This window comes from Canis lupus, chromosome 1 (genome assembly GCF_011100685.1).
Source record: "Canis lupus familiaris isolate Mischka breed German Shepherd chromosome 1, alternate assembly UU_Cfam_GSD_1.0, whole genome shotgun sequence".
In the NCBI taxonomy this organism is placed as follows: Eukaryota; Metazoa; Chordata; class Mammalia; order Carnivora; family Canidae; genus Canis; species Canis lupus.
The window spans coordinates 41,059,685-41,348,042 of NC_049222.1; the positions used below are offsets into that span (position 1 = coordinate 41,059,685).

General features: G+C 42.5%; 2 protein-coding genes, 2 long non-coding RNA genes and 2 pseudogenes across 7 annotated transcripts; 4 read left to right on the top strand and 2 right to left on the bottom strand.

The window, feature by feature from the left end:
* Nucleotides 1–328, bottom strand: part of LOC100682576 — a 1,634-nt pseudogene extending 1,306 nt beyond the window's left edge.
* A 56,034-nt stretch (nt 329–56,362) lies between these two features.
* PPP1R14C (protein phosphatase 1 regulatory inhibitor subunit 14C) lies at nt 56,363–142,390 on the top strand. Of its 4 annotated transcripts, XR_005353678.1 has the most exons (7): nt 77,627–77,652; nt 88,659–88,761; nt 107,132–107,214; nt 112,282–112,365; nt 113,727–113,759; nt 118,687–118,715; nt 140,796–140,959. XR_005353678.1 is itself a non-coding variant. In XM_038526316.1 (4 exons), exons 1-4 carry the CDS (start codon nt 56,363–56,365, stop codon nt 140,868–140,870), a joined length of 528 nt encoding a protein of 175 aa, XP_038382244.1. In that variant the 3' UTR covers nt 140,871–142,390. The 4 variants fall into 4 exon arrangements, 1 of the variants encoding a protein (XP_038382244.1); XR_005353677.1 differs by lacking the exons at nt 88,659–88,761; nt 107,132–107,214 and having other exon boundaries at nt 77,576–77,652; nt 140,796–140,960; XR_005353679.1 differs by lacking the exons at nt 77,627–77,652; nt 88,659–88,761; nt 107,132–107,214 and adding an exon at nt 98,695–98,968 and having other exon boundaries at nt 140,796–140,961.
* Nucleotides 98,109–98,315, bottom strand: LOC119869949 (annotated as a pseudogene).
* A 13,204-nt stretch (nt 142,391–155,594) lies between the features above and the next one.
* LOC119870659 lies at nt 155,595–163,651 on the top strand. The gene is made up of 2 exons (XR_005353077.1): nt 155,595–155,728; nt 162,230–163,651. It is a non-coding gene; the product is annotated as an uncharacterized LOC119870659 (long non-coding RNA).
* An 11,980-nt stretch (nt 163,652–175,631) lies between these two features.
* Nucleotides 175,632–185,080, top strand: LOC111095759. The gene is made up of 3 exons (XR_005353078.1): nt 175,632–177,372; nt 181,591–181,629; nt 183,251–185,080. It is a non-coding gene; the product is annotated as an uncharacterized LOC111095759 (long non-coding RNA).
* Nucleotides 185,081–235,774: 50,694 nt separating this feature from the next.
* On the top strand, nt 235,775–254,296 carry IYD (iodotyrosine deiodinase). The gene is made up of 5 exons (XM_038526318.1): nt 235,775–236,077; nt 244,917–245,108; nt 247,235–247,394; nt 251,448–251,604; nt 253,361–254,296. Exons 1-5 carry the CDS (start codon nt 235,897–235,899, stop codon nt 253,541–253,543), a joined length of 873 nt encoding a protein of 290 aa, XP_038382246.1. The 5' UTR covers nt 235,775–235,896; the 3' UTR covers nt 253,544–254,296.
* Nucleotides 254,297–288,358: the final 34,062 nt, after the last annotated feature.

Below are 288,358 nucleotides of genomic sequence, written 5' to 3' on the forward strand. Positions count from 1 at the left end.
TAAAATAACTGCTACTCTTTAACTGTGTTCATCTGTCAAAATATAGTTCAGAAGTGTTGTCTTCCTAGTACCTCAGAGATATTTGCTGTCTGCCAGAAGACCCCGGTGCCTAAGGTGAAGAGGCACCGGCAGCTCCCAAATTCGCAGGATGCCAGCATTTATGGCATTTTCTGATCAGGTTAGTTACCTAAATAGCCGGTGATAAGTGTGACGGGATCATAGTGCCGGGACCAGACTTTTCCTCCTCCTCTCTTAGCTTCGTCTCAATAGGAACCAATTCAGGACAGTCCTCCTCCCTCTGTTCCTCTTCCTCATCTGCAGCACCCATACTTTCCTTCTTAATTTCACAAGAAATTAAGGTTTTTAAGAATGAGAAAGTCTAATATAGAAATGTAACAAATATTTTTTAAATAGTTTAAAATACATTTAAAAATATACATAACTGTGTAAATTGTAGTAAAACTTTGCCTTTGAGGAGAAATCATTAATTTTGGCTTTACCATGCAGGGTGGCGCTATAGGAAAACATGTAAGAGCAGGAGAATTGTACCTTTACGAGTTCAAATGAACAATGAAAATACATATTACCAGAGTTACCATGGGATGCTTAGACACTTCCGTGCAATGTGAGCATTTTTCTGCCTAGAAACTGCATAATTGACTGTTCAGCTACAGTGGGCAGACACCATGTGGCATAGCAACAATGGAGCAAGAAAACTAGGAAAATTTTCTGTTAGAAATCAAATGATTTCAAATTTTTTTTTGCAAAGCATTCTTGGTAAGGTTCCTGCTCCTCCTAACAAACTAACAAGCAAAGAATAGCAGCAACAATGACAACAGTTAAGTCTCTGATTTCTGCAGTAATGGATGAAAATTATTAATTAAGGGAATTAATATTTATCTGTAAAGAAAGATGTATGGGCATAATATTAATAGCTAGTAATATACATTTTCATGAAAATGTTTTGCTTTAGTAGCAGAAATGTGCTAAACATTTAATTACATCTGTATTTACTAATCCGATAATTTTATTTTCCAGTTTTTCTGATTTTTTGTGTATATTACATTTTCCCCACAATATTGAATACTTAAAAAAATTGCTTTTGTCAGAGAATGTCATCCGTTTTAACTATTGTCAAAATATTTCTTAACTAAAAAAAATATTTCTTAACTCTTTGTAACAGTAAACCTTATTTCAAAGCAGTGTGCTTGCTTTCTGTTCGGTTTCTGCTTAAAGAATATTCTTACCCGATGTTATTTGAATTCTCTCTTACTTTTCTTTTTTTTTTGGTAAGGACCCTTCTTGGTCTCCATTTTGAGCCAAAAAAAGATTAATCTCTGCTATCTATCTATCTATCTATCTATTATCTATCTATCTATCTATCTATCTATCTATCTATCTATCTATCTATCTATCTATTTATTTTACAGGGAAATCATGTGAATGGGATGGGGGCGGGAGAGACAGAAAGAGAATCTTAAGCAGGCTCCATGCTCAGTGTGGAGGCCAACATGAGGCTTGATCTCATGACCTTGAGATCATGACCCCACTCAAGATCAAGAGTCAGATGCCCAGCCAACTGAGCAACCCAGGACCCCGCATCTTCACCATCTTAATAGCCTCTCTGCTTCCCTCCTAGAAAACATTTAACCAGTCACCGGTACTCCACGAGTGAGTCAAAGTTACTGAAGGTGATGCTCATTTTCTCTCAAAGGCAGGGCTAATCACTTGTTTGGTAGCCATTGGCAGAAGAGAGAATTGATTGGGCCATAGCATGAGTAGTCAGGGACATGCCCTGGAGAAGAAGGAGGAGGTGGAGGAGGGGAGGAAAAAGAGAAGAAACCTGTGGGAGAAATACATGAATTGTAAACAGGGGTGTCAGATGGTGGTGCACTGCTGCTCTTCATATAATGAACATTTGTCTAAGAGTTCTTTGACTCATTTGTCACCATCCCCTTGGGTTCCCTCTAGTATGGGGGAAATCTCCTCTTGATGTTTCTTGAAGACACTGTCTAGGCCTTTCTCTCAGAGCTTAGGATTTTAGAAAAAAGAAAGGAGTCTTTTCTATTTTTCTACTCTGCTGTGAATCTCTCCTGAAGAAAGGAGCCCCAAAACCTACTTGCTTATATGGGGAGAAGGGAAGGGGGAAATATTGAGAAAAATGTAATGTTTATCTTTATGTTGCTATAAATAAATTCCACTCAGCTGACATAGGTCAGGTTAGATTTTATTCCCTTCAAGTTTAACCTGGATAAGACCACATGAGAATCATTCATTGATGCTATTCCTATGTGTTTTAACTGGTTAAGATTCAGGATAAATTTATCCGTCTTTAACTGAGAGGTATGGCATTTTAGGTTTAGAGTTTTGGCTCCCCATCTCCAAGGTGGGAGGAATATATAAATCCTTTTTAAAAAGTACAACTAACTGGGGATCCTTGGGTGGCTCAGCAGTTAAGTGCCTGCCTTCCGCCCAGGGTGTGATTCTGGAGTCCCGGGATCAAGTCCCACGTCAGGCTCTCTGCATGGAGCCTGCTTCTCCCTCTGCCTGTGTCTCTGCCTCTCCCTCTCCCTCTCTCTGTCTCTCATGAATAAATAAATAAAGTCTTAAAAAAAAAAGTACAACTAACTGAGTTTGCATGAGAGGGAAATTTATAGGGGCCAAACATGAAAAAAAATGCTAAAAAGCAGAATGGTAAGCTAAGGGTGGACACTGAGTTTTCCAAAGGTTGGTGGGAAGGTAGGGAAGGTGGAGGTTGTTGGCCTCGGTATGCCAGGGTTTTAGATTTTATTCCTAGTTAGGGACAGGGATTAGGCTATGGGCTTTATCAAGGTGAGGAGTTGGAACTGAGACCACATATAAAGCTGAGGTATAGTAAAAAGGTGGGTTAGGAAAAAAAATCTGCTCAGGTGCACAAGGAGATACTACAAAAGAACACAGCAGGCACATTTCTCTGTCTTGGCCTGGGTTCTGTGTGTAAAAAGAAAATAAACAAAAGACTATCCTAAGAATGAATAACTATAAGCTGTCCTTATTTGGCTTTCAGTTTAGAATTTACTCTGCCTGACTGACCGATCCAGGTATCTCAAGCCACAAAATAACCTAAAAAAATTTCTGGCTGGTAGAGATCCAGCGCATCTAGCAGAATCAAACATAATATCCCTCTAGAGCACAACCTCAAATAGGCTGCAGAGATACCCTATAGATGATGCTCTGCCAAAGGAAACTCCTGACTTAATTGACATTAATCCTCAATTTCTGGAAACACAAGAAATACCAAGTAGGATATAGAAAAATAAATTCACTTGAAGGTACAATATGGTGAAATTGCAGAAAATCTTTGAGATCCTCAAAGAGAGAAAGGGGAAAAAATCTAAAAGCAACGATTAATACAGTTACCTTTAGTGGGAAGACAATCAAATTGACAATAGACTTGTAAACAGTTTTGAAAAATTCTCAGCTATTATCTTTCCAAATATGACCTTGTCCCTCTTTTCTTTTACCTCTCCCTTTAGGATGACAGTTAAATGTGGGGTGAACCATTTCATGGTGTTTGCTCTGTCTCTCACTCTTCTATATTTTTCTACTCTTTGGTCTTTCTGTGCCTTATTCTGGATAATTTCTTCTGATTCACCTTCCAGTTGACAATTCTCTCTTGAGCCATGTATAATCTGCTATTAAAGGCATTTGCCGAGTTCTTAATTTCAGCTATTCAATTTTAAAATGATAGATTATTCCATATTTCAAATATCTTATTTTACTTTTATATAATTTCCAGATCTATATTGAAGTTTTTCAACCTCACTTTTTTAAAAGATTTTATTTATTTATTCATGAGAGAGAGAGGCAGAGACACAGACAGAGGGAGAAGCAGACTCCATGCAGGGAACCCAATGTGGGACTCGATCTGGGGACTCCAGGATCATGCCCTGAGCCAAAGGCAGAGGCTTAACCGCTGAGCCATCCAGGTATCCCTCAGCCTCACTTTTTAAAAGTTCATTAAGCATAGGTATTTCAACACTCCTGCCTGATATTCTAAAACCTAAAGCTACAAGATCCAATATACAAGTTACTAGCCACATTCAGCTAATGAACACTTGAAACATGGCTAGTCTGAATTGGGATGTACTACAAGTGTAACATGCACACTAGATTTTTGAATAGTATAAAAATGTCAACTATCTCATTATTAATTTTTATGTTGATTACATGTTGAAATAAAAGTTCAGGTTAAATAAAAATTTGAGTTAAACTGATTTAAATAAAACAGTTTTAAGAACTGATTTCATTTGTTTCTTTTTACTCTTTATATGTGGTTACTAGAAAATTTAAAGTTGCATATGTGACCCACATTTGTGGCTTGCATTATACTTCCATTTAAGCACTGATCTAGATCTTTGGTGTGTTTTCTGTTTCTGTTGTATGTTTCTGCTGGTTCTCATTCTTGTTATTTTATTTCCCCCTGTGCTTGGCTATCTTTGTCAGTGTGCTGGGCATTATATTTTGAAAACTATTGCTGAAAGAATTAGAAGTCTAGGATGATTATTTACTTCCTCCATAAATGACTTCTTTCAGGTACTTGGTAGCTCTGAATCCAGAATTGCTTTCATTACATTTTAGGAATTAAGATATTTTTGGCTATATAGACTCTTTGAAGCTGGACTGTAGTCTGTTGGAGGACAGGTTTACTGTAGTTCATCTTAACCTAGGGTTTAGTCTCTCAGGACTCCCACCCAAAGAAGAGGGGGTTTATCAGTGTCCCTGCCTTTGGCAAGTTCTGGATTTCAATGTTTGTTTGCTTTGCCCCATGAGTCTGTCCAGAGCCTGCATAAACCACAAAGAAGGCTACTCCTTCTATGATGAAAAAGCTGCTGGTTCCATTACCATCCTGCTACTGCTACAATTAGGAAGCCACCAAGACAAGGATAAGAAACTACTGTAAGCAGGAGGTCACCACAATCAGAAGCCATAGCTGCTGGTGCTGTCTCCAGAGCCACACCATGCCTGCGATGATCTGCACAAATGGATGCCATGTGCCACGTGCCCTGCTCTCAACACGTCAAAGCCAGTGATCAGAGCCCAGGACCTCTGCTAATGCTCCTACAGAAATACCACATGTCTCCACAACCAGGCTTGCCAGAAGGAACAACAGAAGCCTGGCCTCTGCTCCAACTTTGCCACATTTGATTGACAGAATCAAAATCACATCCAGGACTCTGGTTATGAAGGAGTCTGGGAAATACAGTTTTTGGTTTTTATGTCTCTATAGTATAGAAAGGCACACTGGAAAGAAGATGGGATGGTTGTTAGGAACTGCTTCCTCCCATCGGCCCCAGGTACATGCCATTATGATGTTATTTATTTTCTGGTATGGCTTAGTGAGTTAAATGACATGTTGTAAGGCAAACACCCATGTATCCACCATCCAGGTTAAGAAGCAGAATTTTGCGAGCCACCTCAGCAGCTCTCCATCACCCCATCCCAACCTAACCTTACCTAAGTAACCACTTCCTTATGTTTGTGCGTGAGTGCAAAACATCCTCAGGCAGTATAGTGTAGAGTTGCCTACTCAAAAAAACTGTGTCCACTAAATCCATCTCAATCCATGAATTTCTTCCTTTATCTGTTTCTCTGTATCTTGCCCTTCGGTATATCATACATACATAAGTACGTGCAGATCCATTATTTGTGTCTATATAGCTACATACCTCCAACTATGCATACATTTCTATGAAGGCTTCAAGCATAGTAGTGGTTTCAAGCATAGGTTCTGGAATCATGCTACCTAATTCAAAACCTATATTTGTGTGACCCTGAGCATATAAGTTTCCTCAACCCCTCTTCCATAGCTTATTTTTCTCTTTCTGTAAAATATGTATAATGATAGTACCTACTTCAGAACATTTGCTGTGAGGTTCAGATAAGAGAATGTATATAAAAGACTTAGCATAGTATCTGGCTCGTGAAAAGTAGTTCAGAAATTTTAGCACTTTTTATTATATGGTAGCAGAGGATCTGCATGATAAACCTACTCATTATATTACCTTGGCAAGTCATTTGATTTCTCTGGGTCCTGATTTTTTTTTTTTTTTTTTTTTTTTTGAGGGAGTTGTCCTACCTCCAAGTCCACTACTGGAGAGTGTGAGGCACTGGAAGAAGATATTTATCAGCATTTTATTAAGTAAGTGGGTTAGAGAGTCTGGCTTCTAGGCATCTTTCTTTCTTTCTTTCTTTCTTTCTTTCTTTCTTTCTTTCTTTCTTTCTTTCTTTCTTTCTTTCTTTCTTTTCTTTCTTTCTTTCTTTCTTTCTTTCTTTCTTTCTTTCTTCTTTCTTTCTTTCTTTCTTCTTCATTTTCTTTCTTCTCTCTTTTCAAGTCATACTTTTAATGTATCTCTGGATGCTACTTAAGTATAAAACTCCTGCTATTAAGCACTTTGGATCAGGACACAGAAACCAATGATTTTGGTTGCTAAAATCAAGAGTAACACCAGAGGGCACTTCCATTAAATGGTGAAGTGGAAGACAGTAAGGTTGAATGTAGCCAGTCTTTTTAGAGGGTGAGAAAAAAGTGTGAGCAGAGGCCTGCAGGTGAAAGTAGTTAGTCTTTCATGGCAACCAAGTGAAAAAATGTTCTTTAGTCTTCAGCTAGGTGAATGGGCATGGTTTGGGAAAGTGGTTGTAGATGGTTTTGTTACCCTCATCTGGATTGTTCTTATAAAGCTTAATGAGTCACATTAATAAAACAAAACAAACAAAAACAGAGACAAAAAACTTTATTTTTTTGCTGTGGATTCTCAAACAATAAGAAGTGCTTCCAGGATTTTCGTATTTGGTGAATGAAAAAATGTTCTTATTTACAGTGTCTGTCAACACTACAGTCTTTCACAATACTTAGGGGAAATGACCCCTGGAAATGAATTAACCTTGGGGCACGATACACACAGTGACTTCAGTGCCCAAGGAAAATTTAGTTTCAGAGAAATGTACATTTGACTATAATAAATATTGGAGATGGGTAAAGATGAATGAGTAATAATTGAAATATAATTAATTAAAATTATATGATTTAATTAAACCATTTTTAACTCTCACAGAGATGATACTTTTTAAAAACTGTGGTTGAGCGTCTGCCTTTGGCTCAGGGCATGATCCTGGGGTCTTGAGATTAAGTCCCACATCGGCCTCCCTGCATGGAGCCTGCTTCTCCCTCTGCCTGTGTCTCTGCCTCTCTCTCTTTGTGTCTCTCATGAATAAATAAATACAATCTTTAAAAAAAAACCAAAACCCTGGAAATATAAGCAACTTCATAGATGCCAGGATCTCATGAATGTTCAATGCTACACAGGGCCCATAGATTACCTTTCAGTATCTGTTTCTGTGATAAGGGTTTATATACTGTCCTATACTCTTTTTTCTTAGTTAACGTAATTTCAAGGGAACAAATAAATGTCTTTATGACCTTTTGTAATACACTAAACTACCCTACAGTTCAGAAATAATGAAAATCTAGGCAAATGAAACATCTCTTAGGTTAAAAAAAGATTTCATTAACTATCACCCTCCATCTTAATCTAAGTGCTGCCCGTCTAGAAAATTGAAAAACTGGAAAGTCTCAGCAGCTATAACTGTAGCTTTGACATATGAAAATTGACCAAACTGAGCAGATGCCTATCCATGCACGAGGGACTTCCATGAAAGGAAGAGCTTAAAGACAGTTTTAGGATTCCTTTCGGTTACTCAGAGCTATCAAAAGAAGCCTAGATGTTTTTCATAAGAAGTTCACAATAGACTAGTTTAGTGCTTAGTGAGTGATAGAGTAGTGATTCACATCTAATCTGAAGTCCTAGTTGTTGCACTCTACACTGAAAATCAATAGGATAGTCGTTCATTCGGCATGCAGCAAGTATGACTTTCAGGTAGACAACTCTTTACCTGGTATCTGACTGATCCTTTCTCAGGAGATACTTGGGTCCTGGGCCAGGCTGGTGTGGGTAGGGGGGGTGGGGCAGGTTCTGCTCATTGTGGAGCTTATGTAAATGTAAGAATCATTACTTTAATTGTTCACTCCTCAATACTCATTATCAAATGTGAGTATGATTTCATACCTTTTTTTTTTTGAAGCCCAAGTACGGGATGATAAGATGTGGGGATGGAGATTTAAGAGATTTATAATTGTCTGCATCTCACACTGAGGTGTGTGCAGCTGCTGAGTGACAGGGAGTACAAAAAAAAAAAAAAAAGCCACAGGAAAAGGCCACATATTGCCCTGGAGAATCTATTTTAGCCAGAAATTTGTATGGGATAAGCTTACTAATATTAAAAACAAATCCAAGTATATTATGGAGCAAAATGCAGACCTGCACATGATTTTTTTTTTTTTTTTCAGTGAAAACAAGGGATTTTAAAGAAGCTTCTGTCTTGCAGAGCCGTGCCTGGGTTGGATGTCTTGGCCTTTAGATGTAAAGCAAATGCTTGTTCACATTTTTCTGCCATTAGTGATACTTTAGGGGAAACATTTGGAATTCTTGCTAACAATCTCATTTGACATCCAAGGAAACTGAAGCACAAAGAGAAAACTTCTAATTAAAGAATGTGGTTTGGGCTTTATATACTTTCCTTCTTGATTTAACCTTGGCTATTCCTTCCTACTCCCCATCCTAGCAATAGCCAATTAAAAAGTTCAGAAAAACATGATCTAATGGGAATGAAGAAGATTGTGCTGTCCATAATATTAGTTCCTGTTCTCCCGCTAATGAACTGTATGATTTAGACAAGGGATTTAATTTCTCAGTCCCTCAGCAATAAAGATATGCACTTAAAAGTAAAGAAATAAAAATACTCATTGTATTTGCCTGGCATGATTGTTAGATCAAACCAGGTAACATGTGAAGTTCAAAGTGGTAATAAAAAGAGACACCTGCTTTTCAACAAATGGTACCAAGAAAACTGGGTATCCATATGCAAAAGAATGAAGCTGGATCCTTACCTCACACCATGCACAAAAATTAACTCAATATAAGACCTAAAACAACAGAACCCTGGGAAAAAAATAGGACAAATACTTCTTGACATTGGATTTGCAATGATTTTTTGGATATGACACCAAAGGCATAGGTAATGAAAGAAAAAATAGACAAATTTGACTTCATAAAAATTTTAAAAATTGTGCATCAAAAGAGGAAAAAGGCAACCCCCAAAATGGGAGAACATATTTGCAAATCTATAAATGATAATTAAAATCTAGAATATATAGGAAACTCCTAAAACTCAACAACAAAAAGACAAACAACCCAATTTAAAAATGGGCAAAGGACTTGGACATACATTTCTCCAAAGAAGATACAGAAATGGCCAGTAAACATTAAAAGATGTTCAACGTCACAAATCAAAATTATGATGAGATACCACATCACACCCATTAGAATGTCTACTATCAAAAGAACAAAAAAAGGGGCACCTGGCTGGCTCAACTGGAAGAGCATGAGACTCTTGATCTCAGGGTTGAGAATTCGAGCCTCTGGGTGTAGAGATTACTTAAAAATAAAATATTAGAAAAGGAAAGCAGGGGTGCCCCGGTGGCTCAGAGGTTCAGCATCTGCCTTCGGCTCAGATCATGATTCCAGAGTCCCAGGATCGAACCCTGCATTAGTCTCCCTGCTCAGTGAGGAATCTGATTCTCCATCTCCACCTGCCCCTCAGCTCATTTCTGCTCTCTCTCTCTCAAGTAAATAAATAAAAAATCTTTAAAAAAAAGAAAAAAGAAAGCAAAAGAACCAAAATCAAGTGTTGGCGAGAACGTGGAGAAATTGGAACCCTTGTGCACTGTTGGTTGGAATGTAAAAATGGTATATCTGCTGTGGAAACCAGTATGGCATTTTCTCAAAAAATTAAAAATTAGAGTTATTATATGATCTGGCAACTCCACTTCTGAATATATACACACAAGAACTGAAAGCAGGGTCTCAAAGAAGTATTTGTATACCACGTTCATTGCACCATTACTCACAATAACTAAAACATGGAAGCAACTTATGTCCATTGGTGGATGAAAGGATAAGCAAAATGTGGTATACATACACACCCTGGAATATTATTCAGCCTTAAAAAAGAAGGAAACCCATGAATCTTGAGGACATTATGCTAAGTAAAATAAACCAGTCACATACACAAACATGCACACAGAATATTGTGTAATTCCACCTATATGAGGAAGTTTAGAGTAGTCAAAATCATAAAGACAGGAAGTGTAATGGCAGTTGCCAGGAGCTGGAGGTAGGAGAGAATGGAGAGCTGTTATTCAATAGGTGTAGAATTTCAGTTTTAGAAGACAAAGAATTATGAGGATGGATGGTGGTAATGACTGCACAGTAAGTGAAGATACTTAATACCACTGAACTGTATACTTAAAAATTAAGATGGCAAATTTTATGTGTATTTTACCACACTTAAACCAAAAGAGAGAAGTGGAGTCCAGTGCTTAAAGGCACTTTGTTAAGGGGTGGATGTGGGCTTACAACAAACAATTCTAGTTTCAAGACTGCTGCTTTGTGGGGCACCTGGGTGGCTCAGTGGGTGAAGGGTGTGCCTTTGGTTCAGGTCATGATCTTGGAGTCTTGGGATGGAGCCTTACATCAGTCTCCCTGCTCAGTGGGGAGTCCGCTTCTCCCTCTGCTCCCCCCCTCCTGACTCATGTTCTTTCTCTCTCTGTCTCTCTCAAATAAATAAATAAAATCTTTAAAAAACAACAGACAGGGATCCCTGGGTGGCGCAGCGGTTTGGCGCCTGCCTTTGGCCCAGGGCGCGATCCTGGAGACCCGGGATCGAATCCCACATCGGGCTCCTGGTGCATGGAGCCTGCTTCTCTCTCTGCCTGTGTCTCTGCCTCTCTCTCTCTCTCTGTCTGTGACTTAAATAAATAAATAATAAATAAAATATTTAAAAAAAAAAAAAAAAAAAAAAAAAAACAACAGACAAAGCCTGCTGCTTTGTCTGCATGGTCTATGACTTAATGATTCATCAGTTTGCTTCCACTGCTAAGCTTTGTTCTATTCCTTGGCTACCGGCTAATTCTGAGCCATGCATGCTAGAAACACACACTCAGACCACCAACAGCAATGGGTAAGAATAAGAAAGAACCTCCATCAATCCACCCCCCACTGTTGGGAACCAGGATCCTCTGAAGCCTGAGCCCTGGGAGTGCTGTATGATTGTCAGGCGTTGTGCTCACTATAGCTCTCTAATTCCCTCAGGAATGTCATTAGGTTGGGGGTATGTCTTCTCTCACTTTATACCTAAAGAAATTGAAGATTACACAAGGTAAGTGTTTTACTCGTGTGTCCTTCTATCTGCAATGCCTCTCCTTATTTTGGCGGGTGAATTTCTGTCCTCCATTTACTATCCAGCTCCTTGTCACCTCTCTGAGGAACCTCTCCTAGGTGCTTCTGTGAGGTGGCACACATGGATTCCTCATTTTTCTCCCAAGTGTTTGAATCTCTTTCTCCTGAGATGCATTGAGAGCTGTGCATATAGGACTCTGTGTCCCTGTCACCTAGCAGTGTCTGGCATGGGGAATGTTGTAAAATCCATGAATAAGTGAGTAAAGGGATGCATGAACAAATAAATAAGTATTTTAAAATAGTAGGTCCTCAAACGAGAAATTTATTCTGGTCTTGATTTTCTAGAACTTCTTATCAAGTCATCCTCTTTTTGGCTATTAATAGTTTGGCCCCATCCCAGCTGGTAGGAGTTCAAATGTCACTGAGACTATATTTAGAAAGGGGAATTTGTTCAGATCCTGCTGGCTCCGGCCCCATCAACACTTTCGAAGTCATTGTTAAGCCTGATGCTGGAGAGAGTTCCTTGATGGAGCAGTGTCTCATGAAGAACACACAATTTGAGTATGAACAAGCCAGTTTAAAGCAGCTTATCTGTTGGCAATTGTTTTCAGCTCTCCATAATTAATTTCATCTAATTAATTCTGTGTGCTCTTTAGAAAGACAGCAAATTCTCTGGAGATTGTGCTGGTCTCAGAGAAGATTCGATGGCCCCCAGGAGTTCTCTCCTTGTGTGGGATAAAATAACTGAGATAAGAAGGCGACTGCTCTAGAAAGGCCAAGAAACACTCTTGCACACGGGACTTAGTTTACAAGGCTGATAAGGGTACTGACTTGACTTCTCACCCCCTGCAGTCACACCAGGGAGAGAACAACACAGCTCTGCATCTGGGACCTTAGCTGCTGGCAATGAGTGGGAGAGGGACATGCTAGGGGCAGGGAGGCTCTTTAGTATTTTTTAAGTGTGGGTTCCTTCTAATCTCAAAGTTGGACCACTCAAATGAAGGCATTGTTTTATGGCTGTTCCTCTGTCAGGACCAGAGGCTGATGACCCAAGAGCTAAGTAACACCCCTGGCCTGCTGGTGGGTTGCACAGAGCCATTTCTAAGTATCCCCGCCAAAACTCACCTCACCCATGACATGTATTTGATATCAGTTGGGATATCACAGATGTTTGTCTTTCCCAGGTGACTGTGGTCTACTTGTGATGCAGGGCAGGGGCCAGGGCTGGGTCATACATCTCTTAATGGAGACTGCCATGCACCAGGCTTTGTGGTTAGTATGTTATTGACATGTGTCCCTATCTTTGATGCACAGTTAGATTGGGTCCCTAGTCTCCAAACTCTGTGATGACTGCTATGGCAGGCAAGGACAATACAGAAAACGTGGAAAACACTGCTTCCTCAAAGAAGCCCTCTCCGATTTCCCATAAGGTTGAATCTCACTGTCATAAGCCTCTATGTCACCTTGTACTAGACGTGAAATTCACAGAGGAGGAGCCATTTCCATCCTGCTCAGCGCTGTACTTCCAACACAAAGCACGGCGATTAGCATATCACAGGTGCTTAATGAATGTCTGTTGAATGAATGAGAAGTCCTGAAAAGCCTCGCAGAGGTGGTGGTATCTGAGGTAGGTTTTGACAAATCAGAAGAGTTTACCAAGAGAAGAGAATGAATAATTTTGTAAAATAATTGCACATGATTCAGTGAATGGCCCTCCTAGTTAGCATAGGGAAAATCCCTATGCCCCTTACAAGTACTCTTGATGACAGGATGAAGAATAGGCAGATGAAGTGTTTTCAAGGTACTCCTAGGAGCAAAAAGTATTTGTGATTGTTCCTCTCGATGTACTTGGGAAACTGATCTGTGATGCGAATAGGGCTTGGTGAGCTGGAGGGTCCCAATCAGGTTGGGAAAGCAGAGCTTGCCATTCCTTCATTCTTGCTCTCTCCTCCTAGGAAAGAGAGCTGACACCCCTTCTCTTCACCCCGTGAGACCATGAAGAATTAAACTTGAAAGAAATCTTTGAAAGACTGCTGTTCTTTGGTGAGTACTATTTATTTATTTATTAAGGATTTTATTTATTTTTTTTGAGAGAGAGATAATGAGAGAGAGCACAAGTAGAGGGGAGGGGCAGAGGGAAAGGGAGAAGCAGGCTCCCCTGCTGAGCAGGGAGTCTGATGCAGGGCTCAATCCCAGGACCCTGAGCTCATGACTTGAGTGGAAGACAGATGCTTAACTGACTGAGCCACCCAGGTGCCCCTGGTGAGTACTTTTAAAAAAGTCTTCCTCTACCTTCTAATTGGGATGAACATATTGGTGACAGGGCATTTACCAGTTGCAATGTAAATTAGGAGTTTTGTTCCTTAAATTCCACATACGAATGAGATCATAACTGTGTTTCTCTGATTGACTTATTTTTGCTTAGCGTAATATCCTCTAGTTTCATCCATGTCATTGCAAATGGCAAGATTTCATTTTTTTGAGAATTAAGTAGTATTCTATTATATATAGAATGTGGTATATATATTACATATATACATTATATATAATATATATTATCTTAGTATAATTATAATAATTCTATATTAATATTATTATATATTAATATTATATATATGTATATACCACATCTTCTTTATCCATTTATTTAACTTTATTATTAATTGGTTTATATAATTGGCTGCTCCCATGTTAGGGGCATCAATATTTACAATTGTTAGACCTTCTTATTGGATAGACCCTTTAATTATGATATAGTGTCCTTCCTTATCTCTTATTACTGTCTTTGGTTTAAAATCTAATTTGTCTGATATAAAGATTGCCACCCTAGCTTTCGTTTGATGTCCATTAGCATGATAAGTGGTTTTTTACTCTCTTACTTTCAATCTGGAGGTGTCTTTGGGTCTAAGTGAGTCTCTTGCAGACAGCATATCGTTGGGTCTTGCTTTTTTATCCAATCTGATATAGGGCAGGGATTTAAACTCATGTTTGGTCTGACTCTGAAGCCGCTATATGCCTGTATATACCTGTATACACTGTGGCATAAATAAGCTATTTAACTAAATATCTTGGAGTGAGGAGAAAAGTGGTGGAATTTTCAGGAAACTTCTTTGTCTACCAGATTTGTAATACAAAATTTTCCTCAATTTCTAAAGCACAAGGTCCACTGCCCATTGATCTGAGGAGAATGAGAGTTTGGGAGAGGTTCTTCTCACTTAGCAGTAGGAGGAATCCGAATGAAAAAAAAATTGGTTCATGAACACTATAGAATTGGTTCTTGTTTTGATCAGACAGTTGGAATTTCATATCTGGTTTCCATTTTTTAATTAAAAAACTTTTTTTTAAAGTGAGGGCTGGAAGAAGGAAAGGAAGAGAATAGTGTTGTCCTCCATAGGAAAGAGGGTGCAGGAAGGAGAGGACCTCTTAATCATAAGCACAGTGGGCTCAGTGAGCTTGTGGAGCTGCTGTAGTGCAATATGGATCGAGAGCCCTGGGAAGAATGAGCTGGGAATCCAGTTCCCACGTGTAGGATGGTTTCTGATAGAGGGCAAGTTCCCAGTTCTAAAACTGGCAGTCAGGGGCTCCTGCCTGGCTCAGTGGATAGGCCATGTGATTCTTGGTCTTGGGCTTGTGAATTCAAGCCCCAGGTTTGGTGTAGAGATGACTTAAAAATAAAAATCCTTAAAAAATAAAAATAGTGGGCAAATGAAAGTTTGACTGCAACCTGGTTATAAGTTGAGGTCATAATAATATTAATGATTTTAGATTCAAAACAAATTTTAAAAACTTGATGAAATATTTATAAACACAAATTAGGGTTGACCAGAACACTAAACAAATGGGTATGTCTGACAATGAAAAGCTAATGGTCTTACAGAGTGGAGATTAAAGATAAATCCATGTATCTTTGTCACTCTAATACAAATTAAACTAAAATCTATCACTGCCAGAAATAGCTGTCTCCCAGCCAAACAATTTCTGACCTGTCTCTATTAGGTAACCTTTGTTTGTCCTGGCTTGGTGCCTTTGATGGATCTCCCCTACCATGTAGCAAGTTGAGTGGTAATATATTAATTCTTGCTGTACACAGCTGGTGCAGTGGAAGGACACCAGTGTCAGAGGTGGATGGGTCCCTTTTCTTCCTTGGTCACTATTGCTAAGGGACCTGTTTTAACAGCAATCTGTCTGGTCGTAAGGGTTGACTTGCTTCAAGGTAACACACTCCTTGCTTGCTGACTTATGGTTCCTGATGTGGAAAAGAACTAATTTACTTTCTTTGAGATTTGCAGACCACTGGCCTCAGGGAATAAAGGACCAGAATGTACCTAGGCCACAGAAGCCAGCAAGTCTGTTTGAGGCCCCCTTACTTTTCTGATTAGCCCAGCAGTCTGTTCACAAAATGTTTTTCTTTTTTATGGTCACAGAAATGACTTTATTGACCTCCCTCTGTGCATCTGTAGACTGCGCTGTCCTTTGCAGAAAGGACAGAGGACTCTTGCACAACCCCTGGGTATCAAGGAACCAATCCTTCTTGCATAATGTCCCCCTATCCCTTTCCCGGAGCCACGAAACCAGCACTTCTCATACAACCTCCAAGCACCCAGATAACTCATCAGTCTGCCCATAATGGGGGAATGTCACAGACCACTGCACTCCCTTAACTGATTAAACCCCTTTAAAAATCCCTGGGTTAGGCAGAAAGCACAGAGTAAGGTGGTCTTTGGATAAGAGTTTGCTTTCTCCCCAGGTGGCTGGCCTCCTGTATAAACCGCACATTCCTTCAGAGTCAAAACTCCTCTCTTGAGTGTTGGCCTCTTGAGCCCGGGCAGCTGAACATGGGTTTTGATAAGCGCTGGGACAGACCATTTGACTGGCACAGATCAATTTGCTCATCCAGGTATGAGATGAGGCTTCATTCGGCTCTGAAAGTCTCTGATCCTATGTATAGAGCAAAGTTCTATAGTACAGCTTCTCTGAAGATGATTTATAAAATTATTGCTCAATGAATGATTTTTTCCACAACTCTCTACATACTGTCTTGCCAGAAACAGGTCATTGTTTATTCTTAAAGTCTGGGTTTTGAAAAGATCCATAGTTTGTGTTTTTAAAAACCTACCTGAGTGGCAATGGATATCCAGTAATAACTGTGGATCTTTTGTTTTTTTCTCTCTTTCCTTTCTGACATTGCAGCTGGCAAGTTATCTGATTCCAGTAGACAATATGGGAGTAAATGCAACTAGGAAACTTGCATCTTGGAATTAAGAATGTTGCTGGCTATACAAATTATAACTATTTTTTTTTAAATTTTATTTATTTATGATAGTCACATAGAGAGAGAGAGAGAGAGAGAGAGGCAGAGACATAGGCAGAGGGAGAAGCAGGCTCCATGCACCGGGAGCCTGACGTGGGATTCGATCCGGGGTCTCCAGGATCGCGCCCTGGGCCAAATGCAGGCGCCAAACCGCTGCGCCACCCAGGGATCCCAAATTATAACTATTTTTTAATTCAAGAATTGGACTTCTGAGAAAAGAGGTGGCCTGAAGTATCTTAAAAGGGGAAGAAGTATCATTTCATTCCACTGTGGTGCATACTTAGGAACAACTAAGCTATTTCTCCATTGCAAATTCGAGCTGTCATTCATTCATTTTTTTTTTTTTGTCATTCATTTTGATCAAGCTACTTTCAGCTTCAGAAAGAAGCAGAACCTTGTGCTGTGAGTTTTCTTCTGTAAACACGATTGCTTCATTCCAGGATGGGGTGGGCAAAGCAGAAGTTCATTCTTGCAAGACGATCCCTCTATTTATGTGCTAACGGATGAGAATATTTGTGGTCATCTGGGATGAAGTGTGATTTCTCTTATAGTGTGTCCACCACATTAGCTATCCCACAGTGAGACCCAGGATGATATATATCCGGAGTGAAAGGAAAAGAAATAGCAAGAGGAAACATTTTTTTTTGTTTAAGCTTATGAATCAGGACCAGCTCTGCAGGAAAGCTCTGCAGAGAGAGGGAACCTAGCTTTAAGAAGGCAGAATTCTGCACAGCACTCCGTTTATAGGGAGAAAGAAGCCTGTACACGCAGGCATGCTGGGGGCACAGGGCCGGGGAGACCAATATCAGATCTGCCTTTGGCCAGAGCAGAGAAAGGTGGGGTGGAAGCTTCGGTGCCTTCCACCTCTCTGCCCTTCCCTTATGCAACCATATTTCTACCCTTGCCACGCCAGACTCCTGTTTGGGCAGCATTATCCATGGCAACCACTTGGCTCCTGAGTCTTGCAGGTTGGTCAGGAAAATTACTTCCTCCTTTTCTCCGTTTTCTCCATAGAAAGGTGAATTGAAAAGTAGATACCTGCGTTAGAGACCTTGGGTTTGAACTCGCTTGACTTGAAACCAAATGCAATGCTCTCTTTGCATTCCTTGTTACTTCTGAAAGAAATTCTCAGAATACTTCCTGCACTGATTTGCTGCCTTTCTGTTATTAAACTTCTAGCAGAGTGCTAATAACATCCTTTGTGATGGGTGGTTTAACACTGTTCAGAGGCTGTACAAATCTTACATCCTGCCACCCCGGGAAAGCAACCCCCCCCCCCCCCCCCCCCCCCCCCCCCCCCCCCCCCGCCCCATCCAGCAAAGAGAGGGCAAGGGTCAAGAGGGGATGGCTCTCTGTCAACCAGCTTGTTCTTTGCAGAGGCTGGCTGGTGGCTGGGCTCTTTGCCAGTCTGGTAGACTCAGTGAGCTTCATTAATCCTCAGGGATGGGGCTGGGAGGAGAAAGGTGGGAAGGGAGCTAATGTTTATGGGACACCGGCGACCTATCTAGCTCCATAGTGGGAAGTGTGAGGGCAGTATTTTGTCTTTCAGTTCCCTGGCAGCGAGGTGGCAGGCTTCAGACCTGAGCCAGGTGACTAATGCTTCGGTCTTAGAAATAGAGGCCCCACGTGCATTATTCACAGCAGCAGCGTTGGAGCGAGTCCCCAGTGGGGCGAGTGTGGTTTTCCAAGCAGAATGTTCTATGGGGGATCCCGGCTGGGACTTGCTCGCTCTGGTCTCTGCGGTGGCAAGCCTGGATCTCCAGTTCTCCCATCCGTCCTGAGGGACCCCCTTTCAACAGGCTTTTCCTGCTAGAGATAGTTTCTATTATGTGCAGCTGGAAAACCCACTGATGTGGCCAGGAGGTGGAATCAGAATTCAAACAAGTCTTCCAGATACTGTAAACCATTGTTTATTCTTCTATGCCCAAAAAAGTGATTGGAATCTGAGTGACTCAGATTGTCTAGTTTGTGCCTTTGTGAGAAAAAGGATTTCCAAGTACATCAGTGGTCTGAGAGATCAGTAGTGATCACACACACGTATATATTTGTACACACACATATTCATACACACACACTCAAATTGACTGGCAAGTTTTCATGAAAGAAGGTGATTAAGCTTTCCCTTGCTGGCAGTTCTGTGGGGAGAGAGCAGGCATGACATGTACTGAGTGGTTGTAAGTGTAAGAAGCTATGGGTGGGCCACAGAGTCGGGGTATTGGTTAAGAACAGATTTGAGAGTCAGATTTGATTTCATTCCTAGGTCTGTTATTTAATACACCTTTCTTACCTTGGACAAATTATTTATCTTTGAATCTCTGTTTCCTTATTTGTAGAATGGGGATAATAATATCTATTTCACAGAAATTGCATCAGCACACATAAAGCACCTCACACGGCGCTTGGCACATGGCAAGTGCTTAATAAATGAGAGTTATTATTATTATTATTATTTTTAAAGATTTTATTTATTTGTTCATGAGAGACACAGGCAGAGGGAGAGCAGGCTCCCCATGGGGAGCCTGATGTGGGACTTGATCCCGGGACCCAGGGATCAGGACCTGAGCCAAAGGTAGATGCTCAACCACTGCACCAACCAGGCACTCCGAAAGTTATTGTTTTTATCTAAATATATTGTCTAGTTTAGTTCCTACAGCATTTCTGGGAGGTGGATGGTTGTCCTTTCTTGAATAAATCTAGGTATCTTACTTGCTAGCACATACTTTTGCCATCTTCTAGAAGGGGAATGCGGGAGTGGTTGAAAAACAGGTAAGATGAGGAGGAAGACTAACAGATTTTTATAGAAGTTCTGTTTGAGCCTTAAAGGTAAATTGGCTTATCTTTTTTCAGGTTCATTATCGAACTATTTGTTCACAGCTCGTTCGACTTGTTCATTTTACCTGCCAAGGCAAACTTAGATTTAAAAGAGGCTGTCAGAAACCAAAAGCCCTCCGAATTTTATGAGAGACCATGATATAATTCCCCTGAATTGAGTTACCCACGTTTCCCCTGGCTTCCCAGCATTTCGGGTGCTTGTTGCACCCCGAGGTGCACCCCGAGCTCCTAGCATCCCCATCGTAGGATGTGGCTTATCCCATGAAGTGGGAGCCACAGGCAGGATTTGAGCAGTTCTAGTCTAGGAGCAGGCCACTTCACCAGCAAAGGGATGATGGATTCAGGGAAAAGAACTGAATCCACTTAGAAAATAAGTCTATCTGGCAAATTGAACACCAATAAAAAATAAATTTACAAAAATATAAAAAATAAAGAACAACTTAAATCTAGTACTTCTCAGAGGAAAAAAAAAGAAAATAAGTCAATCAACACATATTCACTAATAAATACTTAGTAGTAATTCACATTGTTATTCTATTACACAAGGTAACCTATAGGAAAAGTCTTTGTTAGTATGCTTGCAAGTAACAGGCATTAAGAGAATGTTAATTTCCCTTCTTTCTTCTCCTTTCTTCTCCTTCTTCAAACTATTTGTAGCTTGTAAAAATTTTTTTATCTGAATTAGCTTATTATAATTCTTATAATGATTTTAAGAGATGTGTGTTGTTTTTAGTTCCTATTTGATAGAGGTGGATATTTGGAATTTGGGAGGGTTTTTCTAGGATTGTGCTGTCTGGCAGAGGTAGAGGAGGGACTCAAACCCTAATCTTTTACTCCAATCTTGTTTTCATTCACTCCTCATTTGTGGATCATCTTCCATGTGCCTGGAGCTGGGTTGGGCACCAGCCATAGCCCCTGCCGCCAAGGACCTCCTGCTTGTTAGGAAAAGTCTTTGCTTTTTGCCATAGTGTCTGAGACAGCACCATTTTGTTTCTGGCCCTAATTAATGATCTATTCATATCCCAAGGCCCACAGATGAATAGCTATATTCAGATTTCCAATTTATGGTAATTTTCTTTGGAACCCAACCAGTTTTGAGTCTCCATTTCAATCTGCCCACACATTTCATAGTTAAACTGTCAAAAATGACATGGAACATGGAAATATTTTTTATAAGACCTCAAAGAGGGGCATTTTAGGAGTCTGACACCCTGACTCTCTTCAGTAGGGGAAACAGGGATGCCTTAGAGTTAATGCACACCCAACTGTTGTGCTTTCTGTTTTGTGTTAAGTCTGTTTTATTTTTCTTATAAGATAAAACTGGGTTTATTGCTTACCCTGGAAGGGAGATAGCTACTCCAACCAAGGCTTGTTAGCATCTCAGATGGGTAGATGTAAAGTTAAGTTATTTATTGAGACTCTGAGGTCTAGTTTAATGCAAGGCTTTTAATGTGGTGCTCGAATAAAATTGTGTTATTTTAAAACTTGAGAGTTAGCACCTTGAGAAGAAAAGGCTCAGAGAATTCTTTAAAGGTTTGGGGCTATTGTCCAAGTCAGTCTTCCTCTTGTCATACTGTAAGATAATTAGTCCTGAGAAGTCCAGCTGTGGAATGTAGGGACTGTGATACCAGTGGCTGGTATATGTGCATGTGTGGCCACTTTGATTTAAAAAAAAATATTTATTTATTGAGGTGCCTGGGTGGCTCAGTCAGTTAAGCATCTGCCTTTGGCTCAGGTCATGATCCTAGGGTCCTGGGATCAAGTCTACCTGGAGCCCTGCCGGGAGCCATTCCTCCAAGGACTTAAGCTTGCCTTCCCCTGCCTCTGGGCAGCCTTAGCCTCTCACCTGGCCTTGGCCCTGCCTTGGGCTCTGTGCTCAGGGAAGAGCCTGCCCTCCTTCTTCCTCCCCACCCCCACTCTTACTCTCTCTCTCAAATAAGATCTTAAAAAAATATATCTATTCTGGAGAGAGAAAGTAAGCACACATGCATGTGCATGCAAGCTCAGGGAAAGAGGCAGAAGGGAAGGGAGAAAGAGTCTTAAGCAGACTCCATGATGAGTGCAGAGCCCCACAAGGGGCTGAATCCCAGAATCCTAAGATCCTAAGATCAGACCTGAGCTGAAACCAAGAGTCAGACGCTTAATCAACAGTGCCACCCAGGTGCCCCTGATTTTTCTTAATTCACTGCTACTTCCCAGTTTAGTCCAAAGACAAATCCTCCCTCTTTTATTTTTTTTTAAAGATTTTATTTGTATTTATTTATGAGAGAGAGAGAGAGAGAGAGAGAGGCAGAGACACAGGCAGAGGGAGAAGCAGGCTCCATGCTGGGAGCCCGATGCGGAACTCGATCCCGGGACTCCAGTATTGGGCCCTGGGCCGAAGGCGGGTGCCAAACCGCTGAGCCACCCAGGGATCCCCTCCTCCCTCTTTTCAACCTGCCACCCTCCCCCTCCAAGGCTGGAACTTCCAGGGAACATCATATTCAGGACAAAATAATAACCATAGCAAACATGACAATACTAACAGCCAACATTTGTTTACCTTGGACTTTGTGCAGGCAACTCTGGGCTAAGTACTTCGCATGGATTCCTTGCCTTAAAACCTCATGACAATGCTGTCAGGTGGGTACTATTTTATTCTTATTTATAAACTGGGATAATGAAGCTTCCTGAGGTTTTATAACTGGGACGAGTTGTAAAGTAGTGCTGGAGCCGGATTCAAGCCACGGCTGTATGAGCTCTTGTGCTACAGAAGCTCTCTTCCCTTTTAAAATTTATTGTTCCTATAACGGATTTCTCTAGAACAATGCCAAAATGTTTGCTCACCAGGAAGAAGACTGATTCTCTGGGTACAGAACTCCTCCGTTCTTTCAGCCTGGTGGGGAGTTGAACATTTCGTCCATGTTTGAGTGATTGAATGATCCTCCCCTTCTTGGGGGCAGAGTCTCCCCCCTTTTGAGCCATTCTGCCCAATTCCCTGGGAACCCATCCAGGTAAAAACAGCTTCCTTAGTAACTGCCAGCCCACCCACTGGCCTCTCTGACAGAGTGAATCCGTTGCTTTGTGACTCTTGGTTTCCTAAAGGTGTTTCTGTTGGGATATTCCCAACTGCTTTGACGTGTGTTATGACAAATCAGTGATGGAGGAGACACTTTGTTGGGCTGGATGGAATGGTTATTCAAATAAATAAGAGAAAACTGTCAAAATAAAAGGTGGCTGCTAAGAAGTAGGAGGACTCTGCACAACTGGTTCCTTTATTTCCCTGGCTTTGGGCAGACATAGCTAATTGTTCCAGAGACATGAAATTCTCCCCATTTAAAAAGCTTCCAGGTGGGGTGCCAGGGTGGCTCAGTTAAGCATCCAACTCTTGACTTCCACTTAGGATCTCAGGGTTGTGAGATTGAGCCCCACATTGAGCTCTGCACTGAGTGTGGAACCTGCTTAAAATTCTCTCTCCTTCTGCCCCTGCCCCTCCTTAAGAAAAAAAAAAAAAAAAGCTTCCTAGGGAAGGAGATTCTACTCTTCCCTGTAACCAGCGTGTAGCAGTTGAGTGATTATTTCTAATAAGAAATCGAATTCTCCCACCTGGCAACTGTGACGTCATTTCTAATTATTTTTTCTTAAGTAGAAATGGACAAAGGATTGTCCACTTGATAGAAGGGGTCATGGCTGTTCCACTTTACTGTCTTAGAAACAGGGGCAGTGGTGAAGGCAAGGGCTTGTGGGCCTTCATGGAAGAGAGGAGGATGAGGGGAGAGGTGAGCCCCAAGCTCAAGCTCAGAAGTGGAGGGCTATGTCCCAGAGATCAGGAACCATGGCCATAAGAACTTCTGGAATCTTTGTGGTTGTTCTGTGTTTGCTTAGCTAGCACCTGTTTTCTCACTGAGAAAACACTTTGTAAAGAAAGGCTGTCTATCTATGCTTGCTTCCTGGGCAGCAAAAAAGGTGATGATGAGGAGGTGGCAGGGTGATGCTTGACTCTTAGGCACCTGGGGGAGAACAGCCCTAATGACAGGTGAGAAGGGTCACTCTGCCAGGGGAGGAGGCAGCTTGAGTCTCAGCCACCTGAACTAATAAAGAGATAGCAGCATGCTGACTGAGTTAGGGTCTCAAGAAGGACCCTGATAGTCAGCAGTGGGAAGACCAGATTAGAGGTGACATGAATCCCACCATGGTCTTCAACACACTTGTCAATTCTTAGTAAAGTTCACAGCATCTTGACATGATGTAAAATCCCACCTCCTCCTGAACTGTGGCTTTTAAATTTCTTGTATTTTCATCTGTTCTTGTCCAAGATTGTTATTTTATAGGAACTAAGATGGAGAGAAGAATGAGACAGATTTCTTGGAAAAGGTGGACTTTAAAGATGGAGCTTTGGGAATGGAGGCTATTTTAGTTTAGAAGGACGACACCACAAGTAAATAAGCAGAACAAAGGAAGAAACAGTAAAGAGAGAACACAGATATGTTATTCCAGTGCTATGTGTCTTTTCATATGCAATGACTTCACAGTCTTCCACTTGTTCAATAAGTATTTGTTAAATACTCCACCATGCCTAGTTACTGCACTGTTTGCTCTGGAGGAAGCATATAGGAATTAGACTTGGAGAAGCCGAGTCCTTCAGGTGAACTGAATTACCTAATGGGGGCAAGTTGTGACAAGTGAAAGATGGAGGTCCAGAGCTGGTGCCTTGAGGCTCAGAGAAGGCAGGATACATCTTGGCGGGGACAGTATGAGAAAGGCATGAGGGAAAGGAAGCCTGAGAACTAGGCCTTGAAGCATGGCAGATGGAATTTGGTCATATCAACCTGGTGGGATGTCCTTGGGGGGGAGAATAGCAAGGACTAAGGTGCAGAATGAGACAGTGCAGGGCTCAATAAGAGGAGAAAGCCTGGGGTACCTGGGTGGCTCAGTGATTGAGCACCTGATTTTGGCTCAGGTTGTGATCCCCGGGGTCCTGGGATTGAGTCTTGCATTAGGCTCCCCACGGGGAGCCTGCTTCTCTCTCTGCCTATGTCTCTGCCTCTCTCTCTGTGTCTTTCATGAATAAATAAATTAAAAGAAAAAAAAAAAGAAAAGAAAAGAAAGCCTAGCCCAAAGGGGGCCTGATACAGACTGGAAGAAAATTATGTTGGAATGGAGTTCCAATGATTATAAGGAGGTCTTGTTTTGTCTTGATCCATCCTGGTCACACAATTGCTTTTTCTGGTATCGATGTACTGTGAAATTATTTATGTCCAACAGAAGAACATCAGAGCCTAGCTGTGCATGTCAGGCCAGCTTCTGAAGGCCAAGAGTGTCTCTCTTTCTCACCAACAAATCATACAGAACTGAGGGGAGGTCTCCACCATGATTTGGATGACCTACAGGACCCAGGTGAATATTTGAGAAGCACATAGAAAAGTCTCCCCTCAAAACTCTCAATACTAAAGTGTAGGCTCCATTTTTAAAACATAAATATTCTTTTGTGAAGGTGAAATTTGCATTTAACGTTTTAGTTGGTACTGCCTCTATGGAAACATAGAACAATTTTTCTCTAGTTTTGTACAAAAAATAGGTTTACTTAAATGTTGACAAGAATGATGACTTTTCAAGTTCTCTGCTGCTTCCAACCACATCAATATCTTTGTTGTGCATCAAGAGAGATTTCTTTTCTTGGGATCCAAACACCAGAGTTATTCTAGGTGACAGTTATATCCATAGGCTGCAGACCTGGAGGTCAATAAACAGGCTTGAGATGGAATACAGTTGCATGCATTTAAGGAAAATTGCTTCGTGTTAAAACTCAGCAGAGGAAGCAGAAGTGTCCTAACAGAGGCAGGAGCATTACTGTTTAACCTCAGAACTTGAAGTTGGGCAGAACCCTATTTGAGGCCTCCCAGTCCTCCCATTGACCTGCTGTGTGACCTTGGGCAGGTTATCCAGTCTCTGTAACTCTCAGTTACTTCCATTATAAAGTGGTGATAAATATACCCATCAGTTTGTTGAGAGGAGTAAACCAATCATGACCATGGGAAACACATTACTTGCATATAATATGTGTGTAACACGTGGTAGCTTTATTTAGTGTCAGCCTTAAGAATAAATAGCCTGTTAATTTTTCAGCAAAATGCATTTATTCAGGAATTGCAGAGGAATTGCAGATCAGGTTGGCAAACTGTAGTGACCCATAGGGAAGTCCGGAGAACAAAAGAGAGGGACTTGCCTTTATAGGGGAAAGGAGATAGGTAGGAAGCGCTGGTTGGAAGAAAAGTCCATTGAAGAAGAGCAAGAGTTTGGAGTTTTGGAGACTTCTCACTGGCTGAATTATGGCAGTTTTAATTGGCTGGGTTGTTGCGGGGTCAGGAGAAACTCTCCCTTCTTCTCAGTAAGAAATGCAAGGTAGGTTTCTTCCTGTTGGGTTCTGGGCAAGTGCATTAAAGCTCCCCTTCAGGGCTTTAAATGAGGTTTCACTTTATTCATTTTTAGAGTAGTTACCAGATAATTGCCAGTCATCAATCATTCCTTTAAGTAAGAGTCCAGGGAGAATCAGGGGGAGATGACAATGAAAGCTTTCCTAGGGTCCTTGCATTCTTGGATGAAGGAGACATGGCTGATGGTTGTGGAAGGATTGTTTGATTTGGGTTCAGGTGACCAACGTGTAGTTCTAGTTGGTCATGAGGAGTTGTGTCATTTGAATAAGTCTTTTCATCTCTTTGAACCTCAGTTTATTTATTTATATAATCAGAATGAGAATGCCTGACTCTTTGCACCATGCAGAGATAAGGTGAGGATGGAATGAGCCAGTAATAAGCCATGCATATTTATGTGAGGGGACCACAGGCAAAGCATGCTGCAAAGGTACATGGCATTATGAAGCATGAGATGCTGTTAATGAAACTTAAGACTGATCATATACTTGCTCCTAAAAAGTTGCCTTTAAAGTGAATTCCTTTAGAGCATATTCCTTGTGTTTTTAATTTTGGGGGGGATATAACGTATAAAAGCACACAATTTTATATACATTCATCTCCATGTAACTGCTACCAGATTAAAACCAATGTTTGCAGCACTTGGAAAATTTCATCATGCCCCTTCTGAGTTCTTACCTCTCTCTAAACAGAGGTCACCACTGATTTATTTTTGCCTATTCCGTAACTTCATATAAATAGGATCATACAGTGTGTTCTCATTCGTGTCTCGTTTACTTTGTTTTCATAATGATTATGAGAGTCATCCTGGCTGTGGGTGCCAGTAGGTTTTTTCTGTTTGTTTTTGAAATGATGAGGAGTATTCCTTTGTTTATCACAATGCTTCTGTCCATACCAACCATTCTTTTTTTTTTTTTTTAAGATTTTATTTATTTATTCCTGAGAGACACAGAGAGAGAGAGAGAGAGAGGCAGAGACACAGGCAGAGGGACGAGCAGGCTCCATGCAGGGAGCCCGACATGGGACTCCATCCCGGGCCTCCAGGATCATGCCCTGGGCTGAAGGTGGCACTAAACTGCTGAGCCACCCAAGCTACCCTACGCCAATCATTCTAATGTTGATGGACATTTAGGCTATTTCCAGTTTTCAGCCATTGTAAGTAAAGCTGCTGTGAACTTTCTTATCTTTTAATATTGGCTTCTATTATATAATTTCAGATGTGTTTCCTGGGAGACATTTTGGCCATGGCAAGTAATGGGAAACATCAAACATTTAAGTGAAGGCTTCCACATTTCAAGGACAACAATGATTTCAAATGCCATCATTCTTGTAAGTAAATCACAATATTGTAAAGTAAGTGCCTGGCATTATTTTTCCCTTTGGCTCACAAGCAGAATAGTTCTCAGCAGCATTTTGCATCCTGCAAATTGGGAACCACCAGTGTGTTGTAAAGTAAGAAAAAAAATTTTTTTTTTTAGGAAATTGAAAATAAGAGGAAAACTCAAACTCTTTTTGCATGGTAAGGGCAAGAATCATTATCTTTAGACTTCTGTTTCAATGATGCATGCAAGAATTTTCTGGGTTGTAACTATAAAGAGAAAATTGTTCGGGATCCCAAAGTGATGGAGTCTATGATTTTTTTCTGGGAAGAAACTAGCATTCCTGATAAAGCTTAAAGCATGGAAGATTTTCTGAAGTTAACAGTATTAAGACTTGTTCAAGGAAACTGGTTACCTATCCACTCAAGTTACTGTCAGGGAGTGTCGTTAAGAATCTAGTGACCTTTATCCAAACATTCCTTTTCTTCTAGTTGTTGGTCTAACAATAACCATTTTCTTTTTCCATAAAATGTCCCCACCACAAATACACCTTTGAATGGCTTACTATAGCTTGTGGTTTTTGAACAGCAAGATTGTAAAAATAACTTTGAAATGTGTTTGTAATTGGATTGGTAAGAAGTTTCCTTAATACTATGTAAAATATTTTTCTTTCTGTGAGTCGAGATTTAGACGAAAAATTCTGGAAGTTACTGATTCCAGGGGACAGGACAGGGGCAGACTGGTGGGACAGAAAACATAGAAGTTGGTGGTTTCCCAGATTGGGACCCTAGGTTTCTGCTGGGTGACAGAGGCTCTCATCCCCAGACAATACTTTCTAGAGAGGAGACCCAGTGTGGACTCACCAAGGGATCTCCGAAAACAGGATCTATGCCATGACATTGCTCTGGGCCAGTCCTGCCTCTGTGGGAGTGGGCTGAGAAGCCTCTGATAGGGCTGACTGATGTGGCCAACAGGTGGAGGTTGGTCTAAAGGACAAGGAGTGAGATGCTGGAGTCTACAAGAGCTCTTAGAATAATCACCTTATGGTCTTATGCCTTCTTGGAGGCCCTGGCCATGAAAAGCAGCATCATGTGGCCTTACTAGATGATAAAACCTACAAACACATGAAGTTGTCTGTCTTGGTCTGTGGTGCATCCCCTAGGACATAGTGGGTATGCAATAACATCTGTACAATGAACGAGTGTGAACTTCCTGTCACCAAGGGGTCTTGATGTGTCTCCCTCTGCTCAGAAGTCCTTTCTACTTCCTTGAACAGGTCAGTGCCCAGCCCAGAGCTGGTTGATAATTGCTCTCCTTGGTCCTTGGGTTTCTAACTTAATCTGCTTCTTTCTAAAAGGGCCAGGGGCTGGAGCCTGACAGATGGGTTTTGACCAGGGCCCTCAAAGTATGTGATTACCTGGATCCTATTTAGGGACTTTGTGCAAGCTGTTGGCTCTGAGTATGACCAGTTGGAGGAAGGAGGAAATTAACAGAGAGAGAAAAATAAAGTATAGACAGTCATTGTAAACAGGACAACAAGGGAAAGAGAAGGAGGGTATATTTACTGTAGCAATGTACAACAAATGAACTATTAGATGAATAAATTACTGAAAATGCTGGAAGATATCTTAATATTCTATAAAAGGGGTTATTCGGCACAATGTACTGAATTAGTTGTCTGATATAAACATTCTGAAACCATGAATTTTATTTTTTAAGATTTATTTATTTGAGAGAGAGAGAGAGACAGAGAGAGCTCGAGCAGGGGGGAGGGGCAGAAGGAGAAGGAGAAGGAGAGCGAATCTCAAGCAGATTCTTCACTAAGTGTGCAGCCCGATGGGGGCTCAATCTCACGACCCTGAGATCACCACCTGAGCCAAAACCAAGAGTCAGATACTCAACTGACTGTGCCAACCAGGTGCCCCTGGAATCATGAATTTTAGAATATAAAATCTAAAATAAACCATGTTGCATATCTCTCAGTTTGTTACTCTGCTGGAAATAATTTGATCTGGGTTATAAAAACCAATTTTCAGAATGAGGTAGAAGGCAGAAGAGGAATGGAAGGTTTGTTGAGGATTTTACCGGGGAGTATGATCCCCAGGAAAGAAGAGTGGCTGTGTTATTGAGTTAGTTGCCTGCAGCCATGTTCACTGGTCCCCAGATCATGGGGACCCCTGAGGAGCCATCTGAAATGCATCTTGAGAGTACTCATCAGGGGGAGAAAGGGGAAGGACTGCCCGCCAACTTCTGTGGGTTTGCCTGTAAGATGTTAACTCTCTCATCTTCCAGATTAGAGATTTGAGGGGCACCAAGTGGGTTCCTAAGGCATCCCACTCTGCAGCCACAGAGAGGTGCTGGTTTGGGTGGTAAGAGCCTTGGGTGTAGGTAGAACTGACTGGAGCTGTCAGTGGATGCCCCAGTGGAGGCTGAAACAAAAGACAGGTGGGGTTGAGGGGGTTCAGAGTGGTAAATAAGAGATATCCCATACAGGTGGTGAAGCAGTAGCACCACACAAAGTTATTCCTTGGGACAATGTTTTGGGCAGCAAGATAGATTGAAAATATTTAGACATTGGCTTCAGTCTTGGGTTTTGTTTCTTCCTAGTAGTAATCTTACTACTGAAAAGTCTCCTTAATATATCTGCTCAGAGCTAGAAAAACAACAAAGGTCCAGTTGAAGATTTACTGACAGACCTCACTTCTGAATGCCATCACAGGGTGGTGCCTTACAAGGCACGTATTGACCTCCAAGATCCTATTCACAGACTGGATGTCTGTATGAGTCCCATCTTGAAATTTCCATTTCAGCTTCACTTCTGAGCCAAGGGTCTATTTACTTTTTCACCTTTAAGAATCTTTCCAGTGGAGGGGCACCTGGCTGGCTTAGTTGATTGGGCACCCAACTCTTGGTTTCAGCTCAGGTCATGACCTCAGGGTTGTGGGATTGAGTCCTGTGTTGGGCTCCGCACTCAGCATGGAGTCTGTTTGGGATTTTCTTACTCCCTCTCCTTCTGCCCCTCCCCCATATGCTCTCTCTTTCTTTCTCTAAAATAAATAAATAAATCTTAAAAAAAAAAAAGAGAGAAAAGAATCTTCCCATAGGAACTTGCAATATAATCTACTGGAGATAGAAATCAATACCAACATCTTGCCCTCTTGCCTTGTCAGTGATATGACTGGAAAACAGAGGGCTGGGACTGGGAGGGAGTCATCTCTGATCCTTCTTTTTCCTCCATCTTCATTCTCATCCCATGGTCAGCCAGATGTGAAATCCCAAGTCTACCCCTTCCTAGCTGCAGGCTGTCCTCTCTTCTCTTTTCCCTTAGGTGGCATAGTTCAGGCCCTCATCTCCTCTGCTCTGGGTTGCAGCCACAAATGGCCTCCTGACTGTTGCTCTGCTTTTAGTCTCTTCTTCCAATTGTTTGGGAAGACATCACTGACTGCCTAGAGACCAGAGGGGACAGGAGAAGTCATGTAGTCTGGTGATCCTCAACCAACAGAAAAGAAGTCGTCTATGTGGGACCTGAGGTTTTTACAACTACCAAAATTGGCTCTTGCTTGTTCTCCAAGCCTACCAGTATTTGTGATGTGATTCCCACTCCTTCCTGCCATGGCTTATCCACTTGTAACCTTCTGGGAGGTGGGTTCTTGGACGCTCAGTACTGCTCTTGGTCCCCCATTAGCAAGTGTTGATGACATACTGAAGCGTGACCATAGATATACATTTAGTGGTGGTTGGAGGTCTGGAGGTGATACTGGACCTACAACACAGAGCACTCTTCACAAATACCACAGGAAGGCATACCCGAAGAAGATAGTCACTGTCCAGCAGGGCCTTTCTGGCTCTTAGCCTGGTCTTAATTTCCTGTTTCACTTTGCTGGTTAGGGGAAGAAAAAGATGATTTTGGTCAAGCTCCCTTGAAGGGGTGGGGATTTAACTGAGTGACTGTTGGAAAGCATTTAACACATAAACTCTTGCCTAATGTTACAATAATATGGATATCCCACAGGCCAGCTATATTCAGTCTTAGCAGAGGCATTGAGAAACCTAAAATGTGGAAGATATTTTCCTCTCAAAACACAGGAGACAACCTATGTACATGGACCAAGTACAGGGTCAGAGAGCCCAGGGCTGAAATGTAGGGGCAGAGATAGAGACTGTTGGAGATTTTGCAGCATCTTTAAGAGCCAGTCATAAAAAAAAAAAAAAAAAAAAAAAAAAAAAAAAAGAGCCAGTCAAAAATCTACAAATGAACCACTCTGGCCTAATACTGTATTTTTAGAATTGTAGCTCACAATATATCCAGTGTATTTATTTACCTGGTTTTCCTAAAGTAGGATATTTTACCCGACTTGAGTTTCACTGAAGGTTCACGAGGCACCTTTTCTTATAATTCTAGTTACCAGCTATTTTTCTCTGGTGCCAGAACAAGTGAATGAACAGAGAGAAACTCAGTCATCTGTCTGGTTTTTTGCTTACTTTGCATGATTGAATTTTAAACTGTCCTTTAAAATGTGGGCAGCCTGTAGACTCAGACATGGCAAATCTCTGCTAGAGATTCCAGTCATGAGTTAATGAAAGCCGCAAGGAAATAAGCGCGGATGTGTTGCCTTCTGTCAGTGTTTACTGTGTGACATGGAGATTAATTTTATTTTAATTAGAATCATCAGTGTGGCCTCAATTTCTTTAATGAATGCCAGGTTAAATCCATTGCTGATTTCCCAGCTGTGAATGAGTTCCATTCTTCGATAACATGTGCCTATTCCACAGGTCAGATTTTTCTTTCTTTATGTAACAAATTTTTTCCTTTTGTTTCATGGTTAGGATATTTAACTTGTTGGTTCTGTCAACAACTGAACAGAAGTAGAAGTAACATTTATAATCACTGCTTCTTAGGTTGAATGGATTGATTTGACTGAGGGTAAAACTTTCCAACATCTAACAAAAATGATTTATTCTTAAGACAAATGTTAGATGCTTGCTTCAGTTAGGTCACACTCAGCACACCTGTTATGGGTTGAATTGTAGCCCCCCCAACCCCAACCCCAACCATTCATATGTTGAAGCCCCAACTTCTCATTCTTCAGACTATGGCTATACTTGGAGATAGAGCCTTCAAAGAGGTGATCAAGTCACAGTGAAGCTGTTGAGTGAGCCTCTAATCCAACCTGACTGGTGTTCCTGTAGGAAGAGGAAATTTGGACACACACAGAGACACCAGGATGGGCACAGAAGAAAAAGACCAAGCCAGGACACAGCAAGAAGGAGGACATCTGTAAACGAAAGAGAGAGGTCTCAGGGGAAAACAAAGCTACTGGCACCTTGACCTTGGGCTTCGAGCCTCCACAATTGTGAGAAGTAAGTTTCCATTGTTTAAATCATCCAATCATTGGCATTTTCTTATGGCAGCCCTAGCGGACTAATACAACATCCAAAACCAAGTTTATTATTTTCTTGTTCAAACCCATTCATTCATCCTGTGGCAAAGGCATTTACTGCTCACTGAATATCCATGTAATTCCCTGAAAGCCCTGTGGACCCACAGTTAGGTGGGGCCATGCACTAATTCTGGACTGTGAGTGACACCAATCTTATCCCCTGTTACAGTGACCAAAGAGGCTACTATTCCAGAGGTGGAGCTCCAAGATGGTGGGTGTTCATCAGGTCCCTGGGAGACCCAGTGGAGCAAAACCTCCCACCAACCAGTGTAGGGGATGTCTGCCAGGTGAGAAATAATTCATTACTGTATTAAGCCTGGATTTGGAGGCTTTAATTTGTTTCTTCAGCTTAACTGTGTTTATCATGCATGACCAGTACAATCTTCATCCTTATAGTTCACCTGGGAATATAAATTTAACTGTGTGTTTGGACTCCTCTCACTTCCTAATCTCACATCTGATAGGTCATTAGTCCTTTCCATTCTACTTTTGCAACATTCCACGGTCCCTACCTTCCAGTCACAGAACAAATGATAGTGATGATGATGGTGATGATGGCCCATTGTTCCAGGCACTGCTGTGGTACATTACATATATGGAGTCATTGAATCTCATAACCTATAACGTAGATACTATTATCATTCCCTTTTTCAGGTGAAAAATTGAGGTACAGAGAGTTTAAGTAATTTGTTCAAGTTCACGCAAACTGGTAAATGACAGAGTTGGGATTTGAATCTTGTCAGTCTGGTTTCCATAGCTTTCGCATAAATTCATGGCATTAATCATCCCTTCAGGTTCTAAGCCCAATGTACACTCTCACTCTCTTCTCCCACCAAGGACAATCCTCCACCTTGATGACTTCTAATCTCTTAGTCTAGAGACAGTCTAGGTTGTTCCTGCAAACCAATCCTGCATTTGCCAACCTCTGTTTCATTGTTCAAGCTCTTCAGCAGAAGCACTCTATTTCCCATTCCCTCTTCCCCGTGGTCCTATCTATAGCCTGTGCACTCTGCAATGCCTTATTCATTTGCTACCTCTTCTGGGAAGCTTTCCTTGAATCATCTTCATTCAATACTCCCCAGATCCCTTGCCTATACTTTTCTTTGGGCATTCATGGTTCAGTTATTTGTGTATGTATTTATCTCTCTCTCTAAAGTATAAACCTCCTGAGCACTGGGACCAAATTTTTTATGTCTTTAGATCTCTTCTATAGGTAATGAGTACCAGTGCATTGCACATAATCATTGAGTTATAGATGTCAGTTGCAATTAATTGAAACTTTCCTTGAATGCATTGCCACTTAATAGAATGTAATAATGTTACTCCTTCTCACTTTGGCCACCATAGCTTAGAATTTCCAATCACACTGAGTGTAAGTGACTTTGTTAACATCAGAACATTTTTTTCTTCATTCCTCTATCTGCTTTCATTTCTCTGAGTTTGATGCTATCGCTTCTCATCTGTGTTATGTTAGCAAATTGCTCCTTTGGTTTTTATATCGGAACTGAGTTTCAATGGATCTCAATTATTCCTGAGCTTTGATTTGTTGATTAAGAGCAGTCTTTTATCCTTGTGGTATTTTTTCAAACGTGGTGATATACGTTCCAGCAAATTGAAACAAAAGAGAACGATGGTATTCCTGCCTTTTTCCTCCCTGCAGTCACCTTTGAGTATTTTATGAAGCCTCAGCCCTCTTCTCTCACAGGTAGGCAGGAAGCTGAAAGGATCGTATGGTTTGGTCACTCCTGCCACAAGTGTTTGTGATTCAAATGCAGGATGGAATTGTAACTTGAACAAATTTTCTGAAGACTTCAGGTGATCATTTTCCCCCAAGAATGTATTTGTGTTAACTGAATTCTTACATAGGCATGTATTTTCCATGGTATGGCAGCCAGCCTCCAAGATGGCCTCCAATGGCTCTTGCCGCCTGGTATTTATGCTTCTGTGTTGTCCCCTCCCACACTAAATAAGAGAGAAATCCCATGTTAAACAATAGAAGGTGTGATGTGGTATAACTTCCAAGGCTATATTATAAAAGACATTCTGGTTTCTACCTTGCTCTATTAGATCACTTGCTCTGGGAGAAGCCAGCCTCCAGGTTGTGAGGACCTGGAGAAACCCTTTGGAGAGCTCCATGTGGCAATGAATTGAGGCCTCCTGCTAACAGCTAGCACCAACTTGACAACAATGTGAATGAACCCTCTTAGAAGTTGATGCTCCATTCTTAGCCAAGTCTTCAGATGATTGCAACCTCAGTTGATGTCTTGACTTTAATTCAGGAAAGACTGGAGCTAGATCAGCTCAGCCAAGTTGCTCCCCAAATCCTGGCCTACACAATCTGTGTGGGATGAAAAATGCTTATATTTGTTTTAAACCACTAAGTTTTGAGGTAATTTGCTGTGCAGCAATAAATAATACACATGGCATGTGCAGTTTGATTTTACTGGTTCTCTGAATCTACAGTCTTATGTTTTCAGTTCTAACTATTTTTAGCAATATATAGAGTATGACTGTTCATATGGTAGAAGTAAAAATCGATGATATAAAGGAAAAACCATCATGGTTTGTTCAAATGCTTAGCATAGAGAGATTGCCTCAGTTTCCTGCTTCACTTGTGCCTGGACCCCTGGAACTTCTTCACAGCATGCTCACCCTACCTGCTTCACCCCAAGACTCCTTTTGCTCCCTCCCCTTAGCCACCCTCACCCCCCTCCGTCAGGTGCATTATTACTGCCACCTACCTCAGGTCAACCTGGACCTCCACACTTCTTACATTACTATCATGTCTGATTGCTCTGCTGGGGAGGTCATGACTTTGAAGAACCTTGCAGAAGACATTCTTCATCAATCCTAGAAGGAGAGAAAATGTGCTGAGAAGTCCATACAAAGGCAAAACCACCAAAAGCAGTGAAGTCTGCATTTCAATGAGGTGGTGGGGTAGGTGGGGGAGAACATGAGTCATTCACAACATCTACAGACCAAATAGCCCCAGACACACAGACCAAGAGACCAAAGTAACCCCAGACACACACCATCCCACACCGTCACTGAATGAGCAAGTGAAAATGCCAAAGCTAACTTGTACAAGACAGGTCTTACATGCTGAAAGTGGGGAGGAAGGGGGTAGGAAGTGGAGAAAACACGAGTCATTCACAACATCAATAGACCAAAGTAGCCCCAGACATACAGACCAATAGACCAAAGGAACCCCAGACACACACAAGCCCATGTGTCTAGCCCCAGACACACATGACCTCACGTGGGGAACCTCTTTGACACCATTACCTGAATGAGTAGGTGAAACCGCCAAAGCTAATTTACACAAGACAGACCCTACATGCTGACAAAGCAGAGTATCTCCTGAATAACCTGGAGACAAACACAGCTAGAATGAGGTCCTGGGCTACCTCCCTCTGGCCTTGGAAAAGGTGCCAGGCCCACTGCCATCTGTTTTCCCTGGCTGGCCAGGGAAGTTTGCATCACCTGCCTGAGACCCTGCACCTTCCCCCTCTCCTCTTTTTTTCCTTTCTCTAGCTTCTTCTTTCTCTACACTCTCACACACTGGCATGATTATAACATGGATTTTTACAGTTCTAAATAGTGTATTTGAAGCATTTAGTTAATCAGTGGAAATTCTGCATTGCTTTAGAGGCAAGGAGTATGGAAAACAATGCCCGAAATTCTGGAAGGATTAACCCTATGACTCTAGAAAGACAAAAATTGAAACAATTACTTTAAGCGTATGCACATCTCCTATAAAATGTTTGCTAACACAAGCCATCTCTAATTTAAACATTTGCCATGTATCTATATGATTTAGAGAGAAATGAAAGCTAAAATCTGTATGGTTAATGTATTCAGTGTTCAAACCAGACGGGGTAATTTAGGCAAGAAAATGTACCTCATTTACTTTGAGTGAATCTGCAAAATGCCATAGTTGCCAAATTTTCACTTGGCTCCACGTATTGCATGAATAAATTTTTGGGAAAGTGATCAATAATTCCAGTATAAGGGTACATAAAACACCTGTTTCTGCTCACCTCAAATCACTTAGGATTTTAGTTTACTAATGCTCCCGTAGCAGGTGAAACTTGGCTAAGTATCTGTTGAGAGTGGCCTTAGGCAGTCTGAAGCAGTGCTGGTATCTTATCTAAGCCCTTAGGGTCTAAGGGGCCACAGAAGATTCTAGTTCTTTCAGTCCTCCTTGGAAGCTCAGATGTTCTCTGAGGCTCATGTTCAACTCCAGGTCTTAGACACGGCCCTGACCTCTCTCTTCTAATGTCTGACACCCCCTGGTCTGGGTTAGAAAGCCCCCAGCCTGAGCCCACAGGGCAGGGTCAGCTTGCCCTCTAGCTCCTGCCCTTTCTTCCCCGGTCTCCCCAGGCTGGCCTGCTCAACAGGCTCTTAGTGGCACAGCATACCTCTGGGACACAATGGTGCCAGCCGCCTTTTCCTATTCCTGGTGTCAATCAGGTGTCTTACAAACTTGTCACCCCCATTCCATTCTTCCCACACCTCAACAAGAGCTATTGTGTTATTGAAACTCCCATGGGCACTTCCTGGGAATGAGAAATTAATCAAACAGAAACCCACAGTGAAAGAATGAACACATTCTAAAGTGTTTGCTCCTCCTGGGGCTGCCAGGTAGGAGAGTGTTCCAAGCCTCTTACCCTGGGCAAGAGGCTGGGGGCCCCCAGCCAGCAGCTAGCAACACTGGCTCCCAATCAGGAGTCCCATTCTTTTTTTTTTTTTTTCAGGAGTCCCATTCTTGATCTTGATCGTGGGTAGGGAACGTCTGGGAGGGAACACTGTTCTCCAGGGGCGCAATCCATCTACCTGGAGCCAAAGGCTCTTCTAGTGACCAGGTCTCTGATGTGGCCCGGACACCCACAGATGGCCTTGGGGAAGCCCTGAAGTGCGGCTTGTCCTGTGCTGTCTCTCCGCTGAGGCCTCTCTGCACAATGGGTCCAGGTTTTCTCATCCTCTCTCTCATGCTCTTGTCCCCTGCGCTACCCCTTCTTACCACGGTCCCCCCACTGCCCAGGCCAGCAGGCCTCATCCAGGCCGGCTTCCCCGGGGGCTGTTAGGGCACCGCGGGCTCCACCTTCCCCCCTTCTTCCTTTCCCAGGCTCCCCAGACTCACCTGCCAAGCAAGGATGCCGCAGCACCCCGCGGCCTCCTCTGCTCCCCGGGGTGGCGGGGGGCGGGGGGGGCACCCGGCCATCGTAAGACGCTCAGTGCACAGGTAAGACCAGCGGCAGGGGGGGACGCCAGTGTGCCTGACGGGGGCAGGGTGTGGGCAGGGGTGTGGGCAGGTGACCGGAAGTGTCTCCGAGGTGGTTAGGGTCCGCGGATAGGGTCCTTGGACCAGAAGAACTCGGGGACCAGAAGTTTCAGGCTCATAGATGTCTTCTGTTCTACCTGCCGGTTTCCTAAACTTTTTAATATATTTTTTTAAAGACTATTTATTCATAGACACACACACACACACACACACACACACACACACACACACAGGCAGAGACACAGGCAGAGGGAGCAGCAGGCTCCATGCAGGGAGCCCGACGTGGGACTCGATCCCGGGTTCCCAGGATCACGCCCTGGGCTGAAGGCGGTGCTAAACCGCTGAGCCACCCAGGCTGCCCGGTTTCCTAAACTTTTATTCAGTTGTCAATATTTTAGAATTAGGAGATTTCACATTAAAAAAAAAAAAATCTGTATGTCTGGATTCTCCGGAAAACCTGAAGACGTGTCCTTGCGGGCTGGAATAGACCTTGGTGAATGTGAAGCGCATTCTCTGCACTTACTGCGCAGGTGGGTGGGAGGCCCCCGCCTCCTTGGGCCCTGGGGCCTGCAGGTCGGGAAAGCTTGCTGCCAGAGGGGAGGAGCCCCCCGGCCCCTGGGGAGCCGGAGCCTGGTGCCACTTTGAAGGGAACGGGGGTCAAGTTCTCTGCTCAGAACCTGCACGCCTGGAATCAGAAGAAGGTGACAGAAGTAAGCGGTGAACTTGTTCCTGACTAGCATGGTCTCACACTGTGAAGCTGATGTCAACCCTTCTAACCAACTCAGCCACTGTATTGCTGGGGAAATTCCTAATCAGTTCTGGGGAGGTGAGAGGTGGAGCTTGGGGCAGGCCTTAGGGCAGGTCACACAGCACCCATGCTTGGAAGGGCCTCATGCTGGGTTTAAGGCTCTGCTGATGTTGCCTTGCAATTATTACTACTCTTTGAACGAGGGCTCCAGAGTTTCATTTGTACCATGCACCCTCCCCATGTGATACAGCCGGCCCAGGCAGAGTTTAACCAAAGCTCTCCCCACCCCCACAAGAGGATATTTTTGAGACTGGATGCTTTCAAGAGATGTAAAGTGTTGATGCGTGCTTGTGTTCTGAGCAGAGAGTGACTTTGTGTAACACTGCGCTAATCAGAGAAATGAGAGAATCCTGTCAATTTGTGTAGAACTCCCAGGAGAATGTGGGAGACATTGTGCCAGGTCCCACATTAATCACCCTATAACACAGAGTCAAACCGTATGATCTCATTTCATCCTCATAAGACCTCTCTATGTGATAGCTACTATTCTTGTACCCATTTTACTGAGGCTAAGAAAATTTAATATTTTGCCCAGATAACCAGCTACTAAGTGACAAGGCCCAGATTCCAATGAGGTTTCTCCAACTCCAGGGCCTAATATATGGCAATAGTTAAGAGTTTTGTCAGTTTTTATTTGTCCAGAAAAGCCCTAAATTGGAACTTTAAAGTAGTAACCAAAACTCTTCCTGAAGCCTACATTGTTCAGAATGGAACATCTTTACTGCAAGTGGGAAATAAGGTTCAGCATTTACCCATAATCTCACAGTTTAGACTTTATTTATTTATAATCTTTTAAAAGATTTTATTCATCTATTCATAGACACACAGAGAGAGAGACAGAGACTCAGGCAGAGGGAGAAGCAGACCCCATGCAGGGAGCCCGACGTGGGACTCGATTCCAGGTTTCCAGGTTCACACCCCAGGCTGCAGGCAGCGCCAAACCGCAGCGCCACCGGGGCTGCCCAGTTTAGACTATTTAATCTCATAGTTTAGACAGTTTAATCTCACAGCAAGACTACTAGTGGCTCATCAGAACCTGTGTTCCTCTTTTTTCCCTGGAGACTTCATGGCTGAATTCTATTTCCCAGGTGTCCTTGCCTTGTGGGTTCCTGGACCCAATTCCAGTGCGTGTGTCTATGTGTGTGTTTTCCACAGAACACCAAGAAATTCTCTTACCAGCAGGTGAGAATTCAACTCAACTCAATTCAATTCTGACACTATCTACCTAGATATAGGATCAGATCTCACAGGTTAAGGATTTAGTTGTATAAAATTATCCCTACTCCCCACCCCTACCCCAACTTCAGATGCCAGTTTCAAGTTCAGGTTGTCACCAGTATTTCTGACAGACTGGCTATCAATCAGAGGTTTCCATTCCTCCTTGGGTTTGATTTATTTTCTAGACTGGCTCATGGGATTCAGAGAAGCATTATACCTATGAGATCACTGGTTTATTAGAAGGGGCTATACCTCAGGAACAGACTGATGGAGGAGAGGCAAAAAGTAAGTTGTGGGGAAAGAGTGTGTAGCTTTCATACCATCCTTGGGGCTCTACTCTTCCCAAATCTCCAAAGTGTTTATCAACCTGGAAGTTCTCTGAACCGTGACCTTTGGAGTTTTTTACAGAGGCCTCATTACTTAGGCATGGTTTATTAAATAATTGGCCATTGGCAATTAATTCAACCTCTAGCCTCTCACTTCTCCCCAGAGGTTAGGGAGTGAGACCAAAATTTCCAACCTTCTAATCACAGGACTGGCTCCATTGGCAACCAGTCCCCATCTCCAGGTGAGATTCCCAAAGCCATCTTGTTAATGTAATAAAAGATACCTTTACCACCCTCAACACCTAGGACATTGCAAGGGCTTTGGCAGCTGTGAGACAGGAACTGTGGAGTAACTCCAAATATATATGAGAAATATATTTTGGCCATCTAAATAACCAAATATATATTTCTTATAAATCAAAATTTCACACCTTGCAATTAGGAGTGGCCCATGTGACTTAGTCCCACCCAATAGAATGTGATGTGTGCCATTTCCTGGCTTGGTCTATGGAAATCAACTCCATGCTGTCTCCAGGCTTTCCTTTTCTGAAGGATTGATTTCCACACCTGAGACTACCTAGAAAGTCACAATTGAAGATGATAAAGTTTTCATAGTCTGAGTCTCTTTTAAGTGACTGTATGGAAGGGTCTGCTATGGAGGAGGGCTGTTCATCTGTCCAGAATTAGTATGGGAGCACAGAACAGACTTCTATAGTGGTGGAACCATTATGTATTTTGGGTTTTTGCCATAGAAATGAAGTATTCTAAGGAACACACACTGCATTACTGATATATAAGCAGATACATAAGCAAAGTGTGTGGCTTATGGGTCAGATGGGGACAAGTGTCACATAAAATTCATGCATAGTGTCTATTTCCCCCGAAAATAAATGTGTTGATTAAAGTTTTTCTAAATAGTTTTAAGATATCATTTAATGTCAATAAAGACTCAGCCAACTAGTGATAGCCTAGGAGGTGTCCTGAAGGGCAGTTCAAGGAGTCCATAAATAACACGAACCACACATTATCTTGGCCACATCAGGTAAAACATCCCCATTAGCAAAAACCCCTCATTCCCATTCTAATTTCTCCTTTGCACTAAAAAAATTTAGTAGAACTTCCAGGAGGTTTGGCAAAAGGAAGTCATCACTTGATCCTGCAAATAGAATCATCACTTCTGTGCCCTGCCTGTCTGTTTAAAAGTTAATTTCAGTCTGGTCATTCTAACCATGTTCAGGGGAAAGATGACATCTGGAAAGATAGCTATTTAAGCAAACAAACAGTTCAGCTTTTTATATAAATTAAATTAATTTATTTGCAAACCCTACCTTCCCCTTGTGGGAAGACAAGCCACATCTCCAGGTCCTTTCCAATTACACCATGATTTGTATCCTGTTCATGACGTGTTTCATTGGAAAGGATCTGCTATACTTGCCTGACTCGGTAGGGAGAGAGAATTGAATGAGTGAAAGCTTGCTGAGTTTGAACATTAGCTTTATGAAGGATGCTGTCAAGTGTCAGAATCTTGGGTTTGCAGGAATGTGAGTGTGTTGTGACCAGGAAGAATTTTCCCTGCAGAGGTTCCGTGGTGCTTTTTGTCTCAGCGTGATGGCCAGACTTGCATGGAATGAGTATTTCACAAATATCTGCTGGAGGAATGACTCTGATCAGCGTGGCTCTTACTAGCTGTGTAATTTGAGCAAGTTACTTGACCTCTCTGTGTTTCTGTTGCCTCATCTACAAAATGATGAGTTGTGAGGATTGAATAGTTAGTAGATGTAAAAGAAGCAATCATGACAGTAGCTGGCATTTAGTAGCGTATGTAAGTATTGCTGTTGTTATTACAGTGATAGTATTAATATTCTCCTTGAATATTGACTTTTAGAACATTGACATGATTCTCAGTGTTCCTTCTTAAAAGCTTGACTGGAAGAGTATAATGAGTTACAGCTTATTAAGATGGTATTTTTATGTCCAAATAGCATTTGGTATTTAAATATATGTTTTTTTTAAAGAAAATTAACATATGTAGTCATGTATTCACTATTAAATCTACTACTTGCCAAATTTCATGCGAGGTAGTGGTACCAAGCTAATATAGTAAGCCAAATCAATCTTTGTTTTTCTTCTGAGATTTTATCATCTTTTTTAAAAAAATATTTTATTTATTTATTCATGAGAGACACAGAGAGAGAGAAAAAGAGGCAGAGACACAAGCAGAGGGAGAAGCAGGCTCCATGCAAGGAGCCCGACGTAGGACTTGATCCCGGGTCCCTGGGATCATGCCCTGGGCTGAAGGCGGGGCTAAACCGCTGAGCCACCCGGGCTGCCCCATCTTTTTTTTTTTTTTTTTTAAGATTTTATTTATTTATTCATGAGAGACACAGGCAGAGGGAGAAGCAGGCTCCATGCAGGGAACCTGACGTGGGACTTGATCCCGATCCTGGAGATCCAGGATCAGGCCCTGGGCTGAAGGTGGCCCTTAACCGCTGAGCCACCCGGGCTGCCCAGATTTTATCATCTTAATCCTATTGGTTAGAGACCATGTTTTTCCAGCCTCACAAATTTTATGGAACCATCTTGACTTTGTACCTTATATATTAAACTTTTATAAGCTGGTCCTTTCTTGCCAAGCCTTTCTGCAACATTCTTTTGTCTATTAACTAGGTATTGGATCTGGTTTCCATGAATTAAGAAATCAACTGACATTTAGTGCATTTGCATAAGAATTAGTAATTCCACCTTTAAAAAAACGATTAGATCTATTTGAAAAAGTTAACTTCTACTTGTGTTATTTTGTATTTATTTCTTTATTTTCCTATAAAGTGAAAAACAGAAAGCTTTTAAAGATGGTAAGATTGTGGTGATTGTGGGAGTCGCTGTCCAGAAAATGTGGGCTATGAGCCTGGGAAGTGCCACCAGCAGGGCAGGCATGAGCTGTCACTCTCTCTTTGGGGTCCATGACAGACAATGCCAGTACCCAATGTCATTCTTCCTTGCAGAGCCTGGACATAGCCTTACAGCCCAGCTCCAAGCCTCATGCTAAGTGGCTCCATGAAGCAACGGCTGCCATTTGAGAAGAAACTTATTTTCCAACTCAAGTCTGCAGGAGGCTATAGTTAGCTGCCAGGTGCACACTTACTTTTAAAGGCTCTGTATTAGTTCCAAGGGGTAGACGAACAAAGTAGTGGCTTGAAAGCACAGAAATGTATTCTTTTCCTGTTCTGGAAGCTCAAAGTTAAAAAATGAAGATGTTGGCAGGGCCATGATCTCTCGGAAGGCTCTGGGCAAATATCCTTCCTTGACTCTTCTAGGTTCTAGGGGTTCCTGGCAATCCCTGGTGTTCCTTGGCTCGGAGATGCATCGCTCCAATCTCTGCCTCTGTCATCCACGGTCTTCTCTTCGTCTCTTTGGTCTTCCTCTGTGGGTGTCTGCATCCCTGGGTCTCTTTTCCTCTTATAAGGACACCAGACATGTCAGATCAAGGGCCTACCCTACTTCATTATGACTTCACCTTAGGTAATTACGTCTACAATGATCCATTGTCCAATAGAATCACATTCTGAGGTTCTAGGGAGGATACGAATTTTGGGGAGCGTGGACACTGTCCAACTCAATACAGGCATGTTGCCTTGTGTCATTATCATATGGCAAGTTTATCCCAGTCAGTAGTGCCACCTTGGTGCTGAAGGATGAGCTAGAGGGCTGGTGGAGGATGGGGGTAGGGAGTAGGAGATGGGTGGGTGGGGATGGGGGATGGTGGTTGGGGTTGGGAAGTTGGGGGTGGGGAGGATGTGAGGAATGGGAGGCATATGACAGGGGAAAGCCTTGTGAGAAGCTCTGCCGGTGAAGGGTTGTGATGGAGGGAGAGGGCACTTGGAATATGCACCTGGGGGAGGTAGGGGACCCAGAAATCAGGAAGGAGGACACATGGCTCACAGCCTGGAGCCCACCCACAGCTACACACCAGGATTAGCAAATGCAGATGGCCTAGCTGACCTCCCCGGGTGTGGGGTCTGCCCGGTTCTTGTCCAGCTTGACTGATTTTACAAGATGGAATACGGGATACAGCACAACAAGTAAATTAGATTCTTACCCTCTTCCCAGAAAGACTACACATTTCCTGGTTCACCAGAAGCATGAATTTACTAGCATTTTTATTTTCTGAAATGATGGCTGTGATTATAATTGCAGCCCTACGATATATACAGTGACAGTTTTGGAAGTACCTTGAGGCTTATCTTCATTCATTATGCTCTACAGCATTTCTAGGCTTTTCTATATAAAACCTTCAGAAGGGTTCAGACAGCCAAAGGGCATTTGTGGAATTTTTAATAATTTTCTCTTTCTGTGGGTTGGGCAGTAAGGGCAGAGGAGGTTAATGCCATTTATTACTTATTCTGCAGCTTATTGCTTTGCTGTCTACACTGAGGGCATTATGCACACTTCCTGCTTGGTTCATTTTCTGGGTTGCAGAATTATTCCTGCACCATGACATATAACATTATAATTTGGTCTGTTTTTCAAACATTATATATGCAACAAAGTGCAATAGATTTTTCTGTTATCTAAATAAGAAAGCTAGAAAGAAATGCCATTTTCTACTTTTCAACATGTTATGATTTCTTAGGATCAGTATAATTCTCTACACGAGGTTCTGAGACACTATACTCTGTGAGGTTATTGGTTTTTTTTTTTCGTCTAGTTAGGTAATTAGATTTTTTGGTGGTATAATAGATTTACTTATATTTATAGAATCATGTAACTATATCTGATCTCTTTATTATTCTATAATCAAGGTGTTTTGTCTGTCAATAAATATCTAATCTTTATATTTCAAAACATTTGTCAAATTGCTTTACCATTTTCAGATTGTACAATGAAACTCACACTGTGACCGAATAGCACATTTTTAAAAGAAATTGACTTACTTGATTAAGCACTCTTGGAGGGTTGATGATGATGATTCTGAGGTTTTTGTGGAGCAAAACTACAGAGGAGAGAGTACTTAAGGGTGGAAAAGAATGGAAGAATATTGAGAAAGTTGTCACATGTGAGATTGTCCCCATATGGTCTGCAGCAGTGGTCCTCCACTCTAGTAGCATAGAGGAATCACCTGGGAATGTGAAATGGTGCACCAGCACCCAATTCTGGCCTCTGGAGCCTTTGGCTTAATTGGTGTGGGGAGGGTGCAGCGTCGGGTTTGCCTCCCACGTGGCAGGGAACATGGGACTGAACATCCAGCAGATGCTATATATAATTGCTGATCTATTTCAGAGGTTGTCAGTTTTCAAAGCAGAGAAGGGGAAAGGGAAAGTGCCCTCATCAATAAAAAACAAAACCCGGCTCCTCTAGATTTGGAAGTAGACTCGCAATCTTAGGAGGGGTGGGCTCATGCTCCTCTAAGGCTGCCTGTCCCCTGAGGGTCCCTCATGATGACTCCAAGCCAAGCCAGAATGGAAGGAAAGGGGATCCTTTGTGCCTATCACCTTGTGGCCTTGTCCTAAACACAGCTCTGCCCTAACACCCCTTCATCGAACTGAGGGCAGCCTGGAGACATTCAAGTCAGATTTTACTATCAACGAGGCTGGAAGATACAAAATAATATCTGAGCTCCATTATAAAACTTTAGATTGGAGGTAGGGGTTACTTAGCTTCTCGTAGCTATTTTTTTTTTTTAAACCTTTCAAATGAACATAGTCATCAACATTGCAGGTAGATTATCACGTGGGATTGTGAGAAGTTTAATGAGAGAGCATTTATAATAAAATGCCCGACACCTAGTAGATGTCAGTGATGGGTAGCTTTTGGTATTGTTAGACTCAAAATATTATCACCTTGGGTCATCTGCTCCAGATAAGACTAGCGACCTTGTTGTGGGTCCAATTCCCCATGGAGGACACCTGTAAGCAGAGCAGAACTAGGTGGAGACATCTTCTCCAGTGCAATTACAAGGCCAGGGAAAGACCTTTTTCCCCATCTCCCTCTGCAGCATCGAAAGAGTTCAGTTTCCAGAAGGGCCTTCTGGGTCTTGAGACAATTGACACTGGGAATGTCAAGCCTTTCATGAATAACCTGCCTCCTGTCCACTGGGATGGAGCTCATTGTAACACAATGCAGCAGACAATACAACACAGTCAACACAACATGATGATCTCCACAGTCATGAGAGACACATATGGGAACAGGGATGTTGATTTCTAACACAAGGGCTCTCGCACCGTCCTCTACAGCAATGGTGTGCAAATAGATCTTTCTCATATTTTCTTTATTCATCAGTGGCCACTTAGCTTGTTTTCATATCTTGGTTATTGTAAATAATGCTGCAATAAACATGAATGTGCGGGTATTTTTAGCTAGTGTTTTTGTTTTCTGTGGATAAATACCCAGAAGTGGAATTGTGGATCATATAGTAGTTCTATTTTTGATTTTTTGAGGAACCTCTGGACTGTTCTCCCTAGTGGAGGCACCAGTTAATTCCCACCAACAGCTCATGAGGGTTCCTATTTCTCCACATCCTCATCAACACTCACTATTTCTTGTCTTTCTGAAATTCTCATTTTAACAGGTGGGATGTGATATCTTATGGTTTTGATTTGGATTTCTCTGGATTACTGACGTTGAGCATCTTTTCATGTGCCCGTTGGCTGTCTGTATGTCTACTTTGGAAAAATGTTCAGATCCTCTGCCCATTTTTAATTTTTTAAAAGATTTTATTTATTTATTCATGAGAGACAGAGAGAGAGACAGACAGAGAGAGAGAGAGAGAGAGAGAGGCAGAGACACAGGCAGAGGGAGAAGCAGGCTCCATACAGGGAGCCTGACTTGGGACTCGATCCTGGGATCTCCAGGATTACGCCCTGGGCTGAAGGTGGCGGTAAACCGCTGAGCCACCCGGGCTACCCCTCTGCCCATTTTTTAAATTGGATTTTTTTTGTTGTTGTTCTTGAGTTGTATGAGCTCTTTTTATAATTTAGATATTAGCCCCTTATCAGTTATATGTTTGCAAATATTTTCTTCCATTCAGCATGTTGCTTTTTCATTTTGTTGATGATTTCCTTTGGTATGAAGAGGTGCTTTATTTTGATATGGTCCTACTTATTAGGTTTTGCTTTTGCTGTCAGATTAAAAAAAAAAAAAACACACACATATCACCAAGACCAATATCAAGCAATTTACTGCCTATGTTTTCTTCTAAGAGTTTTTTAGTGTCAGGTCTTACATTCAAGTCTTTAATCCATTTGGAGTTAATTTTTGTGTGTATAAGACACTGATCTTGTTTCATTCTTTTGCATGTGGCTGCCCAGTTTTCCCAATGCCACTTATGAAGAGAGTGTACTTTCCTTATTGTGTATTCTTGGTTCTTTTGTCATAAATTAATTGGCCACATATATGTGGGTTTATTTCTGGGCTCTCTATTCTGTTCCATGGATCTATGTGTCTGTTTTTATGCTAATATCATACTGTTTTAATCACTTAAATCACTTTAATCACTTTAATCACTTTAGACTCAGCTCGATTTTTATCAAAGATTTCCAGAGGAGGAAAAAAAAAACAGTGTCTCATTTTCTCTAGCTAAAGGACAATGCCCAATTATTATTGCTATTATTATAGCTGTTAAAGTTTATACACTGTCCATAATTACAAAATGGCACAGGCTTTTCAGGGCATGGTTCCTGAACTGGTGCCAGCTGGTGAACTGTTTGTTTCTGGTCCATGCTGAGGTAAGTATAGAGCTCAAGAATTGGTGTTTAGAAAATTTCTGGGGCATTTGACACTGCCATAGGACCTTGGTATGGCCTGGTGTCAGAGGGCAGGCCTTGGACCAGTCCGTGGGTTCTCAGACTCGCTTGCTGTGTCGAAGGCAGCTCCAGCTGCAGCTCAGTTGTGTGCTGCAGGACTACACCTCTGTCTACGAGGTCCTGGGGAAAAACAAAATTGGTGCTTCCTCTCAGGTGGCCTAAGCTGGTGGCCTCAAGGCTCAGTCCGACTTTTGAAAACAACTTGGGGAGATTATGTCCTGCTGATGGCAGAACCTGATAAGAGCAGAGTTGGAATGACAATTTGAGTTTACACCTGATGCTTCAGCCATGTCTCATAATAGCCTCAAACCGACAAGGTGCTCAAAAGCTGAGACTAACTGCTAAAGCAAGAGGTGACTAGAGATCCAGCTCAAGATCTTGGGAGGTTTGGGTGGCAACCGTTGCCTTTGCTTACTATGGAAACCTAGTAAGATCCCTGGGAGTGTCTCTGTAGAGGGGAGAAGTGTGACTTCCTATGACTTACAAGAACAGCCAATACCAGACTGGGCCTGGACTGAGGAGTGATGAGATCTGCATTGTTGTATATTTATATTGGAGAATCAAGAAAAAAATGTGTAGAGGCAGAAAGTAGAGAAAGTTTCTCTCATGTACTGTTTTGGGGTGCCCACCATATTGTAAGCACTGTTCTTGGTCCCAAGAATACAGACTACTTGGTTACATACTTGTTTTTAGAGGTTTATAATCTAGTGGGAGGGACAGATGACCCAAAAGACACCTTCTGTCATCATATAATATACGCTATTATGTAATACAGATGTAATATGTAAAATATAACATCTGATATAATCATATATGTAATTTTCAAGTGGTCCTAAGAGTAAGGAAGAGAAATAAAGAGAGGGGACAGAGCTGCAGAGAGAAGGCTGTCTGAGGAGGTGACATTTGAGCAGAGCAGAGACTTGATCACAAAAGGGCTTGATGGAAGGTGTGATAGAGAGGTGGTGGCCAAGGGGCAAATATGAGAGTGACACATTGTTAGGAAACCAAGAAGAGCTTAGTCAGGGAAGTGACTAACCCCAGGGGTTAGGCTAAGTGCCATGGGGAACTGGGACATGAGGTTGTAGGCACAGACAAAAGTAGACAGGGAGTGTTCCATACTTGGGAACCCCAGGCTGTGTAAGGTATTGAGCAGAATGAGGTGTATGTGTCTAGGGGTGTGGTGGGGAGTATTTGAACAGACACTGGAAAAGAAAGCAAGAAAAGCCTTACATGCAATGCGAAGTTGTTTGAACTGTACCCTGAGGGGAACAGGGAATATGGAGGGAGTTTTAAGCATATGATATGATCGCATTTGCTTTATTTATTTATTAAATGACTTTTTAAAAAAGATTTTATTTATTCATGAGACACAGAGGGCGGAGACGGGCAGAGGGAGAAGCAGGCTCCCTTTGTGGAGCCGGATGCAGGACTCTATCCCAAGGACCCAGGATGATGACCCCAGCCAAAGGCAGATGTTTAAGTCATTGAGCCACCAGTTGTCCCGGCATTTGTGTTTAGAAAGCTCTCTATGGGGGTATGTGAGTGGCTCAGTGGTTGAGGCTTTGCCTTCACTGGGTTGGTGATCCCGGGGTCCTGGGATTGAGTCCAGCATCAGGCTCCCAGCAGGGAGTCTGCTTCTCCCTCTGCTGATGTCTCTGCCCCTTTCTCTGTCTCTCATGAACAAATAAAAAATCATAAAAAAACAACAGCAACATAAAGCTCTCTGTTGGAGCAATAGAAAGAATGCATGGAAGGCAGGGTGTGTAGACAAGTGAGGAGGCCACAGGAGAAACCCAGGCAGGAGGGTGTGGACAGAGGAGGGGGCAGATCAGGCACAGGAAAGCATGTGATCATTGGGGTTTGCTCATTCATTGATTGGACACAGTGGGTAAGATAAAGGATTTCTAGGTGTAATAAGAAGTGAATGCTGTTAAACCATCCCGACAAAAGGAAAACTGGAAGCCAAGCAGGGTCAGCTTGGGAAGATGGTGTTTTGGTTTGAATTTGTTAACTTGGCGTGGCTGCAAGACATCCAAGTGGAGGTCCCAACTGAGTAAGCAGTTGGAGATACATGTTTACCTTCCTGTATTGGGATTCACCAATGATGACAATTACTGAATCATTCTATACAGTGAGTTGCAGCAGGATGTCTATGGAGATGATTTCCCACTGCTTGCGTCACATCCTCAAAGTCAAGATGTGCCTGTGGCGATAATTTCTTTAGGACATTGTTGGAAGCATAGTGAATCAGTCCTCTCTGCTATGTTTATGGCATTTGGTGTTCACACATAACAACAGGCACTGTTTTAGGTGCTTTATTTGCAGTGATTCATTTTCCCCCAGAACAACCTGTTAGGCAAGCACTACCAATCATTTTCAAGATGGAGAAGTGAAGGCACAGAGAGGTTAAGTGACTTGCCAAGGTCACAAGCTGCCTAAGTGGCAGAGGGCAGATTCAATCCAGGAAGTTGGGACACAGGGCTTATGCTGGTAACCACAACATACTTGTCCTCAAACTGGAGGTTTTATGGATCCTTACTGTCCTCCTTATCTTTACTGTCCAGGCCTTTTACCATGTCCAGGGAGGAGGGCCAGCAAAGGGTATATCTTTATATCTAGAATATTTTTCCTCTTTAGGGTTTTTTTTTCTTTTTTCTTTTTGGTGGCATTTTCAGGAGGAGGATCACACACATGCCCTGTGTCAGCCATTTTGGGTCGAAGTTGTTTACCCGAACACTTGATAACCTAATAATGACAGAAAGAGAGCTCCAGGGAAATAAATAACCCGCCCAGAGTGTGCCATAGGGACTAAGGAGAGCCAGGATTTGTTCTCATAGGCACAGCTCTGGCTGACAGCAGCGCTTTCCAAACTCTGGGCTGCAACCCTTCAGTGGGTTGGGAAGTCAACTTGGTAGGTTGTAACCAGCATTCCTTCCAAATAATGAAAGAGAACAGAATAGAAAAAGATGTGTAGCAGGTGTATTACATGTAATATGTGTAAGTTATGTGTGTAGATATATATTTGGATCATGACATAAGTGTACTTCTTTTGAATGTTTGGAAAATCCTGAGCTAGAGCACCCTTTACGGTGCAGTCCCTGGCCAAAAACATACTCACCATAGTACTGTAGTCCTTTCTTATCTGTGGTTTCAGTTACCTATGGTCAACTGCAGTCCAGAAGTAGGTGATGTTGTTGTCAGAAGGTCAGTAGCAGCCCTAATGCTATGTCATAGTGCCTATGTCAATCCCTACATGTCATCTCATCACACAGGCATTTTATCATCTCACATTATCACAAGAAGCCTGAGTGCAGGATAAATAAGATATTTTGAGACAGAGACACCACATTAACATACTTTTATTATGGCATGTGTTTGTAATTGTTTTATTTCATTATTAGTTATTGCTTCTAATCTCTTACCATGCCTCCTTTATAAATTAAACTTTATGATAAGTATGTGTGCATAGAAAAAAACACAGTGTATATAGGGTTTGGTATTATCTGTGGTTTCAGGTATCCATTGGGGGTCTGAGAACATACCCCCTGTGGATAAGGGGGTGCTATTATATTTTCTTCTCTAATTAACTGATAAAAGCGTACGTTTGCTACTTCAACTACAAACATATTTGCATGTGCATTGGCACTAAATATGGTATACCTGCTGATCTGAAGGTTGGACCAGAAACCTGAGCTAGCTCATGATTTAGGGAGTTGGTGGCGGGTAGATGGTAGGTTGTCAAAGTGGAAGCTTTATCAGGAGACAAAATCACCTGGAGAGAGGATGTGAATGAGCAAAGAGAAGAGAGTAGAATCTGGGGAACCATTTACCTTTAAGACAGGAATATTGGAAAAGGAGCTCACAAGACCCGGTCAAAGAGGTGGGAGGAAAACCAGGGTGTTGGCATGGGAACCAAGAGAGGAGAGAGCTTGAAAAGCAAGGAGAGGTTCAAGATCGTCAAATGTGGCAGGAGGTCAAGTTAGGTAAGAGCTGGAAAGCACACATTGAATTGAGCAACATAGGGTTCCTTGGTGACCTTGGTTGGGACCTTTAGTCCAATGGTGGCAGCTGGGCTGTGGCGGACTGGATGGTGAGAGGGGAAGACAGACACATGGGGATGGGCAGCTCTTCCAAAATGTTTGGCAATGAAATGGGGAGGGCAAGAAGCTGTTGGCTAGACAGGGAATAATTGGCTCCTCCAGAAACAAATTTGCTACTAGTGTTACAGAAAGGCAAAATAGTTACAAGCTAGGCTTATGTTAATAGGAAGGTGTGGAATATTTAGTCTCTGTTAGAAGGGATGAGGTGAAGCCATGGATTCCCACCCACTACCCCCATCCTCTCTGAACAGTCGGGTAAGAATTTCTGGTAAGTGCCGAGACAAAATTTTAGAATTGTGACAGTGACTGCTGTTGCTCTGGTTATTCATGTAACAGCTAAGTTTATTTTGGAATTATGATTCCAATTTGTAATGCACAATACAATCAAAATCCCAGAGTTAGGAGGAGAAAAAAAAGGATGAAACAGTAGCCAAAAGAAAAATAACATTGATAGACTATTAACAACATTAGTATTATCACTGCGTAAAGAATAATGAAATAATGGACTGTATTCTGAAAACAGAAAATGCTGTGGGTAACTGATAGAATCCAAAGGGACAGATTAAATTTATTCTACTTTTATGATGAAAACTAGACTTGAAATTATTTTTGATTTGTCTTTTGGTTTTACCACATGTTTGAGAGAATTCAGGTGTGGGTACCCTATCACTGACACTTCCTAGTCAAGATAAGAGTTCTCTGTTTAGGTGTTGTGGGCCTTGGGGACTGTCATTATCACAGCCTCAAGGTAGGTTACGAGGTGTTGCATAATTATTGCGACATCTAGTCTGTAAGGAGTAAGGAAATTTGCATCTGAGTATAAATATTTGTATTTAATCCTTGTTTCCCTGGAGGAATGAAGAAAGCTGGCATCCCTTATAAAGTCACTTTATCTAACAAACTTTGGGCATGTTTTCAGAGATGAAGGAACTATATACAATTCCTAAAAGAAACTTTCTCCAAATCAGAGAGCAATTTAAGCAAATGCAAAGCTACGAAGAAAGGATATTGACGAATCTGCCTTAGGTTGCTTTCACAGCAGTGAGTCATTGCCTTAAGGTAAAAGCTCATTTCTTGTGTTCTCAGACCATTCAATTCACTAAAAGTCAGTCATTGTTTTTGATTAACCAGGATGTGTGAAAAATCTTGTCTAAATGGGTTAGAAATGAAAGTGTTTGCCCTGAACAAAAATGTATAGTCTTGAAGATGAGAAATACGGCTGGTTTTGTTGAACTGAGTCATCTCTGAAAGGGTCTCTGCCTGAGAACAAACCCCTTATTCCCAAGTATTTTGAAACACGAAATTAAAGTGTGTGTGTGTGTGTGTCTGTGTGTCTGTGTGTGTCTGTGTGGTGGGCTGTTCATGTCAAGTGTATGTCTTGGGTAGAGCAAGTGGATTTTACAAGAAGAGGGACTTTCATGTTAGTTCAGTTCCTAATTGCAAGTCAAGGTGACTCATTTGGGCAAGTGAAGGTCAATGTATGCATGTATGTAAAGAGACTACTGATTCATCACTGGCTGTTTTTTTACAAGTGAAGATGCCTAAAACCCAAGTTTCTCCTTATTTGTCTCTTAGTGCGTGTCATTTTTGAGGTTGTAAGTGAAAGCTGAGTTTTAAGCACAAAGGAAAAACTATCCTACACAGTGAAGAAAAAAATTGACCCAAGAATTTCTCAGAAAAAAACGTAGTGAATTTTTATAAGTTCTTTGAAGTTGTTCTTGAATGACTGAATTCATTGTCCAAAGACTCAAAGGAGTTGGAATGAGCTGGAGTTTTCTACTCTGCCATTTTCAAAGTATTGGTAGAGCCAGGTCCTAGTGCCAGAATGTGGGAGAGATTTTGAATAGTTTCTCCTTCATTAACTATAATTTTAGCTGTTTTGGTTTTGATTGAAATTATCCTGGTTGGTTCAGTTGGTTAAAGCTGGTGTGAGCTAACTTGGACAAGTGCCAGATGTCTGGAGAGAGACAAGCTTGTTCTGTGTGGGGAGACTGTCACCTATCCCCAGTGCCTTCTATCCTCTTCCTCCTGGCCAACAGAGGTGCTCAACCTCTTGGCTCTGTGTTCTGGATTTAGAACAACCTCTGATGCCCCAGGCAGGTGGGGGTGGCGGTGACCTGAAAAATAGTCATCAGTCTCTGGGGGCCAATCATGGTAGTTCTATCTCTGTTGTCTGTGAAAAGTTGGGTGGGGAACCTACCTGAGGACAGTTGACCACTTCCACGGGGCAGAGATGTGTCAGCCTTGACCCCTTCTCATTGTGCTAGGACTCCAGGGCCCCCACACCAGCCATCCCATTTCACACAGTCCCCCACTAGATCCTTTCCTTTCACTCTTCAGGGACTGCCCTTTCCTGATGATGAGCTTCAGGCATAGGACTCCCTGGGAAAATCTCAGACTCTTGGTGAAAACCTCAAAGGGAAGGAACAATGCTGATCTTAGATATGGGTAAGATATAAGAAATAGTAAAAGGGACTATAAGAGAAAAGAGGGGAACTGAGTGGGGAAGTATTAGAGAGGAAGACAAACCATGGTAGACTCCTAAATCTGGGAAACAAAGGGTTGCAGAAGGGGAAGTGGGTGGGGTGATGGGGTGATTGAGTGATGGGCATCAAGGAGGGCAAGTGAGGAGATGAGCCCTGGATGTTATACTATATGTAGAAAAATTGAGTTTAAGTAAAATATTAAACAAAAAATAAATCTACGTAGAGCAGACCTGCGCACAAAATCTAGGTTGATCTCAGAGCCAGAAAAGCTGGGGAGAAAGTTGCTGGTTACTTCTTTTATTTCACTTTATGGCAGTTGGTCTAGAATCCCACATAGAATCCTCTGTACCTTAGAAAACGTTCAGAAGAAATGAACTTTATCTATTTTACCTCTGAGAAACTTTTTTGAGTGGCTGCCAGTAAACCTCACCAGCTTTTTCAAGAAGTTCCTAAAGGCTACTTACTGTATTTGAGCATCTTTGTGGTTTCTTTCAGTTGCCTGCACAGAAATGTAATGTTACGTACAAGGGACATACATTAGTGTCTCCCTATAATGTTACACACATACACATGCTGTTTTCTGTTTACGGCTTCCCTCCCCACCTCTTTGCCCTTAACCTTATAATAAGCTCATTCATTTGTAACTCTACTTGGCTGCATGATTTTAGAGTAGATTAGTGCAATTGCTTTTCCCTGGTAAAAAGAGGTAGCTTGGCAGTGGTATTGAGGGACAGGAAAGCTGGCTAGCCGGGGAATGCAATACTAGAAATGCAAGACCAGTACATAGCACTGACTCCTTTAGAGAAATGTTTGTTGTCTGTAGAGAAATAACCCCAGCCTCTTAGCCGAGCGACGGATCAAGCCTTCAGTCCTTTAGATATAAAGATACATTAATAAACAGACACTTTGCGAGGAGAGAAAAACTGGTCTGAAGGGAATTTCTCAGGCTTTTTGATTGTCTGATTGCACAAACATCGCCTAGTCCATTTTTCTCACAATCCGAGAGAGGAAGTGGCATGAATGGGAATGTGTTTGGAGCTGGGGGGTGGGGACAGGAGGGAGAGAGACGCCCCCCCCCCGCCCCTGCCCCCGGCCCCGGCCCCCATCCGAAGAGGTTCCCCGGGAACCTGCGGCTCGGCCCCTCCGCGGCCCCTGCGCCCCGCAGCGCTGTGCCCGGGCGGCTGGGGGGGCGGGTGTCGTGCGCCCCGGGGCAGCGGCGCGCGGGGGGCGCAGGGGCGCGTCTCCGGGAGGAGAGGCCGCGGCCACCGCGCGGGGCCACCGCCCGGCCCCGAGCCAAGCCCGTCCTCTCCGGGGTCCACACACGGGCGGCCGCGCGCGCCTCCGCGCACACACGGCCGCCTCCGCGCGCGCCTCCCACGCCCCGGGCCGCGGGCCTGCCGGGCGCCAGAGCCCCCCTCCCCCCCGCCCCCGCGGGACGCCGAGGGTCCTCCGCGGCGTCTTTAAGGCCGCCGTCCCCGCCCCGCCTCTCCCCCGCCCTCCCCGCCCGTCCTCCTCGGAGCCGCCGCTCCTCCAGACCTCCCCTGGAGCGGGGCTGCCGGGCGTGCGCGGCGCGCGGAGCAGGTGCGGCCGAGCCCGTCGCATGCCGCTGCCCGGCCCGAGGTGCTAGCGGCGCCGCGCGCGCTCTGCCCCGCTCCTCCGGGCCGCACTCGGGCTCCGGCGCGCGGGGACATGTCGGTGGCGACGGGCGGCAGCGAGGCGGCCGGTGGGGCCGGCGGCGGCGGCGGCGCGCGGGTTTTCTTCCAGAGCCCCCGGGGCGGCGCCGGCGGCAGCCCGGGCTCCAGCAGCGGCTCAGGCTCCTCCCGGGAGGACTCGGCGCCCGTGGCCCCGGCGGCCGCTGCGGGGCAGGTTCAGCAGCAGCAGCAGCAGCAGCAGCAGCAGCAGCAGCAGCAGCGGCGCCACCAGCAGGGAAAAGTGACAGTGAAATACGATCGCAAGGAGCTTCGGAAGCGGCTGGTGCTGGAGGAGTGGATCGTGGAGCAGCTGGGTCAGCTGTACGGCTGCGAGGTAGCCGAGCGCGGGGCCGGGAGGGTCGGGGCTCCCTCGCCCCGCGGTGCCCGCACCGGGGTGCTCCGGGGCTCGGCTCTCGGGTGCGCACCGCTGCCTCCTGGGGACCCGGCGCGGGGAGCGAGGCGCAGGCGTCCTCTCTCCGGGGTGCCCCCTGGCGCTGGGGCGCGACCGTCGGGAAGCTCCTGTCCGGGTGCAGATGCCGTGTGCCCGGCGAGCCGTGCCCCCTGGATGGCTGCGGGGAGCACTGGGTCTCGCTAAGCGCGTTGCTTTTCTCAGAGCCCGGGGCGCTTCTAGGCTCCAGCTGCAGCTACACGCAGCGGAGCTCGGGAGGGCTCACCCCAGCGGCGCCTAACCCCAGAGCAGTCCTCCCTGGCGAGGTCTTGGCCGTCCTGATTTTTGTGGGGAGGGAACGGGGAAGGGACCTGTAAGCTGCCTAACGGAGAGGAGAGGCCCAGGGGATCTCAGAGGACCCCTGGATTCCTGAAATTCTATATCAAAATCATGAGATGAGAGCGTTCCCTTTTGCAGCCAGCCCCGACGCGTGTCCCCATAATTCATCCTTGCATTTACCCAAGCTGGGCTTGGTAAACGGGCTTTGTTGGGCTTTGTTGAGGCAGCTTTCTTTTCTTTTCTTTTTTTTTTTTCCTGGCCGAGCTCGGTTGCTCCCATTGATGGGCGCAGAGTGAGAGCCTTTGGCAAACCTGGAAGGGGGCCTGGGTGAAAGGAAGGTAGCTCTGTGGGTGGTGTGCTGGATGCCCGGGATCCACTGGCTTCCCCTCCGCCCGCCCCGACAGCGTGACTTCCCACGGTTCAGGGGCTAGGGTTCGCGCTCAGGTCCGACGGACGCGTAGATGCCTGATGTTAGGAGAAACATTTAGAATAAGCCGTAACAAACGCCTGCTAGAAAAATGATCGAAGCCAAAATGATTCCCCAGGAGAGTCTTTAATAACAGCGATTCTGAATGAAGTATTGTACTTCTCTTAAGGGCGTGGAGTTTGGGAAGGGTGGGAGAATGAAGGGAATTAATAATTAAGGATATAGCTTCTAAGTTATAGCCAGGTTTGTGTCCATACAGCTGTTAAGCCGTTCAGCAAAAAATGAAAGCCAGATGAACTCATTGGCTTTTCTACTGGTTTGGGGTATTCTGTTTTTCACACATTTTATAGCCTATTGTGAACACATCCTTTCCTTAATATTCTCATTGCACGAGGCAACAGCATCCTTATTAGGGACTACTGATGAATGATTAGGATATAATGAAGCTTGGCTATATGACTAATGGGCTTGTAAAAATATGTTGTTTCTCCAGCCTGGCTCTTCCAAAAAGCCATTTTAATTGCCTAAATAAAAACTGGCCAACATAGGAAATGTTCCTGGGATTTTTTTTTTTAATGGGAAGTTGGCGAAACTCTTTCAAGAAACACCGCATTTGATTTAGATGGGATTGCTGTTGGGTGGATGGATGTGCCCAGTCTTGCCTCTGTAGAGTCCAGTTCATTGTCATTTATTTCACACTGACCTTTATACTCCATTTTGGATTTGGAGAAGATTTAATAGAAAAACTACTGTTGAAATTAACAGCACTTTAGCAGTCCTCCTTTTATGGGAGACTAATTAGGTGTAGTTGCGAAAACTAGAGAGTTCTGGCCCCTTAGCAGGTTGGCAAATCAAATATTTGAAAAATTCTTCAGAATAATTGGGAGAAATGGTAGATTGGATGTTCACTAAATTGAACATGAGGTTAGGTACATATTTTAAAGGGCAAACATGACCTTGAATCTTTTCCTTGTGCATCTCTTCTCCTATTTTAGACCTTCTGACGTACAGCAAACAACTAGAGATATGAGAGAGGGCTATGTGCTGCCAGCATGTCATTACGATGTGGCAAGTGTTTCTCTTCAAGTTGTTTGTCATTTTAGGTTGAAGGGATATTGGTCATTGAGAAGGTTGTTGGCAGTTTGTAATTACCAAGCTGATGATACATCTTACTTTAATGATAAAAAATGTGTGGACTTGTAAGTAGCCATATAAAGAATTATTTTCTTCCATCTATTTCTCCACTGGGGGGGCTCTATTTTTAGCTTAGCTTCTCTGGTCTGGTAGCCTTTCCTTGCTGATGGCTTCCAGCATGTCAGCCTTTACTTTCTTAATCAAGAAGGACCTACCCTGGCTAATAGCGCTGAATCTCATGCATATAAAGGGTAGGGAATGTTCCTTTTACACTTAAAATTGGTAATGTCAAATTTTTATGGCATGCAATTGAAACAGAAAGCAAATTTGCCAGACTTCAAACTGGCCAGAGGCCTGAGCTTTCTGCCAAGTTGGGGGAGATGATGAACCCATATTTAATTTCAGAAGAACTTATATTAGGCAGGTCAGCAGTTGGATGACTTGTCCTTTTTAGAATGGAAAATAGTGATCTTTTGGAGAGGCATAAAACATGATATTTAAAATTAGGAGTAGGAAAGAAGAAGTACACAGAATAAGTTTCTAGCTGTGGTCTTATCTAGAAGTTTGCAGTGACCAATTTTGTATGGAGAATAATACAAAGACAGCATCCGTGGAGCAATTATTAGGTGCTGTTCTCACAGTCTGTATGGACTAATTGATTTAGTCTTTGCAACAACTTTATGAAGGGTGCTGTTGTCTCTGCTTTCCAGACCAAGAAACTGAGACACACAGTAAGAAGAGGTTTTCCCAAGCTCGCTGAGTTGGTGAGGGCAGGGTGTGGGAGTGGGAGTGGGAGTATGAACCATGGCAGTGTGGCTCTGAGCCCATATGCTAACCACCGGGCCTGCCTCTTAAGTTTGCAAGGTCCGTGCAAGAGAACACATGGAGGCCCGCATAGCATATGCCTAAATATCTATAAATAATGAATATGTAATAAGCATTAGAAAAAATTTATTCTCTCTACCTGCCTTGAAATGATATCTCATAGTGGTCTGGAAGGCTAGGTTTGACTTATGAATGCTCAAACTTCCCAGAGCTCAAAGCTGGAACGTAGAGCTGGAGAATCCTGTGGTCTAGGGTCTGCTTCCTTTTCTTCCCACCCATGGTACAGTCTCACCTGGTGAAGAGCATTTTGTCCACTTGCATACCCAATCTCTGTCTATACCCTTTGTCACCCCTCAATCATACCTTTGCCTCAGACCAGTGGTAGAGGCCCCCTTGGGAGGACAGATCTGGGAGGAGCCTGTTCATGTCCTGGAAGTGGCTTCATATTGGATCAGGAAACTTTGGGGATCTGCAGCAGAGCCTAAAACCAGACAGAGGAACAGTAGTTTTGGTTGGGTGGGTCCAGTCGGTCATAGGACATCTGCAGGAAGATGGGTGTGGGAGAATTAGGGCTTAGGACCATGGCCCTCCTTACCCAGTCTAAGGGCAGGATCGCTGAACACCACATCAAGTAGCCTTTTGGATATAGAGATAAATGTTTTTATAAATTCTAAAATGCTTAGTTGTGTTTATAGTTCTCCATTTCATCTTCTTGTATAGATAAATTTTCAGCTAGAGATTTGGTTATAATGGAACTGTTAGGATGAATCTATATCCACATTTAAGAATTTCTGTTTTAAGAAAGAGATTTTCATATCTCTTCCAAACCCAGACAGTTTTTAAGAGCATTTGGAATCTGGCATAGTGTCTACTTTGACAAGTATTGCAAGATGGCTTACTGGATAAGTCATATCATTTTTTCTCATCTTGCCCCAGCATCAAAGATAACATCTGTACTTCCAGTTTTGCAATTTGATTTGCTTTGGAAATAAAAGCCTGTTGTTAACCTCAGATTATTAAAATGCCTGTAGCAGCCTCACCGTAAATAGACTTGTGTGCTGAGGGCATTTCCTGGGTTATCCTGAGGGTCCAGTTAGGAGGGCTTTCCTTTTGTGGCAGCTGTCTGCATTTTAAAATGTGGTTTCTGGCGTATGATACCTTTTTATCTTCCCTGACTCCCTGTCATACTCATTCTGTAGGTCATGTTTTTCCAAATTTTTTGATGGTGAGCCTAGTAAGAAATACCCTTTAGATTGCTGCCGGACTCACAGACACATGGATTCACAAAGCACCACTTAATATTACTATGTATTCTAAAGAAAAAATTACAAAGGTAATACAAAATATGACTTTATTAATGCTTAAATACTATGTTCTGTTCTATTTCATTTTCCAGAATTGCTGGTTGTGACCCTCTAAATTGGTTTCAGGGATGCCTGGGGGGCTCAGCCACTTAAGTTTGGCTCAGGTCATGATCTCAGGGTTATGGGATTGAGCCCTGCATCTGGCTCTGTGCTGGGCGTGGAGCCTGCTTAAGATTCTCACTCTCACTCTGTCCCTCCCCCCAGCTCATGCTCTCTTTCTCTCTAAAAATAAATAAGTAGATAGATTTCATAACACAAGTTTGGACAGTGGCATGCAGTTTTAAAGATACCCCTCCAGAGGCTCAGTCGGTTAAGTGTCCTACTCTTGATTTCAGCTCAGGTCATGGTCTCAGGGTCATGAGATCTAGTCCCAAGTTGGGCTCTGTGCTTAGCGGGGACTCTACTTGAGATTCTCTCTTTTTCCCTCAGCCCCTACTTCCTTTGTCTCTCTAGAATCTATAAATAAATCCTAAAAAAATATATTCCTCCAGAGAGGGAAAAGCCTAAACATGTGTGATAGAATTAGCTGGTGTTTATTAAGTGTGCTCTATGCATCAGGTATGATTCATGTAGTCCTAGTAATAATTTCTGATATTCACATTTTATGGATATAGAAACTGAGTCACAGAGATGTCAGAAAGTTGCCCCAGGGCTTACAACCGAAATGTAGATTGCATGCACTGTGTGCACGATTTCATTTTGTAGTTTACACCCTGCATGTCCAGGAATTCAGATACACCTTTCCCACTGCACTGAACTGCTTCTCAAGGCAGGACAGAACCAGGCACCTGTGAACTTCCATAAACTCCCCACTCCCCAGGCGTGGCTGTTGGAACCTCTCAATTTACTGATCTTGCATGTAGGGGAGACACCACCGTCAGGGCAGTTGTTCTTGTACCTGGATCAGGCTTCTAGTTTTAAGTTCAGGTCCTGGTTTTGTATACAGATTCCCACCCTACGATGTCACATTTCCCCATTTTGCTGCTTTCTTAGTACCTGAGCCAGAAGGTAGAAACTATTGCTTAGAACTTGTTTTGTGGCTTATCTGGTGGATCTCCATTTGTTTGGGTATTGGAGAGTGAGTAGCCTTTTTTAAAAAAAACTGCTTTTTTTTTTTTAAACCTCCGTAAACTCAATCTGTAAAATATTAAGGAATAAAGTAAACATACTAGAAGTCTATGAATAAAATAATTCTAAATTGCCAAGGGAAGAAAAGTACTTTACACATTTCCCTTGTGAACAGTAGTTAGGAAAATTTAGGGCTGAGGCGGTCGTTAAGAGAGTAAATGCTCCTCAGCTAGAAGAACCTGAAGTCACATGATGGCCCCAGTGTTTAGAAGTGGTGAGAGAGTAGGCAAGGTCCTCAATCTCTCTTAGCCTCACCGCCCCTTATGTTTAAGGGGATCACCCTGTCCTCTTTGTAGGGTTGTTGTGAGGACCGGATGGGAAAGCCATGGAACACAGTAGCTGGAATGTGATAGGCTCATAGTCGCTGTCGTACCTCGAACCATAACCAGACATTAACTATTGCTTATCCTCTATGATGTGGGCAGAGGACAGGAAGGAAGAGAAAACAAGGCACTCCCATCTATTTGGTGGTAGAATTTGGAGAAGGATGTGTGGATACTTTGGGGTCAGGGATGTTGGTACATGTTTGAACTTGAACGTGGGCAAGTAGTCTCTTGTATCATTCCCCTTTCTCCTGGAATCGTCCTTATTCTGGAAGTTCCTCTGGGTTTTCATGTCTATATGGAGAAATTAGACTTCAATCGGTGTTGATTTTCTTTGTGGTGGCCTCGTATGGCAGAGCACAATTCTTCAACTATGAAGTATTTGTTTGAATGAACGAAAATGAGTCAATCATCAGAAAACGTTTTATAAGTCATTGATGTTTCAGCATTGAATTAGTTGGTGGCATTTCTTTATTAGAGTCACAAGACAACAAAGTAGATTTATGGTTTTGTTACAGTAATCCATATCCTACTCTTGCATTATTACTATTGTGTTTCAGCGTTGTTGAAAAGTAACACCTACCCTTGTTGACTTATTTGCTCCAAACAGGAATTTACAGATCGTGGTTGCAGTGCATTGATTTGTCAGCTTAGATCAAGAGAATTCTTTCGAGAATCTGATGTTCCTTGGATTTCTTGCCCACCTGCTCTTCCTTGGCTGCTGTGGCCCTTGGCAAACGACCACTGCCTGTGGTTCTCACCTCGGATTCATGTTTGCTTCTGGGGTCTTCTGCTTTTCCCCCAGCTCTGAAACGACCTTGCAGCAAGGGGCAAACCTTGCCTAATCGATAGCTCTCCTTAGAGTCTCTCTTTCTAGATGAGGGAAGAGTAAAGTCTGAACCGTCTCTTCCCACGTAATGCGTGCCTGCACTGTGCGCGCGATTTCATTTTGCCGTTTACTGCCTGGTCTCCCGTGCCCTACTTGGCCATTTCAAACCATCACCTGTCTTTTCCAGGCCACTTTTCTGAGCTCTTCCCTTCCCTTCAGCCTGGTCCCCGGCCCCGGCCCCCTCCTGTGCCAGTAGGTGCAGCCATCAGGGGGCTTCTTCCCTCCATCACCCTCCAGCTGTGGATGGCTTTGCAGCCCTGCTCCCCACGGGCCCGGGCACCCCAGCTCCCCACGGGCCCAGGCACTCCAGCATGTGCACAAACCCAAGTCTTTCTCCCCTGCTAGAAACAGCGACGGCGATCACCTGCCATGAGAAACACTCCTCTTCCTCAATCCTGTTTGGCTGTGGTTGCTACTCCTTCTCCTCTTTCCATCTCTTTTTTCCAGATCTTTCTCCACCCATGACAGATGCTGTTTATCCACCACAGCTGCCCTGAGGACCTTGCTGTTTCTCAATCTGGGAGGTTTGTGTGAGTCTTTATTTGCCTTGGCCTCCTGCCTCGTTGAGCACCCTTGCCACTCCCCGTGGAAGCCTTTGGCTTCGGAGGCAGCCTCTGGGGGTCTCACACTCTTCTCTAGCTACTCTTCAAGCCCCCTTCTGGGTTTTCTTTCTGTGCCCATCTCTTTGGCCTGATGTTGCACAGGGTCTGTCTCTGGGGCCTTGCTCTGCCTTTTAGTTTTTTTTTTTTTTCCTCTGCTCTCTCACGTTCTTTCTGGATGATACGAATATTCCCGTGGCTTCGGTTGCTGGCCATATGCTGACAACTCTTCAATCTGTATTTTTAGCCCAGATCTGTTTTCTGAGGACCAGACATATTCAGAGAGTTTTGCAATGGACAACTGCACTTCGGTATTCTATGGGAGCCTCATGGCTGACTGGTCTGCAAATGAGTTTACCTTCTTCCCTTCTCTGGTGAATGGCAGGTGCTGTGATCCACGGATGTCCCAGCCAGAGAGCCTGCTGGCATCCCTCCCCCTTGCCTCTGCCCTGCACGGCTCACCTGGCAGCCACGAAGTCTTGTTGACGCTCGCGCCTTACAGCTTTGCAACCTAGTGCCTTGACTTCTCGCTGCCGCCACATTAGTGCAACACCTCAACATTTCTCACTGATGGACACTTCCCACCTCAGTTCTCTCCAGTCACTACCACCACGTGGCCTGGTACCACCGCCCGCAGCAGCCCCCTGCTTTGCTGCTGTTAGGGCGGCTTACCTCTGCCACTAATATAGCTCCACGCAGAGGGCCAGGTGACTTGTACATTCTCTCTCCCACAATCAGACTTTACAATAACTTTAGGAGGGGTGGTGGTATCTTCGTTTCTTCATTTTGTGGTGGAAGAAGCGAGCCCAGAGAAGTTGTTACCCATCCCTGTCTAAGGTCATGCTGACTCCAGAGGCACTGCCACTGCTCCCAGCAGCTCCATTCATTGAGTGCTCACTGCATACCCCATTCTTGCAGTAACTCTGCAAGGTAGGAAAAGAAACTGAGGTATAGAGGGCTTGAGCAGCAAGGCCTTGGGCAGAGGCCACTTCACTCTCAAGGAAAGGGATAGGAACAGACACCTGTCTCTGGTTCCTGGGCTGGGACCTCCTCCGTCAGAGCCTTCCCCTCCAGCTACCCCTCACTGTGGCAATTCAAAGTGTTTTTCTGAAATCCAGACTGGATCCTATTTACTCTTGCTGCCTTCATGACAAAGCATGAGCCCTTAGGCCACAGCAAGGGCTCAGGGGCTCGCGCTCCCCACCTCTGTAGCCTTATCTTTTGCCTCTGTCCCGGAGCCTTGAGATTCTACTGCAGGGCAGACAGGAACCCCTTCAAGCTTGCTTTTCCCTCTGCCAGAACATCTCTCCCTGCCTCTCCTACCTTACTTGTCCATCTGTTAGCTGTTCTTCAAGCTCACCCTTGGGGGATCTCCACTATGAAGCTTCTCTGATGTATCTCTTCACTGGCAGGCTGGGTGACAGGCCTTCGCTGGCTTGTGTTTACCCCTTTTTTGGAACACTTGCTGTGATCCTGTCTCGCAACTTTGTGAGGGCAGGATCTTGTGATCCCTGCAGCCCCAGTGTCTCTTACACACCTGGGTGTACTGAGATGTCCAGCACCTGGTTGTCAAGTCAGTGTAACAGAAGCTGGCCCTCCAGACCATCTTCTGGAATTGCACATTTCAGAAAGACACGTCCCAAATTAACATGGCTAATCTAATGCGTCTCTGCCTGTGTTAGAAGTCTGCTCTTTCATTGTTGACTCAAAGTTTCGGCTCTCTTCCCTGGTTGTGAATTATATTTGCAGTCCTTTGAAGCTGTGAACAGAAAGGAAGTTGTAATGGGATAAAGCACAGAGGCAGGGGGATGAAAGTCTTCCAAGGAAGTAATCACAGTTTACTGCCACACTTCTCTATAATTTTAATTTTTCAGTATGTACAAGAATCCTATTTTATTTGCACAGCCATTGTTCAGTTCTTTGAGAGTGGAAATGCTTGTTGGGCAAAGAAGGGGTGAATGCTTTTCCATCAGCAGATAAGATTCAGAGCAACAGGCTTACACAAGTCTTAATAGGACAAGAAATGAGAGCCAGGATTCCTGCCTATGCTTTCAAAGTTGAGGCCAACAAAGTCTCATCAGGTTTTTCTGAGTCAGCACTGGTGCTCTGGAAATCTGTTCCACACTGTAAAAGCTTAGAATAAAGAAGAGACCAGATTGTGGATTAGCCTCGAAAACACTACTTTATGGTTGAGGGAAAAAAATGATCAAAGAAGGGCTTTTCCTTTTTTTAAGGATCTTTAGGGCAAACTGTGGAAGGGACTTTGGAGTATTGATTGATTGATTGATTGATTGGTTGGTTCATTGGTTCATTCATTCCAACAGATACTTGCAAAGATGAAGAAAGGGGAATAAGAAGCCTTGATCCTTTAAAATTGAGTAAGAGGAAAAGAAAAAGAAAGGAACCGGGGATCCCTGGGTGGCGCAGAGGTTTGGCGCCTGCCTTTGGCCCAGGGCGCGATCCTGGAGACCCGGGATCGAATCCCACGTCGGGCTCCCGGTGCATGGAGCCTGCTTCTCCCTCTGCCTGTGTCTCTGCCTCTCTCTCTCTCTGTGTGTGACTATCATAAATAAATAAAAATTAAAAAAAAAAAGAAAAAAAAAAGAAAAAGAAAGGAACCTTTTCTGTTACAGGGGAAGAATGGAGGTGTCCATATGATTGCAAGCCCTTTGAGGGTGGAGATTATGTCCTGTTCACAGTCATATTAGTGTACTCAGTACGTTTATTTCCTGCAAAGTGGCTCTGTGCTTCTTCCTTTACTGAAAGCCTGTTTTCAGGAAAAGGTATGATAAATTTGCTCACATTATAATGTAAATGACTAAACATACTTTAATTATCTTTTATTTTAATAGGAAGTGAAGTTTTAAGTTAAGAGAAAGTAATCTCTTAACAGCCAAACTTCAGAAATCGATAAAGCAGGGCGGGATATATTATTTTTGGACTGTGGGACCTCGTTGGCATCTATTAAATCTATGGAATCAAAACATGTCGATTGTTCCCAGGATGACATGGGAAGACCCTGTGAGACTTGATCTGGTTGGGCTGCTGCTTAATTAGCTTGATGACCTTGGCAAGTCATATTCGTGATAGACTTCTGTTTTCAGGTTTTCTTTTCTTATCTGAAAAAAGGAGGGTGGCCTGGGGTTTTTAAGCTCTACCGTGTAGAGCTTCTATAATAAAGGTAGCCCTGCGCTGCCAAAAATGAGATTTATTAAAAAGAGGGTGATATTTAAAGTGGTAGAAGAGTCTTTCTCTCTTAAAGCAAACCTGAGACAAGCATTAGGCTAGTTCACCAAGGGATCATCTAATTGCATAGCTAATTCCAGTAACTAAAGTGAGAATGTAGTATCTATCCTTCTCTTGGCATGATCTCTTATGTGATGTGCTTTGGATAGGAAGAATCAAATTGAGAAACCTTTTTAAAACACCCTCCTCAGGATGTCTGGGTGGCTCAGTGGTTGAGTGTCCGCCTTTGGCTCCTCATCCTGAGATCCTGGGATCTCCCTTCGGGCTCTCAGCAGGGAGCCTGCCTCTCCCTTTTCCTGCGTCTGCCTCTCTTTCTCTGTGTCTCTCATGAATAAATAAATAAAATCTTTAAACAAAACAAAAGCCCTCCTTCCCTCCTCCAGCATGTCCTACTATTGACTTCTAAGTTAAATTTGAAAACTTCGCAGTGCAGATATCATAGGTATCTATCTGCCTTTTTGAAAAAAAAAATGTAATTGGGTTAACTTTTAAGAGCTGGCATATTCAACTTAAAAATTTTCAATGTATAATTTATAATATTGGCTGTTGGGGGGCTTTTCCCATTCTAATTATTTGTCCTTTATCTTGGCAGCTCATAATTAACTAATAGTGGTATTTATCTTACCTTGTTTTGAGATACAAAATGAGCATCTGAGAGGGAAAATAGTAACAGGTTTTGGAAGTAAAATTTTTAAAAGGTAAAGGGTACAAAGTAGTCTAAATAAGAGTTAGAATAAATATGTATAAATAAATTAATTTTCACTGGGGAATTTACTCCTAGAATGACATTTTGTAGTTAGTTTTAGAACATGCATGACAGGATAGAAAAAAGAAATTAAGATTTTCATGGACCATTGTGGTGGGAATTGGAAAGCAAAATTTTTTGCTCTTCATAATATTTGTTTATTTTGTATGATGACAGAATCCATAAAGCACCAGCAGATAATCCCATTCAATCTACACAAAGACTCTGTGATATAAGTAGCTACTTCATGTTTTTAAAGATTTATTTTAGAGAGGTGAGGGAAGCACACATATGGAGTGGAGGGGCAGAGGGGGAGAGAGAATCTCAAACAGACTTCCTCCTGGGCGCAGGCTCACTTCCACAACCCTGAGATCATGACCTGAGCCAAAATCAAGTGTCAGATGCTTAATGGACTGAGCTGCCCAGGTACCCCAGTAGCTGCCTCATTTTTTTTTTAAGATTTTATTTATTTATTCATAAGAGAGAGAGCGAGAGAGATAGAGAGAGAGAGAGGCAGAGACACAGGCAGAGGGAGAAGGAGGCTCCATGCAGGGAGCCTGATGTGGGACTCGATCCAGGGTCTCTAGGATCACATCCCCGGCTGAAGGCGGCGCCAAACCGCAGGGCCACTCAGGCTGCCCAACTGCCTCATTTTTAAAACAACAGAACTGAAGCGCAGTAGCACCTGGGTGGCTCAGGCCTTTATGCATCTGACTTGGGCTCAGGTCATGATCTCAAGGTCTGGGGATCGAGCCCTGTGTTGGGCTACCTGCTCAGCCAGGGGTCTGCCTCTCCCTCTACCATTCCTTTCACTTGGGCTCTCTCTCTCTCTTTCTCTCAAACAAATAAAAAAAAAATCAACAACAAAAAAACCCCAACAGAACTGAGGCTCAAAGAGGCTTAGTTTCATGCTCAAGTTTAAATTGCCTGCAGGAAAAAAGAGGAAGACTTACACTTGGAAACAAAGAGCATCAGTGTCACTCCTCAACTCTGGTCATTTGTTTTTTTTTTTTTTTTTAGTTTATATATATATTTTATATATTTTTTTACATTGTTTTTAATTGGAGTTCAATTTGCCAACATATAGCATAACACCCAGTGCTCATCCCATCAAGTCCCCCCACTCAGTGCCTGTCACCCAGTCACCCCCACCCCCACCCACCTCCTTTCCACCATCCCTTGTTCGTTTCCCAGAGTTAGGAGTTTTTCATGTTCTGTCTCCCTTTCTGATATTTCCCACTCATTTTTTCTCCTTTCCCCTTTATTCCCTTTCACTATTTTTTATATTCCCCAAATGAATGAGACCATATAATGTTTGTCCTTCTCTGATTGACTTATTTCACTCAGCATAATACCCTCCAGTTCCATCCATGTTGAAGCAAATGGTGAGTATTTGTCATTTCTAATGGCTGAGGAATATTCCATTGTATACATAGACCACACCTTCTTTATCCATTAATCTGTTGATGGACACCGAGGCTCCTTCCACAGTTTGGCTATTGTGGACATTGCTGCTAGAAACATTGGGGTGCAGGTGTCCCGGCATTTCACTGCATCTGTATCTTTGGGGTAAATCCCCAGCAGTGCAATTGCTGGGTTGTAGGGCAGATCTTTTTTAACTCTTTGAGGAACCTCCACGCATTTTTCCAGAGTGGCTGCACCAGTTCACATTCCCACCAACAGTGTAAGAGGGTTCCCCTTTCACCACATCCTCTCCAACAGTTGTTGTTTCCTGCCTTGTTAATTTTCCCCATTCTCACTGGTGTGAGGTGGTATCTCGTTGTGGTTTTGATTTGTATTTCCCTGATGCCAAGTGATGCGGAGCATTCTCTCATGTGCTTGTTGGCCATGTCTATGTCTTCCTCTATGAGATTTCTGTTCATGTCTTTTGCCCATTTCATGATTGGATGGTTTGTTTCTTTGCTGTTGAGTTTAATAAGTTCTTTATAGATCTTGGATACTAGTCCTTTATCTGATAGGTCATTTGCAAATATCTTCTCCCATAACCCTGGTCATCTGAACCCATTCTAGCACGTTTGCCCCATATACTGGGCAAAAGGCTCTTTTGCTTAATTATTTGATACATTTTCAAATATGCTTCATCTTAGCCAAACAGTTTATAGGATTCCATTCTATGTTTGCAGTTTATTAGATGAACCATTAACAGGATTCAGCTATTTCTTTAGAAAAACTCAAATCCATCGATTTTCAAGTATTTATCATAGGAAGCGTGCTACTTATTTCTTGGATTGTAAAGTCTGCATCAACAGTTCGTATTAGAGCTGTTACGTTCTCCTGGTGTCCACATGGATGGAATTTTGAAGTTAAAAGTTAGAAACTCACTTTAAATAAAACATTGGTTACAAAGTAAGTATTTTATCCTGCATGTTTGAAAGCATCAGATATTACCTGTCACATGATAGAAGTAAAGAAATATGCTTCTAATAATGCTTCTAAATAAAATGTGCAAAGGCCTTCATAACTTCTTTTGCTTCTACTAAAGGATATTTTTGTCCTGAGCTGCTTGTTCAATCATCTGTTAGTGTCTTTTATGTTTTTTAGTATATGTGCTGCCGAAGTGAGTACATATCTTTTATGTTTTATGTCAGTAGTACAATTGACATAGATGTTCTGTTCATTTCTGCAAATGTTAATAGAATCAATTCTGTTTCAAGACAAATAGGTAAGGTGTTGAGATTTCAGATTGGTAAAGATGATTTTTTCTGTTCAGTTCTTATGAGCTAATACTCTACATAACAATTCTAATTAGTCAACTGGTTTTTCTTCTGTTTGTGCTGTTTGTGATAGGGTGTGGCAGCTCTCTGACAAGTCAAGAGAAAATGAGTCATTGATTTGTGCTAAAACATGATTATGCTTGCTATAATGAAAGTAGCCTACAAATATTACAACTAAAAAAAAAAAAACAGAAAAACAAAAAAACAAAAAACATGTACTATCTCCGGTAGGCAAGTGCCTTTCATTAAGCTAGAATGTTCCATTTCTTCATCAAACCCCAGATGGTTCAGCATTCAGCAATCTTCTGCCAGAACCAGTTTATATGGATGGACGTTCAAATAAAAACGTGTATATTTAGGTAAATAGAACATTACCTAAACTAGCCTAAGACTTTCTTTAAAAGCATTTAGCTGCCAGTCAGGTCTCAGACCTCTAGGATATTTGCATGTGAAACTTCAGAGAGGGAGAGTGGGTTCCATTTTATAAGTGAAATATCCCAAATTTGAGTTAACATTACTCTAAAGAAGAAGAAAATGAGGAATCGGTCTGTTTATCATTGACACCTTACTGTAAATTGCCTTGCCTAAAGCAGCTTAAGCCAGGGAAGGAGGGCAAAGCATGAGATACAGAGTACATATGAAACATTTAGTGAAGGGTGAATTCTCGAGTCAGCCATCATGAGGAAGACACTGGCCCACCTGCCTCTGCTGGTGGGAAGCCGGCCTGGTGGGTGTGGTGTGGCTCTTAAGGAATTCAGGCTTTTCCCCCTCTAGCCCCACTTTATAAAGCCAAACCAAATGGAACAGCTCCTAGATATGGCTTCCTGCTGGTGGTAGGAAATAGGTTGTCTCATTTAGGAGATCCCTGTTGTTTACTATCATGGGTTCCTTTTAAATGCTTAACATCCAGGCCCAGTGCAGGGCATCGCACTATAAAGGAGGTGCTCCCATCTGGCTGGGGCAGGAGGGGGCTTGGTCTGCCCTGAAGGATGAGGCGGGCTCCCTGCACCTGCCTTTATTCACAGTGTGGTTATGGGTTGTCATCCTTGGCTTCCTTTAATTTCCCCTTTTAAATGATATAGCCCTCTCAGGGATGTTTTGAGGATTAATAATGTTAAAAAATCATCCCAGGAAAAGCGCAGGATATTTATAAAAGAACCATTAGCCACAGCTATGCTCTTTTTTGCCATGATCGATGCAGCCTTGTTACTACAGATATTTGAGTTAAAGGTACGCTCTTTGGCCAAAAAGAGAACAGAGGCTTTTGGAGTTTTTATTTTGAAACTTTTTTTGAGGGGGTTTCAGCTGTGGTTGAAAATTTTGGTCACACACCAGGCTTTATGACTGTAGAATAACCTAGACAGTGTCTCAGAATGAAAAATTTTATTGGGCTGCTTTAAGAGAATTGTTTTTTCAGTTCAAGAGAATTATTGCATTTGAGTTAAGTGATAATATGTCTATTACCATGTAACATTCATTCTGGATAAAAATCTTTTCCATAGGGTATCTTTCATATGTATCTAGAAAACGGACTGCAAAGATACGTGATAAATATTAATAGTGTTTTTTAGTGTCATTATGGATAATTTTTATTTTATTTATGTTTTGTACAATGAGCATGTGTTCTTTTTATATGAGAAATCTAAGGTTATTTTTAAAAAGAGTAGGCGTGGCTATGACTGCTGTCAGTGGTAAGAAAAGGGCTCCTTGCTCTTCAATGACACGAGCTGTCCTGTTCTAGGGCTTTATGATGTTAAGAGAAGCTTTCATGGTACTTTGCCTTCTCTTCTTTTTGAGGCAGCCATGCGGTTTTTATTTTTAATTGCAAATAATTAAGGAAAGAGTAAGTTCACAATTTTGATCCTATTTGATTCTTTACCTTTGCAGACCAGGTGCTGATAACACTTTTAGAAATCAAGGTGTCTGTATCTTTCTGGGTGGCTGGACCACCATGAGAAACCACATGATCGGGGATCCCTGGGTTGCTCAGTGGTTTGGCACCTGCCTTCAGCCCAGGGCCTGATCCTGGAGTCTGGGATCGAGTCCGCATCAGGGTCCCTGCATGGAGCCTGCTTCTCCCTCTGCCTCTGTCTCTGCCTCTCTCTCTCTGTGTCTCTCATGAATAAATAAATAACATCTTTTTTAAAAAAAGAGAAACAACATGATCAAGTAGAGTGAAGGGCCACATGCAGTTTCTTTTGCACTTGGCTTTATAGGCTCCACACTCATATTCAGTTACTTAGGTCAGCAGTGAGGTTGTTTCCTACATTTGTAGCATAGTTAGATTGCTTTGTCATATTCTGTATTCCTTCCTAGCATTCCCCAAGTCTCCAAAATGATTTTTTTAAATGTGCGCACATCACACTTACTCTTTGTGCTATAAAGTTCTGTGGGTTTTGACAACTGCATCTTGTCATGTATACTCTCTCACAGTATCACATCGAATAGTGTCATCACCCTAAAACATCTCCTGTGCTTCCCCCATTCAACACTTTCCACTTCTCGCCAGGCCCCTGATAAAAACTGATCTACATAGCATTGCCACAGTTTTGCCTTTTCTAGAATGCCATATCATTGGAATCATAAGTAGATAGCCTTTTCAGACTGGCTTCTTTCACTTAGCAATATGCATTTAATATTCATCTCTGTCTTTTTGTGACTTGATAGCTCAGCTCTTTTAAAAACTGAATAATATCCCATTGTATAAATGTACCACTGTTTATTTGTCTGTTTGGTTATCGAAGGACATTTTCGTTGCTTCAGGTTTTTGGCAATTATGAATAAACCTGGTATAAACATTTGCAGGCAAGCTCTTATGTGGATATAAGTTTCAAATCAGTTGCGTAAATATGCCAGACACAGTTTTAAATGCTAAGGGTAGAGGTGCCAGCGAAACTGCAGTGAACCGAAGGGGCAAAGTCACTGTGCTCTAAAAACAAATATAATGAGTAAACCAAAGTGGATTTGTCTCATTAGAAGTGCTGCGAAAGAAATAAAACAGGCCAATAGAATATAGGATAAGGGGTAAAATGACTATGGCCTGCTTGGTGGGACCAAGGAAAGACCTCCCTGGGCAAATTGTTACATGTGAACCTGGACCTACATGATGAGAGATGACCGCAGCCGTGCAAAGGCCCTGGGAGCATGAGCTTTCTCCTGGGGGCTCAGTTCCTGCTAAGACTCTGAGGCAGTCTGGACCTTAGACATGGTTGAGGGACTAGGGACGGAGAGAAATGTGAGATAATATCATGAATGAAATTTTTTTTGGAATTACCTTTTTTTTTAAAGCATAACATACAAAGTGCACACTTCCTGAATAGGTTGGTTGATGAATTTTCTCATACTGAACCCATGCGGTAACCATTCTCCAGATCAAGAAATGGAACACTGCTGCCACCACAGGAGTATCTGTTGTGTCCCCTTTCCATCATGAGCTCCCTACCCCACTGTAAGGGAATCTGGTTGACTCTGTCTCTTTAATGAATTTTACGCCTGTTTCTTTTGTTTGGTATTAAGTAGGTGCGATATGCCCACATTGTTGCGTGCCACTGAGGTTTGTTCATTTTAGTTATCATATAGTATATCCCATGTGTGAGTACATCACACTTCTTTCTAATCTGTTCTGCTTTTGATGGGCATTGGAGGGGTTTCCAGTTTGGGACTATTCTGAATCGAGCTGCTGTGAACATTATTGCATGTCTTTTGGTGAACATATGTCTGCGTTTCTGTGGGGTTATATACATAGTGGTGAAATTGCTGGCTTAGCGGGTGTGCATATGTTCAGCTTTGCTACATATTTCCAGATGATTTTATATGGCAGCTGAAAGTAATTATACTGACTTACATTCCCACTGCAGTATATGAAGGTGCCAGTTGTTTCCCATCCTTGCCAACACTTGGTGTTTTCTCTTTTCATTTTAACTGTTAGGTATACTACCACGTTGTGGTGTTTGCCTTTACCTGAGGACTTATAAAGTTCAGTCAGTCCCTTTTCATATACTTATTGATACTTTGGGTATCCTCTTTGTGAAGTGCCTGTTCAAATCTTTTGCCCACTGAAAAGTAAGATGTTGAGCTGGGTTGTCTGTCTTACTGACTTTTATGTATCCTGACTACTAACCTTTATATATCCTAGCTATCAGTCTTTTGTCAGAAATACGTGTTGTTGGACGTTTTCTCCTATCATGTGAGTTGTCTTTTTCACTCTTTTAATGTCTTTTTTTTTAAGATTTTATTTATTCATGAAAGACACACAGAGAGAGGCAGAGACACAGGCCGAGGGAGAAGCAGGCTCCCTGCAGGGAGCCCGATGTAGAATTTAATTCCCGGACCCAGGATCATGCCCTGAGCTGAAGGTGGGCACTCAACCGTTGAGCCACTCAGGCGTCCCTTAATGTTGCGTCTTTTGATAAGTAGAAGTTCTTAATATTGTTAAATTTTCCATTTTTTTGCTCTATGGTTAGGGCATTTTGCATCCTGTTTGAGAAATCTTTTCTCCAAGGTCATGAAGATGTTCTCGTATGTTATCTTTTGGATGCTTCATTGTTTTACCTGTTATATTTAGATCTGTGCTCTATCTGAAATTGATTTTTGTGTATGGTATAAGGTAGGGATCAAGATTTATTTTTTTTTCCCCTCCAGTTGACCCTGCAGCATTCATGGGAGATCATCTTCTCCCCAATGCACTATAGTCATAAATCAGGGGACCTTGTCTGTGTGGGTCTTTTAGAGATTCTGATGAGTGTGTTTTAATGTTGGATTGGGCCTTCCCGTCTTGCTCACAGTACTCCCATTTCCATTTCCTGGCACAATGGCCCAAGCACTAAAATGGTGGATGCTTAGTAAATATAAACTATGCAGGGGGCAGGTCTGAACTTGCCTTTAGGCAAGAGTATTTATAATCTCTAGGCTCAGGCTCAAAGAAAAGATACTCAGATTTCATTTTAGAAAAGACTTTACTTGACTAGTTAATTATATTTCTCCAACATGCCCCAATATGGTTTTGGATCCATCCTGCTGATGAAAGTCCTAGGGAAAGTCAGTTAACTTCAGACTCTCCAGTTAGTAGTACTACTGTATCTATTCATCCATCCCTCTAGCTATCCAATAAATATTTTGTATGGGCCTACTATGTGCCGGGCATAAAGTAGAACTATTAAATAATGGGATTCTGTATAGAGCTTCTATTTTTAATTTTAGAATATTTGCTGTTTCTTTCCTTACAAGTTAAATGCTTCTTTCTTTACAAGTTGAATACTCAGTACAAGAAGGGTAATTTTGGAATTTTCTTCTATTTCTAGGATAGTTTTGTTGTTCTATTATAGTTATTTAAAATATTTTTGTGTGACAGTCTGGTTAAATAGGCACTAGGCTTAAATATTAGAACTTTTATGTTGCTATCAGAATATTTTAAAACAAATAGAGCCCTAGAAAAGAAAAAAGGTTAATTTTTTTTTAAAAGCACATTATTTCATCTGGTGAATTCAATGAGCAGTTAAATACTTTTCTTGTTTTCAGAATTTAGTGCCAGCCCAAAGACCACATTCAGTGCAATGGAGACACGCATTTTCAGGAGGTTGGCATTGTGCCCAGAAGGGGCCAGTTAGAGTCTTTACATCAGATTGTATTACGAGTGGGTGGCATGCTGAGCGCTGCTGTTGCTCTGGTACCTGTCCACTGGGGTGGGGGACCTGTCTGTTGATGGCTTCTCTTTAGCCACCATCTTGCTCAGTTATGGTAGGGCCCTGGTTCATGTCTCTCTGCTCCTTGCCAGGGATATGAATGAGGAGTGTGGGGGTGGGTAGATGGCCTAAGCCAGGGCCAGCCCTTGGCATTACCTGCTGAAAGGTGGAGCTGCCTCTGCCAACTCTTTCTTGCCTACTGCTGCCTGTTTCTGATGGTTTCCAGCTCTACCTGTTCGAGAGCCCTTTGTGGACACTGGAAGAAGCTGGGCCATGGCCATGCTGGCTCTGCCCCCTGCCTCAGCAAAGGAAAGAGGCTTGCAAGAGAACAGGGTGTCTGTGTTATCGACTGTCGCTTACACAACAGAACTTTTATTCATTTTTGTATTAGTCAGTGTTCTGTTTAGTTTTTAGTTTGTCTCATTGAATGTTTTGTATATTTAGTGAAACTTCAGTTCTCCAGAGGTCACTAATTCTGTAACCTCAACCATTTGGAGCATAGAAAAGAACCTGTGAGAAAGCAGATGGGTAACATTGAGAACCCGGGGAGCTGCCCTGGATTTTATGTGCTTTATTTATTAGAGAGACTCTGAGGGCTAGGAGGGCGCATTTACTCTTACTTAGCCACAGTTCTAACAAGCTTGGCCTCCTGACTTCTTAGTTCGCCAGGATTTCGAAGCAGCACACCAGGCTGCTTGCTCTAAGTACTGGGAGAAAGTCTACAAGTGACAGCTGACAGCCTGACAGTAAGGGGGTTGACAGAGAATCTATAAAAAGCTCAGAAGATTGGAGCCGTCTCATAGAAGACAAAAAGAACTCTCTGCATGCCAGTAGCCTGGAGGGTAATGCAGCACAATGGAACGTCTGCTCACAGGGCTGACCTGAGTCATTAAGAAAATCTTAATTCTGTTGGTAGCCTCTGCTTCAGAAGGCAGACACGAGTGATACATTAGAGAGATTTTCAGAAAAGGAGTCCCAGTGTTGGTTCTCTGAAAGAATTTGCTTATAGAGAACCATGGTTTCCTTCAGGATAGTAAATATTTTCTCCTGCTCTCTGTCTGCCTTCTCTCTTTCTTTCTCCCCCATTTCCTGTCTCCCCCTTCTTGCTTTCTTTCCTGTTGCCCTCTCTCCCCTTACTCTCTCCACTCTCCCACCACCCCTGCCCCGCTACCTCCCTGCCTTCCCTAACTCCTTTCCCCTGCCCAACACAGCACAGTTTCCCATTTGTCTCTGAAGGACACAAATATCCAGTGGGTTGCTGGTAAATGTTCAACAGCTGGTTCTCAGGGAAAAAACCAACCAACCCCGATTTATAGCATTCATAGATTTGGTTGGTGTGGGGCCTCCTCCATGGTTGATCTCAGGCCACCATTGTGAGGTCACTGAGTGTGGAACAGGGAGGACTATTTCCTCCAGACCATACAATGGATGTAAGTAACCTCCAGAACATCTGTAGGAGTGAAAGGTAATGAAGCTGTTAAAAAGTGCTAAGTTTTGAGTATTTATTAACTTTATTTTACTTGTAACTAACTTACTTGGATGTTTCGATAATTTTAATTTTTAAAAAAGATTTTATTTATTCATGAGACACACACACACACACACACACACACACAGAGGCAGAGACACAGGCAGAGGGAGAAGTAGGCTCCACGCAGGGAGCCCGACATGGGACTCCATCCTGGGTCTCCAGGATAACGTCCTGGGCCGAAGTCAGCGCTGAACCACTGAGCAACCCGGGCTGCCCAATAATTTAATTTTTAATGACTGTGCTTGCTAGCTGGCTCATAAAATTCCTGGAAGGTTAACAGTTGTCTCTTGTGAGCTGTGAGTCCTCTCCAGCACACACCCAGCACCTCATAGCTGAAGGATATTGTGCCATCTTATATGAGCATTAACAACAACCTAAATAGCTCTTGAAGAGAATCCCAGAAGCTTGTAGTTAAAAGAGACCCCATATCTATTCTGACCTCCCTGCCTGACACTTTAATTCCATCCACAGCCTGGTGGATGGAGAGTCCCAGGTCTCTGCTGCTCAGATTTCTCAAGTCCCGGTACAGAATCTACCACTGACATACACATTTGAAAGTGGAGGGACATGGGCTCCTCAGGCCCCAAACCAGACTCTAATATAGTCTCTTTCTCCTGTTGCTCTCCAATTTCATTCTTATGGAAACAGCCCGATTCCCGGTTTCATTAATTTAACACAAGACATGTTTTATTTGTGGGGATTAATTTAAAGACCACTGTATCATTAAGTAAAATCAGCAACTGTTTATTGGCACTTGTTATATGGTTGGTGTTCAGTAGGTCCTATTTTTTTATGAAAAATTTATTTTACTGATGCATCACCCACCTATAAAGGATATCTATTATACAGGGTTTTTAACGTATTTATTCATAGGTGTGTATATATGGAAAACCCGTATGTGTGTATATATATGCATATATACTCATTCTATGGCATTTCTGACATTCAGAACTAATCGTTCACATTACTATAGATAGGAAATATTTGATTCCCTTGGGCCAGTGAGACTAGACAGCTTTCTAGAAGATCTTTCTAACCCTGGGGAATTGATTCCTGGATGACATGGTGGAGCTCTTTGGTAAAGCTGTATTTTAGTGTGTGTCTGTTAGTGTGGGAGACCATACAGGCCTACCTATGAGGCCCTGTGGTGTGGTGGGAAGGCATGGCCTGCAGAGCAAGGTAGACCTGAATCGAAGCCCAGTTCTGCTGCTCACGAGCTGGTGATTATTCTTCGTTTGGACTATTGAGAGTTGGTGTAATGGATATTCTTTCCTTAAGAAGACTCGGTTTATTATGGGCCTCAAAATAGAAGCTCCTTAGTCTGAAGATAAAGTTCTTTGGAAATGCTATCTGACATCTCTCCTGGTGGGCACGGTTGCTGTGACAGGAAGCAGTGGGTGTGTGGGTGCTGTGTGTCATGGGTGGGGATATGGGCTCCTGACAAGGAATGTGAACATAGTTATTTGAGGGGACAGTCAGGCCACTCCTTGTCCCTAAGAGGCCAGATTCATCCAGATTCACCACCTGGCTGGATGTGGGCATGAGGTCGTGTTCTCACATCCATGCTTGAGTATCTCCTTGTCCTCGCGTCAGCCATGTTGTTGTCTGCATCACTCAATCAGATCACCTTAAGGCCAAACTGGCACTTGCTGTGGCTTCCCTCTTTTTATTGATGGTGTGGTGAATCACCCCAAAAGACTTGGGTTTTGTTTGTTTTTGAAATAATTTTAGATTTACAGAAGAGTTGCAGAGACAGTTCTGATGAGCTTTCCCATTTCCTCGTCACCTGTCTGCTCCTGATGTTAACATCTTACCATGTACACTTATCAAACTCAAAAAGTCCACACTAGTACAATAGTATTAGCTACACTACAGTCTTTATTCGGATTTCCCTGTTTTTTTTTTTTTTTTTTTCACTTATGTCCTTTTTCCCTAGCAGGACCTAATTCAGGATATCACATCGCATCTAGTGGAGTTTGTCTTTGGCACCTCTCATGTCCCACCCACTGTGAGCCACCTAATCCCCAGTCCCTTATACCTGCACTTCTTTTCCATTCTTGTGATGGTTCCTGGACTTAGCCCCCAGCTCCTTACTGCTCACATGTGGACTCTGGCATTTACTATTGGATTCCTGTTCCCGGATTCTCTGGCCTTCTTGGGAGCTGCCCAGAACTGCCAGGTGAACCATCAGAAAACGGACTGCTATGAGGTAACTCAGATCTCCTCCTGAATGGAAGCTGAGCTCCCCAAAGCCTCTTTTGTAACTCTTCCAACATGATGTTGCACCACCTCCCAGGTTCAACTTCAGCCCTCTTCTTCAGACAGGGGGATCTCTTGGCAGCCTCCCTGACATTGCTTCCTATCTCACAATTGCCAACCTCGAGTTCTGCTGTATGCAGGAACTGTATTCTCTTTCCAGGCTTTATCTTATTCAGTCTTCAAGAGAGTACCTGTGAGGGAGACCAATTAGGAAACTGAGGCACAAAAAGGATGAGTAGCTGGCCATGGTCACACAGCCAGTATGTAGTTGGATGAGGATTTGGACTGAGACAGTCTGACTGTAGACCTGAGATTCTTAAGCACTCCAGTCTCTCATTTCAAATTCAAGATGGCGCTGTGAGTTTTACTCATGCCATTCCCATATTCCTTCACCAAACCCTCTTTTTTCTCAGTGAAGATCGTACTCACCCTCCAAAGCACAACTGAAATCTCATTTCCATGATTTTTTTCATTCTAGGCTGAAACCAATCTGCTTACCTAGAACTTCTTAATATTTATAAATCAATGAGAATAAATGCTATACCTCTCAGCTGGCACTTACCCTGTGCTTCCCATGGTGTGATGGGTCTGCGTCTAATCCCTCAATTTGACTGTAAGAGGGTAGGAACTTTGGTTTCTAATATACTGTGTCCTCTGTTGAGTAAATGTGTTTTAAATAAGTGTGATTTCCTGGAATATCATTTGATAATAAATAGCGAAGAGAGTCTCATTCTATTTGAGACCTATTATTAGTGGCTTGAACTTTGCTTATGGAGCTGCTATGGCATTTAATCACTCTTGACCAAATAAAACCCAAACCAACAATAATAATAGTCAGCGTAGGGTTTACTAGATTCTGGGCTCTATTGTAAGGCTTTTCCCACATTAACTCTTTTTTGCCTAACAAATCTTGGAGGTGGGTATTTTTACACCCTCATTTTAAAAGGGTAGAAACCAGGCACACAGAGATCCAGTAACTGACTGAGAGGCAAGAAGAGCTGGTGGAACAAGAATTGTCCCTTGTGGCTAGATCTTTTGGATCTGCTTTCAGTGGGATCACAATGGACACAGAATTCACCTCTTCTTTTTGTGAGGTCAGAGTGGTCATTTACTAAGACTCCAGAACTTTGATATGCTGGGTGTCTTTTTTTTTTTGAAAAAAGCGAGTTCATTACCATTGTGAGCCTTTATAAATCTTTAACTCCTTGCTCTTTATGATTGCTTAGTGACTTCCTTTGTAATATATTACTTTACCAATTAAAAGCACAAATAAAGGCAAGCTCCCAAGTGTGGAGCATTCCTAAATGCAAGAAAGCTGCTCTGACATTTTCTGGGTGGTGATTTGGTGCCCCCAGGACAGGGGAGTAGGTAATTATTGGAACTTTTACTTTGTGTGCTTTCCCTGTTCTAATGCTTAATCATTTTATAGCATCTAACCATGTGTTATTGGGTAACCATAACACATGGCTTTTCACTCTGCTAGGTTTAAGGCTGGTGTTTTTCTTAGAATCAGTTAAAATAAAACCTGGATGTCATACCCCTGGCCTGTTTCGGGAAATGCAGTTTTAACCACAAGCATACCTGTGGTATTTTCAACTGATGTTTGGTTTGCTGGTCTTAATTGCCTTGGTGGCTCCTGAAGGGGTTCTCTCTCTGGCAACAGGATCCCCAAACCTGCCACACCTAACTCATAAGTTATTCTACTAAAGAGGAATTCAAAACTCTACTGTTTGAATACTGCTGAAAATCACATGGCTTCTGGTTTTGTTTTTCCCCTTTCTTGTAGGTTTATCCTTTGATTGATTACCTTTTTTTGTGTGTGTGTGGGGTGGGGAGGGAAGGAGTTCTCATGATAGCAGTGAACCCTTGGGACCCTGTGGGGCTCCTATAGGGGAGGGGTGTGGGGTTGGGGGTGGACCCCATGCAACGCTTGCAGCCAGCCCTACTGGCTGATCTGGACAGGACAGTCTGGAGCAGATCACCATCTCTACAAGGGTGCCCATGGCCTCCTTAAGTTACCATGCCAGGAATTGCTCCTAAAAACTAAGCTTGAGGCAAGATACCCTTGGTATAATTTGTGTCTGTCTCCCTTGGCAACTACCTCTTGTCTTGTTTCTTGCTTCATGGCTTATCAATCGGTTTAAATTGACCTTTCCTCTTGATTGTATGTCTTGGTGCTAAAGAGATAACAGAAAAGCAACATCCCATTTCTATCTGTGCAATCTTTTTTTTTTTTTTTAAGATTTTATTTATTTATTTGAGAGAGAGGGAGAAAGCAAGCACATGAGCACGCAGGAGCAGGGGGAGGAGCAGAGGGAGTGGGAGAAGCAGACTCCCTGCTGAGCTTGGAGCCTGACCTGGGGCTCAATCCCAGGACCCTGGGATCATGACCTGAGCTGAAGGCAGATGCTTAACTGACTGATCTACCCAGGCGCCCTTATCTGTGCAATCTTATTTAAAATACCGAATAAGTAATTGGGCTCAGCAATTGTGACAACTTTCTTTGAAGGATTTGTTCTTGGTCTAATTCATAATCTGTTCCTTTCTGTGATGTTTTGGTGGATCAGTGGATTGGTGTCTTGGAGCCACTAGAGTTTTGTGATCATCTTCAACTAGTTCACATTCAGACACACCCTTTCATGTCCTAGAAATGAGATTTTCTTTTAAGCTGTTATTGGGAGTGAGGCTCATGTAAGGGCAGGTCCCTGTCATTGCCACAGGTGTGTGTTTAGCAGAGGGCTGGAAGGAGGGGCTGAATCAGGAGAATCTTGTGCTGTGGAGGACCTTGCAGGCGAGGAGGTGGTCTTCATGCTGACTAATGAGACCACCCCGGGCAGTGGGAAGCCAGATCACTAGGAATGGCCAATTATTTAAAGCAGTCCTACTGGTAAGTAACCCACCTCTGTCCTATGTGTCAGCTAGCCTTTGCCTTCTGGCTTCCTGTGTTCCTGACTCCATGTCCTGTTTGCTGCTTTCTCTTTACCAGAAATTCTAATGCCCGTGTGACCTAGCCTACAAACTTGGACCTACATCCCAGCAGATCTATTGCTGGGTGGTTTTGTGGTAGAAGTTTCTGACACCACATTACCCTTCAGACACCACTAAACCAGTCTTAACACTCAGAGGAAAGGATGCAGACCTTTCTCTGATACTATGTGCTGACCAGGATGGGCATGAGCTTCTGCTTCAAGAGATGCATCTTGACAGTTTCAGTAGAACTACTACTTCTCTACCTGTTGTTTCTGTGGAGCGATCTGGGGAGAAGAGATGAATGATAATTGGTGCCTATATCTGGGTCTTACTTAATGACGCCTTCAGGCCAGGTCTATATTGGGAAGGGAACAATCTTGGTAGATAAGAAGTGAGACTTCTTGCTAATATGACTGAGGACTGGCCTCTGTCTGTTGACAGCGAAGAGTGTTAACACATGGTCATGTGTGGAGTTCCAGGGTAATGGGGCTTTTGTGACGATGCAGTGATTTCATGCCTAGCCTTGCTTTCTCTTCTCCATTTTGTGTGCTCCTGTCCCTCTCTTTCCGGGAGAGGGAGCTGGGGGGCGGGTGGAGAGCTACTTTAATGGGGCCGATCAGACCTGCATCAGAACCACAGTGGTCCTCCTGTCCACTGAGGAGATGGGGACACACCTTACCACCAGGGCCCCATCTCCAGCCAGGAAGATGAGCTTCTCTTTGCAATCCATGTTTTTCCTGTTTTCTGTGTAGTTGTCTAGTGGCTCATCAGTCTAAGGTTTTACCTTGCTTGTGAACATGCTTTCCCCCCAGCTGAGTGCTGTGACCATAATCCCCTAGAGGACTTGATGTGTGTGTCTCCTGGCACCTAGGATGGCCTCTCACCACACCAGCAGATACTGTGGGGCTTTTGTGCAGAAGCTTTGTGCCTTCCTTGTCTATCTGCATACTGTGATCAGGGGCAGGTACCACACTGGAAAGGCTTCCAGTGACCTGTCTTGGGCCCACCTGGGAGCCCTGTGAGGAGACCTGTGTGAAGAGTCCAGATGGTCTTCCTGAAAACCCAGTTCTTGTAGGAGGCTAAAGGCAGTGCCATGTGTGGGCGGGGGAGTGTGTTGGGGCCACAGGGTCAGTGGAATCTCTATATGGGATCACAGAGGGGGCAGGACCAGCTCTCGAATCTCTGGAGACTCTGGGCTATAACTGTAGGGGAAAGGAGTTACAGCAGGCAGAGATTTGTTATTCTCCTAATATGCAAGAGTGGCTCTTTTAGTTCACTTCTTCAATTTGAATTAAATCAGTATGATTGAAAAAAAAGTCAGTATGATTGATTTATGGACCTATGGGAAGTATCTCAACCAAAGAGATGACTGTATGCCTAATCTAAACATAGTAATAGATGCATCACCTTGATTGCTTTGTTTCCTCTTTTATTTTTCGGAATCATTAAAGATACAATTGTGCCTGGCTTTCAAAATTATCATGGTGATACAAAATACCGTATCGGAAACACTAGCAGATCTTTATGCCCTTGGTTATTGTGTTACTGCACGGAAGTGATCATCTAAGAGGAAGACCTAGCTAGCAGTGGTTTGTCTCAACACCCCTGACTCAGCTCGAGGAGACATGAAGGCATCTAGGTACACTCTCTGATATTTGGATTTTCAAATCTCACAGGTGACTAATGTCTTCATTTGCAGAGAAGGAGAAAAATGAGCTCCTCTTGGATGTACCTCTTGGATGACTGGATCCAAATGTGGATGCTGCAGGCAAAGCAAGCTCTCCAGGGAAAGTCAGCCAGCTGTACTTGTTAGCTTTCTAGAGTCTGTCTGTTACTATGAGTGCAGTCCTTTTCAAAGCTATGTTCTACTTCCTAAAATACCTTTCCAATCTACTTCCTCTTGAGAGGAAAAGAGGCCTTTGGTGTCTGCCTGTCTGGAGAGTAGAGCCAGCGTGAGGAGGCATGTGGAGAGACCCAGGGAACAGGGACTGCCTGCCCAGAGGCCTTCATCCTCACAGTAAGGAGATGGACTGCCCAGGTGCAGAGTCCCAATAAATGTCTAGAGCTAGCAGCTTGGCCACAGCGGTCTATCTCTTTAAACGAAAACTAACTGTGTAGATTTACCGAATCCGAATATTTGTTTCATGTTAAGTCTTGTTGCTTTTCAGACTGATACAAATAATTGGCACTATTCATGATGACTCTTACATACATGAGGTGAAACAACCTTATTATTTTTTACAATAGGTGTGATGAAACTCCAGAATGACACCATGCATAGTGTGTGAGGGAGCCGAGGATTTGAGTCACGTACTGACTGTGTGGTCTTAGGGAAGTTACTTGGCCTCTCTCTGTTCTTTGGGTTCTTCATCTGTAAAATTGGGGGTAACAAGATGTTGTGAGAATCAACAGAGGTGTTCTTTGTAATAAAGCACTTATCATAGTGTCTCGTAGATAGTAAGCACTCAGGAAATGTTCGCTATTATTATAGTTGAGGCAGAGTAGTATAGACAGAGAGAGATGTGGGTTGTCTCTGTGGGCATAGAAAGGAACCTCTCTGAGCCTCAGTTTCTTCATCTGTAAATGGGGATTTTAGTTCTGCCTTTATGAAAGGGTAGTCACGAGAGCTACACCTGGTAGTGTTTGGGGAAAGCGCTTTAATGAAACACAAGCCCTTTGGAGTATAAGACATGGCATAGTTTTATATTTTATCTGGTGTTGCATATGGAACTTGCAGGTAAATCTCACGAGCTTCTTTTTTTTTCCTAATGTAAATATTGTCACAGCCATACAAACCCTTCTTGGAATACTTGTTTTGAGTATGTGTCTTGAGGACCATCCTGAGATCACTTCAGTGGGTGACACAAGGGGAGCAGTCTGTGTAAGCTCCTTGAGATGAGTAATGCCAGGGTGGTTTTGTGGAGATCTAGGACTGTCCCCACGGGTGTGGCTGGGGTAAGGGGAGTGGGCAAACCACAGGTTTAAATTTGAGGGAAACCTGGTCACAGAGCCATTTGGAGTGATGCGGTTTTGCTGAACAGTGATCCTGGACCACATCCTCAGGTTGAAGAGGGGCTCTGGGTGAAATAGGAGGTGACAGTGCCAATCTGCATCGTCGGTAGGAAAATTTATCAGTGTCCATATTCTTGTCACAGTACATCTGAAATCAGGACAGAGTGTCAAAGTTTAGGTTGATTTGGGTGAAAAGGAGGTAGAGAAACTATAGCTTCTCTCTTAGGAACTAATGGTCAGATTTACATTTAGGAGTAAGTGTGTGTGTGTGTGTGTGTGTGTGTGTGTGTGTATTAGGTGAAATAAAGTGGCTCTGTCTTCAGAATTGCAAATTTTTAATTAATTACTTTTTTTTTTTTTTTTTTTTTTAGAGAGACAGAGCATGTGTGCAGTGTGGGGAGGGGCAAAGCAAGAGGGAGAGAGAATCTTAAGCAGGTTCCATGCCCAGCATGGAGCCTGATGCAGGCAGGACTCCATCTCACGACCCTGAGACCATGACCTGAGCTGAATTCAAGAGTTAGATACTTAACTGACTGAGCCACCCAGGCACCCCCAGAACTGCATTTTTTCCCTCTATTTTCATCTATTTGCCAGGAAGTGGCTGGCTGCTTCCAGTGAGGCTGGCATTTTAGGAGAGATTCTGAATGAGCATTGCCTAGCTCACCATGACCTGAGCCTCTCCTTGGCAGTGGTTATTTGGCGCTTTTTGGGGTAAGGGGTGCTCCAGTGGACCTTTCTCATCCTTTCTGCTCTGAGATTGAGGTTGTCTTGAGAGGAGACATTTTAATCGTATGACAGCACATTTTTAAAATCTTGTCTTGGGCAGCCCGGGTGGCTCAGCAGTTTAGCACTGCCTTCAGCCCAGGGTGTGATCCTGGAGACCTGGGATCAAGTCCCATGTCGGGCTCCCTGCATGGAGCCTGCTTCTCCCTCTGCCTGTGTCTCTGCCTCTCTCTGTCTCTGTGTCTCTCATGGATAGATAAATAAAAATCTTGTCTTGAATATTTAACTGTGGATTAACATTGTTCTTTTCTGCTGCCCTAGCTCCTCCCATTTGTCCCTGCATCCCCAAGTATTCCACTTCCCAAGTTGCAAAACGGTTTCTGGCACATAATGGTTTTCTTGCTTATACCTTGATTAGGAAAAATGTCACATACAAGCCTAGTTGTCTTGTTTCTAGATATAATAATATGCTTTGTCCTTTGCCTTAATTGTGGCACGCTGGAGAGCTGAGCCACTGAGGTTTGCTTAGAGTCTGTGTGAGCCATCTTTCTGACAAACAGAGCATGCTTTGAGTGTATCTTTGTTAAGATCTTTCATTAATGTGACTTGATTTATTTTTGATTTGGAGCTATGACAGGTTTTCTTTTTCGTTGCTTCTCTAATTTGAGACTTGAAATAAAATTACTTTGTGCAGTAAATGATTTGCCATATATTTATCCCTTTCTTCTTCTCCTCTCATAGCACTTGCTAGATAAAGTGGGAAATAGGATGCAGGGGAAGAATATGAATTAGTTTTTTTGGAAATGCTAAGTCTGATATGGGTTGTACAGCTAACTAGCCCAGGTGCAAATGATATTAAAGAAAGAGAAAACTTGGTTTTTGTTATTTGACTGAGTTAAGCAGTCTCACCAAAGGGCTGGTGTGTGTAGATCTGTATGGTCAGCAATGGAACAATTCTAGTTTAGTGGCCAAGGAGGCATAGTCCCCATCCAGAACTGCTGGGTTTGAATCTGGCTCTGTCAGTTCCGAGCTGTGTGCCTTGGAACAACAAGTTATTCAACCTCTCTATTTGCCCAACTATAAAATGGAAATAATACAGGCATGCCACCTACCTTATAGGTGCGTACCCCCTTATATAGTAAATGAGATAATATGATATGTGTAAAGTGTACTGTATAGTACCTATCACCAACTAAGCACAATATAATTGTAGAAATCTATAAATACCCACTTAAAGAGTAAATATTCTGCTGGTTTGTGGGTGATAGCTTTCATGTTTACTGTGGTAACATAGAATTTGCACTTTTGAAAGGGAATGATTTTTTTTTTTTTTGGTATGAGTTATCTTGGACTATTAGCAAGCAACTGTGGCTAATGTTAGTTATAAATTTCAGTTGAATTTTCTATAGTACAGTTAGCCCTAAAATTATAAAAAGGAAAATGAGTTGGTGAAAATGGGTTTATAAATTCAACTTTATCTCTCTACCTTGACAGAAAAGAAATAGAATGGAAAATAAAATTTTGTATTTTGTCTTAGGATTTCAGGCAAGTTAATGTTCAGAAAAGTGCTTCCAAATGTCATGGTATATAGAGTCATTACAAACCTATTCTCTAACATCTGAGTGGGGGTTTACCTGAGTCATCAAACTGGGTATTTCTTGAAATAAGTGAATGAAACAGAAAAGTTACAGTGGTTTATATAAAATTCATCTTGATGCAAACAGTTAAAAGCCAATTTAATTTAATTTAATTTAATTTTTTAAGCCTATTTATCTTAAACATCTTAGGAAGAAAACCATCTTTGAAAAAGATGTGCTATGGTGTAATGCCCACTTTTTGACTCTTCACAAATTTCTCATGTTTGAATGGTCCATTTTGATGTCAGGTCAGTGATTCTTCAGGCTCTAGAAGATTAGTTGTCAAAAGTTGATGAGCTAAATTGGGCAGGTTAAACATAATGTTCTTCTTTGATCTAGATGGACTCAGAAGTTAATGTCTGGGCTCTCCAGGAATGAATTTGCAGGTGTGCTCACATGTTGGAGTGTAGTAAATGCTGGACCAGGTGCTCAGGTATCCCAGGTAATATGTGATGCTCAGCATTTGGCCTGTTCCTATGTTGAGCTAGAGAGACTTTTAGGTGGAGCTGGAGCATGGAGGAGCCCTCTCTCTTGCTGGCTCTGCCTCCCGCTCACAGGCAAGTCTGACTTCTGGATGAGTCCCTGAACTCACCTTCTGGTGAATATGGAAGTCTATCCCTATGTACCCTCCCCCACCCCATTCCCTCCATGACAACAGGGTGTGATTCACCACAGCTTGTGTTTTAGTGACATCAACTCCGCAGGTTTTGAGCTTCTCTCTGCCAAAATGTAGATAAGAGACCCCTGTTTTGTCCAGGAGCCCCCACTCACAGTTTAGGTCTGTTTTCTGCACTAGAAAGAAAGGCTTCTTTGGAACAGCCACGGCACTGGTTTATTCACTGTTGTATCTCAGAGTGTACATAGTGACTCACATGTGGCAGGTGCCCCAGAGGATTTGTGAATGAACTAATAGATGAATGAATTTATGTCTTTGAGCAGACCAAAGCTGGGCACACTCGGCCCAGCTGGGAGATGCAGGAGCAAGAAGTCAGGGTCCTGACTCATCCACCATGGCTGGGGATGGCCAGTTCCCCTTTCATGCCCTTACTTCCTTGGTGGGGCAGCAGCAACTTCTCTCAGCTAACCAGGCCACCTGTGGTAGGGCCTTGGCTATCACACTGTGCTGCAGGCTTTTCTCCGTTTTAATTCCAGATTTTTGTTACCATTCCTAATTTCCAACGTATGTGTTCTTCACTTCCCTACCTCTTGGGTTAGTTGGGATATTTATTTGGCTTATTTATTTATTTTTTTAATTTAACTTCTTTTCTGTGTCACTTTCCTTGCCTAGGAAATGACAGCAGTGGTGCCACCTGTCACATGGGGCTCTGGGGGGGATGCAGGGAGTGACTGCATGGGAGCACTTAGGAAAGTGCCTGTGATAGTTCTGATCTTTGAGTCACCCACACTGTCCTCATACACATTCACAGCTGCTCCTCCGGAGGCCCAGGCCACAAATTCTGTACTCTTGGCCTTGCCAGCCACCTCATTGCTTTCCTGATTTTGTTCAGCTTGCTGGGGGGACCCACCTCACAGCACCCATAGGCATTTTCTAGCAACAGTTCACTGTATCCCTCACACTTAGTGCACTGTCTGATGGATAATGCATACCAATAAGTACCTGTTGATTGGAAGATGTTGAGGTTCTAACCTAGCTCCCTCCTGGGGATTCCAGGTTCCATTGTGTAAGGCTGCTGTTGCATGGTGGTTCTGCAGCTTCCTGTCTATGATAGGATCCTAATGATCATTTATTATCCTGGCGATCAATGACAAGTCAGCTCACTGTGTTGGTCAATATAGGCTAGGTTGTGTTGTAGTCAGGAGCAACCCAAAATTTCAACAGCTAAAAATAATAACATCTGATTTCCCATTCAAGCTGTGTATGCAGTGTTGACTGGTGTGGGGGTTCTGCTCCTCACCGTCAGTCAGGGTCCCAGACCCATGAGAGTCCATCTGGAAACATGCTCCTATAGCAAGGTAGGGCAGGGGCCCTGAGAGGTACCCAATGGTTCCAAAAGCTTCCACCAGAAAGCGCACACATCACTCCTACCTCCTAGTTCATTGGCCACGGCAAATCTTACTCCATATCTAACTTTAGAGGGAGAAGCAAAACAGACTTACCGTGTATCTGGAAGGGGCTGCTAGAGTACTTGTGGCCAGAGAGTGATTTTTGCTGGTAAAGGAAGTATTGCCTAATTATTATTGTTGCTTTTCAAAAGAATTGTTCCATGCCACATCTCCATCCTCATTTAAAATAATTATTTTATTTAGTCAGGGGGAAAAGACATTAATCCCAGGGAGCTTAACAAATCGAGATTTCCTTCATCATGGTCTACCAAAGCTCTCAGGAACAATTAACTCATCCACTTTGAAGGAAATAACTATCTGTCTGAAAAGAAAATGTCCTAAGTAATTTAGAGGTGGGCCCCCAAGAGGAGTGATTTACGTGAAAAGTCCCTCAGTTAACTTGATTATTTTATGGGGCTTTTGCTGAGACCTTTTGTGTGTTCGGGGTTTATGTGGCCTTTAATCCTGACTCTTATGTAGGCTGTCATTGTGTAGATAAGCTCGTGCTTCAGTAATCATCGTAGAAGGCATAAATAAGCTATTGGGGGACTGGTCCCTCTGTGCTTAGCACTGAGCTAGGAGCTGGGGTTCTATGGTTCTATGGTAGGGTGGCTAATGAACAAAATGATGGTGGTTTGAGAGAAAGAAAAGAAAAGGGAAGTGCTCCAGAGAATAAGGAAGAGAAATAGGGGGCAGGGAAGGGCCCCCTCCAGAGGAGAGCCAAGGATGGGAAACCATTATAGGTCATATGGCAGCAGAAGCTGGAGACTTGGAGAACTTTGTGGGTTAATTCAGGGAGTCAGAATTTTAAGCTTAGTTAGAAAGCATTGAAGCAGAGGAATGATTTATTTTATTTACTATTACAAAAGCTTATTTAACAAAACAGTTCAAAATGAAAATGTGCACAACCTGATTTTTATACCCTAGCAAAACAGGTGCTGTGGAGGGGGACGTGCAGAAACAGTTGATACTGCTTGTGAACACAACCATTGTTTATGCTCAAGCCAAGTCTTCTATGATAGCGGTACTGCTTCCTCCCATTACCATCATTCCCACATTGTTCTGCTGCCTACTGGTTGCCATACCCACGCATTCATCCATCAAAAGATTCATAAAGGGACGAGATCCCTTCAGCATTCCTTGGCCGTGTCTGCCACAATTTAATTGTGACCATAACTTGTTGCCCATAAATTCTTTCATCTCAGTAGAGTAGTTTTGCTTATAGTGTCTGCTTGGCGAGCTCAAAGATGCCTCAAAACAAAATGCCTTGAATTTTAAAATTTAACTTATGCTTGATTTGTTCATTATTTTTTACATGCCTTTCTTCATGGTATGATTTACATTTCCACAACTAATTACTCTTTGCAGTATTTCTGTTTTAAACCTCAAGTTATATTTTACACTGAATAACCACATTTAAATCTGATCATCTCCAGTATTTTTTCACTCACACAGACAACTTAGCAATGTGAGAAAACTAAAGTAGAATATTATACTCTAACGCAGATTCAGTCACAGGAGAGAGAGAGAGAGAGAGAGAGAGAGAGAGAGAGAGAGAGAGAGAAGAGGGAGAGAGAGAGAGAGATCTGTTTATTATGGGGGCTTATTTGTTTCATTAGGTGATTGCTACAATTTGTTGTCAGAATTTAACTTTGTATGTATGGACTTAAAGCATTAAGGGTTCCTAATTTAGAACAGATTAATCAACTTTTGATTTTGTTGGTTTTATGGTGAGATAATCTATTTATTCAAATCTTCCTTCTTTTGGTAATAGCTTAATCAGATGGTCAGACAAATGTGTATACAGCACCTTCTGAAACCTGTAAATTTTGTTCCTGAATGATTGAAGGCAGATTAGAATTTTGAAACGACCTGTGTGGCTGCTGTGTGGGGAATGGGAAGCTGAGCTGGCAGTACCAAAGGTCAAGAGAGAGTTAGGAGGTGGGAGGGGGTCATGTGGTCTGGACCAAGGTATTTGCGATGGGGATGGGGTGAGGTGGGCCATGCAGTGCTCTTTGGAGGTAGGATTGACAGGACCTGCCAGCGGATGGGTGTGATGTCTAGCAGGGAGGCAACAGTGGTCCTTTGCTGGGGGCATGCTGTCCTGGTGAGCAGTGTAACCGAGAGACAAGAATGGAGATCAGAAGCTTGATTGGTGGTGAACAGAGCAAAGGGAGCTACCTCCTTACAGGATATTTTAATTACCCTTTGTTCGCTCACAAAATTCCCACTTCTTTGAGTTAGTTTTTCTGGATATAACTGAAATCAATCCTTGAGGGCCTGTGCAATCCGTTCCCCCCAAAAGTGCCAGATGAAGAGCGATACATTTAAAGTGTCTTGCGTTCACTCCCTATTGCCCTATATTTCTTTCTGTTGACACAGTGCCCACTCAGATAGTGGTCATAATGCGATAGAGAAGATTTGCTGTGTTCTTTGATGACTTAATTGACATCCTCATCCCATTTTTCATGGTCATGGTTATTGGATTTGAGGGGGGACTCTGGTCTCTTGATTGGATAAGGAAGATACCTAGTGTCCCTGATTAAATTTGGCACCAGTTCGAGTCTTCTCATGGAGGATTAGGAAAATACCCAAGTCTCATCTGCAATATATTACCAAACCATTTTGTATGTCGGAGGGCTTTCTGGTGGTGGCTAAGCTCATCATGTTGATATTGATTGTTTTAAGCTTCTCTTTCAGTGGGAACATTTTCTGACTTCACATTCTGGGCCCCTCCTATTTGGAACCCTTAATACCTTTCTTCAGACCAATATTGAATACTTTATTTTCCCCACATACCTCTGGAAAGAGTTTGAAAGCCACAGACACCTTTACAGACACTTTTCCAACCAAAGCTTGGAATCTTAATTCTGACTGGTTCTCTACCGAATCTTACAGTGACCACCCCATCTCCGCACCGGCCCCCCGCCCCTGCCCCGCTTCATCCTAGTTCATTGAATTGAATCACAGAGATCTGTTCTGGATTCCAGTCCCCTACTTCCTCCCCTCCTACCAGAACACCTCCAGGAAGCCACAGGAAGGTGAAGGCCAAGAAGGTCACTGTTTGTTTGTTTTTTAAGATTTTATTTATTTATTCATGAGAGACACAGAGAGAGAGAGAGAGGCAGAGACACAGGCAGAGACACAGGCAGGGAGCCTGATGTGGGACTCGATCCCGGGACTCCAGATCATGCCCTGGGCCGAAGGCAGGCACCAAACCGCTGAGCCACCCAGGGATCCCCAGGGTCACTGTTTAGCAGGGCTCTTAGCTGAATCTTAGTTTCCCATTTTGCTTTCAGGTTGAAGAGGGAAGAAAGATAGTTTGGTTCAAACCACCTTTAGGTCAAGCTGCCTGACCCAGGACAAATCCTATAACCTCCCAAAGTCTTCATGTCCTCATTTGTAATAATAACAGCTGCTACAAGCGTTGAGATGAGAAATAATTAAACTCTCGATTGGAAGAGTTATTGGCACAGTGCCTGCTACAGTGGTACTAATATGAACTATTATTATTTTGAAAAGGAGAGGACCGTCTTACCCAATTTGGTACTTCTTGACGAGACCTAGGGTCATACTTGGTGATAATTTGTGTTTTATACAGTTTTCTTAAAATAAACACATTGGCTCTAAGTCACTCATTCATAGCTGATTCGTGGTTCAAGACTTTGTCTTTTTTATTATTAATCAATAGACATAATAGTTGCTGCTCTGGGACTGATTTACTGATTCTTAGAGTGTGTAGATCAGGTGGTTACTAAGCAGTCATCTGGACAGAGGCCAGGAGCCCTGAACAGCTGCGTAATAAAACCTATATTTTGAGCTCTGTAGACAAAGGCATTGCTCAGGTATGATAAGGAATTTGGACAAAGACTGATCTGTTTTCCCGCCAGGGCCAGCTGTTGGCTTCCTCAGACTTATTGTAGCTCTCGTTTGTGAAGCATTTACTAGAAGGGCGGACAGTGTGTTAGGCAAAGGACACACTGTTTAATCCTTGGGACAGCCCAGCGAGGAAAGTCCTATTGTTATTTATTCCCATTTTAGGGATGAGGACATAGAGGTGCAGAGAGCTTCAGGTCACACAGCTTGTGATTGGCAGAGCTGGGGCCACACCCCTGGTGTGCTTGGCTTAACGTCTGTTTCCCACTGAGAAAATAGGGGCAATTGGAGGCTCCACACACATTGCTCACCTCCTGGTGCTGTAGATGAGCTGCCTGCAGCCCAGGAAAGGCACCTTCACTTCTGCAGTGGACTCTGCCCTTCTTGCCTACTCAGGGATAGTGTTCTGGTAATTTCTCCTCACTTTCCTGCATCTTTCACTCCCTGCAAAGCATAAACATGCCATTATTTTTTCATCCTTAAAAAAAAAGAAGAAAATTCTTTCTTGATTGCACTTTCTCCAGTGAGCAACCCTTCCCTTTTCTTCAAAACGCCTTGAGAACGTTTTTGACACAGTAGCCCCCCTCTTTTGCAAGGGGTACATTCCAAGACCTGTTGTGGCTGCCTGCAGTTGTGCACAATACCAAGCCCTGCACGTACAGTCTTTTTCCTCTATGCATACCTACTTGTGGTAAAGTTTGATTCATATGTTAGGCACGATAAAGGTTCGCAACAAGAACTAATAATGAGATAGAACAGTTAGTTACAACAATATACTGTGATAAAAGTTCTGTGGAGGTGGTCTTTCTCTGTCTCTCTCTTTCTCACCATATCTTATTGCACTGCACTCACCCTGCTTCTGGTGATGTGTGAATTGATATGATGCCTGCGTGATGAGATGAGGGGAGGCGAGTGACGTAGATGTTGTGACATAGTGTTAGGCTGCTCTTAACTTTCTGCTGCTTGGTCAGAAGGAGGGTCATCTGCTTCTAGACTGCAGGTGGCTACAGGTTTTTGAAACTGCAGACGGTAGGTGGGATGACTGCATTCTTAAACACCAAACCCAGTCCCAGTCTCCCATTATATCTTGAACTGACTCTGGTTTCCATCCCAGCACTACTCCAAAGCTGCTTTGTTAGGTAACCATGACTTCCATGTTGTTCAATCCAATGCCCTAGGCTTGGTCCTTGTCTTACTTTCAGGGTTTGGTGCAGTGGATTTCATTCCCTCCTCCTTAAGGCAAGTTCTTCTTCTGGCTTTCCAGCCACCAAACTTTTTCCAGGCCCTTTGCTGGTTCTCACACTTTTAAATTTACCCAGAGGTAGCCTCAGGGATTAGCCCTCCAACCCCTATGTACATTGCACCCTGATTATAATAGCCAAGATATGGCAGCAGCCTGTGTCCATTGGTAGTTGAATGGATGAAGAAGATGTGGTATTTATATACAATGGAATATTACTCAACCACAAAAAGAATGAAATTTTGCCATTTGCCATGGACCCAGAGAGTGTTATGCTAAGTGAAATAAGTCAGAGAAAGACAAATACCCTGGGATTTCATTTATATGTAGAATCTGAAAAACACAATAAATGGACAATAATGAAGGCCATAAGAGATTCATAAATACAGAGAACAGTGCAGTGGTTGCTAGAGCAAGGTAGGGATGGGGAGGGGTGGGATATGGGCAAAATAGGTAAAGGGGAGCAAAAGGTACAAACTTCCAGTTGTAAAATAAATAAATAACATGTAGGGATACAACGTATAGCATATAGGAATATGGTTAGTAATATGTGACAACTTTGTATGGTGACAGATGGTAGCAACATTTACCATGGCGATCACTTTGTAATGTATATAAATGTTGAGTCACCGCGTTGTACACCTGAAACTAATACAATATTGTATGTCAAGTTGACTAAAGTTCAATAAAAAATATAAATTAAAAAAATTGCTTGGGGGTAGATATTTGCTATTCTTTGGCATCTCAGCGAGTGAAGGGGAAAGTCTACTCATTTAAGTACTAATGCACATTGAATACAATTATTGACAAGAAATTTAAAGGTGAGACTGAGCCATTTCATAAATATAATAATTGATCCAAGAGGCTGTCTGTCTCGTCTCTCGGTCGATGAAGGCAAGAGTTATAAAAAGAATATGTGTCTACTTTCCCTCTGCATTTCTTTACTTATACACCTAGAGCAGTTGCTATTTATAGCCTGTCTTACATAAACCTACATGACCACTTTATCTCCAATTCTGGGTCAATTTCAAGAGGAAATTAAGTATTCATGCATTTACATGAGTTCCTCTTATTCTTAACCTCAGTATTCTAGAAAATGTGTCTAAAGGTAGTTCTAGGCCTAAGTATTTTATTTTGGTGAGAACTTCAGTTTATTCACTCAATAAAAATTCACTGCACATGCATGTGGGCTGGATACACATAAGGCTTACAAAATAAACAAAACACAGTCCCTGCCCTCAAGGAGCTTTTCGTTTGCTAGCAGAGACAACAGATACGCACCTTGATGGGTTATACTGGGCTAGTGATCATGATGAAATTTAATGTGCTAATGACTGCAGAGCTGTGGGAGGCCAGAGGACAGGAGATCCAGGTACTAATGCAGTGTCAGGTCATGGGCAGTGGTCATCCCAAATGACCTTCAGCCCATCCCCTGTTGTGCACTGGATACTGGGATAGAAGGCTTGAGATCCTTCAGCCTAGGCCCTGTCTGGGCTGCAGGACCTGTCTCTGTGAGTAGAGAAATGAGATTCTCCTGTTGTATGGTATAGAGGCTGAGGACTGTAGTCGTGGTAGACATTCACTTTCTAAATAAGAGTACCACCAAAGCCTTCAGAAGGGAATCATCACAATATATTGTTATCATGGCTGCTGAACTACTAACTGGGCTGCTTGGAACAGCCTAGAGGTTGGCAAGGATTTATGGTCATTTGGGGTAACAGGGCAGTCATAAATCGTCAACCCTGCTTGCCTTTATAACAATCGAATTAGCTTGCTAGTGCAAAGAGCCATTGGGGCTCAGAATAAATCATGCAGTCGGTCACTCAACGGACAATTATGGAATGCCCACTAGGTGTGAGCCATTCTGTTTTCCTCTCTCATTTATGTCAAAAGTTAGCAGAGGAGCCGGGCATCAGATTCTTGAGTCTTCATTTCTGTTCCAAGGATTCTTTTGTTTTTTATTTTTATTTTTTTGTTTGAGTATGTCATCTTTAATCCAAATTGTTCCCTGCCCGGAAAAAATTAAATAAGATTTTGGGACATACTTGACCATGTAACACCTCTTTCTGGGAATAAAAATGTAGATCGGTATAAGGCATTTGCACCTTTGTTATTGGCCACCGTTTTTTTCCTTTAAAAAATAGATCTGTAGTTCAATCAGTTGGCTTGTAGAAATTAAAAATAAAGCATGGCATCCCTTTCTGTGCATCTGCCGTTACTTGTGTTCTAAAATGAGTGTCTATTCCAGTAGCAAAAGTGACAGATGTAGATGAGGTAACAACTTGCCGTCTTCCTAGCTGAAGCTTACTTTGAGATTGAATCAGAATACCAGAATCGGCGTTTTTGGAGTTCTATTTTGTGCTACTTGCCTGAAATCAAAGGTGAAACTCTGTCTTAATCAGGGCTGAGAGCATCTTGGAAGACAATGAGAATTTCTAGGCACAAGGAAGGTCTGGATGCTCTCTTTTTTTCCTCCCCACCCCCATAAACATAACCTCCCACCCACCACAATCTGAGGCTCGAACAGCTGCCACTGGCTTCACCTGCTTCACCCTTTTAGTTCCCGGGCACATAACCTTGGGGGGGGGGGGGGCGGGGGGCTCAAATTTCACTCCAGTGTTTGCAAGGATTACCTCCTGTACTTGCTTTCCTCAGATCTCAGAGAGGGAAAGGATAGGTGGAAAAAGTCAGGAGAGCCATAGGCTCAGTTCTGGCCTGTTGAATTCAAGCAGGACTTGCTACAGATCCAATTCAATTAGCAATAACTGCGCCTTGGATAAACCTCATTAGCTATGATACTGCCACTGCGCAAAGCTTACGGATCCAATTCAGGTGAAGACTGACCTTCTAGCTCCTGGTGTTTATCTAGGAAGTGATGCCGTGTGCCTCCTTGCATTGGCGGTCACTCCCAGGAGATCCACACCAGTGGATCTCTGGCTCCAGAAGGCACTTGGCTGGTGTGTAGAAGGCAGTAAGTGTTTGAATTGTATTGAGTGTTGGCTGCTTGCCTGGAATCTGGGAGATTAGGGAGATGGATGCAGGTGGCCCTAGAGTTAAAGGATTGTTTTATAGGATTGGCAAATTGCTGATTTCCAGACTGTTATGGGGTGTCTGGTGGTGGGTATCCAAGTGGTTGAAGCATTGCTTTCCAGTGTAGAAACAATCTGGTTATGACATCTGTCTCCCTGTTGCTACAGGCTAGGAGGAGGAGGACTGGCTCTCGGGTTTTGCATGTGCTCTGGCTACAGGATGCCAGAAACCCGCCCTCTGCAGGGAGAGGAGGGCTGCTCCTTGGTGAGAGGTGTGTGAAGGGCTCGGTCCCGTGCCAGAACTTTGTTTCTCCTCGACATTCCCACTGACCTCGTCTCATCCTGTGTGTAAGACCTGGGCAATTACAAACGCAGAGAAAGATGGGTCTTTTGAGTCCTTTTCAAAATGGAGGCCCCAGCAGGAGCCAAGGAGCACTCAGGTGAGCCCAGCAGTGCCATCTGTTCACAGAGGGCCTAGGAGAAGCAGAGATGAGCAGTGATTGAGCAACAGTGGCCTGGGGGCAGGGATCCATTCTCTTGTGGCTCTGACTTAGGATGAAACAGCCGGTTCTCACTTGTGTGACTGAGTTGTGCTTCCACAGCCAGGCAGGGTTCCACCATTTGCCTCTGTCTTGCTCCCCAAACTGTGAGGCGGGGGGCGGTCAAATGTCTTGTTAATGCTGGAACCCTCAGCACCCAGCCCATAATGTAGAATGAAGGTTCTAAATGAGGAGCAGAAATCAGTGACCATATGTGAGGAGTAGTGACTCCTCCTTCCTGTTTTCACTTGCTGTCACGGAATGTCTTCCCTTTCTGCAAGACACTCAAAACCTTCCGAAGCAGTGGTTTGCAAACTTCTTGGTTTGTGAATCCTCTGTGGCTCTTGTCACTTGTGTACACTCGGAGTTCCTCCTCCCACGTTGGGGTCCAGTGGCTCTGGGGCTGCCCAGGGATCTGCATTTTCACTGGGCTGCACAGGGACTCCTGAGGCAGGTGTTCTGTGAGTCATGGCTTGAGAAAGAGAACTTCCTGCTTCTAGCTGCAGAGTGCTTTGGAAGTAGGCCTTCAAGTGGGGAGTCAACAGTCGAAGAAGGAACTCTGACTCATTCCTGCTGCTTTGATCACACGCCTAGAATTTTCCACACCTTTGATTTCTTTTGTGCTACCCCATTGAGTCCTGTGGGGGACACTTTAACATTCTCTTCAGGTACACCCAGAGTATTCAGTGTCATGGTTGAAGCCAGTTGACATTTAAAAAATTGAGTCCTTTTATAGGAGAGCAGTAACAAAAAAAAAAAAAAAAAATTACTAGACCTACAATTAAAAATCAGTTAAGTTTCCAAAGTACCAGATCTTAAATAAACTCTCTTTTAGCCTCAGGAGACTGGCAATATATCACAGCCATTTCTCAAGATGTCAGGATTCTAATTACTTGCTTCTGTGGAGCAATTGGCCTTTTTTCCGTCTACTATAATCTTGAATCCTTCCTGCCTAAGACTTAAGGTTTATCCTTGGCACCCCAGGGTAGATCTGTCCGGTTCCTGTTTCCAGTCTTGGGAGCACTCCTTTCCCACTGTGGACTAGTAGGTAGTGTAGACTAGTACAGACACTGGTCCTTTGCCCAGACCCTGGTGGCCTGTCCCTTTGGATCATATCTGCAGGTGTGGATATGGGCTTCTCTGGGACAGGCGCAGAGAACAACAGTATTTACATAAACCGTCTCCACCATGTTTGTAACAGGTGAGGCTCAGGCCTCCATCTGGGGTTTAGCATGTCCTCTGGAAATGGATAGTCATTCCCAAACTGGCCGTAAAGCCCTGAATCCATTCATGTGTATTTCACAAAGGGCGTGTTCCATGGAAACTTGGAATCACTTCCTGGATTCCAGATTGGTGAGTGCCTTGGCTATTTCTGATGGGCTGGGGTGCTGGAAGCCTTGACTGTGTAGCAGTGCCTCGAGGGCTCTCTGGCTACCGCCCAGCACCTCTGAAAGGCCTCTGCCATTATCTTGCTACTCCCAAAGTCACTGACATCAGCAGGAACAAATCTTTTGCTCAGCACTGCTGCATTCTGAAAGGCATGGCACATGTGTTGGCACAAGGCTGTACATATTGGGGTCAGGTTGTCTGAGTTTGAAACAAAGCCCTCAGCCCCCAAGTCTAGATACTCACACAATTCTGTGAAATAGTGCTGAGGATAATACCTAACTCAGTGAATTGTTCATTCCTGAATTTAAAGAATGATTATCAAGGGTTTACTGGGCACTGTGCAAAGGCACTGCCCTATGGACTTACAGATTAGGGACAGACACCAACAAATGTAAATTTTTACCTGTGTGGTACATGCAACAGAGAAGCACGTGGTATTAGGCATACAGTTTCAGGGGTTGGGAGGTTGACCTTGAACAAGTGAGACCAAGGGTTTTTTCCCTTAGAAAGTGATGCTGACTTCAGATAATAAAAGCATGCCACACATGCATGTGCAAAGGCTCTGTGGAGGCCTAGATGGGTAGCATGTTGAGAGATTGGGGACGGGCCAGGGGGTGCTGGCGTCCAGCACAGCTCATAGGCCGTGCTAGAAATTTTGGTTTTTAAGACTGATAGGAAATCACTGAAAGGTTCTCAGCAGGTTTTCAGTGTTCTTAAATTTGCTACCTTGGCTACTCAGTGGAGATTGGACAGAGGAAAGGATGAGAATGGATATGTGGCAGCAGTTGGGAGAGAACTGTAATAATTTAGGCAAGAGATGATTTAACGTAGATTTGGGGATAGTGGAAGAGGTAAAAACGCAGATTCAGAAGCCATTTAAGCCAGAGAATTGATAGATTTGATGATGGATTAGATGAGGGGGAGAGAGGGAGGAGGGGTCATGGGCCACGCTTCCTGGAATGGTGATGTTGCCTATGCGGAGTAGCACTCATTACATGGAAGTGATCATGGGAATTGCTTACGAAGCAGTGCTCCTTTTGGTCTGTTCATGTCACACAGAAGCGCTGGTTAAGTCACTTTTTTTGGGGGGGGGGCTGTCCTTTCTTTCTGAGACTGGACTTTGACCAAAGGCAGTGAGGCCCAGGTGCTCAGGGACCTGCCCTCTGATCCCAGTGTGGCCCTTAGATTAAGAGCTCCTCTCTCCCCTCCCTCTACTCCTGTATGAGGGAGGTAATGAAAGGAACTTCTGGCAAGTTCTCCTCCTCAGGCAGAATGTCCTGTTGGGTGGCCTGGAGCTCTCACTGTACCCTAGAAGGTACCTGAGTGGAAATTATCCCATACACCCTCTTGGCATCCCCTCCCCTTCCCCTGCTTCACCTGTTGTTAAAGTTTTTTGTTTTGTTTTGTTTTGTTTTTTTTTTTTTAATTTCTTTATGAGAGAGAGAGAGCAGGAGAAGGGGACAAGGGAGAAGCAGACTCTCCGCTGAGCAGAGAGCTCCACGTGGGGCTCGATCCCAGGACCCTGGGATCATGACCTGAGCTGAAGGCAGATGCCTAACTAATTGAGCCACCCAGACGCCCTCTGTTGTTAAAGCTAGTATTACTCTGGTGTATTTCTTAAAACTGATGAGCCAATATTGATAGTTCTTTATTAGCCAGACTCCAGAATTTTCATTAGGGTTCACTCTTTGTGTTGTACCTCCCTATGGGACTTGACAGTAATGACATTTATCCACCATTACAATGTCATACGATCTCACTGCCCTGAAGTGCCCTGTGCATCACCTGTTCATCCCTCCTTTCCCCCAAGCCTTTGGCAACCACTGATCTTTCCACTGTCTCTATAGTTTTGCCTTTTCCAGAACGTCATATAGTTGGAATCATATGCTGTGTAGCCTTTTTAGACTGGCTTCCTTCACTTAGCAATACGTATATAAGGTTCCTCCATGTCTTTTGGTGGCTTGAGAACTATTTCAACAATAGTCTTTTACACCACAAGTGGACCGCACCTGCTGGTCTGCACCTGGCGAGCTCCATATGGGAATCACACCTTCTTTTCAGTACCTGGCATCTCTTCCTAATGGTGGTTCCGCCTCATCTCAGTCTTCTGCCTACCTGTCAGCCCTGAACACATTTAACCATTGCAGATTTAGGAGCTTTCCCAAGGTGGGAGGTGGGCAAACGTCCGCATTCAGTATTCTGTGTTCTGGAAATCCAATGCTCTGGTCACCCAGATTCCCATTGGAATGATTCAGTTGCGAGCAGTGTGGTAATGGGTTTGATGGTGTGGGAAGACTTTCTTCTAAGAACTGAGCTGTTGGGCATCTGCATGGCTCATCGGTTAAACGTCTGCCTTTGGCTCAGGTCATGATCCCAGGGTTCTGGGATTGAGCCCTGCATCAGGCTCCCTGCTTTTCCCTCCCCCTCTGTCCCTCCCCTTGCTTGTGCTCTCTCTTTCCTTCTTGCTCTCAAATAAATAATAATAATAATAATAATAATAATAATAATAATAATAAAGGACTGAGCTGTCACAGGCACTTGTGTTTGTGACACCCTGGGTCTGAGTGTTTCCAGCCTAGAGAGTTCTGCTTGGCCCTGAAGCAGTTTTTCTAAAAAGGTGGGTATTGATCATCTTCTATCAGAAGACAGTCTCAGCCGTATTACTGAATGGATGGGAAGCAGGATGCAGCGAAGTGTGACTTCTTAGAAACAGGCTGCGCACCCATTGGCTCTTGCTCTCCTTGGGTGACACCAATCCTCTCTTCCAGAACAGCCCTTTATTCTCTCCCAGATAGCATGAGGATAGTGGCTGTCTGTTCAGTGTAACCAGAACCTTCGGGACACCCGTTATGCCATGGCTAAGAAGCCTGTCCTTGCCATCTCTATGAACTGCCTTAGCTCTCACTTATCTTCAAATACCTTATTAGGTTACTAGCTTCTGATTTTCTTGTCACTTTGGCGTTGTTCATGACCAGCTGCACATGTTTAGTGCTCAGACGCAGAAATGCAGAGCAAAGTGTTGGTGTTTCCAAAAAGTTCTGCCGCTGGGGGGTTTTGCTTATATTCTCCCCTCCCTTTAATCCTTGTGGTTTTGAACAAGTTGGTGATGTGTTAGGTCTTTACTTGCAATTTTCAGGCACAAGGAGTCTAAGATGCCCTGAAAGAGACATTTACATTAAATTTTTAAAAAGAAGGATCAGCTGGTCAAACGTGCTCAGAAACCTTAGCCACATATAAGGTTGTGTTACTGATCGTTCAGCTTGTGTGATGTGCCCAGGCACCATTGTACTGGCTTTTTGTATTTGGCCCCATTTTACAGGCATGGGAAACAAGGGTTAGGAGCACGAGTGACCTTGCTCTAGCTCGCATAGGTTGTAAGTGGCAGGAATGCAATTGAACCTGGGTCTCTCTCCAACTCCGTGCAGCAAGGGGTCTCATCTGTGCTGAGAAGCAGGGCAGCCTGGGGCATATGTGGGAAGATGACACTTTCATTCCTGGATTCCCGTTCTGTGCTCTATTCACCTAAACTCCCTGGGGTCCTTTTTATCACAGAAAGACGTGGTTTCATGAACTATTGAGACCAAGGGCAGGACATAGAACACCTGTGTTCTACCCTGACTCTGAGTCCTCTTTTTTAAAAAAAAAAAAACAAACCAAAAAAAAAAAAAAAACCAAAAAAACCCCCAAAATCCATGTCTGGAGAGCTATACTTCTCTCTCCAGAGATATTCATTTGTGAAAATAAATTGCTACACTTGGGATTTGGGAAGGGCAGAGATTTGGCAGAGGCCAGCCTGGCGTAGCCCTTCAGTGAGGAACAATTTACATGGGGCGGGGGCAGGACGGGAAACGGGGTTCAGGATCTGAGAAAGCACCTCCCTGGCTTGGCTCTGTGCTGTTCGGTTGCTTTCCCACGCAGCTCCTTTCCTTAGCTTTCTCAGCCTGGGCACCTCCTCACCCAAATGCTGGCCCTCAGTCCCTAAGTGTGTGTCCCAGTGGCTCCCGCCCATGAAGGTACTCACCTACTGCTCCTGCTTAATAGGTGTGCACCCGATACCCACACCTGGTGGGATGCTCTAGCCCCGCCAGCCTCGGGAACCCGTGGAGCTGCGTGTGTGCAGTCTGCTCTTCGAGGTCTGGATTAGCTGTGACCCAAATAAGAAGAGAATGTATATTGTGCTACTGTCGCCTGGTCTAAGGTCGTATTGTCTCTTACCAGGTGAATTCTGCTGCCTCCTACGTGGACTCTGTTCACGCCCATGCCTCCCACAGCCCAGGGTGATTCTTTTCAGAAGGTCAATCAGATCACGTCACCACTGTGCCCAGGCTCAGAGCAGCTTCTCTCTCAGAGGACGTGTCAGTCTTTAGGGGGGCCTCACCCCAAGCCTACCACAGTGACCCCTGGCTCCTCGTAGCTTCTCTGATACACCTGGGCACTTGCTTCTCCCGCTCTATGTTTTCCTCCAGACATCGACATGGCTTCTGTCACTCTCTTCAAGGTCTATTATTCAGCTGTTTTTCTCATCCTCTGTAAAATTCTAGCCTTGCTATTCCCTGTCCCTCCCCTGTGTCTGTTTTTTTCTTCAAAGTATCTATTACCATTTGCTATGCTGTATATGGTACTTACATGTTTATTGTCTGTTGTCCCCTATTGGGGTTTGATCTCCACAAGAACAGGGTTTTTTTTTTTCTGTTTTAAAGACTGTATTTATTTATTCATGAGAGACACAGAGAGAGAGAAGCAGAGACACAGGCAGAGGGAGAAGCAGGCTCCCTATGGGGAGCCTGATACGGGACTCCATCCCAGGACCCTGGGATCATGACATGAGCCAAAGGCAGACGCTCAACCATTGAGCCACCCAGGTGCCCCAAGAACAGGTATTTTTGTCAGTTATTTGTTCTTTCTCTCTGGCATCTAGAAAGTGCTTGGTGGGTAGTAGGTATTCAGTCAATAGATGTTGCATGGATCTGCCTTGTACTCTTAGCTTTTGCTGTAGATCTGCCTGGTTCTAGAATAATCTCACAAGACCAGCAGTGTGAATCTTTCTATCTATGAGTTGCTACTCATTTTGTATTGTTGATTGTTAGGCTAACAGTTCTTCCCTGGGCTTCTATGACTTGAAGCTGTGTCACAAGTCATTTGCTTAATGATAATAGTAAAAAGTACTAAGTCAAGCAAGGAAACTATTGACAAATTAAAACATTTTATGGTGTTTGTAAAATAACATCAGTATTGCTCACTCATATCACATCATGTTTTCTTGACCAAGAGGAAAGGGGTGACGCTCCGTGTGGGGTGCTAGGTGAATGTGAGTGGTGACAATGGATGTCTTGTGGTTTTTCCCTTCTCTATGGCAGTTGGTCTGAGTGTTCCAGAAATGAACTTTAGCTGTGGGGTGTGTGGGATAAAGGGAAGTACAGACTTGCTCTTCTGGGTGGCAAGAATAGCATCCTCTGGGGCACCTGGCTGGCTCAGTTGGTTAAGCGTCTGTTTTTGGCTCAGGTCGTGATCTCAGGGTCCTGGGATCAAGCCCACATCAGGCTCCCTGGTCAGCGGGGAGTCAGCTTCTCCTTCCCCTTGCTCTTGTGCTCTTGCGTGTTCTCTCTTTCTTTCTCTCTCCCTTTCTCAAATAAATGAATAAAATCTTGAAAAAAAAAAAAGAAGAATAGCATCCTCTGTGGACATTATCTTAATTATCCCTTCATTACAGGATAAAGTTTGGTTAGCCTGCCTTCCTTCCTTCCTTCCTTCCTTCCTTCCTTCCTTCCTTTTTCTTTCTTTCTTTCTCTTTCTTTCTTTCTCTTTCTTTCTTTCTTTCTTTCTTTCTTTCTTTCTTTCTTTCTTTCTTCTTTCCTTTCTTTCTTTCCTTCCTTCCTTCCTTCCTTCCTTCCTTCCTTCCTTCCTTCCTTCCTTCCTTTCTTTTCTTTCATTTCTTTCTTTTCTTTCTTTCTTTCCTTTCTGGAAGAGTTTGGGAGATATTGCTGTTTGTCTCTGAGCCAGCTTCAACCCCAGAAGCTTATTTGAATTTTAAAATAAGTAGGTACTAGGGAAATACTAGTAGCATGGTATCATACCACTCACCAAGGGTGTTGGAGCTAGGATGACCTACACTTGTTTCCCCCACTTTGGTTCCCTGTGAAGCCATCCTATTCCAGCCCCTCGGAGTGCCCCAAAGGGAGAGAGATATATTAAGATGTAAAACCTGACGTGTCTTGAAATATCTGTGGTAATTCTCTGCCTCTTAGTTGGCAGTTTGTGGACATGGAGGCATCCAGTTTGGAAATCGTTTCCCCTCAGGATTTTGAAATGACTGCTCTCTTGCCTGATGATGCCAGTTCTCTGATTGCCTATGTGTGACCTGTTTCCTTTCTTGAATCCTGCTTCTAGGATCTCCTCCTCATCCCCAGTGTTTTGAAATTCCACAATGATGTACTGTAGGGGAGGCTAGGCTCTTTTTTCAGTGGAGAAGATTTCTTGCAGTTTCCAGGGCTGGTTTAAACATTTAATATTATAATATTTAAATAGGTACCACTTAAGACCAAGTATAACTCTTCACACTTATCTTCCAATTATAAAATCAAATTGAAATTGCAAATTAGCCATAAAGCACCCAGCCAATGGAATCCAAGCACACCATGTGAATTTAGTGTGATGGCTAATGTCACTCTTTTCAAGGTTAGGAAGGAGGCACAGCCCTGTCCCTGCGTGTCCTGTGAGAGATGTCTTCTGGCTTCACCTGGTGTGCAGACGTCACTGAGGTATAAATCTAATGGGTATTAAATCTATTTGGTATTGAATCTCTGGCTTTTTCTTCATTAGCCCATGACAGTTAAAGTAATTCTGCTTGATGCCAATGTGTAAACACAGAGTGGAGTTATAGGTTAGAGGATGGTCATCCAGATGGTTCTTAGAATAAATATGCTTGCTTACAGAAATTTTTGGGATTGTCATTAAAGTGAAAACATGGAATGTAAATATTTTCATAGGGAACGCGTGGAATCCCTCAGATTCAACTCACTTCTGTTCTTTTTAGGTTCTTCCTAAGCCCATTTCCCCTGTGTGCTTGCAGCAGGGCGAGTGCTCAGAGGTGCCGGCTGTGGGAACAGACGGTCCCCACCCCTGCCCCAACTGCTCCACCTGTACTGCCCCCGTGTCCTAGGGTCACAGGCTCTAATCCCGGGGCACTCACGTCCCTATTGGAGATGGAGACTGCTGACAACTGTGAGCCTCTGGCACTTCCAGGGAGCCGTTAGGCTGTGTGTCTCAGAGCTGGAAAACCATAATCCATTTTCAAGCTGTTGTAGCTCAAGCACTCCCGCCCCCATCACTGCTGTGGAGAGAAGCGAGCATTTGTATTTCTTAAAAATATAAACACATTTGACACCACACTTGACACGGTTCATGGTATAAATTTTCTGACAAGTTAGAAGTGTGTGTGCTTGTGGTATATGAGTGTGTACACACACATGTGAGAAAGTGTGTGTGTGTGTGCATGGGAGAGGGTATGTGAGAGTGTGTGCATGTGAGTATATGCACATGTGACAATGTGTGCATGAGTGTGTACAAGTATGTGCATATGTGCATATGAGAGTGTATGCATATGTGTCAGTGCGTGTCTGTGCGTGAGTGTGCGTGTGCATGTGAGAGGGTGTGTGTGCTCGAGGGTGTGTGTGTTGCCACAGGCCGGCCGTGCCTCGGGAGCCTGCGTGGGTGGCATGAGTGCATCCTCGTGCCCGGGCCTGTTGTGCGCTCCCAGCCGTGGTCGCCGGCTCCAGGCTGCAGCTGCTGCCTGCACAGGCCCGACTCTGCCACTCAGCACTGCCATGTGTCCCTTTGTGGTGGCTGCATGGGGGTCCCACGTCTGCTCTTGCACTGCGGGGAGAGGGTATCGCAGATGGCTTAGGTCGGAGCTGCTTGTCGGTTGTGAACTGCCCTCAAGGCCCCAGACGTGCTCCCTATTACCGCATTTTCCTCCACCACCTCTTGGCCTCAAAACGTAGACCTTCTCCTACCTTTTCCTTTTCCCTCATCCACTGCCCAGTTCATCAACAAATGCCATCTGTTTTCCCTCCCTGTTACTCACGGTTTAACATCTTTTCGTTCTTGCCACAACTCATTCAAGCCCGGGTGGCTCACGCTGGGATGAGTGTGTGCTTGTCCACAGCCTCCTCATCTCCCCACCTCCTCCCCCTTGCTCGTGGCCCTGCGAATCGGCCGGCTCCCCTTCCAGCATTTCCTACCCTTGCTCTAGAACCTTCCGTGGGCTAGTCTCTGCAGGATGAGGGAAGACTGCTGCCTGCAGTGTGATGGACTTTGTCCTTGACAGTATTTTCAGGAATTGTTAACCAACTTTTAAAATAATGTGATAGTTTTCTATTTAAAATCTGTATTTTCAGCTTCTCCTGAAAAGATAGAAAATCTGGCAGCACTAAGCACGTGTTCTCAAAAGGAAGGTCACAATGGGCAGGAATGGAGTGTTCTGTGCTGTCTTTCTTGGGGGCATGTTTTCTCCAATTTGCCGTGCTCCCCACTCCTCCCTATAGCACCCCCGGGCAGCCTTACACACATTTCTGTTACCTGTCTGCTCACCATAGGCATTAAATTGGCAGCACAGGGCGTCTGACTCCCAGGCCGAGGACCTTTCTACACTCCATGTTTACGACATACATTGTATTTTTGCTTCCTGTGTACCATTTTGCTTTCTGTGGCTGTTCTCCCTTTCCCCACAACCCTGTCCACTCTGCATGGCCACCTTACACACTCCTTAGTGAAACCCATCTCGGCAGCCCTTGGTGGAAGTCTTCTCTTCCATTAATTACTAAAGCACTTGGGTTTTGTCTTTCTCTTTTGCTGCCATCGCATGTTATTTTGTTTGGAGCCGAGACTGACAGTCCCTCCCCGGACAGAGTCTCACAGTATGTGACCCACAATGCCTTGCATGTAGTGGATTCTTAACAGATGTATGATCAGAAAGATGCGTGGTCATGATCGAGGGACTTGTTCTGTGGGTGCCAACAGGAAGGCCTCTGACTAAAGCAGGGATGTGTTAGCTGGTGACTTGGCCCAGGGACCTTGAAGAGATTGTTTCACTTACTTTCACCATAACCACTGTTTTGAGATCTATTTTTAATGTGGTGAAGTTCTCAAATGCAACTAAACTCTAGCACATCAGAGAGAGATGTGGCTGTGGTTACTCCCTTGTCTATGATGTCATCTATCACTAAAGTTCTTTATTCAGTGATACTGTTGTATACATTAAATAGAGCTAAAGACGATGTCAATTGAATGTAGAATATTTCTACACTCCTCATTGTAAATTGTAAATACCAAATATACATGGGATTCAATATGTGATACTGGCTCAGTATTTGCTCCCCAGGACTTTCCCACATGTACCTCCATGGCCCACGTCTCTATGCCATTGTGTCCCCGGGCTTTGGTTTTGGCGTCACTGACCTTCAGAACACACCCCTATGCCACACTCCTGGTGTATGCTGAGCTCAGATTCCTCTTAGCCAGTGACGGGTGTGTGAGGGGCAACGAGAAGGATCATAGGTTGGTAGAGAGTGTCTATGCCCAGTGATTGTTATAATTAGTTGGTAAAGACAATTTGCATCAAGTTTCCCACTTGGAAAGCCAAGTGACCCTTCGTGACCTTGTGGTGCTGGGCATTTCTTTACTCCCACCACACTCCTTTAAGAGGGAAGGAAGCTCTACTTCCCAGTATCTGGGCCAGGGGCTAAGCGGACTCCAGGTCAGTCCTATCCAATGGAATGACAGGTTCTACATCAGTGCAGGAGCCATGGGCCACCTGTGGCCACTGGGCACTGAAATGTGGGTAATGTGACTGAGCAACTGAATTTTTTATTGTATTTCATCTTAGTGAACTTCACCTGGATCTTGAAGGTTGGGGAAAATGGGTCACATGTCATGCCTGAGGGAGAGCTTCCTGCATGGGTGGGACTTTGCATTGCTGCACAAGTGAAGGCCCATTTGACCAACTTTGGCAGGGCATCAAAGCTGAATGTTTGAAGGGAGACCCATTGCTGCACTGTTCTGAGGAGAACGTTCTTTACTTAGTGTATTGAGGAATAGCAGATGCCAAGCTTCCCTTGGTTGTGATTCCTTGAGCTGGTTCTATGTCCCACTTCCTGTGTTCAAGTACATTAATAACCTTGACTTAAATATATACTTTGTGTCCACCTCAAATATTAATGGCCAAAGCCAAAGGACTGTTTTGGGGGAGGAGTGGAGAAACTGAGGAGGATTCTGTATAGATCATTTCGATAGGAACTTGTGGGTTTATCTCTTTTGCTTAGCTTTTCTAGAACCAGCTGAAACTGGTTGTGGGTGTTTTGGCCTTTTATGGTAGTTGTTAAAGCCACAGTGTACTGTGGATTAATCCACAGAATTAATCTCTAACCAAATTTACACCCCAGTGTGTGCTGGGCTCTGCTCCAGGGACCAAAGGGATTACTTTGACATTTACTGGCTTGGGGAGGTTCCCTGCAGGTTCTGTCCACACTGCAGGTCTCTGGCTGTGGTCTGTGTTTGTGGGCTGCTGGCTGTTTTATAATCTAGTGGTTTCTTTGTTGGTGTTTCAGTCCCCACCTGTCCTTTCACTGTGGAAAGTCTGGTAGACCCTTGAGAGCTGTACCACCATCTGTTTGTGGCTTCCTAAATGACTCTCCTTTTATCCAGGATTTCACATACGCACAAAAATAGGAAGTGGGGCACAGGCGGTATAGAGTGACAGAGCACCAGCATGGATGGGGGTCAGGGGTGGCAGTCAGGGAAGCTGTACCCATGGAGGGAGGAAAGGACATGCACATCCAGTGTGGTCTTTTGCAGCATCCTGATCACAGAGTGCAGCCTTGGGATCCTTCCAGCAACCTCAGCCTGGATAGAGGCCACATCTGTACCCACCTCCATTTCCAGCCCCTCTCTCCTTCCAGGAAGGAGGGGGCAGGGATATGGTGGAAAGTTCTAAACTATTAATCATGGTTTGGTCTTTCTTATGACCAGCCCCTAAAAGCCCACCAAGAGTCATCTCATTAGGATTAAAGATGTTCCAGGACGCCTGGGTGGTTCAGTGGTTGGGCCTCTGCCTTCAGCTCAGGGCGTGATCCTGGGACTCCGGGATCAAGTCCCACATCTGGCTCCCTTCATGGAGCCTGCTTCTCCCTCTCCTATGTTTCTGCCTCTCTCTCTCTCTCTCTGTGTCTCTCATGAATAAATGAATAAAATCTTTGAAAAAGAAAAAGGACTAAGATGTTCCTACCAGCCAGGAAATTTCCCTGGGGAAATTCAGAATTTCCTAAGGCATTTAGAAGCTCTATGTCAGGAACTGGGGTCAAAGCCACCACGCTAAGGGTAGAGGTTGGGTAGGAAACTGCAACTCTCACTGCTCTTTCTATAATATGCTGAGTCCCATGGTATATTAATAATTGTAGTTTTCTACCAGAATGTGGGAAATTTCCATCTTTGAAATATTACTTTCTACTGCTTCATGACTCTTAAATCTCCTTTGCTCCCTCTTCCCCCTCCCTTCCTTCCCCCCCTCCTTCCTTCCACTTACCCCAGCCCCCATCTTCCTCGCCTTTCTTCTGGCTTCTCCTTTCTCCCCTCTTTCTCTCTTTCTCCTACTCTTCCCCTTCTCCTTCTTTCCTTCCTCTTACCTCTGGTCTCTCCTTCCCCCTAATTGTTGATCTCCCCCCCTTAATTGATGATGTAGTCATTTATTTAAGTTAAATCATTTTGGTGCAATATGACTTCTCACTAAATAGAATGCCTTCCCATTTGCCCCCCCGCCCCCGCCCAACCAGGAAGAAGAAATGCCAGAAGTAGAAATTGACATTGATGATCTACTTGATGCAGACAGCGAAGAAGAGAGAGCTTTAAAATTACGGGTAAGCAGCTTTCAAAATCTAGAACTTGCCAGTCATGGATGCTTGAATCCACTTGGATCTCCAAGTCTGGCATACACTGATCCTGCCCTGTTGTGGTGTTACCACGAGGACTTGAGCAATGGCAGTTTGCTGAGAGGAAAGCAGTGTAGTGCTAGGTATCTGTTCTCATGCACTGCATCTCTGATGGTAGAGCAGTTCTTGACTACAGTCAGTTCTCAAACCACCTAATGAATATGAGCTTCTGTAGCTACGTCTTCTTGGAAGAAGAGCTGGTTCTGCCTCCAGAAATCCATTTGCCAGGAATGGAAGTGATGCTCCACAGTTGTATGAGAAGGCGAGGTGCTGAGCCAGAACTGGAGTACCCAAGTCCAGGACTCTAGTCTCACAGTTGTGGATTATGTCATGTATGAAATAAATTTCTAGATAAGATTGTTTACAACATAATAAAAGACATTTCATTAGAGTATGTTCACCTGGTAGCATTCCAGTACAACAATGGATGTTGAGATGTTTCCTTAGTCTAGAGCAATACAACATTTATTTCCCTTCCCACGGGAGGTCAAATCTATCATTTTAAAATCTACATTTGGGAGTTTCTAAAACCAATTAACTTTTGACCTGTCACTGTTCTTAATGTTCACCGATAATTACTGTTAATGGCTGTTGGTTATCGCAAATGACAAGTGATCTCTAAAGGCAATTAAAGGGCACATTTTAATGTATTAATGTGATCAACATGTTAATAATTACTAGTGTCCCTCGTGTGGTGAACCGTCTCAGCTTAATGATTAATTCTTGATGGTAAATTTAGTTGGGACATGATAGCATCTAGTTATGAAAGTTGAAAAAATAAAGCAGGTACCAGTTCTGTAGAAAATGTAATGATATATAAAAGTGTTTTTAAAATTGAGAGCTTTACCTACTGTAGGCCACCCACTTTGGTTTCCCAGGCGAGGACACTGAAGCTTCTAGAGGTGTGACAAGTTGATTTGTGGTTGAATTACAGCCAGGCCCCCTGCTTTCTGTGTCCAGGGTGATTATTACCATTTCCCACAAGCTGTCTCAATTTAAGCATATACAGTTTATTATTAACCATGTTAATAGGCCAAAGGAAAGGTGTGAGTGTGTGTTCTGAAGAGTGCAAGGCACTCCTGCATAGGAAGGTACAACTTTTGGTATCTTCAAGATGATCCAACAGGTGCTGAAACAAAGTGTGATTCTAGATTGTTGACATGAAATCTGGATTTATCAAGTTTAGAATAATACCATAAAGATAAAATGAAAATGATTTTTAATTTCACTTTTAAAATGATACTGAATTTTAAAATAATCAAACTTACTTTCTGTGTATTTTATTCTAGGAAGCTCTTGTAGACTGCTACAAACCAACAGAGGTAAACAAATTGCTTTTCCTAAATGCCATGTTTGCATTAGTTTTTATGAAACCAATTTGTGTATTTTTTTTTAATTTGTGTATTTTTAAAGCTAAACAACAGTATATGCTTCAGTTATGTATATACTAAGTAGTAGTTATTATCTCGTAAGTGAAGTGCAATGCTTGACTAGTATTAACTTCCTTAAATGTATGCCCAAGCATACCTGGTTCAGGAAGACTTAAAACTAATGGAATTGGATTTGCTTTGACATGGATGGAACTGGAGGGTATTATGCTGAGTGAAATGAGTCAATCGGAGAAGGACAAACATTATATGGTCTCATTCATTTGGGGAATATAAAAAATAGTGAAGGGAATAGAGGGGAAAGGAGAAAAAATAAGTGGGAAATATCAGAAAGGGAGACAGAACATGAAAGACTCCTAACTCTGGGAAACGAATTAGGGGAGGTGGGCGGGGGGTGGGGGTGACTGGGTGGTGGGCGCTGAGGTGGGCACTTGACGGGATGAGCGCTGGGTGTTATTCTATATGTTGGCAAATTGAACACCAATAAAAAATAAATTTATAAAAAAAAACTAATGGAATTGGATGTGTTGCTTGTTTTTTTTTAATTCTTTATTTATATTCAATTTAGTTAACATATAATGTATACTAGTTTCAGGGGTAGAATTTAGTGATTCATCATTTGCTTATAGCACCCAGTGTTCATTACATCAAGTGCCCTCCTTAAATGCCCATCACTCAATTATTCCTAAAAGCCAAATTCAAAGGTAATTGTGAGAGGGTTGGAAATCATTTTAGTAAAGGTGTTAGATTTATAACTGGAGAATATATTCTTTTAGTATATAGCTATGCATCTTTAAGAAGCTTTAAGTGAAATCTGTCATTCAGAAAAATTGCCTTTATTGGAAGGAGAAATATTATGCTTTGTTTGCATATTTATCATCAAATGGATAAATATTAATATAAAAAATGGGTATTAGTTTGATTAGACCAAAGCAATTAATGTGTACTCAAAGAGTGAAAGCATGGTGTAGAAATTAAGGATATGATCAGTTATGAAAAGATTGGTAAAGGAATTCCTTTTCATTTATTCCTCTGATGAATCAGAGAAGGCACAAGATCCGTAAGATATTTTTTGCAACATTAAAGTAATGGAGATAGGACTTCTGATTTTTGAAGTGATATAATTACAAAATGAGAAGAAAGCATACTTTCACAAGAGTGGGTAAGATTTAAATGACTAGGGTGTTTTGTGATCATTTGGCTTGAGGCCAATTAGTTATTTGAGTTTTATTCTTATAATCTCCAGTGTTCTTTTATGTTGATTGCATCTTGTAGTCATAGATATTTTTAAAATTAATTTTAAAATTATAAAGTTATTATATTTTTAAATTAATGTAATACATATTCATAGTTTTGAAAGCCAAAATACAATTAGGCTTATAAAGAAAAAGTAACATTGCCTTTCCCCTTCCTCAGTACCTTTTCCTAAAGGTATATATATTATATTATATTATATATTATATTCATATAGTTTTATACATCAACGTTTTTGGCTGTTTTCCTGCTATTTACTCTTGTATTCCTAAATATACAATTGCTGTTTACTTATTTATTTTTTTCATTTATTGGCTTATGGGGAAATATGATAGCTCTCTCACTCTCCAAGTGATTCATTTCCCTCCATTCCCTTAATAAAGGTATTGACTAGTATTTTATTGAATCAGTGGTCAAGGTTTATAGTATTATGATTTAAACAAATATTTTCACTGCTAAGCCAAGCAGTGAAATATAACCATGTCTCCTTCTTTATATAGCTCTTTGTTTTCCCTGAAATTGATACTATCTTTTCTTTTATTTTTGTCTAGTACCTATTGTTATTTTTTGTTGAATTCTTCAATATCTTTGTCAAACATGTAGTATATTTTCTGTATACTCAAGCCTGTCATTACTATGCCCCTACCCTAGAAGTTTCCTCCTGGCACCCCTATGCAATAATCTAGTGAAGTTATTTTTGGGGCCTACTGAGTAGCTACTGTAATAAGATTTCTGTTCACTGCTGTCCTGTTAGATGCTTTGTTTCTTAAATCCCAATCTTCCTCATTTTTGGAAAGTATGTCCTCCAGTAGCTTTTTGGGAAAGGATGCATAGAAGGTAAAGTTTTTGAATCCTCGCATGTATGAAAATATATTTTGATTAATAATTTGGGATGGTATAGAATTCTGGGACAAAATTCAGTATTAAAACTCAATTTTAAGGCATTATCCTAGTTTGTTATTTCTAGTATTATGAAATCTGATGCCATTCTTAGCCCTTTGTATGTGACCTATTTGTCCCTCCTCAATTAACTTTTAAGATTACCTCCATACTTTGAAATTTTACCGTGATATGCTTTACTGTGCGTCCTTTATTACTCATGTGCTGGGTGTTTTGCACTCTCTTTTAGTTTGAAGATTTATGTCTTTCAGTTCTTAAAAAAATATTATTTGTTTCATCAATTTATTCCTCATTATTCTGTAATACTGGCTCTCCTATTATCTAGGTGCTACATCTTTTGGATGAATCCTCTAATTTTTTTATCTTTTTTCCTTTTGTTGTTCATCTCTTTGAGTTTTTGTTCTACTTTGTGAAAGACTTCTGACTTTATTTCCTAGCCTTTTAAAGTTTTGTTATTTTAAGTTCTCAGTGTGTTATTTTTAATATTTAAGAGCACTTTCTTGATCTCTGTTCACTGTATTTTTAGTATTTCTTGTTTCATTCACACGTTTTATAATTTTTTCTCTTTGAGGATATTAATCAAATGTTTAATTTCCTTTTTTTTAAAGATTTTTCTGCTCTCAGCATTATCTCTTTTCTCTGAATCTCTTCTTTCTGTTTTTGTCTGTCTTTGCTGATTTTTGGCAGTGTGTCTATGTATGAGTATTAGGAGCCGGTAAACTAATTGTGTAGCATGAGCACAGCTTGTCCGTTGGTGGGTGTCGCTATGGAGTGACCTGGTTGCAAACCCCATTTTTTTTTTTTAGTGGTGTGTGTGTGGAGGAAGTAGTCCCCACTCAAAATGTTGCTATTTAGACCTCTTTTTACTGGAGAGATTTGTTTTGTCTTTGCTTGCTATCTAAACTCCTTGAGGAATTGATAGTTTGATTAGAGGCTTTCTGGAAGCAAGGACAGGATGGAGGCAATAGACCTCACTATGAGTTCTTTTGGAAAAAAGCTTCTTTATTTATAGTTGTCTGGGGGAATTAATATAAGAGTTAAATTAATTAGGTATTTGGAGAGTTATATTAAAATGTTGTGAAAGGTTAGACAAGAACAGTAGGAAAGTCAAGAAAGGTGATAGATTGTGTCATTGAATTCACATGTGATGTGGGGGTGGGAGGGTTCCTGCGGAGACTAGATCCAGACGGGCAGGTATAGGCATGCCATTTACTCAAACATTCTCTCCTCCTTCCCTTCTCCTCCTAGCAGGACAGTTCATGTTTTGGTATTTTGATAGAAAGGTTAGACTTTTCATGATTTTCCAGTTGTTACAATATCTAGGAAGCAAAATATTCACACTTCTTAACAGCCATACAGTTAAATAAAGATGGTGAGTCTTGCTTCCTCCAGAACAAAAAGTATTCTTTATCTGTTTTTTTTTTAATCTGGTTTTTATAAGGAATTTTAAGAGATGAAAGATGTGATATTTAAATATTTTTTGGAGTTCCAAAAGAAGAAAGAAGGAAAGGCATTTACGTATGAACATCTCTGTTTCTTTAGCCCATGATTTCTAGAAATGGAAATGGTGAAAAATGCTAAGGAATTACAGTCAAGTTCATCTATCCATTAAAAAGGTCATTTCAGAAAAGGTTGGCAGTTGGGTTATGATGATAAAAATCCTAGCTTATTATTTTCCCAAAGCTCTAGAGTTCAATCATAGTAGCAAGAATTATCTTATTTAATCTTCACAATGGTGACCCGAAGGAGAAAGTTGGGTTATTTTTTCTACAACCTTATAGCAGTGAGCAAAGGGAGGACTCAACCCAGAGTTTCAGACACCTGATCTTGTGCTCATTCTTTCTCTCTGCCTGGCTTCCTAAGCTACTTGACTTGGAAAGACATTTAGGACATTAAAGGACTTTGTCCTATCTCAGCTAAGTGACTACCAATTAATGATGTTCTTTTTAAAGTAGTCATCTCTGAAGGTGCTATTTTTTGATCAAAGGATTTTGCATACAATTTTATGTCACTTTGAAGTTAAAAATGTAAGGAAGATGTCTTTGCTGATTCAGGGACATTTATTTGTAGTCTCCATGCAGAGGTGGGGTGGGTGGTGGGAAGACTGGACTTTAAGAAGACAAGTCTTTTTTTTTTTTTTTTTAAGGTTTATTTATTCTAGAGAGAGCCAGAAAGAGAGAAAGAGAGAGTGTGCACATGAGTGGGGATGGCGAGAGGGAGAAAAATCCTCAAGCAGACTCCTCACTGAGTGTGGAACCCCACCTAGGGCTCCATCCCAGGATCCTGAGATCATGACATGAGTCAAAATCAAGAGTTGGACACTCAGTTGACTGAGCTACATAGGCACCCTAAGCCAAGAGTCTTATGTCAGCACCAGCACTACATGTGTGTGACTCAAAGTGATTTTCTCAACCTCTCAGAGCCTCCATTCCCTCCTCTATAAAATGGAGGTAAAAACCACCTCTCTGGGTTTTAGTAACAATTATTTGATTTTCTCAACCTCTCTGAGCCTCCATTTTCTCTGCTATAAAATGGAGATAATAATCACCTCTCTGGGTTTGAGTAACAATCATTTGCACTGATAATAATTTTAGAGATAATAATAACAATAACAATAATAACAATAGTAGCTAAATAATTACTAAGCACATGCCAGGGACCGATCGAAGTATATCACATGTATTAACTTATTTCTTCTTCACAACAGAGCTGTGAAGTTTACACCATTGTTATCAGGTAAGAAATTTGAGACATCAAAGGGCAATGTCGTTTGCCTAAGGTGATATAGTTAATAATTGGAGATACCAGGATATGCACAAGAGCACATAACATAAAGCTTGACCCGTGCTAGTTGAATTTGGTTGATATAAGGTAATACTTCTCCATTACATATTAAAAATGAAAAATGCCCCAGTTCACCAATAATGATATTCTTGAATTCTTCAATTTGAAGAGGACACTTTAAGGAATTTGCAAATTTCACAGAGGTGATATTTTCTTTGGCATGCCATATGCTTTGGGTCCATGGTCTCATTTTATGTGGGACTCTGGCTAATCAGAAAAGAATTTGCATTTTCTCATTTTGATTCATATTCCCAGCTGTTGACTCTTGATGTGAAAATCTTTGCTGACTTGGACCCTTCAAAACACAGAAATATTATTGTGGCCACCACACTAATGTATTTGTGGCTGATTAGTAAGAATGGTATTTTAATTTTTTCCCCTTGAGTAAATGACATTTCTGATGTAGCTGATTTAATATCAGCTGATTTATAATAATGATAAATAGAGCTGATTTAAATGTAGAAAAATAATGTTTCTATATAATGCAAGAAGAAAAGGAGTAATTTAATTTTGGTTAATGTTTGGATTTGAATGATCAGTAAGTGACAGCCTGGTGGACATTATAGAAATCTGAGGTGAGGTGTTGGGGCCAGCTAGCCAGGCTGGGGAGGAGCCTCTTTTCCTATTTCTCATTCTTACTTTGCATGGTTTTCAAATCTTAGGATCACATAGGAGCACTTCTATTGTACTGATATGGTAGACAGAAAATGAATTTAGTATGGGTTTGAGGGCATTTGTCTTACCATCTGTTAGGGGAGTTGTCAGTCCAGTCAACGGACGCCTAGAAATCTCTTTTTATAGTGAATGATGGCTGTGCCATTGCTCTCTGATAAACGTCATATTTTTTTTCTGTGCATTTCATTTTTGAAATAGAGGTTATCGTATTACATATCATTTTAGCAATTGGAGCCTGTAGGTTGATATGCATCAGGGTTTTGTGCAGGATGACTAAGTCTGTGAGTAGGTGGTGAGAGGCATTGGGTCCCAATAATCTTTCGGATTATAGGAATGTCCCATACACATGACAGTGCAGGAAATGGATGTCTGATTGTGGTTTGCAAATAGAAATTGACCAGTGGTTGTGGAAAGGCAGATGTGCTTCGCTGTTCTCCCATGTTGACAGGAGGAGAACGGGATCTCCTTTTTTCACCATGGTGTCATGGGGATTGCATCTCACTGTCCTGACGGACATTTGTGGTGGCCATTGTCAATTCATCCTGCTCACATCATTCTCACTCCATTTAGCATTTTTAACCTGCCCTACAAAAATATTGGTCAGTTATGTATACATGGAAGTAATGAAAGTGCTCAGAGCTCCTGTTCTGAGCTGATTGTAGTGGAGAGAAAAGATAAACTGGGTATTAATAACTCAGAAAGGCTGTGTGTGTGACCAGAGGAGACATGGCTTGCCATTTTGCAATTTTCTCTCTATTCGTTTGCTCAACAAATGTTTATTGAACATCTATGCACCCATAACTAATCTAGAGCCTAGATAAAGCAGTGAACCTGGGCATCCATTGAAAAAACAGTCTCTTCTAAGTTCACAATTAAGTTAATTGAGGAGACTTAAGTGCTCAAAGGATATTAAAATAGTAATAAAAGGACAGATATGCCAGGATGTCAGCTTAGTCCATAGTTTTCTTAGTTACCAAATCGCCTAATGGAATGTGAATTGAACGGATCCATACTTGCTAGAGAAAGACAAAGGAAGTAATCATTTCACTCCATTTTAATGGGTCAGAGTGACTCCATGCAGGGTAACCTGTTCTTCTGGGCTCTCATGGGGTTTCCTGAAAAAAAAAAAAAAAAAAAAGACTGCAATTTGGGGCCGGGTTGAAGAAGAGAGCTGGATTAATGAGTTGAAATACACCTGTTGGAAGCTGTCACCTTCAGAACAATGTTTCCGAAGAGTGAGAAAATTGGGACCTTCCAAACAAAGCCTGGAATCAACGAAAATGACATTCCTAGTGGTTGTAGCCATTGACTAGGAAAGCCTTATGTTTTAGCATGAATAGGCAGGTAAGTAATAAAGGACTGGGATTTATTAACCAGAAACAAGAGTAACTTTACCAAAAGGATTTTGGTCACAGTCTGCCAGTTGGTTGCTCGTACACTTTCTTTAAGGCTCTTTATGCCTCAGGCCTCCATTGCCCAGGGAAGAAAGAGCCAGGAGGTGCTAGAGCTAGCATGTAGATCCATTTTTGAGTCCACATCCTGTGATCTGTCTACTTCTCTACTTCTCACTGCCTTTCTCTGAATTCTTACTAGGTCAGCACAAGCACCACTTTGGAATATTTATAAATTTGGTTAAGATTGTTTCGTTGAGGAAATTAACCCAGAAGGGTTAAGTAAGCCTGCCAAAGACATACAGTCATGGAGCAGAATTCTGCATTTATTTATTTTTAAAGATTTTATTTATTTGTGAAAGACACACAGAGAGAGGCAGAGACATAGGCAGAGGGAGAAGCAGAGTTCCCATGGGGAGCTGGATGCGTGACTCAATCCCAGAACCCCAGGATCATGTCCTGAGCCAAAGGCAGATGCTCAACCACTGAGCCACCCAGGTGCCCCAAAAGTCTGCATTTCTTTTTTGGTCATAATTCAGCACTCTTTGTAGAGTTAGGGAACAGTCCACAAGCCCATACTCATTTCTGACACTAATTGTAAATTTAGGGGTCACCAAGGTGATACTCAAACTTGATAACTTGCTAGAAGGACCCATGGCACTCACTAAGAATTTCTATACCCATAATTTCATTTTATTACAGTCACAGGCTACGGATGAAAATCAGCCAAGCGAAGGATACATGGGACAGAGGCCAGGCAAGTTCAAACACAGAGCCTCCAGCTGCCCTCTCTCAGTAGAGCCCGGTACAGGGTTAATTCAGATATGATATGTGAGAATGTGTAGAGTACTGCCAATCAGGAAAGCTCACCTGAGCCTCAATGCCCAGAGTTTTTACTGGGACTTGCTTACATAGATTGGTTGACTGCCATGTGGCTGACTTTCATCTCCAGTCCCTTGGTATATGGAGCTGATATCACATGACCCAAAGTCTCCACCCAAAATCACACTGTTAGACTCTCTAGCATGGCCCAAGGCCCTGGAGTAAACAAAGATACTTTTATCAGGCAAGACATTCAAGATCTTAGAGCTTGCTTTCCAGGAACTGAGGGCAAAGACTAGACTCTTTTTGGGAAGGTGAAATTTTTTACTACACACTCTTAGAAGCAGGATGACCATGAGAAGAATGATAATGTTGATGACAATAATAATTGTGACATAAGGAAAGAAGAAGTAGATGGTATAATAGGAAGAGCCACATAGGTATGGCTTTGGATGTTTTTTCCCCCAGTAATTACTGATGGTTATTTTTTTTTAAAACACATGATGGAGGAGGTACAGGCTTTAAAGGACAGTGGACCTTTAAGCAGCTGGCATTTTCAAATGATTGATTGTGATTTTATGGCCTTTTCTTCTTTCATTAAATTCAGAATGAATGATTATGTTTTAAAAGCTGATCAACCGGGCAGCCCTGATGGCTTAGCGGTTTAGCGCTGCCTTCAGCCCAGGGCGTGATCCTGGGGATCTGGGATCGAGTCCCACATCAGTCTACCTGCATGGAGCCTGCTTCTCCCTCTGCTTGTGTCTCTGCCTCTCTTTATCTCTCTCTCACGAATAAATAAATAAAATCTTTAAAAAGAAAAAAAAGCTGATCAACCCTAATTATAAACAACTCCACATTCTCTTCTTGCATTTGGACTTATCCAGATAGAAGAAAGAACACGAGTTAAAAGTAATTTGACACGTGACTTTTGGATTTCTGTATCTTTAGCAAGGGAGTCATAATCAAAAACAAATCTCACAGTTCATAAATCCAGTAAGATTTCATCTTAACAAGATTTAGGTATTTGTAGCAAATATTCATTTCAACAAAATTTGGGTATTTGTAGCAAATAATATTCTCCTTCATTGATAATGGGGCCCTAAATTACTATAGCTTTTTTTAGTGATTATAAAGTTAGAGATTATAATTTTACTGGATTTACTCCACCGATCATTTACTGTGGTGGGATTATTTATGTGGGTTATATTTTACATTGTCTGAATATTAAGTGTACAGGTTCTGAGAAGCCAATTATTAGTAAGTGAAAGAAGAATTGAATGCTGGTGAGGTTGACTATGGGGAGGGCAGGCGAACTGTTCTGCTGCATACAAATAAAGGTTAGAATCTAGGTACAAAATAATTAGTCTAAGAGCAGTGGTCTGAGTCTCTAAAATAGATTAATGGGACTGCTTTCACCAGCACAACAAATTAATCTCTGAAGGCAGATAGTCAAGAAAATGAATGTACAAAACAATGTCAAGTGGTTTTAAGTTAAAGGAAAGAAGAAAATAACCAGGATGCAGTTAAGACCTTCAGGAATTTTCTGTTGGCAGCAGTGATTATAGTGACAGCAGGCACAAACTCTTACCCATAACAGATTCATAAACCTCTTTTAAGATAATAAAAAATAAGATCAGTTCTGGTGTGCACTGTGAGCAGATGAACCTCTCTAAAGGTAAACAACACTCCTCCCAACCCCTGACAAAAGAAGGGGAAAGTTAAATATTCACGGGTAAGTGATATTGGCGCCTGTGGTGCTCAAGTGCCTAAGATCGCAGGAGCAAATCCTGGCATCACACGGGGCTGGGGACACCCCAGAGCTGTTTGTCAGTGCTGACTCACTGCCTGTTTGGCCTGCATGTTTGGCCTCCTGTGTGACCTGGATACGCAAGCTGATAAAAATTTACAGTGTGATTTTTAAATGCTTAGCTGGTTCTTCGGGTGAGGACATTTTGCCATTTGGAACGGTTCTCAGTTGTTTCCATCACTTTTAAAACAGGCAGGTGCTACCCTTCCATTGGCCTCGCTTCTCTAAACTTCAGCAGATTTGGAAATTCTTCTTTCCCTCCCCGGATCATGCTTTGCCTGATCCCCACAATATCTGATGCGTGGATGTCAGGCTTTTTGGAAGAAGTGTCAGCTAGCTCTGTAAAAGTTGTGTAGGTTGACTTGGTTTTACTATCATTGCGCAGTGAGACTCAGCACCTGGAGCAGCTGGTCCTTGTGAATATGCATTTTAAGGAAGTGACCGGTGCATTGATTGGGGTGACAAAGAGGGGACAGTACATGGGGGAAGTCACTGAACCACATGACTGGAATCTTCACCTGCTGTCTCTCTACCCTGGACTCTGCGTCGGGGGTTGGGGGTGATATTTTTTTGAAAAGCAGATTGAGCATCCAGAGTTCTGCTGGGTGCCCTTTGTGGGAGCTCGCATGATCTACATAATTATTGTGATTGGTGACACCACACAACGAGCAACAGTTTTAAGCATATCTTTCAATAAGTCCTTTTGTGGGGAAATACTTCTGATTAAAGGGCTACCACATACTATCCATTTGTCTTTTTAAATGACCCTAAATGCTTGAAAGAATGACATGAGTGTGGTTTAATTATGCACAAAGCAGTGATTTGCAGAGATACTGTGGTTTCTCCTTTTCCCACTTTCTGATGGACCCATCTTTGTTAAAGCAGCACAGTCCATCAATGAGTGGAGCAGATGAATCCCTTTGAGGGACAAGGGAAAGGTCCCAGACGCCTGGCCACGGTGATAATTACAGAATGAGCGTCCATCTGCCGCCTCTGGTCCAGGCTGGAGCGGGTGGAAGGGTGTGGAGGCTGAAAGCCCGGGGCCCAGGAGGGATGGGGGGACGAGAGCTCAGAGGGGAGCGTGGCCCTGGGATGCCGTGCTCCGTGACAGCGCCGCACGGCAGAAACTCCGGAGCGAGGAAGGACCTTCTGTTTTCATAGCTGCCGGCAGATCCCTTCAGAAACGTGCTTTGGCTTTTTTCTTTCTTAGAAGTCTCTCATAAATCAGGTGGCTGCCTGTTGTATTGAGTCAGGTTTACGAGGTCACTGGCAATGTTTCTTTTCTTTCTATTGCTTCTTTGATCTCTCTGTGCATGTGTGCATGTGTGTGTGAGTGTGCATGCATGCACACAAGCATGCTAGGCTCCACCCTTCCCCAAATGCTTCTTGTCTCCCCTAGCTCCTCCAGTTTGGCTGGTTTCCCAGTGCTTGAAGGAGAACCGTTAGGCTCTTCCTCCACAGTAGCAGGGGCCAATTTTTTTTTTATAAATTTATTTTTTATTGGTGTTCAATTTGCCAACATATAGAATAACACCCTGTGCTCATCCCGTCAAGTGCCCACCTCAGTGCCCGTCACTCAGTCACCCCCACCCCCCCGCCCTCCTCCCCATCCACCACCCTCCCCTTCATTTCCCAGAGTTAGGAGTCTTTCATGTTCTGTCTCCCTTTCTGATATTTCCCACTTATTTTTTCTCCTTTCCCCTCTATTCCCTTTCACTATTTTTTATATTCCCCAAATGAATGAGACCATATGTTTTTTCTTCTCCGATTGACTTATTTCACTCAGCATAATACCCTCCAGTTCCATCCACGTCGAAGCAAATGGTGGGTATTTGTCATTTCTAATGGCTGAGGAATATTCCACTGTATACATAAACCACATCTTTTTTATCCATTCAGCTTTCGATGGACACCGAGGCTCCTTAGCTGGGGCCAACTGATACTTTGTACAATCCGCCTAACACACACACACACACACACACACACACACACACACAAATTAGTGCACAGAGATTCTAGTGTTTCCTCTCTCTGCTTCTTCACTTACCTAACACAACTGTGTGATTTAATTAGGCCATGCATGTATTCCTTTGCTTTGTAAACCTTTGCGAGCACCTCCTGTATTACACGCCATGCTAGGAAAAGAAAGGGGGCTAGGACTCTTGCAACTAAAAGCAGGAATGACAGATCTGCACGTTGATTATCCTGCATGCTTTATGCTGTATAAGTAACGTTTTGCAAATTTTCTTCAGTTTGCTTATTTTGCTCAATATGAGATTTCTGAGATTTGTTCCTGTTGATATAGGAGGCTCTACTTCACTCATTTTCATTGCTGTGTAGTGTTCCTGTGTATTAATGTACGTATCCATTCTTCTGCTGAGACTCACTTAGGCTGTGTCCAGTTTTCTTCATTATGAATGGTGATGCAATAAAAACTCCTGATCTTTTGGCTCACGTACAAAGTTTTTCCAAGAAATATACCAAGAAATGGAATTGCTCTTAAATGTTTGCATCAGCTTGCATGCCTACCAGCAGGGTACGAGAATTCTCTTTTGACCTCAGCATTCTCATACCCGGTATTGCCCAACTGTAAAATTTTTGTCAATATGATGGTATCTTATTGTTTTAACATACCATTTCCTGACTGCTCGCTAGTAAGATTGGACCCATTTTTTTCTCCATGTACTTATTGGCTGTTCATATTTCCTAATTTGGGAATTTCCATTTTGAATCCTTTGTCTACTTTCTTTTGATTTGTGTTTTTGTAATTGATTTTTAAGAGTTGTTTATATATTATGGATGGCAGTCCTTTGACCTTTACGTAGGTTGCAAATATATTTCAAAAACTGTGGAGCTTATTTTGGTTGTGTTGTCTTTTGTGTACAGAAGTTTAACATTTAATTGAAATCAGATTTACCAGTGACATCCTCTATAGCTTATGCTTTTAAAAGATTTGTGCTTAAGAAATCTTTCACTACTCCCATGTCAAAGATAGTCTCCTTGGAGCACTTGGGTGGCTCAGCTGGTTAAGCCCCTGGCTCTTGATTTCAGCTCAGGTCACGATCTCAGGGTCAGCTCTACCCTGGGCACGGAGCCTTTTTAAGATTCTCTGTCTCCCTTTCCTTCGATCTCCCCCACCCAGCCACACACACACACACACACACACACACACACATACTCTCTCTCTCTCTCTCTAAGAAAAAAAGATAATCTTCTTATATTTTGTTCTAAAACTTTTCACTTTTACTTTTTACACTCAGATATTTAAATCATCTTGAACTTATTTTTGTGTATGGTGTGAAATAGAGATCTAATTTTACATTTGCTGTGTTGTTCCAGCACCACTTATTGAACAATCTGTCCTTACCCTTACTGATATGTAATCATCTGGTGTTGTATATCAGATTTTCATAATATGCAGGACTTAACTTCTGGCTGTTTGTCTATCACCACACAATGTCACAACTGCCAGGGATTTATTTTATTTTAAATATTTTATTTATTTGAGAGAGAGAGAAAGAGCATGAGTGGGGGTAAGGGGAGTGGAGGGACAGAGGGAGAAGCAGGCCCCCCACTGCTCAAGGAGCCCGATGTGGGGCTCAATCCCAGGACCCTGAGATCAAAACCTGAGCCAACATTTAACCGACTGAGCTACCCAGGTGCCCCTTGCCAGGGCTTTATAATTTGTTCTTAGCAAGGGCCAGGTGAACCCACAATTTTCTTATTAAAAATATCTTGACTCTTCTTGAATATTTATATATCAGTTGGTACTGCATTAAACTTATAGATTAATTTGCATGTAAATGAGATCTATGTGTTGATTCATTCAGGACACAATAATAAAAAATGTGAATTCCTTTGGATGAGGGACAGGTTTGAAGCAGGGATAGGTAACAGTGAGTTCACTTTTGGTCATTTTGAGACTGATGTGCCTATGTCACATCCCTATGGAGACCTCTGGGAGAAACAGGAAATGCAGGCCTGGATCTCAAGGGGGATGACAGAAAGGAGACCTGAGAGTGTGAGGAAATGATTGGCTGAGAGTGCCTTCAGGAGGCTGGGAACCAAGCTTTGGAGAATGCTTCCATTCCATCAGCAGGTCATGGGGCAGAAGTAAGTGGGTGACAAAAGGGAGTGACGGGAGAAAGTCAGAGACTTACAAAGAGAATGTGGAGGAGAGTAAGCAACCTCCTTAAAAGAAAAAGAGAGAAGAAAGAAAGAGAGGAAGAGGGGAAGGGGAGGGGAGGGGAGGGAATGGAAGGGAAGGTAAGAGAAGGTAAGAGAGGGAAGGGAAGGGAAGGGAAGGGAAGGGGAGGGGAGGGGAGGGGAGGGAAGGGAAAGGAAGAAAAAAAGGAGTATTTTCTCACTATACACACCTGCTAGAATGGCCAAAATTAAAAAGACTGACAACACCAAGTGTTAGCAAGGATGTAGAACACCAAGAACTCTCCTCCCCTGTTGGCAGGAATGTAAAATGGTACGACCACTTTAGAAAACTATTTGGGGGCTTCATAAAAAGTTAAACATACATTACACAGCTCTGCCATGGCACTGCTAGATATTTACCCAAAGGGAAGAAAAAATATGACCACGCAAACACTTGCACATGGATATTCAATGTAGCTTTCATTCACCATGGTCCAAAACTTGAAACAACCTAAATGTCCATCAGCAGGATGCATGGGTAAACATGTCATGATAGATCTTTACAATGGAACACTAGTCAGCAATATAAAAGACTGCAGGACTAACACACACAACAATATTGGTGAGTCTCAGAAACAGTATTGGAACGAAGTAAGCCAGGCAAAAAGAGAATGTGATGAATAATTCCAGTTACATAAAGTGCAAACTGTAGTGACAGAAAATTGGGCTGGGACAGAGGGAGGATGAGCTATAAAGGGAGATGAGAAATTTAGGGGAGTGATGGAAATGATTTGACCTTTAAATAGAAGCAGTTTTGTGATACTGTGATTTATAAGAAATATATATATTTGGTCATTCAGATGATCAAAATCTGTTTCTCATATGCATTCTATTCCTCCCTCACAGTTCCTGATGCACAACTCTCCAAACCCTCAGAATGTCCTGAGCCATAAGAGCAATGGGTACATTTTTTTTTTTATAGTACTTGGGCTCTTGCCCTCAGTTCCTGAAAAGCTTCAGAGCCATAAAGGTCAAATTGTTATTTCTAACAAACCCCTTTCTACCACAACTGGGCTTAGTTAATGAAGTGATTTTTGCAAAGCACCGAAGGATGGGGGCTGGTTGCCAGGGGAACCAACCATGACTCTAAGGTTTGAACTTTCAGTTTTACCCCCTGATTTCCAGAGATGGAAGAGGGGCTAGAGATTGAGCCAATGGCCAGTGAGTTAATCAATCATGCCTAGTAGTGAAGCTTCTGTTACAAGGACAGGGTTCGGAGAGTTTCCATGCTGGGGAACTAGGATGCTTCCATGTGCTTACTGTGCTGGCCTCCAAGCTCCATGAGGACAGTTCTTTTGTTCAGGATCTTACCCCATGTGTTTCTCTATCTGGCTATTGATTCATATCCTTTAATATCCTTTGTAATATATTGGTAATCTGGTGAGCAAATGGGTTTTCCTGAGTTCTGGAAGCAATTCTAGCAAATTAATCAAATCCAAGGAGGGGGTTGTGGGAACTTCTGGTTCATAGTCGGTCTGTCAGAAGCACAGGTTAACAGCCTAGATTTGGGATTGGCATCTGAAGTAGAGGGCCTTCTTTGTGGGATGGAAACCTTTACCTGTGGACTCTGATGTTACCACTAGGTGGATAGTGCTGGAATTACATTGAATTCTTGGATTCACCCTACTGGTGTCAGAATTGCTTGTTGATGTGGGGAAGCCCCCCCCCACACACACACACACAGGAATTGAGTCTAGGAACTCTCACATTTATTGCCCATAAATTATTCCTCAATAAAGTCAATAACTGAAAGCAAGCAGGTAGGCAGAAAAGAAAGAGAAAGGAAGGAAGGAAGGGAGGAAGGGAGGGAGGGAGGGAGGAAGGAAGGAAGGAAGGAAGGAAGGAAGGAAGGAAGGAAGGAAGGAAGGAAGGAAGGAAGGAAGGAAGGAAAAGTTGTCCTTAGCAGTGTCCAATGAAGAGACCTGAGCAGGAGCACGCTGTGGTGGGGGAGCCTTGAGGAGTCCGCGCTGGCTGAGCAGAAAGGTCAACACTCTGGCTTCCCTCTCTTCTTCCTTTTCTCCTCTCTTTCTCCCCTTTTTGCTCCATCTTCCCTCCTCTTTTTCTTCTTTTCTAATTTATAAGTTAGAGTAGAAGGCAGCAACTTGGGCTTTTGAGGTGTTTATGCATTGGAAAGAGACTATGAGCAGAAAGGAAGGAAGGTTCCTGCTCTGGGGAAAGATTTCCAGAGCTTACCTGTAAAACACAGTCCTTTCCATATCTGGCCAGCCCTTCCCCCATATGTAAACATTAAAGGATTGCTGTGTTTATCACACACATTTCAAGTCATTTTAGTTTGGTTTGTAATTAGACTAAAATTACCTGTCTTGGTTGCTTAATAAAGAAAAAAGTTTCCCCCCTGGGTATCATGGTACAGAGAGAGGGAATTGTACCATCTGCTCCCAGGAAGTGAGTCCAAATTTCTTATGGCTTTATATAAATAGGGTTTGAATCTTGGTCTGACCATTCAGTAGCTATGTGACCTTGGGCAAACCTTGCAACCTCTCTGAGCCTGTGTTACAAGACAGTTGTAATGATTAAATGAAGCAGTCCATGAAAATGCCCAGAATGCTTGTCACATAAAAGGTGCCCATAAGTATGAGTTATCTGAACCCCAGACAGGAATTTAATGCCCATGAGAGCATGGCATTATCCTAAACAAAATAGAAGGTACATACTGTGGGGGAGACTAGTCCCTAGGTGAGTTCATGGGTAAAAAGGTGAATGCAGAGCATTCTCAGATACAAAAATAGTGCCTAGAACTGAGGTCGGGGGTAGGTGCCCAGGGTCATTTAGAAAGGTGTTTATTGGGGTACCTGGGTGGCTCAGTAGGTTAAGTGTCTGCCTTTGGCTCAGGTTATGATCCTGGGGTCCTAGGATTGAGTCCCACGTTGGGCTCCCTGCTCAGCAGGGAGTCTGCTTCTCTGTCTACCTCTGCTGCTCCCCCTGCATGTGCTCGCTCTCTCTCTCTCTGTGTCAAATAAATAAATAAAATCTTTTAAAAAATGTGTTTATTAAGGGACACATTTTTCCATTGTTTTAAGGGAGAATAGTTAGGTGGAGGGAAGGGTAAGGATTTCCCCTACAGTGTGATATAGGCCATAGTCAAAGACTCAGAGGAGTCAGAAGGAGAAGGAAGAGTTAAAGGAGGTGGGAGGTGGCATGTTTGCTGCTGCACGTGTGGCATATGTGTGCCTGAGTGTGCCTATTTGAGTGTGTGAATGTGTGTACCCCTCGGAGTGTGAGTGTGCCTGAGTGTGAGTGTGTGACTCTCTGAGTATGCATGTGCGTGTATGAAAGAGGGAGGTAGGTGGTTAGGAAATGCCACTGAGGAACTTTTTACAAATTTTTTTTTATTTATTCATGAGAGACAGAGAGAGGCAGAGACAGAGGCAGAGGGAGAAGCAGGCTCCCTTCAGGAAGCCCAACGTGAGACTCAACTCTGGGACTCCGGGATCACGACCTGAGCCAAAGGCAGATGCTCAATCACTGAGCCACCCAGGTGCCCCTGGAGGAATGTTTTCAAGTCTATTTTAAACACTTCATGATGTGAAGAGCAAATACTCCTTTGTAGCCTTTTGAGAAGGGGTTGTGCCGTGGCAGTGGCTCTGCAGTGGCTGGTAGGCTGTGGTCAGATCTCAGGGAGGACAGTCGAAGGCAGGAATCTTTGAGGAAGGTGCAATGGGAGCTGAGACCCCAGCCCAGGCAGGATGAGAGAGGCTAGTGTGGATTTTCTCAACAATTACAGCCTTGTTGCCTGAAGCAGGGGAAACCCACAGCCACAGAGGGAAAAACACGTACTTGGCTGGGGTCACCAACAGCTTCTTCCAGGAAACACTTGTTTTGCTTACAGCCTGATGTTACCCCCTGACCTGAGCACTTTGGTCTTGCTGGATGTCACCAACGTACTTCTCATCTGCCTCAATTTTCAAACCTTTTCTACATGGCTGTGTGTGGTGGTGGTGTGTATGTGGGGGGAGGATGAGATGGCTACATTTTCCTTAGTGTTCTTGATTAGAATTTGTACAGACTGGAAATATTCTTAATCAGTATAGTCTCGATGATGATGATGAAGATGGCAGAAAGCACTTTCACGGTGCTCTCTGTGGCCCAAGCATCTTCCCAAGCTTCTCAAAGCTTTTAATTCATAAAACTATTAAATATACCAACCTTGAGGTTATGCTTCATTATCATCACTCTCAGTTCATGGTGAGAAAAACTGAGACATAGAGAAAATAATTAGCCCTTAAATGATGCACAAGGATTTGAACCTGGTCCCCTGGTTCCCAAGTCCTACTCTTAACCACATGGCTACACTGCTTCCTGCTGTGTGAGTGCAGAGGGCAACTCCCTCCACGTAGGAATGGACCCATCTTAGATCTTTATAGGCATTTGTTTCAAAGGGCCCTCTTGGTGTTTATAACCCAAGATCTTTATCTTTTGTCTCTCTGCTTCTTGTGTCACTATACAATTCACAGTCCTGGGGACACAGGTTCCCCCCTCATATAATTCACAGTCCTGGGGACACATAGTCCCTTCCATACAACTCATGGTCCTGGGGACATAGGGCCCCAGCCTTTTATTAAAGGCCGCTGTGTGAGGCTATTTGTCCAGCTGTGGCTTGGCACCCTGCCCAGTTGAGCACAACCTGGCCCTTGGTAGCCCGCAGGAATGTTGCAACTGGGTGAGGCTTCCCTCAGGGTTGCAGACTGGGGATCTCGGGGAGCATTAGGAAGAGCATTTGGACAAAAGCTGCTGAGGTGGCCTAAAAAATAGTTGCCAGTTGTCTTGAAATGATGGGTCAGAGCAATGCCTGTTTGCCTTTGTAAAATTCCAGCAGTTAGCTGAAATACTATTTCAAACATTAGGAAACGAGAATGGCCAGATCTTAGACACTAGTAGAGGTATGTTCAGCTGATAAAAGATGTACCCTTACGGAGGGAGAAGGAGAGGAGAAGGAGGGAGAGGAAGCTGGGCTGACACCCCAGAGCAGTGATTCCAGATTCTAGATTCCTTGAATTGACACAGAGCTTCTCATCTTTCAGTCTCTTGGAATCATGACCTTCTTTTAGCCTGTCATCCACCAGGAGAGGCAGAGTGGGAGAGGCAGGAGTGGTCCCAGGCCTGGACTGGGTAGGGGCAGTGTGCACCATCCATCTGCCCAGGGAGCACTCATATACACACTTAGCATTGTGACTGGTGTCATACACTGACAGCCTGTTTCGTGCTAGCCTGGGAGCCCCCTTTGGGCCAGGGCCTCTCCCTTCCTCTGCATCCCAGCAAGTAGTGTAGTATCTGGCACATGCTGGGGGCTTGGTACCCATTTATTGAGCTCAATTGGCTTCAAGAGACCTGGATTCAAATATTTGCTTTGTGACCTCAGACAATGACTTATAGTGAACTAGACATCCATTTTTTTCTCATGTGTAAAATGGAGGTGATAAAACTACATTAGATCAAATATGGCAATATATATAAATAGGCTACACAGAAAAGGCCTTCAGCAAATGTTGATTCCCTTTGTTTTGTTTGGATTGAGCACAACCAGTGCCAGATCCTAATATTCAACCCACGTCCACTAGGGGGTTTGCATCCATTCTCGCTCCTCCTTTCAACTGGGGATTCAAAGGTCGAAAAAGAGTCACAAATGCCTTTTTTTTTTTTTTTTTTTTTTTTTTTAGTGTCACAAAAGATCATGTCTTTTGTGATTAGGGAATCATTTTCTTGTGGAAATATTGCATCTTGGGAGACACTTTATTCATCCCTTCTTTTGACATGTTCTGTATGTGTACAAGTCACATGGCAAGATGCCGAATAAATGCAGTGGTAAAAGACCTGAAGTTAGCCTATAATTATAGGCACACAGAACATAAATGCACATGGAATATTTACCAAGATAGACATGTTCTAGGCCACAAAGCAAGTCTCAAATTTTAAAAGATTAAAGTCATACAAAGTACATTCTTTAAATAATGGAATTAAGTTAGAAATCAGTAACAGAAGGGTGTCTGGAAAAATCTCCGAATATTTGGAAACTAACTGATACATTTCTAAATAACTGCTAGGCCAAAGAAGGAATCAAATGTGAAATTGGAAACTATTTCAAAATGAATGAAGTGAAAACTCATTATATCAAAATTTGTGAGATGCATCCAAAGCAGTGCTTAGAGGTGAATATATAACACTGTCTATATTGGGAAAGGTTTCAAATGACTTTAGAATCTATCCTGGGAACTAGGGAAAAAAGGAACAAATTAAACTCAGAGTAAGGTGAAGAAAGAAAATAATGAAAATGAAAGCAGAAATCTGTGAATATAAAAAAGAAAACCAGTAAAGAAAATCCGTGAAAGAAAAGCTCATTCTCTGAAAAGAACAATACAATTGATAAATCTCCCTATTCCTGGTTAAAAATTCTCAGCCAACCTAGGAATAGAAGGGAAATCCCTAAACTCTAGAAAGAACATCTGCAAAAGGTCTACAGAAAGGTGCTAGAACTAACAAGTGAGTTCAACAAGCTTGCAGAAAAGGAGGTAAATATATGAAAATCTATTGCTGGCAATGATTGGAAATAAAAATGTACCACTTCTAGTAACATCAACAATATTAAACATTTAGGAATAAATATGACAAAAGATGTACACTGAGAACTATAAAATGTTGCTGAGAACATTCATTGTCTTTACCACAGAGTGATTTATAAATTCAATGCAGTCTCAACCAAAATCCCAGCAGCGTTTTTTGTTTGTTTTTGTTTTGTATAAAATAATGAATTGATTCTAAAATTCTTAAGGAAATTTAAAGGACTTAGAATAGCCAAAACAATATGTATCAACAAAGATGGCAGACTAACATTACCTGATTTTAGGACCTGTAAACCTATACTTAGAAGACAGAGTGATATTGCCATAAAGACAAACAAATAAATCAGCAGTTCAGCCATCCTAATCCTAGATATTTACCCAAAAGAAATCAAAGCATGTTCCATACAGAGTTTTACATGGATATTTTAAACAACTTTGTTTATAATAGCCCTATACTGAAAACAACCCAAATTTCCATCAACAGGTGAGTGGATAAACAAACTGGTACTCCAATACAACAAAATGCTACTTAGTAATAATAATAATAATGAAAATAAATGTGCAATTAAAATTTTGCTGAATCTCAAAATAATTATGTTGAATGAAAGAAACCCCAAAAATAGAAGACTAAAAAGTATGTAGTATTATGGTTCCATTTGTATAAAACTCTAGAAAATGCAAGTTAATTTAATAGTGACAGAGTTTTCCTGGGAATAAGAAGAGCAGAGGGAGGAGAGAGGGATTGCCAAAGGGCATGAAGATACCTCTGAAGGAATTGAATGTGTCCATTATGTTGATTGCACAGATGGTGTACTTGTGGTTGTATGCCTTAAAATGTGTAGTTTATGGCATGCCATTTATACCTTAATAAATCTTTTACCAAGAAAAAGTCACAGAGGACGTTTTAGTGGTGGGAGTTTCCATCCCAGCCAGTCTACTAACTTCTCCCAAGTAGGACACTATGGCCTCTTTCTTGGCAACTCTATGGACTTCTCCCAAGTAGGACACTATGGCCTCTTTCTTGGCAACTCTATGGTTTTGAATTTATCTTAACTTACTTAACCTCTTATTGGTACCTGGCTTGATTGAGCACCTCTTCTTTCTAGAAGCATGTTCTTTTCTTGACTTCTTAACAGCACACTCTTTTGCATTTCTCCCTCCTCATTGCTTTCTCCTTTTCAGTCTCCTTCACTGGCCCCAGCATTTCTCCCAGACCTCACTTGCTAGGGGACCTCTGGCCTTGGTCAGCCTTCAGCCTTCTTTTCCTCTCTATTTACACTTTCTTCCAAGCTTATCTCATGGAGCCTTGCAATTCAAAGCATTGCCACCTGTGCTGTCCAATAGAATTTTCTGAAATGGGGCAGCCCAGGTGGCTCAGTGGTTTAGCACTGCCTTCAGCCCAGGGCATGATCCTGGAGACCCGGGATCGAGTCCCATGTCAGACTTCCCTGCATGGAGCCTGCTTCTCCCTCTGCCTGTGTCTCTGCCTCTTTCTCTCTCTGTGTCTCTCATGAATAAATAAACACAATCTTTATAAAATCTTTTTTTTTGAAATGATGGAAATATTCTATAGCCCTAGTGTCTAGTATGGTGGCCACTAGCCATAGATGGCTACTGACTATTTGGAATATGACTAGTGCGAATAAGGAACTGAATTTTAAATTGTATTTGTCTTAATTCATTTACATTTAAATAGTTACACTGTATCATTTATATTATAGAATATAGGCATATTTATTACATATGAATATACTATAAGTATGTATCTATATTTATATTATTATATTTATACTACTTGTCTATGTGGTTGGGGGCTACTGCATTCATTAGCCTTGGTCTAGATCATTGTATTTACAAACTATGGGTGGTAACCTATGAGTTGGCCTTGACCCTTTTTTTTTTTTTTTTTTCAAAATAAAATATCAAGGGGTATCACATATCGTAAGAGTTACATCTTTTCAAGAAACCTTTGTTTCAGGCTTGTTTCTTTGTGAACTAGCTGATGTAACTATGTATGGATCACATGTAGTTTTTTAGGAGTTGTGTTTTTTAGTTGAAAGCCACTGATTTATTTATTTTTTTTAAGATTTTATTTATTTACTCATGAGAGAAAGAGAGGCAGAAACATAGGCAGAGGGAGAAGCTGGGTCCCCATGGGGAGCCCTATGTGGGACTTGATCCCAGGATCCCGACCTGATCTGAAGGCAGATACTCAACCACTGAGCCACCCAGGCGTCCTGAAAGCCACTAGTTTAGATGCAAGTGATGCCTAGCTTTATGACTTCAGCCGTTGAGCTAAGACACCAAGTCATGTTGAACTGTCTTCCTGAGATCCTCATGTGTCTAGTAGGTACCCTCTGGGTTTTTCTCATTTCAGCGTAATGGTTACCTTAATCCCCCTTTTTCCTTGTCCCATCTCCCCATTTTATTGGAGGTCCCATTCATTCTAGCAACACAGTCTAGTGACTCTGACTCTGAAATGGATCCTGCTTAATTTTCATTGCCTTTAAGGCTGGGCATCCCTTGCCTGAATCTCTGCAAAATCCCCAAACTAGCCTATCTTTCAATCTTGTTTTTATACAGCCTGTACTCTACATGGCAGTCACAGGGGGCTTTTATTTTTTATTATTTTTTTAAAAGATTTTTATTTATTCATGAGAGAGAGAGAGAGAGAGAGAGAGAGGCAGAGACACAGGCAGAGGCAGAAGCAGGCTCCATTCAGGGAGCCCGATGTGGGACTCGATCCCAGGTCTCCAGGATCATGCCCTGGGCTGAAGGCAGCTCTAAACTGCTGAGCCACCCGGGCTGCCCCACAGAGGGCTTTTATTTTATTTTTTTAAAGATTTTTATTTATTTATTCATGAGAGACACACAAAGAGAGAGGAAGAGAGAGAGAGGCGCAGAGACACAGGCAGAGGGAGAAGCAGGCTCCATATAGGGACCCCGATGTGGGACTTGATCCCGGGTCTCCAGGATCACACCATGGGCCAAAGGCAGGCACTAAGCCTCTGAGCCACCCAGGGATCCCCACAGAGGGCTTTTAGAAGCCAAAATCAGACGATGTTGCTTCCCTACTTAAAAGCTGTCCATTGCATCAAGAATACTCTCTCAGCACTGTATTGTGGGCAGCGAGGCCCTGGCAAGCTGACCCTAGCATCCCCAGCATGGCTCCTGCCCCACTTGACTTGGCCTTTCTGTGCCAGGAACACCCACTTCCTTGCTTGTTTCTCTGCAGGGCCTTTGCATGTGTTGTGTGACCCAGACCGTCAACTTTCTCCAGGCTGGCCTCTCTTTGTTAATTCACATCTCACATCAGGTGTCATTTCCTCAAAGGGGCAGCCTTTCTGTGACTTGATTAGTGTCCACAACCCAAGTCTAAGTGATCTGTTTTAGAAGTAAATGAGGTATATTATTAGTTACCTAGAGAATTTTTGAGTAATATGAACAAAGCTATCAAAGTATTTTTTAAAAATGATTTTATTTATTTGAGAGAAAGCACCAGAGAGAGAGAGAGAGAGAGAGAGAGAGAGCACACAAATTGGGGGAGCAGCAGAGGCAGAGGGAAAAGGAGGCCCCTCGCAGGCCCCTGATTGAGCATCCCTGGGGCTCAATCCCAGGACCCTGGGATCATGACCTGAGCTGAAGTCAGACACTTAACCAAGTGAGGCACCCAGGCGCCCCTCAAAATATTTTTGATTAAAGATTCTTGGATCTTCTTTGAGGATCATCTGTACTCATTAAAATCCTTCTGTGCAAGTTTCTGTATGGGGAATAAGTATTGGTCTTGCTATTTTTTTTAACTTAGTGGAGTACCTCATTATGCAAATTTAATGAACATTTAGAAATATGTAAAATACAGTATATTAATGTGTAGACATAAAATTAGTTAATATAAAATTTTAGAGTTCATTGATGTTAAATATAAATACAAGTTATTTATTGATGTTTTTAATCACTGAGATGAATGTACATTATGATTGGTTCTTCGAGATAATTTGTATTTTATTTAAATTACCAAATTACTTTTGTCTTGAAGGAGAAAAAGTCTGTAGTTTAGGGTATATTATTCCTTCTAATATTTGATCTTTATTTTTATAATGATCTTTTTGAAAAAAATGTTATAGGAATAGTGCAGAAGAATTGCTACTTATCAACAAGATAAGTGAAAGGATTTGTGATTCTTGCCTTTGCTTGAAAAAAAAAAAAGGAGATCTACACTGAAATGCTGGAACTTTTTACAGGAATCATTTGAGTAGTAGATTCCCAAAACAATGAAACTGTATGTTTCACATTATATTGTCGAAACCACATAGCAAGAGGAGAAATAGGAAATGTGTTAAATTTACAAAATGCAAATTGAATATAAGTATGAAAATTTGGCATTATTTTATCCTAGAAAATTCTTTAAATTAGATAAAATAGTGTTCAGGAAGTTAAAATAGGGCCTCCTTTTATTTCATGTGTTCCATTCTGCCCAAGGTCAGAAATGGTGGTGATGAAAATGTTCTCGTTCTCTGGATAAGCTCTACAAAGAGAAGAATCTAAACTGCAGATTTTTAAAAAAATATTTTATTTATTCATGAGAGACACAGAGAGAGAGGCAGAGACACAGGCAGAGAGAGAAGCAGGCTCCCTGCAGGGAGCCGGATGCAGGACTCGATCCCAGGACTCCAGGATCATGCCCTGGGCTGAAGGCAGGCACTTAACCGCTGAGCCACTCAGGCATCCCTAAACTGCAGATTTATGCACAGGGATGTTTCTTGTGGCATTGTTTATAATTCTGAAAAAGTCAGGAACCAACCACGTATTCTAGTAATGGAGGAATTAAGCAGATTGTAGAACAGCTATATAATAAAAGATCATTGAAGTTATTTTTTAGAAGGCTATTTAATGTTGTGGGAGAAAGATTCTTACATAATGCTAAATTGAAGAAAAGAACTTATTTATATGGTGTGATCTTAATTAGGTAAAAACCATTTTCATAGGAGAAAATACATTAGTGGTTCATTCTAAGGAGTAATTGTTGCTGGCATGTATTTTCTTAAGTTGTTTAGAAGAAGCATATATTTATAATCACAAAAAATTATCAAAAAAAATTTTGGGTGGCTAACAACATACTAAATGTTAAGCTTATTGTGTTTTCGAGCTGGAGAATAGTTTTCTGGGATCACTTGGCCTGGGAGCTTGTACTAAGGGTTGTGATTGGGAGGGGGGCTTGAGAGTGGTTTTTCAGAAGGCCAAATGGAAAGGAAGTTTTCTTAGCATTTTTGTTCTCGATAAATTCCTGATGTACCCAGTCCTGTCATTCACCAACCGCCACTTGCTGATCAGAAAGTCTGGCTGTCTGCTTTGTGACAAATATAAAATAAGAAGACAAAGTAATTATTATTTAATAAATATGACTTTTTAGGTAGCCAAATCATTTTAAACAGAAGGCAGCAGTGAAAGATTCCTGATGGTATAAAGTAGGAACCATTCTAGACTGTTCTTTAGTCATTGGGTGTTCATCTATGACTAGGACATGAAATCATTTTAGTGGATCTCCCTCAGCATTACCCTTTAAATGAAATTAGATTAGAAGAGAAAATATAGGATGTATTATAAATATTAAGTATTCGTTCTTGAGATTTTTATTTCAAATATGCGTTTGAATGTACTGAATTGTAAATGTAAAATGTGTTTGGCTTTAAAAAAAACTGATTTGCAGTCAGAAAAAGTCAAAAGATTCTTTTGAGATCTAGATCAGTGGTCTCAGTATGATCCTGGAATCAACAGCAGGTGTCACTTGGGAACGTGTTAGAGATGCACATTCTCAGGCCCCGCCCCAGAACTACTGAATCAGAAATTTGGGGGCCCAGCACTCTATGGTTTAATAAGTACCCCTGGTGATTCTAATGAGGACTTACATTTGTGAACCACTGGTCAAGCCCTGATGTTCCAGGTATGGTCCAGAGACTAACATAGGCACAGCCAGCCAGTTAGAAATGCAGAATTTCCGGCCCCAACCTAGCCTACTAAATCAGAATCTACAAGCTCCCTGGGTGATTTGTATGCTCATATTAAAGGTTTATTAAAGGTTGAGAAGGCTGATCTAAACCACATGTGCCTTCAAAGGCCATATAGATAAGGTCAGTGAGTGAAGAGAGCAGGGTGAGGCATTGATCGTGATGTGAGGTTTAAGCACACTTCATTTGTTTAAAAATGTCCTCTATTGGGACACCTGGGTGGCTCAGTGGTTGAGTGTCTGCCTTTGGCTCAGGTCTCCCTCTGCCTTTGTCCCTGCCTCTCTCTCTCTCTGTCTCTTGTGAATAAATAAATAAAATCTTCACAAAAAAAAAAAAAAGTCCTCTATCAAGGCAGCTGGGACTGATACCTCCAACCAAACTCATCAACTCACATTAACTGCCACTGACCTTAGTGACCTCAAGCATATTTTAATTCCCAATTTTAGTAGAGTGAGCTTGTCATATTAACTTCTTCTGATCTCTTTTAGGAATTTATCCAGGAGCTGCTCTCTCGGATAAGAGGCATGAGGAAACTGAACCCTCCGCAGAAGAAGACCGGATAATTCTAACACAGGGTGGAACTCTCCCAGAGACGAAGATGGGTCCTGGGATTTGGGCTTCATGAAGACATTTATTAAAGCATAGTTGCCCTTATGAGAAACTTTTTTTGGGGGAGGGGGGTGTCTATTAGACATTTATTCAAGAGTGTTCCTTTTTTGTTTTGAAAGGTTCTATTAGTGTATTATTTTAATAGCAAGAACATCATGACTCTGGTTTCAGCCCAACCAGGGGTTTTGAACCAGGCAGACATGCAAGAATGGGCTGGGCCAGGCAACATTTTCTTTGTAAAATCAAAGGTTTAGGACCTAACTATACAGGGATGGTGGTTTTCTTACGAGTTTGGTAATCTTTTTCTTAAATTGTACAACTGTCTCAGATGCCGAATTTCTCGTACTTGTATATATCCACACATGACTAAGTTGAACTGTAGACGTGAGTTTTATTTCACATTGATGGAATAAACTTGTGGTTGTCCTTTAATTGAAGGTCACAGCACATGTATTTTCAAGAGGCCACTGGATATTCTTCATGTGAATGCTGCTGACCGTCAGCATTCACTTTATGCACCAAAGTGAAAGAAGTCAGTGTATCTGTTATTTTAATGAGCTACACCACATGGAGTTGAGTTGGTCAAGGGCTTAATTCATGGACTTTATATTATTTCATTAATTGGGATGCTTTGCCAGGTCATGTACTTATTGCCTTGTTTGTGGTATTTTAAAGTTTTATGAATCCTTAATTTGAAGAACTATTCAGATTTCTAAAGAAAAGCCCATGCTGAGTGGTGTTTTGCAATGGGGAAAGGAAGCACTGTGTAGCAATGAATTCTCTGCTTTCAACCAAATACTGTGTATTACTCTCTCTCCACGAAAGCAGGTCATGTGGAAGCTAGCAAATTAAGTATCTTCCTCCTTAGAAGTCGATCTGGTCATTTCTGTGCCTGGGCAGCATTAGAGCGGTGCGAGTGAGCTGAGGGTTGAGTGATGTGGAGGTGAGAAAGCCTCACCTTCCTTCAAGAAAGTTGATGCAAGAGCATCCGCTGGTTTGGAAGGATGGTGGAAATTGCATTTCTGGCTCCTCTCAATGGCATGTCCTGAGGCTTCTGGCTCTTGGCCCTAATGATGCACCCCAGTCTCCTTGCTTGGAGCGAGGTGTGGGGCACCTGCCCTGTGCCTCCTGGTTATAGATCAGCTCCTTGGAGAAGGATCAAACGTCAGACGATGTGGGCTGGGTAAAAGGTCAGAGGAGAAACTCTTCCCTTCCCCAAGGAGGCCTCCACCGCCTTCCCCACAGAAACCCCATCTACTGTAAGATGTCTCTAGGGGGCCCTGTCAGAGGACAGGAGTCAGACATTTTATATCAAGGGTGCTCTGAACATATTTTATTTTTTAAAAGAACTATGTTTGTGAATTTTATGTATACTGGCAAGCTTTTGAAAATGTATTTAATTTTGTAATGTTTACCAATGATTTATTTACAAGCTATTTACTGAAATAAATGGAGCTGCTTACGACTCTGCTTACACACTTGCATTGCCAAACCTGTTCAAATGATAATTTTTCTGTGTGAGATGTTCTGCAGACAGGGGTACCAAGCACATATACCTAGCTTTTCGCTTTCCAGGTATTTTCAGGCATTTGACCCTGGTTCTCTCCTGATGAAAGCAAGGTTGCTGAAAGCAACATTCCTGGGTTGGGAAGGAAATGGAGGAGGAGCTCTGTGTGTTTGGTCCTGCCTGGCTTCTATTTCATTTTTTTTTTTTTTTTTTTTTTTTTTTTTTTTTTTTTTTTAAAGACAGATTTTTTTTTTTTTTTTTTTTTAAGATTTCATTTATTTATTCATGAGAGACACACACACACACACAGAGAGAGGCAGAGACACAGGCAGAGGGAGAAGCAGGCTCCATGCACCGGGAGCCCGACGTGGGATTCGATCCCGGGTCTCCAGGATCGCGCCCTGGGCCAAAGGCAGGCGCTAAACCGCTGCGCCACCCAGGGATCCCCTGGCTTCTATTTCAACCCTCTCTCAGGCCATGTGCTTTGCATTTAATTAGAACTCCCTTTTACCCATCTGATAAAAATTCTCAAGAAAATTTCAAATTAACCAACTATTCCAGTTATTGTTGGAATGCCGTGCATCCTATAAACACAGAAAAATACTGAATTTGCAGGATTTCTACTAGGGCTGACCAGCCCAAAGTTATGAGCTGATGAAGCAAGAGGCCCTTTGATCCTGCCACATAATACATACTCTTCCTTCCCTCCCCAAGGCCTGGCATCACCTGACTCCTTCTGAACAGGACCTCCTCCTTGGCTCCTCATCTCTGCCCTCAACACGCCCTCATTCACCAGGCTCTTCTTCCTCTGCTCATACCTCTCATATCTATCCCTTGTTAAATCTTGCCTTGGTTCCTGCAACCATCTTGAAATTGGTTTCCCCATGTCCAGACTTGCTTACCTCTGATCTGTTCTCCACCCAGTAGCCAGAAAGACAGCTGGGATCACTCCACCCCTTACTTAAAACCCAAACTTCTCCACATTCCTTGTAAGGAATTGGTCCCTGCTTCTCCCGCCTCCTTTTTTGATCTTCCACTAATATCCAGTCCTGTTGAATGACTAGAGTTTCTAGAGCATATATATTTTCTCCTCTGAGGCTTTGCAAAAACTGTTGCCTCAGTCTGGAATAACCGCACCATCCAAGGACTTTATCTGGAAGCTGGTCTATATCGCTTCCTAAGGATGTCCAGAGCTTTTAGTATTTACTACCTCATCCCAGCATATACACACCACATTATTGCTGTCTATTCACCTGTTTGTCTCTTCTGTTAGACTCTAGGATCTTTGAGATTGGGACCCAATCTTATAAATCAAGCACCAAATCATGAAGTTGGCCCATCAAAGGGATCAATACATGTTTGCCAACTGAATAAATATGACAAAAGCTTCAAGAAAACTGTTTCCTTCCTGGCTGGGATAGTGGTTCTTAGGCCTGAATGCACATTTGCATCACCTGAGGAGTTTTAAAAGCAAGTCCTGACCAATTTAATCAACAATTTGAAGAAGCCGACCTTAGGGTTTTTTTTTTAAGCTCCCAGATTGAGCACCAACTGACCCATTGGATCATTCTTGTGGAGTCTGGCACACACGTTTGACCTCACTGGCCTCAGCTCACAACATGGATGCTGTTGCCATGGATGGCAGCTGTGGCATTAGCACATTGACTATTTCTCGTTCTACCTTCTGCTGGAGAGAAACTATAATCCAGCACCAGGGGAATGACCCCAAAGTACCCAACTTCTGGCTTAGTCTTCCACTTGAGCATTGAGAAATCCAAGTTTAAACTTTATCCTTTTATAAAAATCATCATAATAGTCCCCATTTATTTATTACTGTGCTGAGTGCTTACCTTCCTTACCACATTTAATCGTAACATTAATCTTATGGAGGTAGATTGCATTAGCCTCATTTTATAGAAGAGAAGATAAACTCAGAATCGTTCAGCAATTTCCTGGAGTTCCCATGGCCCCAGAGCGGACCTTCAAGACCAGTGCTGCTGTCTGCCTCTAAGCCCCTTGACCATTTAGCTTTCCTGCCCCTTGCAGGGGGTTTGTTCTCAGTTCCCCCCACAGGAATGAAAGCCAGGAGCTGCATCTAAAGTGATCGGAGCCCCAGAGCTGAGAGGTGGGGAGTGGGAGGCTCTGTGGTTAGAGTGGGTCCTCAGCCACCTATGGGTTCTCTCCCACCCCTGAGAACAGAGACCCCCAGCTCCTGAGGAGCAGCACAGCCAGACTTTGTAGCTGGGCTCCCCTCTGTCCCCAGGCTCTTCTTCACTTTTCCCCTGACAAAAAAATTCCTGGACTTGGCCTTGGTAGCTCAGCATAGAGTACCTGCCAACAGTTTCCAGAGGAGGTAAAATTGGGAGAAAGAACATCTGGAGGAAATTCTTTCTCAATTCCTGTAACACTGGGATATCCGATTTTCATTTGCTACCTCAGATCCCCATAAGAGATTGTGTGCTGTGCAGAATCAGTTATTAACAGATGAGTACATGATTGTATCAGCTCTTTCCAAGAAGACACAATGGTTGGGAACATGAGCTATTGTTGAGCGATGACTACCATCTCCCCAAGGGACACTGACCAAAGGGCCACTGCCTAGAGTAGCCAATCTGTCCCAGGCACTTGGTGCACCACTCAGAGAAGCGGGTGGGATTGCATCTAGGGGTTGCCCCCCTCCCCTTCCATGGCACAGGCGAGGCTGGCAGTGGGGGCTGAAGTTTGCCCCATGGCTTAGTTCTGTGGTAGGCACTGCTCCCGCCCAGCCCGCTGGGATTTGCCTTTCTTTCTGATGTCCCTCCAGTATTGCTCAGCAAGACCTTTACTGTGTGTGCCTGACAGCTTGGGGGAAAGGCAGGCCCCACAGCTGATGGACACATCTCTACCCTTACATCATTTTTGCTTCTGAGTCAACGATCCTGGGGATTCCCCCCACTTCTCAGGAACCTTCTCTGAGTGCAGCCACTTTGGAGGTGCTGTCTCCCTACTTCACATCCCCATTGTCTCCTCCTTTTGCCCCTGTCTTGGGTCACTACACTCAGGTCCCTCTAATGGCACAAATGGGCTAAGAGGGCCTGGTGGAAAGTACTGTGGGGGTGGGGGGACCCCTTGTCTGTGGTCTGTCTAAAAAAAAGCAAAAGAATTTAATGTATTTGGTAACTGGAACTTTGTGAAAGCCAGTTGCAAGTTGGACACTGACAGGAATACAGGTTTTCTCCCCTAGTGCTTTCTTCCTGAATTTACGATGATCCTGCAGTTATTAGTAAGAACTAGTGCCGCTTCCTTTGGAATTCAGGATATCACTTACGGTGTGTTTGTAATTTCCCTGTGAAAAACTGGGTGGCTTCTCATAGTTCTCTATGAGTAAGACCTATCCGGACTTCACGGAGTTTCCTTGGACCGCTTGCACCGCTATTCAGACACAAGTGCAGGAAATGTTTCACTTCCTCGGTGTTCTTATGCCACCATGGTGTATCTTGACTGGGGAGAAGTTGTTTTTATAATACTAGATAGTTCACCACTTCTCTTGGCTCTGTGGGTGCTCCCACTACAACAGGGCAGATAGGCATTTCAGTAGAATACTAATATTAAAATAGCTACAAATTAGGTCCTGGAAATCCAGTTTTCTAGTGCTTTCATTGGATCCATTGGATAAATAAGACCAGATTTATTTTATCTCTGGTCAGTTTTCCTTCATCTTCAGGATCTTCAAGCAGGGTGTTAAGTGACTCTGCTGGATGGCCTCCTTTAGTCTGACCTTGTTCTGGTCGGTTCTAGAGGTAGATGATCCTAGCAAGCATATGAAGGTAAAGAAATGTGCACTTTTAACATCATGGCTACATAGACTTGATCTCATTTATATGCATATTTTTAATTCAGTGTGATCATTGTTGGGAAACAATTCTACCCAGGTCTGTCATGTTCCTGCATGTTTTAATTAATGTCAAGTATTGGAAGATAGAAATAAGTTTTTCCCTCTAGGGCAAAGAGCAGGCAGGCGTTTGCCCATTATAAAAAATGTGGACTCCCTAAATTCAGAGTTTTCCCTCCTATAATGCAACTCACTGCCTGCACAACCATCACCTAGCCTTCTTCGCAAACCCCTATGGGCCTTGGCTCTGGGAGAAATCAACATCAAAAAGTGTTGTTACTCGGGCAACTACTATTGCCAATTGACAAACTCTGTTTCTCTCTGACCCAGGATTGTGGGGTCTGGTGCATCCATGAAACTGAGGCAGGCTAACTTGTCAGCCTGTAATAGGGTCAAGTCTGAGACCCTATCAGTGTGATTTGTATCATTCTTATAACTAGTAGATACTTTCTTATATTTAGACCCTAACTTGATTAATCATTTTCAATGGGGGTAGGGTCAGAAGTTAAAGACATTCCATGCCACAAATGGTGGTTCTGTGGATAGAATTTACTTTCACAAAAGCCACTTTCTCTCTTCCTCCTCCTTAGTAGCAAAAAGGGAATGCTGGTGGAGGTCAGGGAAAATGCATGACGGAGAGACACACCTGCTTCACACAAAAATGACTCCTTGGAGTGAAATGGAGAATACAAGCAAATGTCAGTTCTTGCCTCATATCTCTCTCCAGTACGGGCCTGCATAATAGGAGTAGCGCATTATCGCTTGCTATTGTCAAATTCCCAAATTCCACTGCAAAAGTAGTTTTTTGATCATAATTTCCTTGTGTATTGTAGTCCACCCTGTTGTTTCTGAAACCAAAAATAGAAAATGAGCTCATGGTTCTTGTCAGTTCGCAGGGTGCTTTACAGAAAGTGTAACCCCCTCTGGGTCACAGGTGGCTTGAGACTAAGTGATTTACTATTTGGTTTTCCTATTGTTAATAGCAGGAAGTGCTCCCTTGCTGCTGATGAGATTTATAAAAGGGAATATTACTGATAAAACCCCCTTTCTGATTGTTCATAGATAAGGAGATAAATAAGATAATGCATATTTAAGGAATGTTTTTATAGCACTTAGCACAGTGCCTTACCCTTTTAAGCTGTGCTCCCAACAGAGGCAGGAACCAAAATTTGTACAATAGATCGTGTAGGCTTGCATTACTTTAACAGAATACGCCAAAGCCCTAGAAACTTACTGAAATTAGTGATGAGTGAGAAGTTGAACAAAACCTCCAAACTCTTGGGAAAAAAAAGCATAGTTAGTTGTTTTTTTCCCCTTCCGAATCTTATTTTCTGTTGCAGACAGATGTGCTGAGAACTGCCTGCCAGTATCTTTAAGCTAAGTGTTCCTACAGCTACAGCTCGTGGAACTTTACAGGAGAGAGAGAGAGAGAGAGAGAGAGCCAGAGAGAAAGAGAGAGAGAGAGAGAGAGACAGGGCCACACAGAGCCACAGAGAGATCATGTGCCAGAGAGAGTACCAGAAAGAAAGGACACAGAAAGTGGCAGACAGGCATGGTAGGGAAGAGGGTCTGTGCTATCACTAGGTTCTCAAAATGTCCATACCTAGATCTTCTGAAAAATCAGAGCCTGGAACATTGGAGGCCACAGTCATGCAGGAAGCCAGGGTTCCCAGAAGTCCCAGAATAGCTGGTGACAAGGCCAGCCGCACCTCCTTGGCCTCAGACCTTCCCGAACAAATTCCCAAACTCATTCTTCCCCATCTCATACTCAGATGTTCCACTTTGCCGAATTCCTTCCGTGGTTGATAGGTTCTCCCAGACACGCTGCCCCAGAAGCAAGTAATGGCCTGTCTGCCTGGCAAAGAAGCCTGGAAGGGGCTGGTTCTCCCTGGCATGCATATGTTGGCTTGTTTAGGAGATAGATTTCAGGTGTCTTTCCTCTTCTGCTTGTTGTGATGTGTCCTGCCCTTGGGTTCCCATGATCACAAGCCTCTGGAGTAGATTCACCCCCAACATGTTCAGCTCCACAGTCTGCTTCAACTACCAACACCACTGCCTAGCCAGGGAAAAGGTATGAAATGGCACCTGCAGAAAGGTCTATCCTCACCCCAACCCCCACTCCCACTCATTTCTGCCATCTTGTTTAGGTTATCAAAAAACAAGTTGAGACAAGCATGTGAATACTGGTGTACAGTGCAGAGCAATGAGTGGGGGAAAAGCCCATACTTTTCCCCCTGTCCCTGGGGCGGGGGGGGGGGAAGAAAAGAAGGTAATACCTTGTCCCTTGACAAACCACTTCTTTTGAGCATTTTTTGTTTGTTTGTTTCATAAGCATGCAGAGAAAGAAAGCCATTGTGTTATATTTGGGCTGGGAATTTAAATTCTGTAAAATATTGTATACCTTCTAAGAGGAAGTAAGCTCTTAACTGTTTTTGCTCGTGTCTCATCATGAGTCTCATTTAATCCAAAGCACTGGCCCATAATTTATGATCTTTGTACAGCAGAAACACTAAAGATACTTCTTAATGCCACTACACAAATCAGTTGCACACGTAATGTTAGCAGCAGCAATTACCACTGCCTAAGTACTTGCTCACACTGCCACCACCTGAGATTCAAAATGGCTCAGCCACCCATATTGTGAACCAGACAAAGCCATATTTCTAATGGGCTCCAGGGCCTGAAGGCAGAAACCCTGGAAGAGATGGAATTCCCATTTTGTTGCCAACAATAAATATCAAACTTAATGTTCATTCAGTGATGACTGCCTAGAGAAAAACAAGCAGAAATGAAGGGGCTTTAGAATCCTAACCAATAATCAATCCAATATCTCCCTCAGATACGAATTTCATTACTAAGGGGCTCATAATTTTTGTGTTGTCAGTTTTAGTGAAAAGTCCTTGAGGGTTATTCATTGGTAATTGGAGAAGTCAATGTTAATGTCTGCCGTGGATTAGGAAAGGATGTTTTATGACTAACTTTTCAGATGCTTATATTGAACTGGCCAAGGTTGGAAGTTTTACTGGGTTCTACCCAAAGCTCCATAAAAGCTTTTAAATTACCTGTAGTTGTCAGAGGGGATTGTCTCCTCAAGAAGGCGAATGAAGTTTTAAGAGCAATGGGTGGGGGAAAAGCCCATACTTTACTACATATCACTATACTACACATCAAGTTTTAAAAATAATACCATGGCTCCTTCTGTCTTCCTCCTAAATGGTGGCCCTGGCTTTCAAAAGAAAGAATCCTCTTGGAACAAGCTTAGGTTAGTAGAGTTGGTGGAGTCCGCAGGCACCAATTGGTGAGCTTTTCAGCCTCTTGCCCTGCCCTCCTTCCTCTAGCATCCTGCAATCCTCCCACGTCTGTGCTAGAGGCCCCACAATCAACTGGGCATCCATTCTCCTTCAAGCTAACCAGCACATACCCCTGGTAGGAGCCTTAAAGTGTAGTCATCTTTGTTTTTGTCCAATTCTTTGCTAGGGTGGTGTGAGTCTGGGTGTGTGAAATTGTGAGGGCTAGCAAATGTTGGTAATGAAGACCCTACCAATGGTCATTCGAATGTTATTTGAATGTCATTTATCTCCTATGGCAGCCCTGTGATGTGAGTAGAGTAATATCCCATTTACAATTACAATCTAGGCTGAAAGAAGGTCAAACTCTGCCAAAAGACTGAGCAGGGTGGACCTATAAACTGATACCAGACTTTAAGAGGGCAACTTAGAAATATTTATTAAAATATAAAATGTTACTATTTCTTGATTCAATAGTTCTACTTTTTAAAATGTAACTAATACTTGTACAAATATACATAGAAAGTTTTTTTATTAGTGTTTTTGTAATAGAGAAAAATGGAAACCAATTCATGCACATTAGATAGTTTTATGAAGAATGATACACCAACATCCATGGTGTTTGTTCTCAAGAGGCAAAAGAGAGGATTTAATGTAATTCTACCTTTTAAAAACAGTGTGTATATTAATAATAATATATTATTATATTAATATATATATTATATAACATATCATATTAATATATAATTAATAATAATATGTATATATTAATATATATATGATTATATACATTTTAAAAAGCAGAAGAATACATTGTCATCAATCCTGATCTTGGGATAAGAGTATAGGGTCAAGGGTTAGGGAGACAACTTACTATTGGTTACATTTCTATAGTGTCTGAGTATTTTATTTCTTTTTTTTATTTTTAAGATTTATTTATATTAGGGAGAGAGAGAAAGTACAGTGGGGAGGGACAGAGGCAGAGGGAGAGAGAATCTTAAGAAGACTTCAAGTTGAGCACAACGCTGATGGAGGGCTCAATCCCACAATGCATGAGATCATGACCTGAGCCAAAACCAACTGTTGGACAGATCCAGCTACCCAGGTGCCCCATGTCTGAGTACTTTCTGCCAAGAAGTCCATCTTCACTTTTAGTGAGGAAACACAGTTTGAGTAAGACACATTTGTGGAAGGTGCCTTACCCAGTGCCTCTGTGAACCTCACACCTGTGTCCAGGGCTGGCTGAGCATGGTCTGCACTGCCTGGACAGTGTGCTTGGGCCTGCCTGGGTGACTGTGCAGGGCGACTGGAAGATTCCAACAGGCCCTGGCAGAGAAGGCATTTTTCCTCTGGGAAGAGGCTGATGGTCAATTGAAACTCAGTTTCCTGATCCCGAAAGGGTGCCTGTGGGGAATGTGAAAAAAAGGACAAAAATAGTATCCAGTTCTAGCAGGAAGGGTTAGGGCAGACCCTGAGAGTGTAGAAGGTAAAACTATATCCCTAAAGACATGGTGAAGAATGGGGAGAGGGGGAGAGGTCTATTTTTTTTTCCAGAAAAGCAGAGGTGGCTAGAGGTGGCTAGAGCAGGCCCAAGATGGCCCTTGTAGAAGAACAGTAGAACAGTAGTGTTCATCTCAGGTGGCTCCATGAAGCATGCATCCAGCCTCTGCATGTCCTGTCTGTCTAGCTCCCACCACTACATGCTCTATGTGCAGAGAAACTCTGTCCAAGCTCAAGCTTTCGTTGTTGGGGGAGAGGTGCTGTCATCATCACCGACCTTACCCTGAACAAGTGATGGCGACATCAGCCACCTTTCACTGAGTGTGCTATGCTAATGCCCTTGGATTCAAGCTGTACTTGCCTCATGAAGCAAGTTATATATTACCTATATAATGTACCCATTATGTAGGTAAGGAAACCGAGGCTTGGAGAGAATACATAGCCTGATGCCATATATCCAGTGGATGGTGAAGCTTCTATTTCAAGGTGGGCAACCTGATTACAAAACAAATTCTGTTAAGCTGTGTGTGGTTATAAATCAAACCCAGTGGGACAGTTATCTGGGCTAGGGAAGTAGGGCCATCGTATCTTTTGGCTCCCATCTTGTGGTATAGGCCTCCCCCAACAAAGTATGGGCATCTCTCAGTATTGAGGAAAAAATAGCAAAACCAAGCATGTATTGAGGTAGGCCCTGGGTGCTAGATTCAGCAGCTTGTGATTCTGGTTCATTGTTCTGAATATTTCGTTCACAAGACACTTGACACAATGCAAACATTGCAGAGAAAGGTCTAGTTCAGGAAAATATACTGGGGGCTGTGAGAGACAAAACTGCAAGGAAGTGGGTGAGGAAAGGTATGGTCTTTATTTTGACTTTCCTGTGGGTGTCAGGTGGGCCCTTGGAGGTTGATAGAAGGAGAACATTTGGATCTGTCACAACTCATCATGGTATCCTGGGGCAAGTGATTTTCCCCAGGCAAAGAAAAGAGCAAATGAATATTAACGCAAAAAGATCCAGCACTGGCTAAACACTTGCAGAAACAAGGCAGTATGTTTATTAGATTGGAAGCTTGAGTGGCTGCGAAGATGTGGTGCTCATCAATCCCTCACTCAACAGTGTTGGGCTTGGAATCACGCTGCTTACTTTCTATGTGATTTTGGTAACTCATTAGGTGCTTGCCCCTTCCTCTCTTTATCTAGAAATTAGGAAAATAAAATAATAGATTGTGCACATATATAAGCCTTTTATATAAAAAGTGCCTTATTACTAGTCTGTAATTAGGAAGATACTACACGTAGCTACTCAAAATACTCTTTCTTGCTCATTTTCAGTTGGAAAAATAGTGATCACCACCCTTAAAACTCTTGTTCTTTCTCCTTCCTTTTCCTTCTTGATTGGTTCCTGGGGTTCATCTGATTCTGCAAACCCACAAGTGTGGAAGCCAGAGGAATTCAGTGGAGTGGATGGCACATCTTCAGGCACTGAGGTTGTAAGGAGGAGGTGTCTTTAGAAGCAAGCCTGGAGCATCAGCCTGTGAAGGACAAGTGTCTGTATCCCAGAATTCTCAAGCTCTCAAATTCTGTAGTTAGATGCTTAGGGGACCTGAAAAACCTTGTGTTTTGATCTTCGTTACCTGTGTATTAGACTTTCCACTTTTTAATATTGAAATGTATTTGTGTTATCTCTCCCTCTTGGGGTCACATTTGGCTGGGGTATGGAGGTGGCAGCTGAGCAACAATCCTAAATCCAATAGCCATCCCAGTGGGCCAAATTATAGGTGGGAAATGGCCTTTCATATCCAAGGTTCAAAGAAGGAGAGATCCATCCAGCGAGGTGCACCTGTCTTTTCCTCAGCATTTCTCACAGAAAGAGTTCTTAAATGAAGGACAAGGTTATGGAAGATCATCTTTAATTAAACCTGCAGTCAGTCCCTCGAGGGCTTTGTCTATGTTCATCTCTTAAATTATATACTCCAATTAGCAGAGACCTCCCTCTGGCCTCGAGGTTTTATTCACAGGTCTTGCCTCTTTCTGGCAGCCCAGTCTCTGGAAGCATCGTCTGTAGGTTTCTTCCTGCTGTCTCGCTTGCGTTCTTTTCCCTCCCAGCGAGCTGAGGCTGTGAGCCAGGAAAGGGCAGGCCTGCTCTGTCTCTCAACTCCCCACCCGCTGCTCATCACCACCCCACTGGCCATCTCTCCTGGCTCTCCCCTGAATTGGTCTCCACCTGTCCAAAGCCTTTTAATAAAGATGTTGACCCGCATTTCCTGCTGTTTCCAGAAAGAAGCAATGTTTCCTTTTCTCAGCCAGAAAGTCCAAGGGGTAAAGGATTTCTGGGAGAAGAGGTGGAGAAGCTTCTTGATCAAGCACGGACCTTGATGACTTTTTTCCCTAAGATTAGAAAAAGCCAACTGATTTTTAAAATCTTCATCACTCAATAAATTCATCATTGAAAAAGGAACCAGAAAACATAGAGTTTCTTTCATGGGATCCACGTATTAATCCTAAAAGGCTTTGGCTTCTTGAGATATCTATTAAGAAGATCAGCAGTCATTTTTTAAAAATCACTATAATAAACTATTTCTGGTATACAGAAAAATCTAGGCAATGATATTGGAATACTGATCTCTGTCCATAGCAATCTATCATCTGTCTATTTATCTATTTGTTATTCTAGATAAAATCGAAGGCCTGGCTGACCCATCCTTCCCTTTGTAGAGGCAACTAAATTTGCTCTTTAGCCTTCCCATGCGTGCCTTTATATTTTTACTACTTATGTAAGTTCCACAAGTGATACTACACTTAAAACTTCATATACATAGTATCATACTCCATTTCTCTATCTGCACCATGCTTTTTACATGTGAGAATTTCCTGTTTTAATAATCATGGCCACTTCATTTATTCTAAGGGAGGTGTCCAATTGCTCATGGATGTAGGCCATAATCACTTCTCGTGATTAAAAACAATGCTATGGGGCACTTGGGTGGCTCACCTGGTTTAGTGTCTGACTCCTAATTTTGGCTCAGGTCATGATCTCAGGGTTCTGAGATCAAGTCCCACGTCTGGCTCCCCACTCAGCTCAGAGTCTGCTTGAGATTCTCTCTCTCCCTCTCCCTCTGCCCCTATCTCTGCTCGCATGCATGCTTTCTCTAAACAAACAGACAAATAAATAAAATCTTTACAAAATTACAAAATAAAAGTAAAAACATAAAAACAATGCTATGACGGGCTTGCCACGGCAGGGATCCGTACACATGACAGTGTCCACAGTGAGTTTTAAGATGATCAGATATGTTTGGAAAAGTCCAGAGCAAACTTTTTCTAGAAAGGGTGAGATAATAGGTAATTTAAGCTTTGTGGGCCACAGAGCTTTCGACAGGCTCTTGCCACTTCCTCTCACCCCACTGCCACTTTTTTTTTACAACCCTGTAGAAATGCAATAACCATTTTTAATTTGAGGGCCATACTTACTATGCCAGCTGGATTTGGCCATCTTGTTGGCATAGAGACTGGCCCTGTTCTGGGGAATACTGGCAATGAGGCTGTCCGTGCCTCTGAACTTACCAGATATCATCGAATACTCAAGGTGATTTTGGAGAAGCACAATATCTGTCATCTCCCTTTCCTGTGATAGTCTGTGATGACTTATTTCCACCCTCCTTCCCTCCCTTCTTCTTTCCCTTCCTTCCTTTTGACATGCCGCTTGTGCAAACATGGATCATTTCTTTTTACTATGGAACTTCTTGCTTGAGCTCAGATGTTTACCCATTATATCTGAAGAATTCTATAGAATTATAGAATGAGACTTATCTTACTTCCAGAAACCTGAGTGTGGCCTGGGCAGGGGTGCAGCGTGGAAACAGTCTTCTGCCTCTGGGAGGTGGCATCCAGAGCAGATGCCATTACGGAGACAAATGGGGTAGGCAGTGCCCATTGGACACATAGTCATAAACGTGCTTGAACTATTTGGCGTACTTAATGGTGAATACTGATTAAGGCTTTTGATTTTTATGACTACCCAGGGGGAAGAGCATATGGGGAATGGAGGTAATCCTGGAAAAGAAAGAAAATATTAACACAGAACAGTCTTGAAAATATAAAAGTATGACAAGTCTTGAGGGGGTGAGTATGAGATCAATATTTATGATGAAAATATATGGTAGGGAGCTTTGAGAAAATGAAGAATTCTCAGGCTGTGGGGCAGTCGGGTGTCAAATAAGCTCATGTCAGTCACACTGGACACTTTTTTTTTTTTAAGAGAGAGAGAGAGAAAGCACCCAAGTGGAGCATATGCACATGCACCTATGAGCCTATGAGGCCCTATGAGGGGAGGGGAGGGGCAGAGTGGGAAGGGAGACAGAATTTTAAGGAGGCTCCATGCTGAGCAGGGAGGCTGACCTGGGGCTTGATCTCATGACTCTGAGATCATGCATGAGCTGAAGTCAAGAGTCCGACACCTAACCAACGGAGTCACCCAGGTGCCCTCATACTGAACACTTTTTAAATTATAATTACAGTATTAGAGGACTGGGGCGACTCTGCTGAATGTGAGAAGAAAGCGTTTTGTTCTCAGAAACAGTCTGTTGGCCTGGATACAAGCTGGCATCCTGGAAGACCAGGAGAATGCTAAATGGCCTGGTGGCCCTACAGGTGTGGTGCCATGTGGGGCGAGAAGGTGATGGGGCGGAGGCCTGGGGAAGCCTCCGATGATGACTGCTGAGCTCTCCGCAGTGCACGGGGCAGGAGCAAAGGCAGAGTCACCCGAGGCAACCGGAGCGAGGAGCTCCGCATAACCCGCAGTTTGGCCTCCGTGCTGGTAGCCAGGGGGACGCCTGGAGCGAGTGTCAGGCCGCAGGAGCCGCACTGGCTGACAGCCTCTTGGATCCCGCAGGCCCCGGCCGGACTCTCCAATCCCCGCTGCCCCTTCCCTTCCTCGGGCTGCTCACACCCAGGGAGGCCCCACTGGGGACACCCTTCCCAGGTGACACCCTGCCTCGTGGGCAGATGGCCCACATTTCCTGCTGTGCTGGATCTGGCAATTCCACGGCAGCCACTCAGCGGTGCCTGGGGACACCCAGCACCGGCCCCGTGTCCTGGGCCAGCAGCCTGCCTGGCACTAGGGGGGCTCAGAAGCCACCGTGCTGCTTGTCGCTTTCCTGGTCGCATGTCTCCTACCCAAGGCACACACCTTCTTCCTCCGTCTCCGTGCCAACACTGAGCCCGAGGTGCCCTCCGTGTCCCCGTGTCCCTCCCATGCCTCCTCAAGGACAGCCCGGGCGGCAGTGTATTGATTACCTCCTTGACCTGACTCCCGGTGGCCTCAGGCCGGGCCCTCTTCGTTCGCTGCAGCTGAAGCCCAGAGCCCTCTTTTTGTTGTCCCACCTGGAGGCCAATTGTGCAAAGTGTGAATGAAAGGAAATAGTTGCCTAGCATCTGTAAGAAATACGCCCTTGGAGTTTAATAACCGATATCAGGGTGGCATTTTAGTGTCAAAAACATTTTCATCTGTGTCATTTGATACACACATCAATTCTATGGGGTAGGCAGGGCCGGTGTGACTTCTCACAAAGTATTTTTTATTGTCACTTTATAGACAGGGATTTAAAGCTTGAAGAGAATTTCTGTAGAGAATTTTAGGCCTTCCCAGAAATTTCTGAAGTTCCCAGAGCTGGTCCATGATGGGGTTGGGACAGATCCAGATCTTCGACCCTTAATCCATGATTCTCAAATATTGCCTGTCAGGGTTCTTCAGAGAAACAACCAATAGGATACATATGTATGTATATATGTATATGCCTGCCTTTGGATGAGAACTGAAACTCTGGCTCTCCCTGGATCTCTAGCCTGCTGGCCTTTGGGCAGGAACTATACCATTGGCTGTCCTGTTCTTGGGCTTTCAAATTTGGACTCAACTGAAACTATTGGCCCTCAGGGGTCTCTAGCTTCCTGACTCACTCTATGAGTGAGGACTTGTGATCTTAGGACTTGTCCACATTCATAATTATGCGAGCCAATTACTTATAGTAAATCTCTTTATACACACACACATGCACACACACACCTCTTCTTGCCTATTGGTTCTGACTCTTTTGGAGAAGCCTGAGTATACACTCTGTTACACTATGTCTCAGCATCTTATTACTGCCTGTTTAATTGTGACTCTTCACTGGGCTACAAACTCTGGATGGGCAGGGACCAGATCCACTTGTTCCTTGCCATATCCTTAGCACCTGGTGTGGGGCATGGAGCGTAAATACTAGCAGGATGCCTGTGGGTTGGCTCACTGAATAAATGAGATGCTGAGACCCCAAAGATGAGTAGGAATAAGTCAGGAGAAGGTATAGGAGGTGGTGGGATTAGACACTGGAGAAGGATGTTCTAACAAAGGGAATGGGACAACTCAAGTGTCTGGCTAGAATGGGTACCACGAGTTTGGCTATCAGTGATTGGAGGTGTCAGCATGAGGCAAGAGGGGTGAAGCCGGAGAGTCAGGTCACAATGACCTTCACATGCATGTTGTAATGTGTTCACTTTATCCAAATGGGGAACTCCTAAAGAATTTGAGGGTTTGGAACTTATCTTGCAGTATGACCTTGACTAAGGTATTAAGTCCATCTGGGCCTGGGTTTTATTGTTGGTGCTTGGTTTTATTTGTTTCTTTTTGTCGTTTGACAAATGAGGGAAATATTTGCCTGAACTGATTATGAGAACCCCAGGGGAAGTACCCCTGGTGGGTAAAGGGTGGCCTGCTGGAAATCTGAAGGGGGCCAGTAGGCAAGGCCCAGTGTGCCTGTGGGGATGGGACCCACCTCACCTTTGGTGCATGAGTACAACTCTGTGGTATCCTTCTGCTCTCAAGAGCAACTATCAGAAGCATGTGATGAATGAGTCTCTAGTGGCATCAGAGAGTTAGGATGCCTTCCTGGAGTACCCAACATCAAGGGAGTAACTTGTGTCTTGGGAGCATCTAGGTGAATAAATGATGTCTAGGAAGAGTCCCTGGGGAAGAATCACAATAGCATGAGCAATACTCTCTGTGTTAAAAGCAAGGGCCATTGAGTTCCAAGGTAAAAAATCTTGGACCCATTTAAGATCCATGTGTCTCCATGTGCTGGTTAGAATTTATCCATGCTCATACTATGCAGGTCAGCTGCTGACAAGATCTTTTCATTGGTCAAATATACTACACTGTATGGGCATATGTGAAGGATGAGTAGATTAAATAAATATTGCAAAGCCTTCCAAACCCCAGTTTGCTCCCAGGAGAAGTATTCTATTTTTCTGAGCTTACTAGAGGAAAGAAAGGCAGATTGATTTTCCTAGCAGTATGGTAGATAGAAAAGGATGGATAGGGTTTTGTTTTTTGTACTGAGATGATAGAACTATAACAGATGCTTAGAAAATGCCAGTGCCTTGCACAGCCTTAGCTGATGGGGATTACAAATAGCAGGCTGAGGTTTTTAATTTGGGGGCATTCTTGGGAACTTGGACTCTGTTTTTACACTTATGTGGGCATCAAAAGAATCCAACATGACTCATATAATCTGAATGGGCACTTGGAAAGTCAAACTGTACCACATAGGATGGAAATGCTACCAAATGAAGACAGAAAAGTATTGTTCAGCCTAAGAGGCAAAGTTTTTGTTTTTATTTATTTATTTTTTTAAAGTAAGCTTAACGCCCAATGTGGGTCTCAAGTTCACAACCCTGAGATCAAGAGTCACATGTTCTGAGTGAGCCAGCCAGGTGAAAAGTATTTTTCCTTACCCTTTTCCATTTGCTTTCTTGTGTATTACTTGTACTTTTTCCTTCCTTTCTTGTCCTCTCTTTGCTCTTAAACTGGTCCCCCCATCTTCCTTGAACTCCTATTTCTGTTGATCTCATCTCAGGCCAGCAAGGGTGAGGGCCTTGCGAAAAAGCAGATGAATCATGAAGTGGAGGCCACTCACAAATCATATTACCCACTTGTTTATCCAGCGACTGCCACATGCTTGGTGAACAGTCCCTTGTTTCTAAGGGCTAGTGAAGCTAAATAAGCAGACTGGGGACAGTTACAAACTCTCTAGGGCCCACATGACAAAGACTGAGGATAAAACTGTGAGTACAGCCCCCAAGTGCTGTAGGAATTCAGAGAAAGTAGAGATGAATGAGAAAGAAATTTTTGGTGGGCAAAGAGGAACCCTCAAGGTGTTGGGGATTAAAATGACCAAAGATAGAGAGGTGAGAATCATGAGAAGACCAAGCTGGCTGGAGTGGAAGATGGTAGGCCCGAGCAGGTGGGAAGCAGGCCAGCAGCAGTTGATAGCTGCCTGACATTGAGGGGGTGTGCAACCCCAATTCTGATGCCTATCCAACTCTTGCTTTTTCTTTTCTGCTCCTCCATAACTGTATTTAGATCTCCTCTTATAACACTAACTGGTTGCATCATAATGTACCATCTGTCATTATTTTTATGCATATCCAAATGTAATTATCACCAATAAGGTCTTGAAGGAAAGGGATTATCAGAGTGATCTCTGGCACGCAGGAGGTGCTCAATACAGATGAATTAATGTCTGTATACTCTCGGGTAGCACAGAACCTGGCATGTAGTGGGAGTCCAGCATATCTCTACTGGGACTCAGTGTTCAGTTGCAGATAAAGAGTCCACTATAGCTATTTTAAGCAGAAAGGGATTTAATACAGAGCATTAGCTGCTTACAAAATTGTCGGAAGGGCTAAAGGAGTGGGATTGTAGGCTGGGCTCCTAGGAATGACTCTCAGGAGAACAAGAATGCAGGACAGAGAGACTAAGGGAATTTCAGGAATCTGGGGAATCGGCAAACCACTGTAGCAAATGCCAGGTTCTTCTGGTCCTATCCCTTAGTCATACTCCAAGGTTCAGGGGGTAGCCATTGCAAATACTGGTTCCAGAAACACACCATCCCAGCCTTGATCCTGGGATCAAAAGCTACCATCAAACCTGTTGGCTGCAAAACTGAACCATGCCTGTGAGCCCTCCCTCCCTCCCCACTTAGGTCATCCTCCAAGGCTTACAGGAGTGCATTTGAGTGGTAAATCCTAATCCCTTAGGAAACCCTAGCTGCAAAGACTCTGGGAAAGTCTACTTATAATCTGTTCAAAATGACTATAATATATGAAAGTCCTTAGAAAAATGTTGGACTAAAGAGATACCGAGTGGCCATTTCTACTTCACTAAATATTTGAATATTCCTTAGTCCAGGATATGCTGTTCAAGCTCAAAACAGGAAGCTGGCAAAAGGGAATATTCTCATTAGCTTCCTCTTTGAAGCCTATGTGATTTATTTTATTTTTATTTTTTTAAAAGATTTTATTTATTAGAGAAAGTGGGTGTGCATGTGCAAGAGAGAGAGAGAGAGAGAGAGCAGGAGCAGAGGGAGAGGGAGGAGCAGAGTCCCTGCTGAGAGGAAGCTGATGTGGGGCGTGATACCAGGACCCTGGGGTCATGACCTGGACAGAAGGCAAACACTTAACTGACTGAGCCACCCAGGTGCCCAAAGTCTATGTGATTTAATAGATCTACCTAGAAAGATCCAAACACTTACTCTGTCCCCTATCCTCAATTTGTAATCAGGGCAACTACAGTTTGGAGAAATGACTTGCTAAGCCAGTCTGGGGCAAGTCCCATAGTGATTTCTGACAATAATCACTTTATGCACCAAAGACAGGATCAGATGGGTCAAAAGCAGCTTATTATTTCCCTTTCTTTCTCTTCAAATCTTGTTTCCAGATCACTTTGCCAAGACTGGATGGTTGATGGTAGCTCTCATTAAAGTTGAGATTCTCAAACTTTTAAGAAAATTTCTTTATTTAAATACAATTTAATTAACATACACTGTATTATTAGTTTCAGAGGAAGAATTTAGTGATTCATCAGTTGCATATAACACTCAGTGTTCATTACTTCAAGTGCCCTCTTTGATGCCCATCACTCAGTTACCCCATCATCCCATCCACCTCACCTCCAGCAGCCCTCAGTTTAGGAAACAAACTCCTAGAGTTAAGAGCCTCTTCTGGTTTGTCTCTCTGTCTAATTCTATCTTATTTTATTTTTCCTTCCCTTCTCCTATGTTCATCTGTTTTGTTTCTTAAATTCCACATATGGGTAAAATCATGGTATTTGTCTTTCTCTAACTTATTTTACTTAGCATAATACCCTCTATTTCCATCCATGTCATTGTAAATGGCAAGATTTCACTCTTCTTGATTGCCAAGTAATACTCCATTGTATGTATACACCACGTGTTCTTTACCCATTCATCTCCCAATGGACATATGGGCTCTTTCCATGTTTTGGCTATTATAGACACTGACGCTATAAATATTGCAGTGAAGTTTCCTCATTAGATCACTATATTTGTATCCTTTGAATAAATACCTAGTAACAAAATTGCTGGGTCATAGGATAGCTCTATTTTTAACTTTTTAAAGAATCTCCATACTGTTTTCCTGAGTGGCAATACCAGTTGGCATTCCCATCAACAGTGTAAGAGAGTTCCCCTTTCTTTGCATCTTCACCAACATCTGTTGTTTCCTGAGTTGTTAATTTTAGCTATTCTGATTGATGTGAGGTGGTATCTTGTGGTTTTGATTTGTATTTTTCTGATGCTGAGTGACATTGAGCATTTTTTTCATGCGTCTGTTGGCCATTTGTATGTCTTCTTTGGAGAAAGAGGTTCTCAAACTTTTAAGAAGTTTTCTGGAACCCTTTAATAAGGATTTAATAAGGCATTTAATAAGATTTATAAGAGATATCTCACCAGCCTCTACTCCCATATCTAGCTCAGGCCCAGGTAGGTTTAGGGTTTAGGCATATTCACCAGGGAGGACAGCTCCACCCATGTAGTAGAAGACTTCTTGATGCTGGATTCCAACTGCCGGATTCATGGAAATGTTGCCTTCATGCCTACCACTAACAAAGCACCCATCACTAAGTTAATTCATTTGCATAGCATAGCTTATAGCTCTCCCAGTGTCAGGACAGCATGGCTCCTTCCTTTAGATTATAGTGGTATTAAAAATCTTTTCTTAGAACATTGGAAATATGTCTAATAAGAAGAAAGAGGAAACTAACTTATAATTGTACCTTGTACCACACAGTAACATTTTGGCTTTCATTTTTTGTTTCAGAGTCATGGGATTTTAAGAACAATCTAACAAGATACATCCATATATCTGAGGGAGGACTTCATCATGTGAATGTGGATCTCTCCTCTTGTAGAGACATTACCAGGCAGACATTACCACTCACCATTGCAATGTTCATCATTCTGAGAAAATTATTTTTTTACAGCTAACTAAAAAAGAAAACTTGTACAGTTATAGCCCATATTTTTAGGCTATCGTCCATGGCGATAGATAACATTTGGCCCTCACTATCTGGAAGAGATGAAGAAAGGCCCACAATCTTCTCTAGTCAACAAAGAAATGCTTGATAGAATCATCAGAGGGCTGACTGGTGTCTGGCAAGTGCAGGGAAGTGGATTGAATTAATAGGGGCTTTTTGTTCTCCAAAAAGTGTGTGGACAAAGGCTGTGCTAAACGGGCAGCATCTCCATAACTCTCTTGACATATGTTCTGACTCTGCTATGTAAGCCCACAAAAAGTTAGCATATGGCCTTCTTTCTCTTTCCCCAGGGAAAACAACAGGCCGGGACATGCCTGCTAGCCTGCTGCAGCCCTTGCTGTGGAAAAAGGAGTGTCGGTGGCATTGCTGCCAAAAAATATCCTTCAGAGGGCTCCCAGAAGGTTTGGCCTGGCTTGACCTCACCATGGATGAGAGGCAAGGCCAATTCTGGCTGGTTCCTAGGCCAAGCAGCCCACCCTGACAGCACAGTTGAGGTCTGGGTTTGGAGTTGAGGTTAAATATAGCCTCACACACCTTCTGGAGTCACACTCGGGTGCCTCCAAAGGGCAAATTGGTCTTAAAATGATTCACTCACAGGGAAAAAATCACATCCATTTTCTTTCCTTGGGCTGTACAGTTCACAGAGACATAAAAGGTTTGAAATGTGTTGGCTTCTCAGATCTTCTGATGAGACTGAGCTGCAGAAGTGCAGCAGCTGGTGGCAAAAGCAGCATCTCAGCACTTTCTATTCTCCTGTTCTCTCCTCCACTCCGATTCCCCCACCCACGCTTTGCCTTTTTATTGCTGACACCCCAGAAGCCTCCAGGAAACATGGCCCAGAGGCATAAGATCCAAGGTTTTCAGGTCAGAGTAGTGCGGGAGCTTCAGCCTTTTCTGAAGCGAAGCTATGGGGCAGACACACAGCCTTCCATCTGTTCTGGTGATAAGCCAGTCTGGTATTGATTGTTGGACTTTGACAAAGAACACGTGGATATGACAAGGTTGCTTCCCTGCCCCACTCAATAGCAAGCAAACCGAAAGCACTTTCCAGGCAAAATTAACCAGTGAAAGAGAAGGTAGGTGTGATATTGTGATTTATAATGAAAATGATATATTTGGTTTCATCCCCATATCTGGCACAGAGCTCCTAAAACCCCTGAAAGTTCCTAAGTGATGGGAACAATAAAGGCGTCTCTGATCTTCTTGATGATGTCTCTTTTGGAAAGTACCCACCTCTCCCAAGGTAACCACAGGGATGGGGGCTGGGGGCCAGAGGAACTATCCATGGGATTAGAGGGTCAGAATGTTCCAGTCCCACCGCCTAACCTCAGGGGTCGGAGATGAGCTCAAGGTTGAATCAATCACCAATGGCCAATAATTTAATCCATCGCATCTGTGTAATGAAGCCTCTATAAAAACCCAAAGGACAGAGTTTGGAGAGCTTCCAGACTGGTGAGCATAGGGAGCTGCTGGGAGAGTGGTGCCTCAGAGAGGACATGAAAGCTCTGCCTTTTCCCCTTACCTTGCCCTATGCTTCTCTTCCATCTAGCTGTTCCTGAGTTACATTCTTTTACAATATACCATTAATCTACGAAGTAAAATGTTTCTGAATTTTGTGAGCAACTCTAGCAAATCAACAGAATCCAAGGTCGGGGGTGGGGGGTTGTTGGAAGCTCTATCCATAGCTGGTCAGTTAGAAGCACAGCTGACTACCTGGGCTTGCAATTGCCATTTGAAGTGGGTGTGAAGGGTGGGCAGGGGGCAGTGTTGTGGATTGAGTCCTTAACCTGTGGGATCTGATGCTATCTCTGGGTAGACAGCATCAGAATTGAGTTGAATTGGATAACATGTAGTTGTTGTGGGAGAGTTACTTGTTTGTGTGGAGTCCCTGCACCCACCCCCCGACCCCCTCATTAGAATTGGGTGCTGAATATTGATTGGAAGGCTAACAAGTACGTTTGTGGTGAAATAATTTCTGTCTTCCTAATCCTTTCTGCATCATGGCATGAATAGAAAAAGATATATGATGGCATACTGGAGCAAACAGGACAAGCAGAAGTCGAGGTCACTGAGAGATTAGGCCTGTAACCCACCAGGACAATACCAGGGGAACATTCTGAATTCCATGAGCCCAGTCAGCTGTGTTATCTGAGGGGGAGAGGGCAATTCATTATAGAGCAACTTGAAATTCTTCTAGAGATTGATGTTCACATGATTGATTCCTCCCTCCCTTACTTTCCTTTGCCCCTCTTTGACTGATTGATTGATTGATCCTTTCCATCATTAATCAAAATCTGTCTTCAAGGATCTTGGGAAAATGCCCATTAAGCAACCACAAGGTAGTATAAAATGTACAAAGAGAATGGAAAGAATGTTCTAAATCAGTTTCTTTCACGCATGTGTTGCGTATTAGAATAGTCTGGGGTCTTTAGAGATGTAGCTTCTGACCTTGTTCTCAGGTTCTTGGATAGAGATCAGGATTCTGTACTTACCACACCCCCAGGAAGCCCTCATTTCATGCTTTGGGTAACCTGCTCAAAGCAATGTCACCCACTGTCTGTCCTCCCTTTATTGACTGAATGTCAGGATGCTCAGGGTCACACTGTATTTCCAGGGACCATTTGATGTTTACCTTTTACTTTCTTCTGTCCAGACTTTCATACTTGTTGCTCAACACCAAGTATTTTCAACACTGAACATTTCTAACCTTTCGGTTTCCCAAAGAGTACCCAACGTCAAGCCAGAGTTTCAAGGATTAAAGGGTTTTCAAGCTTTGGTGTCACTGCTCTCCAGGACTGTTTGAAGGGTGTGGGCTGTTCTAAGGGGCAGGTACAGATGTACTGAATGGTGTGGCCTACACCTAGTCTGCTCTTGGTCTGGAACTGGTTTAGTTTGAAAATGAACTGTGAGCTTTGTGTGCACGAAGAACATGACTGCATAGTGTAAAAAAAAAAAAAAAAGACTCTTTGAACTTGACCAATATTTTGGGAAAGAGCTGGATGAAGAAAACAAATGCATGATTGAACACATGCTTTGGGCCATCCCAGTGGGCCTGCAGTCTTCCAGCTGGGTCCGGGACACCCGCCCTCTTATTTGTCCTGGAGGCTGGCAGACACTTGCAGACATGTCCAGAAAATTAAGTTCTTTACCTCCAGTAACAGACCAAATCGTAGGGTGACCATTTAATTGATGTGCAGCCAGAGACTCTTAAGAGTGAACAGGGTGCTATTAGCTACATTGAAAAAATACACATAAGACTCTACTGGGCACCCAAACCAATTCCTACTTTCTTAAGTAGGAGGAACCCAAGACTGCCAGTGTGAACTAGTGTCAACCCTGTGGTTTCAGCCAGTGTGGTCCTAGAAGTCTGTCCGACCTGTACTTCTCAGCCTGGAACAATGAAGCGCAGTTGCCAGCTCTGTGGACTTGGAAGACCCACCACTTTTGTGGACTCCTCTTCTCTGTCAAAGGAGTTGAGCCCTCACCCCTGGGCCAGTTCCGAGGCTTGGTATTGATGAAGGAGAGTGTGCTCCAGGCCCTTTTCTCCTTTCCTGTCCTCTTCCCTTTTCATCCAGCACCCATGCCTCATTCTGCACCAGTTTGTGGATGGCGGCACCTATGGTTATTGTTATCATTTCAAAACTCCTTTCAATATACAAACCAACTTGATTACAAGTCGAAGGCTACCTAACTGTGGATGCATTGCTTCCATAGTGTATTACATACTTTGTGGTCTACATGTAACTTTCCTCCAGCGTATTGCAAGTCCCTTTCTTGGAGGTTGGGAGCCTAGAGCATCCGTCTAGCGTAACACCTTGCATAGATGGGGGATGCTGTTCAAGTGAGTTATAGCAACTGAATTGAGCTCATTAAGTCCTGGCAATACTCATGAGGCTAAAAGAAGCTCTTTCTCATTGGTGGCGGGAGCCTGGGATCCCCTCAGTTTAGAGTGATAAGAATTTTTCTGAGTTTCCTTCTGCTGCCATCTGAGACAGCACCTGCTGTTGAAGGAGGGATGAGATGCCACAAATGGTACCAGAAAATGGATGAGTCACTTGGAGGGGTTTCCCAAGCCTGGAGACAGAGAGCCTCAAACATGAAGAGAAGAGACTTTAGGTATGTGTTTTGCTAATGAGTTGATAGGATTCAGTGTTTATTTAGGACCATCCTTTAAAAGAGAAGTGGGTTTGATGGGGATGAAATGCATAGCACAGGGCATAGAGTCAGTGGTATTGTAATAACATTGCATGGTGACAGGTAGTGAGTACACTTCTGGTGAGCACAGCATAATGCATCACTACCTTGTACACCCAAAACTATTGTAACATTGTGTGTCAACTATATTTCAATAAAATAATAAAATAAATAAAAAAATAATAAAAAACAGGATTGGGTAGTCTGGCCAGTGAGCAGAATCCAGCCTGATTCCTGTTTTGGTAGGATCCTGAAACTAAGCATAGTTTTTCCAATTTCAAATGGTTGGGGGGAAAATGAAGAGAAGAATGACATTTCACAACATGGAAAAATGACATGATATTCAAAATTCAGTATCCACAAATAACGTTTTATTGGACCACAGCCATGCCCATTTGGCCACGCCCACTTGTCCACCTGTTGTCTCTGGCGGCTCTCTGCTATAACAGCACAGCAGTTGACAGGAGTTCACATGATGCTTTGCTGCTTGGTGCATTATAAATTGAAGTGTTGTGATTGTGACTCGACAGCATTTGGGATGCCGCCCCCTCTGCCATACTGGGACATTTCATTTTACTTTTTATTAACCAGCTATTCCAAAGACTTCAAATTATAGTGCATAGGAGAGTAAACCTGAAGCACTATGTTCTAACTCAGTAGTTGCTGAGGATGATTTTGCTGACAATTGTAGACCAAAGAATCCCACAATTTACCTTGGCTGTTTTAATTTTGAAACCTATGCTCACAGGAGGCTTGGCAATTGAGATGGGGTGGAATTTGGCTATGCAATTGCACTAGACTCAGTTGTTTTCAAATACCTATGGTGTTCAAAAATAACTGTTCTTGGGGTGCCTGGGTGACTCAGTCAGTTGAGTGTCTGCCTTTAGCTCAGGTCATGATTCCAGGGGCCCAGGCTTGAGCCTCGCATTGGACTCCCTGCTCAGTGGGGAGTCTGCTTCTCCCTCCCCCTTTGTCCCTCCCCCATCCAACCCACAGGTTGTGCTCTCTCTCTCACTATCTCTCTCTCTAAAAAAATAAAAATTTAAAAAAATCTTAAAAAACTGTTCTAGCTATTTTTCTTGAAATCCACTTTTGTTAATGGATAATTTTCTCTCGTTATATAACACTAATATATGCATATCTAATATGCACAACTATATATGTATATACATATATTTTTATTTATAGTTATATAACAAGGACACATAATATCCTTGATTTCACCTCTTGTCCCACAGAACGTAAAGTATTTACTCCTTGGCCCTTTATAGAAAAAGTCTGCCTACCATAGCTTTAAACATTCTTGTCTAGCCCTAGAAAAGTTGAGTCCTGGTCTTCATTGGCTTGGTGGCCGAGTCCAGCTGTGCTCCAGTATGATCTCACCCGAGTTCCCATGTGCACACTGGGCTGCAGTGATGTGTCCCGTTCCCTTTCACTTCCCTGCCTGTGGAGAAGCTGCTTCCCGGGCCCCCTGTGTCCTGCCCCACGATGACTGCTAGGCCAGCGAGGGCGCCGTTTCCCTGGCCTTATGTCTCCATGAGAGTAATGAATAACAGCTTACACCAGGGCTGTTATTGAGCCCTGTGTACCAGGGACTGTTCCACCTACTTTGCTTGTAGTATCTGATTTGAGCTGTCAGCCCACTGAGATGTCTACTATCACCATCTCGCTCTTACAGATCACCAAACCAAGAGGCTCGGAGAACTCAGGCTTTGGGTCCAGGAGGCTTAGTTCCCACATGCATGTGCTGATTGCTCTGCCAAAAGGCCTCTCTGGAAACCTGTCTGGCCTCTTGCAACCTTTCTCTCTGCGTGGAGGCCGCTTCTGTGACATGAATGGGGGGTCACAGCCAGTGAGAATCTTCTGGGAGATTCAGTTTCCTTTCCTCATTGTCCTGGGCAACGGTGCTGAGTCAGGGGGTCTGCTCTGCTGTTCCCAAATATCCACCTCACTGTCTACACTTGGATGGAAGCCTGGGGTACACTGGCAACCTGCTCCTTCTGTTTTTCTTTTTGACACTATATTTTTTAAAACAGTGTTAAATTTATAGAAAATTTGAGAAGATAATACAGAGAGGTCCATATACTCTGCATCCTTTCTGCAATTATTTTTTTTAAAGATTCTATTTATTTATTCATGAGAGACACACAGAGAGAGGCAGAGACATAGGCAGAGGGAGAAGCAGGCTCCCTGAGGGGAGCCTGAAGTGGAACTCGATCCCAGGACCCTGGAATCATGTCCTGAGCCGAAGGCAGATGCTCAACCACTGAGCCACCCAGGTACCCCCCTTTCTCCTATTATTAACATCTTACATTAGTATGGGAGATTTATTACAACCAATGAGCCAAAATCGATACATTTTTACTAATCGTAGTCCATAGTTTACTTAGATATCCTTAGCTTTTACCTAATGTCTCCTTCTGTTCCCCAATCCCACCCAGGATACCTCCTTGCAGTTTTTTTGTCATGTCTCCTTGGGCTCCTCCTGGCTGTAGCAGTTTCTCAGATTTTCCTTGCTTTGATGACATTGACAGTTTTGAGGAGAACTGGTTAGGTATTTTGTAGAAAGTCCCTCAACTGGAATTAGTCTGAAGTTTTTCTCACGATTATACTGTGCTTATGGATTTTTTTTCAGGTTTCTCCACCATAAAGTTACTCTTTTGGGGCTTGCTTTTTTTGCTGTAGGTTAGGTCTAGAACCATGTTCTCTGATTGGCTTTCTCAGAAATAAACCTGAGATTTTGACCTCCATTGGTCCATCTATTATGTCTTATTTCTCAATCGATTCCATACTTGAGAAGGGAAAAAATAAATGAGGTTAAATGTTGAACCCCTAAGACCTTAATGGCATCCCTCTGGCAAAATACTGTTCATCTTTTAAGATTCGCCAAGCATCACCTCCTCTTTGAACCCTTCCCTGACCTCGCCAGGCAGTCAATATGTCCTGCTTGTTCCCACAACCTCCACCTACATCTCCCTCAGGGGGCACTTCACTGCCATGATTAGTTCTTCCTACCCTTTCCTCCACAGGATCATCAGCCTCTCAAAAGGTACTGGCCATGTTTATTAATTAAACTCTGTGTCCTTGCAATCTGATGTAGAATCTGGAATTTAGAAGATACTTAGTAAATGTTTGTAGAATGAAGAGCCATTCACTCCAAATCAATGAAGGTGACTTCTCCAGGATGAGACTTAGCGGGACTCCTTTTGGTGATGGTTGGAGGAAGGCAGCCCTGAGGACCAGCTCTATTCTCCTTCCAGTTCTTTGGGAAGGAAGCAGGGCTGCTTAGGCAGTGCAACTGGACTAACCCTTGAGCCCAGGACCCATGTACTATTAAGACTGAGAAACCCATCAATGTTTACAAGTTGTTGTTGCATGAACAGTAGGAGGAAGGTAGACTTCCCTTGTGCCTATGGCTCCTGTTTATTAGGCCTTTTATTTATTTATTTTTATTATTTTTAAAGATTTTATTTATTTATTCATGAGAAACACACACACACAGAGAGAAAGGGGCAGAGACAGAAGTAGGCTCCATGCAGGGAGCACAATGTGGGACTCGATCCTGGGTCTCCAGGATCATGCCCTGGGCTGAAGGCAGCACTAAACTGCTGAGCCACATGGGGCTGCCCTTGTTAGGCCTTTTAAAAAAATTTCAAAAAAGGAGTGTAGTCTTAGAAGCTGTTAAATAGCAATCATACTAATTGCTATCATTGTTGAGCAAATATGATGAGAATCATGCTAGATGTTTCATACTTGTAATATTTAATTCTTACAACTCTGCAAGGCAGATCACTGCCTGGGCCTTACCCAAAGGTCATATGACTAGAGACCCAGAGAGGTAAAGCAACTTGCTCAAGATCACAAAGCTAGGAAGGCCTGGACCTCAGTGGGTCTAATTCAAAGTTCATCCTATTTCTGCTGTGATTCCCATCTTAACTTTCTGCTTTTCTTCATTTTCTGCTTCTGTAATTAGCTGAGTCTAAGAAACTGATGTGAGAAAGGACACAGTATTGGCCAAAAGAACACAGCAGATGGACCAAGGTTCTGTTCTTTTTTCAAAAATAAGATTCCATTTTTGTCATCTTGCCCTAAAGAATGCTGACTCTAAACTATTTCTGAACATTTTACCTGAATCTTCACTGATAGGACTTACTGTGCTTTCTTCATGTTAAATTGCGTTATTTTCCTACATTTTAACATCCTTTAAAATTAGAAAGTCTCTAGAAATTGCATTCAACCTGGATTGAAATCAAGTTTCTTAACAGAGGATCTGCAGAGAGTTCTATTTACAGTTGTCTCAGTTGGGAGTCCTACCTGCTAGGGTTCAAATTCTCTAGGGAATATTTTTTTCCCCCATCTTCACCCAGTGCAGGTTGAGACTTGTGAGAACTTCTGCTGCTCCTTTTTGTTTTGGGGATTTATTTTCATTTACTCCCACACTGAAGGCATAGCCTTTGGTAGACCAGCCTTATTTGGAGAGTCTCCCAATATTGGTCATTTTTTCTTTCTTATTGTTACATAAAACAAAAATGTGTCTTATATAATCAGTCGTATTTTAGACCCAATCAAATATAGTGTTTATTGAGGTCTGTTGTTAGTTTCAAGCAGTGTGGTTACCAGTCTTCAGGATACCCCTCTTGTCCCCTGTTATTCTTGCCTCCTGATATTCACATCCTTGTGAGTCTCCTTCACATTGAATAAGGCTGGTTTGTACAACCAGTTGGACCTTATGGAAATGACAGAGCGTGACTTTCAAAGTTGGGTCATAAGTGACCTGGCTACTTCTGTCTTATTTACTTTTGGATTGACCCATTTTGGAAGAAGCCAGCTGCTATGTTGTAAGGACTCAAGCAGTCTCATAGAGAGGTCAATGAGAGGAGTTTGGACTTTCTACCACCAGCCAGGTCTAACTTGTTAGGCTTGTGAGTGAGCTAACTTGAAAGCAGATCCTCCAGCCCCAGTCAAGCCTTCAGATGACTTGGCCAACATCTTGACTGCAACCTCATGAGAGACCCTGACCCAGAACCACCCAGCCAAGTCACTTCCAGAATTGTGATTCACAGAAACTGTGAAATTGTAAATATGTATTGGCTTAAGTCACCAAATTTTGATGTAATTTACTATAAAGCAATGATGACTAATACAAATATATATATATGTATATATATATTTAAATATTTTACTTATTTATTCATGAGAGACACAGAGAGAGGCAGAGACATAGGCAGAGGGAGAAGCAGGCTCCCTGCAGGGAGCCCGATGTGGCTTTCAATCCCGGGACCCCAGGATCACAACCTGAGCCAAAGGCAGACACTCAATCACTGAGCCACTCAGGCATCTCTAGACAAATATATTTTGAAAAAAAGTTTTACTTGTTTTTTTCAAAAGCAGTTTTCAGTTCCTTGTTTTCTAATGATTCCTTTCCGCATTAATGAAGAAATTGCTATTATTTTCAGGAAAATTGAGATCTACAGAAATTATGAATATTTGCTATGTCTAATGTAAAGGTAAAGACTTTCAAGTAACATTGTGGTTTGTGTGTGCTTCAAATTTTTAAATTTTATTGAGAGATTTTTCTAATAATGATATAAATAAGAATAGAATATATATTCTGTTTTTTTTGCTTGTGAATGGAAAGTATTGGTTGGATTATTTTTAATCCAGAAGGATTACATTACTTGCAAAGTTGTCCTAAATTATCCTAGAATGCCTTAATTTGGGGACGCCAGCTAAAGAGTTACGTTAGGTTACTCAAATATTAAAGAGACCTGGTTGTTAGTCAAAGCAATGTATTTAGGTATACTGTAGCTCTGCTTTTGGGTTTGCTGAAACTTACATTTAATTAATATTTAATTAATTCACCCTTTGGAAAGACTCTTGGTTTTTGATGTAGTCTTTGGAAAAAGCCAGCTTGTGCTGTCTTGTGCCCTATACATTTACAAAATCTGTTGTAAGAGATTAATATTATTTTCCTCTTTGGTATTCAAATAGATTATTTTAACCTGCATTTTAGTTCTAACCTGCATTATTACTGTCAGTTGTCATACAATCCAGTAGTTCCTAAACTTTGTTGCTCATTAGAATTATCTACGGAATTTATTTTGTTTTTAAAAATGTGGATACCGGAACTCATGCCTGATTTCCTAAATTAGAATATCCAAAAGTGAGACTTGGCAAGCTATGTTTATAGTTAACAAACTCTCCAGTTGATTCTTTCAAATTCATTCCAACATACAGTGCATTAAAACCCACTGAGTTTGCTTCCTGCCCATCCATTTCCCTCTTCCACTTCAGTCTCCAAGTCTGCAGGGAAGAGAAGATAATGAAGAGTATTCACTAGAGGAAATCTTGGAGATCATCTGATTCCTACTCTTTCATTTTTCAGATTTCCCTCAAACCTGTACTTCATTGAGAGATGTTAAGTGACTTGCTTTCTTGGGAGTTTTAGTTATCTTATTAGTATTATGACAACGTAGTTGGAATTTTAAAAGTTAGTAAAAACAAATACAGCAACACTGATTGCTACATATCTCCATCCTAGATGAGAGGTGCTATTTATGTTTTGGGCAGCAATACTGTCCAAAGACTTCTCATCTTGCAAGTGATTGATTCCATGATGATTTTCTTGAGGAGACTTTTCTAGTGATGAATATAAGTAAGAATGAACATATATACTTAATTTTTAGATTAGGTAAAAAATATGAATCTAATTTTTAGATTAGAATCAAATAGAATATTTTTAATCCAGAAGAAAATACAATACTTGACTGGGTAAGAGGTTTAGAAAAAACCCTAAACTTTTTCTGTATTACAGGTAGCAGGATTTCTTTTTTCTTTAAAGATTTTGTTTATTTATTCATAGAGACACACACACACAGAGGCAGAGACACAGGCAGAAGAGAAGCAAGCTCCATACAGGAAGCCTGATGTGGCACTCGATCCTGGGTCTCCAGGATCACACCCCAGGCTGCAGGCGGCGCTAAACCACTGCGCCACCGGGGCTGCCCGAAGTAGCAGGATTTCTTGATTAGGGTCTCATAGCCTGAAAGAGAGGAGGCAATTGGTACGAACTAGAAGGGGAAGTCCACAGGATCCCTATGAATGTCAGGAGGGAAGAACCATAAATGGAAAACATGCCCACGAGAAAGTCTGTGGCAGCGGTGGCTGGAAATCTAGGACTGTGATGTCTAATGCTCAATTTTACATCAGGTGAATTATTCTATAATTCTCCCTCCGTTATCCCAATCTTCACGGAACTGCGCTGCACACAGTAATCTTATGTTGACGGTGCTTTGGGGAATGAAAGAAGAGGGAGAGCCTAGGGTGGGTGAAGTGATGCTGCTTGAAGATGGAGAATTCAATGGAAAAGATAGAGGAGGGAGGGAGGGGGAGAGAGAGAAAGAGAGAGAGAGAGAACACCAAGAGGAATATAATCCCTCTGAAACTCCCAGGAGATATGAGGTACTGGGCTTCATAATGAATGTGGGATGGGCAGGAGCTATTTTTCTTGGATGTTAAAGGAAAGGGTGACCTCCCACCCCCAGAAGAAAGACTTGGGAACCAATATCTCAAGCAACACTTAGATTGCATCATAGGTTTCCTATCAGATGGGAGAATTATTCCTGCCACATAGAAACCTTGGGCCGTGATGGACATTCTCCCCAGAGGCTGAGACTGCCCTCTTTCTCATATATTTCCAGCTGTTCTTTAGACACTGTTTCAGTGCTCCTCAAAGAATAAAGTCACAAGTTAAGTACTCCATCACAAGGAAGACAGGTTTACAATAGCTAGAGCCAAATGCTTAATTTAACCCCCAGGAAAGGGCTAGAGTTGTCAAGAGAGAACTAAGAGACCCCCTTCCCCGCCCCTGGCTTTTCCCAGCTTTTGTATTTTGTGACTCTTAGGAAGAGAGGGGCCAAACCCTGGTTTTGTGCAATGTTGAATAAAATGGTCTGGCTGGGTGTCAGCTGGCCTGCCAGATCTGGCAGCTGGTGAGGAAGGAACAGAGAACTTCCAAGGAATTGGCTCAATTTGCATGTGTAATGTGTTCATATATGCTGTCTGCATATAGATTGTATAATATCCATGACATACAGAGAAGAGCTTTGAGTTCCTGGGAAAGAAAGATGCTTAGAAATAAATATTTCTAGAGTAGCACAAATCAGGATAGAGATTCTGGTCTCACACATGGGGTGATCTCAGCTGCCAGAGGACATTTTGGGAGCCAGGGAGGCACACATGAGGACAAAGGAAGTCATTCCCACAGTCAGGGCCCCAACCTGAGGCTCAGAGAGGGAGGGGGTTGCCTGGCAACAGCAGAGTCTTCCTGTCTTTCCAGTCACCCCTGCTGAGAGTGTGATAAGATGCCTCCTTCTTTTCTTTCTTTCCTGGACTTTCATTGTTCACTTGATTTCATCTGAAATTGTTGGGAATCCAGTGTGATTTGTCTGAGGCTTCATAGCAATGCTGGTGGGATCATTCTTCATGGAGAAACTGAGCCCAGAAGAGCTAAATCTCATGTCACTGAGGTTTCAGTTGCACTTACAGCTTTGCCAATTCCTGCTGTGGGTGCAATGTGATAACAAAAGCTCACAGCTAGGAGAAGGGAGGTGACATGGTCCTGAAAGCCTGCAGAAACAGCAGATAATTGATCTACTAATTTCTATGATGATTCCTACTGCAGGCCATACTGATGTTTTAGAGAATGAGGCACTGACTTCCAGTCCTAGATTCATTCCTGACCAGCCATAGCCACTTTGACCACTGTCTTTGCACTCCCAGCCTCTACAGGAGGCAAATTCCTGCCTGCCCATGGTGTGCTGCTGCTTTGAGATTTGGTGCAAGAGTGAAAAAAAAAAAAAAAAAAAAAAACTTCACTGGGTTATAAAAGCTCCTGAGAACCAGACCATAACCTAAAAAATTTCTATGTACCTTTATAGGTTGAGTTTTGTTTTTTTTTTTTTACGTATTAGGTCCTCAAAAAAGATTCATTTTGTTGAGTAATACAAAGCACCTATATTACTTAAAAAAAAAACAACAACAACAGGGCTTCTATCCCCATGACTTCCAGTCAAGGGCTTAAGTATCTCCCCCAAGAGAGAGATCAGAAGCACCTGTATTACTGTGGCACTTCCTGGTACCTTCCTTTCCAACTACACTGTGCCATTTTGCTTGGATATTAAAGGCAAGGGTGATTCCCCAGGAGAAAGTCTGTAATGTAATAATTGCCTTAGAATGTGCTATTTGGATTACATGATAAAGCATTTTCTATGAAATGGAAGAGCTGAGATCATAGCATGTGCACTTGTGTAGATTAAGGAGTGTGGATATGCACTCACCCATTTCACTCACCCACTCCTCTCAGGTGGAATATTGGAGAAAGGAAGGGTCCAATGGAATTCAATACTCCCAGGTGTTTCAAGTGTTGTGGAAAAAGGGAGTTCGTGTGTTTCCCTAAGATTACTTTGTGGGAGAGATGGTTTTAATTTCCTTGAAGCTTTCAGATTTCGGACTGGGGAGAGGGACAGAGCTTTCCTGGGGAGAGAAACAATGCTGCTGACTGCTGGGCATTTGCTGCTAAACGGGAGCAAATAAAGGGCAAGAGGCCCCTTCAGAAGGATCTGACTTGAAACTGAGTGAGTCTGTAGGATTGGATGGGAGGCCCTATGCTGCTGGAGTTTGTGTGTGTGGTGAGGGTGGGTGGGCATTTGCATTAAGTCCTCTAGTTTGTATTCCTAGTCATGTGACCCAGCAACTTTTAAAAATGTCTCTTTTTTTCTTAAAACATTATAGTTTGCTTCACTTGCAAGATCCAAACCATAAAAAAGTGAACATTTATCCTTTATCTGTGCCTCTGGTTTCTCAGTCTTATGAAATCTGCCTTAAATGAACCTAGAGGAGAAGCAAAGATGCCCTTTGCTTCTCTCCAGAGTAGACCAGCCTCATTCCAGGACCCACACATCCTAGAATGCCCAGGAAGGGAGAGAGGTGAGCCCCGGGGCACTGAGCCTGATCCTCATCTTTGTCCATTCCGATGAGAATAGAGGATTTCTCTGGTTTATTGTTTTCTTTTCTTTTAAGATGGTGGTGATTTTTACATGTCAATTTTACATGTTCGGAAATGGCTTTTCTGAGATATTTTTCCTGGTCATTCTATATCCCGAGCTTCAAGAAAACTTATGTAATGGTGACTTATGTAAAGCACACTTCTCTGGTATTTTCTCCAAAAGACTGACAGCACCAAGTCTAAATTTATGGAAGCTAAAGCTTACAAAGAATTAACTCATCTCTTTATAAAAACTGAAAATTGATCCTTTAAAATTGCTGCAGAACATTCTGGTGCTTTTCCAGAGAAAAAGAAAGTAACTATGTGGAAGGTCACAGTCTGGTAATCTATTGAAATGGTGTTGTCATTTCTAAATATATGGGGGATGTAGCAGGTGCATAATCAAGCAGGGAAGTGAGCCGATACACATTTAGAGGTGAGACTTTGGGAAGAGAGCTGAGTCTGAAATAAATACTAAAATCATAATTTTATTATTTCTGTAATTTATTTTATTTTATTTTTTCCAGGTTCACTGAAGGATAATTGACAAATGAAACTGGATTATATTTAAAGTGTATAATGTGATGATTTGATACACGTTTGCATTGTGAAAGGATCTCTCCATCAAACTAATACATCTGTCACCTCATGTATTTACCTTTTATCTTTTAAAAATATAATTTTTTGGTGAGTACACAAGTTCTACTTTCTTAAGAGACTTCAATTATAGTGTTATTCTTCTAGTCACCGTATTAAATATTAGATCCTCTTATTTTATTCATTTTACTAAAAGTTTGACCCTTTGATCAATCTTTTCTTACTTCCTCCATTTCCACTCCCTCATAACCACTTTCCTACTCTCTGTTTCTAGAAGTTCCACTTTTTTTTCTCCTGATTCCACATGTAAGTGATGCCGTGCCGTATTCATCTTTGTCTGGCTAATTTTACTTAGCATAATGTGCTTTAGGTTTATCCATGTTGTTGTAAATGGCAAGATTTCCTTCTTTTTAAAGACTGAATAATATCACATTGTGTATATGTACTATATTTTCTTTATTCATTCATCTGTCATTCATCACAGACACTTAAATTGTCTTTATACCTTGGCTTGGGAATAGCCCTGCAGTGAGCATGGTAGTACAGATATCTCTTTGAGATAATGATTTCATTTCCTTTGGATATGTACCCGAAAGTGGGATTACTGAATCATATGGTAGTTCTATTTTTAATTTCTTCTGGAACCTCCATACTGTTTTCCACAGTGGCCACACCAGCTTCCTGCCAACAGCATACAAGGATTCCCTTGTCTCCACATCCCCACTAGCATTTATTTCTGATCTTTTTTGACAATAAACATGCTAACAGGTATGGGATGATATCTCATTTTGTGATTCTGATTCATATTTCCTCAAAAATTAGTGATTTTTGAGTATCTTTTCATGGCTTGTTGGCCATTTGTGTATCGTCTTTGGAAAAATGTCTGTTAAGGGCCTTTGCCAATTTTTCAATTAGACTTATTTGTTTTTATGCTATTGAGTTGTAGGAGTTTTTTGTATATTTTGAACATTAACCCCTTATCAGATATGTGCTTTGCAAATGTTTTCTGTCACTCCATAGGTTGACTTTCCATTTTGTTGATGGTTTCTTTGGCTGTGCAGACTTTTTATTTGATGTAGTCCCACTTGTCTATTTTTGCTTTTTTTGGTAATCAGATTTAAGAAACTGCTGCCAAGACCAATATCAGGGAGCTTACCCTTTATGTTTTCTTCTAGGAATTTTATGGTTTCAGACTTTACATTCAAGTTTTAATCCACTTTAAATTGACTGGTTATGTGGTATAAGAGTCCATTTTTCAGTCTTTCATATGTGGATATCTAGTTTTCTCAACACTATTTATTAAAGAGACTATCTTTCCCCTGGTGTATTCTCGACTCCTTCATCAAAAATTAATTGATCACATATGCAGGGGTTTATGCCTGGACTCTGTTCATTGATTTTTGCATTTGTTTTTATGCCAATACCATACTTGTTTTGATTACTATCACTTTGTGATAGAGTTTGCAATCAGGAAGTGTGATACCTCCAGCTCTGTTCTTCTTTCTTGATTGCTTTGGCTATTTGGAATCTCCTGAGGTTCCTTATGAATTTCAAGATCATTTTTTTCTATTTTTGTAGAAAATGTCACTGGGATTTTGGAAGGTATTGCATTGAATCTTTAGATCACTTTGGTTAGTATGGATATTTTAATAGTAAAGCCTGAATTCTTGTTAGAATACATGAAATCCTGTTTCCCAAAGTGCAAAATTTAGATCTGGGGCTATGTTTCCCAAACTGGGACTGAAGCATCCAGGAGTGCCTCAAAACTCAGGGCACCACAAGATATTTTAAAATTTTGAGGGATGCCAGTGATATCTATCAGACACAGAGTGAATGACTAGGTCAAGGCAGTTCACAGTTTTAACATTAGATCATGCTTTATTTCTATTGAAGACAGCATATTTTTGCAAAACTGGATTTTTGGTAGTTGCTGCAATAAAAGGCAAGTATTACATGAAAACCAGTGTGAAGCAGGAAATGACAGTGGTGGTCTCTGCCCTGGTTCCAAGGTTTGAGAGGTTGTGCAGTGCCTAATAGGAATACATATCCAGGAGTAAGCTTACAGGGTTATTTAAGGATAAAACAAATATATTATTTTTTTTCTTTCCATTTGTGTATTATTTTCCAAAAAGACAATGAAACACGAAGACTTAAGTATTTATTAAGGTTTTTGTACCTAACAACTTAAAAGAATGGAACTGCTAGATATCTTTTTTACCCAAGAGATGCCATGAAGAAGTTTCTGGGAGAGTAAGAGTTCCACAAACCAAGAAAGTTTGGGAACCTTTGGACTGGTGCCTCCCTAAAGGGGGCACCCTAGTAAGCCCCTTCTGAAACAGGGAGGGACCTAAAGGGGGCACCCTAGTAAGCCCCTTCTGAAACAGGAGGGACCTTCCTAGATGATTTTCCCAAAGCTGATCTCTTTTGATCCACCTCAAGTGAAAAGATCTTCAGGTTTAAAATCAGAAGAGTCAGATTCGATTTTGTTGTTACCTTCTAGCTGGGTGACCTTGTGAAAATCACTTTTTTTTTTTGAAGTCCGTTGCCTCATATGTTAATGAGGATATCTATTTTATCTAATGTCTGTTTTAGAGGACTGCTGGTGAAAGTCAAATATGGGTGAAATTATACTGTGAATAGATGTTACTGTGACTGTGACTAATAATATGACCAGCTTCAAAAGGGCCCAGTGTTTCCACTCACTTTCTTTGTGCTGTGCTTGTTTTCTCTTGAGGAGTTTTTCTTCTCAGTCATGGATTAGAATATCAACATTCACTTGAGTTTCCTGGGAGGGAGGGGGAAGAAAATGGTACCCTCCACAGGTTAACTGGGCCAAGTTGAGAGAAAGGCTTGTCTCTCTAGGTCCCTGTACGGTTCTGGGAACCCGCAGGGAAGAAGGAGCTCCATAGGTGGTAGCAACGGGAAGCTTTACCCAGGGCTGTTTCCTTGGGGGCTGTGGCCAGTGTGATCCCTCGGGGATCAGTGTTCAGAAGGTTCTCACACCTGGTTTAATGCTCTGCTCTCACATTCTTGAAATTTTTAATAATTTCTGTTTAAAGTAAAAAGTCATGTTTACTCAAAAATCCATGATTACACTTTTTAGTACATTCCCATTATTGTGTAACCATCATCCACCAACCATCTCCATCTTTCCAAACTGAAACCCCATACCTCTCACACAGTCGCTTCTCACTCTGCCTTCCTTCTGCCCTTGAGTCACCACCATTCTGCTTCCTGTCTTTTAGGTACCTGGTGTAAGTGGAATTATGCAATTGTTTGCCCTTTTGTGTTTGGTTTATTTCACCTAGCATAATGTCCTTAAGGCTCATCCAAGTGGAACCATGTTGTCAGAATGTCATTGCCTTTTGAGACTGAATAATATTCCATTGTAGGTATATACCACATGGTTTTTCTTTAAAAAAAAAGTATTTAAATTCAATTTGCCAACATATAGTATAATACCCAGGCTCATCTCATCATGTGCCTTCCTTAATGCCCATCACCCAGCTACTCCATCCTCCCACCCACCTCACCTTCTGCAACCCTTTGTTCATTTCCTAGAGTTAGGAGTCTCTCACGGTTTGTCTTCCTCTTTAATTTTTCCCCACTCAGTTTCCTCCCTTGCATTCTAGTCCCTTTCATTATTTCTTATATTCCACAAATGAGTGAGACCATATAATTGTCTTTCTCTGATTGACTTATTTCACTCAGCATAATACCCTCTAGTTCCATTCACGTTGATGTAAATGGTAAGTATTCATCCATTCTGATGGTTGAGTAATATTCCATTATATATATAATATATATTATATATAATATATAATAATGTGACATATACATATATATCACATCTTTATCCATTCGACTGTTGAGGGATATCATGGCTCCTTCCATAGTTTGGCTATTGTGGACATGGCTGCTGCAAACAATGGGGTGCAGGTGTCCTGGTGTTTCACTACATCTGTATCTTTGGGGTAAATACCCTGTAGTGCAATTGCTGGGTCATAGGGTAACTCTATTTTTAAATTCTTAAGGAACCACTACACTGTTTTCCAGAGTGGCTGTACCAGCTTGCATTCCTATCAACAGCACAAGAGGGTTCCCCTTTCCCTGCATCCTCACCAACATTTGTTGTTTTCTGTCTTGTTAATTTTAGCCATCCTCACCGGTTGTAAAGTGATATCTCATTGTACCACATGGTTTTTATCCATTCATTCATGGATGGATTAATTTTTTAACAATGCATGGCATGTCCATTTTGAGTAGGCCTCAGAAATGACATAGCTGGTCTGTTTGTATCTCCTTTAGGTCTTGGACAAAAGGAGGAAGTGATAATATTGGAACCAGGTGAGAGCCTCAGCTATCGGAGGGGCTGTTGAACATAGGCTGTGGTCTAGGATGCCATTTCCATCAAAAATGTGGCTTCTCTGGAACAAGAGGGGAGAAATACCCCATCACTTCCTCCTCCGCCCTCTGAACTCTGGCCAATACCTCCCACTGGCTGAACCACACAGAGTCTGTAGATTCTCTAGATTCAGGCTCACTGGCTCAGAACAGGGGAGTGAAAGGCAGGTAGTGAGTGGATCGAGAGCGGCTAGATCCCTGACTGACTGCACACTCTGTATGTACAGAATAAAATGATCTGCCTTTCAGTGGCGCCTGCATGATGCTTCACATGTATAGTGCTCCTTCTGCCTCTCCTGATGGCAAACATCCTTCCCTGCCCCACGCAAGTTCTACTTTTCCCATCAAGCTTACTTACCTCCTTCTAAGCATTTGTTTAGTGTGTCTAATCTGATCCCAAAGATTTTATCAATCATAAATGAAGCATTTATTTTAACATAAAAAAGAATTGGTTATATTTATTCATGTTAGAGTATCAGCAGATTTATTCATTCATTAAGGAGATACTTGAGGACCATCTGAGATAGGAAAATAAGAGACATGATGTCTCTTGGGTTAGTCTGTCTGTCTCTGAGTGGTCCTGGCTTGTTAATGCCTCTCTGCAATGGTTCCTTCTTGAGTGTGAAGGTTTCATCATGTGACTTGTTTGGCCAATGGGACAATAGCAAGTGTGACACAAGGAGAGGGTTAAAAAGTGCTTGCACATTGAGTCTTGCCCTGTCTTGGTGCTAGGAACTTCCACCACCATGTGGACAAGGCTGGGTCAATCTAGATGGTAAGTGGTCCCAATGATCCCAACCATTCCAGCCAAGGCCCCAGAAATGCAAAACAGGCCATCAGAGACCATCCAGCACAGCCAAGTCAGCCCAGACCAGAAAGCCTCCACCATGGAACGTTAGGACTAGTTTCCAGATCTGGAGAGGATGTAGATGTGTGTGCCATCAGCATCACACAGCACAGCAACTGCTCTATGAGTGAAGGTGCATGCAGAGCAAGGTCGTGGAGGTGGCCTCCAGGCAACAGGCAAGGACAGGCAGAGGTGGTCATGCGAGAGTCTTGAAGGAGTGGCTGCTGGCAAAGCAGACCAGCGGGAGAAGTAGCAGCAGGGGGGCTTGGGTACAAGGTGGAGTGGGGCAGAGCACAGAGTCTGACAGTGCCATGAGGACCATCTTGCTGCTGGAGGTGGAGGGTATGTGTGTGGCCAAGTGTCTCCTACAGTGTCTGAGCTTCCTCCTACTGGCGGATACTGTTAGGACCATGCCACCATTCATATGGGAAACTACGGGCAAAGATCTGTGACTCACACTTTTGGTGTGACAGCAGATCTTTTATAGACATCACTTTGTGGAACAGTCTGGGGTTATAAGAAAAAATTTCTTGGGGGCCAGCAGGGCTTATTTGTAGGATACAGACCACTCACCAGCTATGTCATTTGTGTTGTCAGCCCCACCATTCTCTGGGCCCTGCCAGAGATTTTAAGGGTTTGAAATTAGAGTTAACTTTATGTTGCCAGTTTATTAAACTTCTCTCTGTGTGTGTCTCTGTCTCTTTCTGTTTCTTGCAGTTCCTTGGAAGCACTGGAAAACACAGGCTCCAGGGGAACGTCTTTTTCCCCAACTTCTCTTGATACCAGTGACAACAAAGAAGCCACACAGCGCTCTCTGTGTTTCTTGGAGCAGAGCCCTGGGCCCAATGGCCAACGGGGACACCAGTGATGGAACAGTCATCATTCAACTGTCATACCTAGAATGTCACACACCATATCTGCAAAAAAAATCTTCATTCACGCTAAATATCACATTTGCTGGTATCTTTCTTGACCCCTTCTGTCGTAATTCAACACAATTCACACTGTTACTGCTGTGTGAAAGAAAACAATTTTTTTTTCTCACAGAGATTCTGAAGAGAGTAATTTCGGAGCGTTCCCCTGACATGTTGTAAGAAGGCCCATTTTGACAAGACTGTGCTTTTCTTTGTTAAATCCACATTTGGTTGGTTTGTTTTTTGTTAAATCCAAATTTTCTGCTTACGGCCACAGACTGGGGGGTCTGAGAAGAAATTACTGGCATCCCTACAAAATGGGGAAGGGTTAGCATGGCTGTCTTAGACCAAGTTTTCATATCAATTGTAAATGTCTAGGCTAGATGATAGCAGAGCTCCAGCACCTTAGCAGCAAAAATGCAGGGCCTCTACTAGGTTCATTGATGACTGCTAGAGAATTTAGCCTCACTGAATGACGGTACCAACTGGCACAGAGTGCTGACTGGCATTCCCACCACATTTCTTCATCCCCCATGGCTTTCTCTGAGTACCTGGGCTTCTCACTCATGGACATTGTTCATACTCCGCTGAGAGAAGCAGTATCCTCAGGAATATTCCCAGGCACCATGCAAGAGCCATAATCTAGACTTTGGATTCCAAGCCTCTTAGAAGTTTGACTTGTATTATCTGTTTTCTGTTACCGTTTAACAAATTATCCTAAAACTTCGTGGCTTCACACACATCTATTATCTCACAAAGTTCCTGTGGGTCAGGAATTTAAGAGTGCTTAGCTGGGTGGTTCTGACTTGGGGTCTCATGGGAGGTTGCAGTCAAGATGGTGGCCAGGCTGGCATGGGCCTGAAGATCTGACTGGCAGTTGGTTCCCTCCAATGACTGTTGGTGAGAGGCAGCAAGCATGGGGCATTGATACTGAAAGAAAGGCTTCTAAGCTGAGTTGTCCTTCTGGAGCTCTTGTCAAGGAGCAGGGTAGGGCTCACCATGGGAGATCCAAGCAAAGAGGAGAGTTGACTGGTGAGTTGGCCCAGAGTGCCCCTGTGTGGCAGGGGCCAACACAGTCCAAGGGAAGAGGAGTTGAACTTAGGCAATTTTGAAGAACAGAGCTGCTGCCTTCCTGGGCACGGAGATCTCTCATTTACAAGAATGAACACACACTCCGCCTAGAGGTTTGGCAATCTGGCAGAGAGGATGTCAAGTAAGATGAAAGGCCCATCGGCAGCCGAGATGAGAGCTTGAGAGTGACCTACTTCTCTACCACTCACAGCTGATTATGGGACAGAGTGAGGCTGAACTGTTCATAAGTCCTGTCAGAGAGAGCGTTCAGTGAAAACTACTCATGAGCAAAAGAGCTGGATTAAATGGTTGCTTTTTATGTTCTGGGGACTCCAGCATGTCCTGGTTTTCAGATACCAGCCATTTAGCTGTGTGCTCTGGAGTAACATTATAGGCAAGCACCAGTAGAAAATGTTAGAGTTATTCCAGTATGGAGTTTAAAGATGATTCCCTTCCAAAGACACCACCTTACAAGTAAGAAACCGAGGTTCTAGGAGGTTAACTGACATCCCCAGGGCTACTGAGTTATGTATGGGTGGCAAGTCTGCTACTGGACATCCTACCTTCTGACCTATAGGCTGGTGCTCTCTGTATTATACCCTGGAGAGAGTCAGGCAAGGTTTTATGTGACAACGAGTGGCCTCATCCCAATATAGCCCGTGAAAGTACAGGGCTCCCCCACTCAGCTGCTGTGCATCCAGAAGCATGTTTTCATCAGCAGACCTGAGGGCGAGGAGATGGAAAGGGATTGCTTCACTGCTAATGGACTTCCCCTGCATAGGCCCTGAGATACCCCAAGCCTTACTCACACTGTGACAGGGGATAGATAAAGCCTGCTAACACCAACCAACCCTTCTGAAGGAATAAGTGATTCATGCAAAAAGCCTTTGGTTCAGGGCATCTAGCAGCTTAGTGTGACTGTCATGGATACTTGGGAATTAGCCTTCCTGTGACCTCCAGGGGTCAGAGAGCTCGTGCACACTCTTCTGTTCCCTGTGGGCCATCTCAGCTCACCCAGACAGGCCCTGTCGCTGCCAGGACAAACCATATTTTTATTTCCCCAGGTCTTAGAAGCCTTCACATGGGTGAGGCAGGGACTCCAGGCTATTCCCTGAGGAGGCCGAGTTGATGGCCACCACCAACATATTAGTGTCAGCTTTTCAGAACTCGGTGAGATGTATTCATGTCAGATTAACCTTGACAGCGAATCCTATGAATTAGTGACTTGCTTTGTGAAGGCTGAGCCAGGAGAATAGAGGCTGTATAGAACCAGGCACTTACAAAACCAAGCAGGCAACTCTTGCTTTTCTGTGTTGTGCATGTGTCAGGGCCCTGGGTAGTTCGACAAGGAGGGCAAGAGGACAGTCTGTGCAGTTTCAGGCTCAATGGGCCCTGTGGGTGCATCTGCAGAGTGCTAATGGCTTTACGTGTTGGTATGTGCCCCTAGATCCTGGCCATGATTCACTTCTCACCCTCCGGGGGACATCCCTGATGAGACAATTATTGAGATTATCTTCAAATCTGTGGTCCTGATTTAATCTTCAACCCCCCTCACCCTGCACCATCTCTACCGGAGGAGGACTACATGTGTCTATTGGCCCTTGGGCCCCAACAACCTGTCCCATTCTTCCCAGCACTGGGGGCTGGCTGTTCCTGGGCAGTGGGGGATCCGCTGGCATAAACCAGGGGCTCCAGCGGCCCTGGGGACAAAGATCAAAGCTAGCCACAACGTTTATTGCAAGTGAGAAGTCTGAGTTTCACTCAGACAAGGGGAAAATCAGCAGGAATCAAGCAGGAAGTGTTGCAAGGTGACAGTTCTATGTGACTGGGCAGGCAGGGCTGTGCTAAATTTAGCATGTGGCTTTATTGGTGTTGGGCAATAGCATCCCACGAATGCCAGGCGCTAAGTGCGGTCTCCAGCAGTCTGGTGGGAAATAATAGAGGCTGTGAGGCTTGTTCGGCCCCAGGAACAAGGAGAGCTGGGGGCTGTGGGGAAGCAGGTCTCCGAGTTGGGACTGACATAGGCCAGGTGGATTCCGGAGTGGGTAGTGGGGGGAACTTTCCCCTTCACCGCACCACCCGTGTGAGATATTTCAAAGACGCGGTACATGATGAGTCAGACTGTTTCTGAAAGCTTCCTATCACAATGAATTTTGGCTTGCACAATTGCAAATAGATCTTCTCTTTCCAAAATTATTAGACAAACCAGACTGAGTAAATAAGTGTCAAGGATTCCCAGAAAAAACACCCTATAGAAAGGGTCAGCACACTGCAGCCCCCAGCCTGGCAGTCTGTTTTTACAAAGCTGTATTGGAATCCGACGGCACACGTTAGTTTATGAATCATCTATGGCTGCTTTCAGGGGTACAAGGAGGAGCTGAACACTTGTAAAGGAGACCCAATGGTGTGCAAAGCCTAAAACATTTACTATTTGGCCTTTTTAAAGGAAATTTTCTGGGTGCCTGGGGGGCTGAGTTGGTTAAGCATCTGCCTTTGGCTGGAGTCATGATGCCAGGGTCCTGGGATCAAGTCCTGAGTTGGGATCCCTGCTCAGTGGGGAGTCTGCTTCTCCCTCTGCCCCTCCCCCTGCTTGTGTGCATGCTCTCTTTCTCTCTCTCTCTCTCTCTTTAGTAAAGCAATACAATCTTGAAACAAAAACAAAAACAAAAAACAAGAGGAAGTTTTCTGATCCCTATCTTAGAGCAATAGTCCTGGACCAGCTCTTTTCAAGAGTTCACAAGATGAACGGCCCTTGTGTGTTTTCTACTGCTCTCACTACAGAAACCAGAGCTTGTGGCTTTACGGAGACATCGCTACAGACACCAACCAGGAGTGGGCATCTTTACAGACAGCAACCACATGACACAGCCGCTCAGAGTCAAATCCAGCCTGCCCATATGCCTCCTCAGGGCAGCACTGTTACGTTTTATCAAAATCATCAGCGTTTTCAAACTAGGAGATTTCACTAAAAAATATCCAATTTTTTACTACTCTTGAAAAATTGGGCAATCTGGCCACCCTGGATCCACATTCTTGCATGGCAACCACGGGCGGGGAGCCTGCCGACTGGAGCCTTCTTCACAGGGGTGTATCCTGTTCTACTTTGCCACAGGCCCCACCCTTTCCTACGTCTCCCTGACACTAACACAGTGTCAGCTGCAATTTATCATGCTTCTTGCCCTGCTAGGCTCACAGCCCCGGGGGCTTGATTATATATTACCTGCCATTAGCATGTGTTTACATCCCAGAACTAAAATCAAGGTTCTTTGCTTTGGGCATGAACTCTCTCAGGTGACTCTAAAATCCTGGTTGTGCCATGCTGATCAGAAGTTCTGTTTGACTAACACTGGAAAGTGTCTGGAAAAAAACAATAAAATACTTCATAATAAAAAGACGGGAGGCATTTACTCTAAAACAGCAAAGAAAACAAAATGCATCGTCTCATGTAATTTGAACCATCTTTCTTAACCAACCATTAGTAACTAGTAAACTGTCAGCTCCAGGGGACAAGGGTCAGGCTGCTTCTGACATTTTTTCCCTCAGTGAGGTGGGTCAAACTATCTGACTTACTACCATTTCCTCCCAGAGATTTCTCTAGATGGGGTTTCCCTCTACTGGATCCAGTGCTGGGTCCCGTGCTGCCTACCCTGAATTGCATGGTGTCTTGTTAAAGATGCCCATTCCTGGATCCTCACAATTCGAACAGAATCAGAATCTGTTGTGATCATCAGTAATGCACCCAGGGAGTTGTATTTGTATTTATGCTACAATTTTTGACAATTTTCTTTACCTTCTGAACTCCTTGTGCTCTCTCTCATGAAGGTGCATGAAGGTGCATTTTACCTTTTCCAGAAAATTGAAGCCTTTCCCTGCCATCACCGGGCTGTACTTGTTTTGTATGCTGAGAAGAGAAAAAATTATTGATTTTTAAAATGGTTTTAAAAATCATAATTGCATCTCCCTCCCATCTGCTTGTTTGTACAGTTTAGCACAGAAGGGGTTTATTTAATTCCTTATTCAAAACCTGGGAAGTTTGAGGTACAAAACTCTCAATTCTATGGCTGACTAAAGAGAAGATGTTAAAGTTATATAGCCAGTTTCTATCAAAAGGCACGTGAGCAGAGTTTTAATTTTCCTCATTAGAGAAGCCAACGCCTGGAGGAATAGAGTCAGAAACAAAGGATCTTTAGGTGGTGACATTAGCCCTGTTGAGGCTGGGGGTTGTGGGGGAGGACTGAGCCAGCTCTACCCTCCATGTTTGCATATACATCTAGCAGTATCATTAGCATCTTCTTTAAATGCAAAGTGACAGGGAGCAATGGAAAACATAACTCTCCCTCTAGAGGCAATGGCTATTTCTACATGAAACTTATGAGTAAATGTAGTTTTGTTTTCTTTTGAGGGAAGCATAGATCACTGGGGACTCACTCTGACGCATCATCAGTGTCTACCAGTTCAGAATCTAACAATCTGTCCTTGGGCAGATAAAGGAAGTTGAGAGAAAGCCACTCCCCGCACTTGCTGTTTTTCAAGTGCTTACAATTTAAAATAATCACCATGCCAAAGTGACATATTTGGGGTGGCATATTCAGCTGTCTTTCCCTTATTTTTCTAAATCCTAGCTTGGACCTTTTTTTTTTTTTTTCCTGTCTTTTTTTTTTTTTTTTTTTAATTGGTTTCTTCCATTGTTTTTCCTTGTCATTTTCATCAGTCCACCGTAATGTGGAACATACTATTCCTAGGACTTCTTTCCTCTTCTTCCTCCACTTTGTAAGATTATGTTCAAAGGGAACATAATGAATGTTAACTGGGCACTGGCGATTGATCATTTCTTCTGATAACCCTCCCCTCCTCCCTCTCCCCCATCCGATCCCCCAACCCCCTCAAGCTACTGCCCCACCCCCTCCCCATCCAAGAACTTCACCCTTTCTGCTCTGATGTGCACTGCCCTCCAGGTTGAATTCCAGGACTGACATACTTTTGTTTAAGGACTCATGACTGCAGAAATGTCCACCTCCTTAACCTGCGATATGGAACCTTGAAATCATCTGACACCTCCTCCCCTGGCTTTTCAGATATTAACATCTAATAGCACAGCCTGCTGCCTTTTGGGTTTGTGAAGGATTTGCTCCCAAGATGGTGTTTTTCCACCATGCACAATGTCTACAGCCGCCACCCCCTGTTCTGTGAATTAATAAAAAAAGATCAGCCCAAATATAGAAAAAAGCTAGATTTAGGGCGTCACAAATGAAGGGAATAATAAGAATTTTAAAACGACAAACCACTTTTTGAATTTACAAAGATATTTTTAAAAGCCTTGTTGGATTAAAATTAAGGAAATCATTAAAAAAATTAAGATTTCTGTTCTGGTTCCAACTTTGACATAGAACTGACATCTTAGACGGCACACCCTGTCTGGCTTGAAGATTTCATATCTGAGTGTGAAATGGCATCTATACAGTTCTAAAGGCTGAATGTCCTAGTTGCTTATGAAAGCTTCTAACAAGACAATATTGTACCAGGAGACTCTTTCTCCTTGCCCCTAATGTAGGAGAAGTCTCTCCCTCTGAATCAGACTGAATCACTCTTTTTGCTTGGTTTTTCCTTCCTTGGAGATGGCACCTGTCACATCATATTAGAGCTAGCTTGTTTGCCTGCCAGTTTTCCCAACCAAACAACAGTCAAGTTCTATTATTGTGCTGCAAGTCAGACAAAATCCATATCAAGCAGGCTTAGTTTATAAAGATAATTTATTGACTCAAGTAACTGAAAGGTCTAATTGTGGTCCTGGCCTGAGGTCTGGCTGGATTCAGGGCTCACATGGTGTGATTTGGTCCTAATCTCTCTCCTTTCCTCTGCGCTGCTTCCATGATGTTGGTGCCATTTGCATGGATTCCAATCGGAAGAAAATCTTTCCTTCCCAGTGAAAATCTCCTCCTTCCATATTGACTATTTGGAACACGTGTCTATCCCTGAACCAGTCGCTGAGGCCATGATGATGAGAAATAGTAACTATCAGAAGCTACTCAGGTTGTCCTGCTTCCTGGGAGCTGGGGGTGTGGTCAGCTCCACCCACCTGCCTGGCTGGGGACAGGGAGGCAGTGACTTCTCAGATATCCAGATGACAGAAGGGCAGGGGTAGATGCTGCATCTCCCTTCACATGTAGTGAACATCTCCACTACAACATTCACCACTGCTTGCTTCTTATAGAAGTATTCTTGTCCTCCCCATTAGAAAGTAAACACCTCTGGATGATTTATGTCTGCATTTCTAGGTTCTAGCATACAACATGTGTCCTGTAGAGGTTTCTTATGGTCAATTACTTCAGATGCCTCTACTGGGTTTACTTTCAGATGGTGGCTCTTGGTTGTTTCCAAGGACTTTGGATTCCATGTCCAAGTGGTACAGAAGGAGGTCAGTGGCATTGAGGTGGAATAAATGTGGGGAGCAGCAACTGGCTAAGTTTTTGGAATTTGTCTCTACTGGCCATACTAAAAGCTTGGGGACTCCATACATTTACCGCTCAGGAACACTAGTGTGTTCTAGCATCATGGGAGCTAAATGACCCCTGAGTCTGGTTTTTGATATGACATTTGCCACAGAAGAACATGGGTTGGTATAAAAATAAAGCAACAACAGGCAGCCTGACTTCCTTCTGTCAGGGATAAAATTGCCTCGACTGACCTTCTAACGAAAGAGACAGGTGAAAGACAGGAGTGGAAATTAGCTTCCCCACCCAACCCTGTTCTCAAGGTGCAATCTGGCATTTTGCTGGAGGCAGCTATTGCACAAAGATTTGTGGCAGTGGCTGTGAAACAGAAATGAAATATCAGAGTTTCCTCCCTGGTGAGGCCTGTATTAGGTCAGTGCAGATGGCATCCCTCACCATGCAGCATGCTAAAAATGTATTTTAAAGGGTATTTTGTAGATTTAGCAAACTATGGTATGGGAATGTAATGGAATATAGGATAGTTAATAAGATGCTGTGTGAAAGTGTTAATTAATATGGATACCGTATTTGAAAAAAAAAAGTAAGTTAAAAAAAACAGAACTTGAAATAGCATGAACACACTGATTATAGCTCCATAAAACATGTGTTCATTTTTAAATATCGAAAGAGGGTTTGGAATAAAGTAAATAGAGTTTATGAGGTTGGAAGCCTTAGTTTGTAATTAGTTTTAAAGGATTTTTGCAGAATGGTCTTCTCTGGGTGAATGAGTAATGCATTTTCAGGAATTGGATTCTGTTCATCTTAGGCTGGCTGGGTGTGTGTAGTGGTTTTAGTTTGAAGTGTGCAGTGTGAAGAGAGGAAAAAAGGAAGGGAGGGAATGAGAGAGGGACGAAAAAAAGAGATGGTTAAGGAAGCAGACAAAATAGTTTGAAAACCATTTTGCAAAATGTAAAACACTAGACAAATATTTGCTATTACTGTACATAATAACTCATGCTCTCCTCTGAAATAGCATTGCTCTCAGAATGAGGTGAGGCCTCCTGCCTTTATGTGAGATGGTTTTGGGTTGCTATTTTTTTTAGCTTTTCTCATGGCTTTAAAATCCTCTCCTCCCTCAGCTACTCAACTCTGTGGGGGATCTTTTTCCCTCATACTTTTATGCTTGTATGATGGTGTTGTAAACCAGATAACCACAGTTATTGAAACTGAAAGTAAGGTAAGAATAAACAGGTTCTGAGTGAAACCTTGAGAAGACTCTCCCACTGGCAAAGTTATAAACTTTAGATCTTACTTTTTTGGGGGGGAGGCATCATTTTGGCTAGTAACTTTACTTAACAATAGTAAAAATATACTGAACATTTGGGTCTCACTTCTGGAATCCCAGATATGTTGTAGGTAGTGGAGGCTGGTGGACAAGTGACAGCCACATAAGAAAGATGGTATAGGCATTTGAATTATTGGACTTAGTGCTCACTTGGTTGATATTGACCACCTAGAGCCAGATAGTGTATTGGGATTCAACCAAATTAACATTTTATTCATCATATAAAAGGATTTTACATTTGAGTATATTGTAATATATTTGACAAAGGTGAGGAAGTTGGCTATAGGAACTGGTCTGCCATGAATATGGACTATTCAATTTTGGATATATTATATTGAGATGAGGGCAAGACATGGCTGTGGAATTATCCTATGGACAACTGGAAATTCAGGAGCAGAACTTGGGGAACAGAGAACAACTAGGAATAAACGTTGAAGGGTCAGCTGCCAATAAATGATAAGTAAAAATAAGTCTGAAGATCAGAAGACCAAGCGTTGAGCCCTGGGCAAATCCAGAGTTAGGGAGCAGAAGATGGAGAATGTAAAATGCCATTTCTTATCTCCAGGAGATTGCCATCCTGTTGGAAACACTAAATGTGTACAACATGAAGGAGTGGAGAGGGACATAGGACTGTAAAAATCACCACATAAACAACAAGTGTTGGTGAGTATGTGGAGAAAGGGGAACGCTCTTGCACTGTTGGTGGGAATGCAAACTGGTGCAGCCATTCTGGAAAACAGTATGAAGGTTCCTCAAAAAGTTAAAAATAAAGCTACCCTACAATCTAGAAATTGCACTACTACATATTTACCCAAAGGAGACAAACATACAGATTCGAAGGGATACAAGCACCCTGATGTTTATAGCAGCATTATTAACAGCAGCCAAATGGTGGAGAGAGCCCAAATGTCCATCAACTAATGAATGGATAAAGAAGATGTGATATATATATATATGGATATATATATATATATATATATCATGGAGTATTACTCAGCCATCAAAAAGAATGAAATCTTGCCATTTGCAATGACATGTATGGAACCAGAGTGTATTATGCTGAGTGAAATAAATCAATCAAAGACAAATCACAGGGCAGCCCTGGTGGCTCAGCGGTTTAGTACTACCTTCAGCCCAGGGCGTGATCCTGGGGTCCTGGGATTGAGTCCCACATCAGGCTCCCTGCGTGGAGTCTGCTTCTCCCTCTGCCTGTGTCTCTGCCTCTCTCTCTCTCTCTGTGTCTCTCATGAATAAGTAAATCAAAATCTTTTTTATAAAAGACAAATCATATAATTTCATTCATGTGGAATCTAAAGAACAAAACAGATGAACATATGGGAAGGGGAAAGAAAAAAAGGAGAGAGAGAAATAAACCATAAGAGACTTAATGATAGAGAACAAACTGAGGGTTGATGGAGGGAGGTGGATGGGGGATGGGCTAGATGGGGGATGGGTATTAAATAGGATACTTGTTATGATGTTATTGAACACTGGTGTTGTATATAAGTGATGAATCACTGAATTCTACTCCCGAAGCCAATATTGCACTGAATGTTAACTAATTAAAATTTAAATAAAAATTAGGAAAACGGTTAAAACAAAAAACAACAACAAAAAACCACCACATGATAATTTGGCCTCTTCAGATCATAAGTGCTATAGGCAGTCAGTCAGGGAGAGATATCATACGATGGAGATAATACAGAAGGCTTCTTGGGGAGGGAGGCAAGCTCAGCCCAAAAAAGGTGGTTCTGTGGACTCTGAGCCAACTGCAATATATTTGAACCCTCTAGCCCAGAGTTACACAGAGAGAAATATGAGAGATCTGGCCAACCCAGTGGAAGAACTCCTCCACCATGCTGCCTCCCATAAATCTCCCTTCCTCCCATCCAGGTCCACAAACCCTGAAGCTTGGTCTGGGCTGCCCCTCCCTTCCCTGGAAGGGCTTCCTCTTTCTCTCCTGCTCTCGTGCTTTCTGGAAGCCTCAAAAGAGCACCCTAGTTAACTTCCTTTCTCAAAACTCTAGTAACTTGGTTGGTTTGAAACTTTACATGTATTTCTTTATATTTTATTCATTTATATGCATGACCTGTTCCTCAATTAAATTGTTTGAAACTTTACATATATTTATTTGTATTTTATTCATTTATATGCATGACCTGTTCCTCAATTAAACTGTCACCTGCCTTAGAAGATCGTTATAAGGATCAGGGCAATATACATAAGTCGTCAACACAGAATAGGTGCTCAGTAAGAGCTGGCTGTTACTATCCATGGTATTACGGATGCCCCTTGAGTTCAGTGGCCATGTCTGGTGTTCTCTCCACCTCTACCTAAGGGTAGGCACATGGTGAACGAATGCATGTCAGTGTGATGGTAGATTCTCCCCACTTTCAGTTGGCTTCTTTAGTCTCTTGAGCAATTTTTGTTCAATAGCAGGAATTCTAAGAGCTCATTTCTGGGTGGTTCAATAGCTATTTGCCCATTTAATTTTTTTTAAAAAAAGAAATGGCTGGAGAAAAGCCAATTCTCTTCACTTTTATTGGTAAAGGACAAATTGCTTTTGTTAAATAAAACATTTCAAAAATCTTTCAAATGGACATACTCAACAGACAAATGGGGAATTACTGGCTCAGGAAGAAGATGCTCACACAGAGCTTTAAATCCCTGGCCGTCCCTAGCGCATCATCCATTAATGTGGGGAGCAATTGTATTCTTTCCTTTTGTTCTAGTTGGGGACTTCACATTTCAGAGGACCTGCAGAATAAGAGGGAGGAGGAGGAGGAAGAGAGGTGGGGGAAAGGACAGTGATAGTGGTTTTCTTTTTTGGAATAACATGTATGAAGCCCAGTCTAGATGGTTTCCATGATAGTTTTTTTTTAAAGAGCCATTTTTAGAACTTGAAGTGGTTTCAAGCCAGATCAGCCCTAGCGTCTCTGATGTTGGCGGAGTGATGGAAGTTAGGAAAGTGTTTGTGTCCCTGGAGAACGTTTAGATTTCCTGTTAATGACATTCATTGTGGTTTGGCTTGTAGCATTTGCTGGGGGAGGGATGGAGATGTGGCTATTGGAATTTCCAAGCCACATCTCTTTTGTACAATGACCTTCAGACTTTGGCTATTTTTAGAAATAGGTATCTCCAGAACCAGAACAAATAATTCTGCTTATTTAATACTTATAATTATTTCACATCCATATAGTGACTATATAAAGAGTTGTAAAAGGAAGATAGCACAGGGGCAAATTCCCACATCCTGTAGCTCAAGTCCAAGGTGAAACTATGAAATAGACGGTTTGTCTTCTGGGTCTGACATTTTCTTTTTCAGAGGATCTGAAAGTAACACATCAGATGCTTCCTCAGCACCAAACTGGCCTGGTTTAGGGTGGGACAGCAATGGGGCGTGGGGGGGGGCAGTGGGATTGACATGTGGGACCCAGGGAGGGGGTAGTTCTTGTGCTGTCAGGCACATATGGTGTGCTAAGGACACACGGTGGGAGGAGACTGCATTGGCATGCTGATTGGCCTGGGCTAGCTGTCAGCTTATGAGGGTTTGGGATTACAGCCTTACTCAAGAGGAGCAAAAAGATAAGCCAGAGTCTGTCTCTTTCTGGAATTTGCTTTGGAGAATCAGGAGGAAGTCACTAGTTGGTGATGGATCCTGCTGAAGGACTTGCAAACACCCACGGGGACGGGCCGTGAATGTGCAGCAGTGACCAGGGGGCAGAAGGCAGGGAGGCCGAGTGGCAAGGGCCACAGGGCAGACAGAAGCCAGGCAGGGGGTACAGCTAGGGCTGGCTCACCCTGACCTGGGGTTCCACATTCTCCGGCCACTGCGGATGGAATGGCCTTGAATGAAGCTCCTTCGGGGTCCCATGCTGGGGTCTCTGCCCAGTGCCTCCTCGTCCCCAGGGCCACATGGTTGCTGGGCCAGCATCTCCGGGACTCCCCCATTTCCCTTGCTTCCACATGTGCGTATCCTGAAGGTGAAATCCTCATTCCCAGACCCTGATTTGACTCCTTGTGTGGCAGCCTGGGGTCTTCTCATCTTTTCACTGATAACTTCTCTTTGCTATGAATGCTTTTAGTTTTAGGAAAAGAAAATATGGGGACTCCATAGGAAGAATGACACAGTGAAGTCATGTCCATCTGAAACTGGACAGATGTTTTGCTTAGAACTAGGCCTCTGTAGGTTGACACCAAGGGATGAGAGCCAGGACCTTGGTGATTAAAAGACAAAAACTGCCAGGTCTCAGGAGGAGGCCCATGGGGAGGGGACTGTCTTCATCAGCTCAGTTGCCATTACAAAATGCCACAGATTACAGGGCTTCCCTAAACTGTTGATTTATTGCAGTTCTGGAAGCTAGAGGCTGGAGATCAAGTACGTAGTTGGGTTTTGGTGAAGGCCCCCTTCCTAGCTTGTGGGCAGCCGCCACCTTGTCATCCCTTCACATGGTGGCAGGGGTCGGGTGGAGGGTACTCTCTGGTGTTTAGGATGGTAATCCTTTTGAATCAAGGCTCCACCCTTATGACCTCGTTTAACATGAATTACCTCCTTAGAGGCCCATCTCCAAATAGAGCCACTCTTGGAGTTAGGGCTTCAATATTTGAGTTTTGGGAAGACATAATTCAGTCCATAAAAGGCACCAAAGAGAAGCAATCCCTTGACATCCAGCCAGTGGTGGACTCTGAGTCAATTTATGGCTGACTTGATGTTGGCCTTTTAATTCGCTTATTCATTCACTCAACAAAGATTTTTGAGCACCTGTGCTCTGAGTCCCCAAGCAACATGATAAGAACACACAGGCAACATCCCTAATTAATATTATTTAGAAAAAAATACCAATTATATAAATAGTAAGATATGTGGGGTAATGTTAATGCCCAGAAGAAAAGTAATGCATTGGTGTGGGCTAGGGACAATGTGTGTGTGTGTTTGTCATTTTAGATGACATTTTGAGCAGTGTTCTGATTATGAATAGAAACTCAGGTGATTTCATAAGGTAATCACAAGAAGTTGTTCCTGAGACATCTCTTTCTCTCCTTTCTTGCTTTAAAAATCAGGGCACTGGCTGGAGTGGGTACTAACCTTTTGGGACCCAGTCAGGAAGTGAAATTTATTTTTATTTATTTTTATTTTTATTTTTTAGGAAATGAAATTTAAAGAATTTTTTAAAGACTTTATTTATTCATGAGAGACACAGAGAGATAGACAGAGGCAGAGACACAGGCAGAGGGAGAAGCAGGCTCCATGCAGGGAGCCCGACGTGGGACTCGATCCTGGGTCTCCAGGATTAGGCCCTGGGCCGAAGGCGGTGCTAAACCACTGAGCCACCCGGGCTGCCCAGGAAGTGAAATTTAGAAGGAAGTGAGTGTTCATTTCAAGATAGACATCTTTTTCAAGATAATGATTGATCGTTGGACATTCAGACATACCTTCACTGCTCTGTCCTCACAGGTGACATGAAGAATCCATTCCCTGTTACCAAGCCTACTGCTGTTGGCTGCTGTCCCCAGGCCTCCTGGGCTTTACTCAGTGCCCACGTGACACTCGGTGGAGGCTCCTGCACCAGAAGAGAAGCGTGGCCGAGCTTGCTCATGGGGCTCTTGGGGCCCCTGGTTCATGGACAGACTCAAGGTATCTATGACCAGTTCTGGGAAACCAAATCATTGCTATATCCTAGTTGCTTTTAGAAGCATATGACCCCATAGCTGAGGTAAGTTAAATATTTGAGCGTCACAGATGCTTATTTCAAGAAATCAGCATAATGCTGATACCCTTAATCTTTGTAGGCTATCTCCTTTGATAAGGGTGTTGATCAGACTTGGATTATGTTAGAGGACCTTTGGGGATAATTCACTGTGGAACAGCCTGTAACTGCCTGGCAGGGCTGGGAGAGCAGAAAAGCTGCCCAGTGGTAGTCTTTAGCATCACGACAGACTCCTCTCCAGAGTCTGAGGAATGTTCCTTAGACTCATGCAGCCGGAGATGCTACCCCTTGGGAACCTCATTTAAAGCACATTAGGCTGGCTGGACAAAAGCAGCCACTCTGTCACCTACCCTTGCTTACATACACACCGGTACCAATACCTGGTGCTTAACGCATTTATTCTCTTGGAGGCTCCTCTGAAAATACCCAGAACTAGCGTAAAATGGCAAAGTTTACTGATCTTCCCACCTCAATGTCTTCGTGATCCCCCGTGGCAGGAGATGACACAGGAACAGGAAGTAGCGGGGACAGGGGGCAGTGGCTGTGCACGTGCACTACTTTTGAGCTGTTACGGTGGGCCCACTCGGATGCAGCCCAGACCTCGGGAGGTCGTGCTTTATGCTGACTTGAGTCTGCAAATGGGGGATTAGAAGCGAGCCTGGTACTCTTGATCGTTTGCTAGCTGCACAGCACTTACAAAGTCCAGCACACAGCAGTTGGCTTGTGTGACCTGTCCCCAACTCTGTCCCACCCAGTGGAATACTGTTTTTGCAGCTTAGCTCAACAGAGCAACCCAAGGTGCTTGGGGCTTTCACATGTCCAGGCAGCATTTAAATGCCAAAAGCCTTCAGCAATTCATTCCACCCACCTTCAGGCCTGGAAAACTAAGGGCAGGAGTCCGAGGTGGGGGTCTGCTTCTCGGGCTGCCCCCCACAGCTCACACTACCCCTTGGGATAGTGACAGCACGTCCTAGTGGTTAGCGCACACTGGAGCCAGATCCCCACTTGGCCACCACCCAGTTACGGGCAGGTGACTGACTATCTCAATATGCTCCTGCTCGCATGATTGCCACTCAGAGACCTCACCTGAAAAATCGAATCACAAGTAGTCTGAAAAGTGATTTGCTTGCCGGGAGGGCTCCCAGGATCGAGTTTCTCTTGGCGGGGGGGGGGAGGGGGGGTGTCTCTCTGTCTGGGACACGTGACTTCAGCAAGACTCCCTGAAGTGGCAAGTGTTCCCTGGGTCCCTTTGTACACGCCGGTCACATAGCAGGCCTCAGTAAATGCCCACTGAGTACAGGGAAAGATGGATGCATCTATTCTGTCCTTGAGCAGTTATGATTCCTATCAGGCTTTCAAGCAGATGTAGGGCTCATGCTACTGGTCTTCTGGAGGCTGTGGCTCTTCAAAGACCCCTTTCGTTGTACTTCTTCAGAGATATTTAGGTGGACAGGCAATACCTACAGTTTGATAAATGCAGTGTATCAATCAAATCACACTCAAAATACAGCCTCCAGGGAAATGACCTTGCCCATAGTTCAGGACAAGAAGGGAGGAACGTAGTCTAATTACAGCAGCAAAGGAGGCAGAAGGCAGAGGCAGGTGGTGGCAGTGAGCCAGACACTAAATGGACAGCTACCGTATACATGAAGCCCAGATATGGTTTCGGCCCCGTCAGCAGTGGCTTCTCCATGTCTCTAGGCTAATCCAGGTGCCGACCTCATAGAGCTTAAATTAAACAAAATAGAAGAGGGTTCCAGGATGCAGGGTGTATTTTATTACTGCCCCTACGTGAGTTGGGATACTTTGCAACAATGCTGATTCTCTTGGACTAGGAGTCACAGGGGGGCTCTTATTGCAATGCAAAGTTGGCATAGATACAAAATTAAAAGCAACTTATGCTCTGAGAATTGGTGTCCAGAGGAAACACAGGCTCGTTGTGCTACTTACCATGCCTGAAGTCAGGAAAGATGAAACAAGGGTCTTCCAACTTCCATATTGTTTCTAGAATTTTTAAGGCAGAATTTTAGAGATCTTCTGTTCAGTCCATTTTTTTTTTCAGGTGAGAAAAAGAGGCTCCAAGGGAATGAATGACTTGTCCAGGGCCATACAGAGCAAAACCTTGATCAGAGTCCAGAGTTTCTAACTTCTTTTCACTCCTGGACTGTCTAAAAATCTACTCTCTTTTAACTATTTTATTCCCAGTGTCCATACTGTGTCCAAGATGCTTATTTAGGTTTGTTATTCTGAAGTGACAACCAGTTTCAACTTCTCTCCCCAGGATTTTTTTTTTTCCAGAAAAAAATTATAGTGTTATAAGCACCAACCAGCCAGTTTCCCTGACTCATCCTCTCCCCTTCCCCATTGCCCCCGGGCCCATAACATCTAATCCACTAAGAGGTCCTGTTCTACTTTATATATATATGTATATATGATTTATTTATTTATTTATGATAGACATAGAGAGAGAGAGAGAGAGAGAGAGAGAGGCAGAGACACAGGAAGAGGGAGAAGCAGGCTCCATGCTGGGAGCCTGATGTGGGACTCGATCCCGCTACTCCAGGATTGCGCCCTGTGCCAAAGGCAGGCGCTAAACCACTGAGCCACCCAGGGATCCCCCTGTTCTACTTTTTAAATACATTTTAAATCCTTCTTCTTCTTTCTCCCTCTGCCTCTGTTCCCAGCCCTACCATTTGTGTCTTGCCATATTTGTTGCAAAACCTCCCTTCCAGCAATTCTCCACCCTGGAACCAGAATGATTTTTTTTTTAACTTTTTCTTTTGAAATAATTATAAATTCACAGGAAGGTGTAAAAAACAATGTGCAAGGAGATCCTGTGTACCCATCACCCAATTTCTGCCAATAATAACATCTTACACGATTATCAAAATAACAAATAAATGCCAAAGCAGGATTTGGCATTGGTACAACCCAGAGTTGATTTTACATGTGCTTCTGTGTTTGTATGCATCTAAGCAATCATATTATGTGTCCATGCATGTAACAACAACAAGACAAAAAGAATGATCTCCAAAAACTACATGTCAGTCATGTGGTCTCCTTGCCAAAATCTTTCAGTGGCTTTCCATCCTTCTAGAATACACTTGAACTTGTGCCCAAACAACTTCTTAGCTTCCCCGGACCAGAGCACTCTGGCCCTGTTGCTGGCTGGGCCTCCACAAGCCCCTGAAGCTTTGGAAGCTGCTGCTGCTTCCATGTGGTTTGCTTTGCTCTTGGCTCTTCCCTTGGCTGGCATATTCTTCCTCAGATGCCACCATCCATGCCACCTGCTCTGGCCACTTCCTCTGTCACAGTGCCCCGGTCTTGGTCTTGCCTCATAGTCTTGCTCCCTTGTTTCTTTATTCCTTACAGATATAAATGCCACAAGGGCAGGCATCCTGTCACCAGTTATCCTTTCAAAATGTCCTTCTGGGCCTGGCACCCAGTAAGCACCCGGTGAAATGAATGAAGGTCAGGGTCAGATTCTGTCCTAATGTCCAGAATCAGCCAGAGCAACTCAGAGTCCAAATTATTTGATGGGAAAGCACTGTGTAGTTATATATGTAGAGAAAAATCTCATTTTAAAAAAGAATAATGGCCTTATACTCAATATAAATAATATGTTAAGGATACAAAGGTATAGACTTTGTAATTTTTTTAAAGTCCACATCCAATACGTTTGGAGGCACCGAAAGGAAATTTGTAATTTCTATTCATCAAGTTGCTTGTTTGGTAAATGTTTAAGATAGTTCTGCTTCCTTTTCTGCATTATATTTTGTATCCTTCAGAAAAGTATCAAACTCAACTCTGTGTATTAAGATAAACATTCCAAATAGAAGTCTGTACTGCACTCCAGTGTGTGCTTGGCTTACAGTTAACACTGCCTGGGGGTCTTTGCCTCAGTGTCCTCAGCCACTGCCGTACAGGAGGACTTCGTGATTGATGCCACTTTCTGAGTTTAGTCCCAAATGTACGGGGAGAGAGCACTCCCAAGTTAGGCCAACACACTGAAGGCTTTGTGCCAACGGGCCAGCAGCCTCAGCTACATTAAAAAAAAAAAAAAAAAATCTCTTAACACAGCCACCATGGAAGGCAATGGGGCCTTCATTGTTGGGACAGAGGGAGCTCTCTTTATTCACTCTGAGATGAGGGAATCACTGAAGCAACACAGGCTTTTGGAAGCACAGGCTGATGCGTGAGATTTATTGGTCATGTTTCCCGTGGTGGGGAGACATTGCTCCTGTGTAGGAATTGCTCTAGACAAGACTAAGACATACAAGAAAATTGCTTTTCGTTTCTCCACACATTTCCCACTTTCTGTCTCATGAGGATGCTTTGCTCTGTTTTTTCCACTTCTCTGTCAGAAGTGTGCAGACAGGGACAGGTTCTGTGAAAAGTATTCCGTGTTTGCTTAGGCGATCTGGGCTTTGAGGCTGATCTATTATTTCATTGGAGGCCCATGAATGGCATTTCTGTGGGTCAGGTACAGGATGAGAGGCTGAAAAATAAAAGATATGTGTGGTGCCTGGTGGCTCAGTCTGCTAAGCGTCTGACTCTTGATTTCGGGCTCAGGTCTTGATCTCAGGGTTGTGGGATCAAGCCCTACATCAGGCTCCACACTGGGTGTGCAGTCTGCTTAAGATTCTCTACCCGCACCCATCCCTCACCCACTTCCTTTGGCTCTAAATACATATATATAAGATAAAAGGTATGTAAGTTTTTGCCATCTAGATACTTCCAAATCCATCAGGAAGTATAGATAAATGGACAGGCAATCACAGTAAACCATGAAGGCTGGTGCTAGTCATGTGTATTAGGCAACAAGCCTCACGGATTTCGGCACTGGGAAAGCCAGTGGAGAGGAAAAAAGGTAGAGTTCTATGAGGTCTGAGGGAGATAGCATCCCCCAAGTTGTCCTTTGAACAAAAATCAAACCTGGTGGGGCGTCTGGATGGCTCAGTCATTTAAGCGTCTGCCTTTGGCTCAGGTCATGATCCTGGAATCCTGGAATGAAGCCCGGCATTGGGTGCCTTGTTCAATGGAAGTCTGCTTCTCCCTCTCTGCTGTTTGTGCTTTCTCAAGTAAATAAATAAGATTTTCAAAAAAAAAAAATCAAAGCTGGCCATTGAGATTTCCTACTGACAAGCTCTGAGACAAGTGGGATCACCGTAAATTGTGCCTCGGGGCCAGTTTCCCCCCTTTCCCAACCCTTCACCAGCCTCCAGGAGGCCATGGGTGATTTCTTTCCCAAATCTGGGTGTTTCAAGTGCACAGGCACCCCATTGATTGAAGTCCAGAAGATGTGGCCACAAGCGCAGGGACTATTGGCTATAGGCAAAGAAAGAGGCCTTGCCAGCGAAGCTCCAAGGTCACCGCCTCTCCACTTGGCTGAGTTCCACCTGACAGGCAGGCTTCTCCCGGCAAGGTCTGATCAAGATCTATTTCATGCTGCTGATTTGTCTCTGCACTTGAAAGTCTTTTTTTTTTTCCTTTTTAAAGATTTTATTTGGGTTGGGGGCACAAGCAGGGAGGGGGCAGAGGGAGAGAGAGAAGCAGGCTCTCGGCAGAGCACAGAGCTTGATCCCAGAGCCGAAGGCCACTGCTCAACCACTGAGCCACCCAGATGCCCTAAAAGTGATTTCTTAATTGCACTCTAAAAAATTAGTTCCCCTTTTCCTCTGAAAAGAAACTCTGAAAGAGTTTAAGTTTCTTCCTCAGGGCTGTGGCCTGTCTTCACCCAGTCTGTGGTTCTGTGGAAGACAAAAATATTCTCCTTACTTGCAGAAAATACGCTGTGAACCTAGAAACATCCCCCTCTCCCCCCGCCTTTTAATTCCCATTTGAGATCTGCATTGCAGGTTGTCCCTGGGGCTACTTAGGACTCTGGTGTCTGCTGATTTTCCTTCCAGTGTTCAGAAGGACATGAAGTGGACCGTGCTGAAGGAGAACTGGGAGCATGGAGGTGACAGTGTCCCAGGGCTGCACCTGCCCCCGTGCCTTGGCAACACTTCCAGACTTTCCTAAGCTTCCGTTCCTCACCTGTGAAGTGGGGGCCAGGAGACTGCCTACGTCCCAGGGCTGGGTGACCACAGCCATGGTGCACATAGCCTGGAGCCTGGCTTAAAAGATGTCAGTGACAATAATCACTGATCTCAAATGTGGGCCAAGCATAAAGTGGAGATAAAGAACCATTGGTTCTTTCCAATCACCTCAAAACCTAAGTGAGCAGCAGTCACAGAACCAGGGAATGGTCTGTGCTCTTGCCAGCAGGCTTCTGTTACCGAGGGGCTGGGGCTCCAGGGTCCTGCGGTCTCGGGTCCCTGTTCCCCTGCATCATCTCCAAACCTCAGCTGCTCCCCCGAGTTTCTGGCCAGGAGAGGCGGCAGGTGGCAGCTGTCTCCGAGGGGCAGGGCTGTGCCAAATGACTTCAGAGGAGCTGCATGTAGTCCGCAGTGAAGGACAGTGCAGGAGGGAGCCAGCCTCCCCCGCATCACGGGTTCCTTCACACAGCTCCCCTGTCACGTAGCCATGGGGACCCTCTGGACACAAATGGGGTGTGATGCTGCCCGGTAATGTTCCTACAGGGATGTGAGTCATGCCCAGTGGTAGAGCCATCCACACGGTACGCCCAGCAAGCTCAGAACAAAGGGGAGAAGAGGTCAACTGGAGACAAGCCCAGTGGCTGCTAAGGGGGGCAGGACAGAACAAGAAGGGAGCCTGGGGGGGACAAAGAAGCCCCCAGCCTCACTGATCTCCCCAAACAGCCTGCTCCACCCAGATCTCATGGCTACACGGTGACTGTTCTGTGATGATGTCCAAAAGACTTTCCCATGAGAACCCACTCTTTGCTTGGTTCATCAGCTTTTCTCTGAGGTTGCAAAGAGTGGAAACACCCTGTAGTGCCCAGTCTTTGTTTTAAGAACATCCTCATTGGTAAATGGTTTCTTTCCCATTTTAAGCATCTAGAGGAGCAGGAATCTGCAGCCCCCTCCTCTCTTCCTCCTGCCCTCTTGTCTGCTGTAGGCTGGGGCATCCAGGACAGCAGGGCACACACTGGCTACTTGGCGGGAAAGCAGAGCAAGGAGCAATGTGGGTATTGCCATTTATTTTTTAAAAGATTTATTTATTTATTTTAGAAAGAGAGAATATTAGCGGGAAGGGCAGAGGGAGGGGGAGAGAGACTCTCAAAAAGACTCCACCCTGAGCACAAAGCCTCACACAGGGCTCCGTCCCATGACCCTGAGATCATGATCTGAGCCAAAACCAAAAGTCCGACACTTAACTGTCTGGGCCACCCAGATGCCCCTGGGAATTGCCATTTTTAGAACTCCTTCCAATCCAAAAATGTAGTCATCTTTCCCCACCTGCACTTTCAGATTCCAATGAACCAGGAGCTTTTCTATGAATAAAAAGACCCATAAAAATGGACAAACATTTCTTGCCTTCACAAAGGTTATGATTTGGTGGGAGAGACTTACAACAATGCCAGATGGTGATAAGTGCCATGAAAAAAATAAAATAAGGACACCTGGGTGGCTCCACGGTTGAGAGTCTGCCTTCGGCTCAGGATGTGATCCTGGAGTTCCAGGATCGTGTCCCACATTGGGCTCCTGCGTGGAGCCTGCTTCTCCCTCTGCCTATGTCTCTGCCTCTCTCTCTGTGTCTCTCATGAATAAATAAATAAGATCTTAAAAAAATAAAATTAAATTAAAAATAAAGCAGAGAATGAGGTAAAGAGTCCAAAAATGTTTGAGGCCACAGTTTTAAATAGAGGCAGTTTTAAATATAGGCAGGGACCTGAGTGAGGTTAGCAACGAGTCTGCAGCCACGTGTGGTAGGGAGAGGTAAACTTTCAAACAGGGAACTGCAAGTGCAAAGGCCTTGACATAGGAGGGGACCAGACACTTTCAGGGGAGCCACTAAGCAGAGTGAATGAGGGGAGAAGAGAGAGGAGGAGTTTAGGGAGTGAGCGGCAGATGAAATGATGTGGGGCCTGTAGGATTTTGCCTTTTGCTTTGGGTAAAATGGGAAGTTATCCAAGAGTTGACAGAGTGCCATGATCTAACTTATGTTTTAAAGGGTCACACTGGTTAGCATACTGAGAATAGATGAGAGGGCAGGGACAGAAGGCTGCCACTGGATACATGATCACCTGTTCCCGGTTTGAAATGTGACTGGGGGATAACACTTTAAATAGCAGAAAGAAGATACTAGGGTAGGAATTCACGAACCTGAGAATTGGGGGAGGCTTCTTCCCATAGGGTTTTTTTCTTCTTTCTGTGTTTAAACTCTTTTATCCCTTTTTGTATTCCTGCTGTCTCTCTCGGCAGTGTCTTAGAATATTTCTCCTTTTGTCCCAGTAGGAATCGTGGTGAAGAGGATTCAAAGGTGATCAGAAGCAACACGACATTTGATTATTACTTTTCTTTGTACAGATTAAGCATAATAACCTCAGCCTCTTCTTCTGTGAGGCGGTCTAAGAGGAAACCAAAATATAGTCTCTGAGGTTTCCTCTGGCTCACATTAGCCTACCACATCTGGAAATCAGGGGAGGTTCCTCTCCTGGAAGTGTGCATAGGGATTCAAACCTATAGCAGGTGACCTGGTGAGTGGCCGCTGGCAGTTGCAGGGAAGATCAGTCCAGTGGTCATGGGAGAAAAGCGGCAGCTGGACCAACAGCCTTGGTTCACACCCTACTCGTGCTGCTCCCTTGTAACATGGCCTTGGACAAGTCATCACTTAACATTTTAGTTTTTGCTCCTGTGAAATGGGGGTTATATTCCAGGGGAACCTCATTACTCACGGATTCTGTATTGTGAGTTTGCCCACTTCTAAAATGTATTTGAATCCCCCAAATCATTGCTTGTGGCGCTTTAGCAATCATGAGAGGGCTCATGCAGAGCAGAGGAACACTCGAGTTGCCTGATGCACCCGTTCTTAAATGATGTCAGACAAGGCAGCTCTCTGCCTTCTTGTTCCTGCTCCATACTGTGAACAAGTGTCTTTTCTGCAGCGTTTACTTAGTGCTACGTTAAAAAAGAAACGTGCATTTTGATTTTGTTGTTTAAAACAGCCCCAAGCCTAGTGTTGATGCTGTGTGGTGCTCCTGAGTACAAGGAGTCTGTGATGTGCTTTGTGGAAAAAAATGTGTTGTCTTAGGTGAGCTTCATCCAAGCATGTGTGAAACAAGGTGTCTCTGAACAGAGCACACATGAAGCATGTTTATGTAATGATTAGCTGATGAAAATGATGTGACCAGGCCCTGGCAGGAACGGAAGCTGGTATTTCTCCCAAGAACATTGGTTCCATATTTGCTAATTCAGTGTTTGTGGAGACTTTATACAACTTAACTACCACCAGCAACAAAAACCAATCATACTTGTTTTACCCAACCCAAGAGATTGTTGTAAAGATAAAATGGGATACTAAACATAAAAAACTGCCTCTTAACTATAAGCAGCAAACAGTGAGAGGCGGTCACTCTTGTTCAGCAGTTGACAGTATACACAGTTTTTTGGACATCCATGATCTCAGTCCATCTCCCCTGCTTCTCTGTGATACAAGGGTTTGTTGGGATGGTTGCTGTTCATGTTCCTAATACAAGCAAGTAAAGCCAGAAGAAATGGGGTGCCCATTTGGCAGTGAGGTGGCAAGAATCCATTATGTGGGGGCTCTGTGCGTGACCAAATAAAGTGATGAATGTGTATGCCTCTGAAGCTTCCAGAACACTTGAGCATGGCTCTCATCTTCCTTGGGCATCCACCTACTTCTCATCTAATGTGCTTCCAATCTGGGAGGATTAAAAATGTATAACAAGATGCAAACAGGAAGCTTCCCATGTCTGTCTCCTGATTTCCCCTCTCTGAGCTTTGGCCATGGGGAAGATATTTTGGATGAACTGAGGAGCATGTGAAAGTCAGATTATCCTGCCCTCTCACTAACTTGGAGTCCCAGTGGTAGAGGGGTGGGGAAGACACTGGCTTGTAGGGTCAGTGATTTGCCTCTATACCAGGTGGAGGGAAGCCAAAATGGTAGCTAAGTGTAGTCAGGTGGATGAAGGCTTTCAGGAAGGGTTTTACCAAGCTTCCCTGAGGTTCTGAAGTGGCCCAGGCAGGCCCCAAAAGCAGGTGGGAGTCATTTGTTGGTCCTACCAGAGGAAGATTCTACAGCTAAAGGCAAGGAGGCTTCTGTTAGGGTTCGGGGTGTCCATGAACTGGGCTGAGTAGGAGTCTTGTCTGGGCTCTGAGGGATCTACCATACTGTGATGTGGGGCAAGGTCTAGTAGGCCGGGGGCACACGTGTGACAGATCCCATTCACCCCTGAGGACTCTCTGGCCAGATGCACCCAGGGCAAAGAGACAGAGGACAGAAAGGCTACTTAAGTGACCAGCAGTTGAATCTAGGAGAGGCTGTGCCCAAAGGGCCTGTTTCAGGGCCTCTCAAAAAAAATAATGGGAAGGAAGTTTGCCTAGGATCTTAAAAAATACAGATTCTAATTCAAGAGGTCTGGGGTGGGATCTGAAACTTGAACAAGCTCCTAGCTAAGGCCAGTGTCACTATGGGTGGCAAGGCTCTATGTCAATGATCAGATCCTTGAACTGAACTGGAGTTTTAGTGGTTTCTTCTCTGAGTGAGTAGCGATGGACCCTCAGGAGGAGAGCAGTTTGCATACTAAATTCAGAAAACACTTACATTTTCTTCTGCATGTCTGAATGGCCCCACTCATCATTCCAGAAAGACAGAGACCCCAGAGAAGGGCCCAGGAGAACAGGTAGGCAGGTCAGACATGATCAAGTCAAGATTTAATGACTGTGACATGATTCCTTTCGAGGATGAAGACATCAATTCAATGAGCATTTACAGAGCACCTTCCAGGGCAAACAAAGTCCTTCCAGTGTCCTTGATGCTATCGGGAGCAGAAGGATGTCAAGAGGTGGTCCTGCCTGCCCCTAGGAATTTCCTGTCTAGCTGGGTAGATGGAGACACAAACAATCACACTTTCAAGGCTTATATTTTATTTTATTCTATGTAAAACTTTGGGATATGAAGTGTCATTGTTTATATTGCATCTAATAAGATCATGTGGGGTCAATTGTCCAAAAATTGTCCAAAAAAAAATTGTCCAAAAGCTCCATAGTGGAAAAATAAAAAGTGAATTTCAACATTACATGGAAACTTAATCGCAGCCCTGATTCGGGGTTCATTGTACCGCTCACCCCACCCACTGGCTATTTACCTGAATTGCAAGGTTGGTACCTTGAGGCTTTCAGAAACCCAAACTACACATCATGAAATGTTAGTAAATGTCTCAGAGAATGATCTCTTCACTATTGAATGAAATATCTTTACCACATTGGAACCCTGGTAACTTATCACTGGTATTGTGCCTGCAGCTCCTTTTGAATTTGTGAAAAATACTACCTTCTGGCTTTGGAGATTTTAGTGAGTTGATTTCTACAGAAGAGAGGAGAATCTTTTAAAACTTTTTCAATAATTTTTGATGCACCAAAATAGCCAGAGAGAGAGCACCAGACAGACATGCAAAACCTACTAAAATATAAACAGAGAAAAGAAAAATATTTCTGCAAGTGTTAAATCTTAAATGGCACCCAAAGTAAAATGTATTTCTCAATATATATGCAAGAGATGTATATGGACACCCTATTTTTAACCACTATACTACTGTATTTGTCCTTATCAAGACATATTTACTGAGCTCCTTTTGTTTCTGATGGAGGCACTGTCAAGTGAGTTAAGCAGATTGTGGACTCTGAAGTTTCAAAGTAGCAACACCATTATTAAAAGCTAACACTATTCCAGGTGGGGGCTGGGATGAGAGGAAGAAAAACCCAGCAGTTTGTTTTCAGAAGTCAAAGGGCAGTTGGAGCCAAGAAGTGAGGAACGGGGACTCATTAGCCTTCCCCCTTTTCTCTCATAATCTTCGTCAGCCCATCTCCCCATTACTTGATGTGGACATTTGACATTTTCTACACAAAAGCAGCTTTGATCTTCAACTTCCAACCAGACTGCTGCCCTGAATTCTCTCCTACATAAATTTTGGGGCCACTACCTCTAACTTCCAGCCTAAAACTACTTCCAGAGTTAGCCAAAGGTCTCCTACACTCTAGTTCATTGACATAATTTTCATCTTTGAAGAGTGCTGATGGATATAGATCAGTTATCTGATTGGAAGACTGAAGAACTTTCTGGCAAGTGACTATGGCTACTACTTTGACAAGGTGCACATCAACCATGTATGTGTATTAGTTAATTATACTGATATGACTCACAGGCCTGCCAGTCATTAAACAAAGTAGGCCATTCATTATGCTTAATTGCATGATCTGCAAGACTCAACTGAAAACTTAGCTTCCTGTAGCTGAAGAGTGAATGTAATTCAAATTTCTTATTCCCATGACCCTTAAGACTGCAGGCTAAAGTAAGGTCAAAAAGTATTCAAGCTTTCAGGTAGGAATGCACAATTCATGCTTACAAGGGCTTAATAAAACAAAAGAAGGAAATTATTGGAAAGATGTTGGCTAACTATAGCATCCACAAATGAGTTCAGTGGTAAATCCAAAATTCAGCAAGCAGCTTCTGAGTCCAACCATCGAAGAGTAGCCAAGATGGGAGGTTTAAAGGAACATGATATAGAAGGTTATTTTTTTTTCAGATTTATTTATCTATTGGAGAGGGTGCAGAGGGAGAGAGAATCTTAAGCAAATTCCCACTGAGTGTGGAGCCTGATTCAGGGCTTGATCTCATGACCCTGAGATCATGACCTTTGCCAAAATCAAGAGTTGGATGCTTAACCAACTGAGCTCCCTAGAGACCCCAATACAGAATGTTATTTTACCACTCAGTGGCAAATATGTAACTCCCTGACACATGATACATGCAAAAGCTAAATTACAGGGGCTCACGGAAGAGCAGAGCAGAGAGCCGAGGAGAAAGGAGACAGTGAGAACATTCATTCACTTACTCAGCATTTATTTATTGAGTTTACTTATTTAATTTCCTTCTTTCCTTCTTTCTTTCTTCATTAATTCATTTATTCATTCAGTTCAGCATTTATTTAAGTGCCAGATTCTATGCAAAGCAAGAGTGATCTCAAAGCCAGACAGTCTGAATTTATGGAGCTTACTGGCTGGAAAGAGAGGAGGATACATAAATATTAAGTACCAAATGGGATAATGGCTAGTAGGAGGGGAATACTGCGTTCTGGAATATTTTAAAAAGGGACAAACAGGCATGAAATGGCTCCTGAGGAAGTGGCATATGAGCTGAAAAGTCTTAATTACTAGAGAAGAGGGAAAGAGTCTTTCAGAGAGCGTGAATAGTATGTGCAAAGGCCCTGTAGTATCAAGAGCCAGGTGAGTACAAAGGATTGTGGAAAGACCCCTGTGGCTGCAGTGCAGGGAGGGGACAGGTGGTGCTGGCCAGTGGAGGTAAAAGCTGGAGGATACAGGGTTCTGAGGGCCACACTGGGGAGGGAATGGATAATTTGCTATGCTCCCCAACCCCCTTCTAGTTCTTAAGGAAATCTCTTGCTCATCCCTTGGGAGAGGAATGGGAACAAGGAAGAAAACAGGAAATAGCTGGCAAGACTCTTCTTGGCTTTGGCTTCTTTAAAAATGTTAGGAGAATGCAAGGGACTATGAGTTCAGGTAAAATGTTTAGAGAACTATCAGAGGTTGAAGAAGGTCTCCTTCCCTCAAACTAGAAATGAAATTCTTAGGTAAGGAAAGGGACAGGATGATAGGCATGGAGGGCTCTGCTAAAGGGACAAAATTTTCCTGCAGAAGGCAGGGATGGGAGGCAGGGAGCCCCTGGATATCGGACCTCAGGAAGTCCTGCAGGAAGGCCTGCAGGCTGTGAGTGGTGAGGGACTGCCCAGTCCCGACCCGGGGCGGCAGTGATCTTAGTCAGCATCTGTCTGGATGCTTCTCCACATGTGCTGTGGAAGGCCCTGGACTCTGGACCCAGTTCCAGGGAAGGCAGAGTGGGGTGTGTGAAATCTGCAAATTGACTGGGATTTGGTTGCTGTAAATACTACTAAAATAGAGAGGAAAGGAGGTTGGGAGAGCAGGAACTGTTATTCACATGCTTGTATCATTCCAGGAGACTTGAGGGCACTATGCAAAACTGGTTGGCTGTGGTTGTCTTTGGGAAGGGAACATTCTTTGCTTGCTTCTTTGTTCTTTTGAATTTTCAAAAACAAAAACAAAAAATCTCTTGCCCGTTTTCAAAATGTGATGAATGTGCCAAATTCTACCTCTGGATAAAAATGGATTTTTTTTTTTGGTGGACTTTTTAATTTGCTTTAGCAGATAAGAAAACTTGCAACCTGGTATTTTTACAAACGGGCACCAAGTTGCCTTATTCTGGGGACCACAATGTGCATTATTTTAGGTACAATCTGGTCTTTTTTTCTGTGTTCAGTATCTTGTGTCTTGACTTGTCTATGTGTAAATTGTCTCAAATTCTTTCAATAGAACATGTGGTACAAACGTTAAGAGAATACTATTGAAATGTTTTATTTAAAAAGTTCAACAACAGAGGTTTCCTGAATCATTTCAGATAAGTGAATGTGTTTATATTCCTGGTAATGATTGGGATGTTGGAGACTTTTATTGGCTTGTGTATAATCTCTACTCCAATTATGACGGTATTTTCTCATCCGATACCAGAGTTTGCCTCAAATCCTAGGGATTTTCATTCTATATGATTTCTTAATTTTCTTTTAAGATTTATTTATTTATTCATTCAGAGAGAGCGAAGAGAGAGGCAGAGACACAGGCAGAGGGAGAAGCAGGCTCCATGCAGGAAGCCCGATGTGGGACTCGATCCTGGGTCTCCAGGATCACACCCCAGGCTGCAGGCGGTGCCAAACCGCTGCACCACCGGGGCTGCCCTATATGATTTCTTAATTGAAACCTCTTTGCCTATGGTGTATGCTTTTTATAATTATTTAATTGTGTAATTTTCTATTTTTCCAGTTAAAATAAAACACAAGAAAGCAAACATTGATGGAAAATACCCACAAACATCTGTGGCATCAGGAGCAGAATTTTGTGCCATTGACTTTAAAGAAGGTGCTGGAACTTTGGAACCGCATTCTGGAAGAGATGCTTTACTTGCTCCAGAATTAGCAACTGTGATGTTGGAATGGCAAAGTAGATAGATATTGGCTGACTGATAGATGGTGTCTTATGAGGAGATTAGAGGATTAACTCACTTTGGATGGGATCTCAGATGATTTTTTGTTTTAGAATAAAGTAGACCTCTATCTCAAATGTAACCTCCATAGTTTGAATTATTTGCAAGTGATCTGAAAAGCCCATAGTATGTAGTAAGTTTTAGATTGGCTGAGATAGGGATCGGTGTGCTTTAAAGCTGGCGTGTAGGAACAAATCTCATAGCTAGTAAGTGAGCCTAACTAACTACCAGCATCTCCATTTCTACTGGACTTAACTATTCTCCATTTATTGCCTCGCTTGCGACAGCCATCTGGAAGGGTCCAAAGAGATCACTTTGCTCTTTTCTATTGAACTAACACAGTTTTGTGAAGGAAATCGTAGTCAGTAATGGAATTTGTTATTTGGAATTCCTCAAATGCCAAGGGTCTACTGTTGTGCCTTTGAATGAGAAATGGATAAAGGGCCCCCTTGAGCTCTCCTTCAGCAAAAGAAATTCTTTTATTGTATAAATCTTCATTGCAATGAATAGCATGAGAATACATTTCAGCTCCCTACCAAGACACACAAAAAATATAAATATTTTCATCCAGCTTAAGAAACTACTCAAGTGCCCTTGCTGCATTTGGAATCCATGGGAAAATAGGGTTACTTCTTGTTTAGATCAGTACAGGATTGTAGAATCCTGGCAAAATTGGGCACATGATAGGATCCTTTGGCTTTCTGGTTTTTCTGACAATCACTTCTATTAACAAGTTCAGTGAAATGGGATGGCTTTAAGGAATGTTAAGCAGAACATACAATTTGTGTGTAATTATGTGACACTTATTATGGAGGAATTCAGAGTCTAATTTGATAAAATGTGTCAGGTACAAGCCAAAAACATTCTTTGAACAAGTCCAACTGACGAATTTTTAAATGTAAAAGTAGATATCTCATTATGGAGGAAAGGCCAAAATACAAGAATAAAAATGTTAATAATTCTATAAGGTCATAGGTTTTCTATCTGTTCTGAGGCACCTGGAAGGGGCCTGAGGAATTTCTGTAGGGAACTGAGAGGCTGAATTGGCTGAGCAAAATATTGGAGTTCTAGATAAAAGTTTTTTAAATGAATTGTTTCACTACTAAATATTTTTAAAGTCATGAATATTCCCCACTCATTTATTCCTTCAATAAATATTTATTGAGTGCCTATTATGGCAGGCATTATGCTAGATGACCACCTAGCTCATATATTTACTCAGGCGTCATCATAAATAATGACACTGATAGCAATGCTTCTTTATTATTTCACAATATATTTTTTTTAATGGATACACTCTTGGCACTATTTTACAGAGAGCAAGTGGAAATCCAGGGAAGACTGTGAATGTCTTACAGCAACTGTCCTTTCTCTTCCATTTTAGGTGAAGATGCCAGTCTGGCTAACATGATAGGCAACAGGAATGATGGTGCAGGGGATGCAGGCAGCCTCGCTGGCAGGTGCTAGTGGGGCCGGCAGGGAGGGGGCGCTGATGAGAAGAGCCTGAGGACTTGGAGGAAGCAGGAAAAGGGAAGCTACATGTGGCTACATGTTTCTTTTCAGGAAGGTGGATAACACAGCTGTGGGAACCAACTCTAAGTCTTCTGCTACCTGTGGCCTGACATCCCTAACTCTGCAACTTAAGGTATTAAAAAAAAAAAAAAAAAAAAAAAAAAAAGGACCAAAGTGTTTGGGTATTTTTGTTAGCATCTCCTTGACAGGAACTCAAGAGCCCTGGCCTGCCGTCCCCTCATTCGTCATCAGAGATGGTTAGTCCTGCCTGCAGACAGGAAGTCCTGCCCTCAGAGAAGTCATGATAATGTTTTCCCTTTGTACCTATGTCTGCCAGTTAGGAGCGCTTACTTTGCGTATGTCCTTTGAGCTTCACAATCATCTGTGAGGCAAGAAGAAAGAACAGGTTTTGTTGTCTTCATTTTATGGATAAGAAAAAGAAGGTTTTGGAGCCGTTAAGTGACCTGCCTAAAGTCAAACAGTCTGTAAGTGGCTGAGCAGGAATTTCATCTCCAGGGCTGAATAATCAGAAGAGCTGATTAAGGTTTTGGGTCTACAGGCCACAGATGGTGTGAGCCTCAACCCTTGTGAGCCACTTGTCAACGGGTAAGTGAGAGGTTGGGTTTACCTGGGATCCTCAAGATTCTGGGACCTGTGGTGGTGGGAAGCACGTCCATCCACTTTTCTCTCCCACTGATCCCCACTCAGTAAGTGTCAGGTATGGAGATTAGGAATACAGGGTAATACTTTCCACTGAGATTTCATTTTTTTCCTATAAGTACAGATTTGCTGAAAAAAAAATCACTGGGAAATCAGCAAAATCCCCCAGCGCCCCAAACCTCTTTAAGTAATTTGTACTGCTTAAATCCAAAGTTAAGCTCTGGCTCTGTCATGAGCTGCTGGCAAGCTGCCTAATTACAACAGGGCAGACAGCTCCTGTAGGTCTTGCAGAGCTACAAATGACTTTACTGGTAATTCTTCCTTAGGAAAACTGTCGTTTTAGAGTGTGAGTGATAACATGGTGCTATAGAGTCTGAATTCTGGATGCTACGGTTTCTTTGGACTTTATGTCACCCCTGAAGGCATCTCTATATTTCCTTCAGTTACCCTCCTGCCGATGTTGTTTCTGACCCTAAAAACTAACTTTTTTTTTGCAATCAGTAATGAGTTTCAAGTTCCTGAATAGACTTGATTTCTATGGTAACCACCCTCAGTCCCCAGGAAGGGAAAGACAGACAAAGAAATAAGTTCCTGTTATGAGTTCCATCTCAAATCCCTGTGAGGAAATGGATTTGTTTGAGTGAGGAGCCACCATCAGCTCCTGGGAGCCCTGGTCCTGCCCGCCTGCTCAGCAACACTGTCCCCATCTCTTGGGGCAGTCCTGATTTTAGCATCCTGTTTTACCGCAGTGCAGTGGTAATTGATGTAAATGCTCTATTAAACAGATGGAGGAATGATCCGGAAGCATCTTAGTTAAAAGACAGCTTGATTCTATCAGGCTGTTGAAACACTTTACCCTCTGATTTAATTTTATTCTACTGGGATCTGCTGGGTGATGGTTCCTGGTTCTCATTGTTGTCATTCACGTGTGTACACTCTAGAAAAAAGATCTCTTTTCTGCCCTTCTTCCTACCCAGATTAAGGATGTGAAGTGAAGACATAAACACTATCCATTGAGGGGCCTTCTCTTGTGAGTTCTCTGCTGCCAACAGGCAAATGGGGCAGGCAGCCTCGCTGACAGGTGACAAGGGAGAAGGGAAGAAATCATTACTGCCTAGTGAACCTTGAAATAGTGTGGAAGCTTGGTCTGAGGCCATAAATCCAAACCTCTGAGTTTTACAGGATTCTCTCTGAAATACTGTCCGTTTAACTTCTTTCCTTCTGGATGGGTACCTGGATACAGAATCATATAAGTGGTATACCAAATAAAGTATTCAAACTGAAAAGAAGATAAATATTGGGATTAGAACATGTTTTTAAAGAATAGTTTAAGGACACTATATTAATAAAGGGAACAATCCAACAAAAAGATACAACAATTGTAAAGATTTATGCACCCAGGATAGGGAAACCTAAATACATAAAACAGTGAATAATAAACATAAAGGAACAAATTGATAATTATATAATAATAGTTAGGAACTTTAACACCACACTTATATCAATGGACAGATAATCTAAACAGAAAATCAATAAGGGAACCATAGCTTTGAATGATACACTGGTCCAGATGGATTTAATAGATATGTTCAGAACATTACATCCTAAAATAACAGAATGCACCTCCTTTTCAAGTGCACATGGATCTATTCTCCAGAATAGATCATATAGTAGGTCACAAAACAAACCTCAATAAATTTAAAAAGATCACAGTCATACCATGCATCTTTTCTAAGCACAATGCTATGAAACTAGAAGTCAACCACAGGAATAAATCTGGAAGGGGCACAAATACATGGAGTTAAATAACCTGCTACTAAACAATGAATAGGTCAACCAGAAAATTAAAAAGTACATAGAAACAAATAACATCAAAAACACAACAGTTCAAAACTTTTGGAATGCAGCAAAAGTTATTCTAAGAGGGAAGTTTACAGCAATACAGAACTACCTCAAGAAGCAAGAAAAATCTCAAACAACCTAACCTCACACCTAAAAGAGCTAGAAAAAGAAGAACAAAAACCCCAGAACCAGCAGAAGGAAGAAAATAACAAAGATTAGAGCTGAAATAAATGATATGGAAACTAAAATAATAATAGAACAGATCAATGAAATCAAGAGCTGATTCTTTGAAAAAAAAAAATCAATACAATTGATAAATCTCCAGCCAGACTTACTGAGAAAAAAGAGAAAGAACACAGGTAAATAAAACCACAAATGAGAGAGACCACACCACAAAAATATAAATAGTTATAAAAGATGTTATGAAAAACTATATAAGCCAACAAATTGGTATATATAGAAGAAATAGATAATCTCTTAGACACATATAACCTACCAAAACTGAAGCAAGAAGAAATAGAAAATCTGAACAGACTGATTACCAGCAATGAAATTGAATAAGTAATCAAAAAGCTCCCAAAAAACAAAAGTCCAGGACCAGATAGCTTCACAGGTGAATTCTACCAAACATTTAAAGAACAGTTAATACCTATTCTTTTCAAATTATTCCAAAAAACAGAAAAGGAAGATAAACTTCCAAATTCATTCTATAAGGCCAGCATTACTCTGATACCAAATCCAGATAAAGACACCACACAAAAAAGAACTACAGGCCAATATCTCTGATAGATGCAAAACATCCTTAACAAAATGGTAACAAAATGAATCCAACAATAAATTAAAACATTCACCACAATGAAGTGGGATTTGTTCCCAGGTTGCAAGGGTGGTTCAATATTTGCAAAACAATCAATGTGATATATTGAGAAAAGATAAGAAACATATGATCATTTCAATAGATATAGAAAAAGCATTTGACAGTACATTCATACATCCATTCATGATAAAAACCCTCAACAAAGCAGGGTTAGAGGGAACATACCTCAACATAATAAAGGCCATACATGAAAAACCCATAGCTAACATCATCTTCAAAGGGGAAAAACTAAGAGCTTTTCCCCTAAGGTCAGGAACAAGACAGTGTCCACTCTAACCACCTTCATTCAACATAGTACTGGGAGTCCTAGCCACGGTAATCAGGTAAGAAAAAGAAATAAATGGCATCCAAATGGGTAAGGAAGAAGTAAAACTTTCCCAATTGTAGATGACATGATACTATATATAGAAACCACAAAAGACTCCATCAAAAAACTTCTAAAATTGATAAACAAATTCAGTAAAATCGCAGATACAAAATCAATGTACAGAAATCTGTTACATTTCTATATATCAATAATGAAGCAGCAGAAAGAGAAATTAAGAAAACAATTTCATTTACAATTGCACTGAAAATAATAGGATACCTAGGAATAAACCTAACCAAACAGGTAAAAGATCTATACTCTGAAAACTATAGAACACTGATGAAAGAAATTGAAGATTACACAAAGAAATCGGAAGACATTCTTTGCTCATGGATTGGGAGAATAAATATTGTTAAATGTCTATACCACCCAAAGCAATCTGCACATTTAATGCAATTCCTATCATAATACCAACAGCATTTTTCACAGAGCTAGAACAAATAATCCTAAAACTTGTGTGGAACCACAAAAGACCCAGGATAGCCAAAGCAATCTTGAAAAAGAAAAGCAAAGTTGGAGGTATCACAGTTTTGGACTTCAAGTTATGTTACAATTTATGTTATAGTGATCAAGACAGTATGTTACTGGCACAAAAATAGACACACAGATCAATGGAGCAGAATAGAAAATTCAGAAACAAACCTACAATTATATGGTTAATTCATTTTTGACAGGGGATGCCTGGGTGGCTCAGTGGTTCATCGTCTGCCTTTGGCTCAGGCTGTAATCCCAGGGTCCTGGGATTGAGTCCCATATTGGCCTCCCTGCAGGAGCCTACTTCTCCCTCTGCCTATATCTCTGCCTCTTTCTGTGTCTCTCATGAATAAATAAATTTAAAAATCTTTTAAAAATAATAATCTTTGACAAAGCAAGAAAGACTATCCAATGGGAAAGGACAGTCTCTTCAACAAATGGTGTTGGGAAAACTGGAGAGCTACAAGCAAAAGAAAGAAACTGGACCACTTTCTTACACTATACATGAAAATAAATTCAAAATGGATTAAATACCTAAATGTGAGACCTGAAACCATAAAAATCCTAGAAAAAAGTACAAGCAGTAATTTGTCTGACATTGGCCATAGCAACTTTTTCCAAGATAGGTCCCCTGAGGCAAGGGAAACAAAAGAAAAAATAAACTATTGAGTCTACATCGAAATAAAAACTTCTGCACAGGAAAGGAAACAACAAAACTAAAAGGCAGCTTACCAAATGGGAGAAGATATTTGCAAATGACATATCTGATAAAAGGTTAGTAACCGAAAATATACAAAGAACTTCTAAAACTCATGCCCCCAAATAATCCAATCAAGAAATGGCCAGAAGACATGAACAGACATTTCTTCAAAAAAGACATCCAGATGGCCAACAGACACATGAAAAAGATGCTCAACATCACTTATCATCAGTAAAATGCAAGTAAAAACTACAATGAAATATCACCTCACACCTGTCAGAATGGATAAAATAAAAAACAAAAGAAATGACAGGTGTTGGCGAGGATGTGGTTAAAAAAAGAAACACTTATGCACTGTTGGTGGGAATGCAAACTGGGGTAGTCACTGTGGAAATGGTTTGGAGGTTCCTCAAAAAGTTAAAAACAGAACTACCCTATGATCCAGCAGTTGCACTAATTGGTGTTTACAAAAACACTAATTCAAAGGCTACATGTACCCCCATGTTTATAACTGCATTATCTACAGTAGCCAAGATATGGAAGCAGCCCAAATGTCTATCAACTGATGAATGGATAAAGAAGAAGTGGTATATATATACAATTGATTATTATTCAGCCATAAAAAAGGATGCAGTCTTGCTAGTTGTAATGAGATGGTTGGAGCTAGAGTATATAATGCTAAGTGAGATAAATCAGTCAGAAAAAGACAAATACCATATGATATCACTTCTATGTGGAATTTAAGAAACAAACAATGAGCAAAGGGGAAAAAAGAGAAAGAGAGATAGGCAAACCAAGAAGTCGACTCTTAACTATAGAGAACAAACTGATGGTGACCAGAGGGGAGGGGGTAGGGAGATTGGGGAAATAGGTGATAGGGAGCAAAGAGTGTACTTGGCCTGATGAGCACAGGCTGATTAAAATAAAAACTCAAACAAACAAACAAAATACCAGTCTTTGGCTTTGCCAAAGAGAATAGTCAAGCAGCCTTTTGGAGAGATCCACATGGCAGTGAACTGAGCCCTCCTGCTCTAAGCCCTGTGAGTGAGCCATCTTATAAAAAGATCCTCCAGGGCCAGCCAGACTGCAGCCAACTATAACTCCAGGTAAGTAGCCTCATGAGAGACCCTTCCTGGACATAAACACACAGCTGAGCCACTCCTAAATTCCTGATCCAAAGAAAGTGTGTGAAATAGTCAATGTTTATTATTGTTTCCAACAACTAAAAAAAAATAGTTTAAGTAATATTCTAAGTCAGTGAGTCTCAAGGCATGGACTTCCTAGGTCTTCAGTATGCATTATGCAAATTGTGGCTCTTGAGAGCTCTATTCCTTCCAAAAGGCATTGGTTACTTTGCATCCAAAATGATGCCTAGTGTATTAATTTCCTAGGGCTGCCTTAACAAAGTATTGGAACTAAAAATAACAGAATGAGATTTATTGTCTCACTGGAGGCCAAGAGTCTGAAAGCAAGGCCCTATTCCCTCTGATGCTCGTAGGGAGGAATCCTTCCTTGCCTCTTCTAGATCCCGGTGCTTCCCAGCAATCCATGGCCTTCCATGGCCTGAAAACATCACTCATATGCCTGCCTCTGTCATCACCAGGTTGTCTTCCTGTGTCTCTGTGTCTCTGTGTCTCTCCTCCTCTTCTGAGGACACCAGTCATATCAGATTTGGGGCCCACTGTACTCCAGGGTGACCTCCCCTTAATTTACCTAATTACATCCACAATGAATGATCCTACTTAAAAACCATGTCAGGTGTTGTAGATTAGGACTTCAGCCTATCTTTTGGGGGCATACAGTTTAACCCACAAGAAAGGATACAGGCTCCCAGATTTTTCCCACTTATGTGTCCAAAGCACTTTTTCACAAAAGAGAATCCAGTGGAATGAATGACATGTGACACTTACTTGTGAAATAATGCCCCTCAGCGTCTGGAATGCCCGCTCATGGAGTTCTTCAGTTTGCCTTGACTATTACCAGCAACAGGGCTCTCATGTCCTGCAACCTGGGACATCACTGCTCTTCCATTTCAGCTTTTGGGAGAACCATGGAACTTGCCATCACAGCGGGGGGCTCCTCTTGCATTTTGAGTGAGCTTAGATAGTGGGTCTGGATTGAAACTGGGACCCTCCCTAAATCCGTGTCTGCCATCTTTGTGGTTGGGTCAGACTTACCCCAGCAAGACCCTCATTTTTTTGTTTTGTTTTTTGTTAAATAATACAGCATTTTGCCTCTGCTGGGATTGATACTGCTTCAAAGCCCAATGTAATGGAGGCAGCCACTCACTCCAGCCTCTCTCTACCCTCCCAGACAACTTCATCTTGTTCGGGTCTTTACTCTGGTCTTCATACCTCTGGGCCCTGTGCTGTTTTCCCTGCTACTTCTCACAGGTGTCTCTGACCCCACTGACTCCTCTAGGACATCACACTCCCTTGGACCTTTGTCAACTCTTCTTCCTTTTTAAGTCATTTTTTCTGGTCTTGGTTGATTGACACAACCTGTAGATATCAATCAATTAATTTTGAGCCAATAAACATGTATAAAATTATTTCTAACCCCATTAAGTATCATGAAGCGATATTTATTCTTATTGAAAGTCACACACTCAACTTTCTCTTCTATTTTATTCTATTCAAATCTAGCCTAGGTTGTGTCATTTAAAAAGTTTGCTCAAAACCATTGTACTGATTGCATTATCCATTAATGGGCTGCAACTTGTATTTTGAGAAGTAGCGGCCTGGATCAAGGAGAAATCTCTTGAATAGTCTCCCTGCTTCTATTCTTACCTCTCTGCAATCTATTTTCCACCAACCAGCAAGAAAATCTTTTAAAAACCTAAATTAGATCAGGTCTCTGAAACACTTAAAACCCTCCTGGGTCTTTTCATTCAACCAGGATGAAACCCACACTCCTTGTCATGCCTGTCAGCTCCTGTGTGGAAAGGCTCTTTCTACCTCTGTGTTCCCCAGCTTGCTCTGGATCACTCTACTCAAGGCAAACACCTGCTAGTCCCGACCTTTGACTTCTCCAGTGCTTTTTGTCTCAACCTAAAATCCTTTCCTCAGAGGCTGTCCCTGGCTCCCCCCACAATCCTGTCCCTGCTTATCAATTTTCCTTGTTTCATGTTCCTTTTAGTACTCATTTTCTTCTGAAGTTATTGATTGGCTTGCTTGTTTGCTCACTTTCTGTATCTCCCACTAGGGTGTAAGCTCTGTGGGAGTGGATGGGGGACTGTCCTAGACTCTGAGGTGGAGATTTTCCTGCAGGCCTTTATCGGGGAGCTCTTGGGACCAGCCATGAAGTGGGGAGAGAGAGACATGACAGGCAGAGGGGGACATTGGGCCATGATGCCATCTCAAGAGATGCCCTACAGGGAATCAAGATGGGATGGATGACTCTTCAAAACTGTCCAGATTTGGATTGGAGGCCCAAGCCTTTGGATCTCTGCCCAACTGACAACTGGGTGTGGACTCTGTGACATTAGGCAAGACTAACCAGAGCTGATAGCTGGGCTGAGTCCTGGCAGCACCCTCAGGACTCTCAAAGGGGAATGCCTCATGTCACGCCACAATTTTCATGTTGTTCTCTGCCCTCCCCTCCCCCACTTCAGCTCCCTACTGCCCATCCTCAAAGTCACTTTGCGCTGATAACTTGATTCTCTTCTAGATGTCAGCATCTCCCCTTGGATGTGATCTTATTCACATACTGCTCACCAACTTTTGAAATCCATAGCAGACACTCCTACCGCCTTTTCTGGGTCACATTCTAGGGTTCTCTGCCAGCACCCATGACCAAGTAGCTCTTTTCCAATGAGAGGCCCTTGACATCCAGCCCTTGTGTAGGCAGCAGGTATTGTTGCTGATCTAAGGGCAAAAGAAATGCAGAACATTCTCATGAAAAGCAAAGTGGCTGATTTGAGATTTGCTTTCATTAATATCTCATTGAATATCTTGAATAATAGTACTATGTTACAACAGGATGGTGACGTTGATGATGGTGGAGCTATGTTCACACAGTGACTGCCCGTGCCAGGCAGGTCACTTCTGAGGTTGGCAATGCTCAAGTGAAGGAGTATGAGGAATGGCAAAAAGTTACTAACCCTTTACTTTATGAGAACATTGTTATGGATTCCACACTGTTGTCAGGGTTTTTGGTTGGGGAGCAGGTGGAGGGTTTTAAGATAAAAAGAACTAAGAGAAATTGGCCTTACTTTCAAGGAGCATGCAAGCTAAAACTCTTCCTTCTTTTCCTGTATAATAATAAAAGCTATCTTTCCTAGCGCATGCTCTATGCCCCTTACATATATTAATTCAGTTACTCCTCACACAACCCCAGGAAGTGCAGACTCCTATTGGCCCTATTTTACAGAGGAAGAAACTGAGGCCCAAGGAGGTGAAGTAACTTGCTCAAGGACACTGCTGGCAGGTGGCGAGTCCAGGACTGAAACCCTGGCAATTTGGTGCAGAGTATGTGCATTCCCCATCATGTGACACCTGTTTTCTAAGTAATTCTAGATCCTAGAACATCATGAAAGGAATTCTTATGTATTCAGGCTTATATTTTAGTGAGTATATAGCCTTTATAACTTATAGGAATGTTACATATTGATGGCTGAAAATACAGAAAATGTAGAAAATATAAATAAGAACACGAAAAACCAAATCAACTCAGAAATCATCAATATTAACATTCTCATCCTTTAGTTTTCTAACATATTTCTAATATTCACATAGAGTGTAATTTAAAATTTTATATTATAATATATTTTATATTTAAAATTTTGTAATATATTTTTCACTTAATACTCTTTTCAATTTAATGTATTTTACTTATATGATTTCCCACTCATTTGCTCATATTATTAAATACTCATAAAACAGGATCTTAATTTGTTATTTATTTATTTATTTATTTATGAGAGAGAGAGTGAGAGCACAAAGGGAGGACAGAGGGAGAGGGAGAGAGAGCCTCAAGACTGTGTGCTCAGTGCAGAGCCAGACACGGGGCTCAATCTCATGACCCTGAGATCACGACCTGAGCTGATACCAAGAGTCAGACGCTCAACCCAAGCACCTCTTCATTTGTTTTTTAATAATATCACAGCTTGTTTAATCACTTGTACATCTTTGCTTATTGTTGTTTTTAATCCTTTGTTATAATAGTGAAATGAAAATTTGCAGAAACAGTTATTTCTGTATTTCAGATTCTGTAAGATTGACTCTTAAAGAGAAAATTCTAGTTTAAAATGACTCTTCAAAAGACATTTACTAAATGTTGGAAATACCTTAGATGTGTATGAAACAAGAAAGACTACCCTAGTCTTGCAAACTTGAGTATCATATTTTAATATGGTCCAAATGAGGAGGCTAAGGTCTGGCCAGGTTGGTGTACTGATTTGGTAAATTAAACCCGGTGTCTTATTGGTAATTTATATTACTTTACTATTGAATTTGAACATTCCTTATATTTCTAGACTAATACATTTCTCCTGTGCTACTTTTCTGTCCTTGTTTTCTCGCCTATTTGAATCTAGTTGATTTTTGTGTATCAGTTTGTTCATACTTTTAATATGTGAGGTATATTTTCTCTTGGTCATCTTCATGATAACTGTGTTCTGATTTAATTGTTTCAATTTTGTATATGCTATTTTGACATATAGTTGTTTTCAATTTTTAATAACCATTTAATCAAACTTTCTTCTCTTGATTTATTCTATGACTCTCTTACATAAAACATGTTTTATGGTCCAGGTGCCCTGGTGAGAGGTGGTCATGAAATGGGAGACCAACTCCAGCTTGATTTCCTTCGGTCCCCTATACCTTCTGAGGTTCCTACCTGACCTTCAGAAACTCACTCATCCAGGCAAGTGTACACTGCTCCATGGGTGTCCCCTATGAGGACAGAGTCATATGCTGATGAAAATGTGGATAAAGGAAACTTATTGACAAAGATTCTCTCCTTAACCAAAACTGAGTCAGGTTACCCTGAGCCCTCTTTTCAGCCAGGTCCAGATCTGGGGCTGTGTCCTTGACTCTCTTAGTCCAACTTTTAGAAAGAATCCTGCTGGGTCAGTTTAGCGAAAATCTCCTACCGTTGCTTTCTGATCAAATTCTTCAAGCCACCCTGGATATCTCCTAACTTTGGCACGTGCCTGCCTTCAGCAAGAATCCTTTTGGGTCTAGCAAGAATTCCCCTAGCCTTGCTGTGTTTTCTTAATAATTTTTTTTTTTTTTTTTTTTTTTATTTTTTTTTTTTTTTTATTTTTTATTTTTTTTTAATAATTTTCTATCCACTGAGCCACCCCATATCCTGGCTATCAATCCCCACTTGTCTTTGTTGTATTCAGAGTGGAGCCCAGTCTCTCTCCCTTCATGCAAAACCATCACTGCAGTGGTACCTTAATAAAGTCTTCCACAAATGCTGGAATAATATTTTTGTTTAACATTCTACTCTGCTGATAGGATTGCAGGAACCCTGTTTGGCATTATTTTGTAAAGCTGAACATTTGCCAACTCTGTGGCCCAGCAGTTCTCCTTCCTGGGATGCTCTTTTTAAGAGGCACCAGAACCAGTGCAGCCACAGTGTTGGACAGAGGTTGTGCAGGGAGCCTGCCTCTCCCTCAGCTCGTGTACTCTCTCTTTCTCTCAAATAAATAAATAAAATATTAAAAAAATAAAATAAAATGTATGAATACATTTAAGTTGCTAATTCTTTCTGTAAATTTCCAAGTGGAATTTATAAGCAAGATTAGTTTTTTTTTCTGTTGTTTTTATTTGGTTTGCTATCTTTGTTGAACTTCGTTAACAGGATTATACTACTTTGTTCAATAAATTGGATAGCTTTCATGTTTATATATCCACTGAGACTTTTTATTTAATATTTAGTATTTTTTAACTTAATGTTATTTTTTGATTGTTTAAAAAGATCCATCAGAGTTAGAATACATTTTTTTAAAACAAAATTCTTCGATCATGTTTTTAATTTTTTATCATAGTCACTGCCTTTTCCTGATCAATTTTGGAGTCTTGTTTTTTTCTCCAGAGAATTGCCCATTTTATCAAGATTTATTATTGTGTCATGCTATTTTTTTTTAAAGGAGGAGGACAGAAGGAGAGGGAGAGATAGAATACTCAAGAAGACTCCCTGCTGAATTTGGAGCCCAATGCAGGGCCTGATCTCACAATCCTGGGATCGTGACCTGAGCCAAAAGCAAGAGTTGGCCGCTTAACTGAGATACCAAGGTGCCCCGTGTGCCATACTGTTCTTAACACTACTAACAGTATAGTTCAATTTGAGAAACTGAAACTCCGATTCCAAAATTGGTTGCTATGAATGCATAGGATCTGATTCTCAAGAAAACATTATAAAATGCAAGTGACTAATTTTTCTTCTGAGATTTGCTTTTTTCCTTATCATTACAATTACCTTTAAATTCTTGTGCTTTAGCTTTTAAGCGTTTCTCTAGAAAACAAATTTATTTTTTAAATAAATACTAAATTTAACTCTTTAGAGAAAAAATAAAATGTACACTAGCAAATGTAAATTTAAAAACACAATTTAACAAAATTAAAACTAAAAAAAAACAACAAAAAAAAACAAAATTAAAACTATGGTGATATCTAAAACAATTACAAAGTGACATTGTAAATCACATCAAGCTTCACATCAAGTTTTATATGATCCAATATACAACCCAATATATAATCCAATAAAATCCAACATTTAAAAAATCTTGATAAAATGGGCAACATTTGTATTGAGCAATCTCAAAGTCCCAGCTGCACAGGTTAATCATTGAAGATGATTAACACCCTCCATGGAATCTGATTACAGACAAGTTGGTTGAGTGAACACCCTTGTCTTCAAGGAGAGAAATGAATGCAATTTCTCCTGCTCCCCCCACTTTACTATGAGAAAAACTTAAAACCTGGAGACTCCATGATCTGATTAAGAGTTCACACTGAACTTATTCTCAAAGGAAACAGGCTGAAGTATCTTTGCTTCCATTTTACCAGGTGTTATAGGTTGAAATGCCCCAAAAGAGATGTCTTCATGTCTACCTGGAACCTGTGAATTGACTTTATTTGGGAATAGTATCTTTGCAGATGTGATCAAGTCAAGATGAGGTCATTAGGGTGGGCCTTAATCCAAACTGACTGGTGTCCTTTTAAGAAAGAGAAGAAGAAACACAGTGGCAGACACCTATAAAGGGAAGATGATGTAAGAACACACAGGGAGTACACCATGTATATCCTTTGGTAGAGAATGGAATGAAGTGCCTACAAACCAAGGAGTGTCAAGGTTTGCTGGCAACCACCAGAAGCCAAAAGAAAAGTCTGGAACAGAGTCTCCCTTAGAGCCTTCAGAGGGAGCACCATCCTGCTGACACCTTGGTTTCAGACTTCTAGCCTACCGAACTATAAAACAGTACATTTCTGTTGTTTTAAGCTACTCAATTTAGGGTACTTTGTTACAAAAATCCTGGGAAACTAATATACCAGGCATTACCTTAAATGCCAAGCAACCAATGCCTTTATCAAGAGCCACCTTGTTTTGTTAAAATAATGCTGCATAATTTATTCTCAGAGGAGAAGTAAGATTGAGAAACAATCACTAGTTCTGACTTTTTTGTTTTTTACTTTGCAGAAAGGTGATAATAAATGTCTATTGGGAAAGCAAATAAAGAATTGGTAAATGCTACATAATATAGCTCTGGAACATGCCATTTTCTATTAAAAAATTTGTGACTAATATCACAAAGTTTTTGTCATCTTGTCTAGAATAGATGTACTTTGTAGCTAAGTTCTTTCAAATAAAGATATGATTTTGAAAAGATAACATAATCCAGTGGTTGGAGAATTCCCGTTATCTTTCTCTTGTAGACTCCAATCCATGACCTGGTGCTACCATATGGATATTACTTAGGGGAGGAAAAGAAACACTTGGAAAATCCCCAACTCAGAAGTTCTGTTTTGATAGGGGCAGAGACAGTCTCACTCTATGAATCACGTTCTGGAACAATACCCAGGTTTTCTTTCAAGCTCTTTTCCTGAGAGTTCTTTCTAATGAAGCGTCTCTCTCTCTCAGGGAAATCATGAGTGACTCCACTTCAATGCTCACTGGGTTAAATGGCACAAGAAGCCTGTGAAATCTCGCATTCTCTTCCCCAGGCCAAGGAAGGAGTGAGAAAAAAGCATGGGTGGAACATGTGATTTACTTGCAGAAGAGGGATTGTAAATTTTGATTCTCATTCTCTAACACCCATACCGGGACCTTATCACATCCACTTCCTTCATACTGTGTGCTGCCACTTGCCCTTCCCAGCCCCAGGGTCCCCTGGATGAGACTTTGTGAGCTATCTTCTGGGGAGGCTGCAATCACTGCTTAGCTGGCCTTCCTGGTGGCTTTATCGGCATTGATTTTGTGGTCATACAAATCTTCCTTAATACAATTTTAAAAGCATCACTTCCACTCTTAAAACTTTGAATTTATATTTATTGGGAGCTAATTATGTGCAGGTTACTGTTCTTACTGAGACATCATATAGGAAAAAGTTTCAATAAACATTTGATGGTTACAGTGCTTTACTCTTGTGGATGATGTAGAGAGATTGGAGCTTACTTAAAAACAAATAAATAAATAAATAATAAATATTTTTGAATCCTTTCCCCCCCTCAACTTCACACTTAAACTGAGATATGATTATGGTGTAGACACAGGCACATCCTGTTTTAAACCTCTAGCTCCAACACTTGCTATAACACTTGCTAAATGGGCATGTGATGGAAAAGCTTGATAACAGTTGTGTGAACCATTAGAACTGTGTTACCTCCTCACTCAATGCCCCAAGAAAATACTTTCCTGGAAAGTTCTCTTTCACCTTATTTGACTTAGGGAAGCAGAAGTAAATGGGGACAGAATTAATCAGATTTAATATCAGCACTGAAAATTAAAACTCATGTCCTGGGAAACTGTTTTCTAGAATAGTGCTATTCACAGTATGCTCTGCAGACTGGCCAGCCCATCCACTCTTGATTACCAGTCATAAAATGGGATATATGGCACACACTAGAATATAAATTCTGATAAACCAACCAAGTTACTATACACACTATTCAGGGTGACTGTTTTGTTTTTGTTTTTGTTTTGTTTTCTTAGTAAGACTTTTTTTTTTAAGATTTTATTTATTTATTCATGAAAGACACAGAGAGAGAGAGAGAGAGAGGCAGAAACATAGGCAGAGGGAGAAGCAGGCTCCATGCAGGGAGCCCAACATGGGACTCGATCCTGGGACCCCAGACCACACCCTGAGCTGAAGGCAGACACCCAACCACCGAGCCACACAGGCGTCCCTTATTAAGACTTTCTAAAGGAAGAGAACAATGTGTTGATTATATCATTCTGGCATAAGCTCCTTGAGTAGCACTGTCCCAGAAAACATTCAGATTGTCAAAACTCAGTAAAAGCTTTATATTTTCCAGCAATCCTGTCCTGTCTCAGGCTGAATGAGGGACCCTGAGAGCATATGTGGTATAGCACTCACCTGATGGTATTATAATAGTCTTTTTAAAATCTCGCAAAGCATTTATGTGTTATTGATTTAGTATCTATTTGTTAATTATAAAAATAGCACACATAAGCCATAAAAAGGAATGACATTCTGAGCCTACTAACACATGGATAAACCTTGAACCTTATGCTAAGTGAAAGAAATGGTCACACAATGACAAATATTGTACAATTCCACTTATACGAGGTATCTAGAGTCAGAATCACAGACACAAGAGGTAGAGTAGAGGTTACTAAGAGCTGGGAAAGAGAAAGTGGGAGGTTATTGCTTAATTGTTTCTGTTTGGGATGATGAAACAGTTTTCTAAGTAGTGCTGATGAGTGTACAACATTGTGAATGTACTTGGTGCCACTGAACTATATACACTTAAAAGGGGCTAAAATAACAAGTTTTATGTTATTATATTTTATTAAAATAAAAAATAGTACATGCTGGTTGAAAAAAAATTCAAATGATGTACACACATATAAAGCAAACAGTGAATGAGAGAGGTAATCCTTCCCCCAGTCCCTAGGAGCACAGGAGACTATTCCAGGGGATTTTAGAACTATTCAAAGGAGCAGGGAGATTGGTTGAGAATGGTTCAACCAGAAGGGCCCTGTGATCTGGGCTTGGAAGACAGAGGTCAGAAGGAGGGAGATAGGATGTTTCATGTGGAGGCCACCCATACCATGCCCGTTGTCTAAGACTGTACTTTTTGGGGAAATCCAGTAAGAAAAAGGCATACACCAAGGCCCAGATGGCTCTCCTCTGATACCAGGACACACTGAGGGTTCCCAGGCCAAGGAAGGGAGAGAGACATTTCTAGTCATCTCCATTTTTTTAAAAAATTTCTTTTTTAATTTATTTATGATAGTCACAGAGAGAGAAAGGGAGAGAGGCAGAGACACAGGTAGAGGGAGAAGCAGGCTCCATGCACTGGGAGCCCGACGTGGGATTCGATCCCGGGTCTCCAGGATCGCGCCCTGGGCCAAAGGCAGGCGCCAAACCGCTGCGCCACCCAGGGATCCCTCATCTCCATTTTAAAATGGTATAGGTTGAATTGTCTTGATAGTGAAATTAAGTTTTCTGCCACTCTGTGGAAGTGAGATAATTAAAACGGAAAATGAATCTGAAGTGAGTAATAAAAAATAATCATCATAAATGGCGTAAAGCGTCTCATACCATGCTGCATGGCATCTACCCTCGGGACTCATTCCCCGCTCCTAACTTGATAAGGTGAAGCATGGGGACAAGAATTATCCCAGGATGCTTTAGGACTACTCAAAATAGAGAGGTGATGGGCCTCCCCCAAATCAACATGTCATCTCTGTCTCCTAGCACCCCAAGCTCTGTTTCTAAAGTAAAATTGATTTGAAACTATGATATTACCAGAAACCTTTACTATAAAGCTTGATGGTGACTATGGAGAATTTTGCTGTCCTGACTTTATGATGAGTGGGAAGCCTCATCATGGGATTGTGTTGGTTGTAAAGAACCGTGAAGATCCACTCAGCTTTGCTCGGGTGACTATTGTAGGGATTCACACTGAGTGAATGGGGATATTTACACAGAAATATAAGAATAGGAGTCTTAGGCAGGCTACCCTTTGGACTCCAGCACCGCAAAGTGCTTCGGGATAAAAGGTGGCTCGGGTCCTGAAGCTTGGGAGCTGTGTGCCCCCGTTCAGATAGCACCACCATTCACTGCCTCAGCCCCTCTGCACTGTTTCTTCTTCTCACCTTTTACCTGAAAACACCTGCCAAATTCCTTTATTCTGTGTTGTACATATTTTTAAACCTCTTGTTTGTGTTCCTCCTAAGCTAAGCAGGAGCCATGGGAAGCCATTTCTTGGCTTACGCTGCTGTAACAAAAAGACCACAGATTGAGGGGCTACAACAACAAACATTTATTTCTCACAGTTCTGGAGGCTGGGAAGTCCAAGATCAAGGAGCAGGTATATTTGGTGTTTGGTGAGGACTTGCTTCCTGGTTCATTGATAAACCACTTTTATGCTGTGTACTCACATGGTGGAGAGAGAGCCAGCTAGCTCTGTGGTCTCTTCGAGGAGCCCTAATCTCATAATAAGAACTCTACCCTATGGCCTCATTACCTCCAAAGGCCCCATCTCCAAATACCATCACACTGGAATCAGGGTTTCAGCATATGAATTGGGGCAGGGAACACACATAGAAGTGTGAACATTCAATTCATATGAACATTCAATTCATAAAATCCCACCTTCCCTTCCCCAGTCAAGTCAGTTTGGCTCCAGTGCATTTTGGGTTAATGATCCCATCTTGCTATAGAAAAGTAAATGACACAGAGGGATTCAGGCTAACATACAGAGGTTATTCCTGGCCCATTTATATAACACTGACCTTGGGCATATTACTTGACCTCCTTGTGTTTCCTTTTCTTCATTTGTACGATGGCATCTATTGCACAGGTCGTGGTGAGGCATATGTGAGTTAATATGTATAAAGTGCCAAGAGGAACTGGTGAGCACTTGATAAGTCTCAGCTGATCTGTCACCTCCCGTTTCCCATTCCATCTACGGTAAGGATGACAATTTGTTTATGTGACCCACAAAACCCAGGATCATCTAGCACCTACTTCTTAACCTCAATCGACTCCCTGCATTTCCTGTGTCTGCTGCCATTTCAATCCCCAGAGGTGCCACCTCCTTCCAAAGCACAGGCCTTGCCCATGTGTGCCCTGCTGACTGGAAGGTTTTTTCCTCGTCTCATTACTTAACTGACTCCCACTCATGGTTCCAACCTCAGCTCAATTGTTACATCCTCTGGGAAACCTCTGATCTTACTGATTTGGCCCTTAATAGTTCTATGGAAGTTGAAAGAGTTTTAGTTTGTCCCTTAATAGTTCTTCTGGGGCAGCCCCAGTGGCACAGCGGTTTAGCACCGCCTGCAGCCCAGGGTGTGTGATCCTGGAGACCTGGGATCGAGTCCCATGTTGGGCTCCTTGCATGGAGCCTGCTTCTCCCTCTGCCTGTGTCTCTGCCTCTCTCTCTCTCTCTGTGTGTGTGTGTGTGTTTCTCACGAATAAATAGATTAAAAAAAAAGTCTTTTAAAAAAATAGTTCTTCTGGGGTTGGAATGTGACACTAATTTGTGACATTTGGTCCTGTCTGCCTCCCCCTTAGCCCATGGCTCCACCATGGCATGTATTGTCTGTTCTGCCCACCATTTTATTGCTAGCACCTAATGCAATACCTTTCATGTTGATCCTCAAAAATATGTTGAATGAATGAATGAATGAGGAAATGAATATGGGAACAAATGATAATCTTACTTTTCTTCTCTGCCTTAAGCCAAGCAATCCAGGGTAAGAGTTTTCTTTTCCCACTGCTAGTTGCCAAGTATGATGAAAAATATCTATCTACTATGGTTGTCCTTATGTTTTTTTTATCCTTTAGGGTTATTGATGGTTCTCCTAAAGACTTGTTTTGCTGGGCATATGGTCTGAAACCAAGGAGGTTTAAGGAATACCTTAAAGAGCCAACCAGCCACTGCATACCATGTGCTATTGGTGCTCCATCCTGAAATGGATAAGAGGTTGCGGCTGCCCATGCTCTGTACCTACCACCATGCTATACTAAATTCTCACCCTCCCATTTCCTTGACTTCATCTTGTCCTGGCACTGATATGAGTTGGGCTCTGTGATTACAGAGGATCACTCTTATTCTTTGAGTATAAGAGCCATGTGGGCTGAAACAAAGCTAGACATGGGACCTACCAGGGACCGAGACATTCACCACCAATGGCCCCTCTATCTTTCCTCTTGACTTGTAAGGTGTTTATTCCTTCCAGGTTATGCCTGTCTGCATTTTTGCTCTGTGCCTCTCTTGCTACTGAATGGTTTGTTTATTCTGTACTTTTGGTGGGATGAAAAGATGAGCTGGCCACAGCATGGGTTGCCACACATCACATGGACCAGCTGCCTTGGGTCAGGTGTGGGGTTGGATCAAATTGGACTACACATGGCCACCTCTGATGTCCCTTCAGAGGAGCTCAGGAGGGGACTTCCCTTAAAAGAGTAAGGCAGGTAGTACCATCCCAACTACAGTGTTGCCTATGGAGTCCAGTTTTTCCATCATAAACTTGGCCCACAATCTTACACAGTTCTCTGGAGTTAGAACCAGTACAACATGTATCAAAAGAATAGTTGTCTATTACAAAAAAAAAAAAAAAAGTTAAAATGTATAATAAAATAAAACAAAATAAAAAAGGACTATTTAAATAATTTTAATTTTTGGATAGGTAATATAATGATAACAGTTAAAAAATTTAAACGTTATAGAATAGTATACAGTAACAATTCTCTCTCCCACCCTTGTCCCCCACTTTATCCAATACCACTGTCCATCCAAAAGAAGTAGCCACTGTTGTTCCTAAACTTTTTTTAAAAGTAAATATAGACTCAGAAGAAGTTGCCAAACTAGTACAGAGAAGTCCCGATATAATCACTGTTTTAAATTTATGGAATAATCCTTCATGAAATGTTATGAATATATAAGCACATATAAATATGTGGTATTTTCTGCTGTTTTCATTCCAGTGGTATCGTATTATACATAGTAGGGTATCTTGCTACTATAGACTGGATGCTTCTGTCCCCCTGTCCCCAAAATCAGATGTTGAAACTCTAACTCCCCCACCCCATGTGATGGTACGGGGAGGCAGGGTCTTTGGGAGTGACTTAGGTTTCTGTGGGGTCATGAGGGTGGAGCCCTCATTAGCAACAGTGGCAAAAAAGACATGAGAGAGATGGTCTACCTTTTCCCTCATGTAAGGTCACAGGAGGAAAGCATCCACCTTCAAGTCAGGAGAATACCTTCACCAGGAACCAGATTGGGTCCCACTTGATCTTGGACTTCCCAGCTTCAAAAATGGTGAGAAAAAATTTTCTGTTTAAGCCACTTTGCCTATGGTATTTTTGTTACACAGACCCAAATCAACATTTGCTAAACAAATGCTGACAGTTGCTTAAAAACAAAAACAAACAAACAAACCCTACCTAAGTCATATAATGAACCAAACCATCATTTTTAATGATTGTGGATCACTTTTCCTGGATCAAAAAGCATTTCTCTAAGGCAAAACACAAAAATGTCTTTGCTCTATCTGTTGTCTCAGGCTTCATTTAAAAAAAAAAATTCAAAACCTTTTGAATTTGTTTTACAAATATGCTGTTTTTAAAATGCAGATCACCAGTCCTTTTTCCTGGACATTTTCTTTCACTAGGTCTGAGTTGGTGCCTAAAAATCTCTTTTAAAAACAAGTTCCCCAGGTGATTCCTAGCTTCAGGCAAGTTGAAGGCACCTTGCTCTGGGAGAAAAACGGGAAGATCAAACCCCTTCAACCACTGTTAGTAAGGTCTGGTGCCTTAAAGTGTTTACTCAGATCCTGGCAGTTATTGTCTAAGAATATACTGATTGAGCGCAATTTTAAAAAATGAATGTACTTGTGCATTACCAACCCCCCAACACACCCTGAATGCACATGCCATGATCTTTGCTCCTTTGCAAAGTCCTGAGTCAGAGAGTTCACCTCCCCCGGCAGCACACCTCTCTCTTCCTTCACCCCAGCCCCCACCGTTCCTCGTTCCTGGCTCTGTTTGTTTAAATTCCGTGTGGGAAGAGTGTGCACCGTTTAGAGTCGGTCTCAGACCATGTTTTTCCTGACTCCAGTCTTGGTAGCAGTCGTCTGCATTTTGATTGCATGGATCTTTAAAAATGCTGATGGAAGAAGCATGGAGGGGAGGAAGGGGGAGAACAGAGCCAGGGCCCAGACCCGTCCCTGGGTGGATGAGGACCTAAAGGACAGTACTGACCTCCAGCAAGTAGAAGAAGGTAAGGACACGGGCAAAGCTGCATAGCTGCCACCTTCTGCATTGTTTTGATGGGTGCCAGGGGGTGACAGGGCTTAGGGAGGGCAGGAAACACGTGCAGGTCTGTTTCAGCAGCCCCCTCTGCTGTGCGGATTAGCATGTGACAGAGACAGATCATTTCTCTCAGGTGGTCGGCTTGGCACCTGCTGGCACCACTCCGATTGATTTCTGGATAAAGAGTCAGTAAACAGCTGTGGCGAGATTGCCATTCTCCTTGACCCTGTTCTGGCTGTTAAATCTTTCCGAAGGGGCACATCACAGGCTCATGGTGGTCACGGGGGAGGTGGTGAGGTTGGATCAAGCACTTAGAAATGTAAAAGTTGGCATTGGTCTAGGGGCTCTCTACCCTTCCTGTGGGTGAGAGGCCCGTCAGCTGTGTCCTCAAAGCTGGGTGTCCAACTTAGAGGACAAGCCAATAAACAAGCAACATAATGAAGAGCCAAACTGATCATCAGGGGCTTCCAGGAGGCACAGGGGTGTGGTGGGGCAGCAGAGAAAGGACAAGTCAGGCCTGGCCGGTTAATAGGACTGGAATGGTCATGGTTAGGATGCATCTCAGCTAAAAGGAGCAGAAAGAGCATAAAAGCAGGGACAGAACTCCTGGGAAAGTTGCTGAGAAGATGGGATCTCACTGGTGGGGGAAGGGTGGATGTGAAATGGGATGGTGAGCATGGGCCCGGTCGTGGCTGACCCGAGGATGAAGAGGTGGTAAGGAGCAGGCAAGCAGGGAGAGGTTCTGGAGGAGGCTTGAGTGATCGGTGTTTGAGATTCATCTGAGGTGGGTTGGTGGGATGGATTCAATTTTAGAAGAGGCTCAGTGATTCTCAGCTGGACTAGTGATGCTCCTGCCCTCCGAAAAGACCACCTGGACATGCATGTAAGTGTGCTGATGTGCCTGTGTGCACGTATGTGTGTTCAGAGTTGCCCTAATCTCAGGATATGGGGCGGGGGTTCACCTGGCACTCCGTGCTGGGAGCCAGCAATGCTGAAGGTACTGCACAGGATTCAAGCAAGGCAGCTCTTAGCAGGCCTGCCTCTCCTTCTTTCACTGAAGGACATCCCACCCAAATGTCAGTTCTGCAAAGTGCCCAGTTGAGAAGCACTTTTCCTGAACAAAGGGACATCCATTATGAAGCAGTTGTGATGGTCTGCCCTGGTAAGGATGGCCCGGACGATGGTGGCAGTGGAAATGCAGGGGAAGGAGTGAGTCAGGGCAAAGTTAAAGGAAGAACAACAGGGTTTGGTAATAAACTGGATAGAGGGAGGAGGAGAGGATGAGAGCTGGAGGCTGGAGGAGGCACAACAACGCTATCATAAATGGGGGAGGGGAGAGGATTCATAGAAAAGAGGTTGAACATACACAAAGACGTGCTGGATTTGAGAAGATGACACATCTAAGCAGAGAGCGAAAGGTGGTCCAGGTGAGAGATCCATAGATACTGATTGGACAGTCATCAGCCCAGGGTGATACTTAAAACTTGGAAAACTGATGAATCCCCTAAGGGGATGTTGCTGAGGGGAATCTGGGGCACCTGCAGGTAAGATGGCCTGTGGTGTGAAAAAGGGACCACGGAGAAGACCATCTGGGGAAGGAGCTCCAGGATAATGACAACAGTAGGCTCCTATGGAACACTGGCTGTGTCTACTCAGCATCACACGTTATGTATAGTAAACCACTCAGTCTTTACGTCAATACAGCAAGGCAGCCACTATTATTTCCCCATATTACAGATAAGGAAATTGGGGCTAAACTATGCTAAGTTACCTGCTCAAGCAGATAGTGGTAGAGCCAGGACCCAGGCTGTCTGCTCTGTAGTCCAGGCACACAGCCAGTTGCTAGGTTGCCTTTCTAATAGGAGAATAAGCTAGAACAGAGTGGGCAGGAGACCACCAGCAGGCTCTCAAATTTCCTGAGAGATCTGAGGTAGTTTGGGGGATACAAGAGGGATTGGTGAGGTTGGTGGGGAACCAGGGACCTGGGGCTGGGCCTAAAGGTTGGGAACACATAACAAAGCTATATGGCTCCATCTGGTTCTGTCCTCTGCCTACTTATTCATTTTTGCAAAATCCTCTGCCTCTTATTCTCTAGTCCTCACACAGAAGAATAACTTGAACATTTAGTGGCCTCCTCAGCACCCATGGGCAACTCTGCTCTGAATGTAGAGTTCAGTTTCTCGCTGGAATTTTTGTTGTTCGCTTAAGTGGTACCTGCTGAGGTCTCATAGGTGATCGGTGAGAAGCAACATTTAAACCCAGGCTTCTCTGCCACCCAGTTCCCTGCTCCTGACCCCTGGAAGGGTGGACACAGTCTAAGAGAGGATTCACTGCTGGTACTGCAGGCTTATAGAGGACTGAGTGGGACATAAGAGAAATGATTCCATTACTGAAGAAACATGGAGTTGCTTTTGATGACAGCAAATGGATACCAGATTCAAACCATGCTGAAAATTAATTTTAAGAGACAAAACAATAAGTATTATAAGCCATTCTAGTGTGTGTTAAGGAAAATAATGGGTACCAATGCAACCTCCTCCAGCTTTGGCTCACAAAGAATTCCCACTCTGGGTTCATAGATCTGATTCAGCATGTGTATGGGAAGCTTGGGAGGGGTGCAGAGTGGCTCTGTTTACTAGGCCTCAGGACAGACTTCCTTTGGCAATTGTCAAACATGTGTTCTGCTATTACTTTCAGTTTCTTTTATATATATATATATTTTTTTTTCAGTTTCTTGTTTAACTGTAGGAGAGGTCTAAGGAGGAGAGATGACAAAGAGAAAGCCTCAGATTTTGTCCCTAAAACAAGCTAAAAATCCTGCATAAACATAGTCTAGTCAGGCCTGATTCAATGAAGTGCATAGAAATGGAAATAAGAGAAGATATAGGGAACACATCTCATCAGGATGTGTTTTAATGTTGGTGGGGATTTGTCTTCACTTAGTCTTATGGACCATTCAAAACCTATTGTCCTAATTGAAATTTTGGTTGTCCCAGATGGTCCAATCACTACTAAGAAAGGCTTGTGTTAGCAATTTCATATGGTTCAACCTAATACACTGTGTAACTTCCAAGTGAAAGATAAAATGGGGAAAACTCAATCATAACAATGAAAGGCAGGAAAGGAAGTGGAGGACAGAAGCAAGGGAAAAGCATGTGTTAGACAAGTGAGTTCAGTGGTAAGGGTAGATATATGTATATAAGTATGAATGTATGTGTATGTATATGATTTTATAAATTTCATACACAAATTAATACATCCCTGTGTGCATATATATATGATATATTTGTATATATATTTTGAGGTAATAAACATCCTTAAAGTTTGTAGTTTGCCATTAAAAAAAAAAAGAGGCCTGTGTTAAAATAATCTAGTGTGGGTAGTGTGGGTAACCCCTGAGAATTCAAATGTTCCCACAGACTTGGGAAAGGACGGTTTTTTATGTGCCTGAGGTAATAAGCAGCTGTCAGAGCCAGTTTCAAACCTATTCAATAGATCAATGACAACTCACATCAGTGAAAGTTTAGCAAACTGACCAATCAGTGGCCTCTTCTTGTTCTGAAAACCAACCAATCAGGGATGAAATCACTTCAGTACCAGCCCCTCTAAGGGCCAATCAATCAACAACAGTTTCAAACAAGTAACACTCCCCCCAGTCGCCCCCCTCAGATTATATTAATCCTGTTACATTCCTGGGAGTCCACCAATCCCTGAATGCCAAGCTTTTCAACCAAGTGGTGTGCTAGAGCTAGCCAACGGGAGGAACAAGACCAGTTGTTAAATATTCAGGAATTTGGGGGGCCATTTTGGAATCATCAGCTTGAAATCAGGACATGATTAGAGTATTTCCATAATGGAAATTGGCTAGCACTATGAATCAGGTTCCCCAAAGTCCTCCTAGGGCTGGTTTAGTAGCACACCACTGCCAACAACACTATAAAAGGTCAGCATTCTACTGTGTTCACAGAGACTCTCCTTTGCCATAGGAAGCAATAAATTTAGTTTTGTCTTTTCATTTCATTAACCTTTGACACACACACACACACACACACACACACACAGCCATTAATACTTTTACATCGTTAATTCTAAATGGTTGGTTTACCAAGACTCTTATAAGACCTTAAGACTTTAGGGCAAAGGACAGGTAAATTCAGACGAGAGAAATTGTCAAAGGGAAAGGACCTGCATGGAGACGTTGTCTTTGAGATCAAGTCTGGATGGGTCCTAGGGGAGAGTGAGGATCAACACTGGTGGGGGGCACTGGGGATACCGCAAGAGATGATGGGGCTCAGAAACAAGTTCTGTCAAATTCATTTAGGATAGTACTGGGGAGGAAAAATTTCTCTTTACCCTTCAAAGTTCTTCAAATTGGTCTTAGAATTAAGTTGACATGAGGCAAATTAATAGGAGGAAAAAAACCCCACAATAATTACATATGCACGGAGGCCCAATAATAAAATTGAGACCCAAAGAAATGACCAAGGCAGGCAGATTTTATACATTTTAGACAGACAATAAATTTGAGAGGAAGTGACAGGACAAAGAAAACAAATGTTTGAGGAAGGAATTCCTTCAATTAGGAAGGAAGTCTAAACAAAATTTAGGCTGAGGTAGTAGACAAGTGGAAAGTAACAGGTTTGTTTATACAGCTTTCTTGGCTCTAAAGTCCCTGTCTCTGGTGATAAGGATCTCTCTCTATTTTCATGAGAGATTTATTTTCTGCTTTCAGGGGGACAGAGGAGGGTCAGAGTGTCCTTCTTGTACCAGCTATTTTCCAAGTAGCTTCAATTCCAAATAATCAATATGCCATTGTGGCACCTTTTGGGGCAGCCTGCCCCAAACCCCTACAATAGCATTGCTCTATCCAGAAACTTTCCATCTGAACACCCCCAGACTCCCCAGTTCCCACACACCTCAGGAGCTGCTAGTGAAATATACTGCAGGGAATTGAATGACTGACAGGCCCATGTGGGAACAGAATGAGTGCTGAGGCAGTTGGGAAGGAAGTGTTCTCAGAGCAGGGGTTGAGCTGTGACCTTGCTCAGTCTCCACCTTCAGAATCTGTCTCCTGCCTGAGCTGCATCACCCTCAGCTTTAATATTGCTCCTCAATGTTTCCCAAAATTCTGAGGAGGGAACAAGGATGACATGACACAAATTAGCCTTTAAGCTTCATAGCTAGAAAATATTTGGCTCATTTGCAAAGGTTTGGAAGTGGAAGTGCAGAAACATAAAAGCCACTTACACAGAGATGCAGCCCCAAAACCCACCTTTGTGTTAAACATTAGAGAATACACGTGGCCTAGAACTTCTTGGCTGTCAAACCTAATTATGGTGCAGTTAAGGGTTCCTTGGCATTAAAGCAATGATAAAAGAGGAGTTGTTCCTGGTGTCAACAGCAAACCCCAAGTGTGGCAACACAGATTTAAAGCAAAAAAGTAGACCATAATAGCAAGCATTTGTTTTGAAATAGATGGGTTTTATGCTTGAAGGAATTCCCCAGAGTGGCTTGGCTGGTCTAGCATGGAAACAGAATGACTCGAGTTACAGAGGCTGTTCTCTTTCTTCTTGGAGCAGTTAAGAGGTCAAGGGGAAGGAGAAAAGTAGTACCTTTGGTATCAGTTCACTGCCCTGCCATTCCCTGGGTGCTTTCTCTCCTAACCTGGCTCGCCTGCCCCCTTTACCAGGCTAGATGCAGACCATCTGCCCTGGGAGAAGCACCAGGAGCAAGCCTTTCAGGACACTCCAACCCAGCACTGCTTAGGCCATTCCTCTGCCCTGCTTGCTGACAACGTTCAGGCAGCAGCTGCTTCATTCTGCTACAGTGGGAACGCTTACCTTGGACTTTAAAGATTTTATTTATTTATTTGTTTGTTTATTTATTTATTTATTTAATTTATTTATTTTTGAGAGACAGAGAGAGAGAGAGAGACACAGGCAGAGAGAGAAGCAGGGTCCCTGTGGGGAGCCTGATGCGGGACTCAATCCCAGGACTCCAGGATCACATCCTGAACCAAAAGGCAGACGCTCAATCGCTGAGCCACCCAGGCATCCCCTACCTTGGATTTTTGAAACTACAGAAACTGCCACGCCATGCACCTAGGCTGCCTTTAAGTTTATACACATGCTGAATGGGTATTAAGAGTTGGTAACTTACCCTTCAAAGAGTTAATGAGGCATTTCATGCATTTGCTCATTTACCACTTACTAAGGACAGAGACCGTGAGACTTCATAACAAATGATATAGAAGGTAATGCTGGTGTTGAAAGTCTCTGTTGACACATTTGATAAGTTCAGGGTTGACACTGACACCTGGGTTCGGTTCAGAATTCATTGCTAGAAAGCTGATAGGTGTTTGCTGCCACTCCCCGATCACACCCACTTCCTTTTAACTAAGTAACTGGGCCTTCTCATGTGTATAGTGTATAGTTTGGGTCCAAGCTGCCCTGGCTAGTAAAATGTATAAGGAATTTTGTCACTAACAGCAATGAGCAAACCATGATACTTACTGACATGGTATTGTCATTGAGGTTTTCAGTGTCTTTGAAGTCATTCCTTCTTGCCTTTCCCTTCCCTGGTCAATCTTCAGAGACTCAGAGTGAAATATGTGTATGCAAGTGCAGGAGAAACCTAATCCTTTACCTGGATTCCACCTGGAATGTTCGAGATCGTCAGGGCCAGGCACTCGATCCTCTTGTTCTTTTTCTTCTGTTCCTGTTGTCATTCTCATCTTTATGTGAGGGTGCCCAAAGTGACATCACACCTTCTGGACTCAGACTTTTACTTTCACACTAGACATCTCTGCTTGAACAGCTCACAGCCTCTCAAATGTGATGGACTGCTGATTCTTACCTCTTCTTCCCTCAGATGGTTCATCACTTATCCTCTATCTCAGTAGACAGTCCCACTGTCTCCCCAGATGCTAAAGCCCACCACCTGGGCTTCATTCTTAGTCCCTCTCTCCCACCATTCCAAGCTATACACTTTAGCAGGTCTCATGATTTGTATCTCCAAGATACTCCAAGAATTTGTCGTTCTTTTTTTTTGCACATTATCCCACCCTGGCTATTGCAGTGAGTTTTCAATGGTTCTTCCTTCTTCCTCTCAACGGTTGTCTCCCTCTAATATATACCTCACCCTGCTTTGCTTTTTATGTTTTCTATCTGTTGGTTTCTCCTTGCTCCATTCCAGATATTTTCTCCTGAGTTATCTTCCAGTTCACTGATTTTTTCTTTAGGTATATATATCCTGCTTTAAATCCATCCATTGAGTTCTTAATTCTATCACTTTACTTTTCAGTTCTAGAGGTTTATTTTTTCATATTTTCTATGTCACCTTTTATCTTTTCCTACAGATATGTTTGTATTTTTTCCCCTCTAAACATAGTAATCATAATTGTTTTATCTTTTGAATTGGATAATTCTAATATTTGGAGATGTTTTTAAATATCATTTCTGTTGTTTCTTGCTCAATATGTTTTCTCTTTATGCTTGATTGTGTTTGGTGGGTTGCTAGTAATTGTACTTAAAATTATTTGTATATTGGCATTTGCTTCTGCTAGGCCATGGAGGTATTTTCCAGAGGTATTAGGCAGGACCATTAAATGCCACATTCAAGGCAGGACCCACCAAAGGATATAAACCATTGAGGGATGATATATTTATGATCCATGCTTTCTTTAAGGCTGTACCCTTGGGGTCCCAGCTTATTAGCCTTCCCATTGTGTGTGGGTCTAGGTTTTGATTCCTGTCTCCCACAATCTTTGAATATATAAAAATAAAAATTCAAATATGTAGAGATTGTCAAATACTATCAGGGAAATGTGACTTCTGTGCTTACTTGCCTCTGCAGGTTCATATTCCCCTTTTTAGCCTAGGAATTTCTTACTATGTTGCCAGCAGTTCACTAATATTTTAAAAGACTTTAAAAATACTTTATTTCATGACTTAATGATTTTCAGCTAACAAGATATTGTGTTTCAAGTATACCAGTTCACCATTAATAGAAATTTTCATTCTTCATCTTTGTGTAGGTAAAATTTTCTTTTTCTTGATTTATAACCAGTGTGGAATTTGGGTAGTCAATAGTCAAGATCAGAATTCAGGATTCTATAGACCCATTCTTTTCATTTTTTCTTGATGCTTTTGAAATTATAAACTTGCAAACATTTTTGAGAACTTTATTTCCTTCTCCCCATTGGCCACCTTGTGACTGTAGGGGAGGAAAAATATTTTTCCCTCTACCCTTCTAGGTTCTTGATGAGACCCTGCCCCCACCCCAATAAAAGACAAATTAAGAGAAAAACAAATAGGAGTTTAATAGTATGTATACCTCCTGTATACATGGAACAGACCCAGGAAAATTGAGTAAGTCCCTGAAATAGCCCAAGCCACCACCTTAAATACCATCTTCAACTAACAACAAAAGAAAGATGCTGGGGGAGGAGGGCCCGGTTATGGAAGTTATCAAGGAGAGCACAGTATTTTAAACAAGGGTAAGGTTGTTGTGCAGATTTAAGTCCATTTTCTCCACTGATAAGAATTTCTTGTGAGAATCATCCTTTTCTTCATGGTACAGAGAAGGTTTATGAATGGAAGTATTCTTTGTAAAGGTAAATGTCCCTTACAAAAAGGTAACTTTTACTCTGGTTTTCAGAATTTCTCTTGCATCTGTTGTTTCTTAAAAATTATCAGCTCAATGTTATCCTTATGCGAAAAAGGCATATTTTGGTGCAGCATCCCCTGCTCCCCTTCATGACCAAGAGAGATCATTTAATTTGCTGCCTTTCTTGTTCTTATTTGCAGATGTTGATGACTGGCAAGAGTCAGAGGAAAATGTTGAACATATTCCATTCTCCCACACCCGGTATCCTGAGAAGGAAATGATTAAGAGATCCCAGGAATTTTACGAACTTCTCAATAAAAGACGATCTGTCAGATTCATAAGTAATGAACAAATCCCCATGGAAGTCATTGATAATGTCATCAAATCAGCAGGTCTGTAATTGCACATTGTGTCTTTAAGAATGTCAGCTGCAAGTGACAACATAGGAGCAATAAAGTTTAAACTTAGTGAATAAAGCCCAGAGTGATACAATTATCTATAAAGTCTTACCCAGGTGTTAACTGGCTGCCAGAAGCCTAATGATGTCCACTTTCTACAAACTAGTGACTATTACAAACTTCCTGGGAGCAGTTGTGACAACAGTTTAAAACTTCTGAAATTGTTTAATATTATGCTCTTTTATTAAAAATAAAAATTCCTGAGCATACTATTATACACTGGAAGAGAAACATCCCTTTACTTTCTCCTCCTTTTGAAACACATGTACACACATACACACACACTCATATTTATGCATTTCTCTTTTTGGAACCAAATTTTTTATATTGCATACCATGATGCTTTAGTACCGTTAACTAGGTATAGGTAAACTAGTGGCATTTACCTATATGAATTTGCAAAGTAAACCACAGCAAGGCAAACCCATCTTCAACACAAATTGATAGCTCCACAGAGGAAAATAAAAGAGTTATGGAAAAAGGGGGAGGAGATGTAAGAGAAATCCCTCTATTTGAGTATTATTGGAGCATTGGAGTATTATTCCTATATAAATCACATTTAAGTTCATTCGCAAAAATTATCATATGGCCATTGTGAATCCATTGCTCAAGTTGAAAGGAAGCAACAATAAAGCATTTCATTTCAGTTAAGAGTGCAAATGCACTGGCTAGTTGTGTATCTACCAATAGCAGTCACTAAGTTCCCTCTGTGTATATATGTGTCTATATATGTGTGTATACATATATTGTGCAGATAAATTTGCCATAATGAAAAACATTAGGGAACACTTGATTTCCAATGTGTAATGACACAAATATTTAGTGAACAAATAACATGGATACAAAGGGAACTGGAATCACTCTTTTCAGAAATTTGGGCTTTATGTTTAGCTTTTGACTTGCATTTCACAATCCAATCATGCCCTCTCAACCATAGGGAGCAGTGGGAGGTAAACAAGAGCCCCATGAAGCAGGCAGTCCTGACCCCCTTGGTATAGAGTTTATATTATCAAATTATTCACTAGGGAGATAGGAATAGTTGCTTCTGAAATATGCTACCTGTGGGTAGGACTGTGGTTCTCATTAGGAACAGCAGGCCATCTCTAGGACAGCAGAATTATACCACATCAGAAGCTGGCCCCAGTTGGAATATGAAAGAGAATTCAAGCTCCTCAGGCACTGGGATACACTAGGAAGCTTTGTCCCAGAATACTGAAACCGATCCAAGTGTGGGTTGAGGGTTCCCATAGCCCATGAGAGCTGAAGACAGACTTATATGTACTGAGCACCAGGGCCAAGAGATCTCATGTGTCCCCAGCAGGACCACAAACCTCACAGTGCCACACTCACTGTTCTGATATAGCTACCAAACAAGTTATAGTTAAGCTACCTTTCATGAGAGATTTAATTAATTAATTAATTAATTAATTATTTTAAAGGTGAGTTTTGTTTTTGTTTTGAGAGAGAGAGAGAGAGTGAGCGGGGAGAGGAACAGAGGGAGAGAGAGAATCTCAAGCTTAGCATGGAGCTGGTCGTCGGACTCGATCTCACTACCCTGAGATCATGACCTGAGCTGAAATCAAGAGTCAGATGCTTAATGGACTGAGCCAGCCAAGTGCCTCATTTCATAAGTGTTTTAAAAGCCAGTTTACCATTTACATTTTTATCATTTTCAAGAAGCTTCATGACTTTTTCCTTTTTTAAAAATATCAAAACAAATAACATTTTAGAGAATTTGGGCTGTCAGAACTTCCCTTCTGGGTTTCCTTAGTGGTCATGGTACGGTTATTTAGGAATGTTTCCCCCACATAGAGAGTGATGGTAAATTCCCATAACCCTAGAACCACTAGTCTTGACCTCGGTTTAGCTGGTTTGCATCCCCTAAATGATACAGAATGAAACAGAGTGGCAGCAACATAGCAGTGTCTGCAGCCAAGCACTTTGTTCCCTAGGTGATCGAACTTCATTTTGAGCAACTATGACTTACTATATTTATTCTTAATGAGCATTCTGACATTTTCCTGTGTTTTAATTTCTGATTTTAATTTAATGGATGGTAGGGACCGCCCCAAGTGGGGCCCACACGGAGCCCTGGACCTTTGTGATTGTGAAAGACCTGGATGTGAAGCACAAGATTCGAGAGATCATTGAGGAGGAGGAGGAAATAAACTATTTGAAAAGGATGGGACGCCAGTGGGTTACAGACCTGAAGAAGCTGAGGTACAAAATGTTAATGGACTTATTAACCTCTTGTGCCTTGATTTTCTCATCTGTAAAATGGGAATGTCTAGGATTTGCTTCATTATGAAAATGACATTTGTAAGCATGTTTGCAAGCATGTAGAGCAGTGATGACACATAGTAAATGCCATATGCATCTTTGGTAAATAAGTAGGCTTTGACCCAAGTAATAGTAAATAAAACTTTGAGGACTTCACTTTTCTCCCATCTGGAATGTAAGATCATAAAATACTTCTCAGGACCTTGACTGAAGTAGATTACATTTGCTAAAGTGATAACATCTTCCAAGTGATCTTACTAAGTAGGCTTTAGTTTTAGTACATAGTAAGAGTAAAAATTTAGTACATATGTAATATTTATTAGGCATTAGTAACCGTGTGGGCTTCCTTATCTTCTGGAGGGAAGTGGGGTGAAACTCACTGTAATTAGATTTAATGCAGTGCCTTGGTGCACTAGGGTAGGTCCAGCGAGTTTTCAGTTTTTCTAGTAGCTGCAACTAAGAGTGATTTGTGGAGTCCTCTTTCCCCCACTGAGGGGCAGTCAGCCTTCGTAATATCTCAGACGCGTTCCATAACTGTTCAGTCACCTCTGTCAATAAAATAGTCACCGTTCAGTTGTGTAGACTCATCCTCCTCATTGGCGTCATTTACCGAGCGAGAGCTCTTTACAAACACTGGCCTCCCCCCAAAAGGCCATTTCCTTTGTCTCCCATGTGCTCTGAGGCTGAGTGGGAGGAGGGACGGTGGCCAGTGATGATGGTTCTTACTTCTGAGAAGCTTGCTCTATCCTTGGAAGTGGAAATGCTGAGGCACTCATGCTGCTGAATCTCAGCTATGGGCTGTTAGTGGCCAGTTCTGGAGTGTTATCTGATATCCCAGTGTGACACGAGGCTGTGATACTAGAAAGGGTCATGAGATTGCAGTCCTGGGGAGAAGGGGAGGCCTCTTTTTCAGCAGTAAGGGCTGGGTGATAGGAAGAGGATGTCTTGGCTCTGCTCCTGTTTCATTTATTTGGCTCCAGAGGACATATTTTTTCATAAGATATTTAAATTCTATTAAATTGATGCCTCATGGAGTTGTAACTTATTTTCATGCTCTGGAACTAGTGCAGGATATTAATAATAAACATAAAAATCTTATGCATATTCATGGGGAAAATGGGATGGGTAAAAGTTAAGTTAGAGAGATGTCCTGCCCTATGCATGCACAGTGCCTACAAAATGCTGCTGGGCCCTTGCAAAATTTCCCCAACAAAGGCAAAATTAGTCCCCAACAAAGGCAAAATTAGTCACTCTCTCATCTCTGTGCTCAAAACACTTAATATACACCTTCTGTGCATTGAAAATAGCCATTTGGGGACACTTGAGTGGCTCAGTGGTTGAGCATCTGCCTTTGGCTCAGGGTGTGATCTCAGGGTCCTGGGATCAAATCCCACATCAGGCTTCCCAAAGGGAGCCTGCTTCTCCCTCTGCCTATGTCTCTGCCTCTCTCTCTGTCTCTCATGAATAAATAAATAAAATCTTTTTTAAAAAAGAAAACGGCCATTCTATCACATAGCATTTTAGTTATTAGTTTACTTTTCTTCTTATTTTATAGGCCATTTTTTAGGAAGCTGATAGACTTTCTCTGCAGGCAATATGTACACATACATATATACATAAGAACTCTAGGGGTCCAGATTTAAAATGTCTTAAACTATACCATCTAGCATAGTGCTGATGCATAGTAGGTAATTGAATACATGTTTGTTGAACTGCAAATGAACATATGTCCTGACATTCTATTTGAGTCAATTCTGAAACCAGTAGCTGTCATTAAAGACCCAATATACAACCTAGGTCCAACCCACCTGTCAAACTTTCTATTTTTCTGTTTGCTGGTGTAAGCCCTCCACCCCAGGCAGAAGGTGCTATCTGTCCTTTTCTTCATAGGTCTTGTTGCTGTATTTTGATTAGCTTTAATGTGATGTCATAATAAATTCTTGTAAAATTGAACAAACCAGAAACATTAGATACCAATGTATGTCTAGAAAAAAAAAGAAGTACAAAAATCATTAAAAATTACTTACTAATCTGCCTTTGAACCAAGGTATATTGCTTAATCTTCATTTTGTATTAAAAGATTTTTAAAAAATTATTCACTGTGAAATAATAATAGTAGTAATAATACTAACACACACACAGTAGTATGTGCTAGGTTGGGTACTTTTCTAAGCACTTTATATTTTTTACTTATCTCCGTCTCATGATAACTGTATGAGGTGAATATATCATAGTGCCTTTTATACATGTGGGAACTGAGTCACAGGAAATTCAGTAGGTGGCCCAACACGGCAAAACCTATCAGGTCCAGAGTTTATCTTCTGGGTAAATGAGAACATTCTCCCTGTTTGTAAGGAGCAAAGGATTGGTAATAGCCCAATGGGACTAAGCTTCTTGAAGCATGGTAGGGTAACTTTGGAAATGTAACCTGTAGCAGATAAGAGTGTAAGAAGAACCATGGAAAACTGCACAAGTGAGTTTAGTGTGTTTTAAAACAATGAAGCAGGGATGCTTGGGTGGCTCAGTCAGTTGAGCCCCTGCTTTCAGCTCAGGTTGTGATCCCAGCATCCTGGGACTGAGTCCCACCTCAGTCTCCATGCTCCGTGGGGAACCTGCCTCTCCCTCTGCCTCTGTCTCCCTCTCTCTCTGTCTACTCATCAATGAATAAATAAAATCTTTAAAAAAAACAGGGAAGCATAACTAGGCTTAAAATGAAATCATCTCTTGTTAATTAATTACCTAATGTATCCATATCCTAAGAAAAATTCTAATATATAACATTGCACGAAGTCCTACTTTGAATATCTGTGCTGGAATAAAGCTTTTGCCAAATGTAATGGAATTGGGAAAGATATACACTCCTGAGATGGAAAGCAAAAATTTAAACTTAATATTTACACCTCACACGAATTATCTCCCACTCCCAGAAAGTTCTCCTTCTTTTCTCCACAACCGGACTGACAGCATTACCATCTCTGCACCTGTGATTTTGGTTAAGCCTCGCCATCATCTTTTTCTTTTCCTTTGTTCCTGTACTAGACCTGTCAGTTCCAGCCTCTATACCTCCCCCAAATTCTCCTGGTCCCTTGCCCACACCAGTCTGCCTTTTTCAGGAACAGAGCTGATTATGTAATGCTTCTGCTCAGAGCTTATGGTCACTTTCCTTTATCTACCAAATGAAGTCCAGGAAACTGTACAGTCTGTATGTAACCTGCTGGGCCACCTGTGCTCCACCATGCACCCCGCCCTCCAGTCTACCAGCTTCTGAAAACTCCCTGGTCTGCCAATCATCCTCTGTCCCAAATTGACCTTTACTCATTGGCTCGAAGGATGCCCTCCCCAGTGCCCCCTTTTCATCCTGTCTTCAGTGCCCCACCTCAAGGGAAACTTGGAAATGTTCTTCTAATCTGCTTATTCAAAAATTATCAACACTTCATTTGGAGGGCTCCTAATGACTGGACTTATATTTCTTTAATTCCACTTACCGGGTTTCAGTTTGCCAAATTTCACATATTTCCTGTTGGGTTATAGGATCCATCTTTGTATCTTTCAGCATTTCATGTGCCTTGCCATACTACACCCTTATTAACACATGTTCATAGTATTGAATGAGCCTGGACAGAAAAATATGAGTAAAACACAAACAAATAAAAATCTTGCTTTTTTCAATTGAAATATGAAAGACAAGAAAATGCTCTTATTTTATATTTTTTAAAGATTAATTTATTTTAGAGAAAGAGAGCAAGAGAGGGAGGGATAGGGGGAGAGGGAGAGAAATCCTCAAGCAGACTCCCTGCTGAGCATGGGGCTTGATCCCAGGACCCCGAGATCATGACCTGACCCGAAACCAAGAGTTGATACTCAACTGACTGTACCACCCAGATGTCCCCAGAAAATGCTTTTATTTTAGATGTAAATAAGCTAAGTTTGTAAAAAAAAAAAAAAAAATCATTAAGAGCAAATTGTCTCTGGATTATCTTTTGTCCCCTTCAGAACCAACTGGATTAAGGAGTACTTGGACACAGCTCCTGTTTTGATTCTGATTTTCAAACAAGTACATGGTTTTGCTGCAAATGGTAAAAGAAAGGTCCACTACTACAATGAAATCAGTGTTTCCATTGCTTGCGGCATCCTCCTGGCTGCTCTGCAGGTTTGTTACCCACTCCACCTTGCCCCAAAGAGAGAAGTGGTGCTTGAAGGCCAAACAGTGGCCTTATTCACAAATTTCAGCTGAGTTTCTAGTTTGGAGACATTTGGAAGTTGTTTATCTAAAGTTGAATTCCTAGGTAAGGTGGCTCTGGTGTGAAAAGTGACCTGGGAAACCTGGGTACACGGTGGGCATAATAGTGCAACAAGCTGGAATTCTTCCAGAAATTCACTTAGGACATCACTTTAGGCTGGGAAAGAGGGTCATGGTGTTTGCCTTCATCTGTAAAGACAAGAAGCTTCAAGGGTTTCCGGGGCCACACTGCCTAGCTGTGCTCACGTTGTCTACGTCAATGGAATGATTAAAGGCTGTGAAGAGGACTCCATCATAGAACTCTTCCTGGAAAGTCGAGTTGACATTATATTGCAACTGCTACGGAGTAGCTAGAGCGATGTTAAGTGTGAAATAGAGCAGGACTGAGGTATACCGTTTACACGATTCAGTTCATCCACTCAACCCATAGTTTCTGAGCTCCTTCTGTGTGACAGGCCCCGGGGCGTGGGGTGCTGGGGATCTCTGCCTTGTGAACTGTGTGCACATTCTGGATGGGGACTGCTGTCCCGGGGTGGAGAGAGACAGGAAACACACAAAAGAAAAACAAATGAAGCCAACAAGATTGGAAGAGTGAGTGATCATACTTTCGAGGGACAATTATTTCCAAAAACTTACCTGCTTTTCCAAGAGAAATGTGTATTCTGAAAACACCTTGTAGAATATAGTCATTGTTACGCAAAAATGAAATACACTCTTCGATTACTCAACAAGTCGGCCTGGAGGAGGTGGCGTCTTAATTCCTTTCTGATCTGTGAGCATGCAGTAAAGGAAATGATGAACAATGTCGAACCACACCGCCCCACCCTTCATTCATCTTGGGGTCACGCAAGAGGTGCTCAGTTCACAGAGATTTTTGAGCGCTGAGCAGCCTTGTCGCGTTAGTGTTGAGTTTGCTGCCCTCTAGTGTCCCCTCTGGCATAAATCTGAGGGGAGGTCCTGTTTGTGAGAGCAAAGAGGAAAATCTTGCTGAAGTTTCCATCTGCACAGATCGAATAGTGATGGACCAAAGAGCCTCTCCTGTGGGACTCTCAAAGTCAGTTCCAGAACTTCCATCTGGCTCAGGTTTAGCAGTGATCCTCTGGCTGGGAAAACAGAGAGGATGGAGATAGTCTGCTGGGGAAGCATCTTGAAGCTGCACATGATTTTTATTAGGTGGTTATTATCTAGAGGGGCTCATTATCTGGAGAAGTTGATGGAGTAATCCCTCCCCCCCCCAACGGATCCCTGGGCCACTGGGTCTTCTGACATTGGGAATAGGTATTTTCAGCTGGGGATGATGCTCCGCCTCCATTGTTGGTTTTAGAAGCATAGGAACTCCCTGGGTTGGGGGCCGTTCCTTTGGTATCTTTGGATTCCCCACATTTCTTTCCACGAAATAACCATTCCTATTTCTGAACCATCAATGAAAAAAATCAGACTAGTACTTTTCTTCTTCAAGAAGCTTCTCATTGTTTGGTTAAAAGAATGTGGGACCGGGAGATTGAGGAGAGGATGTAAGGTTCAAAATACAATTGCCCAAAGTAGCAGTTTCAGGGAAGTGATGGGACAAGCAGTCCTAATAGGGACCAGAATGTCCCCAGACTACAAAAAAAGCCGTGACTTCGCCCACTGACCTGCCAATGTGTTCTCTCCCCTCCTGTTGTAGAATGCGGGACTGGTGACTGTCACTACCACTCCTCTCAACTGTGGCCCCCGTCTGAGGGTGCTCCTGGGTCGCCCCGCAAACGAAAAGCTGCTGATGCTGCTCCCCGTGGGGTACCCCAGCCAGGAGGCCACGGTGCCCGACCTAATACGGAAACCTCTGGATCAGATCATGGTGACCGTGTAGGCAGAAGCCCATCAGGGATGCTAGCAGACGATGGCCTTGGTCCTCTCTTGTTTCTCTTGGGTCTGCAGGCTGCTCTGTCCATGGGTGCTAGGTCTTGTTCCACTCCGCTCAAGAAATCTTTCCACATCATCTGGCTCTTGGAGTCTGAGAAGCCCTGCTCCCAAGAGTGTGATTAGGTGAACAAATATATTAAGAGGGCAACGGGTACTCTCATCCACTCTGGAAATGCATTAAACTTTTCCTAAGAACAGGCCTTGGTTTTTGAGTTTTAAAAATTGTTTCTGAAAAATCACTGGTGATTTTTTTCTCTTACATTTTAAAAGCTTTTAAGCAGTAAAGAGTCATCAGAGCATTCAATGTAGCCCTGAGAACTCAGCTGTGACCATTCTTGGATTTAAATTTAGATTCATCAAATAGCCTCCGCCCTCTGACTTCTGGTGGCTTTTCGGCCAGAATATGCTTTCGAGTTATACTCTTTTACTAAGCCCCATGGATATCCTGCCAGTTTTTTTTTTTTTTTATCCTGCCAGTTTTTAATAAGTAACCATCAAAATAATTAAAATGTCACAGTCACAGAACAAAGAAGCACATGCTCCGGTAGGTGGATCCAACTGGCAACCCTCTGAACGTGTAAAGCGTTGGTTGCATCACCGAGTGGTGTGTTGGAGCTGGCTCACACTAGCTTCTAGAGGCGGGTTGTTAAGTACTTGGGAATTTTGTCAGTCAGTTATTAAACTGTTTGTGGCTGGAAAACGCCTCTGGTGGGAGAATTACCACTGCAATTGGCTGATACTACAAATCAGAGCTTGTTTCCTTTTTCCTAATAACTGTTTTCCAGGGGCACCTGGGTGGCTCAGCAGTTGAGTGTCTGCCTTTGGCTCAGGTCGTGATCCCAGGGTCCTGGAATTGAGTTCCACAGCAGGCTCCCTCCAGGGAGCCTGCTCCTCCCTCTGCCTCTATCTCTGCCTCTCTCTCTCTCTCTCTCTCTCTCTCTGTGTGTGTGTGTGTGTGTCATGGATAAATAAATAAAATCTTAAAAAAAAATGTTTCCCATACATAGCACTAAACTGCGTCTCCCCTCTTTTCTACTCCAGCCCATAAAAAACTTCTCTTTTCTCCAGATGGCAGTCAAGTGATTTGGGACAGGTAGGGTATGAGGTGTTAGGTTGGGAATGCCAGACCTTGGCTTCTGCCCATCACCCTGCTTTCCCTTCCCGGGGTGTTGCACTCACGGGCACACTCATAGCTCAGATGACTTTTCACCTTGCAATTTCTACATGCCTCTTTATCCCTTCCTATTTTTTTCTCAGCTTCCTCAAGAAAAATCTCTCCTGAAAAAAAAAATATCTCCTGCTTCCTTTCAGTCCTCATGTGAGTCACACAGCCTAGGAAAAGCCTTTTGTACTTTTCTTTTAAGATCTTATTTATTTATTCATGAAAAAGAGAGAGAGCCAGAGAAACAGGTAGAGGGAGGAAGAGGCTCCATGCAGGGAGCCCGACGCGGGACTCGACCCCGGGTCCCCAGGATCACACCTGGGCCGAAGTCAGCGCCAAACCACTGAGCCACCCAGGCTGCCCCATACTTTTGATAAGAGTCAGAGCTGGTGACAAATCTGTATCACAGAAAAGGAGCACTTTTTTTCCTTTAAAATATAATCAGATATTACAAGAACCTATGCCCTCAACCTCTGAAGTCCTTTGAAGGATTTAGAAGTTTCCTTTAGAATCTTCAAAATCTTCCATCTGTAGTTTTGTTTTTCTCTAAATGTGCTTTCCTGAAGGCTACACACTTTAAAAATGCAAACTTTCTTACATCGTGTTTCTATTAAAAAAATCTTTAGTATTGTGACTGGTATTTGCTCCATACTCTTGATTGTCAATCAGCATTGTTTTAACTACACTGTGGCCTTATTGGACATACATGGGCTGGAATGGGAGCCCAACCACTGTATTTCAGATTGTTTTTAGTAGGAAAAAGATATTCTGAGTTCCAAGTACCAGAATAATAAACACACTTTGGCATTACAATGCAAAGAAAGTGACGTTATATTTATAAACTTCTGTTGCTACTGTTTTGAGACTGTTGGAGACCAGAGAGCTGTGTGCTGGTTTTCACTCACCCTGCAGGGGGGACTCAGGTGTACAAGGGAAATATGCCTCTGGAATGTAGGGTAGAGAGTGAATCTGGCCAATGGAGGGAGTCTGAGTGCCATCGTTCAAGTACAGAGTCACTTGAGGGATGCCTGGGTGACTCAGTGGTTGAGCATCTGCCTTTGGCTCAGGTCATGATCCCGGGGTGCCAGGATCGAGTTCCACATTGGGCTTCCCACAGGGAGCCTGCTTCTCCCTCTGCCTATGTCTCTGCCTCTCTCTCTCTGTCTCTCAGGAATAAATAAATAAAATCTTTTTGAAAAATTCTAAAGGGCAGCCTGGGTGGCTCAGCGGTTTAGTGCCGCCTTCAGCCCAGGGTGTGATCCTGAAGTCCCGGTATCAAGTCCCATGTCGGGCTCCCTGCATGGAGCCTGCTTCTCCCTCTGCCTGTGTCTCTGCCCACTCTCTCTCTCTGTCTCTCATTAATAAATAAAATCTTTAAAAAAATTCTGAAAAAAAAAAGTACAATCACTTAAGGGAAAACCCAGCCACATGAGTTCCTAACATGGTAGGTTAAGAGTGCTAGCTGTTACTATTGTTAGTGGTGTTAGTCTTACAGTGATTAATACTAGGTACTATGCATGTTTGGCAAAGAAAATAAAATGACACCTTTTAAGAATCTTGTCTTTAATGCACTAAGTGGTCTTAAACTGTAGAAGAAATGTATCTGCTATCTTAGCTTGAGCTTGGGCTGTTTTAAGGATTTAGGCTTGACTTTAGCCATATCTGATTGGGTTCTAGATAACTCTGCAGGGGTCTATTTAATGAGACAAACCTTAATGTGGCCTGGAGTCTGTCCCTGAGATAGATACCAAGCCCACAGACTCTTGTGAATGTTCCAGGAGAGCGCCTGACGCTGCTCCCTGAAGACGCCAGTGGGATGTGTATACAGCCCAGCCACTTAATCCAGTGGTGTGTAGGGCTGCAGACAAAGAAACATCAGATGGATCTCGTTTATACAATAATACCTGATAAATGATTACTCTCTTTATTGTCTGATTTGAGAAAACAGCAAAGGAAATTTCAAAACTTAAAACCCTCTTATCCATCATCCTCTAAATAGGTATCTAACCAACAATGTACAGTAGATGCACCCAATGTATACCTTCCCCATTTGTTAATTGTCTCAAGCTTTTACCACAAATTATCCCTACACAGGCCCTCTTGTAGTCCTTGTTCCTTTCCACTTGTGGGGTCTGGTTTTCTCTCTCATCTTTCAGCATCATCCACTCAGCTGGTTTTCCCCCTCCTTTAGGCTTCACCTCCACCTCCAGCACACATTATTCTGATCCTGGTAATAAAGGCCTAATAATAATAGGTGAGAGGAGACTTTCTTTAGCAGATCAGAGAGACACGAGGACATGGTGCAGGCTCGTGTGGCAGTATCACCTCACGGTCATGTCTGTAAAACAAGGGTGGCAGTGGGTGTAAAAGGCACAGGAGCTGAGGGGCTGGCCTGGATTTATATCCCTGCTTGACCTGCAATCTAAAGAAAAAAAAAACCCCTCTATTTCTTTGGTAACCTAGAGCAACTTGCTTAGCAGAGGTGAAAAATGGAGGTAATCATACTTAGCTCGCAGAGTTTAGTACAGTGCCTAGTACACAGCTTTCCTACCTGGTGGTGTCTTTATTTTGGTGGTGGTGATGGCTGGCACCACTGTCATCACAAGGCAGTCCTACTTTGGGATCCCTAGGTGAGCAAAGGTAAGAAGGGTGGGCGAGAGACAGACGCCCTCCTCTTCAGAGGAGAAGCCTGGCTGGGGCTCAGGTGGCAGCTGCAGAACCATTTGAAGTTGGCCCAGAGGGCATCAGCCTCTCCGTGTCAGAGAGCTCCTTGGCAGGTATCACCCCTGGGAACTGTTTTTCTCTGCGTGGTTAATGTTACCAACTCGACATGCACTTAGTTTGTATGTTTGTATGTATTTTTAACCTTTTTCCTTAAAAATTACAATGGGAGGATGTGGTTGTCACCTTGACCCATTTGTTAATTGTCTCAATGGTTATACACCACCAAATGGAAAGATAACAGACATTAAGTGCCTCCCATTGGGATACAATATGGAGGATTCAGTATCATGTTTTGGACCCAAATGTCCAAGGGGAACCTAATCAAGCCCAAAAATCTAACTTCCAGTTTACAGTACAGGATACCTTGGACATATTGCAGGTCTGGTTCCAGACCATTGCAAAAAAATGAGTATTATGATAATGCAAGTCAAATGAATTTTTTTCCCAGTGCACATAAAAGTTGTTTATACTATACTGTAGTCTATTAGGTGTGCAACAGTATTATGTCTAAAAAAAAAACAATGTACATACCTTAATCCAAAAATAGTTTTTGGCTAAAAAATACTAACCATCACCTGAGCTTTCAGCAAGTCATAATCAGTGGTCACAGATCAGTACAACAAATATGATAGTAATGAAAATGTTTGAAATATCATGAGAATGACCAAAATGTAACCCAGAGACATGAAGTGAGTAAATGCTATTGGAAGAAATGATGCTGACATGCTTGACACAGGGTTGCCACAAACCTTCAATTTCTAGAAAATGATGTATCTGCAAAGCACAAAAGTGAAGTGCAATAAAATGAGGTGTGCCTGTAAATACAGAAGCTAGAGAAACAAGTTAATTGATACACTGAAACAATCAGAAAAACCAAGCATGTGGATCATTTTACAGGAAATAGGCCTGGACTCTTGTCAAGTCAATGTCATGAAGGAAAAGAAAAGCCAGGAAGGTCACTTTTCTATCCTTGCTACTCAAAGTGTGACCCCACAGCTCCCAAAAAGGCACTGTTGCCCATGGGTGGGTGCTAAATTGTTTTTGTTGAAGGGACGGATACAATGAGGGATAGTTATTTGGCTACCTTGCTGATGTCACTCCCTCATTATACTTCTATTTTTATTTTTTGTGTGCTTGGAATTTTTCAAGGTAAAAAGATGAAGGAACAAAACCACTTAGAATTAAACCTGAATGGAAATGCTGCATATAAATAAGCATTTTTTTTTCAGTAATAGAAACCATTTGTCTAAAAATGCCCCCTAAGTCCGTTGTTAAGTTCGAGATTTACTGAAGGCACCAGAGATCAAGTTTATTTCCTTGGATTATCTTGGAGTACCCCCAAGGAGATGTGTTGAAGGTGAAAAGATAGGAATCATAGGAGAAATAAGGCCGGAGGTTTAACTTGCTTGCAGGGAGCCTATTGGATAGTAAAGGAAGGGAGAAGAACTTGGGGAAAAAAGTAAAAATGCATTTCATCCTGCCTGCTCCTGGGGTGGGGAGCCTTCCAGGGAAACCGGTTATATCTGGCACTCCCACTGCCCCAAGCACACCCCAAGCTAATTTCTGCTGCTGTGTCATAATCTAGGCAGATCAGCATAGACCCCAGCCAGTAGCTCTGCCTGGAAAAGTTAAGATAATTTTCTTTCTTCTCTCTGAAACCTCAAACTTTTTTCTCCTTTCTTCTATGTGTTCATTAAATGCAGTCATGTAACCACTTCTACTTGATGTATTCAAAGTAGAAAGAGTAATCTGGCAGATGTATTATAGATCCTCTCGTAGTTCTGAGACCCTAACAGAGGGGGAATAATTGGGTTATTTCATCGCTGTGAGAAAGAGTAGTTAATGAAGAAACTTAGAAAATAATTTGTGTCTCATTGATAGGACTCACTTGAGGATTCCCACTTTGCCGGGAGGATATTTGTAATTGAGAGCGATTTTAGCCAGGATGGGCCAGAGCAGTGGTCATCAAACGCCAGCCTGCATCGTCTCCATTTGGAAGGATTGTTCAGGTGCAGATGGCTGGGTCCCACCTCCAGGGTGTCTGACTTAGTAGGACTGGGTGTTGCCTGAGACAGCATTTCTATCAGATTCCCAGGTGATGCTGCTGCTGCTTAGGTGCCACACTTAGAGAACCACTGGGCTGTGGCAATTAACAACTCCAACGCTTCAGTGACTAAACATGCTAAAATTGTATTTCTTGGGCAAGCAAAGTCCTCTGTAGGCCCTGGAAACCCTCCAAGACAATCATTCTCCATAGAGGTGACTCAGCTCTCCTGTGACCGCACCACCTCTAGCACTCCTCAAGCACATTGCCTTCTTATGCAGGGAGGGGGCCAGGAGTGACTTTTTCACTCTCACAGCCCATTGACCGGGACTAGTTACGTGGTCTCACCAAAGGGCGGGGAAGTGTCATTCTCCTGTGCCTGGAAGGGGAGGAGATCCAGATGTGTACAGGCACTAGAAGTCTCTTCCCTAAGAACAAGGAACTTTCAACTTAGGGAATAAAGCTGGATGTAACAACAAAAGGAGGGAGATGGAAAGTTGAAAAAAATGGTGAAAGGCATGAAGATTCTCTCCTGAAAGGTTAACATTGAGATAGTTGACATTTGTCATATGCAACTTTTAGATACAGGGTCAGTTTGGGCCAAGGAAATCAATACAAGTATGTAGAGAAAGGAAGTAAAATTATCTTTTCCTTAATGTTTCTGCCTCCGCCCAGAAAAGAGAAACTTCTCTGAGGTACAGAAGGCAAGTCCTTACTTTCGCTTCTTATTTGCTCAACCCTATGAAAGGAAAGGGACTTCTCTGATTAGTGAAATTGAGGGGAAATGGATGATTGCACATGTTCAGACCCAAACAAAGGACACTCTAGGTCCAATGTGCAAATTAGAAGGGCATGAGTCACCTTAGGAAGATGATTCACCAAAGGATATCTGTAAATATTACAGTTTTCAAAAGTGTATTCAAACTGATAGGATATTTTAAAACCCTTTTGTAAATTTCTTTTAGAAATATTTATAACAGGAAGAGAAACTTAGTTATCAACAAATATTTTGCCTGAGAGTAATGAGAAATGTAACTTATCAGCAGAGTGCTCCATGATAATTTGGAGAACTGGGAACAGCTGTAATATTTCAATCCACACATATCTACAAACAATAAAAGGTCTAAAACAATTGTTGCTTCCTCTCTCCTGCTGTGGTGCCCAAAGTTTCACACAAAGGAGGCTAGACATTCAAAAAGGAAGTACTTATCTACCTTTCACACAGTGAAAAGAATGGGAGGTGGGGATGGTGAGTAGATTCCCTGCACTGGAGTGGAGAGATTGGGCCAATGCATCGGAGGTTGAGACCAGATCAGCATCCCCCTTGGGTGGCCTCAGCTAGCTTAGAGGATGTTCAGTGACAGGCTTCAGGGAGAACAGAACTCAAAGCAGAGATCCTGTCCAGTTAAATGCAGTAGCTCTGATGAAATGTGAGATGCTGTAATCTCATTTTGGGAATTCCTAAAAAGTCACAAGGAAGAGGAATGGTTTGCGTTATTATCATGACTTTAAAGTCATGGCACGGAACCAATGTTCAGGATTAAACTGAACAGCATTAAAATGCCCTTAGAGCAACAAGAAAAAATGCTAGCAATGTCTGCAGAGGGCCAAATAAACATAGAAGCCAATGAAGTAATACATGAAGTTTGTTAACTTGGGTGAAGGTGGAGTTGCAGTCTCCCTTCTTTAGTAATTAAAAATAAAGAAAAACTAAGAGGTAACTGGAATGAAAGTTCTAAATTCAAACACCTCTAAAAGGGGTTCCATGTTGTCACAGAGACCACAAAAAGGGCCAAAGGTGCTCATTTTCCTTCTGACTCTGGCTCCTATGCAAAGTTGGCTTATCTGAGATGTCATGAGTCTTTGACCTGGGAACTTTGGCTCTCCTGAGGTAGAAAATCTGTTCTCTTCTTGAATAAGTGACTTTTGTACATCTGGGAATGTTTAGAATTAACTATGGAGATGATGAAAATAAACCCATAATTGTGATACTTTCATGTTAATTTTAGGAATAATCTTGTATATATTTCTTATTTAAGTGACTTAAATGTTTACAAAATTCACTATGCCAATTTAAAATGTGAAATTGATTTTAGGCTTGTGCTTTTAAGTTGAAAGGTATAAGAAAATTTGATTGTGCTCGTTAACAGTATTAGCACAGATTCACTATTATTTTTTTAAGATTTTATTTATTTTAAGAGAGAGTTTGAACAGGGGGATGGGCCGAGGGAGAGAGAGAATCTCAAGCAGACTGTGCTGAGCATGGAGCTCAATTCAGGGCTTGATGTCATGACCCTGAGATCATGACTTGAGCCAAAATCAAGAGTTGGTTGCTTAACTGACTGAACCACTCAGTGCCCCACCCAGCACAGATTCACTATAAAACAATAGGGAGTTCCCTCAAACAATTAAAAATAAAGTTACCATATGATCCAGTAATTCCACTACTGGATATTTACTCAAAGAAAACCAAAACACTAATTCAAAAAGATACATGCATCCCTTTGTGCATTTTTTTTGCAGCATTATTTACAGCAGCCAAGATATGAAAGCAAGCTAAGTATCCAGCAAGAGATGAATGGAGAAGATGTGTATATGCACAATGGAATATTACTCAGCCATAAAAAAGCAAGCATGAGATCTTGCCATTTGCAATAATAGGGACGGAGCTAGAGGGTATAATGCTAAGTAAATCAGTCAGAGAAAGACAAATACCATATGATTTTTCACTCATATGTGGAATTTAAGAAACAAAACAAATAAGCAAAGAAGAAAGAGAGACCAAAAAAACTCAGACTTGAGGCACCTGGGTGGCTTAGTAAGTTAAGCATCTGACTCTTGGTTTCAGCTCAGGTCATGATCTCAAGGTCATGAAATTGAACCCCACACCAGACTCTAAGATCAGTGCAGAGTCTGTCTCTCTCTGCCTCTCCCACTCATACTCCCTTCCCTCTCCCTCTCAAATAAATAAATAAATAAATAAATCTTAAAAAAAAAAAAAAAAAAACTAGACTCTTAACTATAGAGAGCAAACTGGTGGTTGCCAGAAAGGAGAGTGGATGGGTGAAATAGATGAAGGGGATTAAGAAAACACTTATTCTGATGAACATTGAGAAATGCATAAAATTGTTGAATCACTATATTGTACACCCAAAACTAGTATAACACTGTATGTTAATTGTACTTTCATAAAAATGTTTTAAAAATTATCTATACATTAAAAAAAGAACAGGATGCCTGGGTGGCTCAGTTGGTTAAACGTCTGCCTTCAGCCCAGGTCATGATCTCTGGGTTCTGGTGATTCGAGCCTTGAGTCAGGCTCCCTGCTCATCAGGGAGTCTGCTTCTCTCTCTCTCTTCCTCTCTCCCTCTGCCCCTCCTCCCTGCTCATTATCTCTTTTTCTCTCTAATACATAAATAAAATCTTAAAAAATAAATTAAAAAGGAACAAATTCACTATAAGTTTATTAGGTTTAGAAAAGATGCTTAAATAAATATCTGAGAATATTTGGCTTAATTGGCTCTCGACTTGCCAGGTTAATTATTTCAAATGCTAAAACAGAAAATCAAGTATGATAAGACTATCCAAGGAGTGTAAAATGTTTAAAAAATTTTGACAAAATGCTCCTTGTAAATGAAACTAATGGTTTAAGGTAGTTTAGCTTATACAACTAGTCCACCAGTAATCAAAGCCTCTCTTCCCCAAAGTGATTACTTTTATTTTATTTACACTTACTAGATCTATAAATATAATAATAAAACATGCATATTAACTTCTAGTGTTTTGGGCAGAAATCTCCAACTATAGTGGCTTAAATAAAGAGGGGTTATCTTTTCCCCAGAATGACAAGTTTGGATGTAGGTTCATCAGTTCAATGAAATCTTGGTGGCTCTCCAGGCCTTTCTTCAGGGCCACACAATGCTGTTATAGTTTTACCTGTCACAATGTAACACAGAACTTGAAACATAAGAGGCACTCAGTAAATACTGGTGAAACAATTTATGCAATTTATGTCATAAATATATACCATTTATATATGATATAAGCTGTATATCATAAAATTTTGGAATGTAAGATCTGCCCAGGACCTGGGAATCTGCGTGTTTAACAAGTTCTCCAGGAGATTCTGTTGACCAGATGAGTCAGGAAAGCACGGAGAGCATTCTCTTGTGGGCTCATCTATATCAGGGCTGTAAGTACTTGCCATCTGCTGGAGCCTCCCAGTCTACACCTCCAGCTGTGACCTCTCCCCAAACGCTTACACCCAACTGGTTTTTTGCACCTCTCCTGAGGTGTCTATTAGGCATCTCTACATTTATATACTCCAAGTAGTACTTATGCACCCTTGTTACTGCTTGCCTGGGCCCTCAGTTTAACTCCTTTGGGTGGAGCCCCAAATCTAGAAAGCATCCTAAAGTCCCATCATTCTCTTATCCTCTACATCCAAATCCATCAGCATGACTTGCCAACTCTATCTCTGAACAGTGCCCTTGAGAAGGGAGGAGGGAAAACTGGTGTAAACACAAAGCTCACACTGTCTGCTGCCGTGAATAATAAAATCTGTGGTCTGACCCAGATGTCTCATATCTTCTGTCAGCAGCCACAAGACTGGCGGGCTCCCTTGTTTGCAAGGAAAGCACTAACCTGAATTTGGCGCGACTCATTCCCATACATTTAAAAATACATCTTTGCCACTTAATAATATGTAATATTATTTTGCCTATTCTAACTTTGCATAGATGGCTTTGTCCTTTACATATCTTTCTGCAGCATGCTTCTTCCAGCCAGTTATTTATGAGATATCCATGTTGTTCATTTTCACCGCTATGCACAGTTGTGTATACGTCACACATTATCCATTTTCTGGTGAGTTGGCATTTAAATTCTTTCATGTCCATTCTTTCTGGTTGTGCAAATGTTAAAGAATTTCTCTAAGGTACACACACATATGTAGAATTTCTGGGTCACAGGCATTCATATTTCAATTAGATATTATAAATTGTTCTCCTAAAAGTCCCCCCGCACTGGTGTTTTAAGCTAATTTATTAATGATCTCCATAATCAGACTAAATTCTAAGCCATCGTATCAGTCATGTCCACCTGTATATTCTCAGTGCCTAGAACAGAGGCTGCTACATGAAAATGTGTTGAATTGCTGAAGAAATGGGAGCCCAGAGGAGTACAGCGACCTGCCCGGAATTACAGAACTATCATAGTGACAAAGCCGGGCTGCTGACTCCGTAAAGCCTGACTAAGAGGAAGCAGTTATTGAGAATACAATCCCCCGAGCTATAGGTCTAAAGGTGTGGTCCTCAGGAAGACAGGAAGAAAGTCTGGAATGAGGGGTTCACATTGATTAACTCATGGGATTTCCCACAGTCCCCGAGCTGGTGAAGGCCAGACACACTCTCCTGGTGCAGGTGGGAGTTATAGTTTCCCACAAGTCTTCAAAAGGTGAGGCTCTGAGCCCAGGTATGCAGGAACAGAACTGCTAGGAAATGGGGATACAGTGGTGGCGGGGGTACACAGAGGAGGGGGAGGAGGAGAGCATGGGCCACTCCGAAGGCAGAAGGAATGCTGATCCAACAGAGGTTCCTTGGTCAAGTCTGGAGATCACATCAACCTTTCGATGATAAAAAGGGAATGTGAAGAGACCTTCTCCCCAGGTACCCTGCATGTCCTTGGTGAGGACAGCTTGTGGGAGCATAGCGGGAAGTTCAGATGGACGCACAGACTTGGAAGCTGTTAGTTTGAGGTCATTAAGTTTGTGTTTCTTCTGGCCTTCCTTTCTAGTTGATTTGCATTTGATTTTCATCCCACAGAGTCTTGGATGTAGCCTGGAATGCATCAATCACTTAGCAAGCAAGCAAGCAGACAGCAGGGCCACCAAAGGGAGGGAAAAGAAAACCCTCAAAGTGGGGTTAAGAAAGGTCAATTGGAGAAAGGAGAGTTGGGGAAGAACAGGCAGGGGGCGGGAGGGGGGGGGTCGGTGAATAGAGAGCAGCTGGGAATGTGAGTCACCAAGGTAGTGAGTATCTCCTAGTTCTGGAAGACCGGCTGTGCCAGACTTGATACTTGGAGGGGGGAGAGGGTAAGAGAGAGAGAGAGAGATTGAGAGAGAGAGCCAGCATGCTAGACTAAGCATGTGTCAGAGCATGTATGAGAGAGAACTAGCCCAAGAATCCAGCATCAGGGTGTCCGACCATCACTCAGGTGGCCTGCTTCCCCCCATGGGGTCCCACTTACTCAAACCCCAAGGTTGCCCTCCCTGTTCAGATCCAGAATACCTTTCCAAACATTTCTGATTTTAATCTCCCAACTTCTTGTTGCTTTCATGTGGAAGTCTCCTCAGGTTCTCTCGTCAGGCTTCACTAGGGAAGACTAAGGCTGGGCCATCTCTCTCTTCTGAGCATCTGAAGTGTCCCTTCCTGTGGCACTTACCATCCTCTTCCCCAGGTCAAGTCCTCTACTGGACTCTTGGCTCTTGGGAGAGCAGAGTCCAAGTCTGGCTCAGCCCTGTGTACTCTCCACCCCTCATCCCTAGCCTGGCCCATGGTAGGGGCCCAAGTATTGGCCAATAGAACTCACACTACAGAAAAGGCTTGCAATTTGATGCTACCACTGGATGGTCCAGTGATGGCACCAAAGTCTTTTCTGCATTTTTGGCAGGAAATTTTGGGGGAAAAAAAAGAAAAGCCCAAGTCTCTCAGATTTAGTGGCTAGTAAACTACAAAGCCACACAGTCATGGACAGAGTGGGGGCATGTATTTGGAGGGTAGGGTGGTGAGATGGAATTCAATTAAGCACAACCCCCTCATTCCCTGGTACTTTGAGTTCAAAATTTAATTCACAAACCAGGAGCATCAGGCTGACTAAACAGTATGTTTCTGTAAGTTTCCGGACTAAAAAAGGAATTGAAAGCCTCTTTCTAAGCCTACCCTCTGCCCTTGGAAGGAGGGAAGGATGGTACCCATGCTGCTGCATTCTAACAAAGGTATTACAGTCTATTACACAGGCGCAGCCAGGCAAACACATATCATTCTAGGTATTTCCATAAAGAGGGTTTAAGACAAGAAACTGGTTGCACAGGTGATGGGAATACTGGAAAACTAAAGGAGAAGGTGAGGCAATGGTTGATGAGCATCATCCTCTCCTTTCCCCTCCCCCTGCCCAGGTGCTGGTGGGGTGGGAGGTGGGGGATGGGGCCTCATTAGGGGACCACCTGGAGGAAGATGGCAACAGGGATGGCATGTCAGGTTGCAGCTGGTGCCACAGTGTGGCCACAGACAAGTACTCTGACTTTGCTCTTTCTCCCACTTTCCAAACTCCTGCCAATGCTTCCAACTGGCTGAGCCTTCCTCCCTCCGTTCTTCCTTTCTTCCTTCCTTTCCTATTTTTTAAGACCAAAAAAAAATTTTTTTAAGAACAGTGAGGACTTTTCTGGAGCTCTCTAGGTACATCTTAAAAAATGGCACATTTAAAATTAAAAAGTAAAAACTATAATGTCTTTGGCAGCCCCAAATGCAGCAAGGAACTGATACCTTTCTTGCCCCAACCTCAAAGCCCCCATGTAAACCCCAGGGGCACACTGGAGGTCTCACCTGAGAGACAGCAGGCCTGGTGGACAGGTGCATGGGGCCCGGTGGCAGGCAATTATAGTCCAGGTTCCAGCTCCACTTCCCACCCGGGTGCTCCTGGACAAGCATCTACCTCGTCGTGGAGTGCTCCTGTTTGTGGAAAGCAGGAGACGATCCCAGTGGTCCTTACCTTACAGGGTGGCTGTGAGGGTGATGGAGTTAACACACGTAAGGGCCTTAGGACAGTGACTGGCAACCAATATGAGAGCTCTTATCAAAGGAAGGTTCCTAAGTGGTCCTGTAGTCCTCAACTGTCCCTTGGCAAGCTCCGGAGAATAGAAAGCCGCAGCATTCATCCTCCTATGGAAATATTTGGACTTGGAGATCAGATATTGTCCATTTTCAGCCTTTAATCAAACATACACTATTTCCACCAGTGCACCTCGAGCACTGCCTTGGCATCCTGCCAAATGTCAACTGGTGAGGACCCAATTAAACTAGCAGCAGGAAGGAGGAGAGACAAAATAAACCCCTCTTTTGTCTCACGATGGCATTTCAAAGCCTGCCGGGCTCAGCTGCCGCCCCAGCACAAATCAGGGTTAATGTGCTGCACCTGTGGAATTAGGGCCCTGGGCTTGCAGGCTTGCAATCTCCGTGCCCCCAACCCCAGCCCCAGGCCAGAGGGCTGACTCCCAAGCACGCCTGCCTGCAGGGGCGGAGCAGTATTACCATGTGCAAACACTCCCCCCCGCCCCCCCACTTGGCTGGCTGGCTGGCAGGGCCTGTTCATCCAAAGCCTGTGCCTCTGTGAACTGGTTTCTAGAATCAGCTGCTTTCCTGGTTTCCATATGCTCTTGCTTTTTATCTTGTAAAGTTATAGTATGATTTCTGAAAAACAAAGAATTGGGCTAGAGATCCAGAAGTTTCTATGCCTTATCCTCGACATATTAACCACTGAGACAAAAAAGGACTAATCAAACACGAGATCTTCCAAGTATCGATGATCCAGTTCGTAAAATGGAAATGGAGAAACTTATAAAGCTTTTATCACAAGCTCTCTGTATACCTAGAAGCTAGTGGACTTCTGATTTCCAACCAGGTGTTTAAACATAATTAAATTAACACTTCTGCAATTCCCTTGATTAAGGTCTAAGGAAATGGAGTGATTGAACTTAGGCCAGTTTCCATGCAGGCATGATTTTTTTTCCATGCCGAAAGTAAAACTCCTAATTTCCTCGCTTAGAGGCAGAAACTAAAGCGGAGCCAGCGTGACCTCTGTCAGTGACCTGTAACGGGAAAATGGTGTGGGGGAGAAGCTGGAGAGAAAATAAAGCTTAAAAGAGTCAGATGTCCACTAATCAAGACTAACAAGGGCCACAAAAATCAAACCTAATAGATGGTGGCTTTAGTTCTTTAAGACATCATGCCCAATCCTCAGTTTTCACGGCCAAGTCTACACTCAATACAACATGAGTATTTGCTAGATGTGGGACTCCCTCTTACTTACTGTTTTAGCAGGTCTACTTTCAATAAAGATCTAAGACCTACTAACACTATCAAAACCTATTTTTTAAACAAAACAAACAAAAAAATAGAAGAATTAAAGACAATATGGAAGACAACTTCTAATGAGATATTGTCATCTTTCAGCATTCTTGGGTGCAAATAGATAGAATTCAAGATGATGACATTGCACTATTATCTCAGCATAAGAACCCTTGCAAATAGTCTGAATGTGGAAAGGCTTTTCTAAAGAATACTTGGGCGTTTGCTCTCTATCACAAAAAAACTGCAGTCTTAGTCACTTTCAATATGACATGTGATATATCAGTCATAGACAAAGCTATCGATCACCGCCATTGAGATAAATGGCCCACTTCGAAATGATGGATTATATTGAAGGGTTAAAACAACTCCAAGCCTTACATACAAATAGATATGATTTAAAATGCCATTTTACTTTTTATAAGCCATATTTCTATGATTGATCATAAAAAGCAAAGTGAAATATGTGCCAGCCAATTATGAGATCTATCCTTTTCAAAGCCAAGGTTAGAAAGGAGAGACTCTGACAGCTCGCTGACGTTCTTCTACATAACAAATCATGTTCAGTGTTCACTAGTTTTAATCTGTAATTATTCATTTATAAAATGAAGCCTTAGTATGAGGATTCTTTATCATTAACTGACAATTAAGAAGCAAATACAGACAAAAACTGTAGAGCCAACATGGGTCAGCCAGGATCCTTTAATTATAGAAAATCTGCCATCTCAAGAACAGATACTGTGAGCTATTTTGAGTGGTCAAAAGCCTCCCACACCAAGAGACAGAAAACAACCACTGGGTTTATCCTCTTTGGGTGAGTAGCACCAGCCATGTCTACTCCTACTGTTCATTGTAAGACTCAAATATAATCCTTTATATTTTGAAGCTATTTATATATGACATGTGATAGTCACAGTAGGGACAGAAATATTGGTGATTCAATGCAAACTATTCTTACTCCAAAAAATAACCCAAAATATGTTCCTATGAAGTGGAATCGGTGTATCATTGCCTTGTGAGGGACAGCAAGTGAAGGACAGCCACTTTAAAGCAGAATCAAAATCATTCCATCAAATCTGAAAATCAAAAGACAGCCTCTTCTAAAATTCTCTGCAGCTTCAATACACTATAGATCCAACCATTGGCTTCTTGTGGGAAAATATAACCATAAAAAAGGCATCTTAAACACTCAACCACTGCATAGTTATATATTTAATAACATTAATTCAATAATTAATAATATATCAAAAGAGGACTTTTCGAAAATCAATTTATAAGGTCCTAGTCCAAATAGGCTTGATCATAGGACACAAATTGCTAAGTGAATTTGCTCCAAATAAAAATTGCTGGATTAAAAAATCAGAAGGCTGGGATGCCTGGGTGGCTCAGTCAGTTTAGCGACCAACTCTTGATTTCAGCTCAGGTCATGATCTCAGGGTCATGAAATCAAGCCCTAAGGTTCATGGAGCCTGGTTGAGATTCTCTCTCTCCCTCTGCCTCTGCCTTTCCCCCCACTCACCTGGCTCACACTCTCATGCTCTCTTTATCTCTCTCTCTCAAAAAAAAATCAGAAAGCTGAATTTTATCATCTAATAGTCTAGAAATAGAAAAAAGAGTTACTGTCTTGAGAATTGGTTTTGATTTTCAAGGCACTGCTTTTAGCAGCAAACGTAATTTCTTCATAGACCGTCTAAAGGTAAAAATGAGAAGTGTGTAGAGTTTCTATCAAATGACTTATTTGACAGAGGTTTGGATTTATAAAAATCTCAACCCTCTGGTTCACAAGTTCCAACCTAGAAGTGAACATTTTTTTCCCCTCAGAGCCTTAAACAGCTGTCACCAAACCCCTTCTAAAGACAATCCACAAGAAAGATCTTCAGCTCTTTATCAAAGTCTATTTATTTTACAAACATGTCTAAAAGGCAAAACTATTTCATTTCCTATCATACAATAAGTTAAATTGCTACTTGGAAGGGGAGAGAAGGTGACAAAAATAGGAAGAAGCAATGTGAAGAAAGACATTATAGTCTACTTGACAACAGGCAGCTCTAAGCCTAGATGCACTCACAGATAGCAGGCTGGGGAGAGCTCTAGAGTATTTGCAACTTTAATAGTGTTTAGGAGTGTCACTGTGTTGTAGTCTACAACTTCTAGATGAATATTTAAACATTGGAGGATGAGGGAGGGTATACTAAGACAAATTTTTATTTTCTCTGTAGAAAATTTGGAACATGTATGAAGAATATGAAAAAAAATCCCTCATGATCTTATAACAGAAATACTCATTGTCTACCATTTGTATTATCTCCTTCTAGTTGTCAACATGGGCAGTAAGTTTGCATAGCACTAAGATTTTTTTATTAGCTCATTTCTTCATGGCTTGGCCTAGCTTTTTATATAGAAGCTTACTGTTTGCAGCTCCTGAGAGGAATCCACAGAGCCAAAGGGATTCTTGACTTTCTTTCCCCTCCTGTTGCAAGCTGAATTGGTCTTCTAGAAGAAATAAGAAGACTGTTGTTGCCATTATGAAGTGATTTTTAAGTTCCTTTTTTACTCACATATGTTAAATTTGTTGTGATACAATGTAAAAATTGAGGACAATTTCATTGGTCTTTGACTAATTCATTGTCATGAACCACACAAGGAGCATCCTCTGCTGGGTAGCGTCTCTTCCCTCATGAGGCACCAGGATGCAGTTAAAAGACCTGGTCATTTATCTCTCCTGCCATTAGGTAGGACTCATTGTTCAAAAAGAATGGCGGCTTTAGCAGTTTCTCGTGAATCCAAATGTCCACACATCTATGGATTTGCTTTTCAAAATACTAGTTTTGTAACTTGAAAAAAAGGCCAGCAAGTATAGAGAACATAAAAACACACATGAGGGGTGCTTGTTTGGCTCAGTTGGTTAAGCATCCAACTCTTGATTTCAGCTCAGATCTTGATCTCAGGGTCTTGAGTTCAAGCCCTGCGTTGGGCTCCACACTGGGCATGGATGCTCCTTAAAAAAAACAACAACAAAACCACACACATGAATCCAGCATTTGAATTAGTGAAATATTTACCTTTTGTAATCTTGCAGCCTTTTTTGGGGAAATAAAATAAGCAAAGCATTTGAAATGAATATATAAGACCTTACCAGTCTCTTCTTGGTCTCAGGCTGTTCCCTCCTTTGTCCCAGGTAACCTCTCTCTGTGATTCATTTTTGAAAACCAGGTATCGGTCACCAGCAGATATCTGTGTACCTTATAGGTTTGCTGTAAGGATGGAATGAGGTACTATACATAAAATGTTAGCATACATCCTAAGCACATAGAAAAGACTAAAATATATAAGCTATGACTATGAGAACTAGGGAGATAAAGGAGGATGTTAGAAAGTGAACTCTGAGCTATGCAGAATGTGTCAATGCACAGCTTTTTATTTTTTCCTTTACCATGGCTTAACATAGCTCAATAGTGGGATCATAGCAAGACACAGGAGGTGTCTTGTCTGTTTGGCAAGTGGTCCTATCAGCTAAGCTCCTAGCTGGTATTTGAAAGGGAGATTCAGTTCATTTCCATTCAACAGACACATATTGAATGACTAGGACTTACAAGAACAAGGAGAGTCCCATCAGAGACACAGACAAGTGAACATGTATTTTAACTGCATCCTGGTGCTGCATGAGAGAACAGATACTATGCAGGAGGGGACACTTTCTGTCTAGTTCCTAACAATCACTGGTCAAAGACCAACAAAAATGCCTTTCTAATTCATGAAGGACACAAAGCTGAGAGAGGTTGTGTGGTGGAAACAGATTCATGAGTTCAAAATATTCCAGTAAGCTGAATTATAGACTAAAATTTAAAATATGAGATTTCATGGGGATAGATATAATGTTCCACAAACTAAAAACCAACTGCCCAAGAACAGTGGGGCAGCAGCAGGTCATTGACAACAGTCTTGGGGATTGGCTGATTGGTGCAAGCAGGATTTGAGCTAATATATTACATAGTTGCAAAAAGTCATGTAGTCTTAGACTACTTTATTAGAGGAAGCCCAATATTACAGCCAAATAATGCTCTTATTCTATTCCCCACTGCGTGCGGCACATCTTGCTCACATTTGAGTGATACACGTTTAGAAGGATACTGACACATTTTAATATGTAGAGGAAGGAAGATGGTAAAGGAATCGAACCCATGAATCTGTAGAAAAGGTAAATGTATAAAAATAGCTAACTGGGGATACATATTGAGGGCAGGGATATGATAGATGGCTTGACATAGTTTAAGATTTTTCATGTGAGGGGCACCTGGGTGATTTTCTCAGTTACATATCTGACTCCTGGTTTCAGCTCAGGTCATGATCTCAGGATCGTGAAATTAAGCACTGAGTTGTCGTCAGGCTCCACACTCAGCATGGAGTCTGCTTAAGGTTCTCTCTCTCTTCCTTTGCCCCTCCCTCCATTTGCGCGCGCTCTCTCTCTCTCTCCCTCCCTCTTAAGTAAATAAATAAAATCTTAAAAAAAAAGATTTTTCACATCATCTCAAACTTTACAGGAAGTTATAAGATGACAAACTTTAAATATAAGGAAGACCATCATAGAAAATATAAATAAAATAGTAAGGCTTGTGAAGAAAACAGTTCCCTGTCATTGGATTAATTGAATGAAATAAATTGTCAGGTACATTGTAGATAACTTTCTTGCATCAGGTAAACTTCCTTTATGGCTGTTACTAACTCCGAGACTCTATAAGTGCCCTGGCAGTAGAATATTCACCTCTGGGTTATGTATGGTCAAAGCACATAGTTGACTTTACTATATTGACATCTTTTCTATGCCCAAAGATCATGCATTTTTTCTTAGTATATTTGCCTAAATATTTGCTCTTAAAAATTAGTGACTACTCCACATTCACTAAAATGGCTATCATAATATAATAATGACAACAACAATAACGATTTTTTTAAACAGAAAATACCAAGTGTTGATGAGAATATGGAGAAATTAGAACCTTCATATATTGCTGGTGGGTATGTAAGGCCATTGGGAAAAACAGCTTGGTAGTTCTTCAAAGAGTTAAATGTACAATTACCATATGACCCACTAATTCCACTCCTAGGTATATACCCAAGAATACTGAAGACATACATTTATTCAAGAAGTGTGCATTAATGTTCAAAGCAAGACCATTTATAACAGCCAAAAAGTAGAAACAACCCAAGTGTCCATCAACTACTGAACATATAAATAAAGTGAAATAGAGCTCTACAATGGAATATAATTCAGCTACAAAAGGGGTAAAGTACCATAATGCTACAAGATAGATGAACTTGGAAAACGTACTTAGTGAGAGAAGCCAGACACCAAAAGCCACATACTGTATGATGCCATTTATACGAAATATCTAGGATAGGCAAATCCAAAGAGGAAGGAGGTAGATTATTGGTTTCCAGAGACTAGAGTGAGGAGAGGAAATATGGAATGAGTGCCATGGGAAGGGGGTTTCTCTATGGGTAATGAAAACGTTCTAAAATTAGTTTCAGGCAATGATTACACACATTGTGAATGCCCTAAAAAAACACTGAACTAAAAAACAAAAAAAAAAAAAAAAAAAAAAAAACACTGAACTATACAATTTCAAATGGTGAATTTTATGTTATGTGAATCATATAAAAATTTTAAGAATTTAAAAATACCAGTAAAAATATCAATTATTTGGAATGTTCTGGTTTCAAACATAGAATATGTTTCTAAAATTCTGAAACATTTCTATTTTTCTGACTTTTCCAAAGGATACAGAGGCTTTTGCCTTAGTTTTGCTTCCTTCTGACTCAGCTAGCTTACCATTCTGTACGTTTATATGTTTTTATAGATCTACATGAAGTGCATAGCTGTTTCAAAGCAACTTATAAAATAAATTATGAAGATTGTTTTCTAACTTTCCTGAGTTTGTTTTGACTCTCTCACCATGGTGGGCACTGACCCGATCCCCCAACCTGAGAGAGTAGATGGCGGAGCACAGAAACTGCACTCATGTTAGGAAATTTGAGAGCAAGTACTATCAGAACTGGACAGGGAGGAAGGGATTCCAGGTAAAGGAGGAGAGAGCCAGAAGGTTAGTGTGGCTACACTTCACATTTAGAGCTAATATTAGCCAAGATCATCAAATTTCAGAGCAAAAAATTGGGAGGTCAGTGTTGCTTGGTGAAGAGCATCAGCCTTTGGTTATTTGAAGGCTGTCTACTGCGTGTGGGAATTCCTCTTCGTTGTCTTTATTAGCTGCTGCTAATGCTATTACTACCTCTTAGCACTTTATAAACAGAAGGCAAGAGAAGTCTGTAGCTCCTCGACACCTATCTGGGGGCCAGTGGCTGAATCCACAGAGCCCGTTGGTGTATGAAAGACACCACGATGCTCGCATGATGAATTGAGTGGTGGCTTTTACATGGTGAAATCAGGCATTTGTGTGACGTTCATGAGCTTTCAAGCCATTGGCTTAGGTAGTTTGGAAACAGCAACATGCGGATGCCATGGAAAGACTTATTTGTCAACCCTCTTTTATTTTAGCTAATGGAAAATTCAAAGCTCTTTTCTGAGCAGGATGGAACTCTCGCTGGAGGCGGTTCGTGCGCGGCCACCAGGTGGCACCGTCTCGCCAGATGTGACCAAGATCCAGCAGGGAGGAGGATGACTCTCCCTAGATAACTTCATCAGGTGTTAAGGAGCTGTCCTCTACTTCTTTTTTCCCCCTAGAATTTTCCTATGTGCTCCAGATCATGTAAATACAGATGTGCTAGAGTTAGTCATTCAAATCAACTGTTCGGTGACTAAAGCCGCGCCGTAGAACTGATCATTGCCCTTTGTTTTCAGTTCAAGTATTTTGACAATTCCTTTGCCACACATTCCTCTGTCTTTCCTACAGTTACATCAGTGGACTGGATCGCTCTTCTGTTGTACACAGACTGATGGAAGGGGGATCTTCTATCCTTAATGCGCTGGAAATTCTTTTCCAGTACATCAATTTCCTAGCCCCTCTTAAAGATGTCACTCATTTCGTTTGGCGCTTTGTTAGGGAGCTCCGGCTTTGGGGATGATGTTAGGGAAAAGAAATGTCCCAAGACACAAAGTAAACCCGGGTTTATTTGTCTTTGTCTTTTGAAACACAGAACAAAACAAAACAAAGATGAGAGGAAACGTTTTATTCACAGTCAGAAGCTGAACCAGCAAGACCAGGCATGTTAGTGAGACTGTGTCTTGTGCTCACTTGAGACAGGCTCCCTCCCAGTCTCCCCCTGGCCCCAGCCAGCACCCCCTCTAAAGCCAGACACACTTGGACCCCCAGAGGAAAAGCTAAGTAGGGCATCATTTGGAGCAAGTCCAGAGACAACAGAAGAAACTAATGCAAGAGGCTTAGGGGCAAGAAGAAATGAGAGACATACTCAGTCTGAGGTTACAGGGTCACAAGCGCAGCCCGCATGGGCTCCTCGTGTGGAAGTACAAAGCTGGATCAACCCACAGGCTTGAAGCTGGAAGCTGGGAGTTCCACTTCTTGGAGGGGTCCCTGCAGCTGTCTCTAGAAATGCTTGAGTTTGGGATCTCACAGAATCTGAAGAAGAGGCCCCTGCCTGGGGGGGCCCCTGGCAGCCCCTGGAGTGGGAGGTGTTAAGGAGAGGGCAGCAGACCCGACCCAAGAAGGTGGAAGGTGTATGGGGTAAGAATAGACACATTGGCCTGCTCTCCTCACTTTACTTATGGTGCTCATTTTCCACCGGGGGAAAACAAAAAATACTAGAATCTAAATTACAAAACAAGGGTGTGATCTAGTTTGTTTAGCTTTGTTTTAAACATACAAAAAGATTAAGAAACAGCTCTCAATTGTGTAGACAAGATTTTGGGATCTATTTATAAGTATGTGACCAAGGTCTCCTGATATGACCTTCAATTCTAGAAGCATATGGGTAAAGTTTATTTTATTTCATTTTATTATTATTGATATTTTTTTACTAGTTCTGTCCTTGGGATATAAACAGAGTCTTGTAAAGTTTATTTTATTTCATTTTATTATTATTAATATTTTTTTTTTACTAGTTCTGTCCTTGGGATATAAACAGAGTCTTTTGGCACTTTGACATTTATTAAGAAGTAGAGTTCTTTTAATTTTTGTATACTCTGGATCAATTTTTACATAGTATTGCATTTTTAATAATTCTTATTTGTTTTAAAAAATACAACCCACCTTTCTGTTCTTTTGATCCAGATGTCATGTAGTAAGATGGGACATTATACATCTGTACCTTAGAACTATGCATGCTCTAGGGTCTTGATGCTCTTGTTATTTAAGAAATTGGTATGTCCTATGAGAAAACACAAATGTTAAAGAAAGTAGACCTAGATTCAGCTATGGAATAGTTAAATTGTATTCTGGGGTGACAAAGATTTACATATGATTTATAGCCGGCATTAGTCATAACAAGAAATGCCTGGCTGCAGTAACAAAACACTGAACATTTCGGTGGTTTTAACACAACAAATGCTTCTTTCTCACATTCTTCACAGCGGGCCATGGGTCTCTCAGGAGATCCACACCTTCATTCAGGGATTCAGGCTCTTTCCCGCTTGTGGCTCTGCCGTCTTCTGGTGCTTTTGTTTCCTCCACCAAGGCTTTGCATTCTATCAGCCAGTGAGAGAAGAGAAGAATGGAAAAATCATACTCCACTTAAGTCTGGAGGTGACATACATCATATCTGCTGACACTGCACTGTTGAGCTCTGTTCCCAGGAACCCACACCAGGAAGAAGATAAGCTGGACATTTGGTGTAAAATATTCTGTTGTTTACCACATCTATACACTAGCAATATAGAGTTTGGTGAGATACAAAATTATTTGTAGGGAATGCCATGTTCTGCTTTTTAATGTACTCCTCCAACAGAGCGAGCCCACTCATGCCACATCCAGCCAGGCAGGAGCAAATTCTGGCCTTGGGAAAGAGCCCACAGGAAGAGGGCAGAGTCAGTTTTAGGGCCTGTTACATGCTGGGCAGTGAGGGACACTGTTTTTAGTCCAAAGTCAGTTTGGGGCAGTTCTATAACTGTTCGCTAAGCTCCAACTTAGTAAATTGTGCTCTTAGGTTTTATTGGCCTGTGGATTCTTGATGGTCATAATAATGATGGCAATGACAGCAGGGTAGTCACCACTGGTCAGCTACTATCCTAACCCATTCCCATGTGCACTCATTTTCTCCTCACAACAAACCTATGGTAGGAAATGTTGTTTATGCTATTTGACTGATAAGGCACCAAAGCAAAGAAAGGTGACATAACCCCTCCAAGGCCACTTGAGGTGGAGTGAGTGGTGGAGTCTGTGCATTTACCTGGACTGTGTGCCATTCCAGCGTGCTTAATTGACAAGGTTAGGCTTGTCCTATACCTGCTGGTCTACTAACTCACTGTTACGGGCTTAATTGTGTCTCTCCAAAATTCATATATCGAGTTGGCTAACCCCCAGTATCTCAGAATGTGATGGTATTTGGAGACAGGGCCTTTAAAGAGGTGATCAAGCCACAGTGAAGCTGTGAGAATGGGACCTAGTCTAATTTGACTGGTATCCTCATAAGAGAAATTTTGGATGCACAAAGAGACATGACGGGCACCTGCACACAGAGGAAAGACCATGTAAGGGTACAATAAGAAGGTGGGCATCTGCAAGCCAAGGAGAGAGGCCTCAAAAGGACCTCAACCAAACCCAACCACACCTTGATCTTGGACTTTGAGTCTCCAGAACCATGAGAAGATAAATATCTGCTGTTGAAGCCACTGAGTCTGGTATTTTGTTATGTCAACCTTAGGAAACTAAAACACCCTTTCCCATTCTCCCCTTCTGGCCTCTGTTTCCTCACCAGGCCTTCTTGTGTCTTGCCTTCCACTTCAACTCCCACTCCAGCCACTGGTTCTGTTGCTCAGCTCCCTTGTACTGATGCCCTATGGTCTGCCAGCTGCGTATGCCACATGGTGGCCATGCTCTTTGCCAGAGCTCTATGGGTTCCAGACTGGAAAAACAAAAATATCGTTTTCCCAAATGTTTCTGTTATAGACTGAATGTGTCTCCCCCATTGCCAAATTCATGTTGAAGTCTTACCCCCACGATGTGATAGTATTAGGGCCTTTGGGAGGTAATTTGGTTTAGATGAAGTCATGAGGATGGAGACCTTTTAAGGGTTGTGAGAGAGCTTGCCTCCCTTCTCTGTTCTCTGTCATGTGAGGATGCCATAAGAAGTTGGCAGCCTGCAACCTGAGAAGGATTTCACCAGAACTTGACTACAATGGATCTTAGACTTGGAACCCATAAACCCTGAGAAATAAAGTTCTGTTCTTTATAAGCCACCTGGTTTGTGGTCTTTTGTTATAGCAGCCCAAAATGACTAAGGCACTTTGTCACTTTGCACTAAGTGTCACTAAGGCATCTTTGACACAACACGAATCAGTCTTCAGAAACAACCGAGGAGTCTGTGTTCAAGGAGTGTAACATGTTTGTCTAGCGGCAATGTGTGGACAAATCACTTGGGGCATCTGTTTAAAATTCCACTCCCCAGGCTCCACAGGTGATTCTGAGCTGTAGGCTTGGGGTGAGGCTGGTAATTCTGAAGCAGAAGGATATGCCAGCCCTGGAAGAGCCTTCTAGCAGAGAAGCACCTTTCCTTTCACATGCCTCACCTCTGAGGGGCTCTCTCCTTCCCAAAGCGTTCATGTGTTCCAAGTATCTCTCATGCTTTCCAAAATTACTACTTCCTTCTCTCCAGACCAGGTAGCTTTCTGGCCTGCAGTGTCATTCTCACATCCTTTCTCACTCCCAGTGGTTTATTTTTCTCAGGGCCCAGGCAAATCAAGAACTAATATTAGTTTAGGTCGGGAACTGGCAAACTACATCCTGTGGGCCAAATCCAGGCAGTTGGAGCTTTTTATGCAGCACATGGACAAGAATAGTTTCTACATTTTTATTTTTTGTTTTAAAGATTTTGCTTATTTATTTGAGAGAGATAATGAGTGGGGGTAGGGCAGGGGAGAGGGAGAGGGAGAAAGCAGACTCCCCATTGAGCAGGGAGCCCAATGCAGGGACTCAATCCCAGGATTCCAGGGTCATGACCTGAGCCAAAGGCAGATGCTTAACCAACTGAGTCACCCAGACACTCCTTTATATTTTTAAATGTAAAAATGTAAATCATTTTTAAATGATTGGAAAAAATCAAGAAAACATTTCATGACACTAGAAAATGATACAGAATTCTAATTCTCTGTGCCTATAAATCAAATTTTATTGGAACCCAGCCTTTTCATTTGTTTATGCATTATTTGTGGTTGCTTTCATAACCTGAGTAGCTGCCACAGAAATTGTGTGGCCTGCAAAGCCTCGAATATTTAATATCTGGCCCTTGAGAACACAAGAGTGACCACCTTCAGTCCAGACAGAGGCACAAGGTTGTCAGAGCAGTGTTGTCAGAGCGAGGAGGGTGAGGTGGGGAGAGGTGGGAGATGGAGCCAAGGGAACAGTATCAGGGTGGCCATGGGCTTTGCTTGGACATTGCCCTGTGTATAATGGGGAGCTCCAGGAAGTAGGGAAATGTAGCAGTAAGAACCTAACACCGAGGTCAAGTTGGAAAAGGGTAGCCAGTCAGCCACTGAACAGTCTGAAGGGTTGGAGGCCAAAAGGTGGAAGAACAGTACAAAAAAACATGTAAAAGGAGCAAAGAAGGATGAAGGAAAGCCCACTTTAAGCAATTTTGCAGGAGCAACTGTTCAAGCATTTCTGTCGAACTATCACTGCTCTTGCAGACGCTCAGTTTGTATAAATAGAGGTCTTAGCTTCATTATTTATTTTCCAAGTCCCTAATGAATGTCTCCAGTGGGAAGCTGCCCTTTTGCACTTTCTCAGATCAGGGACTGGAAGATACGGTAATGTACCTAAAGGCACTTAATAACCGGTAGAGTGCCGTGTAAATGCCAGCTGCTCTTGATCTATAGAGCAAAATCAGGGCCAGGTCACCTTGGGACAGGTTCAATGGTTAAATATTGTCTTTTCTTCAATATTTACCACTATTTTTGCAATTTATCCAAGAGGCACTTATTCTTAATTCATTTCATGTCGCTCTCTGAGTGACTTATTTAACATGTGGTCGTGCTCATGAGTTGCTGGTTTGGCAAGCAGGTTATCCCTTGCCATTCATCTCTGTTCAGGGACAACTAGATAATCACCACGCACTTGATGAGCTCTCAAGATAGTTACACTCAATATTTTGGGGGTGGGGGGAGACTAAAGATCCGTGACTAACCCAGTTCGTATTTGGCAATTAATCATTCAGCCATTCTTCCAGTAAAAGAGGTGAAGGTCAGGAAGTGCGGGTGAGATCAAGGAAGGATGAGGCACTTTAGAGAATCTTTAACCTCAAGTATACCCAAGGAGCATTGTGTCCTGGGCGGTAAAACAAGCACAAGGATTTGGAAGCCATATGAAATGCTTTCTCAGCACTATTTTGTCTTCATTTATCTTTTTGTTGTTGTTGTTGTTGGGGGGAGGGAGGGATGAAGTCAGAATTATTTTTAAATAAGAACGATGATAAAGAACCAATCCATTAAAAGGTACCGATTAAATATTCATAAACACAATCCCACATCCTTCATGGGCAATCTTCTACAGGGAGGTGGCTGCCTCCCTCTTATGGGAGGAGATCTTCAACCCCACTGGGAGCTGCCCCACTGGTGGTTGACTCCGGTCCTGCCTCCACACCCATATCTCAAGTCAATTGTCCTGTGAACCTCAGTGCTGCCTACTATGTTCATAGTTCTTCACTTTTTCAATCTCCTTTTTAAACAATTACTGCAAATGCAAACTTAAGTTGGCTCACCTGGTCATTTCTCCCAAATTCTTACCTTTGATTTCTGGGAAGAGGCAGGCAGCAGAAGAGCAGGCTTTGGTGAGTGTACATGAACTTAAGCGTGTTTTGAATTGATTAGGGAATATGATATGTCCATTGGCCATGAACACTGGTGACATCATACCCGCTTCCATGATCCTTCCCACCACAATTAAAAGGGGGTGAAAGGTGGTTTCTGAAAGCTCAGTGACCTAAGTAGATGCAAGGATGCATGTGAATTAACAAACAATTGGACAGAAAACAAAGGATACTGAAATAATATTTAGAAACGTCCTCTTCTATAATGATCTGGAGGCAGGACCAGCTACATAATTTGTGGAATCCAGTACAAAATGAAAAGTGCAGGACCCCTCAGTTCAAAATTTTTAAGATTTTTTAAAGCTGAGCATTAAACCAGGAGCAGGCTTTTTAGAGTGTGGGCCCTGGGCGACTATACAGGTCTCACACCCATGAAAGTTTAAACAGCTGTCAAAATGTGTCTAATTTACTCAAAGAGAGTTAATTTACCCATCAAGAGTTTGTCTTAGAGAACAAGATTAAAATGTCATGAAATAATTTTTCTGTGAGCTTGCAGACGAGTGCATCCTGCCTATGACATGCATATCAAGAAGGTCCAAACAGGTTCTTGTTAGTGAGATTCTCATGTTGGGGAAAGTCATCAAGACCCACTTGAGTACCACACACTCTGCAAATATCCCCATGTTAGCAGAACTTAACATACTTTGGAATTATAATACCTTTGGATGAAAAACAAATAAATAAAAAACTTTACTGATATATAGGGTTTTGAACTCAGATATTGAGGAATCCCTCTTTTTTTTTTTTTTTTTTTTTTTTTTTTGCTGCTGCTGCTTTTTCCTTTAATAAGAATTTATTCACTACTGTCTATCTCACTCTAAAGTTTTGTCTATTTAAGTGCTTTCTTGGAAGTTATTTGACAAGTCAGTATGAGGAGCAGTTAGTGTGATTTTTGCTACAAAACAGAGGGTCAGTAGATGACGCAAGTGTTTCAAGTCTTAAAAGCTAACACGGATATGAGATCAGGTTAAAGAAGGAAGCAAGAGCCCTGGACGTGGTGGAGGAGCCCATGGAGGAGTCATCCCACGAGACAGAAAAACACCAGGGAGTCCTGTTCTTGCAGGCAGTAGAGACAGAGCAGGGGGCACTCAGGACAGCTATCCAGGGACTAAGTTCAAGTAGCAGGTGGGCAAGCAGGCTATCATGCCCTGTATTCCCATGTCCACCCTCCACCTGAGGTAGATAACTGAATGTAAACAGTGGCAGCAGGCAGGAGCCGTGTATAGGACCGAGAACAAGGGCAGACCGAAGATCAGCAAGAGGACAAGCCAGGCTCCACAGTTAAGGTAGGCCTCTGGTCAGACTGTGCCTGCCAGCATTTCATTGGCCAGAGTCATTCTACCCCAGCTAGTACTTCATGTGGTCACGTGATGAGAGGAATACAGAATCTAGAACAATCCAGATTGATGACACTGCAGCCAGGGTAAGGGAGGGCTTCCCACTAGAGGCTCTGCTTCCTTATCCAACTCATTTTTACAAACTCTGACCCATGAAGAAAGTTCAGGAAGGCCTTGGGTCATGGGGTACATCTGCCTCCAGGGGTAGAAGAGATGGGAACTGCTGTGAAGAAGCTAGAAGAACAGTTCTGAGGGGTTCTGACCTCCAGACACAGTTGTTTCAGTGGCAGTTACACCTCTGAATACCTAAAGGACCAATTCTACTGTTGAGATGGTAAAGGGCACACCAGGATCCCCTCCCTGGCATGCTGACTGCTAGGAGTACCCAGGGAAAAGCAGGACCAGCCCATGGGCCAATGTCTAGCCAGGAGGCCATGCTGAGTGAGGGTGTCTGGGGACAAAATGGAGCTCCCCAAAGTCTGGAGTGTGAGGCATTCATCAGCCATCCATCCCCAGGCCCATGAGGCTGGACCCAGAGGGGAAACAGGTGTGCAGAGAAAGACAGGTTTTGTTCATCCAGGCTGAAGTGTCAGGTGGATTCCAGGAAAAGTTTGGCAACAGAAGGCGCAAGTGGGTTGGAGAGATGGAGCCTGGAAGCATCCCGAGAGTCAAAGAAGGTCCTTTGGGAACTTCTGTGCTGAGCCCAGGGGTGTGGAGGCAGCTGGATCATGACTCCATCTTGCCAATGAGAATCCTAGCGCTGGTTAAGACATCAATGAAAGGGCAGCTTCTGCAGCTTCTGTAATGCCTTTGGGTTTATACAATCCACTCATTTGAATTGCTTTTTAATTAGATGACCAGTTGAGCCCTTCATCAGTAATGTTTGGAGCTCTTAATCAATAATGTTTGAAGCCCTTAATCAATCAATAATGTTTGGATAAAAGGCCTTCTACCATGTGCATTGGGAGTCAGGATCTAGGGTTCCAAAATTTTTTCCAATGAGCAACAACTGTTTTATATGTACACGGTGCCTTTAAATTTTCGCAGTAAGCCTGCCGAGTTAGCGGGGATTCCTGCTGGCCGTGACCTTGTGGCCCCTCTTGCAGGAAGAGGCTGCAGCTACAACAATGGCAAGAAGAAGAACTGCCGCTCCAGCCTTGCCCTGCTGGCCGGTGGCTGAGCCAGCTGCAAGGGGACAGGGCCGGGCAGGCGGGGCTCTTGAGGGCGCCCAGCCCGTGTGAGCGGGGAGGCCGTTCTTGCACCCAGGCCCTCCAGCCCTTGGGTCGGTACTAACAGGCGCAGGACATGGAGCCGCCCTTGCCTCCTTTGAGCCACACTCCCTTCTGAGCGCTAGAGTACAACACGCTCACTCTTTGCATCCTGGATATATTTTTTTTTCCATAGTAAAAATGCAGAAAAAGAAGCAGGAGGGAACTGTACATATAGGTCATGTGTGTTCTTTGGAGTGTATGATACAGTTAACAATGTAAAAAGTGTTGACAAAGGGAAAGATGGAAGTCATGGGATTTTCATATGAGGTCCCTCCGGGCAGGGGTCTCATTTTCCTCCTCAAGATGCTCCCTTCTGGGGAGGGTTAGAGTGGGCTCAGAGCTTCGTGCTCCAGCCTCACTTTCTCACTTCAGAATGAGGGGGGCTCAGCTGGATGCTTGCTGAGGGAGCTCACTTCCTTAGCTCTAGCCTGCTATGATTCTGTGTTCCTGGCCCCCTTTCTGTAATGGAAACTCTTTTTATTTTTCTTTTTTTTTTTTTTTTGCCTGAGTTTGCAATTTATTCCTGAATGATGCTCAAATTTATTCTAATAGGGTCAAAGCCTCAAAAGTGAGAAGGGTCTCTCATTTTTCTTTGTCTGTCTTCATTTTAAAAAGTATGAAACAGGGGCACCTGAGTGGCTCCATTGGTCAAGTATCCAACGCTTGATTTCAGCTCAGGTCATGATCTGTGTCATGAGATGGAGTCCCACTTTGGGGTCTGTGCTGAGTATGAAGCCTGCTTGAGATTCTCTCTCTTTCCCTCTGCCCCTCTCCCCATTCATACCTTCTCCAAAAATAAATAAGTAAAATTTAAAAATAAATAAAAAGTGTGAGGCAGGTGAATTGGAGGGGGCATGGAGTCCCCACGGTGGTTTTCTGCTGGTGGGTCCTGTCATGTGTCCAATAGCCTATCCCTCTACACTTGCTCATCTCATGGGGATTGCTGCCCTATCCACGGGACAGACAACACTTCCCAAACCCCTGACTTGCCTGGGAACATTCACAGGGTCTTTAGGGTTTTGTTTTTCTCTTCTGAAGTATAACCCACAACCAGAATTTTCTCTTCTACAAAAGGATAAAATAGACTCATTTTATGTTTAGGCATTGCAATGAACTCAAATTATTACTTCAAACTGAATTTAGAAAAGATAGTATTTAAATTCACTTAAAATGAAATCTGGTTTGTTTACAATAACAGTTTAAAAGAATCTGGCCCCATTTTACCTTGGGCCCTGCCACAGTAAGCAAGAAGCAGTCAGGTAGGGTGATGGACAAGGAGCTTTATTCAGAGAAGGCCACAGCATTTAGATTTCTGTCTAGGAGGGATTTATTGTATAATTTGGACCTAACCTAGAAGATACCCACCAAATAGAGTTTGAGAGTGTCTTACTTTGTGCTGCAGGACCGACAGAGCAAGAAGCTGCTTTGAGAAAATGGCTACTATGGTCTGAGGATAATTAGACGATTGTTCCCTAGGAAAAGACACCTCCTTCTGCTGGCTTTTTAGCAACATTTCTTGAAAGAATCATCCGTAGTTGATGTTTCCAGTTCCTCCTCTCTCATTCTCTTCTCGACCTATTCCAAACAGGGTTTTCACTTGCCCCTCTCCACGGATGCCACCTTTAACCATGTCCTGTAACAGTCCAGTAGACAATTCTCAAATCCACTCACTTGATCTCTTTTTAAAAAATTATTTATTTTGTAAGAGAAAGAGAGAGTGCAAGGGAAGGGGCAGAGGGCAAGGGAGAGAGAGAATCTTCAAGCAGGCTCCCCACTGAGCATGGAGCCTGAGGCAGGGCTTCATCCCAGAACCCTGAGATTATGACCTGAGCCAAAACCAAGAGTTGGACACTTAACTGACTGAGCCACAAGGCACCCCCATTCACTTGACCTCTTAGTAGCACTGAACCAACCGATCACTTCTTGAATGCCTGGCTGCCAGGTCTCCATACTTACATGATTTTTCTTTTATCTCTTGGTATCTCCCTCCCCATCTTTGTCAGAGTGCTCTGGGACTCAGTCCTTAGCCATCCCAAGCCACTCAGCCATTGCCATGGGCTTAAGCATCATTTATACATTGGTCGTTCCCAAAATTATACCTCCAGTCCTGACTTGAGCTTCCATAACTGCCAACTCAACTCAACCTTACTTTTTTTTTAAGACTTTATCTATTTATTTGAGAGAAAGAGAGAGAGAGAGTGAGAAAGAGAGAGCACCAATAGGGGGGAGGGGCAGAGGGAGCAGCAGACTTCTCACTGAGTAGGGATCCCAACTCAAAGCTTCATCTTGGGACCCTGGGATCATGACCTAAGCCGAAGGCAGACACTTCACCAGTTGAGCCACCCAGGCATCCTTCGACTTCACTTTTTGAATGTTTGACATATGCATCTCAAATTAAACATGGCAAAATCAGAACTCTTGATTCCTTCCCACACATCTACCTTTAATGAATTTCTTTTTTTCTTTTTTTAAAGATTTTATTTACTCATGAGAGACACAGAGAGAGAAAAAGAGGCAGAGGGAGAAGCAGGCTCCATGCAGGGTCTTGACCCCGGGTCTCCAGGATCAGGCCCTGGATTGCCCTTATTCCAGCTTCTCCATGCCCCTACCCCAGAGCACAGGCATTACTCTTGAAAGGGATTAAAAGGATTGTGAAAACCTTACATGAATCCTTGCATGAAGACATCCTAATATTTCTTTTTTGTTGCTGGTGAAAGAATCAATGTGACCTAGCCTAGAGAAAGGAGTTAGTCCTAATTTTAGGAAATTCTAAAACATAGATGCTCAATCAGTATATACTGAATGAATGAGTGAATGAGAAACAGGGAACATCCACAGCCAGCACAGAGCTTCAGGGCCTTGCTTATCTGGGCAGACATTTATCAAAATGTCGGTTTTCAGAGACTTAAGAACCTCTGTCTCTGGGTTGGCTAGTCCTCTCAGCTGTTGTCTGTGGATACTTCTCTGCCCGAACCCCTAGCCCTGAACATACACATCAACAAGCAGTTGAATAGCAGCTTACATTTAACATGATAGGTAGAATGAATGCCCTAGGCCCAGCACACACCAATTTTCCCTGTATCAATTCAAAGCACTTAAAATTGACCACTGGTTCTTTTGCTTTTCACGTGGCTTGAAAAGGACTTCTGATAAATGTTTGTAAAAATTTTCGTTTTTCCCCTTGTCTATAAAATTGCACAAAAGAGGGGAGCTGATACATTCATTGAAAGATTGGCTCAGGTCACCTCTAAATCAGCCTAAGAAGTAAAATGGACAATATCAATGTAAGAGAGACTGTCTTTTTGCTTTTAAATTCTTCAACTATTTGCATCCTTAGTGTCATCTTCCTTTGGGAGATGATCCTTTTAAATAACTCCATCAGATTTTAATGTTAAAAATATTGGTGATAACAGAGAAATGAATAATGAAGTCATTAAGCCATTAAATAGTTTCTTTTTATTTATTTATTTATTTGTTTATTTATTTATTTATTTTTTGTTTGTTTCTTTTCCTTTAAATAAAACTCTCATTGTAGGCTAAAGAGCTACAGGTTCCTTTCTGAGATACAAGAAAGAGCTGGTGGCCCATGAATCAGGCTCTATTGACAATGTGTCGGAGAGAAAGTCAACTGCTCTGTTCACTTGGCTGACCAGAGATTAATGAGAATCAGAGCAGAACCAGATACGATGAGGAAAAGCCAGGGACAAACATAGGCAGAGGTTTTTATGGGGCCACTTCACATAGGCAGCATCTTTAATCTCTACTTTTATACTTATGTACATAATATGTGTGTGCGTGTGTATGTATGCATAATCTTATACTTGTATACCTAGTATCAATACACACACAAATACTGTATATATATGTGTATATATACATAACCTTATATATACAGTTTTACACTTCAGAAACATTACAAACTAAATAGAGTTTTTAAGGATAGTCTAGGACCAAATTATCATTTATTTCAAGAAGTGCCACACATTCACAGGAGATAACTCAGTATTTTGTGAACTACCTGCATTATTTAAGTATTTGTACTTAATCATAAAGATAAGTATATCCCATATGAATCCTCTGCTCCTGTTTTGTTTGGTTTCCCTGAGACTCGA

What these genes read in the sequence shown, in the direction of transcription:
- PPP1R14C (XM_038526316.1), top strand. Translation starts at nt 56,363, where the DNA reads ATGTCGGTGGCGACGGGCGGCAGCGAGGCGGCCGGTGGGGCCGGCGGC. An exon ending in GTCAGCTGTACGGCTGCGAG is followed by an intron (nt 56,699 to 112,281) that starts GTAGCCGAGCGC and finishes CCGCCCAACCAG; the next exon opens with GAAGAAGAAATGCCAGAAGT. An exon ending in ACTGCTACAAACCAACAGAG is followed by an intron (nt 113,760 to 140,795) that starts GTAAACAAATTG and finishes GATCTCTTTTAG; the next exon opens with GAATTTATCCAGGAGCTGCT.
- IYD (XM_038526318.1), top strand. Translation starts at nt 235,897, where the DNA reads ATGTTTTTCCTGACTCCAGTCTTGGTAGCAGTCGTCTGCATTTTGATT. An exon ending in ACAGACCTGAAGAAGCTGAG is followed by an intron (nt 247,395 to 251,447) that starts GTACAAAATGTT and finishes TGTCCCCTTCAG; the next exon opens with AACCAACTGGATTAAGGAGT. An exon ending in TCCTCCTGGCTGCTCTGCAG is followed by an intron (nt 251,605 to 253,360) that starts GTTTGTTACCCA and finishes CTCCTGTTGTAG; the next exon opens with AATGCGGGACTGGTGACTGT.